This window comes from Homo sapiens, chromosome 8, assembly GCF_000001405.40.
Source record: "Homo sapiens chromosome 8, GRCh38.p14 Primary Assembly".
Taxonomy (NCBI): Eukaryota; Metazoa; Chordata; class Mammalia; order Primates; family Hominidae; genus Homo; species Homo sapiens.
In genome coordinates, this window is record NC_000008.11 from 69,418,016 (window position 1) to 69,661,808 (window position 243,793).

Below are 243,793 nucleotides of genomic sequence, written 5' to 3' on the forward strand. Positions count from 1 at the left end.
TACACCCACACTCAGACAATTGAAGAAAATAATATTCACAGTCCTCCCCATTAAAATGTATGTGCACCCAAGTAAGTAAAAATAACCTCCTGGATTTTTTTAAGAAATAAGGCTTCCAGAAAATCTTTTAAAACTTAAAACCATAGCTATAGAAATGATTTGTGCTGCAAGTATTTAAGCACACAAGGTCAGCCTTGATTGGCAGTTAGAATTTTACATACCTCAAAATGTGTATGATTTCAATTAAGTTCTAAATCACTTTAGGTGAAAGTATGCAAAGAAAATTATTTTCCTCCTGGAGAATAACAGGGACTTAACTTGGCTCCCTGAGGTCTATACAAAGCACTTAATCTCTTTTCCTCAGTTTCTAGCTGGGAATTACATCTCTACAACATAGAGATGGGATGACCAAATAATCTAACATCTATACCAAGCTTTGAAGTTTAGTAAAACGGATGTGCTGGTTGGGTAGCAGTGCTATTGTTTTCATTGTGTTTCATTACTTTCATAACCCAGGGTTTCCATTGATGAAAGCCTACAACAAAGCATTCATGGTGTGTGTGTGTGTTTCAAACTGCCACATTAGTGACTGGCTGTGTATACACACAAAACATCTATGTATTCATTGGTAAATTAGTATGAAGTGTTTATTATTTAATAATTTAAATAAAAATTTTTTCAACCTTTCCATTCTTTTAACTTTTCTTCAGAGTCACCAGAATTATTTCACTAATACAGATCAGAAGTGCTCTTAAAGCACACACCCTCCATTAGATAGCAACATTTATTTCACAGACCTAATTTTGACCTAAAAAATAAAATTTTATAGCCTACAAAATGAATAAGTCATCGAGAAGAGCTGATACTTAAAATATGTACACATGATGAGATCAAAGATTGCCAAATCAATGTGACTTCTTAAAATCCTGGAAAAATGAGAGCAAGACATCTCATTGACATCTATTAGAAGTACCTTAGTAAATTAAAACATTTTTATCTTCCCCTTTCTTTGTCAATTTCTATTTGAGTAATATAAAGGCTTATGTTCTCAACTGGAGCCAAAGAAACACCTATTACCATTGAGGTTTAGATAATTTTTTTACAATTTTTCATAGGACCTACACAGAGTCCTTATCTGCAAAAAATAAGATGTGAATTTTATAAAATGCATTTGCCACACAAATAAGGATTCATTTTAAAACACTAATCTATTTAAAGTGACACTACTTTTTCTTTCCTACATTAAATTTATTCTGAAAGTGTTAAATTAATAATAATTAAAAGTGTTTTAGTTAGAAATAACAACCATTTATGAGAAATGACAATAAAATAATACGAAGGATGTTGAAAGTAGTCTACATATCCACAGAAATGCAGTCTCACTGATGTAATCTTATTAGGAAACTATACACATCTTCAAATGATATACTGTGACATAGTTTTGTAGCTATTGCTTTATGTGTATTCATTGTTCATTATATGCTAAATGCTGAAACATGAATGAATGAACAGATGAATGGATTGCCTCAGAGACCATGTGATATTTTTAACATCAAAAATGGTGATAAATATTTATTCTTCAAGAATAAGTTCAGAAATGACAAGACCATTAAAAGCAAACTCTGATGAATAATAAAGCTAATCAGGATTTGGTGAATGGTAGAGAAAAAAGTGTTCATTTGTTTAGCATCTACTATGTGCTTGCCACATAGTAAAACTGCTGGTTTCCAATCCTCTTTTTCTGCCTAAAACCCCAAATTTAGTTTTTTTCCCCTTTCCCCTGCTAACTAAAACAAAGCAAAGTCAACCCCATTCCCAGATCCCGGGCTAGATCCTCATAAATCTAAGCCAATCAGTACACATGGAATTACCCTAGGAGCTCTTATTGGGTGAGAAGTGGGCATGTCATTTTGGCCCAATTAGACTGACAAAAAAGATTTCTATTCCCTGATCAGGAGATTTTTCTCTTCCTCTCTCTGAACATGAAAAAAGAGGCCTGTTTTTGCCCGTTTCTAGCAGTCTTTGACAGGTTGGTTTTCCTGAAGTCATGAGGGAAATCAGCCTGAGGTTAAAGGAATAAACACAGCTAATGGCAGGGTCCAGAGAATATCAGAGAAGCAGAGCTGGAGTCCTCATATAACATGGCTGGTGCCCACCAAATCTCTGAACTTCTTGATGTGAAGAATAATACTTTTCCTATTTTTAAGCTAGTTTGAGTAGAGTTTTTCTTTCCCTTGAAAAAAGCATCTTAACTGAAAGAATAAGAACAATAACACTAATCATTTGAGAAATTACCATTTGCCAGATATTGCAGCAAAAATTAAAATTCCTAATTCTCAATATAGCTCTGCTCTAATTTTCATTTAATTGATGAGGAAAATGAGTTTAAAGAAACTAAGTGCTTTACCTCAAAAATATATGTATATATATTTTACCAATTTTAAAGTAATTTAAAAAATATATTAATACAGTTTTTTTTAAATGAGGTACCTTATTCACAATATCTTGTTATCAGTGAGTGAATTATGATTAGAATCTGGGATCCTCTAGCTTTAAAACTCGTGCAAAGTACTTTATGCATCTTCACATTTGATGTTCACCACAGCCCTACAATGTACTATCATCAACACCTTAGAAATAAAGCATCTTGTGCAAGTTAGTAATTAATTTGGCTGTTAATAATGGAAAACCAACTACAGTGGTTTAACCATACAAATGTTTATTCTTACATATAAAAGGAATTTTGTACTACACAATTCTGTGCTAGTAAGGTGGCTTCACAAAATTATAACTAACCAAGCTCCTTCTATCATACTATTCCATCATCCTAATCCAAGGGCTACTACACACAAAGTCTCCTCATGGTTCATAATTGCTGCTGAAGTTCCAGTCATCAAGACCATACTCCAGTCAGTAAAGCAAAAGATACTTCTTCTAGATGAATTCACTTTCTTAGTCACATTGCCTCACTTAACTACAAGGGAGGCTGGAAAATTTGTTATTTTATCTGATGTCTTGCTGTTTCAAATAAAATTATGATTCTGTAACTAAGAATGAAAAATAAAATGAATATTGGTAAGATAGAAATCTTTGCCTTAGCATAAGAACCTTAAGGAAGTAATAAGACTTGCATAAGGTTATACAACTAGGAAGGGTAGTGACTCAGTATGTGAACTATGGCTGTAGAATTCCAAAACTCAAGTTCCTAATTTTTATGCTGCATTTCCTCCCTAAGTAGATGCATGAGTTATACAGCATAAAGAAATGGCACCACATGATAAAACAAAAATTAAAAATGATGTTAGGTATTCATTTGTGAGTTAAAAATTAGACTCATTACTTTAGAGTTATACTTTTAGTATGTGTAAAATTTACTGACATAAAATAAATGGTATATAGCAAAGTTAATCTAATATAATTTAATGACAGCATTATCATTGATATGTTGGCTTCTGTAGATAAACAGGTATGCCCTTTAAGCACTACATTTACAAGCTTATCATCATATTTTAAATTGTCAATTAATTTAGCCCTCTGTAGAATTATGCTATTCACCCTATATTCCTAACTCATAGAGCAGCATGAATTAGATTCTTTATTCAAATGATGTATAAGCATTATTAAAATGTATTTCTGTTGTGCTGAAGGAAAGGAAAATGCATGTGAGGACAGAATTAAAAGAGCAGAATGCCTAGATTCCAGTCCCGACTTCACCCCCAGCTCACTCTGTGATCCTAAATGGAGGCAATTTGGGCCTCCATTTCTGCATTTTTTTTTTGAAAGACATCTGAGTTTCTTTTATTATAAAATTCCCAAATCCTCATGTTCAATGAAAGTAAGATCTATACCTTAGCTTTTGGATAGGAAGAAGTAGGCAAAGACCTAAAGAGGAAAAAAAAATAAAATTAAAAAATAAAATCCTAGGCTTTCTCTGCTCAAATTATGGTTTAACAGAACCTGTGGAAATAGACTGAAATAGACTATTTGGGCTCCCTGTGTGTTCTGGTATACATCATTAACCTGGCATTTCTCTGAATGCAGAAGAGAAAATGGCCCTCTTTGCAAAACTATGTTTCAGAGTTCTGAATTTGATAGTCTTATTGATTGTAAGTAGAATTTATACAAGTTCTATTTATTATCTCATCTATGCCTAAAATTGAAGGAACCAATTCCAACTGGTAATCAAATACTGGGAATTCATAAAAAACAAATTAGGTAGCTCTACATTACAACTAATATTGAAAGAAGTCCAATACATATTGTTAAATAAAATAAAATTAAGGTGCAGAACAGAGGGTATAGTCTAAAGGCATTGCCACAAAAAAGTATATTTTTAAAAGTATATGTTAACTATAGTATATATTAAAAGTAAGTATATATTAGCTGGGCATGGTGGCTCACGCCTGTAATCCCAGCACTTTGGGATGCTGAGGCAGGCGGATCACGAGGTCAGGAGATCGAGACCATCCTAGCCAACATGGTGAAACCCCGTGTCTACTAAAACTACAAAAATTAGCTGGGCGTGTTGGCACGTGCCTGTAATTCCGGCTACTCAGGAGGCTGAGGCAAGAGAATCGCTTGAACCAAGGAGTCTGAGGTTGCAGTGAGCCGAGATTGCACCACAGCACTCAAACCTGACCACAGAGCAAGACTCCGTCTCAAAAAGAAAAAAAAAAAAAGTTTATATTAAAAAATAAAAGTGTGTGGCCTGGCGTGGTGGCTCACACCTGTAATCCCAGCACTTTGGGAGGCCGAGGTGGGCCGATCATGAGGTCAGCAGATCGAGACCATCCTGGCTAACACGGTGAAACCCTATCTCTACTAAAAAAATACAAAAAATTAGCCGAGCGTGATGGCGGGCGCCTGTAGTCCCAGCTACTCGGGAAGCTGAGACTGGAGAATGGCATGAACCTGAGAGGCAGAGTTTGCAGTGAGCCGAGATCGCGCCACTGCACTCCAGCCTGGGAGACAGCAAGACTCTGCCTCAAAAAATAATAATAATAAAATAATTTTAAAAAGTGTGTTCATGTAAATACACACACACACTTTGCAATGTGTGCACATATTGTGTGTATCTATATATTTCTGTTTCATTTTCGGTTTCTAAATCTGCCAAATTTCCAATCTTGTTTAGTTTCTTGAACATAAACATAGATATTTTAAATTTAGTTTCTGGTATCTACATGATCTATATCCCCTCTACATGTGTGTATATATATATATACACACACTTATATATAAGCAGCATATGTACACATATGTGTGTATGTGTATATGTATGTGTATATATACACATACATACACACATACATTGTCATATAATTTGGGAAAGCTTAAAGCAATTATCTTTTCAAAAAGTGTTTCTCATCCTTCTAGAGTCAGACATTTTCAACACATTTCACTGTTGCTTCTGGCTCTTTTCTGTATTTTTCATTGTTTATAATGTAAATATTTAAATATTTTCTTCTGATCTATCTTCCAGTTCACTAATTCTCTATTCAGCTTTATGTAATCTCCTGTTAAATCTATTTATTTAGTTCTTTATTTCATTTATTGTATTTTTTTACTTCTAAAATTTCTGTTTCTTTTTCAGTTTCTAAATCTGCCAAATTTCCAATCTTGTTTAGTTTCTTCAACATAAACATAGATATTTTAAATTTAGTTTCTGGTATCTATATGATCTATATCCCCTCTAAATTTGTTTCTGTTATCTGTTCCTTTCCCCTGGCTTCTACTCACATGATCATATCTCCTTGTATGCCTCCCTTTTTTTTGAATGCTGAAAATTATTTATAAAAAATTATGGTGCTAATATTAGGCTCTAGAGATTGTAATCTTTGTCCTGAAATAATTACTTGCTTCAGACAGACAGGTATGCTAGAGTCACTAGCAACCACAAATAACCTCAATCCAATCAAGAATTAGGATAATTTAAAGCTGGGTCTTCTCCCTGGAAGTGCTGATTGATTCTAAATTTATTGTCATTCCTAGAATGTAATCATTCTGAATCCTACTCCAAAGCTTCAGAGAGTTACCATGTTTTCTTTTCCAACATGAAAAAGAAACACAAATAGATACATTGGTCCAGAGGAACACAAATTGGAGTGCAATTTGGACTACAATTTGTGTTCCTCTGGCCTATGTATCTACTGAAGCACACTTTCAGAATTGATGGCACCTCTAGGGATTGAAGTGTCTCCAAATGCCAAGTTCAATTCTATGGCATTTTTCTTCTCCAGGGTCTTGGCTGCACAATCTCTCACCATCTTGGTAGCTTTCCAATGCCTTAAGAGAATTTTCAAAATTTTTCCAGCTTCTGTAGTTGTTTGGAGTGGGAGGGTTTGTCCAAGCTACCTAGCTTGCAATTTCCAGAGACAGAAATCCTATATATGTTTTTTAAAATACATATAAATATCTGGGAGGATATATGAGAAAGTATATAAATGTGCTTACCTCTTAGGAGAGAGAGAGAAATTTGGGTAAGGAAACTTTTCACTTTTAGCATACAACCTTTCATATACAGTTAGAATTTCTTTTTCTTATAAGTATGCATTGCTTTTATTTTAAAAATCTAGTTTATAAAATTATTCAATAAAAGTTTAAAAATAAAAATAGTAATCAAATAACAATAACTTTGTGACAATTATTTAATATTCACTACATGGAAGGATTATCAGAAAGCCTACCTAAACTACAGGTTGGAAGATATGTCTGTCTATTAATCTGATTTGCAATCTACATCACATAGCTAAAAAATACACTTCTATAAAGGAAGAGAACACATGGAAAAAAATAAGTCAAAGAAGGCAAAAAGGAATCAGCAATATTTAGCCATTGTATTTGAGATCTTAAAGTTTATTATTTATGTGTCCTGTTATTTGCAATTAATAAACATAATTATCTTCAATTGTTAGACAATATATGTAATAATATATACAGCGGTTTCTAATCACTAAATTAACATTTTTAAACTAGAATATCTGTTTTCAGGGCAAAATATAAAGCATAGAGACTTTCCAAAATTAGTATGTGACTTAAAAGACATGCAAAAGTGCTCCCTATAAATATTAACTTGCTTATGCCACAAGTATGTACTCAACACTATTTGACAGTGCTAATAGACCCAAGCATTCAGTCATTTGGCAAAGCCAACAAAGACTATGGCTTAAATGGGTCTGAATGATTGGAAGAACCATTGTTCTGCAGTTTCCCTCAGTTGTGATATCCGACCCTTGTGCAATAAGTCCCACAGAAGGAAAATATTGACAAAAGAAAAAAATAGCAACATAAATTTTAAACTCAAGCTAATGGCATTTTCATTGTGAGCTACAGGTTACATCCTAATTCAGTGAAACTATAACTTTGCAAATATTCATTGTCTATTGACAAGTTTGAACTAGAAATTGATTTCAAAATGGAAAAACATAGGGGCATGTGGAAGATGTCTAGTTTACAGTGATACATAGAACATTTACAAAAGATATATGAACTACTCATATTTTGCTTCTGTGAACTGAACACTTCATTTATCCTTTTCAGCTCTATGAGTGAACAACTTGTTCCTTAGGAGAAAAAAAAAAGTAAAGCTGAATGTTTTTGAAAAATCTTTCAGATCTCTACTCATATCCAGTTTATTTAAGTTACATAATCCCATCTCAATACCCTGCAGGCCATAATCATCAAGTAAATCACATCACGGGCACCTCCTATAAAAGAGAAAGGAAAGGGATGTAAGGAAATGCACACATGTATGTGTCTATGTGTGTATATCTATGTATACCAAACCAAAGAAGAAAATGTAATAGTCATGATAACACAGTTGATACTCCACAATTTTATAAATCCCCTTCTCCACTTGCTCCATGTTCCTTTATTGTAAGCTATATTCCTTGTTCAGAATCAATGTTAATTGAGATTACCAGGACAGTGCATGATGTCAGAAGTTTGGCAAGCAGGGAAGGCAAGTGCATATCTTAAACAAGTGTTTTTTCCCATGAATATAAGTCCTTCAGACAGAAGGCATCTAATATTATTCACCTTCTGCCAGAGTGTGATGCCCTACTAAGGACCAGCTTTGATATTTGCTATTGATATGTTGTGCATTAATAAAAAGCAGTAGCTTGATCAACTATGGTGATGATAAAATTAGGTTTTAAGCCCCCATTCTTCCCACCATGGCCACGTTGTTCATGAGCACATTAAGCAAGCTTTGAGGTAGCTATTACCTAGGCTGACAAACACCTGCAGAGCAGGTCATTTTGTGCACCAGACTGTTGAGAACCTCTTCTGCAAGATTTTATGTTGATTATTAATTTGGAACACAAATATTTGCCCATTTTAAGAAGACTATCACACTCCTCTTCCCCAAACTTTCTTTTCATCTGTTCCGACTGTGTTATCTTCGAAGTCCCTAGCCATTTGACCAAACCACTGATCATTATCTAAGAATCAGTGGAGCTTCAATACAAAAGCGAAATCTCTTTCCAGGCAAATGGATAAGCAGATACAACTGTCCATGCCCTTTACGTGGAAGATTTTGCTTCCTCAATAAACTTCAGCAGCAGGAAGGGGTGTATAAGGCCACAGTTAGTCTATTTCCAATTAGTGTTGGCAGATCATGCATGACTACTCAACTGGCCTTAGGAAACATCCCATTAGGAATGAGTATAGATTGAAGAAGGCTGTGAAGGAGTAGACGCACTGGGCATTGTGAACCACCTGCTCTTTGAATAAATTTGTGCTTTCAGGGCCTGCTCTAGTCACGTGATGATGGAGTCCTGCCATCAAGCTCAGGTAACGGGGGGGTTCACAATGGCTTTTGCTTCTAAATCAAAAAATCTTTGCATTGGTGGAATCATGCACTCTTCTATATCTTTCAATAACACTGTTTATACAAATATCTAAAAATTATAAGTGGTTGAATTTTGCACAGCTCACATAGCTTTGTCTATCATACAGTCAGAACTTAGTATTCCACTAAAAATCGTAGTTCTTTACCCATTAGTCTATATCTTAGTGTATTAGTCTTATCTGCTTTTATTCAGCTGTAACATTCACTATCCAATATATTATTAGATTTTTAAAACAGTTCTCAGACGTAGGTTGATTTTATTTTCTCATTATTTATCTACACAGTTTATTTTCTATAGGTCATATACTTCACTGTTTATTATAAATTTATTTATTCTTATTCCAGTATTGCATTCTCCTCCTTATCATGTTTTTTGTTGTTGCTGTTCTGTGAGATACTTCTCAGCATATGCCAAGTGTTGGTTTGGTGTTAAATACCCACATTGATTTTGATTCTATTTTTAGCAATTTGGCTACTTAAATAACACTTCTAGATTGTGTAAAGCAACATTTTATCTTTCGCAACATACTTTGTGGATCTGACCTCGGTTCTTACTAACACTAAATCTAGGAGGTAAGGTGGGCAGAGAAGGTTTTTCTTTCTTACTTTCTTCCTTTCTTTCTTTCTTTCTTTCTTTCTCTTTCTTCTTTCTTTCTTTCTTCTTTCTTTCTCTTTATTTTTACATTTTTTATATTAATAGGCTACTTTTAAAAACAGTTTTAGGTTTATAGAAAAATTGAGCAGATAGTATAGAGTTCCCCTATTCCACTCTCCCTTACACAGTCTCCTATTATTAACACGTTGCATTAATGTGGTATGCTTGTTACAAACGATGAACCAATGTAGGTAGGTTATTCTGACCTAAAGTCCGTAATTTACTTTTTTTTTATTTTTTTATTTTTTTTACTATTTCTATTGTTTAAGTTCCATGGCTTTTGACAAATGTATAATGTCATGTATCCACCATACAGAATAATGCTGCCAACCTGAACCTCCCCTGGGCTTCACCTATTCATCCCTCTCCCTCCCCACTAACTCTGGCAGTCACTGATCTTTTTATTGGCTCTATAGTTTTTCCTTTTTCATAAGTCATATAGTTGGAATCATACAGTATGCAGTCTTTCCATAATGTCTTCTTTCACCTGAAATATGCATTTAAGATTTCACCGTGTCTTTTCATGGCTTGGTAGCCAACTGATTTTTATAGCTGAATAATATTCCCTTGTATAGGTGTACCACAGTTTATCTATACATTCATCTACTGAGAGACATTTTGGTTGCTTCCAGTTTGGGGCAACTATTAATAAACCTGCTATAAACATCTGTGTGCAGGTTTTTATGTGGATGTAAGTTTTCAACTCATTTGGGGAAATACCTAAAAGTGTGATTGGTAGATCATGTGGTAAGACAAAGTTAAACTTAGTAAAAAATAAATAAAAATAAAGGGGCCGGGAGCAGTGGCTCACACCTGTAATCCCAGCACTTTGGAAGGCTGAGGCGAGCGGATCATGAGGTCAAGAGACTGAGACCATCCTGGCCAACATGGTGAAACCCTGTCTCTACTAAATATACAAAAATTAGCTGGGCATAGTGGCCCACACCTGTAGTCCCAGCTACTCAGGAGGCTGAGGCAGGAGAATTGCTTGAACCCGAGAGATGGAGGTTGCAGTGAGCCGAGATCGTGCCACTGCACTCCAGCCTACTGACAGAGCTAGACTCTGTTTCACAAAAATAAATAAAATAAAATAAAATAAAATAAAATAAAATAAAACAAAATAAAATAAAATAAAATAATTTTAAAAACTGGCAAACTGTCTTCCAAAAGGTTGAACAAGTAATGAATGAGAGTTTCTGTTGTTCCATAGCCTCAACAGCCTTTGTTGTTGTCAATGCTTTGGATTTTAGCCATTCTAATAGGTATGTATAGTGGTATCTCATTCTTGTCTTAACTTGCATTTCCCTGATGATATGATCTTCAGCATCTTTTTTATGTTTAGTTGCCATATCCTCTTTTGTAAGGTGCCTGTTCAAATCTTATGCCAATTTCTTAATTGACTTTTTTATTTTCTTATTGATGAGTTTTAATAGTTCTTTGTGCATTTTGAATACAAGTTCTTTTTTTTTTTTTTTTTTTTTTTGAGACAGTCTTACTCTGTCACGCAGGCTGGAGTGCAGTGGCACAATCTTGGCTCACTGCAACCTCTGCCTCCCAGGTTCAAGCAATTCTCCTGCCTCAGCCTCCCAAGTAGCTGGGACTACAGAAACCCGCCACTGCACTGGCTAATTTTTTTTTTTTTTTTTTTTTTTTTGGTATAGACAGGGTTTCACTGTGTTGGCCAGGCTGGTCTCGAAATCCGGACTTCATGATCCTCCCGCCTCGGCCTCCCAAAGTGCTGAGATTACAGGTGTGAGCCACCACGCCTGCGTGAATACAAGTTCTTTATCAGATATGTGTTGCCAATATTTTCCCTCAATTTGTGACTGGTCTTTCCATTCTCTGAAATGTGCTTGATTTTTTTTTTTTTTTTTTAGATGAAGTTTTGCTCTTGTTGCCCAGGCTGAAGTGCAGTGGCACAATCTCGGCTCACTGCAACCTTCGCCTCCCAGGTTCAAGTGATTCTACTGCCTCAGCCTCCTGAGTAGCTGGGATTACAGGTGAACACCCAGCTAATTTTTTGTATTTTTAGTAGAGGCAAGGTTTCATCATATTGTCCAGTCTGGTCTCAAACTCCTGACCTCAGGTGATCCACCCTCCTTGGCTTCCCAAAGTGCTAGGATTACAGGCACGAGCCACTGCGCCTGGCCATGTCCATTTAATTTTGTTTCTGTCACTTGCAAATGAAAGAATTCTGGCTAATAGATCTTTGTAGACTTTCATTAATATATAAAATATATTTTAAAATTGTATCGGAACTTGACCATTGAAGATCATCTGTCAATCCAAGGATATGTATGTTGCTGTCATTAATTAGTGAGTCCTGTAGATAAGACCCACAAGGGATTAGCCTGAGTAAGCTATCCCTAACCTTCTGAACCTTTCATTCAGGCAGATTTAGCAATAAAAAAAAAGAAAAAAAAAACTTTATAGGAAATATATACTTTACAATACCTGAAGAAGCATCTCCATTTTCTTTTCACAGTTCTGTTTCATTTTGGCAACTTGTGACGAAGAACCTCTAAGCCTAAAAATTATAAAGAAAAAAATGGGATAATGAAAATAATTAATGATATAAATATTAATATTACTTATAGAATATTTTTAAACTCCAACAAATTAACGGCTCTCAATTTTCCATTTGCTTTTATGTTTATCAAAATGCAAAGGGACAAAGTTGTTGATATGCCATGTTGTATAATTGATTTATGTATAGAAGTAATTCATGATAGTCAAAATTAAAATATTATGCCTTGATATAGCAGTGCTCATTAGAGTAAAATCACGCTAGGTTATAGAAACGTCTTTTCAATTTACAGTGTAAGGTTATTCCAACAACATAAAAATAGAATTTAATTGAATTTGGGTAGAATTATTTCCAACATATGTATGAGATGAATTCAAGATTGGGAGCAGGGGGTGTAAAACAAATGTTTCTTCAAAGATGTTTTCCTTCCAGTCTAAATGGTAGCAACATTAAACCTGCCCTCTGCAAATTGTGCCATCTGGTCCTCACCAGAAGAGTCCGTGACTATGTGGCTTCCATCGGTCCAAGGCAGGGCTGGCCTTCTCCCCTTCACGCTGATTTTCTGGTTTGAGGACCCGTGCTCTGAGGCGTATAAACTGCTTTACTTCCCCTATTAAGACGTTGACATGAATCCAAAGCGGTATCCTTGCAGTAGTGAAGAAAGGCTTCAAAATTGAAATGAACCACCCTTGCAGTTTAATGCTCTTGTCATGTAGGGTTTCTTCCTTTCCTTCCTTTCTTCTGTCCTTTTTTCCTTTCTTAATTTTTTTTTTAAATAAAGACTACAAACAGCAGGGGATATACAGACCTTGCAATCGCTAGAAAATGAAATGTTTCCACAGCATTGAGATGCATTTAGTGCTAAGACGAAAATTTAGTTCCTTCTATTCTTTTGTAAGGAGAAAGTCTTCTTTGAAACAAAAATGAAATAGAAATAATTTCAGGGTGATGGGACATCCCCAGCCTTCAGGTCATGCTGCTCTCTCATCATTTTTTAGGTTGCTTGGTGATAAAAGAAAAGGAAAAAAAGAGAAAATTCCCTAATCAGAGTTTCATCAACTGAGTGATCAACAAGAGAAAATGGCCACTTTTATATTCATTAAAGTAACTTTTCAAAGAGGAGAGATTTCAGAATTAGTGACACTGAGTGCATATTGCTAAATTTATTGTTGACCGTTACTTGGAAATTTTTGTTTGATCTTTCTTTGCTTTCTTCTGTGGTGTAGCTTCATTATATATATATGGTTGCATCTTTCTTTTAAGTTCACTCTGACAATTTAGTTTCCTTATGTTTCGTTGTTCTGGGAATCACATTCAAAAGAAATTAAGGCTTTTTTTAATTCAAAAAAAGCAATAAATCTTTCAACAAATAACATAAATTTTTAATTAAAAAATAAAAACAGCTACATGCATTATATGTATATAAAACATTTCTTTATTTGATCTTTCTCCAATGATAACAGTATTATAAGATTGTTACAAACAATTAAAATAGTGTAATATAAAAAGGTAGAGGTGCAGAAATAATTTTGTGTATACTCCCCACTTCACCCCCCATCTACCACCATCTCACCCCGCTGAGTTAACCGATGTTGGCCATCTTTGATATATCCTTTTATGCTGCTATGTTTACATATTCTTTATACCATACATAGAGATTTGAAGGTAATACTTTAAGTGAAAAATAATCATATCATATGGGTTTTTTGCAAATTGTGTTATTTATTTTGAAAATATGTCATAGAAGATTTGTATGATGAATTTTTTTAACTTTTTATTACAGAAAATTTCAAATATATACAAAAGTAGGAAGACTTGTAAAATTAACCCCCATGTACCCATCAACCAGCTTAAACAATGATCAACTAAAAGACAATATCTTTTGCATCTTACCCTCCCTACTCAATTATTGTGACACAAATTTAGATATCATGCCACATCAATCATAAATATTTAAGGTGCACCTATTAATAGAAATGATGAATATTTTAGTACAACCATAATACTTTTTAACAATCTAAAAATTAATAGCCAGCCAGTATTCAAACGTCCAGTTTTCTCATAAATGAAGTCTTATGGTGCTACAGAATGTCTCACAATATGGATTTTTTTGGTCAGGAATAACTCACAGGTGGATTTGTATATATCTCCAGAATGCACATGTCTGCTAGTCTCTTTTTTTGTGATATTAGCAGCCATTGATAATCATTGCCTACTTCTATTAATTTATTAGTGGTTGCAAAATTGTAATAGTCTAATGATACAACTTTTTCTTGATTCATTGCCTGGAATATTTCTATAAAAAGAAAAGGCCTTTAATCAACAAGTTTCTTACTCTGAGGAGGAGTTCATATAGGAAAGAGAGAACAAATGCTTAAATATTTCCCTTTGCTTACCTCTTTTCAAAATAATGAATAAGATTTCTTATACCCTCCAAAAATATCCAATGATTTCTAAGTATAAATATAAATTTATGGATGTAAACATATTTGGTATGTCTCAATCCAGTGTGTTTATTACCTTTTATGTTGTTTAAATGGTCATATCTTTTGCCACAGACTTTTGAGCCCATTTTTATACCCTCTGGATGGCTATTTTACCTTCTTAAAACAAGTTATGCCAGCTTTAGCATTTGACAAAATGCAACATCCTTACATGATTAAGAAAAAAAAACTGAACAAATTAGGTATAAAAAGAATGCACTTCAAGATAATGAAGAACATATATGCTGAACCCATAGCTAATATTACACTCAATGGTGAAAAGCAGAAAGTTTTTTCTCTAAGAATAGGAACAAGACAAAGATTCCCACACTCACTGCTTCTATTGAATATAGTATTGGAAGTCCTAGCCAGAGCAATTAGGCAAAGAAAGAAGAAAGAGAGAGCATAACAATTAGAAAGAAGTAAAATTTTCTCTGCTTGCAGTTGATATGGTCTTATATCTAGAAAATCCTAAAGATTTCACCAAAAAAAAAACCTAAAACTGTCAAAACTAATAAACAAATTTAATAAAGTTGTAGGATGAGCTTTATTTGTATTGATCAACAAAATCAATACACAAATCAGTTACATTTCTATACACCAACAACAAACTATCTGAAAAAATAAATGAAGAAAACAAACAGAAAACCAAACGCCACATGTTCTCACTCATAAGTGGGAGCTGAACAATGAGAAGACAAGGACACAGGGAGGGGAACATCACACACCGGGGCCTGTCAGGTGGTGGGGGGCAAGGGGAGAGAGAGCATTAGGACAAATACCTAATGCATGCAGGGCTTAAAACCTAGATGATGGGTTGATAGGTGCAGCAAACCACCATGGCACATGTATATCCATGTAACAAACCTGTACGTTTAGCACATGTATCCCAGAACTTAAAAAAAAAAAAATGTTGATAGGGGTGAAACTCAGAGAAAAAAAGGAAGGGGAGAATCATGGGACCCATCCCAGCAGGGTGGGAATCATTAGATTATTATTAGGAAATGGAATGAGGTAAATGGAAATTTATTATGTAAAATAAAGGCCTTAATACAGTATCAAAGGTTGAGTGGACCAAAGAGAGCCCCTGCTGCTTCCCCAGTATTAGAGAGACCCAAGCCAATTTTCTATATTTACCCCAGATTGGAGAAATTTTTTTTAAAAAAATCAGAAAGCAAAGTTACAATAAGGAAAAAAAAAAAGGACAGGCCAGGCACGGTGGCTCACGCCAGTAATCCCAGAACTTTGGGAGGCCGAGGCGGGCGGATCATGTGGTCAGGAGTTAGAGACCAGCCTGGCCAACATAGTGAAACACCGTCTCTACTAAAAAAACAAAAATTAGCCGGGCATGGTGGTGCACGCCTATAGTCCCAGCTACTTGGGAGGCTGAGGCAGGAGAATCGCTTGAACCTGGGAGGCAAATGTTGTGGTGAGCAGAGATTGCACCACTGCACTCCAACCTGAAAAACAGAGTGAGACTTCAGCAAAAAGAAAGAAAAGAAAAGAAAATAAAAGAAAAGAAAAGAAAAGAAAAGAAAAGAAAAGAAAGAAAAGGAAAGGAAAGGAAAAGAAAAGAAAAAGGATAAAATACTTAGTAATAAATTAATCAAGGAAGTGAGGAGTCTGTTCACTGAAAACCACAAAATATCAAGAAAAGAAATTTTAAAAGACCCAGAAAAATGAAAAGATATGCCATGTTCATGAATTGAAAGAATCAGTATTGTTAAAATAGACATACTCCCTAAAGCGATCTACACATTCAATGCAATCTCTATCAGAATTCCAATGTTATTTTTTGGAGAAACAGAGAAAAAACTCCTAAAATTCATGTGGAACCACAAAAGACCCCAAATAGCCAAAGCAGTCTTGAACAAAATGAACAAAGCTGAAGACGTTATACTTAATGATTTCAAATTATAGTAGAAAGCTATAGTAATAAAAACACCATGGTACTGGCATAAAAACAGACACATAGACCAATGGTACAGAATTGAGAGCCTGAAAATAAACCCACACATATACAGTCAACTAATGTTTGACAAGGGTGCCCAGAATACAAAATGAAGAAAAGACAACCTCTTCAATAAATAGTATTGGGAAAACTAGATATCCACATGCAAAATAAAACCCGGCCATTGTGTTATGCCATACACAAAAAATCAACTCAAAATGGATTAAAGGCTTCAGTGTAAGGTGTGACAAAAATAAAACTTCTAGAAGAAGACAGGGGAAAAGTTCTTTGATTCATCTTAGCAATGGATTTTTAGATAAGACACTGAAAGCACAAGCTACAAATGCAGGAATAAACAAGTGGGATTATATCAAACCAGACAGCTCCTGAATAGCAAAGGAAACAACCAACAGAATGAAAAGACTCCAGCCTGGGCAACATGGCAAAACCCTGTCTCTACTAAAAATACACAAAATTAGCCAGGCGTGGTGCATGCCTGTAGTCAGGTGCATGCCTGTAGTCTCAGCTACTGGGGAGGCTGAGGTGGGATAATCACCTGAGTCTAGTGTGTTAGTCCATTTTCACACTGCTATAAAGTAATACCAAAGACTGGGTAATTTTTATAAAGTAAAGAGATTTAATTGACTCACAGTTCCATATGCTAGGAGGCCTCAGAAAACTTACAATCATGGCAGAAGGTGAAGGGAAATCAAGCACCTTCTTCACAAGGCAACAGGAGAGAGAGAAAGAGTGCATGAAAGGGGAAGACCCCCACACTTATCAAACAAACAGCTATCATGAGAATTCACTCACTATCATGCGTACAGCATAGGAGAAACCATCCCCATGATCTGATCACCTCCCACCAGTTTCCTCCCTTGACATGTTGGGATTATGGGGATTACAATTTGAGATGAGATTTGGGTAGGGACACAGAGCCAAACCTTATCATCTGGGAAGTCAAGAGTGCGGTGAGCTGTGATCACTCCACTCTACTCCAGCCTAGACAACAGGAGTGAGACCCTGTCTTTTAAAAAAAGAAAAAGAAAAAGAAAATACAACAGGATGGAAGAAAATATTTGCAAACTATACATCTGATAAGGGGTTCATATTCAAAATATATAAAGACCTCAAACAATTTCACTGTAAGAAAACAGACAACCTGATTAAAAAATGGGCAAAGGACCTAAAAAGACATTTCTCAAAAGGAGACATGTGAATGAGCAACAGATATATGAACAGGTACTCAGTATCACTAACCATCAGGAAAATGCAAACCAAACCATAAGGATATACCATCTCACACCTATTAGGATGACTAATATTAACAAAACAAAAGATAATAAGCTTTAATGAGGATATGAGAGAAAGGAAACCCTGATACACTGCTAGTGGGAATGTAAATTGGTACAGCCTTTAGGAAACAAAAACAGTAAGGAGGTTTCTCAAAATATTAAAAATAGAACTACCATATGATCCATCAACCCCACTTCTGGGTATTTATCCAGAGGAACTTAAATCAGGATCTTGAAGAGATACCTGCATGCCCGTGTGTTTTGCAGCATGGACAGGATATGCAAACAACCTAAATTTCCACTGGTGGACAAATGGATAAAGAAAATGTGGTATACACATAAAATGGAATATTATTCAGCCTTTAAAAAGAAGGAAATTGTCCAGGTGCAGTGGCTCACACCCGTAATCCTAGCACTTTGGGAGGCCGAGGTGGGTGGATCACCTGAGGTCAGGAGTTCAAGACCAGCCTGGCCAACATGGCGAAACCCTGTTTCTACTAAAAAATCCAAAAAAAAAAAAAAAAAATTAGCTAGGCATAGTGGTGCATGCCTGTAATCCCAGCTACTCGGGAGGCTGAGGCAGGATAATCGCTTGAACCTGGAAGGTGGAGGTTGCAGTGAGCCAAGATCACACCATTGCACTCCAGCCTGGACAGCAAGAGGGAAAGTCTATCTCAAGATAAAAGAAAAAAAAAGAGAGAGAGAGAGAAGGAAATCTTGCCATTTGCAACAGCATGGATGGACCTGGAGGACATTATGCTAACTGAAATAAGACAGGCACAGAAAGACAGATACTAAATGTGTGATCTCATTTATATGTGGAGTCCAAAATAGTCAAATTCATAGAAGCAGAGAGTAGAATGGTGGTTACCAGGGACTGAGATGAGGGAAAACTGGGGAGGTGATGGTCAAAGGGCACAAATTTTTATTTATGCAAGGTAAGTTCTTGCATATTGCTTATAGCTAACAATACTTAATTGTACACTTAAAATTTGCTGAGAGTATACCTTATGTTAAGTGTTCTCAACAAAGAAGAAAGCAATAACAATAATAACAAAGGTGGCAAGAGGAAACTTTGGGAGGCAATTAATATATTTATGGCTGAATGGGCACGGTGGCTCACGCCTGCGATCCTAGCACTTTGGGAGGCCGAGGAGAGTGGGTCACCTCAAGTCAGGTGCTCGAGACCAGCCTGGACAATGTGGTGAAACCCCATCTCTACTAAAAATATGAAAATTAGCTGGGCATGGTGGCGGGCGTCTGTAATCCCAGCTACTCAGGAGGCTGAGGCAGGAGAATCGCTTGAGCCCAGGAGGTGGAGGTTGCAGTGAGCTGAATCATACCACCTCACTCCAGCCTGGGCAAAACAGCAAAACTCCATCTCAAAAAACAAAAACAATATGTTAATAGCCTTGATGGTGATGATGGTTTCATGGGTGTATACTTATCCTCAAACTCATCGAGTTGTATACATTAAATGTGTACAGTTTTTCACATAATAAGCATTAAGTAAATGTAAACTAGTATTATTAATTTCAATGTGCTCTTTACACATTCCTACTATTGTGCTTTTTCTTTCAACATTAGAATTCTTAACTTTGCAAGTTTATATTTTTATTATATCCACCTCAATCCTTTCTCAGTCAAACTTAAATCTACATATATTTGTGCAAAGACTTTTGTCATAGAATTGTATTAAGTGCCTTATGAAATATACAATAATTATATCATGAAAAAGATGGTGGGTTGAACACCTGTATCTACTTTGATCCCTCCTGAAACTTCACTAAAATAAGAATAAAAAGATTTTCTTTAATGAACAAACCAACAAAACTGTAAAGAACAGGAAAGGAAGCAAGAAAAACAAGATTTCAGAAGCTGGAAAGCAGACAGACGAGTGAGTAGCAAATCAAAGGATTTATCAGAGAGAGATGTAATTTACACCAGAAAATACCCAGAGCTTCTGTCACCCCACCTTTCCATATGAAAAGGCAAGGAGGATCATCAGACATCTGAGGAAAAGCCGCTAACCTGACAGATAAAGACAAAACCAAACAAACAAGAGAACAACTCCATGGAAGCAGACACAATGTAGGGGAAGAAACGTTATTAAAAAGCAAAAACTATCAATGATATCCTCCAATAAATTAGAGAAAACATTGTAGCCATGTAAGGAGAATGGAATGCTCTTTAAAAAGTGATTCTGAAAACAAAAAGCATAGGTCTCAAGCTCTTGGAAATTGAAATTCTGTTTGCAGAAATTACATGTATTCTATAGAAGAGAAGGAAGATAGGCCTCACAGAAAGTAAAGCAAAAATGAAGGACATGGAAAATAAGAGTAAAAATATAAGAAAAAGAGAGAGGACTAGTCCAAGAGGCCCTAAAAGGGAGAGCCAACAAACAGGGAGAAGGATATCATCCACAAACATACTCAAGGGAATTTCAGAAAATTGAAGCATATGACTTCAAAGTACAGAATCCACTAAATGCCCCTCACAGTGGATAAAATAGATGCTACGAGAAAAAAGAAAATCCTCAGATTTCTGCTGATCACTGAGAGATAAGAGCTTTTTGAGAGAAAAACAGATCACATGAAATGAACCATAAACCTGAATGGCTTCAGGCTTCCTAACAGCTACACTTAAAGCAGGATTACAGTGAAGCAATTCCTTTAAACTTCTGAAGGGAACATGTTTCATACCTAGAATTCCACCCCCAGTCCAACTACAGATCAAGTCAGAAGGCCAGGATAGACATTTCCAGACAAATAACATCTCTGAAATTTTACCTTGCTTTCAACCTATCTATGAAAACTACTGGAGGATACATGCCACAAAAATTAAGGAGTAACACAGGAAAAATGAAGAATAAAATACAGAAAACAGGAGATGGCACATGAAGAGACGAGGGAGGAATAATGAAAAAGAGAGACCAAGGATGGCAGCTGTGATCTGGCACACAAGCCAAGCAGGCCAGATGGGCCCAGCCCCAAGGGCTGTGATAGATATTTTTTCAAGAAGATGCAAACGGGAGAAGATCTGATCCATCAGAAGGTCTTCAGACTGTGATTCATGCCTCTTGCTGTCCCTTGTGTCACTGACTCCTCTAGATGTTCACATTATTAATTTCCCCATACCATGAAATTTAGACTGGCCTTGAAGTTGAATTACTGATAAAAACAGAAAGAAGGCAATTATTTTCTTCAGAGAAAACAAAACATACAGATTGGGAAAAGGAAGACTTACTTAATACAATGGCTCAGCTTTGAATAGCATATACAATTGTCATGTTATGGTAATATAAACACTGAATTCTGATGTAATCAAAACTATAGGACAATGTTGCAAGGATGAAGACATGGAAAGAGTGCACGGTTATGGTGACAATAGGAGGAAATAGAATTCAGTCTCTCACATCTGCAGAGGCAGATGGAATACCTCAGCTCAAAGTCAGAAACAGCAAGAAAATCATGGAATTTAGAGATATGGAGGTAAATTCTAAAATCAGCTAAAGTAAATGAAAGTGTTTCCTGCCAAGAAGGGAAATCAGGGTGGGGCAGGGCAGAGAGGACTGGTATATTTCATAACATAACTTGTAGAACTATCTAGCTCTTTGAACTATATGTACATGTAATTGCAGTAAAAGTAAAGGAAAATTGAAATCACTTTTATGAAAATAGGATAACTAAACTGCATTTTACAATTCTCTTTCCCAAATGAGATAAAAGGTATTTCTTCAAAACTTATTTCCATAATTTATTTCTTTGTCAACTTCTTTTATCATTGATGGAGCCTATCCTGTCTTCATTAAAGCAAAATTAGCATTAGTACAGTTCATTCATTTATTTATTCAATCAATAAATAGATATCAAGGCATCCTTGCCTTAAAGGAGCTCACCATACCTCAGGGGGAACATTAAATTACAAATCCCCCAGCTGCCCGAGGAAAAGAATATCAAATGTGTCATTAGAGGACAGGACAGGGATAGATTTGCCTGAAAGTATCTCAGAAAGTTCCACAAAGGGATTTTAAAGACCTGAAAGAGGAGACTAGGTAGATTTTTATTTTACTTTGTACATTCTCAAGGTAATTCAGTGAAATGAATGTTAAAGAGTATATCTTTGTGCATGTCACTCTACTAAAGGCTATAGGAAACATGAAGATGAATGAAGATAAGGTCTTTACTGCTGGCCCAAAATATAAGAGAGTAAAATAAGCACTAACGTAAAAGTTCAGAGAGCTTCAGGGGAGTGGACACAGACAGTTGTTCCAGAGAAGGGATCTGGAGCTTTGGGAAAGTGCAGTTTGAGAGGTGGGACGTGATTAAGTGTCTATCTGTTCATTGACTTCCAGAAGCAGAATACTTGATTTATCTGTTCACTCATAATTCTTTCCTTCATTCAACTGCCATATATTAAGTGCCTACTCTGTACCAGATACTGGACTGGGTCTGAGTATACAAGGTGTACTTGAGCACAGGCAAAGGAAGACATCACAGAGCAAGTCCAAAGAAAGGAGACAAGCTGGCTGGGCTGGTGTACAGGAGGGAGTGGAAGGGAGGACAGGAAGGGAGGAGAGGAGAGAGGTGGCAAGGAAAGATGACTCATAAAAATCAAAGAAGGCAGGGATGACTACCCTTCATGTTTAATTTTTCCCAACTTCCTCTAACTCCTAAATTATTGCCTGCTTTTAGGAAATTTTAAAGCCCTTGGAAAAAAATTCGTAAAATAAACCTATGTAGAAGTTAGTTGGCTCCTCTGGGTTCCTTGGGTGGAATATAACCTGACAGCCTGAATGGTGCTGTCCCTTGGGGCCCTTCCCAGGTCCCAAGCCTGTGGACCCTTATGTGATATCCCACCACTACCCTGCCCATCCCTTCACTCTCTAAGAGCAGAAATGGAGCAGCTCAGTGTTTTGGCGGTTCATTTGTGTTGTAGCGTGTGTCGGTACTTCATTCTTTTAGTTTCTTTTTAAGCTGCTTTGTTGAAATATTAACTCATGTACCATATGATTCAACCATTTAAAGTGAAAAGCTTTTAAGTATACTCACAAAGTTGTACAACCATGACCACAATCAATTGTAGAACACTTTCATTGCCCCAAAAAGAAACCTCATACCCATTGGCAGTAGTAGTGTATTCTTTTTGTGGCCGAGTGCTATTCCCTTGCACAGATAGATCATATTTGGTCTATCCATCCATTTATTGATGAACATCTGGGTTGCTTCAACCTTTTGGCTATTGTGAATAGTGCTTCTATGGACATTTGTTTGCAAGTTTCCCTGGAGACAGGAAACAGATTGGCAGTTGCCAGGGACTTGAGAAATGGGCAGGGGGAGTGACTGACTTACTAAGTTCAGGGCTTCCTTTTGAGGTGATGACAAATTTTCTGAAATATAACTTTGGGATTGCACAGCATCGTGAACCTACTTAATGCCACTGAATTGTGTACTTTAAAATAGTTAAAATAGTAAATGTCATGTTTTGTGTATTTGCCATAATAATGCTCCCTTTTTCTTCTGTCAGAAGTCTCATTTCCTTTGCTCCCACTATCTCTCGCTTGCCCGGGCAGCTTCCTCTTCTCTGCCTTTAGTAAGGTCTTTAGTAAAGGCTGTACTCTCAGCAGCACTTGTGTGTCACTTAAAACTGTAGGGAGAAAGTGCCCAAAACAACTTGTTCTAACAGGAGAGTTTAACTGGGTGACATATTCTGCAGAAAATCCCCGTGGACAATTCAGCCATTCCCATCTCCATGTCTGAACTTCTTTCTTCATTTTGACTGCTGAAATCTTTCACAGCTTCTATTAAAATTGCCTCTTAAATATAAATAGCTGCAATCTCATTCCAATTCATTCCATGATTTCAGGCTCCTAACATGCGCGCGCGCGCACACACACACACACACACACACACATATACACACACACACATATACGGCGCTTAGAGCCCCGCCTGCTCTCCTTTCTCTTACTTGGAGAAGAGAATATTATCTACAGGGCTCTGTGTGCTACAAGGCCCACATATCTCTTCCTTGGGATGAACAAAGAGGCAGAGGCCCGATTGGCAAGATTCCTAAGGATGAGAGATTTCTCACATGTAGCCAGCAGAGGTTGAAGGAAGAGGTCCAAGTTACCTTGGTAATCAGGAGCTGACAGTGCCTCAGAGCTGGCACTGGGCTTGGGACTCCTCCCACCCCACCTCTATCTCCAGTTTTCTTGAGAAGAGTGACAGTAAAGGTAATCTGTTATCTCCCTATTTCTCAGTGTTTGCCTTTATCTGCTGACTGGGCAAGACTTCTTTAGTTTCTGAAGAAGTTTTGTGGTTGTTTTTCTTAGCCACAGCAGGCAAGGACTGTGCCTAATAATTAGAACAAGCTAGTGATAAGAATTGCAGAAGGGTCTTTAGGAACTTAACATTAATGAGTAGATAGATGATTCTTAACTGTCTGCTACACTCATATAGGCAAAATCATGTGAACTTTATTTTAATATCTATGGTAGGATTCCAAACAAAAATAAATTCTGGCCAGGCACGGTGGCTCAAGCCTGTAAGCTCAACACTTTGGGAGGCCAAGGTGGGAGGATTCCGTAAGTCCAGGAGTTTAAGACCAGCCTGGGCAACATAGAGAGACCCCATCTCTATGAAAAAAAATTTAAAAATTAGCCAGATGTGGTGGCACACGGCTGTAGTCCTAGCTACTCAGAAGGCTGAGGTGGGAGGATCACTCGAGCTTGGGAGGTCAAGGCTGCAGTGAGCCACGATTGTGCCACTGCACTCTAGCTTGGGTAACAAAGCAAAACCTTGTCTCAAAAAAAAATTGGCCGGGCAAGGTGGCTCACACCTGTAATCCCATCACTTTGGGAGGCCAAGGCAGGTGGATCAGGAGGTCAGGAGATCGAGATCATCCTGGCTAACACAGTGAAACCCCATCTCTATTAAAAATACAAAAAATTAGCTGGGCGTGGTGGCAGGTGCCTGTAGTCCCAGCTACTCGGGAGGCTGAGGCAGGAGAATGGCATGAACCCGGGTGGCGGAGCTTGCAGTGAGCCGAGATCGTGCCACTGCACTACAGCCTGGGCAACAGAGCGAGACTCCATCTCAAAAAAAAAAAAAATCTAAAACAGAAATCTGAGGTGCTAGCATTTGATGTTTGTGTGTCTGCAAGAGAGAGAAAAGGTGACTATTGCTTATAAATTTACAGATTACTTGGGTTGTTTTTATTAGTAGAAAATTTTATCTTTAGAAATAGACAATAAAGTATTTTGACATTTTAAATTTAGTGAGGGCCGGGAGCAGTGTTCATGCCTGTAATCCCGGCACTTTGGGAGGCCAAGGAGAGAGGATCACTTGAGGTCAGGAGTTTGAGACCAGCCTGGTCAACATGGTGAAACTCCATCTCTGTTAAAAATACAAAAATTAGCCAGACGTGGCGGCGCGTGCCTGTAATCCCAGCTACTCAGGAGGCTGAGGTGAGAGGATAGCTTGAGCCTGAGAGACGGAGGTTGCAGTGAGCCGAGATTATGCAACTGCAATCCAGCCTGGGTGGCAGAGCAAGATAACTAACTAACTAAATAAATACATACATACATACATACATACATTTAGTGAGGAGCAAATGTAAGCACTCAGAATCCTCAAAGCTGATTTATTTTTATTTATCTCTAGGGAAAACCTAAGAACACATGACATGAATTTGACTATTCACCTTAAGTTTTACAGTGAAAGTTTCGATTTGCCTCCTATCCTATTACAAAATTCAGATACTCTCTTTGTTTTGTCTTTATTTCCTAAGAAATGATTTCTTTTGTTCTTAATGGAAGATTCCAAAGATATATCTCCTGACTCAATGTTGGCTTACAGACCCTTTTAGACAAGCTTGTTTTGTATCACAGGAAGTTCTTCAGATTCTCAACTAGAAGCCAAATGAGTCACCATTTTGTCTTCTGCATCTTTCAAATAGAATTTGTTTTTGAAATAATAGCTTTATTGAGATATAATCCACATATTGTATAATTCATCTTTTTAAAATGTACAATTTAAAGGTATTTAGTATATTCACACAGTTGTGCAATTGTCATCACAATCAATTCTGGAATTTTGGAATATTTCATCACCTTCAAAAGAAACCTCATACCCATTAAGAGTAACTCCCCACCTCCCCCTCCCCCAGTTGCTGGCAACCACTAATCTCGTTTCTGTCTCCATGGATTTGTCTATTCTAGATAGTTTTCATAAATAGAATCACAATATTTGTTCTTTTGTGTCTGTCTTCTTTCACTTTTCACAATATTTTCAAGGTTCATCCATGTTGTAGCATATATCATCACTTCATTCCCTTCTATGGCCAGTGAATATGGCATTCCCTTCTATGGCCAGTGAATGGATATACCACATTTTATTTATCCATACATTAGTTGATGGACATTTGGGTCATTTCCATCATTTAGTTATTATGCAAAGTGCTACTATGAACATATGTGTATGAGTTCTTGTGTGGATGTATGTTTTCAGTTCTCTTGTGTTCACATAAACATTTTAACTTAATACAGACTAGACTTGAGCCTGAATGACTTGGGTGGGTGTGTCCATGCCTGGAAAGGAAGAGGAGAGGGAATCAAAGAAGAGCGATATCAGTAAGGAGACAGAACTTACTTCACTAATTTCCCAATTTGCAAATCCCTCTAAAATAACACCACCTGATATCATAACATTATAGAACCACAATTTTACATATGAACAACTGAGAACCCAGAAAAGGTAAATAACTTGTTCAACAATTTGTTGAAAACCAACTGGGCCAAGGGCCAATGGTTCCTATTTCTTAGTAAACTTCCTTTTGCACCACCTGCATTGCATTAGTACACACTGATATCCAGGTGGTGTCTAATTAGAAAAATTTAAGTTGCCAAGGATCCTATTTAAAAAAAAAAAGTTGAGAATTGGCTAGGATTTTCTTCAATTCACCAGGAACAGAAATATCTCTGTTAATCAAAGCTAACTCTTATGGAGGTCTTAGTATGCACTATGTACTAAGCAGTGTTTTGCTTAAGCTGCCATATTTAATTTTGAAAAGCACCCCATTTTACAAATGAAGGAACCAGATTTAAAAAAAAAAAAAAAGAAGTCACGCAGCTTTAATACATGATGAAGTAGCAAGTTGAAGCCAGAAGCATCAGACTCTATGAGATTTGGTTATGAAGTATTTTGCTGTGCTGACAGATACAGATAAACATACTCTGTCCTCTGTCTCCTTTCTTTTGTCCTCCCACTGCCACTGTTGTTTTCATAGGTTATGAGGGTTTTGTTTTTGTTTTTTCTTGAGAAGGAGTCTCACTCTGTCGCCCAGGCTGGAGTGCAGTGGCACAATCTCGGCTCACTGCAACCTCCGCTTCCTGGGTTCAAGTGATTCTCGTGCCTCAGCCTCCTGAGTAGCTGGGATTACAGATGCCCACCACTATGCCCAGCTAATTTTTTGTGTTTTTAGTAGAGATGGGATTTCACCATGTTGGCCAGGCTGGTCTCAAACTCCTGACCTCATGATTCACCCACCTTGGCCTCCCAAAGTGCTGGGATTATAGGCATGAGCCACCACGCCTAGCCCACAGGTTATGAGTTTTTTTTTTTTTTTTTTTTTTGAGACGGAGTCTCGCTCTGTCGCCCAGGCTGGAGTGCAGTGGCGGGATCTCGGCTCACTGCAAGCTCCGCCTCCCGGGTTCACGCCATTCTCCTGCCTCAGCCTCCCAAGTAGCTGGGACTACAGGCGCCCGCCACTACGCCCGGCTAATTTTTTGTATTTTTAGTAGAGACGGGGTTTCACCGTTTTAGCCGGGATGGTCTCGATCTCCTGACCTCGTGATCCGCCCGCCTCGGCCTCCCAAAGTGCTGGGATTACAGGCGTGAGCCACCGCGCCCGGCCAGGTTATGAGTTTTAAACAACCTACAAATCGGACATTTGTAAACTGGGAATGTTTATGAATTTATAATTGTGCTAAGCAAAAATATGAAATCATTCCATGTATAAATAAAATCACATATATCCTCCAAAATTGTCGACAAAAATGATATGTTCTTCATCTCAGGCCAGGATGACAAATGCTTTTTGAACTTAAATGCAAACTCCAGTCAATTGTTAGTGGCTCCTAGGGTACTGTGTTGAAAATGATTCTAAAGCCTGAATGTTTTTAAAAATTATCACATCAAGGCCACACATTGCCCCACTGTCTGGTCCCACTGACCCACAAGCCACCACCCCACAGATTGGCTCGGCTCTGGCCTGAGTCATATCTGGTTCCCCCAGCCTTGCTGCTATAAAGAAAGGGCTTCAACAGCTCTGGCTGAAGGCTGGGCTCAACTTCATCAAAGTATCCCAGGGATCTTCAAACTTGAAACAATTCTGTCTGCAGAATGTTCCACATGACTTCCTGCTGACTGGGGTATCTTCGAGTACAAAACTCTCCAGACTCCAGAACGTCTGTTCCCTTTTGTGGTCAAATGGACCTTTCAAAGGTTTCCCAAACCACTTCTCATGAACCAGTGAATATTCAAAAGAGAGCTAGAAATTTGAAGCCTGTACAAAAACTTATCCCTATAACATATGTGCCATAATATACAAACTTACACCTTTTCAGTCCTTCACATCTACCTCTCTGAATTTTCATGAATTTCTATTTCACAAGGGTAATTATTTTAGGTACACTGGCAGCAGCATACAAGCAAATATGTAGTATGAAAACAATTCTCACAATAAAGTGAGGGCAGCAGAATTTGGTTATGTGTATGTTCTTTTTTAATGACTTTTTTTTCGTAGATATGACCACTTGCTTTTTCACTTTAAAAAATAAGATTCTGAGACCAGGCGTGGTGTAGCTCACCCCTGTAATCCCAGCATTTTGGGAGACCGAGGTGGGGGTATCACTTGAGCTCGGGAGTTCGAGACCAGCCTGGGCAATGTAGCAAAACCCCATCTCTACTAAAACAAATAAAAATAAATAACTTTTTTTTGAAAGTTGAGTGTGGTGGTGCATGCCTATAGTCCCTGTAGTCCTGACTACTTGGGAGACTAAGGCAGGAGAATCCCTTGAGCCTGAGAGATTGGAGCTGCAGTGAGCTATGATCGTGCCACTGCACAATAATATTAAAAAATAAGATCCTGGGCTGGGCATAGCAACCTTTAACACCTGGAGTAGTAGCCACTCTGGAGGCTGAGGCAGGGAGATTGCTTGAGCCCAGCCTGGGCAACATAGTGAGACAGCATCTCTAAAAAAAAACAAATAATAATAATAAGATTTTATTGATGCCTCATTTGGGTCATATTATAGTTAAATAAGGAGAGGCAACAGAAAATCAAGGGTTGGAAATGCCCTCACTTTACTGTGAGAATTGTTATATTAGATAAGAATTACTTAAATAGTTGAGTAACTTCAATCTTGATAAGAGTGACTAATGTAGAGGAAAATTTTTTGGGCATAGCTTGGTAACCAAAGGAGTTCATGAGCTAGTATAGTAATTATATTTTCCAAATTCAAATTGGAACATACGACCTCATAATAATTTTTAAAATGTATAAATTTATTGGTAGAAAGGTACTTGGCAAAGATATTAAAATTAAATAGCATTCAAGGATGTTTTAAATAAATCACCTTTATAGATAAAATATAGAACTACAGTATATTTGCTGATAATTCTGGAAAATACAGTGTTGTTGATTTAAATAACAATAAAAAAGAATTTGGAGTTGCTGGTCTCTGATTTCTCCAAAGAAAAGCTTTTATAGCTTTCCAGACCCAACATCCTTCCTGAAATTCACTCACCTCCTTCTGCTTCTGTCTGAAATCCATATAGGAGAGGAAACACACATTTCTCTCCAGATTGAGGTAATGTTCTTAAGAGCAGACTGTCAGTCAGGTTCTGAGAGTTCAATTTCTAGAGGTACAAGGAAGCCACTTCCTATATTACCTGTAATTTTAGGGTCATTCACATGGAGATTCTGGGCTCTCACCCTTTTGCTTGCCTGAAATCTACCCTTCTAATCATTTGCTTACCCTCCAGGGGCTGCTTAGTTTCAGCTTGAGTATTCTCTGGTGAGTAGGCAATCTGCTATTTTCATGAGGGGTCTGGAAATTCTTCACTGGAGTATGAATTCCTCCAAATTCCAGGTTCATTGTCCTTGCTTACGACCTTTAGCCCCAGTTGAAGACATTTCCCGCAGTTTTCTGCATTTAGCTTCAGGACCCTCTGCCAAGCCCAGTGCTACAAAGTCTTTTTGACTTGGGCATCCCTAGTCAGCTCTATCCCTGGATTAGTGTTTTTCTCTTTTTCCTACAATAAACATAGAAATGGGAGCCAGTATATTAGCTCAGTGAAATCTCAAGGTAAACCTACTACGCTTCCTTTATTGCCCATCAATAATCCTTTCATTTTGTCATGTTTTCTTGCCTTTTCATACCCTGATAGTTATCTGTACTTAAAGGTTAAATCGAGCTTTTCCACTCCTCATTTTTTCCCCTTCTATTCTTTGATCCTACATTGAAATCATAATGCTGGACTTGTGACGTCACTCTCAATTGTTTCCAGATGGCTTATCAGACTGATCAAAAAGAAGGTGAAGCCAATATGTTAGTTAAAAAGTAGATCTTCAAACAGGGAGATGGTTCAGAAAAAAAAAATTGTGTAATAATAATGTTGAGAACACAAAACAACTATAGGTAAAGTAAATTGCCTTTTCTCTCTGTCCTAAAATAAAATCTTTGATCAATTGTTCCAGTGTATGAAAATTTGAACTCTAAAGAGACCAGGCAGCTTTCTAAACCCAAACATCAAAAGCTTTGCTTCCATTAGAAAAATTTAAACCCATGATACTTTGAATGGATTTGAAATTCTCTAAAATGAGCTCTAATAATAACCTTCCCAAACAGAAAGAAAAAGAACAGTAGGTTATATGGCTTCGTGCTACCATTTTCTCTGGAACATTAGTTTTCCAAAGATGCCATTTTGGCTCGTACCAAATAAAAGGGCAAAGGTTACCAAATGCAAGCCTAGGGAAGCCAGGAGACAGAACAGCTATTACAATGGAGGGGGAAATCCAAGCTGTCAGCTCTGAATGGATAGAAATTGCATGTGTGAAATTGACAACCAGCAACAGCATGGTACCGTCAGAGGGGCCAGGAAATGAGCTCGACCGGGATTTCTGTTTACTGTATTAGAGCTGCGGTTTTGTAGAGTTTTATTTAAGATTCACAGATACAAATCTTCAGGTTTTTGACAACTTTAGTAATGTTCAGTGGCTGTTTGGAAAATAATCTAAACAAATAAAATATCAGAATGAGAATGGTAGAACTGATACAGGAAAAAACATAAATAAAGGGAAAAAAATCAACCATCATCCAACCTCCCAAGAGTCTCTGTTAACAAACTGTTGCATTTGCTTCCTCATACACACATTGTTATACAACATTGAAACCAATTTGTATATATAACTTTGATTTCTGTTTATTTAGTATTATGTCACAAATATTTTTCCATGTCATGAAAATGTTTTCATAACCATTGTGTTTATAGAGCATTCTGTCACATGAATATACAGACTTTAATTTACTTAACCATAATCAATTCAACTACTAACTCTTTCCCCCAATTTTTTGTCCCATTCCAGTATTTTTCCCACTGAGCAACTAGAGTGATCTTTCAAAAACTTGATCTTGTCACTCTCCTTTTTAAAACCATTCAATAACTTTTCTTTCTCTTAGAAAATATTACTGTCCTTAGCAGGCCCTTTGGAGCTTTATGTCCTTGCTACTTCGATGTGGTTATGTCCTTCGTATCACCTGGGAATTTGTTAGAAATATAGAACCTCTACTCCCTCTCTGAACTACTGAATCAGAGTCTGAATTTTTACAAGATCACAGGTGATTTCTACCCAAGACAAGGACTGAGAAGGTCTGCTCTTCACTCTTCATGCTCCTGTGTTGCCCCCACCAGCCTCACCAGCCTTCTCAATGCTTTTTAGGATCCAGCAGAGACCTAGCTTCAGTGCCTCACTCAACCACGCCCCTTTCCTCCACAAAGCCTTGCCAAGTGTATGGACTAAATGTGTCTGTTCCTCCAAATTCACATGTTGAAACCCTATCCCTCAATGGAATGGTATTTGGAAATGGAGCATTTGGGAGCTAATTAGGCTTAGATTAGGTCAAGAGGCCAGGGTCCTCATGATGGAATTAGTGCCCTGTGAGAAGAGACACCAAAGGGTTCTCTCTCTCTCTTTCTCTTCCATGTGAGGACATAGAGATAAGGTAGCTGTCTACAAGCCAGGAGGAGAGTACTCTCACCAGAACCCGATTATGCTGGTCCCCTGATCTTCCAGCCTCTAGAACTGTTAGAAAATAAATTTCTGTTGTGTAAGCCACCTATGCTACCAGATTTTGTTATGGCAGCCCAAGATGACAAATACAGCAGGTACGTACTATGCTCTCTGCCTGGAAAGGTCTTCTCAGGACTAGTCACCAAGTTAACTTCCAATTATCCTTCACAGTCCAGTTCAAAAAGGGAAGCGAGACTTCTCCCACTTCAGGTCTTCGATAAATACATGTTCACCCAAAACCTTGTATGCAAATGTGTAGAGTGGGATGTCTCCCACTTCCCTTTTTGAGCTGGGCTCTGAAGGATAAGCCCAGTGGGAATATCCAGAATATATAAAGAACTTTTGCAATTCAGTAAGCGACCCAATTTAAAAATGGGCAAGGACATGAATAGACATGTCTCCAAAGATAAATAAATGTTCTGGAACTAGATAGTAAAGCACATGAAAAGATGCTCAATGCCATTAGCTATCAAGGAAATGCAAATCCAAGCCACAATGACATACCCTCTGGACCCTGCAAGATGCCTACAATTTAAAAATAATAACTTTGGGAGGCCAAGGCGGGCAGATCATGAGGTCAGGAGATCGAGACCATCCTGGCTAACATGGTGAAACCCTGTCTCTACTAAAAATACAAAAATTAGCTGGGCATGTTGGCGGGTGCCTGTAGTCCCAGCTACTCGGGAGGCTGAGGCAGGAGAATGGCGTGAACCCGGGAGGCGGAGCTTGCAGTGAGCTGAGATCGTGCCTTTGCACTCCAGCCTGGGCAACAGAGCGAGACTCCACCTCAAATAATAATAATAATAATAATAATAATAATAATAATAATAAGCATTCATGAGGATATGGAGAAACTGGAACCCTGATACATTGCTTGTGGGAATATAAAATGATACAGCCATGGTGGAAAACAGTCTGATGGTTCTTCAACAAGTCAAAGATAAAACTGTTATATGACCCAATAATTCTTCTCCTGGGTAAGTACCCAAGGGTAACATATGCCCCCACAAAACCTGTACACAAATGTGTAGAACAATATTATTTATTATAGTCAGAAGGTAGAAAAAAATCCAATGTCCATCAACAGACAGATGGATAAACAAACTGTGGCATATCCATAGGATGGAATATTATTCAGTCATAAACAGAAATGAAATACTAATACACACTACAGTGTGGATGAACCTTGAAACATTATCCTAAGTGAAGTAAGCCAGGCACAAATGACCACATATTCCATTCCATTTACATGAAATGTCCAGAACAGGTAAATTCATAGACACAGAAAGCAGATTAGTGCTTGCCAGGGGGTGTGGGGAGGGGAGAATGGGAAGTAAAATAGCTTTATAGGTTTGGGGTTACCTTTTGGGGTGATAAAAATGTTCTGGAACTAGATAGTGAAGATGGTTATACAACATAATGAATGTACTAAATGTCAATGAATTATACAATTTTAAATGGCTAAAATGATAAATTTTGTTATGCATATGTGTATACTACAATTAAAAAAAGAAGAGAAGGAGAAGCAGAAGTAAAAGGAAAGAGAAACACACAGAAACAAAGAGATAAAGACAAAGAAACCAAGATAAAAGGGGACTCTTGGGCGGGCACAGTGGCTCATGCCTGTAATCCCAGCACTTTGGGAGGCCAAGGCAGGTGGATCACTTGAGGTCAGGAGTTTGAGACCAGCCTGGCCAATATGATGAAACCCCATTTCTATCTGGGCATGGTGGCAGATGCCTGTAATCCCAGCTACTTGGGAGGCTGGGGCAGGAGAATCGCTGGAACCTGGGAGGCAGAGGTTGCAGTGAACTGAGATTGTGCCACTGCACTCCAGCCTGGGCAACAAGAGCAAAACTTCACCCAGGAAATAGAAGAGAAGAGAAGAGAAGAGAAGAGAAGAGAAGAGAAGAGAAGAGAAGAAGAGAAGAGAAGAGAAGAGAAGAGAAGAGAAGAGAAGAGAAGAGAAGAGAAGAGAAGAGAAGAGAAGAGAAGAGAAGAGAAGAGAAGAGAAGAGAAGCTTATTTATTGTGAGAACAAACTACCCAGATTTTTTTTTTTTTTTTGGACAACTCTTAATACTTGATTATACAGGCAATCAGGTCTTCTAAAACTTTCCCAGACTCTTCCATGCCAAAAAGAAGTGCTTCTTCCAAACTAGTCCCTGGGCACGGACCTACTGTTTATATTCTTCCTCCCCAAGAAGATTCCACTTTCCACATGCCGTCACCCAATTTGTATGTTTAGTTCACACTTCGCTGCTGAGCTTGGAGATGGGAATTCTAATTCTTCTTGGATAATTCTACTGGAATACCTCACCATCAATTCTTACTTAACATATTCACAATTCCTCCCCAAAAACAATCCCCATCTACCACTTTACTATTGTACCTGTTTCACCAGTTATCTTAATTTACAGAATCTGAAACCCAAGGAGTATGAGTGAGTTTTTAAAGCCACATAGCCAGCTTAGTGCAATCCCAACTCTGAAAGGTTGTAGTCATCTTTCACTCACTTCCTTCATCCAGGATCTCCCGTTAGTCACTAAATTGTGTTGATTTTTCCTTCAAATGGTCTTTGTATCCATCTGCACCCTTCCATCCCCACTGCCAACCCCCCTGTTCAGGTTTTCAACACCTCGCGCCTCAGTGCCTGTGACAGCTCCTGGCAGGCCTCTAAATCCATCCTGCACACAGGCCTCGGTAGCTTGCCTGAAACTACAGCATGTTTGCACAGAAAGGATTTGGGAGATCATCAAATCTGTTGCACTAAACAGAGAAAATGCCAGAGCCAACACAAACCTCTACATGATGCCTGGGTCCATGCTGATTCCCCAACTACTAAGATAGGGGAAAAGAAGGAATAAAGGATACATTTCAAGATAGTCATGACCCCTCACAGACTGTCAGCAGGGCCAGCCTCAAGCTTAAAGGACCAGCAAGGAGTACAGTTCTATAGAATCACACAACAGGGTGCCCAAAGACAACTCAAGAGTTGTGGTTTTAAGAGCTCTGCAAGTGGCTGGGTGCGGTGGCTCACACCTGTAATCCCAGCATTTTTAGAGGCCGAGATGGGAGGATTACCTGAGCCCAGGAGTTCAAGACCAGCCTGGGCAACATGATGAAACCCTGACTCTATCAAAAAAAAAAAAAAATATATACATATATATATACACACACACACATACAGGAATGCACTACAGGTGGTGCACTCCTGTAGTCCCAGCTACTTGGGAGCCTGAGGTGGGAGGATTGCTTGAGCCTGGAAGGTGGAGCTTGCAGTGAGCTAAGATCGTGCCACTGTACTCCAGCTTGGGTGACAGAACAAGACCCTGCCTCAAAAGAAAAAAAGGAAAAAGAGCTCTGCAATCTGGGTGCCATCTGCACTTCTCCCATCACATTGGGTCTGCAACATCAGAATGAAGTAAATATAGGAATTGCCTGAAAGTGAAGGCTCCCAGGATTACTTCTGGGGAATCTGGAAGCCACACTTCAATAGTATGTGGCTGCCTAGCGGAGGGTCCTTAAGTGTAGCAGAAGACATTAAACTGGACCTCGAAGTGTTCTAACATCTTCATTTTACAGATGGGAAAACCAAGGCCCAGATATATAAAGTAACTCACCCAGGCTCACTCAAACAACTGGTAGCAGCAAAGAACTAAGATTACCTGCTTCCCAAATTAGTGAGCATTTACCTTTCTATTGTGCTCTATATCAGTCTCTCATAATTAGGGCAGTAGTCCCAATAGAGTAACAATTGAAAAATATCAAAGCAGCTCTATTATCCACAATGTTCTGTCTTCCACAAACTCCACTCCTGCCAACCCCAGGGGTGAGATAACTGTCACAGGCTCCCTCCTTTTTGATTTTATGACCCTCAGAAAGCCCCTTTGCAGGTGGGTATTCATTGCCATACACACTGAGGAGCCCAAAAGTGTAAGAACTGCTCTGGCCCTCGAAGAGTTCACTGTCTTGAGGAGACAACAGTGTGCACAGATTCTGCCTCATTAAATACAATAATGGGGGTATGAATAAAATCAGCAGAGAAAAGAAAGGCACACTTGTCTCTGTCTATGAGGGTGGAGAATATTCTCAGAAGTGGTATGTGAGCAGGATTTTCCAGGATAAATAGGAGTTCTACAGATAGGCAAGAGGAAAGTGTGTATGTTCTGGAAACACGCCAGCATGTTAAACACTGGCCCTCATTCCCAGCTCCTGGAATCAGCCTATCTGGGGAACAGCGCTTGCTGCTCTCATCTTGAGCTCCTGCCCAGGAATGCCACTTCATTCAGTCTGTACTAAAATTCTGGTCCTCTTAGTCTTTACCCACCATTTCCAGGAAAGTGCTTAAAATCAAGGCAGCGAGAAGAAAGCTGCTGGCTTGACAGCCGTCATATACTAGTTAAGCAAATGCACACACCTCTTCCAGATTCTGCAATGGTTTTCTGTTCTCTTGGCATGAAGTTATTTTTTCTCTCCAGTCATCATGAACCCCCAAGTCCAATCCAAGCTTGTTACCAAGGCTCCATTTCCTCCCACCTAGCTGAGCTCTCTAGAGCATCATGACTCCTGGCCTCTTGCCAATCCACTTGAATTCTGAACTTTCTCTAATTAGTGGACCTCAAACTCTAATCTTTCTCTCCCCTCATCTCTTTCTCTGTCTCCCCTTTCCCTGCTTACCTCCCCATCTTGACACTTTTCATATGTCCTTTTCCTTAGCTGCGCATGGCCTTGTTCTGCAACAGGCCCAAACTTTACAACAACAAATAGACCCAAATTTAGCCATTTGTAGTATCTACAAATTCTATTACATTCACTGACCCAGAGGTACTCTGAAAGATTCAGAAAAAGATATTTGTTACTGAACTTAAACATGTGTCCTATTTCTAGCCCATGCTCCCTGTTGTGCACTAGAAATTATTATTTCTAATAAATCTTATAATCACAGTGTGAGTGGTACAATTATATTGCATTACATATTTGTTGGTTACAAGCATACATTTTCAAATGTAAACACATAATATATTCCACAAGGAAGTATTAGGTTATGGCAGTCTCCTTTTTTTTTTGAGTTTTGAGACAGTCTTGCTCTGTTGCCCAGACTGGATTACTGTGGCATAATTATAGCCCATTGCAGCCTTGAACTCCTGGACTCAAGTGATCCTCTCACCTCAGCCTCCTGAATAACCGGCGTCTTGATGACTTAGAAAGCTCAGCTAGGTGGGAGGAGATGTAGTCTTAGTTACAGGCTTGATTTGGACTTGGCAGTTCATGATGATTGGAGAGAAAAAATAATTTCATGCCGGGAGAACAGGAAACCATTGTGATTACAAGAGCAAGCCAGCATGACCTGCTAACTTTTTTAACTTTTTGCAAAGACTAGGTCTCACTATGTTGCCGAGGCTGGTCTCAAACCCCTGGCCTCAAGCAATCCTCCTGTCTCAGTTTCGCAAAACTCTAGGATTATAGGTGAGCCACGGTACCTGGCCCCATTTTTTTTTTAATGTGCCAGAAACTTTTCCCCAACCTATCTTCCTCCCTCATCACCAGCAGGGGTCTGCAAAACCTGGTCCCCAGACACTACCGCAGAGGTGAGAATCAAAGAAGAAAGCTAAGAGAGATGAGAAAGCACATTAATTTTCAGGTTATGTACGAAGAGTTTAGAAACCGCCTGAATATTTATAAATTGAAAGTGCATTAATTTTCAAGGGTATACAGCAAGACTTTGGGAACTGACTGAATGTTTATAAAGTATATTGCTAACATGAACTTTAGGCTAATTTATATTTTTAAATCTTGCATGAATAATATATAAGACACAGAGTGTCCTAGTCACTTTGGATTCCTGGTGTCTAGAAACTATGAAAACCCTTTCCCAATGGCAGGATGTTATAAATGTGGTTATCTCTGAGACAAGTGTCAGAAGCCTGATTGATATGTCCTGTAACTAAATTATGCAGTACTAAATATGTCACAAGAAGTCTCAGAGTTTGTTCCCTTGCTTAGTGATAAGGTCGATTCTAATTGGGGATAGCTAAAGATTTTATCTTCAGTCTTTCCACTCCCCTTCCTGCCTCGCCCACCGTCCCTACCCTCTACCCTCCTTTCAGTGCCTCTTCCATGCTAGCTCCAATACCCTCATCATGAGTCAGGAATTTCTTCTCTGAGGAATAACGGGCAAGTATTTCTCATTTTTAAAACTACACCTATTAAACCAGCTAAATCTTCATCAGAAAAATCTCAGATAATAGATAGAAGTCAACCATGCTAAGAGTTGGCTGTTAAGATCAGTTTTCTGTTAAGAACAGGCCTCCAAATTTCTACTTTATAACTCTCAGATCATATCGAATTCCAAGGTTGTTTTTTTTTGTTTGTTTTTTGAAATGGAGTCTCACTCTGCCATCCAGGCTGGAGTGCAGTGGTGCAATGTCAGCTCACTGCAACCTCTCCCTCCTGGGTTCAAGTGATTCTCATGCCTCAGCCTCCCAAGTAGCTGGGATTACAGGGATGCACCACCATGCTTGGCTAATTTTGTATTTTTAGTACAGATGGGGTTTCACTATGTTGGCCAGGCAGGTCTCGAACTCCTGACCTCAAATGATTCAGCCGCCTAGGCCTCCCAAAGTGCTGGGTTTACAGGCATGGGCCACTGTACCCAGCCAGAATTCCAAGGTTTTCACAGCGATTCTCAGGGCTTCAAATTCAGAGACTTAAGAGTGTGGATGAGAAGAAGCACCTGAACAATTTCAAACACCAAATGTCCCTTCGTTAAAGACTGTCTAAGCAGTCTTTTTCTCTCTCCCCTAGAAGGTTGGGCTTCTATTTTGAGTTTGATATTATATTGAATTCATTTTAATGAGATTCAAACAGCCTGCATTAATATAGAGCCCAATGTGTTTTTCCACTTAATTCTATATTTCTCTCCTGATTGATTTCCTGCCTTGCAGCCATGGCTATCTGTGACAAAGGGACTCTGACTCTTTGAGCTTAGTATCTGATAATTGTGATTACATAATACACTAAAGAGTAGCTAACCGTAGCATTTAAGCCAATAATAAAATACACTGTTGTCCTTCTAAAGATTTTGCTTTCCAAGATTGCAAAATATAAATACTTGATTAATGTTTCTGTTGTAAAAGATGATCAGAAAATAGGGATTTGGAAGCGTCTTCCTTTGTGAGCTCTCCACATGTGGGATATTTGGAACTTTATACCAGCAGATGCCCTGAGAGGGCTTTTCTCTAAAAATAAACGTCTCTTGAATTCAAGTCTACTGATTTATTTGATTTTAACTTACTTTCTCCAAAAAAAAGACCCTACATTTATTCACATGGCTCTTTCTAGAAAATATTTCATTCAGCTGGCACAGTGGCTCACACCTGCAATCCTAGCACTTTGGGAGACTGAGGTGGGCGGATCACTTGAGGTCAGAAGTTAGAGACCAGCCTGGCCAACACGGCAAAACCCCTTCTCTACTAAAAATACAAAATTTAGGCTGGCGTCGTGGCGCATGCCTGTAGTCCCAGCTACTTGGGAGGTTGAGGCAGGAGAATCGCTTGAACCCTGGAGGCGGAGGTTGCAGTGAGCCCATAGCACCACTGCACTCCAGCCTGGGCTTGAGCAACTTTGTCTCTAAACAAACAACAAAAATTATGATTGACTTCATGCTTAAATGCTAAAGTATACTTTCCTAAGTCCATTGAGATACTTTATAAATTGTGTCTCAGATATATTTTATTTTGGAAAAGCATTTTTTTTAAAATTTTGTCAATAAAGGAGACTATGAAAAATGAAGTATTTCCCCTAGGAAAATAAGCAACTTAAATTCATATCCTACGTGATATTGGCAGGGCAATAAAAGTGGTAGGTAGAGTACCATATCAAAATTTTTTAACTTATTTCGGCAAATCATTTACTTAAGGGGTCTCCTCTGTCGCCCAGGCTGGAGTGCAGTGGCGCCATCTAGGCGCACTTGCAACCTCCACCTCCCGGGTGCAAGTGATTCTCCTGCCTCAGCCTCCCTAGAGCTGGGATTACAGGCACGCCCAACTAAATTTTTTTTGTATTTTTAGTAGAGACGGGGTTTCACCGTGTTGGCCAGCGTGGTCCCCATCTTCTGACCTTGTGATCCACCCATCTCGGCCTCCCTAAGTGCTAGGATTACAGGCGTGAGCCACCGCGCCCAGCAACAAATCATTTAAAAAATATTTCTGAGAAAAAAAATTAAAGCTGTAGATAGTGTTTTTTAAAAATGCTGTAACCATTTATATTTACCCTTTGGCTACTGTTTTTTTGTTTGTTTGTTTTGTTTTGTTTTTTGAGACGGAGTCTCGATCTGTCGCCCAGAGCCTCCCGGGTTCACACCATTCTCCTGCCTCAGCCTCCCGAGTAGCTGGGACTACAGGTGCCCGCCACCACGCCCGGCTAATTTTTTGTATTTTTAGTAGAGAAGGGGTTTCACCGTGTTAGCCAGGATGGTCTCCATCTCCTGACCTCGTGATCCGCCCGCCGGGGCCTCCGAAAGTGCTGGGATTACAGGCGTGAGCCACCAAGCCCGTCCCCTTTTGGCTACTTTTAAATCTAATTTCTAATCCCATAATTGAGTTCACAGTGGTTTAAACAGATATCAAACATATTTTAGGTATTAGAACTCATGATATTGTCCTGAGAAAGTAATGGAGGCCAACTTAAATTCCCTTGGGATTAATTAAAGGAGTCAGAAATGATTAAGACTGCCATGGGGATATTTGCCGTATTTTTAAAAATCAAATACATGTAGCTAGTAGGCCCTGCAAAACATGTAGAGGCTTAGAGAAATGAAAGGCAACCAAGGCCCCAATGTAGGGATCTCAAGGGTAAGTAGGTGGACTTTCCTGTCTCGATGCTATGTAATATCACCTAAGCACCTGCTGGGTCCAAGCATTCCAGTTTCACTGGGCTGGTGTGGTGCAGAAAGGAGACCCCGCCCATTGAATGCAAGACACAGATAGTTATAGGAAAATTCTTCTTTAGCGTTCACTTGTGTCTCTCATTTCAGAGCAAAAACGGGGAGTTATTTCTACAATTTGCAGAAATCTCTCCCTTTTACTGTATAATCATGCAAATAACATGAGGACAGTTAGGCTGTAGTAAAGTAATAGAGACTTTTGATGATGGTTTTACCCCCTTAAAATTTTTATAAACAGGAATTAGAGGGTTTAATAAAGGACACATTCATTAGTGAGATAAACTCTGAAGGTAGGAGTTCAATTTCAGGCTCGGCTTCTTGCCAGATGTTTGACCTTAAGTAACGCATTTAATATTTCTAAACCTCAGTTCTCTTGTCTGTAAAATACAGATCCTATTAAGACCTTCCTTATTGGAGTATTGTGAATGTTAATGAAATTAGCTGGGGTAAATACATTAAAAAGTCTCATTCACAGTGACAGTTCCAAAATTATTAGCTATTATTATTTTTATTATGGTAAAAATTTGGAAGAAGAAACAGTTATTTTGGGGGGATATGCCTGGGAATAAAGAGTCAAGAACAACAAACAATATCTTTATAATCCATTAAGAGCTATGCCAATGTTTGCAAGGTTTCCTTCAGCAGGAGAACATTAATACACTTAAAAAATAAAATCCAAAAAGTTCTTTTAGAGAATAGATGTTTTAGATTAATTCTGTTTGTTTTCAAAATAAATAAGAACCATGGTAATGAACCTCAAAGGTGTATTGTCTTAGAGTTTCTGGCTTTAATATTGTAACTGATGACATTAAAGGCAATTAATCCATTAATTAAAAATCTGCATTTATGCAAAGGAGAGGGGAAATAAACTACTTCAACTAGCTTCTGACATATTTACACTTGAAATCAAAGCTTTTGTTAAGTTAAACTAGAAAGAGCCGTTTAACATAAGAAAGAGTTAACACTCGCTTAGGGGTGCCCTTTTTTTTAAGTTTGTTGGAAAATACTTGACAAATCTGTCTGTAAAAGCAACTGCAAAAATATTGTCACTGCCCTTTTGACAGTCTGAAAAAATCATGGTTGTCAAAATAATAAGCAAACTACATTTTATAACTATCAAGAGAAAAATATCAGTTTTCTACTTTATAAAGTTGTTTTTTAGCATATCCTAGTGTGTGATGACTGACTACCATACAGATAGGTTGATAATGTCAATACGTAGGATATCTTCCTAAAAGAATCTAACACAATCCCACCTTCCATTTAGCTTGCAGAAATACATCGGCCTACTGAGTAAGCAACCAGGCATTGCGGCTGACTTAAAGAACATCTTTATGTCCATGGAAATGAACATTTTTTAAACATCTGTAAGCCCTGGTTTCTTGGTAAAGACAGTAATAGTAGTAAGTTTGAGTGGCCAGCTGTTTTCCATATGTTACTCAGAAACTTTTACACAAGTACTTACTTCCTGGTAGTGTTGAGTGAGTGCTAGACCTACATTACCTTCCTTAAAATGAGAAAGGAAAGTATGTCAAGGGACTGCATTCTGCTTCTGAAGAGCTATGTACTTAGCAAGTAGTTTACTCAGAAGTAAGAGCCTACAGCAAACTGATTTCAAAAGTCACTTAATCTTTTTAGACAGGCTGAACATGTCGTTCCAGAAGCAGCACGTGTAAATTCTCCCAAGACAAGCAACCCACTGACACTGGAAACTTGTGTTGAAGACCTATCATTTAAATGCGTTATGCTAAATTCTAGAGAGAAAGGAAGCAAAGATGATAAGATACGGTTTCTGCCCCCAAAGAGTTTTAAGGTTTTAAAGTAAATTGCCTTTGAGGCCTAAAAGAAACTTTCCCCTCTCCTCCTTTTCTTGCACTGACAGTTTTTCGTTTGTGTTTTTTAACAGTATTTCTTTTGCCCTTTGTATCCATCTTTCTATTATTTTCTGCCGTGTTGGTTCAATGATTATGATTTTGCTGCTAAAGTTTTTATTTCTTCAACTCGTCTGAGACTTAGCTTTACATTAAAACATTTCAAATAAATGTCAGAAAAGCAGTGTTAACTTTTTAAGACTTGATCCCGGTTGAGGGGCAACGTGCCCTTGTTAATTTCCCAAACATTAGGTAAATAAGTGAGGCGTGTTCCTGCCCTGTATTCTAATTGTCTGGCAAGAAAAATTTTCAGTTCAGGATGAGATGTTTGTCTCTTCCAAAATCTATATAGCATTAATCTCATTGAGATACCCCAAAATCCCAAATCTGAAGTATTGAAAAAAATACATAAAAGTAAGAAAGGGAAGTGATGTATCCCCTGGGATCTACTCTACTTTTTACAATAAAATGTGGCTATAAGAAAAAAAAAATCACATTATCTAATAATTATTAAGTAAAGCTCTGTTGTGTTTATTATTACATCGGCCTAACAATTCTCATGCCTTTTAAGCACTCTGATGGCTTAAAGAAGAAATACTACATAAAGACATAAAAAAGAAGAAATACTGCGTGTCTATAGGTATTTTGTGCATCTAAATTCACACTGACTTCTCAAATTATATAGCGCCAAGAAAACAGAACTACTCCAGTTTAAGAGAGTCTTTGCCGTTCTGAATATTGTTTCTAATAAAAGTACATGCTATTATTGAGAGAAAGCTATAAGAGCTAATGGATTAAATGTTGGGGTATATTCCCAATTCCACCAATGACTGAGATGTTACCCTTATGCCTTCCTGGGCCTCACTTTGCTCCTCTCTAAAATAAAGAAATTTAATTTTGTCTATTATTCCTTCCAAAAGCAAAATTCTACTGCATTTCTGAGACATGTGTGATACTTACGGCTGCGTTCAGTTTTCCACTTTCATTCATACTACTCACCTTAATCAGGGAATGTATTAATTACAAATTAAAGATAATTATTTGACTCATTAGGTTTAGGGTATATACATGTCAAATACCCTCAACCCTCCCTCCAGGTATATCAAACAAAACCTCGAGCTCCTACTGCTGAAATTCACATTTTCCTCTTACTTGATATCAACATGTTCTATTTTTATGTCTCATAAATTTAATTATCTGCTAAAATGAAGACTGAAGCCCAATGCCCCAAACACTAATTTCCACAAATACGGATTCAGAATAGGTTTCTAAAAATTTCAGTATCCTATTTGTCACAATTGTATTGAATCTATTATCTTTCATTAAATTATTCCGTGTGTGGGTCACTGTTTTGCCCTAAGTGATTTACCACCCAACCTTGCCCTCCTAAAATTATTTACAGTGCAGCTACACAACCGTTTTCAGCATGCTTTAGGCTTGTACTTCCTGGAGGGAACTTCACTTCAGTGACAAAACTATTCATCTGCGATGAACACTACCACTAGCTCCAGTGCCACCTCCCATGTAGCTATGCAGTCACTGCAAACATGAGCAAGCCTAATGCTTGCTGCATCGCACGTGATTTCATTTAACAAGCAGTAATTTCCCTTTTCTCTCTGAGAATGACTTGGTTCAATGTAAATAAAGGCCGTAAAGTTTAGTTGGAAGAGAATAAGAGAATATTGGAAGTTGTGTAGCCTGGAGTAATTGAGATATGCAGGATGTTCCAAGTTACAAGATTTATTGTGTATCTACAGACACTTTATGATACAAATGGCAATGAGCTAATAGTTATACGTGCTTCTGGTGTCATAGAACTTTAGATGTCATTTGTCATTTATTTAAAGGACAAAACTGAAGGAAGTTAGGTTAGGTTTAGGAATCATCAAAAGAAAAGAAAGTGTCAGCATAAGGAGCATCACAGGTTCCTATATCCTATAAGTTATAATATACATTGGAGATCAGAACTTTTTCTTTTCTATTTCTAATATTTAGATTACAGATGAGCTCAGAAGCTAACCTCAGAAACTATTTTAAGAATAAAACATTCCATCATTGCAATTGCGGGAATCTTATTGGCAATCATTATTTGCATGTTGGAAAAATGGTGGTAGCGGAGGTGATACAAAAAGGAGAAATCTAATGCTACCATTTTGACTTACTTTTACCAAGATTAAACATGGCCATCACAAAAGATTGGCTTCCTAAACTGTGGACATCTTCCCAGTTCTTATAAGTAAGGGATGGTTTACCTCAAAATAACACTGAATTAAAAGTGACTTGTGTCCAAAGAGCTAAAGTCAGCACAAATTATAACAGCCCATGGCTTGCTGAGTTCTCACAATTTCAAGCATTTGCCTAAGGCCTTCCTCACTCACTTCTTCTGTACTCACACTAGCTGACTTCGGGGGAATCCAGCAGTATTGCCGGCCCCCAGTGGCACAGTGGCACAGAGCAGCCTGCGACCACGAAGATGCCGGCAGATCCCCGTCACCTCCCTCCCCACCAAGTGTGTGGAGGGGCCAGCTCTCTCCGCCTCCCTGATCATTTGTTTACTGTGCTCAAGTTGGGATTCTTGGCCAATAGGCAGCTCAAGGGGGAAAGAAACACGGTGTCTTAAGTGCATTAAATCTTCATATTAGCCCCCTGGCTTGGTAAACCTTTATGTTGGCTTTGTTCTCTTTTTTTCAAGCATGACAAACAAGTGGTTTTTCTTTTTCACTTTAATGATTCTTTAAACAAAAAGGGGTAGTTTAGGGCTTTCTCCGAGGCTGATAGGTGTTTCTGTTTAATGAGGTTTTTATTATACTGTATTGGCTTCCCTGAAAAGAAATTACGAGCAGCAAACAGCTGATAATAGAAAAAGGCTGGAAGAAACAATAACCAAGAGGGGGAAAAAATTAGTGTGGCAGCAGATGCACGCGTTGTAGCTGCGGGATTAAATGCCACTTCCATTCTCCCTTGGCCACCATTGTGCAAGTAATAAAGTGAATGTGGACACTTATGTGCCAGTTATGTGTGTGCAAAAGATATAGATATAGATATAGACTCAGCTAAACTGCCATCTGTGGAGGAAGAAGGCTGGTGAGCTCAGTCTAGACAAAGATGAGTGAAGCTCAGAGTGCGGGGTTTACAAGGGCTGGTCGGTTACCATGGAAACTAATTGGAGCTAATAAGTAAAGGGACATTTTAACTGTGGGAACAGAATAGGAGGGGCTATTTTTCAATATCACCGTTACCTACAATTAATCTTTCATTTTAGGAGTGTCTTTACTTAATTCTTATTATGAAGCGCTTCACTCTGTGCACAACCTCACCCTGCTCAATGTACTTGAAAATTCGGCATATCATCTTTTAGAATGTGCTGTATTTTAGGTTTAGATCTTTCAAGACAGAATCAATTTCACTTTTTTTTTTTTCTTAAAAAATAAACTGTTTGCAGATGGCAAAGAGAAAGGAAGGGAGGTAATGGAAAATTCTTAACTTCTAAACTGACACTCCGCTGAGCACTAAAGCAGACTACAGAGAGAAGGGGAGCTGGGACCTTATCCTGCAGCACCAACTTCAGGTTTTTGTTTGAGTTGATTTTCCCTAACAAAAGCATTTCAGAACAACAACGAAAAATGTGCCTTTGTGGACTTACTCTTACAATACTTTCCAAAGGTAGCATTTACAGCTACTGCAGAAGCAAGTATTAAGATCATAGCAAACAACCACATCTATTGCATCCTTGTATTTTTTATTTTAAAGCAAGTATTAAATCGTGTAAATAGCTGAAGTTATCAATAAAAGAGAAGCAGTGACTGAGTTTTAATGAAAAGATCTACAATTAATAATAGAATAAAATGTCCGTGTTAAAAAGCACTTTAAACAATAATGTAGGTCAGAACCAGGCCCATTTGGGAATGCCTCATAGACAGTGTGTTACAAGCACAGGGTTGATAAAGCTTCTTGATTCCGCATCTGTACAGTTTCTTAGGTTTTACTTTTGTAACTCAATTTACAGTTTAAGAGAATGCGAACTACCTTAATAATGTCTCTGGGGTCTTCAAAATCTATGCAGTTGAGGTAATCCAGATTTCCAGACATGGGTCTGGTTGGATTAACCCCCCTCCCGCCAAAACAGGAAAAAAAAATACCTTACAATAATTGGCACTATTAAAAATTTTATGATGCCCAAGGGAAGTTAGAGCCCCGTTGTGCCACTTGCCATTGTTGAAAATGTTTGTGTTGATTATGTATCTGGACTTAGCTGATTAGGAGTAGTTTAGTGAATACACAATATATTGTGAAACAGACACCTCATAATCACTTCTGAGAAGCAATTGAGCAAATGAATCAGGACTTTAACTTCTGATTCTTTTTCTTCCCTCCTTCTTCTTTATAACTCAATTATAAGAAAAAAATGCACTGCAGAAAAATTAGTTTTCTAATTTTGTACATCAGAAAATTGCACCCAGAATAATTTTTAAGTATCTTAATATAATACCACACACAAAAATTCTGGAAAAACACAAGCTAGTCAAATCAATGTTGCTAGAAACTGAAATAATTCTCCTTGTGATACTAGCATGCCCATATTAGATAACTATTTATAGTCTAAATTTTAAGGCATTAGGCAAGTTTAAGAGTTTTTTTGTTTTTTTTTTAAAACAATCCCCCTCCCAGTTCAAAGAAATACAAAAGGTGCAATACTTAAAATGTTGGCTTCCCACAGACACTGTCAGGAAGTTGGTAGTGTTTAAAATTCCTATTTTCTCTTTCAGTTTATCAAAATTCCTTAGATATCTGATGGAATTTTTGAAATTGTGAGATTTGTGGCAATTAATTGATTTCCAGATATCTTCTTAAAGTACTGTAACAAGTATAGCCATTTTCTGGTTCAGACTGCTGTCAAAGTACTTACTTTCATTAAACAGTTCAGAAAACCAAAAAAAAAAAAAAAATGCCCCTAAGAAGAAGGTATTGAAATGACCAAAAATTGAAAACATTTCAAAGCAAAATTGTTAATGAGCTGTTTGAGCTATATGGACATTATAAGTGCAATTAACTAGAAGCCAATAAAAATAATCAATGACAGAGTGCAGCCCTCTGGTACCAAAGTGCTTTTACAAAGAGATGTCTGTGAAAGCAGCAAGTGATTAAAAAAGCCACCTTTATCTATGGGAGCGCGTGCTATTTTACATGAGTAGAAACGAAAATGATTTTCATTGACTATTTCTGAAGTTCAGCCTGTGGCAAACAGTGAAGAGCTGTGTGTGGGAATAGAGAAGTTTCTGCTCTTAGCTGCGCCCCCACCCCCTCCTTGCCAAGAATGTTGGAGGCAGCCACGATCTAATCAAAGAAAGGTAGGAGTTTAGATTTCAAAATGTAGATGTCACATTTCAGTGCCAACTACTCCTACATTAACCCTTTATCAGCAAGTCAAGATGAACCTTTTATCTCCTATGGAAGGGAAAACGTCTTGCTGAGATGGCCCTTCCATAGACGGGCAGTAAAAATGTTTAGGGTTTCTGTGCATCCCACTGAGGGTCCCCATCATCTCAGGGGGAGCACGAGGAGTTGTGAAAAGTAACGCACAACTGGTCATCAGAATAATTCATTCCCTCCACCTTCTCTGTAGCACCTCCCACTTCTCCTCTTTTTATAGCAGTCCTTTCTCTCTGAAAATCTCAGGTTACTTGACTGGGAGTTCTCAGACCTCCAGTTTCAGCCCTGCCCTCAGCCTCCAATCCGTAAGAGACACCCAGCCCCAGCAATTGGATTGGGCAGCCCGTCTTGACACACCACTGTGCTGAGTGCTTGAGGACGTGTTTCAACAGATGGTTGGGGTTAGTGTGTGTCATCACATTCGAGTGGGGATTAAGAGAAGGAAGGCTGCCTTGCTGGAGCTGTGTGGTCTTCTCCAAGTGAGAGTCGCAGGCAATAGAACTACTTTGCTTTTGGAGGAAAAGGAGGAATTCATTTTCAGCAGACACAAGAAAAGCAGTTTTTTTTTCAGGTAAAGTAAAAGACATTGAATGCTTCTCTCCCCCTCTCTCTTTTAGCATAGTTTTGAATGGAATGCTAGCACGGCACACTTGTCAAAGCCAGTTGTTGCTGTCCTATCAATGCTGCTATTGTACGGCTGACAGATGACGGTGAGCATAGCTTGATGCTTGGCTGTCTTTGTAGAACTAACACTCCTCATGCCTTGCTTTTGAAGGTGTAGCTAAGAAAATACCTTTGGGAGCCGCGTTTGTACCTTTTCATATCCCCGTTGTATACTCAAAACAGGAGCTATAACTTGCTTGTAGAGGATAGATAAGGCTGAGAAAGGATTTATTTTAGCTTTCAAAATTAAAATTCACTTTCAAACTGTTGCATTTTACTGCTCAATTTATAAAGATTCTTTGAAGGGTCTATTACTGAGTTGCTGGCAGAGGTGGAAGTGCTTTCTTCACCGATTTGTGCAAGGTAGATTATGTCTGATTTATGACAGAGCAAAGGGTGTTTTAAAATATTTTTGGAGATTGACTCTGAAGTTTGGAAACTCCTGAAGAGAAGGGGCTACCCTCTGAACAGCCACTAGGTCGGCTTTAAAACAAAAATGCTTAGAGCTGGAAGAAAAGCAGAGAAGGAAGAAGGAGGAAAATGCTCTTTAACATAGCCCTCTTGCAGCTGCAGGGAAAGCAGATGGAGGTAATTGATTTGCAGATCTGTTTGTGAAAGTTTTACAAGTCATGGAAAACTAAAGTAGCATCTCTGTAATGGATCATTAAGAGTCACTACATTTATAGGTTTTAGACCGGCTAAGTGAAGTGTTAATTAAACGTAAATAGATTTTCAGGTTTGGTTATAAACAGACAAACAGAAAGGATTTAATTATAAACTAGTCATTGGAAATTAATAGTCATCTGGTGCCTGAGCAACACAAAATGAGTTGTCATCATATATGCGAGTAGCCGTAACGGCTCTACCAAAAGCACCCACCAATATTGAATTGAACTATTTATAAATATAAGAAGGGGGTTTATATGCTATGTTTAATTTATAGTATTAAAAAAAAGGCCTTTCAATTCAGGCTCTATTTTCACAGGGATCAAAACATAAAATTTTTTATTTTCCAAATTTTCTAGCAAGATAGGTGAGCCAATGAGACTTCTGCTACCCTAATATACTTGCCCTCCGATAGCAACATTCATATACCTGTGGTATGCAGAGCTTCTGGCTCCTACTGGACTTTCACATTTGGCAGAGAAATCCAGCATTATCCTCACCCTTTGCAGGTGAGAGATTCTATGAATAATATTGTATATAAGCTGTTCTGAAATAAGAGCTGTTTGGTAGGTTGAATAACAGGATTTATGGCTAGTGCTTTGTGATTTTAGTATTCGATTGCATAAAGATGCCTGTAAAATTATGTTTCAAGTTGCATTATACATATTTTTGCAACCATGCAGATAATTTTTTTAAAATCCTTTTTTTAAAAAAGTTAAGATTAAAACAATATTTTAATATGGTCTTTAATTTTTATTCAAAATGTTCTCCAGTTATACTCTCAAACTTCTCCTTCAATGAGAAATTATCCTCATAAATACCCAGGCAGTTATTCCGACTGAGTATTATCTGATTCCCAATATTACATAACCAAAATAGATCCAAGTTCATAAGCTGAAGTCTTTCGGAGTTCCAGTCATTCCATTTTGGCTTTACAATGGAAATGAGGTTTTAAAAAATAAAGACAGAAAGGCAAGCTAATATCTCGTGTTGTATCAGGATTAGAACTACATGGACAGCATATAGCATGCATGGTGCTAACTACCAATACCATTTTTCACTACTGCAGAAATATTTCACAAGAAAGTCAAGTGCCTCCTCACAGATCGGATTTTCCTCCCTGAGATGTGGCATGATGGCATCTAACAGAGGCAAGGTGCTATTTAGCAACAGGTGCCCCACCAGCATACATCCCTGATGTTGCAGATCGATCACAGGGCTGCCTGGACAGGACTTTGACAGTATGGGACAATTCCCCTGAAAAAAACAATTGTACACAGGATTAGGCAGGATAGAAACAAGAAAGGAAGTGTGGAGAGATAATAAATTCACACCTTGAAACGGCAGCCGTGTTTTTGTCCCCCTAACAGGGTAATGTGAAGTTACTTCGTGAACTGAAAGGGCTTGCTTGAAACACAGTGTCCACAGGGCAATCCCAGCTTCTTGTCAAAATCAAAATCTACTGTCCCAGGTGGTAAACATGCAGAGACATATTTATGGCGACCTCTACATACCTCAGTTTGACATTTGGTTTCTTCCTGACAGCACTTGTGCTGGTAATACACATGAAGTTCCCATCAGCATTCTACCAGCTGTGAAAGTGTTTGAGCACACGGGATATCCCTTCCAGAGAAGCGAAAAATAATGGAGGTTGAGGAGATCTGAAATGTGCACTCGGTATGCATTAAGGTGACAGATCTTAGAGGTGAAAAGTGATCTGAAAGCTTGATTTGTGAAAGTGACAAAATTCATTTTTATGGTGGTGTGCAATACCAAAATACATTAGTCCAGGTATTCACTGAATCCATGGTAGGTTATGAGTAGGAACCTCCATCAGGAAACTAGAAGGGTTCTACTCTGTTTTCCTTCTAAGAAAATGTAAGTGACTTCATGCAGATTGTTGTAGCCATTTCCATCATAATAGTAGAGACAAGTGGCAAATGGGACATTTCCTATTTCCTTCCCTAATTATGTATCCATATTGGAAGGGTTAGAGGTTTGTTTCTTCTGTGTTTTATATTGAAAATGGGTTTATTCTTTAAAAATCCTAGGACCGGGCACAGTGGCTCACGCCTGTAATCCCAACATTTTGGGAGGCCGAGGCGGGTGGATCACCTGAGATCAGGAGTTCAAGTCCAGCCTGGCCAACATGGTGAAACCCCAAGTCTACTAAAAATACAAAAATTAGCCAGGCACGGTGGTGGGCACCTGTAATCCCAGCTACTTGGGAGTCTGAGGCAGGAGAATTGCTTGAACCCGAAAGGCGGAGGTTGCAGTGAGCCGAGATCGTGTCATTGCACTGCAGCCTGGGTGACAAGAGTGAAACTCCGTCTAAAAAACAAAAAAAACCATAAAGCAAGATTTCTGATACTGAGCTATATATAGTATTGAGATTTCCCCAACCATCGCCACATAGATGAGGCCAACCAAAGAGTCAGCTCAGGACATCCGGTTTTTTTTCCCCTGTGCAATATTTTTGTGTGGAGAACATAAAGTAAATTTAAGGGGATTAAAATTTTTAAAACCAGACTCTAAATAGATGGTCGCTTTTATCATTATTGACTTTGGGGAGAAGGAGGCTCATGTATGAAACTAAGTCTATGATCATGTGGTAAATTCAGCTTTTATTTAGGTTAGAACCATGAAAATTTTTGAAAGGAGATATCTTATGGAAAAAAATTGTCCTGAAATATGTTTCCTATTTAAATTCTTTTTAATCTATCTTAATATCCTGAGGAGGTGGGGAATTCGCCAGTTAGCCTTTTTTTCCCCTCTCATATTTTCCTCTCCCCTATAGCCAGTCTGTCATCAAATTCTGTGAGTCCTTCCTTTAAAATATCTCCCACATGTGGCCCATAGCTACCATCCCAGCGCAATGATCATCTCACATGTGGGCCATTGCAACAGCCTCCTAAATGGTCCACTTGCCTCCATTTCCCTCTTCTGTCTACTACTGCAGACTCAGCTTCCTAAAATGTCAGTTTCATCAAAGCTCTTCTAGTCTGAAAATTACCACATAAACCCTTACTACCCATAAAATGAATTTCAGTCCTATTCTAATGTGCTGGCCTTCTATTATTTGGCCCGAACTTTCCAACCATTTCTCCCCGCCAAATCCCCACAACCTCAGAAGTCTACCCTTCCTTCCAGCTAAAGTGGGCAGCACAGCATCTCTACTTTCTAGCCTTTTCTTTCAGCCCTAACCACTCTAGTTTTCTATCTTGTCTTTAAAATGAGTTTGTCATCATGTGCACGGTTCCTTCTAAGTCTACATTCATAAGCCTGTGTGTAAAATGCCCCACTCAGTTCATCCTTATCACCTCTATATATTCATCCTTCAAAGTTTCAGCTTAAGTTCCACCGCCTTTGAGAAGCCTCTCTGACCGCTACCTCTTCCAGCAATGCTTTTCTTCCCTTCATGTTGACCACTGGTTATCTATGGATTGCACTTAAAACAATTGCTTTATTTTTTATTCTGCTCTATAGTTTGCTTCTTTATTCCTTGACTTCTCAGGTGGAGTGACAGGGACTGGCCTGGTCCACTTTAATGACCCACAGAAGACCCTAATAAGTGTGCTTACTAAACTCACCAGGACATTCGAACACTCAAGACACTTTCCTCTCTAGAGTTACCCCAATTTAGAGCCATTCACTGGCTCCGGTAGCTTCCTCCCCACCCAGGACAGGAAACGAAAAAAAAAAAAATGAAACTCAGTGGGTTTTATTTGGGGGAAACTTAAGGAAAATGCCCCTAAGGCAGAAAGTGAAATAATTGCCCCAGATTAAGCTTGAGTATTATATGAAAAATCCCTATGAAGTTCAGCTTTAACTGTAGTAGAAATTACATGTATTGGCTGCTGCTCTATCATAAAATCCCAAATATGGCTTTGGAGCAGGAGAGTACAGGCTCTGGGTTCAAACAGACCTGTGTTCTAATCCAGGGACCACCTCTCTAGCTGTGTGGCCTTGGACAGCGAACTGACCCATTCTGAGATTCAGCTCCTTCCTCTGTAAAATACAGATAGGAGTACTTATCTTGGGAACATTTTAAAGAAAACACATAAATCACCTAGCTCAGTGCATATCCAATATTGTATGTTCAATAAATGGAAGTGAGAGAGGGTTGATTGGTGCATATGTAGATCCAGACCTAGGATGCAGGAATGACAAACGTTCAGCTATGTCAGTCATTAATCCTATGTATCTATGATGTGCCTTCCTTTAGCATTTTCTTCTGCCACCAAAGGCAGGGGAATAAGGAAAGGAGGGAGAGAGCAAGGGAGAGAAAGTGAGAGAGAGAGAGAGAGAGAAGGAGGGAGGTGCTCTTGGCATTTAGGGATTTGGAGCAACTGAGCTAATGGCTCTGTAGGGACAGTAGTGACAGTTAAATACACGTTGAGGGAGAAATGAAGCATGAAGCCCTGGGTCCTGCACCAAGGATAATAAAGAGCAGGCCCTGGGCCACTGTGCTATGCTGTTGGGGAACAAAGGACCCCATCCCTGTACCATAGCAGGGATTTGGATTCTCTAAGGGTCATGTGCTTCCCTTCTTTCCTCCTGGCTCACCATCTAGAAAGAAATATTAATAAAAACTTGGCAAAACATTGTAGAGAGTCAGATCGAGCTTCCAGAAGTAATTGATAAAGCAAGATACCATTTAGACTTCACCTTCAAACCAAATTTAACAAAAAAGCTGAAAGCAATCAGCTTGAGCCCCTTACCATTCCCAAACTCTGCACCCATCATCAAACATTGAACCTTCTATTTCTGCCTTTTCCCTGGAAGGGCAGCTGACTGTGAAATTCTCTAACAAGGCACTGAATGCCACTTAGCAAATATGTCCTTAGACATTGGATATTCAGTTCTAGCTTTCTGATCATCTGGTCTGCACCTGCCCTCAGCCAGGGAGAGGAAAGAAACTGGAACTGCCTGGGATGATGGGTAAGGCAGTATTTCTGGAGATCCCTCCCTCTCCCTAGCAAACATATCTATCAAATTTTCAAAGAGAGGCATTAACAATCACATTTGACACCATCGTCACCTGTAGCCGCTAAGCTAGTCTTCGTTGCCCTCTAAATATGTGGTCCATGTACTCCTGCACAGTAGTGTATTAAACTTTTTAAATTTTAATTTAATTTAATTTTTTGAGACAATGTCTCACTCTCTCATCCAGGCTGGAGGGCAATTGCAAGATCATAGCTTACAGCAGCCTCCGTCTTCTGGGCTCAAGTGATCCTCCTGCCTCAGTCTCATGAGTAGCTAGGATTGCCAGCATGCACCACCATACCCAGCTATTTTTTATTTTTAATTTTTTAGAGACTGGGTCTCACTATGGTACCCAGGCTGGTCTCAAACTCTTAGCCTCAAGTGGTCCTCCCAGTTCAGCCTCCCAAAGTGCTGGTATTACAGGTGTGAGCAACCACACCGGCCCTAAGCCACTTTTAATTAAAAAAAAAAATGTAGCTCTTCGCTTTACCTTCAAAGGTTAAATTTTTCTTTTGCTGTTTTATTTTTGTTTTTGTTTACTACACAGGTACAAACCTGTAGGAAACTATGTCTACGTTTTCTAAAATATGAATCTAAGGGACTTGGACATGCTACTGTTTAACTGCTGTCGGTGAGATTAATACTAAATCTCTGTGCGGAATAAATGAACAGACAGATTGTGTTTCTCAATCAAAAGTTTTAATTGTAAAAGGTAGACTCTCTCAAAATAAATCTATAAATTTTGGGTCGTACTAATCAAATTCTAAAATAAAGTTAGAAGGCTTGTGATGGGAGTGGAGTTTGGGAACTGGCAAGAGTCCACATGGCTCTTGTTGAATATAAACTAAAAAACATTCTAAAGCTGGATGGACAATCAATTCATGAGCAAGCCTAGACATTTTCATAAAACAGTATCCTTGTAAGATGGGGATTTGTCTTATTACATATCCAATCACATTATACCATAACAATTGAATTGTCTGTTCTTAAGCAATGGACTCTGATGTAGATTTCATCTACTGTCATGTAGTTTTCCTCTTGCTCTTCTTTGTTTTGCTCTATTCTTTTGTTGGCATTGACCAAATCTTCAGCTGAGCAACAAACTGCTGTAACCAGATGCTAGTTCTGTTGCTAGAATTAATGGAAACTCTGAACTAATTTTTTTATTTTGTCCTATGATCTTTCCAATCAGTAAATAGTGTTACTAATACATGCAACTTTTTCCACTTCATAGTACGCAAATAATTTCTGAGACAGGTTTGTTTCAAGAACTCAGGAAAATCTCCTTGTATTCCTTTGATGACAGAGGCTCAAAGATTATTCAGTCTAAGTGTCTTCCCATTTTCCTGAACAACACTGGCACATTTAGCCCATTCTTAAAAACCAAAATGGAAATCTGAAATACAAAGAGTTCTGTTTATTGTCCAGTTTTTTTGGTATGATGTTACAGGCATAATCTGCTATATTAATTTAAAGTAAAACTAAAGGTTACACAATTAAAAGATATTAGCTATACCAGAATTATGGTGGGAAAAGACTAATTGCATTCCAATGTACATTTATTGATCAGTTACTTTAGAAGTGTGCACCTCTAGATATTATCTTCAAACTCCTATCACAAATATGCCTTTGCTTCCCAATCACCTTTCTGTCATATAACATGTGTTCTGAATAGACTTCTTGCCAATTTAAAGTTTCACCCTTAACCTTCACCTGCCAATAATCAATCTTCTCCTGAATAGAATGTCCCTGTAAACAGATGTGCTTTACCGTGCATCCAGAAATTCTTGAAACCAGCTTTTAACTTTCATCTTATAAAAAGTGCATCCCACAAAAGACAGGCCCCCTACAAATCATGTTCTCTTTTTTTCTTCTGAGAACTTTATGCTGGTAAAAGAAAAGAAAGTTTTCCGAATATAACAGATAAATAAAAGCATAGGACATGTAATATTTTTTACTTGGGATGCCTAGAGGCTTTACATGTGTTATCACATTCTTTTTCATATGTGATATTGAGATTTAGTAAAGGAGATTTATGATATGGACCCAATATCAAACAGATTAAATCTTTTTATTTTACTTTGACTCAGTTTCCTTCTCTGTAAAATGGAGTTAAGTTTATCACAAAAGGTTGTTATAAAGATTAGATGAGATAATAAAATAAGATGCTTAACACAGAATATAGAACAGAGAAACTGCACAAACACAAAACACAAAAGCTACATTTTTGTTCCAAGATGGCAAAAGACATGGCTTGAGCTGAGGCTTGGTGATAAAGTGAGTATGTCCTTTTCAAATAAAAATAGCCCTTCTTAATCTCATGATCTGTATGACACAATTTGGAAATATAATGAAGGTGGCCACTTGGCAAAGAAGAGAAAGAGGAAGAGGGAGGGAAAGAGGATAGAGGCAAAGAAGAGAAAAAAAGGAATGGAAGAGGAGGGGAAACATTGTGATCCTCTCTTGCCTCTGCTCTGTGCCTTGCTATAATAAGCATTTCATGTCATAGCTAAGTCAGGCCAGATTCTAGAGTGTCCTAACACATCAGGTAGAGAGGTTGGACTTGATAGCTAAACAGATGCCTTAGGAAGTTCAAGCAGTAGGTTTTTAAGAATAAAGAGAGATTAAGGAAAAATGAGAGTGACAGTGAGTGAGCAGAGACAGAGAGAGAAAGAGAGAGGGGGATAACAAGACAATTGATCCCCAGAGTTCAAATAAATTAAAAAAAAAATGTTGTCTATTCCCATCGACGCAGTGGGAATAAGGAAAGGATGGGTGTAAGAAACATGGTGAAGAAATAAATAACAATAATGCAACTTGGTGATTAGTCAAATAGAGGACAAAAGAGAGAAAAATACTGAGGTATCAAGCCCAGGACACAGGGAAATGGTGGCTCAATCTAAAGCTACTGAAAATGGAATTTCATTCGGCAACACAATACATTCCCAAAGTGACAATGGTCATTATGGAACAAATGTTTATCTGTTATCTGTGAACAGACTACACTCAATAGAACTTTATAATGCAAACATATGTAAATATATGTGTATATCAATGTTTAATAATATATGTGCTGCTGAAGCAAGCACTCAATGTTTAATAATATAATTTAAATAGATACAATCTAATGTTCTGATCATTGGTGGGCATTAGACAGAATACACAACTGTGATTTTCATAAGGCATATGCCGCCTTAGATTTAAAAAAAAATTTTCTCAGATTAAGAAAATGGTTGGCCAAGTAACAATCTAGCATTTCTATAACTTTGGGGAAGTTACGGATATTCGAGTCAAAATACTCAACTACATCTGCATAACACCTATATAATTCTCTTCTTTTGACTAAGAGACTGTTAGTGGAGCGGAACATGAAATTTAAAAAGTCTAGAGGCAAGAAGAGATGAAATATTTAAGTTGCCTATGCTCACAAACCTTCATATTCTACCTTGGAGGAGGCTGATTGACATCCTTTCACAGAATGTACCAATGACTTATTCACAAATGAAATACACGTTCCCTTCTTCACTACAAAGACAAATCATCCTTAATTTTATGATTTGGGAATGGTTTCCCCATTCCCCTGCTTTTCTTTCTATCCCCTTTTGTTTTGTCCTTTTTTGTTTTATTTGTTTCAACCATTTCCTATTCAAAATAAGAGGGCCATTCTCTAGTCAAGTCTTCCTACTAAATCAATGGGCAGTTTTCAGAACTAGGTATAGATTTCTTAGAAGTAGAAGATTGTGTTTGCCTTTTCAAACTCGTGCATTATATGTTGGAGGCAGCATGACTGAAAGAATACAGAGCTTGAGTCAGCAAAATCTGGAACTGAAATGTAGCCCTGTTACTGAAAATTTGTGGGAATAGCATTGACCATGGAGACTTGACAGCATTTTCGTTCCTCAAAAGAGACTTGGGTCCCATTCAAGTTTTTAATGAAGACTTTGGCCTGTTCTATGTTACCCAACTGGGTTTTCTGAACCATATTCCCTAGTTCCCCTGGAAGAAACGCCAGCCTAAGTATCAGCACCTGTAATCTATTTCTCACTCAGGGTTGCCAGACATGAGGGATTAATTGACATGAGCCAGTTTATATTTGGAAGCCATTAATGGCTAGCAACTGAATTGTTGAGACATCCAGTGCAACGAACCAGAGAGGAAAGAATAACACACAAGTGCCATAGTTAGATCAATAAACATCATCTTCGGCAAGCACAAACGTTGGGTTTAGCTGCCAAACTTAAAACTAGGTCTCTTCATCTAGTACCCACTTAGGTCAATGGGCCAGGGTCCTGGTATAGAGATTAGGGACTGAAACATGAGTTGATATTTCCAAACTTCTTAATTTTGGATTGTCTAAGTTCAGATTTCAATTCAAGATTCTACTCCTACATGTTACGCTTTTAGATCTGTCTTGGAGGTACAAAGACTTCTGGAATTAGAGAAGTTTGGTCCTTCTAAGAAGAGAAAAATGAATAAGTAGAGAAGTCAGAAAAAAGAATACAATGCAGTCAAAACATGTTCTGTCATACAGAGTCACCTTACCTTTTCGATGTAAAAACCAGGACAGAAAACGGGGGGAAAAATAAGCTATATGAAAAACTTCATGTATAGCAATTGTTATTCTCATTAGCCTTTCTTCTACAAAAATAGCTGTCTATTCATCTAACATTCTGGTGAACTACTACAGTAGTCTCAGAAGTGAAATTAAAAGTGTTCCTACAATTGCTTCTACCACTGTCATAACCCCTTTGGAAGCTTAGAATACTCCACTTAACTTCCTCATCTGCTTCAGGCAAATCATATTTCTTGTTGCGCAAATAAAATTAAAATGTATATTTTATTATTCCCCTGGTAACTTTTCAAGTCTGAAAAAATAATTAAGCACACTATTAGCAATGAAATAAAATTTGCTGAATAATGACAGCAGTGTTGGAGCCAGGAAAAAGAGGCAGGGTGGTACAGTGGAAAGATATTAGAAATCTGGATTCTAGAACTTGGCTACTATTAATAGTGTGATTTTGAGCAAATTAGTTAAGATTTCAGGAGCATGCCATCATCTCTTTGCCTGCATTCTGCCATTCCCTTCACCTAGATGGCATTATTCTCCTTCTTTACTGGCAAACTCTGCTCTTCCTTTAAGACAAGCTTAAATAAATAAAGCATTCTCCTTTGTTTTTTTTTGAGAAAGTGTCTCGCTCTGTCACTCAGGCAGGGTGCAGTGGTGTGATCATGGCTCATTGCAGTGTTGACCTCCTGGGCTTAATAGATCCTCCCACCTCAGCCTCCCAAGTAGCTGGGACCTCCAGCACACACCAGCCTGGCTAAATTTTTCCTATTTTCTATAGAGATGGGTTCTCCCTATGTTGCCCAACTGGTCTCAAACCGCTGGGCTAAAGCAATCCCCTGCCTCAGCATTCCAAAGTGCTAGGATTACAGGTGCAAGCCACTGTACCCAGCCTAAGCATTCTCCTTGAAACTAAAAAGAATGGTTGGAGGAAAGAGGAAGGACTTCAATCCAGTTCTGCATCACCTCGTGCATCTGAAATAAGCTCTGTACCTTATCTCTTTCTTATCTCCACTCATCTTACCTACTGCCATTAAACTCATCTTATTTCTACACTGTTTCATCATATCACTCCACTACTCTAAAACACCTGTCTCCCAATTTTCTGCAGCATCCAGTCTAAATAAATGACCAGCAATTAAGAACCTCCATGATCTTTTCCACTATGACCATCCCACTCCCCCTATACACTTTCTGCTCTTTCCTAAAGTGGTTCAACATGTCCTGAATTTACATCTTTACTTCTGCTACAAGGCACGTGCTCACACTGTTTTCTGGGCTAGGACTGCCTCCCATCATGGTTCTGCATGTCCAAATTCCATCCATCCTTGAAAAGAAAGACTCAAGCCTCATTACCTCCATGGAACTTTCTTTTCCTAACTCTTCCAACCATCAATAATCTCTCTCTCATCTGTGCTCTTTTTCCACTTAAAATCTTGTCACATAATTTTAGCTCTTAATTATGTACAATTTTGCATTTATTCTTATTCTCATCATTTTTTTAAATTGCCTTCTCTCTCTTATATTTTGAGAAACAGTAAGACAAGTTGAGTTTTGAGCCTCTGCATCTATCAAGCATAGCTTCAAGGTGGTAGAGCCAGTACATCCTAAAGGCCTTCATTACACATTCACAGTTAGAATGATCAAGGACTACTGGGATAGAACATTATATTTTAGTCATTGAGAATTTTAGGAAACTAATCAGCAGCACATTCACAACTACCCCGGGCATTCTTTTGACAATGTGGAAGGCACCATCTCATGCACTGATTCTCTGGCTCAGATTTTTTGTTTCCATCTTCTGCCCACATCACTCTCCAGGGCTGCATTTGCGCCAGCTGGATTCCATCCAGAAACAGATTCAAATAGACAATAGGCCAACTAGAATTCCCATCTTCCTTGATTAGATGTGAAATTGTATAGCTGGGTGTCACTCACATGCCAGCCACTCAGGATTCTATGTTATCAATTAATTTCTCTTGAGAGCTGAACTGAGGAGATTGTGACAATTCTGTTTTCAAGGACCTGTAAAATAACAGCTAGACCAGATTTTTATGGATAGTGCTAGATATATAGGCCTGTCCACTATCTGCCGCATAGCATAAATTAAAACACCCTGTTAATTTCATAGTAAATCGTATTGGGTGTTTTTTTCTTCTGCAGTGTGAATGGATTGTAAAAATTTTGTCTAGGAATGGCATTCTCATTTGTAGGACAATTAGCAACTGAGGTAAAAGGTTTATATTACTTAGAAGAAAGACGAACTTATTGCACACTGTCAAAACTACTGAATCTTATTTGTTGTTGTTGCTTCAATAACTTAGAATTTGCAGTGGATTTTCCAGGAAAGGATATCATAGAAACACAGAATGTTGGAGGCGTACCTCCAACAATCTAAGCTAAATCTAAGCAGAATGTTGGAGGCATACCTTAGAGATCATCTAAGCAGAATCTCTCAGTTTACATCTGAGGAAACACAGGACTGGGTTTGTTGGGAGACCTGCCTAAAATCACAAAACTCATTCTTACAAGGCAGAGTTCTAAATCCAGGCTTTATCTTTCTAAAAAGTATGAGTCGGTAAATTCTACCGGGATGAAAATGAGTTCATGTGTCCACTTTACATTGGGACCCGACAAGGAAAAGAGATGAGTCCAGCTCCCTTTTCGACCATGGACTTTCTTGCTGAGGGCTACCGTGAGTAATCAGGCAGTGTAAATGATGATTGGGACTGGAACAAATACAAGAAAAAGCTTTTTTTTTTTCAGATGTACTCCTTATGGAAAATCTGTTCTAATTGAGATCACCAAGCACCGTTGCTATGGATGATCTGTGCAAACATGCAGCTTTATCATAGAGAAACTTCTTTGTAAAAGCATTTTTTAACATACACTTAAAGAACACACTATCCACTGTTGATGATGACAATATTAACCATTACGACTTCAAAACAATTTTCACTTGCACTAAACCACTGGAACTTGTAATATTTGAGTAAGGAAAGCAGTGTGTCATTTCTGTACACCAGAAAACTGAAGCTGAGGGACAGCATGCCATTTGCCTGAGTCTAAACACCTGAGTGAGGTAATTAGTGTTAGAACTCATGTCTTCTGGATCCCACTTCACTGCCTAATACTTCAAATGATTTCAAATATACCATATTTGGTCAATATTAGGGATACCTATTGCATTAGAACAGTTGAACTGTCCCCTTAGTAATGTCACCTTACTGGGAAATAAACATTTGAATACTTCCTCAAGTACTGGAACTTTCCCAAGAGAAGTATATGAGCAATATTCTTCATAGCTTAATAAATTACATGATTGTATATACAATTATGCATCTATATAATTTGCATTTGAAGCTGATTTATTTGTAAAAGAAGTAGCAGTATTCATTATTAGATTATAAATGTATTTCCTAGTCATAACTTCCATTTGTTATTTTGTACTATAAGGAATAACAATTTAATAACTCAAAATAAAAAGATTAATTTAGAATATCCTAAGTATGATTCTGACTTTTTAAAAAAGTTTTGTTTTTCACTGCATGTTCTCACTCATAGGTGGGAATTGAACAATGAGAACACATGGACACAGGAAGGGGAACATCACACTCTGGGGACTGTTGTGGGATGGGGGAGGGGGGAGGGATAGCATTAGGAGATATACCTAATGCTAAATGATGAGTTAATGGGTGCAGCACACCAGCATGGCACATGTATACATATGTAACAAACCTGCACATTGTGCACATGTACCCTAAAACTTAAAGTATAATAATAATAAAATAAAAATAAAAATAAAAGTTTTGTTTTTAAGACATGTTCTAGATTTCCTTTTTGGTGTTGTAAGTATCTCAAGAAAGCCATTATGATTTCCAGAGCAATGAAAGAAATACGTCATAGGAAAAAGAGCATTTTCGTTCATATTTTTAGGTTATTGGTCATATTTCAATCCACTGGAAAATGTGATTGCAAATCTGGTTAGATTTATAAAAATATCAGGCTTACCAGTATTACAACTTCTTATGAAAGTGTGAATTCTGTTGAGAATGTGAAGATAAAGTGGCAGAATAATTATCTTTTTTTATATCTAAACTTTATAATAGTGAATGCTGTTGAAAAAGGGATTCTATGAAAGTTATTTTTTGATCCATAAGAATACTTTGTTCATACTATTTTCCTTTTCTTAAATTTCCAATTTTTATTTTAAGTTTAGGGATACATGAGCAGGTTGTGCAGGTGTGTTCCATAGGTAAACGTGTGCCATGGTGGTTTGCTGCACAGATCACCCCATCACCCAGGTATTAAGCCAAGCTTCCATTAGCTATTCTTCCTGATGCTTTTCCTCCTCCCAACCACTCACCCTATGACAGGCCCCGGTGTGTGTTGCTCCCCGCCATTGTGTCCATGTGTTCTCATCATTCAGCTCCCACTTATAAGTGAGAACATGCGGTATTTGGTTTTCTCTTCCTGAGTTAGTTTGCTAAGGATAATGGCCTCCAGCTCCATCCATGTCCCTGTGAAGGACATGATCTCTTTCTTTTTTATATTCATACTATTTTCAGCTAAGCCTATACATTAGACACTTCTATAAAACAGTGCTTCCCTATTTCCTATTTATATCTCAGTTGTTGTTTATAATGAAAATAAAGTATGCCATTTTCACTACTCAAAGAAAAGACCAGAAGAAATAAAGCTGAGCTCTTACTAAACTCTTAACAGCTGTATTCTTGATCTTCCATTGAGTAGCAACTGCTCTTTAGTTTCTATCACCTTGCCTCAAACATGGTCATAACCTCCACCAAAAAGACCACATAAAATAGCAAACTGTTGAAATGAGAAAGAGCACCAAGAAAAGATGTAAGTCCTTGCAGGAGGAATGCAACTCAAAAAGGATGACACAGAGGGTGAGGGCATCAGACTCTTTTGCTCTCACCACTGAGAAAAATTTGGCACTATAACCGGCTAGATAATGGGCTCTCTTCATTTGCACTCTACTACCATTTGTAAATCCTCTGAAGTTTTAAGTAATTTGATTTTCCCCATAGTTTATGAAATATACAACCTTTAGTTTTATATAACAATTTATACTTTTCAACATGCCTTTAAACATTTCATTTGGTTTTGACAACCTTATGGATCATGCCACATAACTAAGTACTTGTGCCCATTTTAAAGAAATAGAAACAGAGGCACATCTTTGGTGACACATACTGAAATATTAATGTATAGTGGTATAAGATCATGATGTGTGCAGTTTACTGTCAATAGTTCAAGGGAGGAATATATATATATATAATTTTATAAAATCTCTGTTTGTATATATAGAGAGAGAGGGGCAGGGGGAGGGAATGAAATTGATAAGGCAAGACATTGGGGCAAGTCGTTAACCATAAATGACTATGGGTAACTGGTATGTAAGTGTTCTTTCTACTATTCTTCCAGCTTTTCCGTAAGTTTGAAATTATTTTCAAATACAAATTTTTAAAAATTAATTAAGGAAAATTAAGTAATTTGTATAAATAAACAGCTGATTAGAGGCAAAGTGAACAACTAGGATCCAGGTCTCCTAACTATAATCTATTTCTGTAAACTGAAAGTAATTTCCACTTAAATTATAGTCAGCCCTTCATATCCACAGTTCCACCTCAGTGGATTAAACCAACCTTGGATAGAAAAACTATTCAGGGGAAAAAAATACAACAATAAAAAAATACAAATTTTAGAATACAGTATATTATATTTACATAGCACTTACCTTACATTGGGTATTATAAGTAATCTAGAGAGGATTCAAAGTATATCGGAAGATGTGTGTAGATTATATGCAAATATTATGTCATCATATATCAGGGACTTGAGCACCCCTGATTTTGGTATCTACAGTGGGGCTCTGGAATCAATTCTCCAAGGAGACCAAGGGAACGAGGGAGACTGTATTTATAATCACAATCATACGTTTTGCCAGTCAGTCATCAATAATCAATACCATAGCTCACGAGAAACTCATAATGATTTATTAATAACCTTTATTTATATATCATACTACTTATTGCAAACTGTTTTCACTGACCTTATTTTATTTGGTCTTCATAATGCTTCCAATGAAGTGGATTGGACAGGCATTGTGGGACCCATTTTACAGACTAAGAAACAGGCTGTGAAGGTTACTTATACCATTAATGTTCACAGCTACTAAACGGCAGAATTTAGAAGGATGCCAAGAGAGAATACTGGAAAGAGCACTGGTTCTGGAATTTAGGATTTAAATTCCAATATGCCTTCTTAGCATTCTAATGCCTTTTTATACTCCTACTGACCATACCTAAAACTTCTAGGGCTCGTATTATATTTCGCAATAGAAAAGCAATGTTCTTGCCGGCACGGTGGCTCACACCTCACCTGTAGTCCCAGCTAATCAAGAGGCTGAGGCAGGAGGATCACGTGAACCTTAGAGTTCCAGGCTGCAATGAGCTATGATTGTGTCCACTGCAACCCAGCCTGGGCAACAGAGCAAGACCCTGTCCCTAACAAAGCAAAAAACAAAAACATTCTCTTAAAGAACAAAACAAAATGACTGAGAAAGATGTCTGTTTTACTTACTAATGTTATATGTAACAATAACAGCTAAGATTTATTAAATACATGCTTACCATGTACAAGTAAGTGCTATACATACATTATCTAATTTAATTTATGCAACATCTCTATGACATAGAATTATCTTGGTCCCAGTCTTACAAGCAAGGAAATAGGCTCTGAGAGTTTGACTGACTTGGCCAAGTTTACAGACTTGCAGGGGCCAAGGTTGGATATGGACCCAGAAATCTGACTCCATACCCGCTACCATTAACTAGTCCTTATTCCACATTTTCCTTTTTTTCCTTTAAGCTCAGTTGACTTTTTAACGAATGTCTTTTCCTCATATTTAGTAATTTTTAAATTCTGAAATTAAGATAATGCTTTCTAGAAACATAGTTTATATGGAAAAATATTTGCATGAAAAAATAGACCCTCCTTCTTATTTGCAACCTCTTGAAAGCAGGCACCACATCTTATCTGCATCAACAGCAGCTCCTGGCACACATGGAACATTCAATAAATGTTTGTTAAATGAATGAATAATGTTCAGAGTTCTCTATTAAAAAGTTCTTACATGATCTAAATACTTAAAGACAGGACCTAAAAATTAAGTTGGCTCAATTCACCAAATCTCAACTTTATAGTAAAGCACACAGTTTTGGTCCCAGAAAAACAAATAAATGAAAGCAGAAAACAAATTTCACTTTTAAGAAATTTTTAATTCTGCCCTTGGAAAGTTGAACTGCTCTGTGGATGTTTCAACAAATGTGGCCTTTAACTATCTGGATAATCTTTTTTAGATTATAATCTATAGTCTGCATGACAAAAAGTGATGCCCAGGCTCACTAATGTCTGCATTTCATTATTTTCCTTTTGCTGTAACCAGATAGGATTTAAAAAAGGAGAAACAGTCAAGCAAGGACCATGGTCTCAGGAAAGGAGGAGAACCACCTCCAGGATATACAGCTTGCTTTCATCTTCCTCTTCTTCTTCTTCTTCTTCTTCTTCTTCTTCTTCTTTTCTTCCTCCTCCTCCTCCTCTTCGAGACAGGAGTCACACCATGTTGCTCAGTCTGATCTGGAACTCCTGAGCTCAAGCTACTGTCCTGCCTCAGCCTCCTGAGTATCTGGGACTACAGGTGCATGTCACAGCACCCGGCTACAGCCAGCTTTCCAAGGTGCCCATCACAGCTGCCCTCTGAGCAATGACTCAGGAAGGGACCAGTTGGAGGGAAGATGGGAGCTCAGGAAAAGTGTCAGGATACACCTTGCAACCTCCTTCTTCTAACCCGTGCTTTCAGCCCTTCCTTTTGTGGTTTCTTCCCACTCCAAAATTTCCCATAATATTTATTTGCATAAATTTTCCCCAAAATAGGAATGACTAGGCATATTGAGAGGACCACATTTACCTACCGCCCTTCCCACTTTAGTAATAGCATCATTGTTCTACCCTGTGCATTCCAGTATAGCACACAGACATCTTAAGTGCAGAACTTAACTTTATTGCAACATAAGGGAATTTCGGGGTAAAAACTGCATTCGTGAAATCAATCACACATGGGGCTCAGGTTACTCAGCCTGGCATGGTTCAAAGCCTTATAGCAATTCCTCGTAGGCGCTGCCTGTTGTCACTCCCTTGGCTGTCTGTCACCCTTGCCTCAGGCTCCAGCCTTAGCCTCAGCTTCTTCTTCCTAATGCACCTGCCAGCCCCAGACATGGGTACTTTCCAGATTCTGCAGAATGAGGCTTTTTCCTGTCTAAGTCTCAGCACATCCTTATCAGCATCTCACACAGACTGCAACCTCTGCAGTCGGCTTGTGTCCAGGGTCCTAGTCCCCATCACTGCTTCCTCTTTATACTCTCCGCCCAATGCCTGCTCCTGTGCGTTCCCACACTCCTGCCCTCTGGCATGTACAGTTTCACATTTGTAATCTATGCCTCTACGTACTTACAAGAAGAGGAGGTGAAAAACTGGATTTGGCACATATTGAATTTCTTGGACCGTGTTCATTTTTTTCTGTGTCTGGAATCCACTGTTTTCTAGCAAAAACTTTCTTAAGATTTCAAACACCAACCCTAACACTCTGAGTTTACCTGCTTGAATGACTGCCTGTCCCTCGGGCTGAAGTCACAACATTCAGGTTATTATTAATGATTGTCAATCACCATCTTTTTGGGTCCCTGTTGTTTTGCCTTCATATAATTTAATATTTCTATTTAAACACAGAAACTTGGGCAACTGTCAGAGTCACTCCTCAGCTAATGCTCCCTGGAAAGGGCATATGCTTTTTGCTCACTCAAGGCAGATAATACTGAACAAGTGCTTAAGAACGTTCATGCCATAAAAGACTCTCAGAAAAGGAAGGAGAAACTGAACGATACCGAGTCCTTACACATGCAGGACACGGCTATTTCCTTTCAGATTTTGTAATTCCTATACTGGTCATTCTAGTTCTAAGTAAAGAAACCAGGCTTTTTTTAAAAAAAAAAAATCACAAATCTGTAGAGCTAGGATTTGGACCCAAGTCAGTTTGTCTCCAAAAATTCATGCGTTTTCTCAAAAGAAAGTTCTATATAAATGCTAAACAGAAAACCCAGTCATTAATTACATGGAGGCAGTTTACATTTTCCTGCAATTTACACCTTTTTTTTTCCAGACTAATTAAATTTCCTACGCTGGTAAAGTGCTTCTTCCCACAGTTTACTAGAGTTTTTGGTAAAGAGCTAAAAGAAGGTTTGCTGTGAAGCTGGCGAGGAAGAGAAGACTGAGATTCCAATAAAAACTTGTTAACTGGCGTGCAACACCGTGCCTATTAAGAGTAGAACAACTCTCCTACAGAACACACAGCCGAGTCTATACATTGCTTGTTAAGTACTGGCCCAAGTGCTCATGTCTCAGACTTGTCCCTTGGACCCATGCCCAAGCCAGCCCTGAGAGGGTTGGAACAACTCCCCCGCCCCTGCAGAAAACACGACTGGTTATTTAGAATCTAGGGCATCACAATGAACATGGCTCAGTATTTTCATAAGGTATTACTACTGTTGTTCTGAAAAAGCAAGGCATGCGCGCACTTACTTAATATGTTCTTTGTTGATTTACACGTCCTTGATTTTTAAATCACTTCCAGAAATTCCTAGTAAATGGGAAAAGAATTTCTCAAATAAATATGTTATCTTTTCCTCCAACAGAATGCCAGATCACTTCTTGAAAGATCGTTTCCAGATTCTTCTTCAGTTCAAACTGATTTTCACAAACTTGAATCTGCACGCCATAATTAGGAAGCTACTGCAGGCCAATTTATTTGGTTAATTTGCATCAGTCTAAATAATTTTTCCTGACAGATTACTTCCGTTCTAAGTACCAAGTACTTTTTAATCCTAGTCAGGTTATTGCTAAGGATAAATGATTTCACATTTCTCATAAAGATGCCTGTCATTAAGAATATTAACACAAATTCCTTCCCCTTGAATAGAAATGAGCTGTCATTTTAGCAATCTTGCTGTGTCAGCCTTTCTATTGTCAAACACAACAAATGATGGGAAAATCAATTTACTCTTTAGAATTAGTCAAGTGAGGAATCCTTTGAAGTGGGGGTGCAGAGTTTCGCCTGAATTCTATAATCACGTAACAGCGAGTACTGTATGTATGTTGGTAAAATGTTGTGAAATTTAATGAGGACTATTTGTTGCCATAAGACCTTCCAGACAGAATCTATCTCTGAAAAAGAATTCCCCACTCCTAAAATAGAGGTCTGATGAGCAACAGATGTGGTTTAAATGAACCCTTGTTCAACTGAACCAAGAATATATTGTGATCTGTATGAGGCACAATTCAGAAGAGAGGGGAGGTGGCTACAGCACAGCCTCAGTGTTGAGTTTGGTTGTGGGGTTTAAACATATTTATTTATTTCATAAAGTTTCTCTCATAAGGCACAATGCAAATGAGCTTTTAATTAATACAATCTAATGTTCAGAGGATGGTCTTCATGCTGTTTATAAAACAATTTACATTTTTATTTTGTAGTCTAAGAACGTGTGTCGAAAAGCATGTCAGTGAGTAGCCATAACCTTCAGAGTGATCTATGTCCTGGCAATGATTTGTAAGTTCCACAACTCAGTTTCTCCACCCATAAAGAGAAGATTAGATCGTTGTTCAAGAATGACAACTATTTAATATTTGGAAATGACTAAATAATGAAGTGCCTGGATTCTATAGAAATGCCGAGGAGAAAAGAAGATTAATTTCAAACCAAAGTCTAGTGCAAACATGACCTTCCTATTGTAAATCTCATGAATAGGAGAAGAAATAACATCTAAAGCTTTGTTTCTAGGGCTGAGACTCTGGAAATATATTAATTTTAGGTTGTTTCTGATGGCAAAAAAAAAGATCCGTCTATTACAATCTCTTGCCTGTGGAGATGAGAAAAAATTCTTCCTGCTACCTTTGACTGAAATAATGCAGTTAGCAAAGATTTAAATGACAAGAGTAGAAGTGTCATCTTTTTGTCCCTTTGCCTCTAGGCAGGACTACAGTTAAGCCATCTCAGGAAAGAGAAGAGTGCTATTGCTCCCAAAACTCTCCAGGTGAGAATGATAAAAATTAAAAACAGCAAGTGAGAAAACTCAGGGGCCCTGAAATTAATAAAGGTCAGTTCCAGCTCACATCGTTTCAGTTAAAATTTATTTCTATTTGGAAATAGCCTAACAGCAAAACTCCAACGGATGGGCTGTTTGGCACTAGTTCTCGGTGAAAATTCCATTTAGTATTACTACTACTGTCTGATCTTTTTCTATTCAGCCTCCTCTTCACCCTGTTGGTGAGGGAGGGAGGCCATCCTAGGGATCTGGGGATGGCCAAATACACAGCACCCAACAGTGGACAGATGACAGCCACAGCAGCTTAAAAGTCACATAAACTCACAGCCCAGGGAAGGAGGATCAGGGAAGGAGGATAACACATACCATGCAGGGCACACAGGGGTTGCACCGGGAACAGAGTGGACAAGCAGAGGCTGCAGGAGGCAGTAGTAACAAGAGAATGCGGTGCCCTGAGGCTCCCCGGGGAAGGTGTAATTGGCTTGTTTGAATAATTGTGTGGGCTGGTAAGGAAGTAAAACCCATAAGGTTGAAGACCTGGTGGAGTGAGGCTGGCCCAGCTGACAGAGGAATGAGCCAGGTGGGCGTCCTTTCTTGCTGGAGGGGACATATCTATGAAAGCAGGGGAGCTCACAGTTAGGCCTTGGGGGGTCCTGATGAGGCTCAAAGATAATAAATACCAAGGTAACACGTGAGATTTTAGGCGTTACAAGCCGATCCATACAAACTAAACCGACTTATATGAGACTCATGTTCCCTTGACCATGCCTGATCTCTCTAAGGTCTTTTCCACACCTATTTTGTCTCACAGGAAAAGAGCCACTTTTGACTAGATTGATAAAATGGGAGTTTAAGCAATTTTTCTAGCAGGAGGACTCTCAGGCCAAGACCATGTAATTAGCTAAATGACTCATGCAGAAGTATCCTACACTCCTCCCTTTGGTTTGAATGAAAAGAGTAGGAGAGCCCTAAATCATCCAGACAAATTACATCTTTAACTCTTTACTTAATTTTAGTCTGTCACAAGGTAAATATTGACAAACTTTAGACTTATAGCCAGAGGGCTAAAAAAAAAAAATAAGTCTAGCTTGCCACTGTGGCTGTTTTCTGCCCTCCATTTTTCTTTCTTTCTCTTTTTTTTTTTTTTTTTTTTTTTGAGATGGAGTCTTGCTCTGTCGCCCAGGCTGGAGTGCAGAGGGGCGATCTTGGCTCACTGCAAGCTCCGCCTCCCAGGTTCAGGCCATTCTCCTACCTCAGCCTCCCAAGTAGCTGGGACTACAGGTGCCTGCCACCATGCCCAGCTAATTTCTTGTATTTTCAGTAGAGACGGGGTTTCACCATGTTAGCCAGGATGGTCTCCATTTCCTGACCTTGTGATCAGGAGCATGAGCCACTGCGCCCGGCCCCCGCCTTCCGTTTTTCAAGAATACTGTCGGGACACACACAGGTCAGGGAAATGTAGATTCTCTCATTTCCCCTGGTTTTTAACAAATGTCCTTTATATAAAAGACAAAACTTGAGATGTTCAGGCTCTGTCTGAAACTACTGGCCTCTTGCATCCTTTAGATAAAGGACATTTGAAGTTAATGCTGGGCCTGTCATCCTTAGTTATACCACGTTGGACAAGGCATTTTATCTTCTGGATCCCAAGTTCCATACTTTTCTTTTTTTTTTTTTTTTTTGAGATGGGGTCTCACTGTGTTGCCCAGGCTGGAATGCAGTGGCACAATCTGGGCTCACTGCAACCTCTGCCTCCTGGGCTCAAGTGATCCTCCCACTTCAGCCTCCCAAGTAGCTGGGACTACAGGTATGCGCCACCACACCTGGCTAATTTTTTTATTTTTTGCAGAGACGGGGTTTCATCATGTTGCCCATGCTAGTCTCGAACTTCTGGCTCAAGCAATCCACCCGCCTTGGCCTCCAAAGCACTGGCATTATAGGCATGAGCCACCATGCATGGCTATACTCTTTAATGAGGAAGTTAAACAAGAGTTTAAAAATTTTTTTTTAGCAACAAAACCATTGTCTCAAACAAAGTCTTAAGTCACTCTATAAAACAGATGGAGATAATATTTCTCCATTTGACTCCAACTGAGTAAAGTCCAAGCCAGATTGCCTGGCCTCCCTCACATTCGTCCCCTTCCCACACACTGCCAAGGTTCCTGAAGTACCCCTTGAAAGCCTAAAGCTTGTTGGAACCCAGTTTGAAAACCACCAGATGAGATAATATCTCAGGTTTCTTCCAGCTTTCAGTAGAATAGAAAAATCATTGACTATGGAATCAGACCTAGATTCAAATCCTAGTTCTGTCACTTTCTAAGCTGTATGACCAGACTCAATTTACCCATCTGTAAACGAAAACAAAAATAGTTCTGCTAGGTTAAAAAGACATGTAAAGCATCTAGGCCAGTTCCTGAAACCCAGGAGGGATTTGTAAATAGTAGCTATAATAAAGGTTATGGTCCTCACCTGAGCATAACAAAATGAGAGATGATCCTACACTTGAACTACAAATTTGCAGTAAGATCGCTGTCATTCCTGAAGCCGAATCCTCAGGAACTTGAGGCCAAAATTCTTTAAAACCTGAATTGGTTTTAATTGTTCCAAATTAGTAGAGGGGGGAAAATTCTTCTAATTCACTGAACAATCTGTATGCGTGGAGAGCATGTACTGCATAGACACACCCCAAGTCTCTTAAATGACACCACGGTCGATCCAACTAGCACAGGTGGAATTTGAAGCATGTTACTTTTACCAAAAAATAACAGGGGAAATGTCATTAAGAACACTTTAATACAAAGCCACAAGAAATTCAGTATCTGACAGCTCATGTTCTATATTTCACCCCATATCATAAAACAATTCACCAGAGAGCAGTTGTTCATTTGCTGAGCTGCTGTTGTGATAGCACATATTATTTCAATAATGGAGGAGTTCCTCCATAAAATCAGTCCCAGAAGCCAGTGATGTCTGAAAAATCTCACCTTTGGAGAATTTTCCTGGCATTCTGTAAAGGAAGTTGCACTTACAGGTCCTCTAATGTGCAGCAGCAAAGGAACAACAGATGCCAACATTCTTGTTTGCCTCATGAACTTAAGCCCTAAAGTAAGCTGACTTGAGTAAAGTTTAGAGGCTCCCCTTCAAGTTTTAGAAAAGCTTTCTTGTTTAACTTATGCAAATTTACACACCCTCATGAACCTATTGCATATATCCGACAACCGTCCATATTTTAGTACCATGTGGTGGCTCTCACCTATGCCCATATAGCTGGCGACAATGCAGGTAAGATCTGGTCAGCTGTCAGTTTCATTCAGTGAATACTCACTGAGCACCTGCTTTATGCAGGGCCCTGTCCTGGGCCACCAGGGAGAACAACGCAAGGTTCCAAACCTATGGAGACAGACAACGCATGCGGAATGACAACAGAGAAACAGAGTCACACGGAGAAAAGAGGGGAAATTGGGGAAGGCTTTTGTGGGGGAGGCGGGATTTGAACTGAGCCTTGAAGGAAGTGGGTGTGAGGATGGGGGTATGAGTAAAGATGGGAAATGGAGAATTGAAAGGCCGTCTTTAGAGAATGATTCACATTATAACGTGCTGGGGAGTAGGTGAGGCGGGAGGGCGGGATGGGAAGTGGGAAATTAGTGTGGAGACAGAAATTGTGGGCTTTGAGTGCCAGGATGAGGAATTTCTTTGCGTGTTGGGAAGCAGTGGCAGGCGCAGGACAGGATAATAATAATTTAAAGAAAATATGAGTAGCAAGTTGTGGGAGCGGGGAGGGAAGCTTGGTGCTCAGAATAATCAGAACTTTCTCAGTGGACCCAGGCTCAGTGGAAAGAGCGCTCTGGTTCCGTTTATTGCTCCCACAGAGAAGAGAGGAGAGACCCAGAGAGGTTTAAAATTAGAGGGGTCGACAGGGCACAGGGAACTCCTGGCCAACCATCCTTAGGAAAACAAGAGACCAGGAATAAAGAGAACCAGCAGAAGCACCTGGTCTGAGTCTAAGAAACATCAGTGTTTACTAAGCACTTGGTCTCTGGAACGCCTGGCTTTCCAAATACCACATCTTCCCATCCACTCCATCCTGCCACAGGCAGCTACTGTGTCGGGTGCTCAGGGAGCCGGAACCACATGCCTGGAAACCCTGAGCCCCTGCCCGCCGCCGTCCAAGCCGGCCGGCTGCAGCGCAGTTTGTTTGCCGAGGTTTGCATGCACATATTCAGTTGCCCTTTTTTTTCCCCCAGTCCTTTCAGCCGTGTCCCGAAATTCACCCTTAGTGTAACTTCTGCCTCTGCTCCTCCTCTTCTTGGAACTGCCTTTTGTTTGTCTGGCAGCGTTGGTTCTATGGGGGTGTGTGATGATAATAATACGCGGGCTTATATAACCGTCTTCATCTTGCGAGCACTTCGCAGACCGTCGCTAATGAATCTTGGGGCCGGTGTCGGGCCGGGGCGGCTTGATCGGCAACTAGGAAACCCCAGGCGCAGAGGCCAGGAGCGAGGGCAGCGAGGATCAGAGGCCAGGCCTTCCCGGCTGCCGGCGCTCCTCGGAGGTCAGGGCAGATGAGGAACATGACTCTCCCCCTTCGGAGGAGGAAGGAAGTCCCGCTGCCACCTTATCTCTGCTCCTCTGCCTCCTCCCTGTTCCCAGAGCTTTTTCTCTAGAGAAGATTTTGAAGGCGGCTTTTGTAAGTATCGTGCTCTGCTTTTACTTTAAAAAGAAAGAAGACAAACTTTCCTTCCTGTCCCTGTCCTTTTCGTATTATTTATTCATTATTCATCATATTATTATTCATTATATTCTCAGATGATGGAAAGTATGTTTCTGGCCAAAGTCTTCCACCCAAATTTGGTCCCTTGTAATGATAATAAGAGGGGAAAGAGGTTTCTGTTGATAATTAATTCACTTAACAAAATAGTACCCAGGCGAGGTACTGAAATTGGCCACTTTCACAGCATTCTGGTGATGTCTGGCTGTTGATACACACCACACACACACACACACAACACTACACACACACACACACACACACACACACACACACACACACACTCCTTTTTGCCCTTAAGAGGAGCCCTAGTCACCTGGCTTGTTAGACAAGGAGAAATGATGCCACTTTGGTCTTCAGTTTCTCTGCCTTGGGTACTCACAATTTCAATCAGTTGTAATTGTTGAAAGTTTCTTTTCACACTACGAAATAAATCCCATCTTTCAGTGCAGGCTTGAAACTTGCACTGGCTTGGGTAAACTGTACAAAACACTGTAGCTATAGTGGACATGTGAATTTTTATTAAATTTTTCACTGCATAACCGAAGGTTCTAATATTAAAGAAACATGGACACTAACTTTTTAAGCACAGGCAAAACTCAAAGCCCTGTTATCAAACTATGTGTCTTAAAGAGTGCTGAATTAACAGAGTACTCTTCTCAGAGATTATGCTCACTGCTTTGAGAAACTGCTTTTCAACAAGAGGTGAATTTAAAACTCTAGAATAACATGAAGAAAGACACAACTTCTGAATACTTAGCAACTCTGACTTGCTATTTGAACAAGCCAAAAAACAAAGGGTCTATTTTGGGCAATTGTACAATTTGCATTTATAAAACCGTGATTATAACTTGGTATGCTATGAGATACAGAGATTTATTGTTTTAATAAGATTTCAGGTAAGAAAACTAAGAACTATAAATTGGTAATAATGTAGAAAAGCAAGGCCTCTCACTTTTAATGCTGTAAGTGCTGTGATTCATTTGTAAGGCTTTATCATCTTTACCTCTAGATGAATAGATGTGAAAACCATGTATAGTATGTATGTATATGTTAGTGTGTATATGTGTCTTTATCTTAAATTCTTACATTTGTTGTATCTATCTAGTGCTCAGTATGTTATATGATAGTACAACATCCAAAATGGATCAAGTGGAGAAATTTATTTCACATCAACTTTCAGATTGCAATGTTTATTCAGTATTTATTAACACACATGGGAAATATTATAAAATTATGTCTTTTTTTAGATTCTCTTTAAATGATATTTTCCCTTAGAATTCTCTGTGGCTCCCATGAAATTCTAAGGTATAATTAAAGTCAAAAATAAGATTGGATTCTAGTTGCTTTTACCCCTAAATTTAAAAGTGATATTTCAACACTAAATTCTATACTTTACCTAATTTGATTACAAAGATGAACCACATAATCTCAGCATTAGCCTCAAAGGCAAACTCAATCATAATAGAAGGAACACAAGCTTTGATGAGATCTGGATTTCAGGCTTAGTTTGGTCAAACTGAATTAACTGAGCCTTGTGACACACACCTGTAGTCTTAGCTACTCCGGTGACTGAGGCAAGAGGATCGCTTGAGCCTAGAAGGTGGAGACTAGAGTGAGTTGCGTTTGTGCCACTGCACCTCAGCCTGGGTGACAAAGTGAGATCCTATCTCAAAGGAAAAAAAAAAAAAAAAAGAGAGAGACTATTGTAGTGTTCCAGTGAGAACTGCTGGGGGCACTGAGCAGTGTAGGTGGACAATAGGGCGCAGATTCCAGAAATATTTAGAAGGTAGAACATTCTTGACTCAGGGCTGGATGAAGGGAATGGAGGAAAAGGAAACTTTTATAATATTAGTTTTGGGCCTGGGCTACTGGGTAGTTGTAATAGAATACCATAGAACAAGAGGAGGTACTGGTTTATGAAGAAAATTGAGTTAGTTGGAGTAATATCAGGTTGAGATATCACTAAGAGGTTAGACTGCAACGCTGAGTAAAAATAAAAAGCAATTTTTTTAAGCATAAAATTATCATCTGGATGTGGTGGCATGTGTCTGTAGTCCCAGCTACTCAGGAGGCTGAAGCAGGAGGATCTCATGAGCCCAGAGGTTCAAGGCTATGGTGCACTATAATCAAGCTTGTGAATAGATACTGCACTCCAGCCTGAGCAACATAGTGAGACCCTGGCTCTTTAAAAAAAAAATGCTAGATTTTTGTCTTTGAAATTTTGAGGAGATACATAAAGACTGAGCTCTCCCTACTATGTTCTAATGCCCCCCAAGAAATGGTCACTATCTGGACTCAATGAAATCAGAGCTTTAATCTTGTGTCCCTGCTGCCAAATGAATTTTTTTCTCATTAACTTTTCAATAGGAAGCCCATGTCTAGGGCAGTCTTGCCTGTAGCTATGTGTATCCTCAAAGAGAGTAATTTTTACTTCTTCAGAGACTTCAGAAATGAGCAGAGACTAAAGATCTATGAGCTAGTAGAATACTTATTCATAAAAAGCACATATGCATGAAGAAGTAATACTTATCAAAAACAAACCCTTTCCTTAACAGGGATTCTTCACTTCTCTTGAACAAGGAACTCACTCAGAGACTAACACAAAGGAAGTAATTTCTTACCTGGTCATTATTTAGTCTACAATAAGTTCATCCTTCTTCAGTGTGACCAGTAAATTCTTCCCATACTCTTGAAGAGAGCATAATTGGAATGGAGAGGTGGGTAACATTCGCAAATTTTTTAAAGATGACAACTGGAAGAATTTTAACATTTTGAATGAATAGAAATCAATCTGATTAGCAGGCAGGAAGCTGTGACTTTTTAAATCTTGAGGTCTGATTACTTGATAACCCTGGTTTTCTTATACCCTTTCACCCTTTCTGTGCTCAGCACTTAATCTTCTAGGCAAAGCCTCTATCGGATTTCCTGGATTTCAGAGCTGTTACCCTACCTGAGCACTTCAGAGCAAATGCCATTTCTTATAAAAGGGGCTTAGCCCCAGACTTTATGGCTAGTCTTGCAAAGTGGTATAATATTTCTTTCTGGTACGTGAACTGTATCAACACATTTAAAAACAGATTTAAAAAGCTATTTCCACCTCTAAATATAAAGAGCCTTACCACTTATTAGAAAGATAGCATTTGATAACAATCTGAATTTCTTCCACTTCTGATGGCTCACTTAATTCACCAAACTTTGGAAATCATCTTTGACTTTTGAAATGGTGAAAAACATTTCTATTTTTGCTAAAATGCTTTTGCCATAAAAAAAGAAGTGTCCCAAAAAGGAACCGTTAACATCTCAGCTATGCAAAATAATCACCAAATATATACTTTTGAATAAGATGACTGCATCATGGGAAAGTTCATTATTTAAGGAAGGAACAAGATATATTTGGGGAAATTCCCATTAGCACAATTGAAGTATGAAGAATATACTGAGCTTCCATATATGGTGCTGGTCATTCCACATTTAGGTTACTCAAGCCATTTAAACTTGGCTTCATAAGCAAGTACTACACCCTCACAATCTTTTTAGGTTAGCCGACATAATGATTTACTCCCAACTGGGTGCTGCCTGAGCCACTGTGCTTTGCCTCTGCAGTGTTTAAAGAGTGGATAGTTCGCAGCTGTGAAGTTCCCCAGACACCTGAGTCCAAACTGTTGCTGGATTTTGCTTCTTTCTGTGCTCCATGGAAAGCTGGAAGCTCCTCAACTTTCTCTTGGGTTTGGCTTCCTGTTCACATGTTTTCTGGCCCCATGTCAATTGTGTATGAAGTAATAGTCCCACATGCGTGCACCATCCACGATGGCAAGATTTGTGTGGTTCAGCATGAGTTTTCTAATGAGCACACTTTGGACCTTCCAACAACCCTTTAGGAAAAGCAGTTTGGAACCAGTTATTACTTTCCAAGGTGACGGAAGCTAAAACAGAATGTTCTTTTCTCTTTTTTTTTTTTTTTTTTTTGAGACAGAGTCTTGATCTGTCACCTAGGCTGGAGTGCCGTGGTACAATCTCAGCTCATTGCAACCTCTGTCTCCTGGATTCAAGCAATTCTCCTGCCTCAGCCTCCTGAGTAGCTGGGATTACAGGCACCTGCCACCACGCCTGGCTAATTTTTGTATTTTTAGTAGAGACGGGGTTTCACCATGTTGGTCAGGCTGATCTCAAACTCCTGATCTCATGATCCACCCACCTCACCCTCCCAAAGTGCTGGGATTACAGGCATGAGCCACCAGGCCCGGCCCAGAATGTTCTTAAGCAACAAGACTAAAGCCACTTTTAAGAGACAATTAAAGGACAACTGCATAGGAAAAATGAACATTTACCTTACACATCTGTCTAAATGTGTGTATGTGTAAAGTATATAAAAATGCCTCCAATTCACAGTTTAAAAATATCAGTTACTGTTTCAGCATTTTGCTACTGATGAATGGTGCTAGTGTTTTCCACTAAGGACTGTTATTTTAATGACATTTCTCTGCAGCAAAATTTGATGAGTTTACAAAGTTTCAGAGCCAGGAAATGCAGCTTGATTTCTGAACAACGGGGACAACCAAGAGAGTTAAGTTCAATCATCTAGTTGCTTTATAGCATGGATTCCTAAGTGCTAACTGCAGTAACACACTGACACAGAGAGCAAAGCCAAACCAAACTCTTAAAGTACAGCTGTTAAACTATCAAGCTTAACTTCTCGATATATTCTCAACAGGTGAAATTCTGGCACACACCCACACTTACTTGAAGATGGTAATGTCAAATTAATCACCATATGTCCAACATTTTATAGAATTTTAGAGTAAGAAGAGATATTGGAGGTCTTCCAGTTTTACCTTATCCTTTCATTATAGGAACAGAAAAACTGAGACTCATGAGTGCTCTCTCTCTCTGTCTCTCTCTCTCTCCACACACACACACACACACACACACACACACACACTCACAAGCACACACACATCAGAGCTGTACTGAGTCATGACTTACAGAAAACATCCTAAGTCTGACTTAAGCAAAAGAAAGGGATGCAATGATCCACAGCTAGGCCACTGGCTTCCTGGTCCTTTCAAGTTTGTGTGGCCAGCTTCAGCACTGTGGGCTGACAATTTATTATTGCTTGAGAAAACATTCAGAGTCTTGGAGTCTATATTTTTAACCAAAACTTGAATAAACTCTAAAACAAACCAAGGATCCATCGGTGACTCAGATCCTGACTGTCCTTTACAGTGAGGCTCAGCCACCTTCCAATAGTTACTGGGGCCACACTGTGATCCCATAAGATGGAGACAAAGCCCAAGACACAACCCTCACTCTGAGGGATCCTGAAACCTGACCAGAGAGATGAGACCATCCTGCATGCAGGCCATAGAGACGGTAAACTAAGTACCACACTATGTGGCACAGGTTTTAAATGTTATGAGTTCTAGTGACAGGGATTAATGAAAATAGAGGCTGTCAGAAAATGAGATTTTAGCTGATCCCAGAGGGGAGATTAGAGTTTTAATATGTGGAGGAGAGAAAAGTGGACTTTTCCAGATAAAGAACAGAGGAGTGAAAGCAGAGAGAGGACTGTTTATGGGTGGGACCCCAAAGAAGCTGGCCTGAGGAAACATTTCTCCACCCACGCAATGGACCATGGAGCTCCAGTACAGACTTAAAATTATTTATTTTGAGACAGAGTCTTACTTTATTACCCAGGTTGGAGTGCAGTGGCACAATCTTGGCTCACTGCAGCCTTGACTTCCTGGGCTGAAGCCATCCTCCCACCTAAGCCTCCCTAGGAGCTGGGATCACAGGCATGTGCAACCATGCCCAGCTAATTTTTGTATTTTTAGTAGAGACAGGGTTTCACAATGTTGCCCAGGCTGGTCTTGAACTCCTGACTTCAAGCAATCTGCCCGCCTCGGCCTCCCAAACTGCTGGGATTACAGGCATGAGCCACTGCAACGGGTCCCAGACTTACATTATTATCTATTAAAATGTTACTGAAATATGTACCCAAAAAGCTATGTATAAGTTGTTTTATGTTTGTATAGCTATAAATACACATTAGCATAATTCTATTTATACTATTAAAATTTCAAAATAAGTCTCTAAGGATAAACGAAACCCATACACCAATAATACTCTAATTCATATTAATCCTCTTTGCCAGATGATGCTGTTTTGCTGAAACTAAAGAATAAATTTGTTTTAACTAAGTATTCATTAATGAAATTGGAAAAAACATTTTAACAAAAGGAATTTCTATTGCATATTAAGAATTACACCTGTTTATAAGGAACTGTTACAAGATGGCACCTATAGAGAAGAAAGGATCCAGGCAATCAGTCCTCTGGGGTGGAGATTTTGGAGCTGAGAACTGTGAGGGCCAAGTCATCCTATCACCCTTCTCTATTCTGGGAAACAAACAAACCTTCATACAACACAGCAGGAAGTATTTGACTCTCACGTGCATACACATATCAGCAGGAACTTAGGCTGCCTCTGTTCTTTCTTCAATAGCCCATAACAATTAAATTATTATATGATTATACCACACATTATTATTATTTATTTTTTTAAAGACATTCTAGCTCTGTTTCCTAGACTGGAGAGCAGTGGTGTGATCATAGTTCACTGCAGCCTCAAACACCTGGGCTCAAGTAATCCTACCGCCTCAGCCTCCCAAGTAGCTGATATTACAGGTGCACACCACCACACCCAGCTAGTTTTTAAATTTTTTGGTTGAGATGAGGGTCCCACTGTGTTGCCCAGGCTGGTCTTGAACTCCTGGCCTCAAGCAATCCTCCCATCTCAGCCTCCCAAAGTGCTGGGATTATAGGCATGAGCCACCTCACCTGGCCTACACATTATCATTTTAATGATGAGAAATCAAAGTCTACATTTATAAAATTTAAGAAAATTCTGGTCTCATTTCATGAAAATGTCTTTTGATTGCAAATATGCAAGGAAGGTTGTATCTTTATTACTGGTCTAAAAAAAATCAGTCCAAGTAATAATGATTGCCGATGTTTATTGAACCCTTATTTTGTGCTAGGTCGTCTTGCAAGTTTTTCACATGAATGTTTTCATGTAATCCTCACATCAACCCTATGGGGTAGATACCATTTTAAATTCCCATTTGTCAGAGGAGAATACTGAGGCATAGAGAAATTAAGTAATGTGCTCAAGGCCACATAGCCAGTGAATGCCATAGCCTGGTATTCCGGCATCTCATTCCAGACTCAGCTGCCCGGTAGCATATTCAGAACAGTCTCAGAAAAGGTATTCTTTGACATCAGACTGTGCCAGCCTAACCACAGCCAGATACTTTTGACATCACATTCAGATGTAAACTTTCACTGTAGGAGATCATGAGGTGCACATACAATTATAAGCACAAACATGTATATGTCCTCTCAGAACATATTTTACAAGTGGGCATCTGCATGATGCTTCTAATAATTTGTGATATCAGCACCATGGAGACAGGATGGAAAAGTTCTTCTAGAACTCCCCAACCCCCAGGAGGAGAAGCACAGTGAAGCGAGTGATCTAGAGGCCTAATGGGTGAGGTGGGCCACATTGCAGAGGGTGGCATAAAACTAGCGGCGGCGGAGTTTCACTGCTGTTTGGAGTGGAAAGAGGGGTGATGAGAGTCGTGTGGGAGGAAAGTGAATCCTGCAGCACCAGGCCAGCTCCAAGGAGGCACTGCTGCAGCAATCTTGTGGTAGGAGTGATCCATCCAGAGCAAAGCAAAGGACCTGGGGCTTAACCTGACTCGCCAAGGCCAGCTCAGGATAAAAAGAGATTCCAGGCCTATGGAGGGAAAAAATCTGCACCCATTACCTCTGAGATCCCCCCATATGTATACGAAGGTACAACTGTAGTCACCAGTGGAAAAGTATGAAGACTTTAAATGAAATGCTTTATTAAACATTAATATTTACATGGGCATGATCAATATTTTTTAAATGTGAAGGAAATTCTGAGTTGTTAAATAAGAGGTCTCATTTCCTTATTCTATCTTATATTATGTTCTCTTTTATATCATATGCACATTTACATACAGTATGTATATGTCAGATGTTCATGGCAGCAAGATTGCTTCATTTGATACTTAAAACATTAAAATGGGAATTTCCTCATATTCAAAGTGTTCAAATTTATTTTAATCACTTACATTTTTCAGCTGTCAAAAATGTGGAATATAAACAAATTTTACCACTTGGAAATGCTTACTTTGCTAGTCATCAAATAATAGCTTGCTGCAACTTTAAAAGATTCCATGATTCAGCGCGTTTTCCTTTAAAATAGGTCTCCCAACCTGAAATTAGACAGCACTCAACCTTTAAACTTGGAACACTTTGTAAACTTTTAAAAGGAAACTCTTCTTTAATGGTTCTATGAAATCCAGTCAAAGAATGATATGAAATGAATCTAATGGAAAGTCTTTTCCTTGTTGGAGAAGCAGTCAAAATAGAAACTTCTACAAAAGGACCGAATCACCCACAATGCTTCAAAGACTCTTGCGAGTGATTGTAAGAAAATCGGTCTGGATGAAATTTAGAGAATATTGTTCCTAATGATCACCCCCTTTGAGGCTGTGAAAGGGCAACATCTGAAAGATGAGAGGAATTGCTGATAAAACGTAACTGATGGCAATTTTGCTCTTTTCCATCGTAGGTGCTGACGGCCACCCACCATCATCTAAAGAAGATAAACTTGGCAAATGACATGCAGGTTCTTCAAGGCAGAATAATTGCAGAAAATCTTCAAAGGTATTCATCAAATTTTTATCTCTAGCTTAAACCAAGGACCACCTGGGCACTCTATGTCACTTGAAGAGGGGAACATTTCACGGTTGGGGAATTGTTAAGAACTGGCAGAAACTGAAAAGTCAATGGTCCTCTACCTTCCCATCACATTCTCATTCTTGTTGACTGAGAGAGCTAAAAGGGGCCTTCCACGTGGTAGAGCCATGTCACGAAATCAGTCCTAAGAAATGTCAGAAGAACCATCTGAAAAATGGGAATCTAAACAATCATATGACTATTGACATATTATGAGCTGCTCAGGAAGGAAGCTCAGGGGAATTAGGGGGCAGTGTGGTAGGCCCGCCATGCACAGCCATCCACAACATACTCCACAGTGTCAGGAGTGAAAGCTGTACAGATATCTGATTTATTCACAGCTCGTCTTCACAGTTTCTTTCCTTGGCCAGATAAACATTAGTGCCAAGAGCTTTCATGGAGCCAGGGAGAGTTGTGGCAACCCATCTCAGCAATTTCACCTTGGTGGCAAAAACATTTCTAGGGTTTGGGTTCATATGAGGGTACAACCTCATGAGGCTTTTTCAAATGTCAACTTTGAGAGTTGCTCCCTTTCACCCCTAAAAACTAATGCAATGAAAATGTTCAGTTCCTCTCTATTTCATTAGTCACTCTTCAGAATCATTGCTATTTGCTTGATTTTTTTTTTCTTTTCTTTTTCTTTTTTTTTCTTTTTTTTTTTTTTTGAGAGGAAGTCTTGCTCTGTTACGCAGGCTGGAGTGTAGTGGTGTGATCTTGGCTCACTGCAACCTCCGCCTCCTGGGTTCAAGCAATTCTCCTGCCTCAGCCTCCCGATTAGCTGGGATTACAGGCGCCTGCCACCACGCCCAGCTAATTTTTGTATTTTAGCAGAGATGGGGTTTCACCATGTTGGCCAGGCTGGTCTTGAACTCCTGACCTCAAGTGATCCACCTACCTCAGCCTCCTAAATGGCCGGGATTATAGGCGTGAGCCACCACAACCAGCCTGCTTGATTTTTATTCTAAGCCTTCCGTTGGCCCAAGGTGGCTTGGAATAAGTCCTGTAATCACCAAAACTTTCATGAACCTCACCTAAAAAGCAACGTCTTCAAGTCTGGCCCGAATTTCAGGTTTGCCTTTTGAGGGTTGTTTTATCCAGCTTCTCTTTCTAATACTTATCGAATTAAACATTTTTGCCTTCATTCTACAAGTATTACGTGAAGAAAGTGAATGGTTCAAAGTGTATAAGACAGGTTAGTTCTTTGACATAAAGTTATAAGCATCAGCAGTTTTTCTAGAATTCTTGGAGCTTTGTCTGAAGATGGCATGGGGTATTAACCCCCATGGCTGATTACAGCACTGTATCAGATGCTTGTCATAAACGAGCTGAATCCACAGTAAGAGAAGATAAGTTGAAAGTTAGGTCTCCTTACTTCAAAGCTCTAACGTAAGAAGGAAATATTCTAAAACAGTAACTTCAAAAGATAAATGTTTAATAATTCAATGAACAAGTTCATTGAATAACTAATAAGTTCAATGAACAGAACTGGAACTTCTCAAGAGTTATTTATCTCTTGAATCAGGTTGTGAACAATTTTCTTTGTGAAACTCTAGCCTGATGCATCAATTTTTATGTTGGAAAAAACAAGGTTGGCCTTCAGTGCCATACCATTCAAAATTAACCGTAGAAGAGACTGGAAAACCCCTGATACTACAAGAGCACCCTTCATCTTCTGAAGAGGTCCCTGAGGATCTGATTTCTCAAAGTATCTTTCTTAGTTTCTCTTATGCTATGAAGAAGCCACTTTTCTTTCTTTCCTTTTTTTTTTCTTTTCAAAACGAACAGAGTCTTCCTTTGTTGCCAGGCTGGAATGCAGTGGCACGATCTTAGCTCACTGCAACCTCCGACCCCTGAGTTCAAGCAATTCTCCTGCCTCAGCCTCCCAAGTAGCTGGAACTACAGACACGTGCCACCACGCCTGGTTAATTTTTGTATTTTTAGTAGAGACAGGGATTCACCATGTTGGCCAGGATGGTCTCGATCTCTTGACCTCGTGATCTGCCAGCCTCAGCCTCCCAAAGTGCTGGGATTACAGGCGTGAGCCACTGCGCCCATGAAAAGGCCACTTTTCTACAATGCCATGTTGTTTGTTATCTAGCTGGTAATCTTTCATGTTGCACTTTTCTCCCCCTAATGTGTGATTTCACCACTGTGTTATGTCTTCTTCACTTCTCAGCACATCTTTATTATGGGAAAATACAAGTAAGTGTCTAGGCTGGGCACAGTGGCTCACGCCTATAGTCCCAGCACTTTGGGAGGCCGAGGTGGGTGAATCAGCTGAGGTCAGTGGATCACCTGAGGTCAGGAGTTCGAGACCAGCCTGGCCAATATGGTGAAACCCCATCTCTACTAAAAATACAAAAAATTAGCCGGGCGTGGTGGTGCGCGCCTGTAATCCCAGCTTATCAAGAGGCTAAGGCAGGAGAATTGTTTGAACCTGGGAGGCGGAGGTTGCAGTGAGCCAAGATTGTGCCATTGTACTCCAGCCTGGGCAACAGAGCAAGACTCTGTCTCTGAATAAATAAATAAATAAAATAAGTGTCTAATGTTGGATCATTTAGATTCACTTGCTCAAATTTAACATACAGAACATTTTTCTTGAAAATCTATGGATTCTGTATGAGACCTGGCTTCAATCTACTTTTTTTTAATCTTGGGGCTGGAAAATTCAAATTTAATGTTTGGCTTCAGAGATCTCTGCCCCTTTTCAACCAACTCCAGGATTTGAGCTGAATTAGATAAGCAGACGAGTCACTTCCCACCACTACCTCTGTATTTATATATCCACAATCCTCCTTCTAGTCAATTTTATGGAAAGAAATGGATGTTTTTGGGTATGTGCTTGGACAATCATGTTTATAAAATAGGGACCACTTTACTGGACCTTAGAGTTTCAAAATGCTGCCCTGTGCATTTTTGATTGCCTCTCTGCTCATATCATTTGGGTATAAAGTTCTTTCATTTAATATTCAGAACTGCTTACCTGTAGCTCATTGAACTTGGCATCACCTCTAAATTACATAACCCAAGAGAAAGTTCAAGGAGATACTATAAGCAAATCTCAGAAGCTGCCCAAGCATTTCCTGTCTTTCAGATTGCCAGATTGTCCCTTGTTCCAAGGAGAGATAGGTTGTATTCACATATGAGAAGACACCAAAAGGACAATTAAATTTCACAGCTTGGGGGAGATTTTGAGGGTTCTCATCAAAAATGTTTACACCTATGGAACAGATTGCTTTTGTGTATGTGTGTGAAGCCTGGTTTTCAGCTTAAAATACACCTGCCAAAATATGAATGGCCTTTATTGTACCTTCTGGACACTAATATTGCACTGTTGGACAAGGTTTGGTGCGCACAGATGGGATAACTTAGAACAGCAACTATGTTGTTTTTGAGAAAATTAAGATTTTTCCTAGCCTTGTTAATACCTATTTGGGATGGAAAATTTTATTATAAGGATGGCTTAGCTGTGCCTGGCACTTTATTTTTAATATTATTTTAATTATTAAGTTAAATTTAGTATATTAATCTAAATGTAGGTGGTTTTTAAAATTGCCCGTAGACTGTAACAGTAAACTAAACCTTTTCAAGGAATCAATATCAGATGTGGACCCTAAAACTTATCCTTGTCTTGCTTTAAGTGCATATTGGATACCAAGACAATGATAATTTGTCTTGCTGCAGAATATAGAGACCTATATTTGGGGGTGCTAAAAAGTAGACTCTTTTCCTTTGTGATTCCCCTTACATATTTTGAAACATTTCTCATTGAAGAGGACAATTTATTACACAGAATATCAACTCATTTAAAATTAGGTATTTGTTGTAAAAACCATATAACAGTCGCTTAAGAGTTTTTTTTTTTTAAATCACACACTTAACCCAAATCAGTTGGTCTTTTCTTTATAAGTATATACTAAGTAGAATCATAGAAAATTGCTTCTATTTAACTATTGTTGGCCTACAAAAGCAGTGATTTCATAGGGTATTATCTAATATTTTATAAAATTGGAAACATGGAGAATGTACAATGTTTATTGTTTTGTTTTCACCTACCTTTGTGTCAAAACGGTTCATACAATTTCTGCATTGTCTTTTTAGTTCTTTTAAATTTGTGCATTGTGTTCCATTACATGGATGTGGGACATATAAGTTGCTCATGCTTTTTCTTTATAAGAGAGATAACACTAAACATACACACACACACACACACACACACAATCAATACCTCCCTTCACGTAGCCATTCTGTTTAGTTGCATTTTAATGATGGTTTTTAAATTGTCTTCTCCTGCACCATCCTCTTATCCCTTTGAGACTAATCACTTTCACATGTGAGACTTCAATGCAAATCTAAGTGATAAGCAAATGTTAGTATGTACAAGCACACAGATTTGCACCCATGTATGTACATAGCTAAATGGATCTGCTTAGACCACAGTCCTCAAAGCCAGTGAGCTTATGTTTAAAGAAAATGCCAAACTCCAATTGGATGAGAAACATTGTGCCCATCAGGCTGTGCCATCTTTTGCAGGCTCCTCTCTCCTCCCATCTGACTGAGACCTGTCCCAGCAGGTGGCTCTGTCAGTATGCTTCGGCTGCCAGTAAAATTGTGCTTTGCCTGATAATGGTGAGGAAGCAAACTCCAGAGATGTTGACCAACCCAAGGAAAACTCTTTGCTCTTGCCATAATGATACATTCAGGCAGGAAGTTAAGAGAAAAATAGCTCTTCCCCTGGCAAGGAAAGGAGTTTAATTACGATGAGGGTGGGGACTGGGGGACATTCACAAGTGGATATTAAGGAAAAAGAATGGGATGATGTCATTCTTTACTGAGGCAGTCACTAAAATGAAATCAGCTCACACAACAATGGTCTTGTTCTATGCTCAAAAGCGCAAGTTGGTATGAGACATTACTTTGCGGTGATGCTCTCAGGAAGGGCCTAAGGGGCCGTGCTCACATGAAACTATTTCCCCAAACATCTTGAAGACAGGTCAAGAAGTGCAGAATCATTCCATCCAGTGCTGAAATGGCCCACACTGGACCATCATTTGTTTCAGATCACCATGCCACAGTTTAGGATAGAAAAAGTGTCTGGATTCTTACAACACCATGAATTCAAAGAGGCAGAATATAGTGGTTCAATCTGGTATCAGGCCAGATGTTTTAAATTGGTTCCTTTTTTGCAGGATAATTTTAAATGGCATACTGAAATTAACATGGAATATATTCCTCAGTGGAAGGTTTCAGGAAGTCACTTCCCAAGAAGAAATACTGCCTTGTATCGTGCTAGAGAATTTGTAGGGCTGATTAATTCCACTTACAGAGGAAGCATTTGATCTATGTTGATCTTGAGTCCTTAGTTCCAATGGCAAATATTCAATTTTAGGTTCCTTTTCTCAATGGTGTCCTAATTTGACCGCATTTATCTGCTTAGATTTCACAAGAGTGCATCATAATTATAAATGAAGAGTAGACTTTCTAAGAAGCCATTCCTGGAATAATTAGGTGGTGGGGTCAAATCCTGTTATTAAGATTCTGTCATTATTGCATTAAATAGGGCTTAAAACAAATAAGCCATTGGCTGAGGCCTTTTTTGAGGATATTTTTACTGCAGGAATATTTATAATAGGAGAATTGAAGTACTATAGGCTTTTTACATTGGTATCTGCAGTTTAGAGAATTTGCAAAAAAAATATTTTTTAGTAAGCCACTGGTCTTCAGGTGTACGAACATATTGAGATATGAGGTCCTTCTCTCTCTTGCAGATTACATGAAAATGTAAAAAAAAATGGATTACAGTGGAAATTCATATTTGTTTTATGATTTTGCTCTCAAATTATTCAAGAACCTTGTGTCATAATCTGGCATGTAGGGGAAGCTGAGATGTGTATGGGACAAATATATTTGAAGACTGCTTTGGATCGTGGCCATCAGAATGAAAAGAGGCACATTTTGAAGGAGTCCTTTTTTGGCAGACACTAAAGTAAACCTCAGGGATTCCTGCTACCCTTATTTTTAAAAAGAAGGTAATTCAGCTGTGGGGTTTTTGAGAGAAGATAATTATTATTTTTTTTTTTTTGAGATGGAGTTTTGCTCTTGTTGCCCAGGCTGAAGTGCAATGGCACGATGTCAGCTCACATCAACCTCCGCCTCCTGGGTTCAAGCGATTCTCCTGCCTCAGCCTCCCGAATAGCTGGGATTATAGGCATGCGCCACCACGCCCAGCTAATTTTGTATTTTTGGTAGAGACGGGGTTTCTCCATGTTTATCAAGCTGGTCTCGAACTCCCAACCTCAGGTGATCCACCCACCTTGGCCTTCCAAAATGCTGAGGTTACAGGCATGAGCCACCAGGCCCGGCCAGGTAATTATTTAAAAATAAAAAGTAACTAAAATATTTCCAAACAAATTGTCAGCACCATCAGAAGTTCTCAAGTTTCCAAGAAAGTGCTTAATATTCTTTTCTATTTGTTTATTAGTAGCCTTTAAAGAAATCTAAGTTCATTATCTGCAGTCAGTTGACACTAGCACTGAAAATACAGATGGAATTTTAAGCAAATTCATTATTTACAAAGCAAATAAGTGAGTCCTGGTATCTGACAATGGGATTCACCATAAAATTAATTTTAAAATTACTAGGTTTTAAATTTTTACCCGAAAATGATTTGATGCATTTTTGCATTAAAAACTGTATTTATTACATGAAGTATAAATACCCCAGGAGATTAAATCCATCCTGCCATATTCATGGGAGCCTGATCTAGCCCGAGGTATGATGCCCAGCAGGACACAGTGGCCATAGGAGAAAGGTTAGCAGCCATTCAGAGCAGTCGGTGCTGTGCTGGAGGCGTTATAGGTATTGTGAGTATCTCTCTTCATGGTAAGTAGCCATAATATAATGACTCATAGGATTCTTCTCTCCAAAGAACACTGTGCTGAGAGTCAAGATATCGGCTCTGGTTTTAGTCATCTAATTTACTCTATAATTTCCTACAAAATTAGAATGTACTTGTCCCATTTCCCTCACTAGGATGTGGTAAAGACCAAGAACATAAAAGCACTTGTAGGGGGAGTAGACATATGAAGCCACTCAAACACAACCGATTGTTATTGTTGTAATATTTAAAGGATAAGGCATTACATGGTGATCATTAGTTCCCATCATAACTGTGCTATTTCCATCACCTTATTTCTCTCTCATTATCCTTTTAGTTTTATGTCTCTGCCTGCCAGTAAACTAATCCCAATGTGTATTTTTTAATGGTTGGCAAAAATTCAAAAATGTTCTTGAAAAGAAGGAAGGCCATAGAATTGCCAGGATTATAACTATGTATTCAGTGCATTAAAAATAAAAAATAATATAACAAAACAAAATAGAATGAAAAATCTTTACTGGCTTAAGCCTTCAAAATAAAAGTGAAAAATATAGCACATACTGTATTAGATACTTGTTGTTGGAATTCAGCTGAGGGTTGACTTCAAATCATCTTTAGGATTAGAAAAAATTTCTATAATTAACTCACCTGGGACATGTGCTGCTGCTTTTAATATTTGTTGATTGGCTCCTGTTGGGCACTAAAGTGACTGAAAAATTGTCATCATCTGGATTCCCCAAACAGCAGCCAGAGACAAAAAATGACATCCCTCTGCTCACTGTCCATACGTGTCATGAGGCTGCCCTTCTCACAGGGAAATATTCAATTTTCTTTTTGCCTTTTCTACCCCCAAGCACTGACTTATGGAGGAATTTTTTCAAATGTCATATACAGTATCAGCTTAGTAGTCTGTAAGTGCTGAAATGTCCCTCCTGGGTAAAAGGAGAGGAATGTAGTTTACATTTCTCATTTGAAAGTCCATTTAGGTTAAACAGCTTTCTGGTTGTGAAAATATTAAGACAGAGTTTGTATGACATGACTTGTGCATACATGTTTGAACGACTGTTCTAGTGATAGCCAACCTCTAAATGTGACAGACAATAATTCTGACTATAAAAACATTGATTTTTTTTCTCTGTAACTCATGTAGACAGTAATACCATGTATGCACCTAGTTATAACTAGCTGAGCTATTGGCTTTTGTGGATGTCTGAAAATATATGCAGTGATATATGTCAGGGTAGTGCAAGAAAGAGCCCTTCCTACCTTAGGAAGCCTTTGGGAGGCGTTCAAGAGTTATCACCCACAAAAGTGAACTTGTCTTCTCAAAATGGGAAGCTCTTTCTTGTCCTAATTTAGAGAGACCCATGAGAGAAGTATGGTTTAATGGTTAGGAACACAGATTTGGGAGCCAGACTGCCAGGGTTTGAATTTCCACTCTGCCATTTGCTAACTGTGACTTAATTTCTTTATGCTTCAGTATCCTTATTGGAAAAATAGGGGCCAGTAATGCCATCAACTTCATTATGCTGTTCTGAAGATTAGATGATTTCAAATGTATAAAGGGCCCATACAATGCTTAACAATTAGTAAAGTGCTTTATGCACAGTAACTATTTTTATTTATAGAAATTCAAAAATCCAGTAATTCACAAAGCAGAAAATAATGTTTTTGTGTTGGGTTTTTTGGTGGGTTTTTTTTTGTTTTTTTTTTTTTTGAGACAAAGTCTCACTCTGTCACCCACACTGCAGTGCAGTCGTGTGATCTTGGCTCACTGCAACCTCCGCCTCCTGGGTTCAAGTGATTCTCCTGCCTCAGCCTCCCAGGTAGCTGGGATTACAGGTGGGCACCACCATGCCTGGCTAATTTTTATATTTTTAGTAGAGATGGGGTTTTGCCATATTGGCCAGGCTGGTCTCGAACTCCTGACCTCAAGTGATCCACCCACCTCAGACTCCCAAAGTGCTGGGATTACAGGCGTGAACCACCATGCCCAGCCTGATAATAATGTTAGTCCATATCATCATTACACACACACACACACACACACACACACACACACACACACATATTGTCAATGTATCAGGTATTCTGTAGAAACCTGTCTCAGGACTCTGCACCCACCCTCTGGAAACCAGTACTAGACAGGAGCAGGACCTATGCATGTGCCTCACACATAATAGTAATAACAATACCTTAATCTTACATGTTTAAAATGTACATTTGCACACTTGTGACACTTATTGAGAAAACCAAATTAAGCAATGAATGGGAAACTACTTTGGGAATATATTATCAGCATCTGTACAGATGGAAAACCTTTTTTAAACCAGTTTTTAATTTTCTAATTTTTGTTTTCTCTTTGGATTTGTTTACCCTTTGGTTCAGATTTTTTTCTCCCATTCAATCATGATTTGACAAATACTAATAAATAACAACTAATAATCACGAAAATCCGATAAAAAGATCCTCCTGATGGAGACTTTTAAGATTCAGTGGGTCCAGATTCTGAGCCCTAACTGGCTGGATATTTTTACTCTGGTCTAGCATCTCCCCTAGTACAACATCACAGAGCTGCATGCTGAGCTTCACGAAAGAGTAAAATAGATCTGCCTCATCAAAACATCTGTTGAGACTTAATTTTTTAGAGCCATTTTTGGTTCACAGTAAGATTGAGAAGAAAGTACGGAGATTTCCCATATACCCCTGTCCTCACACATGCACAGCCCCTCCATTCTCAACATCCACCACTAGGGTGGTGCATTTGTTACAATTGAGGAACCTACACTGACACATCATTGTCACCCAGAGTCCACAATTTACATTAGCTTTCACTCTTAGTGTTGTTTTTTCTATGGGTTTGGACAAATGTATAATAACATATATTATCAGAACATTTTTTACTGGTTTGCAAGTTATATACATTCGATGACTTTTTTACAGCTACAACTATAATTAGCCACACTATTTAAATGATCTAATTTTAAAGCTCCAGGTTAAACACTGCACAGAATAGCATCCTGCCCTTCTATTTTGCCATTATTAAGATTCCCTCATTGAAAGATGAAAATAAAATTCCTAGAGAATGATGAAAAAAAGCATCACGAAGAGAAGTTTCCTAAGTATTATGGAGATGTTTCACACAGCATAGAGCACTAATTCTGCTTGTGTTTTATATTTTTGAAAACAACACTTTATATTTAAAATTCAAAATTCAAGTCACATATCAAATGTTGCCATAGGATCTCAAAGTAACAAACATAGTGTTCGGTTTCCCTACTTCTCTTTCTTTGTCATTAAGTATGTGACAGTGCCAAGGGCTGGCAAGTCCCTGCTCCACCAAAGGGAGAGTAGAAAAAGTGCCTCTTGAGCGAGTATTGTAGACCCCATCAGCCCACCAACATCTACCAAGTGAAAGTTAAAGGTGATCATCAGCATGGCCTGAAATGAACAACAGGGCCATGGCTTCTTATATGTACAGAATCCAGTTCAAATCTTTTCAAAGCCAGCCAAGGACCATCGGTATGAGGAAAGAAATATGGTATTGTAAAAAGACAATGGAGAGACTCCACCACTTACCAGCTTGTGAATCTGGGCAAGCCGCATGTTCTTTTGGGTCCCAGATTGCCTTTCTGTAAAATGTGGATAACAGCATTTACCTCATAATATCGTTGTGAGGGACTCAAAGAGAAGCTGTGTGCAGAACGTCAAGCCTAGAGCTGGTTGGAGAGCGTATAACCGAGAAGCATTCATTTTTCTCCTCACCTTGTCTTAGCACGAGTGTTCTTTCCTCCTTCACCTCCCCCCTCTTAACTTGGCCCTAACATATCTCATCTTAGCTAGGTTCCCCAGGTTCCCTACACAACACCCCAGACTGCTCTTGCTTCCTCAGACATACCCTTCATGGGCAGAGCCTTGCAACTGACATAGGCCAGAATACCCTTGTGCCACACTTATGAAAAGCTAAAATGTGATAACCTTTGTAAAATATTCCTTGATTTCCTTAACTTATTATTATTAACATCCAGAATTTATTTCTCCCTTTGACCTCTTATGGACTTTATACCTTAATTATGATTCATATTTGGTACCCTACTGTCATTTATATATCTGTGTTTCACATTAGATTCTGTGTGTTTTTAGACTAGGATATTATCTGTCTATTTATTCTTAGATTTAGCACAGTACTTGCAGGTAGTTAAGTACACAATAAATGTTCATTGTTAATTTAAAAAACAAAGTTGCAACTTAAATTTTAAAACACTGAGCTTTGTGAACTGCCAAAAAGAGGCATCCATGCTTTGACTTGGGCCAGTCCCCTTGTGGTAAATTTTTAAGATCACCTACATAATTTTTCTTCTATTTGCTTATGTGTTTGAATATCTAAAAGACTCCTGTGGAAATAGAGCCAGAAATAAATATTGAGAAGAACCTCTGGGCTGGCATCTGTCTTAGAGAGTTTAGTGAGAAATACAGCTACATAAAGAGCTGTTGTGAAAGGCAAGAACTCCATGGAATAATGAATGAATAATCCCCAAAGCTCTTTGCCATACACCAATGTCTCTTAAAAGTAGCATGTTACAAAGTATTACTGTGGAAGACCATCAACCTTTGGTCATAGGAACACTACATAGACAACTTTAAGCCTAATGGTACAATCATTCATGGCTAGGAAATAATAAGATATAGGCATCAGAAAAGCCACATTTGTGATCAGGTGCCTGAAATGAGGTAATTTAATTTGAACAAAGCCCTTGTGAATCCCAGGGGGTGAAAAGGGCACAGCCACCACCTGTTGTTTCATCAGCTCAACTGGACTGAAGGACAGCCTGCCCATGCCCTTGGTGTGGCCAGGGTTTCTAATTGGACTTCCATCATTTCAGCCACATTACAGAAAAGGAAAGAAAAGATTCCAACAGATGCTAATAGTTGAGAGACAAATAGTAACACACACTCTTAATAAGTTTTCTGTGAAAAGGCTCTAAAATGTATTTTTGTTGTTGTCTAAAAAGATAATGAAAAGGTAACAGTATAAGGGAAAGTTTCAGGAGGCCTGAGCTTTGTCCCAGCTGCATAACTGACTGGTTGTGTAACCTTGGTCAAGTCACTTAATCTTTCTGGGCCTCCATTTCTCATCTGTAACATGGAGGTGCTCACTTTCAGCACTGAGATTGCTGACTGAACTCTAAGATTATGCTTTTACTGTATTCTACCCCAGATTGTATCACCTTGTATTAGTCCATTCTCACATTGCTATAAAGAACTACTTGAGACTGGGTAATTTATAAAGAAAAGAGGTTTAATTGACCGACAGTTCTGCAGACTGTACAGGAAGCATGGATGGGGAAGGGCTCAGGAAACTTACAATCATGGCAGAAGGTGAAGGGGCAGCTGTCCTACATGGCTGGAGCAGGAGAAAGGGAGAGAGAAGGGGGAAGTGCTACACACTTTTACACAACCAGATCTCATGGGAACTCACTCATGGAACAGCAAGGGGGAAATTCACCCCCATGATTTAATCACCTCCCACCAGGTTCCACCTCCAACACTCAGGATCACAGTTCAATATGAGATTTGGGTGGGGGTACAGAGTCAAGCCACATCATTCTTCCTCTGGCCACTCTCAAATCTCATGTCCTTGTCACATTTCAAAATATAATCATTCCTTCCCAATAGCCCCCTAAAGTGGGGGAGTGGGAGGAGGCTGTTCCAGCATTAACTAAAAGTCCAAGTCCAAAGTCTCATCTGAGACAAGGCAAGTCCCTTCTGCCTATGATCCTGTAAAATCAAAAACAAGTTAGTTACTTCCAAGATACAGCCAGGGTACAGGTATTGGGTAAATGCTCATGTTCCAAAAGGGAGAAATCAGCCACAACAAAAGAGTTACAAGCCCCATGCAAGTCTGAAACCCAGGAGTGCAGTCATTAAATCTCAAAGCTCCAAAATAATCTCCTTTGATTTTATATCTCATATCCAGGCCACACTGCTGCAAGCAGTGGGCTCCCAAGGCTTTGGGAAGTTCTGCCTCTGTGGTTCTGCAGGGTACAACCTCCTGGGCTGCTTTCACAGGCTAGCATTGAGTGCCTGTGGCTTTTGTAGGTGCAGAGTGCATGTGTTGGTGGATCTACCATTCTGGGGTCTGGAGGACAGTAGCCATCTTCTCACAGCTCCACTAGGCAATGCCCCTGTGGGAACTTTGTGTGGGGACTCCAATCCCACATTTCCCCTCCATACTTCCGTAGTAGAGGCTCTCCACAGGGCTCCACTCCTGCAGCAGACTTCTGCCTGGACATCCAGGCATGTCCATTTATCCTCTGTAATCTTGGTGGAAGCTCCCATACCTCAACCCTTGTCTTCTGCACACCTGAAGGCCCAACACCATGTGGAAGCCACCAAGGCTTGGGGCTTGCATCCTCTGAAGCAATGGTCCAAGCTTTATCTTGGCCCCTGTTAGCCATGGCTGGAGTTGGAGCAGCTAGGATGTGGGGTGCCATGTCCCAGGGCTGCATAGAACAGTGGGGCCCTGGGCCTGGCCCATGAAACCATTTTTTCCTCCTAGGTCTCCAGGCCTGTGATTGGAGGGGCTGCCACAAAGGTCTCTGAAATGCCCTGGAGGCATTTTCCCCATCGTCTTGGCTATTAACATTCAGCTCCTCCTTACTTATTCTGCAGCCTTGAATTCCTCCCCAGAAAATGGGTTTTTCTTTTCTACCACATGGTCAGACTGCAAATTTTCCAAACTTTTGTGCTGTGCTTCCCTTTTAAATATAAGTTCTAGTTTTGGGTTATTTCTTCGTTTATGCAAATGAATATATGCTTTTAGAAGCAGTCAGGCCATATCTTGAACACTTTGCTGCTTAGAAATTTCTTCTGCCAGATATCCTAAATCATCTCTCTCAAGTTCAAAGTTTCACAGATTTCTAGAGCAAGGGTGCAATGCCACCAGTCTCTTTGCTAAAGCATAGCAAGAGTGGCCTTTACTCAAGTTCTGAATGAGTTCCTCATCTCCATTCGAGACCACCTCAGCCTGGATTTAACTATCCATATCACTATCAGCATTTTGGTCACAACCATTCAGCAAGTCTCCAGGAAGTTCCAAACTTTCACTAATTTTCCTGTCTTCTTCTGATCCCTCCAAAACTATCTTAACCTCTGCCCATTACCCAGTTCCAAAGTCACTTCCACATGTTCAGGTATCTTTAAAGCCATGCCCCACTTCTCTGATACCAATTTTCTTTATTAGTTCATTCTCACATTGCTATAAAGAACTACCCGAGACTGAGTAGTTTTTAAATAAAAGAGATTTAATTGGCTCACAACTCTGCAGGCTGTACAGGAAGCATGGTTGGGGGAGGCCTCAGGAGACTTACAATCATGGCAGAATGGCAGAAGGTGAAGGGGAAGCTGGCATTGTCCTACATTGCTGAAGCAGGAGGAAGGGAGAGTAAAGGGAGAAGTGCTACACACTTAAAAAAAAAAAACAGATCTTGTGGGAACTTACTCACTATTATGAGAACAACAAGAGGGAAATCCACCCCCATGATCAAATTACCGCCTACCAGGCCCCAGCTCTAACATTCAGGATCACAATTCAACATAAGATTTGGGTGGGGTCAAAGAGTCAAACCATATCATACCTCTTGGATGAGAATTGCACCTTTCATTTAAGTTTTGTCAGGAAAATGATGCAATGAGAATAAAAAATGAAACCATAAATAATTTTTACTTTATGTTTTCTTATTCAAGCTGACCCTAGATTTATTTCTCAACAACTGAGATAGAATCTTTGTTGATACAGATGTTTCTAAATAGAGGCAAATCCTTTGTTACAAACAGGCAATGTTAAGGATGATAATTTGTAAATAAACTACCAGAGGTTCTATATTATAATATTACCTAGTAATATTATCATTGATATTATATGTTTTACAGATACATTAAAAAACAAATACCTTAACAAGCTTCCTAAAAACCTAAGCATAAAGTTTAAAGTTTTGGTGGGAAAAGACATTTCTTGTGATAGTCTACAATACCAAAAACATCTTCTCACCTGTGCTTATCTCTCCTTTACCCTGCTGTCTTAGTCCATTTTCTGCTTCCATAATAGGATACCATAGATTAAGTAATTTATAAAGAAAAAGGGTTTACTTGACTCATGATTCTGGAGGCTGGGAAGTCCAAGAGCATGGTGCCAGCATCTGGTGAAGGTCTTGTGCTGCATCATCCCATGGCAGAAGGGTGGAAGGGCAAGCAAGTGTGCAAGACATAGAAAGAATGGGGCAAAACTTCTTGCTTTAATAGGAGCCCACTCTCATGATAGCCAACACATTCCCACAATAATGGAAATTATCTGTCCATGAGGGCAGAACTCTCATGACCTAATCACCTCTTAAAGGTCCCACTTTGTAATACCATCACAATGGCAACTAAATTTCAACGTGAGTTTTGAATTTAAGCCATAGCACCTGCTTTCTCAGCTTTTGTAAGAAGAATAAAGAGTCCTTCTTTCCTTTTAAGCTAATTCTGATGACATATTCCTGCTTGAAATTCTAATAAGACATAAATTTAGGAACCAGGAAGTAAGGGTTTTAGGGGAGATTAAAAGACTTGAGGTAGGGAAACGATATAAGGTTTTATCATTTAAAAGGCAGGTAAATGGGTGGGGGCAAAATGAACATTAATAGCATTGATGGAAGAGGCCCAGTAAGAGTTGAGGTTATCAGGTCCTGGGGACTTCAAACAGTAACTATGGGGTGAGTTAATTTTAAGATATGAATAGAAAATAAGAGAAAAAGTATCCAGTAAAAAAGAAGTCAATAGACAGCAAAGAGGAAATAGAAAACAGTTTCTCTATATTTTCATTTTTGTTTTCCTTGTGCATTTCTGCATCTTCCCTTTTCATTACCACAGACCACAATCATGCTAACACTGATGAAAGAGGAAGGTGGGAAACTGATAAATCCTCCAAGTGATTGGCAGAAGGAAGAAAAATAATAAATGCACAAATAAATCAAAGAAAGTTATATATTTTACATTTATCATAGGCATATGGTTTGTATATTTTTGTTATAGAATTAATCACATTGCATTTATTAGGCTTTCAGTTAGTTGAACTTTTTGGATCTGTGAATTTATATTTTTTAACATATCTGCAAACTTTTAAGTCATTATTTCTTCAAATATTTTTCCATTACCACCGCCATCTTCTAGTACTCAAGTTACACTGTATGTCAGACTAGTTGATATTGAAATTGTTCCACTGAGACAGAATTCACTTTTTTATTAGCCTTTCATTTCCAATATTGTACTTTTCAGCTCTAGAAATTGTATTTGGTTCTTCTGAATAGTTTCCATTTATCTCTTCATTATGTTCACCTTTTCGTTAATATGCTCGAGCATATTTGTAATAGCCACTTCAATGTTCTCATCTGCCAATTCCATCATCTCTGAGTCTTTTTCTCTTGACTAATTTTTCTCCTGGTTAGGCATCACATTTTCTGGCATTTTCACATGTCTAGTAATACTTAATTGGCTGTTGGAAATTGCAAATATTACATTGTTGAATGCCTAGATTTTGTTTTCTTATTTTATAGAATATTGGGTTTTGTTCTGGCAGGCAGTTAATTCACATGAGGATTAGTTGGGCCAGACCTTTTAAAACTTGTTTTTAAGTTGTGCTAGGTCAGATCTAGAATGACCTACCTCTCAGACTCATTGAGTCCTACTCTTAAGGCTTGACCTTTCTAAGGTTTCTGCTTATGTGTGTTCACATAAATGCCTCATGTGTGATCAATGAGTTCTTCCCACTATAGTTAGTCAGAACTTGAGGGCCGACTGGCTGTGTGAAGTGTAAGTTATTCAAGGTACAGCCCCCAGTAATTGTTCTTTGGCCATCTTTGTAGTCTTACTCTACATATCTGTAGCTTAAATATTCAGCAAAGGACTTGAGGGGACCCCATACAGATTTCTGGAACTCTTTCTCTTTATGTCTCTCTTCTCTCAAGCTCTGTCCCACAAATTTCACTTCACTTCCCCAAACACACTCTATCCTCATCTCTGCTTAGATTCTCCTCTCTGTGCTATAGTCTAGAAAGTGTCTCTAGTGGAGCATACATTACTTGTGTCCCTTCTCTTGGGGATCACAGCCTGTTCAATGTCTGAGAGTTGCTTCATATGTCATTTGTCCAGTTTTCTGGCTGTTTATGGCAGGAGGACCAGTCTGGTACCAGTTATACTATCATAACTGGAAAAATAAGTCCCACCACATTCATATTCAAACTTTGTTTCTGTTTCTTTTCTCCCCGCAAGGCAGTGAGACCCTTCAAGGCAGTGACAGGGACTCATTCATCTCTGCATTCTCAGTATCTAACATATGAAGCATAGCATATATCAGGCATAATAAATATTATTGAATAAAAGAATAATTGACCATTGTTAAACCAATCCATAATACTTATGGTATCTATATTTAAGTAATTTACATGAATATCTAAGTGCTTCTGTAACATGTGGGGTTTTTTTAAGCAACTGAGAATAATCTATTAAATTACTGAATATATGTAAGCTAGAGATCAATGCTAGAGTCAGGTTAGTTCTATGCTAACCTTACATAACATTCCTTGTAGCTGTAAGATGCCAGTGTCCAGAAGCAAATATCATATGTGTTCAGGTATCTCTAGGACAATAATGACACGTTATTCTAGAATAAAAAGTAGCAGGGCTGTTTTCAGCATTCAGTCTATGAAGTTGACAAATAGAGTATCTACCTTCAGAGATTTCTGCCTCTATGCAAGCAAAAGGGTTAAAAACTTTCAGACTATAGTTTCATTTATGTTAGTCTTCTAAAGGACTACGGTGGCTTTTAATTTAAATAGCAAGATGCATTGAGTTGGTCTTTTAAAAGTCTATGCAGCTATCTTCTAATAATTAAAAAGTAGACTCACAAAATAAGAATTACAGTCAGACTGCTGTAAACTACAGAAATTGGGAAGGAAAGAAGTCTTGCATTTTCACATTAAAGGTTTCTTTCTGAAATCTTAATACAACATCTGTACAAGAGGTTTCGTATAAGAAATATCTGCATCTGGAAGGATGAAGTCTTAAAAATCTATGACGCTTAAAATCTGCGGATATGGGCACATCTATAATTAGAATACCTGCACTTCACTGTTTAAAGAGTCCCTAAAATTCCAGTTACACACACACACACACACACACACACACACACACACACACACACATCACTGTGTCTATTTCATAGGTCAACACAGGGTTCACACAATATTGTTATTATCAATCACACAGTCTTTTAATACATAATCTCATTTGATCCACAGGATTCTTAAAATTCCCTTTTGTTCCTTTTTGACTATATTTCTGTTTTTTTTTCCAATGAAAAGAAGACTTTTTTAGGTTAAGAACTCAGCTGTGAATGAGATGTCAACTCTGTTGGTTCATTCTTCTAGTTACCTTCAGCAAGTCACCTTTTCATCTTTGTTCTTTGATTACACAACCTACCAGGTAGAAATAATAATTTGATCTCCACATGAGAGTTAAGAACTCCTGAAATTTTAAGATAGGATAACAAAAAACTGGTGCATATGAAGAGAAATTTTTCAAAGTAATGTTTGTACTTGTTTAAAACTAAGCAAAATGACATTTAAAGAATAATGATTTAAGTTCATGGTCCCAAAACGATTTAAAACTAAAGGTTTTATTTCACTGTGTTTTTTTCCAACATTTCCCCCTTTGGTTTACATTTGCCAGTTAAGAATTTAAAGTGAGGCTTTGCCAAAGCCTTAGGTTCCACCTGGTTTGGGGTTGAAACCACATGAAGCCACTGAATTTTGCATAGTTTCCATTTGAAATGATTTATCAGCTTGGGTTCTCTTTCAGTGAGAGCCAGGTTTACATGAAACTTGGCCAAGCATTAGATGAACCTGCTCTGAGTTTTGATTTTATATCAGACCCTAAAATGAGGCCACTCAACCTAATTCTGTCTTTCAAAAAGCTCTTCTTATAATGTCCCCAGAGTATACATAGTAGTTACTAGAGACTGAGGCACAGCAACACTTTCTTTCAGTATAAAATGGGGGAAAATTTCTCGGCTGCTTGGAACCTATTCTAATTTGAAAACTAGACAGATTTAATAGAGGTTCTAGTGTCAAGCATAACACTTTAGGGAAAAATTTCCTTAGAAGTCTCAACAAAAGGGTTTTCAAGTAAATAGCTCAGAAAGACCAGGTTAATTCATTTTTTCCTTTATTTTTTCCTTTATTTATGCATTCATTAATTTAATAAATATTTGTTGGGCACCTACTACATGCAATGCCAAGCCCTGTTCTAGGCATGGGATACATTACTGCACAAAATAATTAGAGATCCCAACTTTTGTAGGTCTTCCATTCTAATAGCAGGAGACAGACAATAAGACTAACCACAATATACGTAGTATATTTGTACTATGAAACAAAAGTAGAGCAAAATTAGAGATCAGGGTGGGTTGCAGTGTTAAAGAGGATTTACAAGGAAAGACTCATTGAGGTGGTAAGATTTGAACAAAGACTTGAAGGAGTGAGGAAGTAGCAACCAGATCTTGACGAAGAATGTTCTAGACAGAGAGAACAGCTAGAGCAAAAGCCCCAAGAGGAAAGTGTACCTATATATTACAGGAACCACAAGGGACTATTATGTCAGAAATGGAATGAGCAAATGGGAGAGTGGTAGGAAATGAAGTCAGGCAAGTCACAATAGGCTAACACATTACCTGGAGGCCATGGGAAGGATTTTGGCTATTTCTCCAGATGAAAAGGAAGCCACGGCAGGATTTTGTACAAAGGAAACATACATTCCAACTTACAAGAATATATAAGTTCAAAAGGCTCTATCTATCATGTTGTGGGTAGATGATAGATGGGCCAAGGTAAAAAAAAAAAAAAAAGAAACAGTAAGAGGCCATTGAAAAAGATGAGTGCTTTAGATTTGGTGATAGCAATAGAAGTAGCAAAAGTAGTCAGATGCTAGCTATTTTTTTGAAGATAGAGCCAACAGTATTGCCTAATCAACTAGATATTAAAAAGAGAGAAAGAAAGGAAGACAGAGAGAGAGACAGGGAGAGAGAGAGATGGATCATGGACGATTTTTTTTTTTTTGAGACAGCATCTTGCTCTGTTGCCCAGGCTGGAGTGCAGTGGAATGATCTCAGCTCACTGCAACCTCCACCTCCTGGGTTCAAACAATTCTCCTGCCTCAGCCTCCTGAGTAGCTGGGACTACAGGTGCCCACCACCACACCCGGCTACTTTTTGTATTTTTAGTAGAGATGGGGTTTCACCATGTTGACCAGGCTGAACTCCTGACCTCAAGTGATCCACCCGCCTCAGCCTCCCAAAGTGCTGGAATTACAGGCATGAGCCACCGTGCTCAGCCAAAGACGAATTCAAGATGCTGTCCCAAGCAACTGAAAGGACAGAGCTGCCATCAACAGAGATTAGAAAGGCTGCAGTTGAAAGAGTGTTGGGGAGATAGATAAAGAGTTCAGTTTCGGAAGTTGAGTTTGAGATGTCTGTTAGACCTTCCAGTGGAAATATCATTAATTAGGCAGTTAGCTTGATGAGAGCCTATATTTGGAAATAAAGTTTTGCATTTAGAAGTCATTAGCATAATGTCAACAAGTATGTGAGTATAGACAGGGAAAAGCACTAAAGTCTAACCGCCGAAATACTCCAGCATTCAAAAGTCAAAGAGAAGAGGAGAGAAGAGCTCCAGTAAAGTAGGATGAAGACAAATGGGTGGAGGAGTTTTGGGTGCCTTGGAAGCCGAATGAAGACAGTGTTTCAAGGAGGAGAATGTTATCAACTGCATGTGGCAGTATGATGAGGATTGAAAACTGATCATTGGATTTATCCATTGGAGGTCATCGGTGACATGTATAAAAGCAACAATGGTGAAGTAGAGAGAGAGAAAGCCTGATTATTTAGGCAAAGATAAAATGGAAGAAGAAAAAAACAAGAAATATGACAACTCTTTCAGGGAGTTTGCTGCAAATGGAGCAGAGAGAAGGACAGTAGCTGATAAGAGAAGCACAGTAAAATATGTGTTTAAATAATGGAAGACATAACCACCTGTTTATATGGTAACACGAGTGATATAATTTTGAGGAGAAGCATGATCATCTGGGTAAAAAAGAAGAGTATTGCTGGAGCTGTGGTTCTGAATAGATGAGAAGAGGTAGAATCTGGCCCATGGGTAGAAGAATCAGCTTCAGACAGAGAGAATATGCAGAACCTATCTACTCCGATAGAAGAACATACGTGTAGTGGAGTAGATGCTGGCGGGTGAACAAGTTGAGGAGTTGGGGAGACCTGTGGAAGTTCTCCTCCAGTTGCTTCTATTTCCCCAGTGAAGTATAAACCAAGGTTATGAGTGAAGGTCAGGGAAGAGTATGAGGAGGGATGAGGTGGTGTGAAACAGATATTTGAGAGAATGGAAGAGTCGTGGGATTAGGGCAATAAAGTATGTTTGCGAGGCAGTATTAGGACCTCTTTGAAGTTCATGGCACTGAACATAACATGAGACCATTTAGGGGATTCTATGTTCTTCTCCAGGCACATAGAGTTGCACAGGTGCAGATACGGAGCAGCCAGAGAGCTGGATTTAACTCAAGTTTGGGGAAACCAAGCAAGGATGGTGAAGTGAGAGAGGGGGAAGGAGGTTGAGAATGTTTACAAAGGACTGATGATAATGACTGTCGGTGGAATTATAATTCACTACCCTCCCCTGATAAGGAGGGGAATTAAGACATCAGGGGCCGGTGAAGGAGTGGGAGGATCAAGGATTGAAGAGCCCTGCCTTGTCAAAGGATTGTTGGGGTTGGCATACTAAGAGCAATGATCAGAGAGTGGGATGCATGGAACCAAGATGATGGAGCGGGCAGTTACCAGTACTCATAAGGGCTAGGGTTGATTAGATTGGCCAGGGAGTGGCTTGGGGAGAGGAGGGGTGATCCAGAAAGGAAGAGGCAATTGTGTTCATGAGCTCACATCCAAGAGCTTTGAAATCTTCAAAAATTCAGACAGGAAGAAATGACAGCGAAGCAGGAGCTGAAATCATTTAGAAATTAGGAACAACGTCCTAGGGTCAGTCAATAACTAGGGAAGTAGTAGGCTATGTAATATGATAAGATTAGAGATAAGAAAGCTAAGAGATTTGAGGTGGACAATAGAGAGCATGGAGGGAGGGAGAAAGGGACAGAGAAGAAAAGCAGGCCGGCAGGCTTTAAGAAAGATTTTGGCATGACACTGATTCAACGGTATGTTCATCCATTCTTGCCTTGCTATAAAGAAATACCTGAGGCTGGGTAAGTTATAAAGTAAAGAGGTTCAATTGGCTTACATTTCCTCAAGCAGTACAGGAAACATGGTGCTGGCATATACTTCTGGTGAGGCTTACAGTCATGGCGGAAAGCAAAGAGGGAGCAAGCAGTTCACATGGTGAGAGAGGAAGCAAGAGAGTGAGCGGTGAGGTGCCGTGCTCTTTTCAATGACCAGGTCTTGCATGAACTCAAAGCAAGAACTCACTCATTCCCATGAGGATGGCACCAAGTATTCATGAGGGATCTGCCCCCATGATCTAATCCCCTCCACCATGCCCCACCTCCAACACAGAATCACATTTCAACATGAGACTTGGAGGGAGCAAAAATCCAAACTACATCAAATGGATACACTCACATTTGCATTGAATATCCTAGAGTTATGTTATTCAAAGATAGTATAGTTATAGACAAACCTGAATAAATCATTGCATTTTGTATAAAGTTACAGTTTGCCAAAATGAGATTCTTCCTCCATCAGAAAGTATCAAGGGGCCAATAACATGCTGCTTCTTTTTTTTATAGTGAAATAAACAAGAAAATCCTTAGAAAGGTGCCAAATGATACTGCAGAAAAAGGAATCCAATTTACACGTAGATGGTCTAGGCTTACTTTATGACAATAATAAAGCAAGTATTTTCTCTAGGAAAGAGAGCTTAAATCTCTGAAGGGCAGTGGATAGCTTTATAACGTATAATACTGGCTTTATTACCCTTTTATGGTTTTGCATCTTCTCTTTACTTTGACAAAAGATCATTCAGAAGTGAACTTACTTCAATGATACCTGCACAGACTTTATGCCTACAAAAGTAATTCATAGTATTTATCCTGGTGACAGGTCAGAGGAGATGATCAAATTTTTTTATTTTCCCTAGTTAAGCTATATTTCATTCTTGATGCCAGAGAAGTTTTTTTTAATTTCCTGGGAATCAGGAATGGCACTTTTGGCAGGTTCTGCACCAATCTGAGCTCACAGATGCCCAGAAATTGCTCAATGGTACTAAGTCTCCTAAGTAATTCCAATTTTGTAGTGAAACAAATTCTATTTTCTTTTGGAATAAAATAGAGAAACAGGGCCAGGTAGAATTTCCCTGGAGTAAGTTTCCTTTTCGTGTTTATGAATTATGTCTTTGCCCATGGTGAGCAGTGGCAAGGATGACAGCAGGTGGCTCATTTTACAAATCAGTAAACCAGAGGAAACCTTGGTTTGCAAGGAAGTTGAGTGGGGAGAAAGAATATTCAAAAGGAAAAGAATATTAAGTAGAGGATTTCAAGGAATTAAGTTCTTGCTCGTTCTTTACTACAAATAGCAATATAATAAAAATTGCAATAAACCTCCCAGGCACCTAACTCTATGCAGAGTGGATTTCGTGGACTTCATCTGAAATGACAAATCTCAATAATTAATTCAACAAATTTCAATGCATGCCTTACATGTGCAGGATATTGTCTAGGCACTGAGACTTTAATGGTGGGATGTGGCCCACAGGTTCCACTCTCAGGGAGCTTACATTCTCAGATGACCACAATCTGCCCCCGTGTGAGCCGAAGTTGTGACTGCAAGTGACAGGCACTGAAATTCCTGGTGTGATAATCGGAGACTGCCTCTTTAGAGGTTGTTGGAGGAGGGATGAAGCGTCTTTAGCACTTGGAACAAATTTCTTGAAGCTCTTTGGTGTAGTAACACCCTAGCTCTATTCTTTGGATAGGTTTTACACAAATTTGAGAATATAATATATTCTCTGAAAATGATTAGAAGTTAATAATGAAAATGTGCAGGATCCTAAGCAGAATTGTAAAGTTTGGAAATATAAATTGCTCATAACCAAATACCTGGCTTCTGCAAGACCGTGCCAGCTTAAGGACACTTTGTACCATAGAAGTATATCTCAGGAACCTTCTCACTGACCAGCATCTTGAGTTCAACGAAACCCCTCTCCTATCCAGTCACAGAGCTCTTCTTCAGTTTCCTGTAAAGATAAAGGACTTCTCCCAAGGCCGTTAGCTGTGTCTTGATGCAAAAGAGAATTTAAATTTAAATTCTTTTTATTTAAATAAAGATCATTCTATTCTTACATTTTCTTTTATTAGTCAATCTGTTCAAATGACTGACTTTTTATTTTATTAGTCAATTTTTAAAAAATCTTCCATTTCAAAATATTTGTCTCCTAAAGCTTATAGAAAAAGGCAGGCCAGGCATAGTAGCTCATGCCTATAATCCCAGCACTTTGGGAGCCCAAGGTAGGAGGATTACTTAAGCCCAAGAATTCGAGACCAGCCTAGGCAACATAGTGAGACAGTATCTCTACCAAAAAAAAAAAAAAAGAAAGAAAGAAAGAAAGAAAAGAAAAATTAGTCAGGCATAGTGGCATGTGCCTGTAGTCCCAGCTACTTGGGAGGCTGAGATGGGAGGATCGCTTGAGCCCAGGAGGTTGAGGCTGCAAAGAGCTTTGTTTACACTACTGTACTCTGGCATGGAAGACAGAGTGAGACCCTGTGTCAAGAAAGAAAGGAAGGAAGGAAGGAAGGAAGGAAGGAAGGAAGGAAGGAAGGGAGGAAGGAAGGAAGGAAAGAAGGAGGAAGGGAAGGGAAGGGAAGAAAGGAAGGAAGAGGCTACTTGAGTTTCACTCGGGTTACAGGATTGGCTTCAAGAGAAAGATAGAAAAAATAATAATAGACTCTTGTAAGTGTCTGAAAGAGAGAATTAATCCAAAAGTACTTTAAACACTCTAGAAATGCAAATAATAAAATGTCGGTGTGAACAGTTCTTGTTTGGCTTTGGCTGGTATCTTTTTCTTAAGCACTCCCTTCCGGTTTGCTGATAGCTCTCTATCTGCTTTGCCTAGGATGACATCCAAGGCAGGCAGAGTATACAAGGACTCTTCAGGACAGATAATTGCATGTGCAAAAGTAGCTTGGATTCAGAGCTTCATTTTAACGGTTCGTAACCATATTATCAATCTGTAAACCGCATAGAAACAAAAGATGTCAAGAGAAAATAACAGGAAAAAAATAACACTAGCAGACAGATTCCTCCCTACAAAGTCTTGTAGTAGAAACCAAAATAATACAAAAACCTGACAATAGCCATGTCATTGGGGGCAAGCGGAAAGACAAGGTAAATGACCAGTAGAGCCAGAGGAAAGAACTAGAGGTCAGGAAGCACAAAGGGCTCTGCAGAGAGGACGAAAGACTTCATTCCAGATGCTCAAAGACAGAGGATGGTGGTGTCAGCGGGGGATTCCTGGGCAGCTTAGGGACTAAGCAAGCACAGGGCTTTGGTTTACTTAAAATACCAGTTATGCGAAAAACAGAATTGCAGGTGTCTCCACAGGATGTATTTCTGCACAGGTTCCTAAGTAAATATAGAGGACAGATAGATAGAGTGAACAAAAAATAAACAACCCTTATCCATACAGACTTAAAGGCTTAAAAATGAATGAGATTTTCATTGTGTGGTTTCTACCCATTTAGTGTGGGCAAGTGTGTATGTGTGTGTGTGTTTCTTTTTCTTTAGAATTGCAGGGAAAATGCATGATGAAAAATGATGTTTAAATAACCAAATTCCTATGTGTTTCACTGGCTGAGAGCAGAGAGACAAGGAGGGAGGAAATGAGAAGGAGGGAATCTGTGAAGAGTTTGACTAAAAATTGTCCTCTTCCCTCCTCCAATATAATGCATCAAACTAAAAGACCAGTTTGGAGAGGATAAAGTTTAGGTTAAAAATGTGCTATATGCAGCCCGTTTCTTTCTTTCCCAGGAACTCTTTTATGTCCAACTGCACAGTCTCTATCTTCCTCTAATCCTTTTCAGTCTCCTTGCCCTTTGCCCCCACAGGACCTTTGGCACATTGCCTCTTGACCTCAAAAAATGAGGAGTTCAGAGTTTCAGGGAGATTTTGATGAAACCACCTGCTGTTCTTCTCTACCATTTTCCCCACCACTGAATTCAAATAGAACGGTAGAGGGTATAAATATGCTAATATTCTGAACCACACCAAATCCCCAACTCAGCAATTCCTGTGAGATAGGACAGTTGTAGGGATGGGTTTGAGTTAATAATTCTCCCACCACTACCCAAATAGGAATGGGATTGGAAGAGCTTGTAGACAGACGTGGATTCCAATCTCTCTCATATGGAAAAAGTGCAAAAATCCAAATTCTCAAAAGATTAGTCGACTTAGTATTGTGCTTTGTAGTCGAGACACCTCTTGATTTTCTCTTACAAAACTTGGTTTTCTTTAATTATGTACTGGTAAACTCTGACCAGAAAACTGGAATATTTTGTTATCTAAAATTTCGCTTTTATAAATCCAACTTTTGGACATACAACTCTTAGAAGAAAGGGTCATACCAGTGTGTCCTGAGATAGGGCATCATTTAGCTTGGGGAATGAAATAAGACAAGCACAGCATGGCATTTAAGCCATTAGTCCTGATGAGACATATTCACAGTTGGTCAAAGCAGGGAAGAAAGCAGGCAAGATAGCTGAGGAACCACAGTGGGTTTGTTGTTGTTGTTGTTGTTGTTGTTTCAGGTAGTAGTTCCCTGTCTGTTTTAGGTTTCAAATTTAATTTGGAAAATGTTTTAGTTGACTAAATAAAAGACACATGAATTCACGGATCATAGAAAAAGAAGGAACTATAGCAGAGTTAAAATGTTTGGGTTGTGAAAATAAATTAGTAATGAAAAAGGAAATGCTTATTAGGAACTTTCTATGTACCAGCTCTTCTCCTAAGTGTATTACATATACAAAGTTATTTAAACCTCAAAAAGTCTGTGAGGTTGATACTCTTACTCCAGCTTTACTAATAAGGAAACTGAGATCCGGAAAGTTTAACCTGTGCCAGGTGTCACAGCTAGCAAAGGGGCAGAGCTCCCGTCAGACCCCAAAGCCTGTGTTTATTGTAAAACCATTATGCTAGGTGCCAAAACAATGCTTGGATATATGAAAGGGAAAAGAGGTGATGTTCTTCTAAGAAAGCCATTAGGAAATTCCTTTGAACTATCACTGATGTAGCTCCTAAATTTCAGAACCCCTCTACTCTCTATTCTTATGAATCATCAACGGTTAGCACTACGTTGATGCTCTAACTACGACCTCTAACTACGAAACTGAATCGCACCTTCAGTTGTTTATGACATTGCTCTTTTTTAGAAACTTATTGTATTAATTATCTATTGTTGCATTTTAAGAAAACAAAATGTAAGAGACTTAATAATAAACATCAATGCTCTTACACAGCTTCTGTGAATCAGGAATGTGGGAGCGGCTTGGCTGGATGGTTCCAGTTTAAAATCTTTTATGAGGTTGCAGCCTAAGATACAGAGCAGACCCTACATTGTTCTAAGGGACTTACTAGAGTAGGAGGATCCTCTCCCAAGATGGCTCACTCACAAGGCTGGCAGGTTGGTGCTGGCTGCTAATTGGAGGCCTCAATTCCTTGCCATGTGGACCTCTCCATGGGGCTGCTTGAGTGTCCTCACCACATGCATGGAAACTGAGAGCAGGTGATCTGAGAGAACAAGGCAGAAGCTGCAAAGTTTATTAGGATCTAGCCTCAGAAATCACATTCTGTCATTCTGTAATCCCATTGGTTACCCAGGTCAGCCATATTCAGTGTGGGAGGGAGCTGCACAAAGGTTTGGATACCAGGAGGCGAGAGTCACTGGAGACTGTGTTGGAGGCTGACTACCACACTTACTGTCAGTTTATTAATGATCCTATTTGGTGACTCGGTCTCATTTTTCTGCTTTAGGGCAAGACCAACAGAGAGATGAAATAAATGCAGTAAATGCATTCAGTTATAATTGCAGTGGACAATCTGCCCTTGCATCTTCCCAGGAGAGCTAGCGCTTGAGGAGTCTTTCTGGACTCTCAACTCCGGTCATTCTATTGCCCTACTGCTTGCATCAAATGTAGGATTTGTCACTAAACGTCAGGCTCACCAGGATAGTCAAACATCAGGCTCTTTGAGCAAAAAGAAAAAGTAATGTCTAGGGCTACCCTACATATTCATTCAGTTATCTGAAAAATATTTTTTAGATGCCTACTGATGGATAGAGCCATTGTCTATGTGGAATCTTAGGCATAATGTACCATTAGGAGGGCTCAGTCTGCTAATTGTAGAGATTCTTTGCTGAAATGAACTTTAGAGATAGTTAAATATAGTCACCACTCCTTATTACAAATAAAAACATTGAAGTCCTCAGAAAACTAAAACTTGCTTTTGTTACTTGGTTATGCCTGTTCTGCTTTGACTTCTCTCATCGATAAAATCACCATCAAAACCACTGCCTAAAATGGGTTTTAGAGGTTCTCTCTGGATTTCATTGCTTTTCCTCTACCGTAGTAACCAGATGAACTATTTGAATGAATTGTACCTCTTTCCAGAGTTCAGTCCAAGAGTCATAAGTTGTTTATGGACATCACTCTGGTCCTTCTGTCTTAGAAAGAGGAAAATCTAACTAAACCTCAATACTAGCATTGACCTATAACTAAGTAACCACTTTCTATCTGGTTAGCCAACATGTCAAGTTAGACAACTGTCCTTTCCAAAGGGATTGAAGCTGTTGGTGTCCTGCACAAGTGGATGCTGAGAAGGGGTAGAATGGAATGAGGTAAACAGGTACTTATTGAGGACCTACTGTACTCCAGACAGAATGCTAGCACTTTCACACCTGGGCCAACCCTTTAATTTCCAAAACGATGGCATGAGGTGGGAGGCATGATGATTATCCCATTTTACAAAAGAGAAAACTGAGGGTGATTTGTCCAAGAATGGTTGGGGATCAAGAGACATATTTGGGATGTAAATCCAGATCTGCCTGAGCCTGTATTCTGACCCACTAAGCTGCCCAAACACCACTCTGAACTGACTTCTCAGTGAACATGCCTAGCTCATGCCTGTGCTCTGTCTCCTCTCATTGTCCCTTGTTGCTTTGGAACACTGAGGTTTAAAAACTCTTTTAGCTTTATGTTTGCATATATGTGTATATGTGTAAATGAACAGTTTTCAAATACATTGTTATCTCCTTAATAACAGTATCCCTTTTAAATTTCCCCTTCCCCACCCATAGGGTGGAGTACTATGCTCTGCCCACAATGAGCTCTGAAGATAGTTTTTGTTCTTGTGACAGATTTTCAACCAAGCCACCACCCACCTCTCCTCCACCTCAACTCACTAAGTGTTCTCTTCTGCTGGTGGAGAAAAAAATAAATCATTTCGAATTTTTTAATATCATGTTATTTCCCTCCAAACATGTATATATTGTGCTTCTGCAAAAAGTCTTTCTTAACCAGTCAATACATTTGTCTGCTTTAGAGTTGTGATGACAGTAATTAATGTGGAAGCTGAAAAGTCAGATTTATTATGACTGAGAGAAGTCTCTGCGGATAACCTGTGTCTTCACTTAATTTCACCACAGAAGTATTTTTTTATTCTGGAAATGTTTTTTAAATGTAAGCACATTATAATCGATGCTGCTTCTTTGTCTTTCTCTGGAATTTCCAAGACGACCTTTTCCTCTTTGTTTCTGCTTGTAGTGGCTCCACAGCTCAGTATCAACACGGGAAAGAGAGGCGGCTCTAAGCTGATTACATACGCGGCCACCCCTCTAAGGGCGAAACTGCATTGCTGTCAGTCTTAGGAATTCACAACCTTAACAGCAGCCATGGCTCTTCAGCAGAAGCCCTGAGGCTCAGTTGCCAGCTGATGACCTTTGATGGGATAATTTCTAGCTTTGCTAAGACTGCAAGAGGAACAAGTGAGGGGTTAGGAAGCAAGAGTTATTCATGAAGCCACTGTGTCTTTATTCAAGAACGTTGAGAAACAAACCTTCATGGCTATTCTTCGTTAAATAAAGTAGCATACCCATTTAAATTTCAAAATTGTTCAAGTCACTCATAAATCCTCGAACTTTATCTTTTTCATTTAAAAATCCTTTTTTGCCTGATGGTCTTGTAAGGAAACAAGTCATTCTATGTCTTAAAATGATTGTTTCAAGCCAAAATAGGCACATGAGAACATTTTAAACTTCATTGAACCTCGAAAGAATTTTCAATATTTGAGGAGAGAACCCTTCAATTCTTTTTTTTTTAAAGGAACTGGACAACAATATGAATGTAATAGATCCATTAGCATTGTGAGAAACAGGTCACTAACCCCCCTTTTCATTCCCACAACACCACCAAATACTTTTCTGGTTTTAATAACTGTTAGAAAGGTCTGCTCAAACACAGAAAGGAGCTAGTGTTTTCACAAGCCTCTGAAAGAAGAGGATGCATTGCAAGATCTTTAAATTCATTGTACAGCAAGAGAATGAAAAAGAATGTAAGAGGAAAGTGGACAACTACCTGTTTGACCTATACATATAATAGATTTGTTACTAATTAGAATCAGTTTGTTTTTTGTTGTTGTTTTTACCATCTTGAACTTTATTAGGTTTATGATTGTGCAATAGATCTCTAGAACTCTTTTATCTTGCAAAACTGGAACTCCACATTCATTGAACAGCAACTCCGCCCTTTCCCTCCCATCCTTCTCTCCCTCCTGGAGTCCCTGGCAACCACCAATTTTACTTTCTTTCCTATGAATTTGACTATTCTAGGTATCTCATATAAGTGAAATCATACAGTAAAATTATTAGAACCAATTTGGATACAAATAAGATTTAGATGTACAAATTGACTAATCTGGATGTACTAATATCAAGACAAACAAATGAAAACCAAGTATGGCCACATGATCAAGAACACTTGCTTGGCTCTTATTGCCTCTAATAGTTTTCTGTATGCTCACTTTTGTGCAAAAGCTGTTTAAAATCCAGCTTACCGATACCTATTATCCCAGCAAGGACAGGGTTGTGTTGGGCAGTGGAAAATGGTAAAACCTAACTCTGAAGGCCCTTGGACCATTTGTTCCAAAAGCAAACAAGTTGGAAAGAATGTGAGTTTTTTATATTTTATTTTAAGTTCCAGGGTACATGTGCAGGACGTGCAGGTTTGTTACACAGGTACACATGTGCCATGGTGGTTTACTGCACCTATCCTCAATAACTTAGGTATTAAGCCCTGCAATGCATTAGCTATTTATCCTGATGTTCTCCCTCCCTCCGTCCCCCTCCCCCAGTGGGCCCTGGTGTGTGTTGTTCCCCTTCCTGTGTCCACGTGTTCTCATTGTTCAGCTCCCACTTATAAGTGAGAACATGTGGTATTTGGTTTTCTGTTCCTGCATTAGTTTGCTGAGGATAATGGCTTCCAGCTCCATCCGTGTCCCTGCAAAGGACGTGATCTCATTCCGTTTTATGGCTGCATAGTATTCCATGGTGTATATGTACCATATTTTCTTTATCCAGTCTATCATTGATGGGCATTTGGGTCGATTCCATGTTTTTGCTATTGTAAATAGTGCTGCAATAAACATACTCGTGTATGTATCTATTGTAGATAGAATGATTTATATTCCTTTGGGTATATACCCCGTAATGGGATTGTTGGATCAAATGGTATTTCTGGTTCTAGAACTCTGAGGAATCAAAATGTGGTTACTTTTTTACCTCCGATCTGTCTTTATTGTAATATTAAAATCAAAGACTTGTAGAGAATAGCCTAAAATCCCTTAAACAAAGTTAAAAGGCAAATAATAGTCTAGAAAAAAAATTTGCAATGTTCAGTGCTAAAGTCAACTATTTTTCCTGGCTTAAGGGAGTTTTATTCTTAGCAGTTATGATAATGACAAAAAACATGATATGGAATGGGAATGAGAAGGAAGCTGTCAATGGTTTGGGAAAATATTTTGCTAATGACTTCATTGAGAGTAACATAATGGAAGTTCATCCTGGGGGCTGAGTACTGTACATTCTGCATTACTGAACCCTGAAGTTTGCTTACCGAAAATACTTGCAGGAAGTAGCTACTAATTAAATAGGCATTCTCCAAGAATTGGATGAAAATTGAAAAATTCAGAAAGCATTTACAAATAATTTGTTTAAATGTCTTTAATATAATATTACATCTTTATAGTCAAATAGTTCTTTAAGAAATTCTTTCATTAAGATCACTACATTGTGCATGGTGGATATTTTTCTGGGTGAGTTAGTATTAACTCCGTCTTTAAGAGAATTATTTATATATCATAAGAAACAAGAATCTTATAGTGCATTTGAAGAGGCCAACTCTGAAGAATTAGGCTACATTTTTAGAAACATCACCAATCACTGAAGTTTTAGAATATATAAGAACAAGTATTCCTTCCAGGAAGGTAGGAATATTACATTTCTTCTACTTACATGTTTTATTACCAATTCACACTTAACATTGGTGAAGTAAGCATGATCTTTCATGTATCACAGACTTCATTTCCTTGACAAACGACTTAATTATAATACTTTATTCCACCACTTTTTTTGAGACAAGATAGCAGTATTTGAAGGCAATTTGAGAAGTTGGCAAGCTTACAAATTTATGAGCTTATGAAATTTATGTGTTACATTGATACAACTGACGTCATACATATTTTATAAGAACTGCCCTAAACATAGACGTCATCATTCATAATGAATTAATACTTAAAGGAAATTTAAAAAAAAAAAATTCAGCTAAGAGAGTACTGTTTTGATATGAAATAATATAAGACTTTATAAGGATTGTTGTTTAAAAACAAGCAAGTTGTTTTTAAAATTAGAATTTTGCATGATATATCAATTAGAATGCTTTGGGTTGAAATAGAAACTTCAGCCTAAACTGTCCTAGGCAAGCAACAAGACAATGTCTGGGCTCACAAATGATAATTCCAGAGAATAAGGAAAGCATGCTGCAGTTGGGGCTGTACTGGAGCTCCATTAAGGTCACCTGTTCTGTTTCCTTCCCTATCTCGCTTGGCTTTGCCTGCTGTGGAGAGCTCCATATTTAGGCATGTTTAGGCCCTTGTGTTTACAATGTGGCTGCTCCAGCTCCAGCTTCACATCTTCACAGCCTGAAGTCAATAGACAACAGAGCACTGACTTCCTCCACTGCTCAAACAACAAAACCTCTGAAGTGAGTCTCACTGGCCCTGAGTGACCTGGCGTTGGGCATTGATCAGCCTTTAAAACAATCACTCTTGCTGAAGGGAACAGAAGAGAGGTGCACTCCAGACAGTGTGCTCTATGGGAGAGAGGAGGAGGTGCAACTATTCCTGGAAGTACAAGGGATAGCAAAGAGGAAAAATTATTTCCTCAAAACAAAATCAGGGACAGTTACAAGAATAGGGTGCAGCTCCTGGAAAGGAAAAAGGCAAATAGGGCCTCTAGCGTTAGGATGTAAGGAGTAAAGCTCTAACCTTTTTTCTGGATTAATATAAAATCTTAGATAAGATGAGGGTGCCAACTAAGGAGAGCCAGTGGGGAGCAGGTATTAGAAAATGTATGCCACCTACCAAGGAACAACACAACCACCCTCATCCAAAGCAAAGCCATAAGAGGCCGGGTGAGATGGTTCACGCCTGTAATCCCAGCACTTTGGGAAGCCGAGGCGGGCAGATCACCAGGTCAGGAGTTTGAGACCAGCCTGTCCAACATAGTGAAATCCCATCTCTACTGAAAATACAAAAAAATTAGCCAGGCCTGTAATCCCAGCTACTCAGGAGACTGAGGCAGGAGAATTGTTTGAACCCAGGAGGCAGAGGTTGCAGTGAGCCGAGATTGTACCATTGCACTCCAGCCCCAGCAAAAATACGAGACTCCGACTCAAAAAAAAAAAGCCATAAAATCCCTGCAAGCAATCACCAGCACCTCACTCTTTTTCATGGTGAATGTCACTTAGATAGTAGAAACTTCGATCAATTTAATTTGATCATGTACTCTTTATAGTATTTACGCTCAGGTGTTTTGCGCAGATCATTTCACTAGTCTTCATGGTATTGCTGGTTAACAATACCACCCATTGTCTGTTTGGTGTCAGTGAAGGCTTGTGTACCTGCTTACATGTGTAAATTCACCTGGCAGCTCCTAAGAAGGGCTTGTCTAGTTCTTATTCAAACAATGTGTAAAGGATCAGAAAGTAAATGTTGTTCCCTTTCATCAAACATGCCACAGAAATTAATTTTGTTTATATTTTGTGTAAACTCCATGATCCTGAGTATCATTAGCAAGTTAAATCAAAAATAGCTGATATCTTACCACTACTACTATATATCAGAAGACATTTGGGCTTTCTTTGCAGCCTGTTGTTTGTGTTTATTAACATCTTTGATTGGCAAGACATTCTGCTTCTAGGTACATTTGGTTGGAGGGATGGTCAGAGTGTAATCTATTAGCCACATTTCCCAGGCTAAAGTGGGCTGCATTTTAAAATAATCACTTAACAAACATAAAATTACTAAGGATGGAGCCCCGAAGCACAGACACCTAAGAATATTTTCCTTTTTCGAGGAATCCTTGGTATGTTGATTCACTAATTTCTACTCACTTAGAGCAATGTGGTAGACATAGCTGCTATTTTTTAGGCCAATGTGTCGAACTCACACTCTCATAAGCAAGACATGGAGTGGTAACTGCCAGGAAGTCTGGTGAGATCATCGAAAGCCATGTTCCTGCTCTTTATGGCCCTCCCAGGGAGGAAGGGTGGTGTCCTGCAGAAGGACCCAGGCGCTTGACTGCCTGAGTTAAATGCCAGTCCCCTACCTACTAGTTGTAACCTTGGAAAAGCTATTCAACCTCTGTACTATGATGACTTCAGCTAAAATGGGGGAATGAGTCCTACCTCCTCCGTTTTGTAGGCACTTAATGCATGGTTCCTGGCTTATACTCTGTGCCCAGCAAACGTAAGCTTCTATCATTAGCACCTCTGACTCACTGCACAGCATTAGGAGACTCTGTGCCCTGGGGAGAGAGTGAAACCCTCCAGCTGGGCTTTCAGAACACTCTATTTGTCTCTGCTGGTGGAAGGAGATTAGCTAGCAAAGGGATTTCTGGGCATCCCTGACAGCATCTGGTACACAGTAGGGCCTCTTAGAGGTTTGTTGAATGAATGCCAGGACCCTGGCTGAAAGGTGCTTCTCATCCCCAAGGTATCAGGCACTTTAAGAATAGTTTCATACATTTCTTTTTAATAACCTCAACCTTGTCTTCTATGAAATAGAGTTCGATTGCCAGAAACTGTCATTAAATATGCATGACTCTGTTAAGAGATTTTTTTTGAACAGCTTTTGGTTTCCAAGAGTATACCATATTAAATAGATATAAAAATTCTTAATTCTACCCTCAGCATGAGTGTGGGCATCTTAGGGGTACCCCAAGAATGTGAATCATTCAAGGGGATTCGTCCTCATGACTAAGCCATCTTCTGACACTAAAGTTCAGGTGTTTACCATTTTTACCACAAAGGGGGAAACAGCCTGCAGAAACAGTTACTATCCTGCCATATGTCAGGGGACACTGAGGCTAATATCTGCACGTTTGGAATGAGAGTGTGTGACATGCAGTGCTTTGCACAATACAGGATGACGGCAACTTTTGACTTTCAACTTCTCGCTTTCTTCACTCATTTTCAAATTCCTCAGAGACTGTCTTTTCAGGGCCCTTTTAACTGTGTGTCTGGAACTGAAACAGAAGAAAAAGAGAAAACAGAAAAATAAAAATAGAATAGAAAATTGAAAAAAAAGTAATTTTCTCAAGTTTTATAACATTTCAAATCCTTTTTTTTTTTTTTTAGACGGAGTCTCGCTCTTTCACCCAGGCTGTCGTGCAGTGGCGCCATCTCGGCTCACTGCAGGCTCCGCCCCCCGGGGTTCACGCCATTCCCCTGCCTCAGCCTCCCGCGTAGCTGGGACTACAGGCACCAGCCACCTCGCCCTGCTAATTTTTTGTACTTTTAGTAGAGACGGGGTTTCACCGTGTTAGCCAGGATGTCAAATACTTTTATACTTTTTTATATGTATACTTTTTTTTCAAGGAAAAAGCCTGCTTTTTGTTTTGTTTGCTTATTGGTTTTTACATTTCTGTTGCCTTTTTTTTTTTTTGAGCCATTAAGCTCTTGCTCAGACACATGCTTCTCATCCCGTCCTTCTATGCAATGCCATGAACATTAAACCCTTCAGCAGCCGCGTTCATTTGCCTGCAGTCAGTGACTATCAATTTGGCTTGAGATTTCTAGGTTAAGTGCAGTAATGCACTAAGGCCGGGCCCCTTTCTGGAGATACCAGCCTCCAGGAGTCTGCCCCAGGTAGTCCAGAAGTTGAGTTGGTCTGAAAGCACCTGTCTGGAAGGCGAGGGGGAGTACTTGCTAATGGTATGGAGAGGTGCTTGGAAACAAAGTGCAGGGCAAAAATTAGACCATGAGAGAAAGTAGAAAGTCCTGTCATGTCAAACCTTCCAACACTATAGTCTTTTTTCTTTTTGCAAAGTTTAGCTTATTTTCTTTTTTCTTTTTTTTTGTTTTTTTGAGACGGAGTCTCCCTCTGTCACCCAGGCTGAAGTGCAATGGTGCAATCTTGGCTCACTACAACCTCCTCCTCCCAGATTCAAGCAATTCTCCTACCTCAGCCTCCCGAGTAGCTGGGATTACAGGTGCCTGCCACCATGCCTGGCTAATTTTTGTATTTTTAGTGGAGATGGGGTTTCACCATGTTGGCCAAGCTGGTCTCGAACTGCTGACCTTGTGATCTGCCGGCTTCGGCCTCCCAAAGTGCTGGGATTGCAGGCGTAAGCTACCGTGCCCAGCCTAACTCATTTTCAAAACAAAGTGATATATGCCAGGATTGAACCCTGTAGCTGGATCCCGTCTAGTGTCCAGGGCTGCCTTTGAAAGGACAGCAGAGGTCCATCTGCCAGTGAATTCTTCCCACTGCTCAGACACTCGCCTTTGTCATTCGACCTGCTGATAGGCTGAGGGGGCTGCCTCTGAGTGGAAATACCTTAGCCATTGTTCTTGGAAAGAACAACTTAAAAGCTGAGAAATGGCTTTTAGACTGATTGGGAATAAAGTTGGACTTCCACAACTTTTTACTTTTTTTTAGTCTACCGAATAAAAATGATCTTTTTGAGAAACCAGGGCTCTGTGAAAAAGGAAAGTCTTTTAAAGATGAAAGATCTCATGTTATTTGAAAAAGACATTTAGATGTCCTAATATTTCTCAGATTATACTATGATGTGCAAATATGAAAAGATCTTGCGCTTGGCAATTGCTAACTAGATATGTAGATATGACTGCAAACACCAAGGGATGAGGTAGCCAGTTCATTTTATTAAATATTTTACATTTGAGTTGAAGAAATACCCATAGAAGAGAACATTAGCATCTAGACATCCATTCTTCTATTCCAAAGTCAATGACTAAGCCCCTATGATGTACCAAATTCCAGGTGGCCTCTAGAGGGAAAATAACTGTCCGATATGCGCAGGGCATTCCTCGAGTCTCGGGGAGGGACAGGGAATTTCTACGATTTCTACGGAAGAGAAGTAAGTGTGTTCATGGCAGTGGGAGTTGAAGGGAGGCTTCACTGAGGTCTGAACTTTCTTAGGGTATAAAAATGGTGTAACCATTTTGGTGGAAGTGGAGTTGGTTGGGCAGACAGCTGCAGGTTCATGAGCCCACAGGTGTTTTTAATAACAGGGCTGTTGTGGGGAACAGGGAAAAGACATGGTTAGGCCAGCATCTAAGAAGATTGGTCTGGTACCTGGGTGAATTTAAGGGTAATTTCAGGATTAACAGACAGAAGGCAAAAAGACCATTAGAAGCCATTACAGTGATCTGGAAAAGTAATTATAAAGGCATGAACTGTGGTAGTGATGAAAGCAATGGAGAAAAGGAGACAGAATCGAGAAGTATTTTGATGATAAAATCAGCAGGATAGGGGATTAATCAGATCTCATGAGTGGAGAAAGTACTGGGATAAATGGAAAGAGAGGATACATATGGCCACCAGATTCATCTCTCTATTCATAAAACGATGGTTGTGCCACTGAATGAGATAAAGACACTAATAAGACCCTAAGTCACTTTTCTTTCTAACACAATGACACGGATTATTTTCTACAAATAGAGAACAAAATACTAGAGTATCTAATATTTGTAAGGCACTTTTGCATTTATAAAATGTTTCACTCATTGTAAGTCATTTGGTATAATTACAATGCTGAAAGACAGGCAGGGCTATTATATTTTATGGACGAGAAATTATGTTTCACAGAGGACATCTACTTCTCAAAGTCACACAGCTAGTAAGTGGGAGAGCAGAAACTCAGATTCAGAACTCCCTTCCAAATCCATCCCTCCTTCCCTGTAGCAAGGCCAGTTCTTTTGGTGAGGAGCCATCTCCCTGCCAGGACAGAGACAAGCTGTTTCTGCCTTGGTGACAGCGTTTCCTGCCTTCTTGCCCGGGTTTCTGTAACTAGCACTGTGCATTGGTGACCATGGTCAGGAGTGGATGTTCTTGCTGTAGGATCATATTTTAGGGCTCCACTTGAGATACATATGTGTTATACCTTCTTTTTCCTCTTGCCACATAAAATCCACAAATGGAAGGCCGATGAAAAGTCCCTGGAGCAAATGTACTCTTTGTAATTTTCACAAGACCTGTCAAATTCTAGATGACTGCAGGCATTTCATTAAATGAAGTCAGTAGGGACTTACTAATGCCTCTGTTAACTTCACTCTAAACTAACCCAAATTAACCTGGATCTCAAAAATCTGGGGTTTCAATAAGAATTTCTAATCTTGAAAGCTTATAGCCTTTCCTATATGGCACAGCTGAAAGATTCCTGAAAACAGAAATTTAGGAAAAGGGAAAGAAACAAGCAGAACATAAGTGTGGGTTTGGGAGAAGCATGATGGAGAATGGTGGAGCAGGAAGGTGGTGGGATTTACAGGGAAGAAAGGATAATGTCTCCAGGCCTATATATTAATTTCCCACTAAATTCAATCAGATGTCACAGATGGCATCCACATTACACAGAAATATGAGGTTAAAGCAAATTGATATGGAATGGCCCTGCTTGTGAGACCGGAGGACACCCCAACTAGTCTTAACCTAGGCAAAGGCAACATGGCACTTCCCCTGAGAAGTATGATGGCAGGTAAGCCTGCCAGTGTCGCTGAAGGAACATGAAAGAGCATCTAACTCCCATCTGTGGCACAGCTAAAAGATTCAGAAAAACCGAGGCAGTGGAAATAGTGAAATGCATTCTCACATTTCATCCCCTTGGGTTTACCCTAGCATATGATTTGAGGATGAGGGACTGTAACAAATGCATCATATGTGAAAGAGAAGGAAGAGAAAGTAGAAACGAAAGACGTCTGCTTCTAACAGTGACATTTTTAAAGCAAGCACAGTAATCTCTGAACATGTATTTGAAAGTACAGATTTCTTGTTCAAATAGGGTACCACAGAAACACAGAACCCTAAAATGCTCACAGGTAGAAAAGCTCAGGAAGAATGTCTTTGTTTTCAAATATTTGTTAGGGACAGGAAGCCATTAAATAAGATATGTGGGTATTGTTAGTGTATGACATATGGGTAAATAATGATGTTTGTTTTCTAGAGTGGTTACTACAAAACTTAACTTCTTAATTAAAAAAAGGAATAAAGATGGAAATGGTTTAAGCTCAGAACTGTGAAGGCACCAATTTGTAGATCACTGAAAATATTTGATCTTCCATTCTTTCTCAACACTTCATCCAAGCTATTGATGGGAAGGAACTGGAGAGGGAGTGGAAGAGGAATATGAGGAAGGTGTGTCCTTACTTAAACTTGAGGCTTACTGACCTGGAATTATACATTTTCTTTACAGCGCTGTCATTCATTTAAAGGTCTGGAGGATAGGCATGTCCCCTAACACCTTCTTCCCAGAGAGCTGGTGACATACAGTTATATTCCATTCTTCTTCCCATACCTTCCTCATTGACATAACTTCTGGAGGTCACTACTGTAAGACCTTGAGAGTTCTGCATATGCTGAAGAATATTGGGGAGGGCTTCACAGTGTTTAAATATGTGGTTATGATGGAAGCAGAAGACATTTCTTCACAACATATGCAACTTACTCATCTGAGAAAATTCCTTAACCCGAGACAGAACTGGCTTCAGTGAAAATATTCACAGAACATGAAGGAAACTGCTTTGCATCAAGTGCAATGTGTGTCCCCAGTGTGGTCATGATGGAGTGTTCTGTGGTGTAGCAGAAAGGTACGAGATATGGCTTCCTTCTCCACTTTGAGAAACAGTGATTTGGGCTTAGCCATTTCACCTCTCCGAATCTGTTTTGACCCCCGAGAAATGGGGATACCAACAGTGCTGCCGAGAGTTACTGGAGGATCCAAATTAGAACAAGTATGTGAAACCTTTGTACAGTGTAAGTTTGATACAAATGATATTATCAATTACTTGAGGCCTCAGCATCCTCAATTTTAAAATAAGTTGAATACGATGACTTCTGAAGTCCATTCGTGATTCCTGAAAACAGAAATTTAGGAAAAGGGAAAGAAATGAGCAGAATGTAAGTGTGGGTTTGGGAGAAGCGTGATAGAAAATGACGGAGCAGGAGTGAAGAGGAAGGTGGTGAAATTAACAGGGAAGAGAGGATAATGTCTCCAGGTCTATATATTAATTTCCCATGAAATTCAATCAAATGTCATAGATGGCATCCACATTACACAGAATAATGGGGGTAAAGCAAATTAATATGAAATGGCCCCGCTTGTGAGACCAGAGGACACCCCAACTAGTCTTAACCTAGGCAAAAACAACATGGGACTTACTATGACACGCATGACAAACTTCTATGAGTCTGTGGTTCTGTGAGATAGAGATTTAGCAACCATCCAATTAATGCTTCTTATTGATCAAATCAGACTATTTGTTTTTTTAATTACTCTAAAAACACCACTGTATACATTCCATACTTGCAAATATATAAATTAAGCCCCTGGTTTTGTTTTTGTTGTTGTTGTTGTTGTTTATTTCTTTTAAATTCCAGGGTACACGTGCAAGATATGCAGGTTTGTTACATAGGTAAACCTGTGCCATGGTGGTTTGCTGCACCTATCATCCATCACCGAGGCATTAAACCCAGCATGCATTGGCTATTTTCCCTAATGCTCTCCCCAACCCCCACCCTCCCCTCACAGACCTTAGTGTGTGCTGTTTCCCTCCCTGTATCCATGTGTTCTCATTGCTCAGCTCCCACTTATAAGTGAGAACATGCAGTGTTTTGTTTTCTGTTCCTGCATTAGTTTGCTGAGGATAATGGTTTCCAGCTTCATCCATGTCCCTGCAAAGGACATGATCTTGTTCTTTTTTATGGCTGCGTAGTATTCCACAATGTATATGTACCACATTTCCTTTATCCAGTCTATCACTGATGGGCATTTGGGTTGATTCCATGTCTTTAGAAGCCCCTGATTTTTTTAATCATCTGTGTTCAATACCTTTACATCTTTTTTTTGACAAATAGCCACATCATTTAGGAATCCTTATAGCCCAATTGATTCTCTAGACTGTAGCATCCTAGCATCACTCTGTGTTGGCAGTGGGCCACAAATGGATGACAGATGTGTCAAGATGTGAACTACAGGTGTACCAAGATATCTACCTGCTCAGCCTCAGGATGGCTGGGCAGTTCTGGGATGGCCAGAGCCCCTTGGACTGTGAGTGGCCTCATCTGCTTATCCCAGTGTGCTGTATATAATCAATGTCAGTATTTTCCATGACAGGAAACACTTTGAGGATCATAGTCTAAACTAATCAAGTTTATCAAATTATATTCATTTCATGGTAGTTATGCATAAATCAAATTGGCTAAGGTGTTTCGATTTACACATTCATGTTTCTCTTTCTAAACTTTGCTAGTTTATTAATAACTTTAGAGTTTAGTAATTACTATAAAATCAGTTTCACAAGTCTAAGAATAGTGTGTTGTAATGTATTAATTTGAGTTTTTGGAATCCTAATTTGAGGTATAACTGAGACATTTATACAAAACAAATGTTTTTTTTTGTTTGTTTTTTTGTTTGTTTTTTTTTGAGATGGAGTCTCGTTCTGTCACCCAGGTTGGAGTACAGTGCCACGATCTCGGCTCACTACAACCTCTACCTCCCGGGTTCAGGCGATTCTCCTACCTCAGCCTCCTGAGTAGCTGGGATTACAGGCATGCGCCACCACAGCTGGCTAATTTTTGTATTTTTAGTAGAGATGGAGTTTCACCATGTTGGTCAGGCTGGTCTCAAACTCCTGATCTCCTGATCCTCCTGCCTCAGCCTCCAAAAGTGCTGGGATTATAGGGGTGAGCCACCACACCTGGCCCAACAAATCACTTTTTAAAATTCCTTTAAAGCATAGAAACCTTGTTTCTTTAAAAAATCCTTGCTATTCAGTGAAGGCAGAATTCCTATTTTCAACTGAAAATAAAAGTCCTATTTGCATGAGTGAGAAAGGAAATGGGGAAAATGCCTGCAGATGAAGACAGATAATCAAGTTTTTCTTATGAATAGACATGTGCCAACATTCCTGTGGAGTTGTTTTTAGTATCATCTTTGTATCCAACTTACAATTTTACATTTAGGTAAGAAAATATAGAATATTTTTAGCAATATTTTCTGAAAATACTGAAATTCTTCTTTTGGATATAAAATATGAAAATCCATCATTTGGGGGTTACCACTTAACCTCTTTCAGGAAAACTCAGGTAGAGTCCAGGTAGATTGCATGTGTGAAGATTCTAGGCTTTTCATTGTTGTTGTTTTTTAAAGAAGCTAAAGAGCAATTCATGGCATAATAAAATATACTTGAATCCTAAAAAATTATAAAAAGATAAAGGAATTCTTTTTTTTTTTTTTTCATTTCTATGGCTCATGAGAGATTCCTAATATTCTTTATTTGACCCAGAAACCTTAAACTGCCTAAAATATTAGTTGAGTTTGGAGTATAATGTCTGTTAAGAGAATTTCTTGTTCCCACTTACCTCTATCAATTTCATAGCACTTACCATATGTTATTGTTTGTCCTATTTCAAATATAAACCAAACTCTTCTGGTCTGACGTTAAAGGCCGTGTTGTCCTAACATTTTAAATCTAGAATGGTTGTAGAATGAGAAAAAACAGTAGGGTTAGTTAGGAGATATAATTGGGTATTTGACTACACATAGCAAAAACCAAAATAGGGCCTTATTGACTAAAGGTTTTATTCTCTCAAGTAAGGAAAATTCAGAGTCAGGGCATCAAGACTGGAACATTAGCCACTAGGGACCTGAGCTTCTTTTCTCTCTTTACTACATGATGGAGCATTCCATCTGTGAGAACTTCTCGTGGTCCAAGATGGCTGCAGAAACGCCAGTCATGACATGTGACAAATGGACACCCACACTCTTTTATTTCTTTTGTCTTTGGTTTTTTGGGTTTTTTTGTTTTGTTTTGTTTTGTTTTTTGGTTTGTTTGTTTTTGTTTTTTCTTTGAGACAGAGTTTCGCTCTTTTCGCCCAGGCTGGAGTGCAATGGCACAATCTTGGCTCACTGCAACCTCCACCTTCCAGGTTCAAGCAATTCTCCTGCCGCAGTCCACGCCCAGCTGATGTTTTCTTTTGTTTTGTTTTGTTATGTTTTGTTTGGTCTTTTTAGTAGAGACAGGGTTTCATCATGTTGGCCAGGCTGGTCTCCAACTCCTGACCTCAGGTGATCCGCCCACCTCGGCCTCCCAAAGTGCTGAGATTACAGGCGTGAGCCACCATGTCCAGCCTCCACACTGTTTTATAGAACTGTCCCACACAATCCTTTCATTACGTGTCACTGGAAAGAAATCAACCTTGTGGGCACATAGAGTTGCTAGGGCAACTAAGAAATATCACCTATAGCTGGCCACTGCAAATAAAATTGGGATCTTGTTCTAAATAAAGAAGACAATGAATGATGAGGTAGGCAATTAGCAATTTGCATCACATCATTTAGGACTCTACAACAGCAAAAAAATGAAAATGTAATTGTTTTCAAGAAATGGTAACAGAAATGAGATGAGTTCACAGTATGGAGAAAATAGACTGCTGCTATCAGACAAAATAAAGTTGTGCCTTATCATTATTGTATGGAAAACTATTTTGTCCTCTACATTTATCCCCGTGGTCAGGCAAAGCTATGATTCAAGCTGAGGTGAATTTCCAGGAATGCAGCACATTCTGCTGCCCTCTCCCCGTGAGTCCTACCTAGAAAATTACAAGCTTTCCAGCTGCTGTCCACAGGAAAGATGCTAAATTCCCATAAAGCAGTCCTTTTCTATTTAAAATTTTGCGTTTCATGTCAAGCACAAATGCATTTTCAGTAGTATAATCAATCTAACTTCCTAATCTGTTTTTGTAAAAAGACTTTAAAATGTTAAAATCAACGTATCTTCAAGGCTTTCCTTAAATTATTAATCCTTGAGTGATTTACTCTGAGCTATTTTGTAGACATATTGTTACCAAAATCTTGTTCTTCACATACTCTTTTAAAACATAAGAGTCTATTAAGAGTACTCTGAGCAACATCATAATGTTGCTAAAATTATTAGGAAGCAGCATTAACACTTTAACTCACTATATTCTCATTACTCGGGAAGTCATTACCTCTTTGTATTTTTACTGGTTGGTGGGTTTGTGCAGAAAGAATAAGTAAACCTGAAACCAATATTCTAGTTGTGTGAGTTTTGTGAAAAGTAGCAATGAAAAGGTTTGAAACCAGTGCAGACACAGCTTTCCTTTGCTTGTCTGTACATTATATTAGCTTATATATTTTTGCCATCTATATCCATGAATGATCAAGTTGACAATTATAAAACAACAAGATAAAAATGGAAAATAATTGATTTATCATGGAAAATAGCTACCAGCCTTGGAGTCAGAAGACCTGAGTATAATTTCAGGTTATGCTTTCTCAAGCTACTGTGGCAGGAGGAGGTGGGGTGGGGTGGGGGAGGACTAATAACACCTGCTCTAATTTCCCATGTAAGTTGTTGTGAAAAGCAAATTTGATGATTTATACCAAAATATTTTCCTGAACTGTGATGCCTTGTGAACACAGAAGGAATCATTTTATCCATGAAAGAGCAAATATCTTCCCCTGGGATTTGAGATATAAGAAACCACCTAAGCATAGGAAAAATCTGGTTCACAGTTCAATTATTATCAATGTAAGGTCAGGCTTTCAGAAGATAACTAAATATGTGTTAGAGGAAAATGCTAGTTAGGAAATAGTTGTGCACTAACCAAGTTGGAAACGTTTGACTTTCATCTACCTTGACTGGCGAAAATGGCTCTGTGGGGTTTGTTTTCATTTGAAAAACATGAGCGCTGCACACCACTGTGTTGTTCAGGGTAATATCAACTCACAGAGAGTATCACACACACCCCAGGAAGCCCTGGGGCCTTTCAAAGTGTGCCGTCTGCTCTAGCTTTAGAGTGAAGGGAGTTGCCAACACATTTTGAAAGTGTATTGTACGTAGCATAGCATATGACTTTCCATTCAAAGGCAGGACTCTTTTCTCATTATCTCACTAGTGCCTGATGAAGTGCCTTATACAGGTGCTCAACAAAGGGTTGCTGAATCAAAATGTTTCTCGAAGTTAGAATAAATGGAATTGAACAAATTGCAGGTAGTGTTAATGCTTAGTCAAATATCTGGAAAAAAATCTGTTAAATATGGAAAATGGCAAAGCAGGAGTGCTTGGAACTTAATCCAGCTCAATCTTCTCTAAGTTCATTTATCTAACACCCTCAACCAGCCAGCAAAAACAGGGAAACACAAGCAAAAGCAAGCAGAATTCTAATAAACCGATGATGCCCCCCTACACAAGCATTTGCTACCATGCCCATACACAAAGGACTTGAGAGAGACCCTCACGTCTTCATTCTTATTTTAAACATGGATCTAATGAGGTCTAACAAGCCACCTCCTGGTGTCTCCCTCATGTATTATTATAGAAGGGAGAAGGTGGGAGAATACTCTCCCTAGCACGTTAGAAGACAAGTGTAAACATGCCAATGATAACTAGAAATGATCACTGATAGCAAAGGAGGTAAAAACAATACTATGAGAAGCATCCATAAGGAATTTCAAACAATGTTGATCTGGTGTCATTTATGTATTGGGCAAACTGCTTTCCACATCCCAGTATCACTTAGAAAAAGTCAAAATCATAGCCTAGAGCACTTTGGATGTTAACTTTTTTTTTTTTTTTTTGATGGAGTCTCACTCTGTCGCTCAAGCTAGAGTGTGCAGTGGCATGATCTCGGCTCACTGCATCCTCTGCCTCCTGGGTTCAAACAATCCTCCCACCTCAGCCTCCCGAGTAGCTAGGATTACAGGCATGCACCACCATGCCTCGCTGATTTTTTTTTTTTTTTTTTGTATTTTTAGTAGAGACAGGGTTTCACCATGTTGGCCAGGCTGGTCTCAAACTCCTGACCTCAAGTTATCCACCCACCTTGGCCTCCCAAAGTGCTGGGATTACAGGCATGAGCCACCGTGCCCAGACTTGGATGTTAATATTGAGGACCCAGAGCCAAAACAAAACAAAACAAAACAAAACAGTGACATCATCTGCAGTACTCTTTAAAGACCAGGAAATGTATAATTAATGTTTGAAAGTGCATATGTTAGATTTTGCCACAATCCCCAATGATTGTCACCACCTCCCCACACACATACACACACACAAACCAGAGAAGTGAAGGGAACCAACATCCCCACCCAGGGCTCCCAGGAGAGCGGAACTTATACCCACCCCACCCTGGGCTCGACCCTATGGCTTGCTTTAGCCAATGGCAGGTCAGCAGATGTGCCAGATGCCCTGTGTAAGCAGATGTTTTGAACAGCACTCGCAGTTTCCATCAGCAATCCTGCTCCTGCCATGGCAATGCCATGCCTCAGCCCAAGTCCTGGAGTGAGAAGAGCCACAGCTTGGAGCAGCATGGAGCCACTGCCCCCTCCATGAAACAGCAGGAGATAACCCTTTTTTTTGTTGTGAGCTTTAAAGATTTCCTTGTGCAAATTCCGTGTGCTTTAAAATATTTTATTTTTATTTGCTTGTTTTAAGTTGGAACTTTTAAATAGTTCAAGTAAGGCAGCATGGAAATTCATGTATCTAGAGACCCTCTTTTCCCCTACTGTGATAGATAATTGAGGTATTACTGTGAATAGCCTCAGTTAAAATTGCACTTGAGATGGTGAGAAAACAGCCACAAGCAGCCAAATGCAGTGTGTTAACTAGATTGTGCCTCCTGCACCCCACAAGCCAGGATGCCTGGCCTCATCTCCTTGAAGTTAGGGAGACAAGTCCTGCTGGGGGTGGGTTGGGAGGGGGATCTCAGAGGATGGAATTTTCATGGACTGGGGATATTGAAGATGATGTCACTCATTAAGGTGTGGGTTAAGGACAGCTTTCTGTTTCTGGAAAAGCAAGCACCCCAGTACTACTCGGAGCCTGAGAATGACTGACTGCGTGACTATGCACAAATTATTTCACCTTCTGCCTTGTCACCAAGGATTAATTAATCATTGCAAGTTGTCTCGCGACTCCACAATGCTAAATACAAATAGAGGAGACCCTCGAATTCATGGAGCTGTGACTCGTGGTCTTGAATATTCATTTTTAACCATGCCAGTGCACTCTCTCACCCAGCAACAACTCTTTGTTTTACTGAGTTCTGAGGGTTCCCCTTCTGTTTGGAAGGTGAAAGGGGGGCTGTACATGGTGTGTGGCTGCAATACTGATGGCCTGTTTTGTTCTCCTGGGGAGATACTGTAAGGCACAGTGGCAGATTCACCTGAAGCTCATTTTTGCCCCCCAAAATTTCTCCCCATTAATTTTTCCAGTTTGAAATTCTCTAGGCATACAAGATCTTTTAGAGTGTAAATGCACTTCAAGAGAAAATACAAAAACAGAACACTTATGAAGGAAGACTTTGGTGTGGTGTCATCCCCATTCTGCCCTTACTGTGTAATCTTGAACAGATCCCTAAACTTCCCTGAATCTCAGTTTTCTCATTTAAAAAGAAAAAAAAATGAGTGAAAATAGTTCCTACTTCATTGGTGTGTGGCTATGATAAAGTGAACTAATGACTATGAAATGTTTAATATTGGCACATGATCAATGGATATTAGCAAAAATTCTTGCTTCTTGATTAAGAGTTGAGTGTCATCCACGTCTTGGAAATTGTGGGAATTTGGAAACTCAGGAGAACAAAAAGAAAAAGGTGGAATGGTGAGGGACTTTTGGCAGTCACGGGGCAGAATGGGGCTGTAGGATCTGAGGAATGAAGGAGGAGCTGGCGATAAAATGAGGGGGCGAGGGGAAAAGGGAGCAAAAAGAGAGAAGGAAAGAAGACCAGACATGAACCCTTTCGGTTGTGCCCAGATCCCGGCACTAGTCCACGTGGTGCTGGAAGTTACTCCCTGAAGTCAGGCAACTGGAAAACTAGGGCTCCAAAACTGTTTTCCCTTCTCAACTGGGTATCAGACCACGTGTCCCAATTTGGGGTTGCTGTGATAAGAATTGAGGTAGATAAAGTCATTTGGAAAGTTGCAAACATGACCTTGGCCCAATTTCAGCCCACTGCACCTGGTCCCCATGATTCATGCCCCACTTTTCCAGCTCACTTTGTGTGGCCGCATCCCTTTCCCTACTCTTCCACAGTGTGGGATGAAGGATTCAGCTCAGCATTCCCAGAGGCACCTAATGTCATGGTGTCTTTACTATCATGGTGGTTTGATACATTTTTTGGATCATATTGTTTAATCGATTCGAAGTTTGTTTCCTACTGCAACTATATTCACCTGCCACTGTCTCAAAGAGGAGGCTATAGGTGATGAAAGGCCCACAGGGGGCGATTGGCAGATACGGCTGAACAGAATTGGTAAACTGAGTCAGGGCTTTATGAAAACAAAAGCCAAGTAACTCACTCTGCCTCCTTAATCTCTGGTGATAATTTACCTTAAGATGGAAATTTCAGCCTGGGAGTGTTGAACCTATCTTTAAGCTTAGCAGTTGTTTAATGAACATAACAAACTCCAGCATTGCTCTGGCCCCTGTCAGAGTCCGTTACTTCACATATGTCAAGAATTTGAGCAACCTTACTCCTTCAGACATGGAAAGAGAGTACGTAGAAAGAGATGTTAGCTGGTCATTTGAAAGCCACTCAAAAGAACACTTCTGGATACTTGTTGAAGGAGGTGAAGGCTCTCCCATGGAAAACTCCTTCAGTTGTTGATGCCTAGGATAGACTGTATGTTGGCATGTTTGCCTTCTTGGCAACTCTGGGAAGGGTGATCGTAAACAGTCCTGTCAGCTACAAAATAATTGGCGATTATTTTGTAGATAGAAAATAATCCTATCTTGTAAATGCTTAGCTGCTTCAGCCCATGCGAAGGTCTGAGGAGTCAGCCTTCACGGAAGAGACTTGCAACACCTACTTGTCTGGGCTTCACTTTTCCTTTCGTTAGTGCTAGTGGGTTGATCGCTGTACTCTAGACCAGTACTGTCAGCATCAGCATCACCTGGGAACTTGCTAGAAATGCAATTTTAAGGCCGGGTGCGGTGGCTCATGCCTGTAATCCCAGCACTTTGAGAGGCCAAGGCGGGTGGATCACCTGAGGCCAGGAGTTTGAGACCAGCCTGGCCAACATGCTGAAACCTCGTCTCTCCTAAAAATACAAAACTTAACTGGACATGGTGGTGCACACCTGTAATCCCAGCTACTCAGAAGGCTGAGGCAGGAGAATCACTTGAACCCACAAGGTGGAGGTTGCAGTGAGCTGAGATCGCCGCCACTGCACTCCAGCCTGGGCAACAAGAGTGAAACTATGTCTCAAAGAAAAAGCAATTTTATAGGTCTCATCCCAGAATCAAAAATGCTGGAGTAATTAACAAGACCTCTAGATGATTCTGATGAACCCCTACTCCACGTTATGAATTAAGTACTTGAGCCTAGGGCCTTTATTTAAGGGTTGTCCTTCTCTTGCGTAGCTCTTTTAAAGTGTCCAGTATTCTGAAGTTAGGAGCCAAGTGTGGTAAAGATGTTTCTTTTGGGAAGAAAAGCTTCCTCAAAATCTAATTGCTAGAAGGAAGTCAGTAAGTTGTCAAGGAATTTTAAAAAAATCAGTACTAAGATTATGACTCTAGCCTGGATCTTCATCTTTCTTGCCTGGCTTTATTCTCCAATAAAACTAATTAGCAATTTAACTATGCAAATTTTGGAAGATTTCTGATTTGGATTTAGTCCAAATATGAAAGTAGTGGTACATAAGGACATTTTTCTTAGTGAATTTGGAAAGCATTGATTTACAGTAGTCCAGTAGTCAAAATCCCTTTGAGCCAGATGGGCATTAAATATGCTGGCTTGCTATTTGTGTAACTACAGTTTTACAGGATTTATTGATCCAATACTTAACCAACCAATGGCCACATTAAAAACAATCCCTTCCAACTCTCTCCCATAATTACCAGTAAACCACCACATAGGTATGTTCTGTAAGAGATGATTTAGGAGATAGATAGAAACAATCTTGAATTATTTAAATCGTTTGTTATGTAAAAAAATGTAGAATTATTTTGTGTGGCTCAGAAGAATACAGCATGACTAAGCATCTAGAAGAGAGGGGAAGGCAGATTTTTGTTCAATAAAAGGGAGAATTTCCTAATCTTAAATCTCACCCTAAACTAAACAGGTGGCCTAGTGAGTCCCTTGTTACCTACACAGGGACACTATTCACTGATGAGTGAGAGGTTTTATTCATTAAAGGTTGATGGAGGTGAACTTTTAAGATCCCTTTCAGACTCAGAGATTCCACAAGGTGTTTTCCAGAACACCTCCTTCACATTAGCTCTCCAAAGTCAGGCTTGCTAACCTCCTTTCTCATATATGATCTCTTCCCTGAAGCCATATTCCAAGGAGAAAAAGCAGAAAGCAGATGGCCTGCATGCCAGAGCATCATTTTTGATGATTTCACAAAAACAGTTTATGATCATTTACATTTATCCTTTCGTGTGTACTTCAAGGATATGCTGTATGCAAGAGATCTTGATATGGAGGGCCAGACGCATGTCAAATCCAAGCCTTTGTGTTTTCAACCCTGATTGAAACTAAATACAATTATGAAACAGAAACAAAGATCAGAGAGAACCAGCAAATTAAGAAAACATCTAGAAGTCCACCAGGACTGGAGGCCTCAGTAAACTTTAGGAGCCCTGGTAAACTTTGCAGGCAGCCAGACTTAGTAGACTTCTATTAATGATGGCAACTATTAATATTTTGAAATTGACAAATGTTGTTCTATGACACATTTCATATTTCACCATAGCGAGCCAAGGGAATGTTAGGCTTCAGATTCACAACTTTATAAAGCATTTTCCAAATAAACCAAGCTCCTCACTATTGTTGGAAATAGTTGCTGTGTTTGGCTAATCCACCCATCATTGAAAACTGTTTTAGTTTCCCCTCAATTTTTATGCAAATTTTATATATACCCTAATCAAGAGAACATGAGTGCAGTCTTTATTTTTGTTTTTCCTTAATTAATAAACATCATCTATCTTCCTTTCTATGCAGGATGTTTTAGTAAGCTTGCAAATATTATTAAAGATTGCTTTTCTTTTTGAAGACTGAGATATTAAAATCAGCCCAACCCTGTTGCACTGTAATCTCTAATATCACATCAGGTTTTAATAAACCTCCTTTTTGCAGCACACATGTGCTTGAGACTTCATGGAAACCAAGTCAGAAGAGAGAAGGGATTACTTTAGATGACTTTAAAATATGCATTGTTTGAAATGGCCTCTGGTGACCAGCTTTCATGAATGGCTGGCTTTACTTGTGGGGCCCATCATCCAGTTTAATTATATCAGCTCCTTTGTGTGACAAGTGCTGTTCTTGCATATGCTGAGAAATGAAAGTTTAAAACAAAGTAGAGTAATGAGTGAGAAAATAAATTCTGGAAGTGGAACACCCCTGGGTGTTTGTACGGAAGAATTCTAAGGACTGGTCCACCTATAAACATCTATTTATAGAGATACTCCACAGTGACAGTAAGTGTAAATTTGCCTTAAATGTCCCTGGACCTAGATCATAATATGTGCCTTTTCAGGAAGATTTATTTTACATATAAGTAACACTTTAGGATGCTAATGTGGCTCTTAAAATTTTCATTCTATAAATTCTTATGCATAAAACTTCATAAAGGTTACTTTTTTGTAACATTAGAATAAAATGCTAAGTTTTTATTAGCTAAAGTATTTCCCAACTTCTGTCCAGCCAGTAAACTAACACAGATGTCATAAAGTTTCAAGACACTACAGGTTCATTATTTGAATCTATAAATGTTAGGAAAGTTATGGTTTTAGAAATCTCCTGTTGTATCTCTTGAGTTGTTAGCCTTTCTAAAAAAAAAGAAAAAGAAAAAAAGAAAGAAAGAAATTGGTGAGTCGCCGTGGCTCACACCTGTAATCCTAGCACTTTGGGAGGCCGAGGCAGGAGGATCATGAGGTCAGTAGATCGAGACCATCCTGGCTAACATGGTGAAACCCCGTCTTTACTGAAAATACAGAAAATTAGCCAGGCGTGGTGGCAGGCGCCTGTGGTCCCAGCTACTCGGGAGGCTGAGGTAGGAGAATGGCGCGAACCTGGGAGGCGGAGCTTGCGGTAAGCCGAGACTGCGCCACTGCACTCCAGCCTGGGCGACAGGGCGAGATTCCATCTCAAAAAAAAAAAAAAAAAAAACAAAAAAAAAAAACTTCATACATAAACTGATCTGCATTTTAAAGTTTCCTTGAAAATGTCTCCAAGCAAAGGCATTGGCTTTAATAGGATATTTGATTTTTTTAAGGTTCTCCTGTAAGTAATACATTTTGAAAAAAAAATACAGCTAATCTCCATAATTTGCCTTGAGCTAGGAACTAGAATTGTCTTTTGAAATGTGAATGCCTCCTTCACACTGTTTCCCAGAGCTTTCTTTCCTGGTCCTCTATCTGCCTCTGCGGGAGGCCAAGGGAAGGAGGAAGGAACTTGTTTCCCCACTCTGCTGTGTTTAGCCCTGCAAAGAAGTTAGAGAGCATTATATTGGCAGTGAACTTGATGGCATAGGAAGTAGGCCAGTGGGCTGGGCGTGGTGGCTCACGCCTGTAATCCCAGCACTTTGGGAGGCCGGGACAGGCAGATCACTTGAGGTCAGGAGTTCGAGACCAGCCTGCCAATATGGTGAAAGCCCGTCTCTACTAAAAATATAAAAATTAGCCGGGTGTGGTGGTGCATACCTGTAATCCCAGCTACTTGGGAGGTTGAGAAAAGAGAATCACTTGAACCTGGGAGGCATAAGTTGCAGTGAGCCAAGATCTTGCCACTGCACTCCAGCCTAGGCAACAGGCAAGACTCCATCTCAAAAAAAAAAAAGTATGCCAATGGGGTTCTCTTGACTGCAGCTTCATTTATATAGTAAAGTCAGGTGTTCCTCTTCCTACATACGACTGTGAGATAGTATTTCGAGAAATGATTTTCAGATGGTATATTTATGTTTCGAAACCATTTCTCGTAGTACAAGATAGTGTTTCCAGAAATGCCTTCAAAACATAAATATACCATCTAATTGTCTTTTTAAAAATATTTACTTCAACTTAAAATGTATCTCAAGAATTGTGGAACTTTAAAAATTTTTGCATTGCGCCAGATTATGTACATCAGGAAAACAGACTAAAACGAAACATGTATAAAAAATCCCCGAATCTGTCGAAAGTATATTTTTAGTGTCTAAGAATGATTGAACTTTATACTGTGAGAAAGATTATGTTTCTTCGTTACTTGAGATATGTGTCTGTGTGTGGGTATATATATTTATACACATATCTTAAGTATGTGTGTGGGCATATGCACGTGTATGTGTGTGTGTGGTATGTGCATGTAGAGAAAGAGAAAGAAATGGGGTACTAGTGAAATGTAATGTTTGTGGCATAGACATTAGTGCTCAGCAAACACTTTGGTCCACTAAATTTTCCAGTGTCCTTGCCGTTGAGTGGGGCCACAAGACTAGTCTCATCCAATGAAATGTTAGAAGTGAACTGGGTCACTTCCAGGTTGAAGCCCTGAAAAGCTCCTGCACAATTCTTGAGTTTATTCTTCCCTTGCTTCCTGGTCTAGTTATTGCAGCAACAGGACAACACTGCCCCCATCAGTGTGCATCCATGCATGGCTGGGCAGAGCAGAGTTCTCTGCCATTCTATGTGTGACTTGCAGTATGAGTGACAAATATGCTTTTATCATATTTGGAATTTCTTTGTTATTGCAACAAACTACTTCTGCTGACTAATGCAATATCTCAAGGTACTTCAGTACAAATAAGCCATAGATATATAAAACCAAAGGCAAATTTAATGAAATTTAATGTAATAAACCTTATATTTTAAGACCTAGCTAAGATGCCCAAGACCACATTTTAGTTCTTTTTAACAATATCGCTGCCCTTCCCCCAAACCCACTTTATGTTTTTTCATCAACTTTTATTTTAAGTCCAGGGGTACATGTGCAGGATGTGTAGGTTTGTTACACAGGTAAACGTGTGTCATGGTGGCTTGCTGCACATGTCATCCCATTATCTAGGTATTAAGCCCAGCATCCATTAGCTATTCTTCCTGATGCTGTCCCTCCCCCAACCCTAAAGAACCCCCAACAGGCCCCAGCGTGTGCTGTTCCCCCACATGGGTCCATGTGTTCTCATCATTCACCTCCCACTTATAAGTGAGAACATGTGCTGTTTGGTTTTCTGTTCCTACGTTAGTTTGCTGAGGATAATGGCTTCCAAGTTCATCCATGTCCCTGCAAAGGACATGATCTTGTTCCTTTTTATCGCTGCATAGTATTTCATGCAAATCCACTTTACCTGAAGTTTCCAATGCCTCTTCTTTTGGAAATCCAGTTGTCTCTTCGTTCTCATTCTCTTGGATCTCACTGCCACCATTGAAACCATTGATCATTTGGACCACAATTGGTCACCAATGACCATTATTAGTCCCTTTAGACACTTTGTAACATATGCTTCAGGAATACTGAGTTCTTCTGGTGGTTTTCATAATATCTAGATCACTTTGTTTTCCTTTGTCTTGTTAATTTCATCTGAAAGAAGCTGGACAAATTTTAATTTGGACTTTATGCATTCTCTAAAATGCCCTTCGGAAGCTTGTTTTTATATGGTTTTAGTACCTGCTTTTATGAGGCAGAGTCTCAAAGGCACATTTCTCACTTCATCCTTCTCACTCTTCAACCCTCACTTCATCCTTCCCACTCTTCAACTCCATCTATTTTCTTCCTCCCTGAGAAGACAGAGAGAAAACCTAGAAAACTTAAGTTTATTTATTTCTATGTTTTGTAATGCAACAGATTATTGAAAAAATTCAATATATATATGAATTAAGCCAAAAAATAAAATCTGTCCCTCTCCCTCACCATACACCAGGGATAACCAGCACTCACCACTGTGTGAATAGATGAGCTTTGAAGATTCCTTCCAATTTCAAGATTCACAGTGTTGTGTGGCAGGAGGAGAGGAGAAAGGAAGATCTCATCATTTAGCCAAATATTTCCCCACAGGTGTTCCAGGTCATAGGCATACACTTTTCAGCTGTCATTGTTTGTTGGAAGAGGATTTATTATTGGAGGAGAATAAAAGTGTTACTACACCAGGAGGGGATGATTGTCTATCTTCTTTGCTTGGAGTTGTAGTAAATTAGACCAGGAAACAGGCTTTCTGGAGATTAACAGTAGGTGAACTTGCCAGCTGTGGGGTTGTTAAAAGAAGAAATTAGCTTTTTCGTGGATTCATGTATCTTATAAAGAAGATAGCACATCCTGAAGCCTTACTCTAAAGAAAAGAAGTAATCTCTGGGAGACTCAAAAGCCAAAATTAAGGGGAAAGGGCCATGTTAACTGATCCTAAGAAATGTATGTAGACAGCAATGTAGGATGGGAGGATGAGATGTGGGTACCAGCTTCTTGCTGGTGTAATTCTACTTCGCTTGCCTCTGACAATAATCTAAGCGTGTTCTGGCTAAATTCAGCTTCGCATAACTGCATAATCTCCCCTGCCCCTGCTGTTTCAACTGCTTATGGTGTCCCTTTTTTCTCTGGCCTAACTATAAAGTGCCATTGCTTTGTACTAGAAATAATTCTTCTGCCCCATCCAAGAGAGGTTTATTTCTGTGGCGAGTGGGTTGTTCTGACCCTGTCCCTTGCATACTTCAGATGCATGGGCATTCATTTGTAAAATTTTGTGTTATCCTTGGGTAATAAAAAACACAGAATTTTATCACTCATCAACAACTTTTATCTGAGACCAGGCATTTAGAACTGAGGACAGTTTCAAGGCTTTAAGGAAAAAAAGTAAATGAGAAGCTTGTGACTAGGGCCAGACCTACAGCCTTAAATGTGAGAGTCTGGGCTTAACTATAGAACAAGGTACACTCTAAGCCAGCAATTCTCAAACCCTTTGGTTGTCTCAGTATCCCTTTATATAATTAAAATTTATTGAAGACCCTTGCCCCAACAGTTTTTATGTGGATTATAATTATTAATACTTACAAGTGAAAACTGAGAAAATTTTCAAATATTTGATTCTTTTGAAAATAATAAATCTATTATATGTTAACCTAAATGATATATTTTATTAAAAAAAACTATACTTTCCAAACAAAAAAATTGTGAATAAATTATGAATTCATTTTACATTTTTGCAAATCTCTTTAATGTTTATCTGAAAAGAAGGAAGTCGAATTCTTATTTCTGCTTCTACATTCAGTCTGTTGAAATACACTGTTCTGGCTGAAGTACAGTAATAAAATCCAGAATCACATGAATAAGTAGTTGGAAAGTAGAAGCATTTTAATAGCTTTTTCAGATACTTATAGATATTTTCTGATACTACAACAAAACTTGGCAAGTGATAATTCATTAAAGGTTAGTTGTATTAAGAAATCTGAAGCCATATCAATGAACTTTTCATTCTGTTACAATAGAATCCATTGGTCATCTTGTACTTCAAATGCATTTTTTATTCATGTAAGATTTTGTAGCACTGTGATTATTTGGGAAATTTGGTTCACTGAACTATGCGAATATTCTAAATGTTGACTCATTTCATTTTACAATATCAAAAAATAACATTTGTTAACATCACTACCATTGTCATCAGAAAAAGTTTTACTTATTGGGAGTCTGCCAAGTGTAGTATACAAGTTTTCCAGAATTCTAATTTTAACTTGAAAGGTAGATTTCTATCATTGGTAACAAACACTGTCAATTGTTTCCCTTGAAATGATAGGCTCATTTCATTCATTATTTGAGAAAATGTCTGCCAAATATCCAAGTCTAAAAAATTCTTTTAAGTAAAAGTAGTGTTTCATTTTTTGTTTGTTTGTTTGTTTAAAGCCACTTTAGCTTGCAGCTCAGCCACCTTCATGCTTTTCCTCAAGACAGCCATCATACTCCCCCAGCCACCAAGGGACTTTGTGTGAACCTCTTATCTCAGAAAACACAACAGTGAAAAGAAAAGATGTGTACTCAAGGTCAAGGTTTAATAAAATTAGTGGTTTTACTGCTTCATCTTAAGTGAAGCTGGGTTTTTTTTGTTGTTGTTTTTGTTTGTTTGTTTGTTTTTACTATATGTGAAGCTTCTATCATTCATGCTAAGACAAAAGCGGAAAGCGGTTCTACCTACTATTGCTTTTATGCCATCTGTAGAAATGTCAGCGCAGTGAAGAAAGCAAATAATGTGTCAGTATTCTTATCAAAATAGTTCTGACCTCATGAACCTCTCAAAAGGGTCACAGGGTCCTCCAAACGTCCCAAACTATACTTTGGACATTGCTGCTGTGGACAAAAGCAAGGTGCTTTTGATATATTGGCCACCATCCCCTCTAGAGACCTAGCACCAAGCTGCCCAGCCAAAGTGGGGATTGGGGAAGACAGAGGTCCCCTTAAACCTTTGGGAGCAACAGGGCTTCAGTTTAGATTGGGGTATTGTGGAACAAACATATGTGACCTAAACTTCCTATCCAGTTGGCTGGACATCCTGCCAGTCTTTTTTTTTTTTCTTTTACATGTGACTTGAAACATTTAATGCCACTTTTATAGTTTGGCTTGACGGCCCTAAGCCACCCTAAACAAAGTCTTGTAAACTTTCCACACCAATTGACCATAACTACAACTGCTGTTTTCATTTTATGGCTTGGAGTAAAAGCAACTTATATCCTGGTCTTGACTGGTGAAGAATAGAACACTGTTCTTCAAACTCACTCTGTATGTATAAGAAAAACCTTTCTGCATTTCTTTCATTTTCTACTCTTTCTCAAGATAAATTGTTAGTCTCTAAGGACTCTTGTTGTCCCCCACAAAGTATCCAATTCAAACATTGCATCCTTGTCTCTTCTGTCAAGCTCCGCATTTTGTCTGTCAGGACTTTTTTCCCTTCTTTACTTCTTTTCCTTCTAGAGCTGGAAACCAGGCAGTTAAGAGGATGACAGGCTTTAAAAGGTCATTTTTGAATAAAGAATTGTCTGTGTGCAGTGTTTCTAGAGTGGCATGTTTTGTGTGTTTTAGTGAAGGAAGGTGAGATAGAGAGAGGACTCGTGCTGGCCAGACTAGTCAAAAAATTCAATTTTCTTGACCACTTAATGTATATCGTTGTAGGTATGAATTCCCTGAATTGAATGTTGGTGGTGGTGGGAAGAAGCTGACCAAAAGTTCCAAAGTTCTAGTGAGACAGGAGGAATAAACATTAAAGATCTGTTGCCCAGCAAGGTGACCACAGTTAATAACAATGAATTAATTGTATGTTTCAAAAATGCTAACAGAATAGATTCTTAAATGTTATCACTACAAAAAAAATGATAAGCATGTGAGGAGATAGACATGTTAATTAGCTTGATATAATCATTCCACAATGTACACATATATCAAAACATCAAATTGAACCCTGTAAATATATACAATTATCATTTGTCAATAAAAATAAAAATTTTAATTAAAAAAATAAGATACACTGTGGCAGAAAAAAATGTAGATCTTTTCTGCACCTTTCATTCACCAGAAAGGAAGTTCATTTCATAGGAAAAAACCACTCTCTCTTTTCCATATTAGGAAATGATTTTTGATGTAGTTTATACAAAGGTATCATTAAAGCTAATTTGCTTTTTCCTAAAGGAAGAAGTAAAGTAAATAAGATAAAGAAAAGAATAACTAGCAATGTTGATTGGGTTCCAGCAAAGGTTATCAGCATCTGAATTGTCAAGAACTTTCAGCTTCTTGTATTGCTGATTATTTAAACTCAAATGCCACTGTTTGTCTAACGCAGTGAGCCTGTAACTGTTCCTACCTGGTTGCTACCATCAGCAGGGGTTCATTTACAGTATAGTGGATGCACAAAGGCCCTCTTCACAAACTCTCCCTTCACACACCTCTGCAGGCCTTGAGAGGTGAGCAAAGTTTTTGCTACTTAAGGAACCAACCTCTAAGAAATTTCTGTATTTAACTATTTAGCCTGACCCATGCTTTGTGAGAACAAGCCATTGTTTATCATTTTATTACTTTAGTTTTCCTGTCCCTTCATGCCTGTATCAGGTTTCTCACGATTTAAAACAAATGCACAGAAACCAAACAGTCAGTGCAGAATAATTGCAGGCTTTCAGTGTTCAGCATGTACAGCAATCACTGTGGAATCACCCTGCGTTATTAAGAAGAAAGCACCAAATCTTACATTAGTGACTTCTACAGGGCTGCGTTATCAATTGGAGCTGTCTTGTTTGTTGCAGATAATGTAGTCAGGACTGCCTGGCTGCAGACACTAGAGTTTTGTTTAAAAACCGATTTCTTCTTGTCTCTTTCTCTCTCTTGCAGTATAATTACAGGCTGCAGAGTGAAAAGCATTAGAACTGTTTACAAAACAGCTCATAAAGTTTAAAATAATGGGGATACGTGTGTGTGTTTGTGTAAAACAAAATAATGTGTATGGTAGGGGTAAACAATATCCAGTCTTTCTTCTTTCACTACCCCCTGTCACCTTCCAGAATTAAGGGCATGAAGTTGAGAGATGGAGCCCTTTCCTCCTGCTATGCGATGCTTACACTTAATTAGTTATGCCTACTTATCCAATGCCAGTTTATTGTTGCAGATCAAAATACAGATTCTCAGGTGTATGGGGACTGAGTGGCTGATGAAACAGACTGCTATCTAATTAATTTTAGGGCAGCCTAAATTCCCATAAAGATGTTCCCTCATGACATATGAGAGGAAGATTTTATTTTTTTAATGAGCCCTTTGCTATCTTTCCAAGAGAAAAGCTTTCAGCAGGTTAGTGTTCCAAAGTGAGAGGGGCATTTTTCCAACCCTTTCAAAAGCCTCCTTCTGTGCAGCTTTGCAAAGATTTTGCAGCTCGCCCTTCTGGATTTTATTTATTTATTTTTTAATGCGGAAGGGTAGCCGCTGACTCCAGCCTCGGGGCCAATCAATCATTTTGCTTTGCAGGTTTAAGATCTGTGACAAAGCGAAACCCCTGTGCTATCTGTGCCTTACCAGTCTCACCAACAATAAGCCTGGTGACTGACAATCGAGAGGGGGCTCTGTCCACGTAGGTGCCGGCACAAGCTGAGGACATGAGTGGGACAGAGGAACCAGCCTTGCACGGAGGAAGCACCTTTTCCTTCTGGTGATTGATTGATGGGGGACAGTGAGGAGGTTTTCAGAGACTGGAAAAAATTGTCCCAGTCACTTACTATGAAGTCTTTGTCAGCAGAAAAGACTCTCCGGGGTAGAGAATGATATAATGCAGATGACAAATGACAGGTGTGTGTTTCGTTCTGCTTGCTAGGTACTCAGTATCACACGCAGGTGAGTCAGCGCTCCCCAACATGCCCCTTGCGCCATCTGCTCCCCACATGCAAACACTCGTTCCCAACGCTCTGTGGTTTCCCTGGCACTGCTGGCTCTTCCTAATCGATCGTCAGCTCTGTTGGGGATGTGTAAAGTACTGTCAGAGTGTGAGCAGGGTGATACCTTACCACCCTTTTATGGAGCTGATTATGAAATGAAGATAGCATTTGAATCATTTGTTAGCAGTTCTGAAAGTTGTTTCCTTCTGTTCCTCCCTTTTGGAGCACAGAAGAAAAAATATATGTAATATATACACATATAATATGCTGTTGCAAGAGACTACTTCAGATCGAAAATCTGTTTTTAAAATCATTGACTGATATTTCCTTTGTATTTTTTTCTCCCCCTTCCAGGACCCTATCTGCAGATGTTCTGAATACCTCTGAGAATAGAGATTGATTATTCAACCAGGATACCTAATTCAAGGTATTAGCTCTCGTCAGAAAGCTTTTACATTTGAGCTCTGTGTTGGAAATTCTATTTTGGCAATGAATTGAAATAGGAAAAGTTGGAATGAGAATAAAGGACAAAAGTGAATTTGCAAAATAATCAAGTGCTTAAAAAACTACCCAGCACTTGTGAGGGTTTGCTATTTCTGACTCATGTGCAACCCTGTCTCTGCCAGCTTATGTGCCAATACTGACTTATTTGTAGCCCTTTCTCTGCAACTGTGCTTGGAGTTTGGATTTCATTTTAGTCTCACCGTCTCCGTTTTTCTCTGACTGCCCAGAACTCCAGAAATCAGGAGACGGAGACATTTTGTCAGTTTTGCAACATTGGACCAAATACAATGAAGTATTCTTGCTGTGCTCTGGTTTTGGCTGTCCTGGGCACAGAATTGCTGGGAAGCCTCTGTTCGACTGTCAGATCCCCGAGGTTCAGAGGACGGATACAGCAGGAACGAAAAAACATCCGACCCAACATTATTCTTGTGCTTACCGATGATCAAGATGTGGAGCTGGGTGAGACACTGGACTCTTCACTTGTTAGTCTCTTTTGTTCAGATGATTTCTCGAGTCTCAGGATTATCAGGAGACATTCTGAGGCTTTGCACTTAATTATTGCACATTAACCAACACCCTAGTTTACGCAATGAACTTGTATTGACCATAAGGCATTTGGTTTGTGTTTCAGCATTACTTTTCTGATGTTATGCTTTTGAAATGGTCGGGGAAGGGGCCTGGGGGAGTAGGACAATGGAGAAAGAGGGTCAGCACTGAAGACTGTAGAAGGAAAGGATTGAAAGCCCTCAGTTAAGACATTGTAAAAATATTTGGGCAAAGTTGTTTCAAAGAGTATGAGGATGTGACTGTAATTTTATGCAATGGATATGAATATAGACTGATACTAAAGGAACTTTCAGTGGTTATTAGTATTAGAGTGGATTACTTATTCACAGTTTGTTATAGTAATTGTTAGGTAATTCAAAGTTGCAGTGTTCTATATGTCTTTTGGTAGAGAATCCACTTACTACTACCTTAGATATGATGCTTTTTTATTTAGCTTGCCTAGGCTAAGCGTAGAGCACCCAGAAAGCCTGCCAAAATCTAGTGATTCTAACTTACCTTCTATATCACCTGACTGGGTTTCTTACCTTCTCACCGTCTTCAATGGCCCAGCCCTACGGTCTTGTTCATAAGCCAAGGGCCAATTCTTCTAGTCCACCTAGTGCAAGGCAGATAGAAAGCTTGCCCCTAGAAGTTGTCACTACCACTCCTCATTTCTTTTCCTGAACCCAAATTCCTTGCTCTCAGGCATCACCCAGCTGTGCTTAGCCATCACATTCAACCTGACTGGTAGTTGAATCTTCTAGCAGAGCATGCTGGGCTTCTTTACCGAGCTCCTGAGGCTCAGGTTCTTGAGGATAAAACTCTTCACGCTGGCACTTGGTCTCCATGGAAGGGGACTTTGCTTTCCCACTTGAAACCAGACGGTGAGATCCCAGTAAAGTTAATTCCTTGGGTTCAGCTGGAAGCAAATGCGCTAAAAAGCCAGCAGATGTCATTATTGCTGACGTTGGTTTGAGGAGTCAACCCAACTTTTTTTTTTTTTTAACAAGGGTATTGATTTTCAGGCGACAGGCCAAAATGAAAGGTGTCACACATACATGAGTGTGTATTTAGCACATATGATGTTAGTATGTATGTAAGTGGTGGTTTAAATGTTTTCATTCACTTACAGAGCAAGTAATTTTAGCTTTTTTAGAGCCTTGTGGGTCCATTTCAAGTTAGTTTAGTGCCTAATGTGTTAATAGCACAGTCTCTGCATGAGGATTGCAATGTTAAACATATCCTTGCCCTCTGCTTGACCTCACACCTGAACTCACCTTCCTTAATATCTCACCCATCCATCGCTTTTGCTACAGCTGAGATCTCTGGATCCTCTCATCTTTCCCAGTTTTTCCCTCACCGGTTTGTCACCTGGCCTGCCTGCCTCCTCTAGTCTTGGCCTCTCTTGCCCACCCTTCACTCAATTGCCAGAGTTATCTTTCAAGTATCTCTCTGATCAGATCACTTTTCTGCTTAAGTCCCTTCTGTGGTTTCCCTTTGCCATGAGATTATGCCCTTCTCCTCTGTGGGCAAATGAGTTCTGAGCCTTGCGGCCCCTGCCTGTCCCCAAGGCTGTTTCCCTTTCCTCCACTTTCACTCTGTGCTTCATAAACACAATTGCCATCTCCCCAAAGGTGTCTGGTGGCTTCACCCCCCTCGCCTCTATCCATGCCTTTGCACATCTCATCCCCTCTGCCTTTTCCTCTTTCCCCACCTGGAGAAACCCTACCTGTTCTTCATAACCCAGTTCATGTCATGCGCTTGGTGTTCCCAAAACAAAACCACCCTCCCCTCCAGCAGCATTGATGGAACTTTCCTTTGCACCCCGAGAACACGACTCCAGCATGGTGCTCATTCCACCATAGCCTTCCATGCCTGTCCCTTCCACTTGACCAAGATCAACCAGAGAGCAAGGGTGTGTTTTATGTTGCACTCCTCATGCACTCCTAGTGCCTGGGAATATAGTGGGCACTAAACTAACTTGAAATGGACCCATAAGGCTCTAAACAAGCTAAAATTCCCAGAAATAAATATAAGTATTCATCATCATCTACCTCTTCAATATACAGCACTGTCTTTAAAATATATTAAGAAATTGCTCATAACTTTCTTTTTTAACAGAATTCAAATTTTCAGCCTTGTCCTATAGTTCATTTATTCATCCAGTAAATATTTTCTGAGCAGTTACCAAGTATTGCCTTCTGTTGGAGGCATGTGACTATCATGGTGAAGGGTTATAGACCAGGCTCAGCCAACCCAGATATTTCCTACATATTTGCCTTTAACTCCTTCCTTGATTTTCTAGCCAGATAACATGCTAAGAACTAGCTCATTGGCTGGGTGTGGTCATTCTCGCCTATAATCCCAGCACTTCGGGAGGCTGAGGCAGGCGGATCACCTGAGGTCAGGAGTTCAAGACCAGCCTGGCCAACATAGTGAAACCCCGTCTGTACTAACAGTACAAAAATTAGCCAGGCATGGTGGCAGGCACCTGTAATCCCAGCTACTCTGGAGGCTGAGGCAGGAGAATTGCTTGACCCGTGAGGCAGAGGTTGCAGTGAGCCGAGATCACACCATTGCACTCCAGCCTGGGCTACAGAGCGAGACTCCATTTCAAAACAAAAAAAGAACTAGCTTGTTTAACTCTCACAGTAACTCTAGGAAGTAGTTACTATTCTCTCTTTAATTTAGGTATGAGAAAAATGAGGCTCAGAGAAGTCATGTAGCTTGTGGTGAGCAAGTAAATTGTGAAACCCAGACCTGTATTAGATCTGAGTCTCCACAGCTACGTATTTAACCACTGTCCCTTCCATTAATCAGCCATCTACAAATAATTATTAAGCACCTCCTAAAAACAATCGGCAAATTCATAATATTTTAGGTTCTGGGAGAGAGGGAACAGAAGCAAAAGATAGGCCACTGGCAAAAACAAAATGACTAGGAACCACAGTGAACTGTGGGTTGGAGGTCCAGAAAAGACCTCCTTTCTTGGCAGAAAAGTCATGCTCTCGGTAGTGGTTCCCGCTTGATGGAGACTTTTCCTCATTTTTCTGTAATGTGCTCATAATCCTTCTAGAACATTATTGCTCTAGATTTTGGGTGTTGGTTGTTTTGTTTTTGTTTTTTTACCATCTTAACCATTTTTAAGTGTACAATTCAGTACTGTTAAGTACATTTACATTGGTGTGTAACCCATCTCCAGAACTCTTTCCATCTTACAAAAGTAAAACCCTATACCCATTAAACAGCAACTCCCGTTTCTCTCTCCCTCAATCCTGGCAACTATCATTCTACTTTCTGTCTCTGTGGATTTGACTACTCTAGGTATCTTATATGGGTGAAATCATACAGCATTTATCTTTTTATGACTGGCTTATTTTACTTACCCTCATGTCCTCAAGGCTCATCCATGTTGTAACATGTGTCAGAGTGTCCTTCCTTTTTAATGCTGAATAACTTTTCATTGCATATATGTACCACATTTTTTTAACCCATTCATCCACTGTTGGAAATTTGAGTTGCTTCCTCCTTTTCCCTATTGTGGATAATGCTGCTGTGAACATGGGTGTACAAAGAGCTCTTCGAGACCTTGCTTTTAGTTATTTTGGAGCTATACCCAGAAGTGGAATTGCTGGATCATATGATACTCTTATTTTTATTATTTTGAGGAACCACCTTACTGTTCTCCATAGCAACTCACCTTGTTACGTTCCCTCCAACTGAGCACAAGTGTCATAATTTTTCCACATCCATGCCCACACTTGTTATTTTCTGGTTTTGTTTTTAATAGTAGCCATCCTAATGGGCATGAAGTGTTATCTCATTGTCACTTTGATATGGTTAGGTTTTGTTTTGTTTTTTACTCCAGTGCAATTTTCTTTGCCAAGTGCTTTAATAAATCTTCACCTAATGCAAACCTTTTTGCACCTGTAATGCTGTAGGCAATTTTGGCTACTGTGCCTCCAAAAAGAAAGTAACAGACTTAGTAAAGACTTAGAAGAACAATTATGAAAATTCTAATAGAATACTTTTCTCACTGGGAAAGCATAAAACAATCCTATCTGTTTATCTAGAAAGATGAAGGCTGAGAAGGGCTATAATCAAAGTTTATAAAATCGAGCCAGGGAGGAAAGTACTAGTTCATTATGAGCAGGAGCCCTTCCCTTCACTTTCAGGACAAATAAACTATTACTCTGTAAAGGGAGTAAGACACATAAGGAATTCATTAATAAAAGTACTAGAACCTTGCATATGGATAACACTTTATCTTTTCCCAAAGAACATTTTGTTCACATTATTGTGAATGAATATTGCCATCTCACATGAGTTGGGTGGGTAGGACAAAGATCATCATCCCAGGAGGAAACAGCCTGTGGAAAGATGAAATGGCTTAACCATGGTCCCCTTACTTCTGAATTTGCTTTTCCCACAACTTAAGAAGTTGTTCACGTTGTGCCTATACCCGTAAGTACTTCAGAGTTTTAGGCTAGAATAATGGGTGGAAGATTTACAATTTTTTAAGCTAAGTAAACACGCAAGGAAGTGATCAACATAAAGTTCAGGATAATGGCTACCACTGGGGAAAAAGTGATGACCGAGAGCATCAGTACATTCACATTCTATTTCAAAACTGAAAAAATATATATCTGAAAGAATATAATCATGTTAAGTTTTGTTAAAGCTAGGAGATGCGTTATTTATTCTGTTACACCCTACACTTGAAATATTTTATAAATCAGAAGGAAGAAAATAAAAAATGTTTGAGGGACTCCTAACTTTCTGAGCCTAGCATCAAAGAAATTGGGCTCTAAATCTTTCCCAAATGGCCTTTGGTGCTAGTCTGAGAAACAAAATACTGAGCAGATTAGACCATTGATCTGACTCAACATGGCATTTCTTACATTCCTAGGAAATTGACCTGACAGGAACATCTCAGTAACATTGACCCGATGTTTCTCTTAGATCATATGTATAGGGAAGCTATGAGTACATGGAGATATTTTGTTTCTTTAAAACAAAAGCCAGAACACAAGATATTCAGACCAGAGCTAGCCCACAGATGTATGTTGTTTGATGAGCATACTTTTCAGAATTAAGCCAATATTTTAAAATCATATTTTAAAATATATATAACATATAAAAAAATCAGATTCTGACGTTTCTTGAAAATTCAAAAAATGAAGGCTTGTATTCCCATGAAGCAGTCATCACTTGGATGTTTGAAGGGGAGCTGCAGCTGCTCTCGGACACTGGGATCCCCCACTACTGTGTTGTCCCTCAATAACTTATGCCAAGGTGCAGGTGCCATTTATCATTGACCATACTGCTGTTTTTCTTATAGTCAGGAAAAGCTCTATAAACCATGTCTCTATCAAAGGTAAAACAACAAAAAGACACAAAAACCCTCTGACTTTTCTTATACCTGGCTGCCTTCACTTGCCTACCTTATCTATGTAGCCCTGTAGGCATGTTAACTTCCATTCCTGTAAGTAGCTTTTAATGGCCTTGTGCTCTTTTGGAGGGGCCAGGAGGAAATGATGAGTCTTAGTGATCTGGAAACATTCCAGACTAATTTATTATCTTCTCTTTTTTCCCTTCTTCTCCCAACTACCTTTTCCCCCTTTGGTTTTAGGTAAAAAACATCTTTTTTTTTTCTTGCCAATTCCATAGTTTGGGTAGAAAAAAAAATACCATTTAATTTTGTTATTTTTTATATGCTTATGCTTTTAGAATTAGAATATTCAATAGATCATACAGGCATTTTAATAAAGGAAATGTCACTGTTTCATGTTTCATACTTTACTATGAAAATAACTGTTGGCATGTGAAAATGGCAGGGAAGTACCTAATACAAACGACTTAAATATTTAAAGCATTAGCCTTACTTCATCATAAAAGAATGACATCGACAAACACCCCTCCACAATCAGTAAGAGCTGGGTTTGCTTGTTGTTGTCAATCTTCAAACCATGAATGCTCTAATCCACATGGAAGTATCTCTCTAGGAAGCCAGGTGTATATGAATCCCACATGTCTGGGATTTCCATAAGTGATAATGACAATATTTACTGTTGAATTTCTGGTTCTGCGAGTTTTTCTGGACATGACAAACAGGTTTGATGAAATTTTTAATGTTTAGTAATACAAAATACTGTATACTCAAATGCTAAGATATATGTATCGGGAAAGGTAAAGCTTTGTTTTGAAGTTTAAACATGTCAATGAAGTAATTCAGGATCTCCGTGTGATTTTAGCAAAGTCATCCAAATTAGGGGGACATTTTCTCCGATCCTTTTTCATACAAATGATTTTTGTATGAAATCATTCTGTATGAAATGATTTTGGGAATCAAGTAGTTGGAGTATATAAAGTGATTTAAATTCCTCACTATGGTTCTGTCTAGCCACAACCTATCACATACTCCATCCAAAGCACTATTCCTGGAGCTTTGATTTTTAACTGTGCCAAAATTGCCAACATGGTGGATCTTGATGGATTCCTGAAGGGTGGCACTTCTCCCACTCCCAGCCACCGCTGACCTCTTCAGCATCCTGGTCCACAGCCGATGGCTGTCACAGCATCCGCCTGCAGGAGCAATGGAAGATGTTCTCAGTCCCAGCCTGGAACTGGGGCACTGGGACAGTGTGTCTTGGCAGTCCTGTGGCCTGGACCTTCCCTCTCATCAAGCCAGCCCAGTCAGCAGTGCATGCACACCAGCTACACAGACATAATCACGGTTGCTTCAGAGCATTTGTGTCTGGCTCCCACTTCATGGGACAACTTAAAATAACAATGAAGTTGGGCTTTTTGCTTAGGGTGAGGAGTCAGTGTGTGTAGAAAAGGGAAGAATTGATATTTGTATTTGAAAACCAATATCAACATTTTAAGTCTTACAGCATAGAAAAGGTAGTTGACCTCTGTTCTCTCCTCCAGCTTTTGGACTTCAGATGTAGATTACAGAGAAGAAGATGGAAGAGGCAGGAGAAAATTTAATGTGATGGGGTTGAGGTGAGCACATAGGGCAACCACAGCCACCTCGGCACACTCCTTACAGGAAGTACTTGATGGCATCCTGCCGTTTGCTCAGCAACAACCTTGTAAACTAGTCGGAGTGGGGAGCGCTATTAGAAGCTCCATTTTACAGATGAGAAACACAAACCAAAAAAGGATAAATGACTTGCTCAGGCTAAGCTGTGGCAAAATCCAAATGTTTTCCCACATGTTCAAGTCTAGGGCTCTTTCCCTTCTCATCTTTATCATCCTCACCCCTGCCTTGTGAATCTGATTATGAGTGTTCAGCTTTACAATTCATATCATTCCTATGAAATAATTGTTGTAATAACTGAGAATCAGCACCGTTTGCATTTCAGGCACCCAAGGCCTGAAACCTACAGAAGTGAAGAGCTTCAGCTTAAAACAAAACTGAGCCCTTCCACTTATCGGACAGACATTGTCCTGTCCACTGCTCTCAACAGCTGTGAATAAATAACTATGAGTTTTATTACAGAATCATTTTTAGTAAGGTTTGCCAATAAAAAAATCAATGGCACAATCACAGTGGGAATATATACAGGGTAAGGCAGTGTTATTGACTGACATTAATCATTGCACAGCCATTAAAAGGTGCTCGATGCTTTCCTTACTGGTACACACTAACACAGTGGAGTGAAGAGATTCAGATTCCTGCACACCGTCATCTGTCTCTACCCAGAGAATCCATAGAGATCAGAGGCAACAATTAACGCCACCATGGCAGTCAGCAGCTAAAGACAGACAGATCCACAGCCCACTCATGCCTCATCTGTGCCTGAGCCACTGAGACCATTTCAGCCTTGAGGGGAGGGTAGGAGACAGGTGTTAATGTCAGTCAGTATCTCCTCTAAGAGGCGAGAAGAATCAAAAGATGAGAGTGCAGAAAGAGAGACCTATCGCGACTGCAAGCAGACGTCAATTCTGTTTCTCATCTTGAAAATGTCAATGTCACAGCCAGCATTCAGCCTAGATAGAGCTCAAGAGCATGGTCTCTGGGAAGACTGCCTGCATTTACTTCTGGGTTCTGCTACTGAGGGTCTGTGTGGCCCTAGGCACAGCATGATTTAGCCTTCTGCACCTCCATTTCATTATCTGTGATATAGGAATAATAGCTACTAGCACCCACCACAAAGGATTATTGTCTGGATCAAATTAATTGCTCATGTGAAGCACTTAGAAGAGAACCTGGCTGAGAGTAAGTAGAAAATCGATGTTTCTTTTTCCTGTCTACAATATACCTTATAGTCTTGGCAGTGATCTAAGCCACCTAGATCACTCAAAATTAGGCACCCACTACAGTCTCTTCCAGCTCTAGGCTTCCCTGATTCTGTGTCCAACCTAGAATACTTTTTCAGGTGAGATTCACTGAGAGGCAGCTTCGGCTTCACCCAGGTTTCATTAGAAACACAAATTCTCAGGCCCCATCCTGGACTTACTAAGCCAGTATCTTGGGGTGGGTACAGGATTCTAGGGCTTATTATGCCCTTCAGGTGATTTTTTAAAGTTGGACAAGCATTGTCTCAGAATCTCTTTACTGAGAACCTTCAAGCCAGATTCCCACTTTTTGTTTTGTTTTTATGAGACAGAGTCTCGCTTTGTCCCCCAGGCTGAAGTGCAGTGGCGCGATCTTGGCTCACTGCAACCTCTGCCTCCTGGGTTCAAGCAATTCTCCTGCCTCAGCCTCCCAAGTAGCTGGGTCTACAGGCGCATGCCATCATGCTGGCTAAGTTTTGTATTTTCAGTAGGGACAGGGTTTTACCATGTCGGCCAGACTGGTCTTGAATTCCCCGCCTCAGGTGATTTGCCCACCTTGGCCTCCCAAAGTGCCGGGATTACAGGCATGAGCCACTGAGCCCGGCCCGAGATTCGCATTTTCAAGGACCCCAGTGGTGGAGCTGTATTCTTAACAGTGCCTATGGGGATCCACTGTTGTCTTGGTTCCTTTTGACGTGTGGACTGGTGGGAGCCAGGGCATCTGGAGGGATTGCTTGGGAGCCCTACACAATCAGCTCAGTTAGTTAAGAAAAGGATGATACTGAGAATGAGAGGAGAATCCTAGCTGGGGCACTTCCAGCAGTGATGAATTGGGATAAGTTTTAGCCCCTGTTTTTATATTATTTTGACTTTAAATCAGATTTCTACCTCGGTCCCATATTTGTAGTCTAAATGAGTCTGTAAACTAGAGATTACAGTGCTGCGATTCAGAACCTTGGATGATGGCCTCAGCTGCATTTTTCTTTTATTTGAATTCTGCTAAGGCTCATAAAGGAAACTGGGAGCTTGTTCTTTGAAATAGACTACTGGACACTGAAAAGCCATCAACAGGGTTTGCTGTTTTCCCCAAAATCAAGATACTCAGTAACTAACTACTGCAGAGATCTAAAGAGGAGCAATGAGACATGGTAGAAATCTTCAGTGTCACCTTTCACCCTCTTTCCACTTCTACATCTCCGTTCATCCACTTATCTCCAGGATATTCCCCCTGTGTGATCAACCAACACAAATATAAAATGCAACATTTCTAAAATGGGGTTTTAAAATCTCCCATAAGGCATATTCCTTTTTAGTTACTTCTTCACCATCAGTGAAACGATTGGTTTCCAGTTTTCTTCTCACGGTGAAAACTTCAAGGTGTTAGCCAACTCCCAGCCTTCTCATGCATCACCACATCACTTGGGTCTGCTTCTTAGGGTCGCTCTGTGTCAGAGGCATAGTCGTCCGAGTTCTTCTTTCCTCAGGGGTAGACGGCTTCAGCGACCTCATCTGCACCCTTCGTGGACCAGCAGCAGTGTGCCCTCCTCAATCCACACACCACCATTGCAACTGCAACGCCTCTCGAGGGGATTGCAATCCACTGCAGCAGCAACACCTTACAAAGACTTTTTTCTTAACATGCCGTTCGTGTCTTTGACACAGAACATAACTCTACCTTTGTTTTTTTTATTCTATCACATCCAGTATCTCTGCCCAGCCTTCAAGCTATTTGCTAAATCTGCTTTCCACATTTCATGAAGAGAATTCTCCATATTTCTCTTCATGCCAGGAAATCAATGTGTTGTTCTCATCACTCTACTTGTTTCTTCCCACCTCCAGAGCATCACACATGTCACTCGCTGCAATCCCCCAATGATATACTTCACCCATCCGACATTTACTTCCTCCTTTTTTTCCATCTGTCCTCATCTCTCATTTCAGAACTCTTATTAAGCCATCAATCCAAGTTCCCTCTATTTTTATATGCCCTGCTACTGCTGTATTCACATTGTTACGTGTGCATTGCTTTGCAAATATCCCCAAGTGATTTTTCTATGTAGGTTCTCCTCTAGAGAATTTATTACTGAAGACCAGAGGCAGAAAATTTCCCATTTCTTTTGTTTATGCTACACTTGGGAGATCAGCCCGGAATGCTGAGGTTGATAGAATGTTTTGCATGAAGTAGGCACTCAAGACATGTTATTCATTGACTACAAAAGGTTGCTTGATGCCCTGAAGACAACCAGAAGAGAAAGAGCAGTTAGGATTGCTCCTAGCCGAGGCATATTTTAGGGAGCTCTAATGAGACCCAATTAGAAACCCTCCTCCTGTTCTCATATGCGTCATGTGAACGGTAAAAGCTAGTATATGAAGACACGGGGCTAACTGTGGCTTTTTGGACTGTTGCATGCTTCTCTTCTGCCCTGAATGCTTGCCTGGTTTGCATTACGATTTCCTTCCTTGCTGGAAAACATAGACTTTCTTCCTTTCTTTGGAAGAAGTGGGACCTGTTGGAAATCTGAGGCTCCAAGATTCAAATGCAATGGGCTTGGCTGTAGTGCTCTGTAGTACACTTCTTGACAAGTCCTGAAAAGACTATTGAATTCTGGCCTGTGCTTTTCTGCAGTGTTTGGATGTGTTTCAGCTGCAGTGTTTGGCTGGACAGAGTAATCGAAATAGTTTTTTTTTTTTTTTCCTTCCTCAGCAATCTTACGTTACCAGTTGATCCTTAAAGTTAAAATGGAATATTTTACAACCCTGCAAATACTTTCGAGTGCAATCGAATTATAGCTCTTTCACAAGCAAACAGCCTATCTTTAAAAAATTGTGCATAAATAGGTCAAAATATAAATTGATGTTGTTATCCTAATAGAAAAACTGGCAAACATTTGGTGAGCTTGCTAGAGGATACCAACTTGCATTGAAGATCTTTTTTAATTATTATTAAACAAACACAGGCATTTTGATGGGACTTAATATGGAAGAAATTTTTTTCTCTTTTCTTTCATACGATTAAAATGCTATAGTAGTAATCTACACTAGTAATCTAGTAGCAATGTCACTAGTAGATTGCATTTGTGCTGGGCTGGGGGTTTTGATGCTCTGTGTATCAGGCTATTGTTCTCTGGTAATCTTCAAAGGGCTGCTGGCCTTTGAATCTGCTCCATATCTAAAATTCTAGCTTTAATTATCAGATTAGCCTGCATTTTTTTTTCTTCGTGATTACAGGGAGGAGAAGTGTATGTTTATTATTCTGCAAAATACTTGAGATGGTAGGATCTCAAATGCTTAATTTTGTTGTAGAAATGAGAGCTGATCAAATTATAGACTCCTTTAAGCTAAGGAAAGGAAATGAATAAGTCAGGGAAACAGAGGCACTGAGGGGCACAATCGAAATAGGCATTCATGTGCTGCACTTTGCTAAACAATGCTGGCACTGTGCCTTTCAGGGTCCCTGCAAGTCATGAACAAAACGAGAAAGATTATGGAACATGGGGGGGCCACCTTCATCAATGCCTTTGTGACTACACCCATGTGCTGCCCGTCACGGTCCTCCATGCTCACCGGGAAGTATGTGCACAATCACAATGTCTACACCAACAACGAGAACTGCTCTTCCCCCTCGTGGCAGGCCATGCATGAGCCTCGGACTTTTGCTGTATATCTTAACAACACTGGCTACAGAACAGGTAAGGGATGACGTTTCTAGCCCATGAACGTCTTGTAATATGTCTTAGACTCAGGAAGAAGTGTCATGTAATGAAATGCATGAAGTTCCAACAAATACCTAAAAAAGGATCAAGTGTTTTTAAACTGCTTGACATCTACCCCAGGGTCTGGGACACAGTAAATGATCAAAATTATTTATTATTTATTAATTAATGAAAAACTGATGGGTAAATCAATCATGTGTACCTTGTTGATTCATGTATTTGTTCATTCATAATTAATAGGATTTGGAAAGTTTCTTTAGCTTGTGGTTGTTTTTAGGTCTCAAATGTTCACTTCTACCTTCCAGGAAAGGAAGTCATCCTAATTGCTACACCTCCTATTATTGTTTAACCTACACAGGGCAAGAAGAGGTTTTTGATTAATTGGTTTTTTGAAAATTGGGGACTTCTTTCAAGAGGGGTAGTGAACATCATGCCAGTCTTTCTGAGAAAAAAGCAAGGTTCCTTCTGGTAATATTAGCCCCAAGGCCCTATCCTCCCAGCATGTAGATGATGTCCTTGGGTTTTTTGTAGCATTTCTTCATAAAAGGGCACAACGTTGTTCGTAGAAGGGCTACAGTGCAGACATGGGTTGTTGCTTGTTTTTATTTTTCCAGAATCACCTAGGCTTATTCATAAGAATCAAATATGTTATGATTAAAGCTTGTTCAAATGACTTTCAGGCCTACAATTTCTCTATTTTGAAGATTTAAAAGTAAAGGAGTTCAGATAAATATTCTCCTGCATCTCTTTTAAAAGTGAAATTAATCTTTCCCACTGGACTCAGGAAATATATGGCCATTTGCTTCTTTGCAGAGCGCCCTACGGGCACTTAATACTTGTTATTTATGGATGAAAATATTGATTGTGCATATGATAGCACTGTCACTCGCAGACAGCTCAAAGTCTCGACTCGAAGCAGCTCCTCCCGTGCATCTCAAGGGTGTTTTCTTATGCGTAGGAAAGAAACTAGGTTACGTAGAGGTTACAGAGAGTGCCTTATCTGAGTGTGTTTTCTCACATTAGTGATTTAAATTTATAGCACCTTTCATTTGAGGACTCTAAAGCAATTTGCAAATCCACCAAACATCCCTGTAGAGTTCATAGATGGCAAATGTACTTGGCTCTGTTTTATAACTGAGGTGGGGATTTCAAATATTGCGTGACCAGCTCAGAAACAGAATCAGAGGCGGTTCCCTAATAACCGGTTCCTGATTTTAACCATCAAATTGTGTTTTGCTTCTGGGAAGTGTTGTGTGAAATCAGTGCCTTTCACCTCCCAGGTTCCCTAGTAGCAAACATGGAACTGGAACGATTGGGACTCTCACATATCCAGAGTGAAATGGATGACATTTGTCATAAGAAATAGAGATTGAGGGTGAGACAGGGCCCTGCCAGGACTTAGAGCAGTCAACTAGGGTTTGCTAATTTGTTTCAGGGCTAAATTAGGAAGGGCAAGAAAGAAGGGAACTCCATTTTGCCATTATCTCACCTAATTCCTAGGGCAATCTTGAAAGAAAGGAATTTCCCATGTTACTAATGAAAAAACCGAGACTCAGAAAGGCTAATTGTCTATGGTCATGAGCTAGTCGGTGATGGAATGAACCCAGCACATCTGACTCCAAAGTCTTTCCTCTGTTCATTGTCTTATTTATTTATGTAATGATTCTCTTCTGCCTCATTCCAAAACGCCTTCCAGAGATACAGACTTTAGAAGCTACAGACCCATGAGGACCCTGGCAAACAGAAACAAAGAGTAGGACTAGCTAAAGTCAAGGCAAAGATTGCTGTACAAACTGCTTGCTGTGGAGTTGTAGGGAAAGGTGGAATATTTAGAACTAAGCATCCAGATGTTAAGAGCAAAAATGGAAACACCATCCATTGTAAAGTTCACCCAGTCACCGGGATAAAAACAATTCAGTTGCCTCTAAGCATGTTTCCTGGTACTTGCTTCGGTTATACTGTGCTATATCCACCTTAAGAGGGATTGAGAGAGTTTAACTAAAACTCAAAGATGATTTAGTTCCATTTCCTTATTTTTAGAGGAGCAAATTTACACCCACAAGAATAAAGTGACTGAAGTGACAGATCTGACTGTTTTTTATTTATTTGTTTATTTATTTTATTTTATTATTATTATACTTTAAGTTTTAGGGTACATGTGCACAATGTGCAGGTTAGTTACATATGTATACATGTGCCGTGCTGGTGTGCTGCACCCATTAACTCGTCATTTAGCATAAGGTATATCTCCTAATGCTATCCCTCCCCCCTCCCCCCACCCCACAACTGACTGACGTTCCAATGGGAAGAGCCGGCACCGGGACCTTAGTCTTCAGGGCTCTCTCCAGTGTGCTGATCAAACCTTAAGAATCGGGTCTGGGATGAAACTGTGTACACACCGGAAGGCTTCCCTGTTACCTCAATGGACTGTCACTTTTTTGTGCAGCCCGAGAAGTTTGTTTCAGTCGATGTCTTCTCCAGGGAGAGTAGATTTGCTCCTGGAAACTAAATCTGTTTCTAAACCTTTTCCCCAGGGTTTAGACACTTAGGTAATAATACAATTTATAGTGAGTCAACCTCCAAAATAAAAGGAATTCTTTAAGGGAAATAAAGACTTTTCCAAAAACTTAGTTAACAGTAGGAAAAGGGGCTGGGTGCGGTGGCTCACGCCTGTAATCCCAGCACTTTAGGAGGACAAGGCTGGCGGATCACGAGGTCAGGAGATCGAGACCATCCTGGCTATCACGGTGAAACTGTCTCTACTAAAAATAGAAAAAATTAGCCAGGCGTGGTGGCGGACGCCTGTAGTCCCAGCTACTTGGGAGGCTGAGGCAGGAGAATGGCGTGTACCTGGGAGGCGGAGCTTCCAGTGAGCCAAGATCGTGCCACTGCACTCCAGTCTGGGAGACAAAGCGAGACTCTGTCTCAAAAAAAAAAAAAAAAAAAAGGAAAGAAAAACCAGTAGGAAAAGGATAATATGGGCTCAGGAAAACAAATCTAGATTTGCCTATTAGTAAATCAGAAAAAATAAAAATTGGGGCCGGGTGCAGTGGCTCATACCTGTAATCCCAGCACTTTGGGAGGCTGAGATGGGCGTATCACCTGAGGTCAGGAGTTCGAGCCTGGCCAAAATAGCAAAACCCCATCTCTACTGAAAATACAGAAATTAGCCAGGTGTGTTGGTGCATGCTTGTAATCCCAGCTACTCAGGAGGCTGAGGCAGGAGAATCACTTGAACCAAGGAGGCAGAGGTTGCAGTGAGCCAAGATCGCACCATTGCACTCCAGCCTGGGCAACAAAGCAAGACTCTGTCACACACACACACACACACAAAAAAAAAAAAAAATGGGAAGACTGAAATGGCAGTGATAGAGATCTCTATAATTTAATTTATCCTTGATGGGAAAACATTACAGTATCTCAGACAATTAGGAAGTAAAAATGTCTTCATGACAATAGTTATTGATCCAACCATGGACAACAACCCATTTGAAAATACACAAATAAGTACACACAAGTGGCAGGAATCTTAGAAAATTAAGAGAATTGGTAGGTAGATATTAAACCAATGTAATTATGAGACACTAAACTAGTAGGGAGAAAGTCAATGTGTAAAGATTCTATTGCTTTCCTAATAATGAATTTATTATTTGGAACATTTAGCTACAAACCTAAGAAAAATAATGACGGAAACTGAAATATGTACTATACATACATAAATATCCATCTAGAGAGTAAGTTTTATGTAGAATAACTCAGAGAAAACAAATTACTAAAGGGCTTATTTTGGGAGGCGTCCAGAATCCATGGATTTAAATGAGTTGAATTAATCCAATATTATATTTACCATTGTATGACATGAGTTTTCTCTTTCAGAACTGAGGCATATTTTTGGACTGGCTATAGCCTAAATTTTTCTAAGTTTACTCATGGAAAATATGAGTCTATGAGAGCTTGAATGTTCAAGAAGGGGAAAATGCAGTAACATGTCGACTGCACTTCATATTCTGACAAGTGAAATAGGAATGAGATTGGATTATATATCATAAAAATGATTATCCTGCCTGAAATCAGCTCCAAAAAAATTAACTTAAATTTATTATGAGGATATCAACATTAATATAAAACCTGGCTTAGGTTTTAAGGTAAAAATAATTATCCATGGTTGAGTGATAGCATTAAGTATTTAACAACAACAAAAAAAACTGAAGCAAGATTGAAAACATCGTGGAATCACATTCTACCTTGATTTGTTTTGAGGACTTGGACTGGCCAGTTTTCCAATCTGTATGATGCAGAGATTGGCCTAGAATGATTCCTAAGTTTTCTTTCTTGTCCAAAGTTACAGTGTGTTATAACTTTATTATACTCATGGTAATTATAATATTGATTCATTTAACAATTGTGGTATTTGAATTATAATCCTAACACATGGTACATAAAATCACATATGAGTTAAATCTTAATCACATGAATTCTACCTCACATCACTGAGGTAGAAGGGACAATATTTAATAGACAGCTGCAATAAATATTTTTGTGAAGAATTCTTTTGTCATAAATCAAAATCATAGACCTTAGTTCTGAAAAAGAAAAATTATATCAAATAATGGTAAATACAATATTGGATCAAAAATTTTTTTGTCTTTTTACGTTACAAAATTTATGTTACTTATAGCAAGTATATTTATTCTCTAATATGAGATTTTTTAAATGTAGAGTTCACTTAAAGTAAGACAAACTAATATTCTTAATTTTATTATGATGTAGATTCTTGATACATGCATAAACATGAGAAATGTCATACATTTATTAAACCACAGTGTGCTTGGAACACACTAGACATTGGGATGAAGACATTTAAAGGAAGATTCCTGTCTTCACTAGACTTACAATCTAGTTGAGGAAACCAGACTGCTGTATACAAACTGACATTAATCATAATTTTAACTTGGTTCAAAATTATTTATATTTATAGTTACTAGCGTGAAATCCATCACCCTAAGTCTATCAATTACGTGGATTAAAATCTCAATATATCTTTTGATACATTAAATAAGATTTGACTTTTCTGCGGCATCAGATCTTTGGGTTAGTCACTATTGCTGGCTTTAAAAGAAATTCCTTGGCTTCAGGTAGTTCCTGGAAATTTTTCTAAGCATTATGGAACAGGTTGTCCTAGACAGAAGTAGCATGGCCTGAAGCCAACAATAATTACAATCAGGTCTTCTGATCTTTCTCCCTGCCCCCCAACCCCCACCACCTTCTTAAACAGCTGTGAAGGGAAGTGCTTAATGGTATCCAAAACAAAGAGGATGGGTAAATGGCACATTAGTGATGTATTCAGATAGTAGGAGTTGAATTGAATTGCCAATGCCGAAGGATAGAAAAATATTGAACTATACGTAACCTACATGTAGACATAATGGCAGTAAGGGCAAGAAAGCTAAATTCACCTTAGGAAGGGAAAAAGAGATTTAATACATCTGGAGGAAAATAATTAGAGGGCCAGATAATCAATTGCAGAGCGCCGCCAGGAAACATCGTGTTGAAAGAGGCCGGGGTGATTACAAACGAGTCTCAATGTCATGAGGCAACAAAAAGGCCAGAGCAACTGGAGGCCAACAGTGCTGCACCCTGACACCCAAGGCCCCCATCAGCCTTGGAATGAGTGTGATGGGTGAGCGCACATCTGGAATACTGAGTACATTTCTTACGCTCCGTTAACACAGAGACACCAAAAACCTGGAGGGAGTTCTGAAGCAAATAACAAGGACTATTAAAAGACTTGAAGGAATAGTTTATAAGGGAAGGATTAAGTCAAAGGGGAATGCCATGGCAATGGGTAGAAAACAGTACAAAATATCCTACAAAGTAAAACAATGAGGAAAGGGCAGGAATGACTTGGGGAGAGGAAACAAAAAAACCCCAACAATGAAGTAACTTAAAGTGCAGAAAAAAAAATTAAAACTAATTAAGCAGAAAAATGTAAGCCAAATGGAGGAGTTTGTTGCCACAAAATAAGTAGTAGTGGGGAAGAAAATATGTAACCTCCGAAGAGATATTTTCAAGTGCACAAGTGCAGAACTCTAGTGCGAGATTTCCTTACACTGCAGGATGGAAAATCATTTACAAAAGACAGGGCCAAAAGAATACTGCTAATGGTGATGCTAATAACAATATTAGTTGTAGGAGCACTTAACAAGCCGTTGTTTTGTGCCAGGCACTGTTTTCAGCGCTTTACATATGTGTTGATGCATTTAATCCTCAAAACAATCCTGCCACCATTATTATTATCACCATAGTGGCTTTGCAGAAGGGGAGTTGGGGGAGGGAGAAGTGAAGTAACTTGCATGTAGATGGATACCCTAGCAAGTAGCAGAGCCAGAATTTGAACCCAAGCAGGCTGGCTCTAGGGTTTATATTCTCAATCACTATGCTTTTTGCCTTCTTGGAAAAAAAAAAAAAAAAAGGAAAGAAAAGTGGGATAAACCCGTAGGGATGAGGAGGAGGCCAAGGAAAGCACGGGGCTTGAGGCTGTTAAGTGCAAGCTTTTTGGAAACAATCGCTTTTGAACGTTAGTGGGGTGTGGCCTTGGTCTGCTGCCTGTGGCTCCAAGTCATACTGCATTTTGTTGGAAAAGGAAAATCATCTTGTGGTTCTATGTGAAAAGGTCAGTTCGTCTCTAAGACAGGAATTCCTCATTAAAAGAATTCCAACTACACGTAGTCAGCACAGAAGGAAATCCTGAGTCACCTGATGTGAGACCCTTTGACACTTTGCCCTACACTGATCAACGTGCTCAGTGCCCCTGGCAGAATGCTTAAGCAGCGGGCACTTGGCTGACTGTAGACCTAATTGGTTCACTCATTCACAGAGCCAACAAATAAACATTCATTCAACAAACAAACATTGCCATGTTTCTCAGACTGGAGTCTAGATTCTTTTAAAAATAATATAATAAGAAATAACAATTTTAGAAACTCTAAAGCTCTATTCTATGAAAATGTTTTGAAGGCCAAATCAGCTTTAAAAAATATGATGATTTGATTGGGCGCAGCGCCTCATGCCTGTAATCCCAGCACTTTGGGAGGCCTAGGCAGATGGATCGATCACCTGAGGTCAGGAGTTCGAGACCAACCTGACCAATATGGTGAAACCCCATCTCTATTTAAAAAAAAAAAAAAAAAATTAGCCAGGTGTGGTGGCGTGTGCCTGTAGTCCCAGCTACTTGGGAGTCTGAGACAGGAGAATCGCTTGAACCCAAGAGGCAGAGGTTGCAGTGAGCCGAGATCACACCACTGTACTCTAGCCTGGGCAACAGGGTAAGACTCCATCTCAAAAAAATAAAAAAGATAATTCAAGCAAAATCACAAAATTTTTAAAGTCTAGACCTCGTAAAGTCCCCAGAATACATTGGATTCATGAACCCAAATTCAAGAAACAAAAAGGATGGAGCCCTGAACTGTGTGCAAGGATGGAGAGTGCCTCAGAGATAAGGCAGAGGCAATGTTTGCCCTCAAAAAGCTTACAGTCTAGCAGGTGTTCAGCTTCTATATGAACATGACTATACCACAATGGAGAAAGGGAAGATGACATTACAACCACAAAGACAGTGTTGTGGAATTAAGACAGAGACTGTGAGTGAAATGGCATCTGCTCTGGCCTTGATATATAAAGAGGCAAATAAAGAGAATTGCACAAGCAAAAATAGAGAGGTGGGAACCAGAGAGCAAATAGAGGAAACATTAGCTGGAGAGAGGGACGATTAACAGAGAAATAGGAGATGGGGTTGGAAAGGGAAGGATTTTGTCCAAACTCAAAGTAGGCCTCTGAGGGCAAGCTAGCAGAGTACACTTGATTCTGCAGGCAATGAGGGTAATCTGAGATTGCGAGAAGAGGGTGAAGTAACCAGAGCAGGTCCTTGGGAAGATTAACCAGTGGCAATCGAAGTGGAAAGACCCTCCATCCTGGCTGGGAAAGTCAGTGAGACCATGAGCATCTGTGAGGGGTGGCAAGTTACCAGGGATGGCAGGAGGGATTTGAGCACTATTTCCAAGGCAGACCTGATAGGAGGTGGCAACTGCCCAGCAAGGGGAGCGCAGGAGCAGGCGAAAGCAGAGGGGGCTCTGGAGGGCCAAGCATGGTTCATGGAGGGTGATTATGCCATTCAGAGGAATGGAGTAAGGCTGAAAGGGAAAACTGGTAATTCCATTTTAGGCAATGGCATTAGGAAGCAAGTAAAACATTCAGATGGAGGAATTCTACAGGTACAGGTGCTCCTTGACTTACGATGGGGTGACATCCCAATAAACCCATCATAAGTTGAAAATAAGGTAAGTCAAAAATGCATTTAATATACTGAACCTACCGAACACCAGAGCTTAGCTTAGCCCAGTCTAACTTAAATGTGCTCAGAACACTTATATTAGCCTACAGTTGGGCAAAATCATCGAACACAAAGCCAATAGGCTTGTAATAAAGTACTGAATAACTCATAGGATTGATTGAGTACTGCACTGAATGCATACCAATTTTACACCACTGTAAATGTGAAAATCTTCAATTGAACCATCGTAGGTCAGGGACCATCTGTAGTCGTATATCAAAGATAAAAGCAAGCTAAATACCTATCCCATAGAGACATCAAAATTATGTACATCATTAAGTTTAAAATTCAGAATGTGTGTTTTAAGACCAATGTCAATAAAGTGCTGCAATTCTAGAATTCGTTTCTATTATCCCAAGCCAGTCTTCCAGGAACTACTTTTTTACCATGGATATAAGCGAGGGCACCTATAAAATCTGTTTAATGAAGCCAGGCATTGGCTTTGACATGGAAGGCGTCTGGCAACAGCTTTATAACATCAGAAAAACTAAAACTTGCCTACATATGTATATGCATGCATAGGGGTGTGTGTGTGTGTGTGTACACACACATATATACATACACGCACACATGCTTATACCTATACAGACATATATAAAATAAAGTTTTCTCTAGCCCTTTCTACTTGAAGGGAAAGCTATGTGTGTGGCTGGAGTGACTAAACATTTAGGTTTACCCAGAATCATGCTTGTTTATACCTGCTTTTCTGTAATTACAGCAATTACAAATAACATCCTCTTGCTCTCTCAAAAGTATTCCAGTATATTTATGACTACCATTCTGCTAGGTTGTAATGTCTTTTTCACTTCAAGAATGAACCCATATTGTTCCTGGAATCCCAGCTTCTTCTTTGCTTCCCGTACCCCTCTCCTGTCATCATCTTTTGCAGAAGACCAAATTTCTAGTCACCCTCTCAGAGAGACCGAGTCAGCCCTGTGGCACAGTGGTCTTTCTTGGAAGTGACATGCCAAAGTTATAAATGTGAAGGCCTTCCAGTGGCTTTTTTAGTGAACTGTGGTGTCTTTGTGACACATACACTTCTACTATACTATAATTGTATGAAAATTAGTAATCTATGTAGTAACTCTATGTTGACAGAATTTTTATTATCGATAATAGATGTATACATTCATAAAATACACATAACATAAACACCCATTACATACTATACATGTGATATAAACCCTGACCATATCCCATAAAAATGGAGTTTACCATGGTTCCCTGGTTTGGAAAATTTGTACTCTCTGGATATGTAAAAACGAAAATAAGCTTTTCAATAGTGTTTTTATAATTCACAATTCTCAAATAGTAAGTTAGAAAACTTATCACAAAGACTGAACTTTCAGTTCTCCAACACCTGCCCGGTGGTTGCATTCCAAATCTCACGCTACTTCTCTGATTGTTCCATCAACTTAACAAAAGAGCATAGCCTGATTTTACTCCAGTAGGACCATAAGAAATGAATGCACCCAGAGTGCTGTGATCATTATGATGGTTTCATTGAGCTGTAATCCATGTACTTGGATACTACTTCTATTTATTTTTTAAAAATGTGTTTGTGTCACTTTGCCAAAGGATTGGAGTATTACACTAATGTCATTTTGGCATTCACTATTACCTAGGGCAACTTTTGTTTTACCGTCTCTTTTTCAAGTCATAATTTTATACTTATCCATTTATTTATGATTAATCATTTTACGTGAAAAAAATAATTCTTTTTTCCCACTGCAGCCTTTTTTGGAAAATACCTCAATGAATATAATGGCAGCTACATCCCCCCTGGGTGGCGAGAATGGCTTGGATTAATCAAGAATTCTCGCTTCTATAATTACACTGTTTGTCGCAATGGCATCAAAGAAAAGCATGGATTTGATTATGCAAAGGTAATTTTCAGGCACTTTTACACTGCATCAATTTACTTTGTGCATAATGGGGAAAAGCCATTTTCAGTGAGTTAAACTATCCACAAGATTGGCTTTCTATGTTCTCACAATGTTAGCATGAGAAATGTTAAGGTAATTTTAAACTCTAGGCAAGGAAAAGACTCTCAAGGAACGCTGCCTTTGTGTAGTGATTTCCCTCATTAGGATGAAAGGCAATCAGGCTTTGATGAAAGTATCATCAAGAAAATCAGAATTCTCTGCTCTCTTATGATAATTTTTGTCCTCCCAGTTCCCCCGGACCCAACCAAGGACTTGTCCACATAATCAAATGTTCATCTTGTACTGTTTTACTTTTCACTGGGACAAAAGTATATTTTGTCTGTGGCTTCAGATTTAGGCACAAGCATAAGAGCAAATAAATATGATAATTAAAGTTTGAAAAACCACATTCCTTGCTTTTACTCCTGTCTGACCAAGCTTAGTATACGTGACAAGGACACCTTCCCTATCACGGCAAGCATCCACAAAAGTCTCTAATGCTATCAATTCTAGGATTTTCAAATCAGTTCAGAGAAACTGAAATCAACATGTCCCATAGTTCTTTGACCAGTGGGTTCTAGTTTTGACTTAAAAATTCACAAAGATTTTGTGATAGCTGACTTAAGTTTAAATTTTTTTCAAATCATAAGAATGAAGGGGAAAATATCTTCGAATTTAGCATGCTTATTTGCCAAAATATCCCCTTCCCTTCCAGCCATACCCATCTCTTCTTCATTTATCTAGAAGAAGCCGAGAATCTGCTCTATCTAGCAACCTCTCCCAACAGGCTAGATCACTTGGTAGAAATCGGAAGGAGAGAACTTGATTTAATGTTGGCATATTGCTGTCTTTATGCTTGGCCTGATTTGAGCACAAGGGACTTGATGGGAGATAAGATTAAGTCCAGCTCCTTTATACCCTTCAGAAAACAATGAATGCAAATGAATTCATAAACATTGCTAATAGGCTTCCAAACTCATGAAAGTTAAAAGTTAGCAGAGACCTTGGAGGCAAATTTGAGCAATGTCCTCATTTGCAAAGATGAGAAAAAAGCATTCTAGAGTGGCTCAACCACTCATCCTAGGTCATATCCCCAGCTGTGGATACAATCATTGCAAGCAAATGGTGCAGACCACGTGCACTAATTGTCACTGCTCTCCTTTGCTGTCTGTAGGGATGCTTTTTCATGCTCCTTGTTCAAGTTATTAACCTTTCTTTCCCTGCTGTCCTAAAGAGAGCAAAGTAATCAAGATTCTCTCCAAATACTAAATCAGCGTAACTTGTTCATTATCACAGCTGATTAAGTGTCAAAGACAACTGTGTCTGAAAAGAATATATATCTTTTTTTAGTGAGGAAAAGAATGAAACAGACACTCCCTTGGAAGAGGAAGGGGATAGCCTGTAGACTTGCCCTAACAATGACATGCGGCACACACCATCCCTCTGATACTGCTTTTGCAGCTGTTCTGGTCCTTAAATCCACAACATGTGATTAGCCATGCCTGGAAGCCTTCAACATTTGCAAATATTGCCTAAACACTTTCTGAATAAAGTTTATACTGGAGCTCCAAGCCAATGACACACACTTAAAAGAAGCAGGTGGTTTAAGTTTTCATCTTTTCTTTCCTTTTCATTCCATTTCCTCCCTCCCTCTTACAGACCTGCATCAGCCCCCCCTGACTGTGGGTTAAGTCATTTTATTAGCAAGTCAGGCTCTAATCCCAGCAGCTGTATTGCTTTAGTTGTGCAATTAACACAGTATAATCTGCAGGAAATCAACTGCTCCCTATTCAAGTGTTTCAAGTAAATTAACTGATCAAATGTTGCAGCTTTTCCCTGTGCTCCTGGATTTTGGCCATGGCTTTGATTACTGATTATTGTAATTCCCACAGGTGGATTTTTCGTTTGAAGAAAATATCTTTTCTTGTGTTTATGTATTCATGGGCGTGTGTGTGTGAGCGTGTGTGTATGTATGTGTGTGTGTTCTGCAACTGTAAATTTGAAGTGGGCGTGGGTGTTTCCTGCCCTTAAAGTAATTAAATTTTTTGCCAAGGAATTACATCAATGAAACCTGAGACTGAAATATGTATCCGGTGTTTCATGTGTTCTAGTACTTTTATCGCCAGATTAATCATTATCTTGGGCAAACACGACTTGACTTTTTTTTTCCCCATTGCTAAGTTGTGTATTACTTAAAATCCATTTTTCGTATGTTACCAAGCTAGCAACCCTAGAAAACAACTGGCAGCTGATTTTCTCTATTATCGAAAATGTTCGGCTGCCTTGGGAGGTGCAGCCTTCCTTCCTGCTGTAGACCTTGCCACTTCGTGCAGTGAATTGCTTCTGAGGAAAGCAGTTATTCAAATGCGATCTGATGAATGTCACCTTTTGTAATTTTTGTTTTGTGTCAAATGTATGTTTCAGGACTACTTCACAGACTTAATCACTAACGAGAGCATTAATTACTTCAAAATGTCTAAGAGAATGTATCCCCATAGGCCCGTTATGATGGTGATCAGCCACGCTGCGCCCCACGGCCCCGAGGACTCAGCCCCACAGTTTTCTAAACTGTACCCCAATGCTTCCCAACACATGTAAGTAACAAACTCAACTCTGCGACCTGCCGAACATGCCTTTCCCTTTTCTCCTCATCCCACTCCTCTCCTTTACCCCGTTTCCTTCCACCCTGCGTATCCACAAGGCTTTCTTCATGAAAGGATAACTTAAGAGCAGACCACGGAACAGGCAGAGCCGCTGAGCCTGAAAGAAAGCGCCTTATCTGGGTGGTTTGAGGAGGAATCAAATTTCCAGCATTTACAAGTAGCTAAATAGAAAGGAAGAGATGCACATAGAGTGAATGGGGGCAAGTTTTACAAGAGTTTCCTTTCGTTGTCTTAAATAATATTCGTGTGTCTGATCTAATAATGATGATGATCAAATAGTATGCTTTTCATAGCTGCACAGTGGGGACCTCTGGTCTGGTTATAGAAACATGGATTTATTTTCCAGGCGAATACCGTAGCAGCTTTGCTGCAGACGTGCAATTAGAATTCCTGCAGAAGGCAGCTTGAGTGGCTTGCCCAAGAGGGCTTCTCAGGTCACAGCTTTAAAATAACCTGATTTTTTTTTTTTTAAAGAGGCAGGAGTCTTGGAGATGGGGGGTGGGAAGGCACAAGGGAGAGGGCTGATGGCGTGGAGGGATGAGACAGAACAAAGAGCTGTCGTGTGCCCACAATTCTCACCAGCCAAAGGTGGAAAAATCTAGATGCTTTGGCAGCAAAGAACATGATTTTGTTGTTCACTCAGTTGACACCATTTCTTCCTAAGCTTTGCCATCAATATCCAGTCTTCCACACAGAGCAGTGGAGTTGGCTCTGTGTCTGCTGAAAGCCTGACCATTAGGGAGACAGGGAACAGAAAATTGGTATCTGTTTCCTATATTGTGAAACCTCCAAAATTGGTTCTTAATCTATTTGTACTTAAATATCATCTCTTTTCATCCACACTGGTTATTAGCCAAGATTCCAGGCAGAAAGAACCTTACGAAAATAGGTAAGTAACTATGCAGGCTCTCTAGTTGCCGGTCACTATACATCCCTAGAGAAGTTTTTATAAAATGTTCTCTTTTTTTTGAGACAGAGTCTTGCTCTGTAACCCAGGCTGGAGTGCAGTGGTGCAATCTTGGCTCACTGCAACCTCCGCCTCCTGGGTTCAAACAATTCTCCCACCTCAGGCTTCTGAGGAGCTGGGACTACAGGCACACGCCACCACACCTGGCTAATTTTTTGTATTTTTAGTAGAGACGCAGTTCCACCATGTTGGCCAGGCTGGTCTCAAACTCCCCTGACCTCAAGTGATCCACCCACCTCGGCCTCCCAAAGTGCTGGGATTACAGGCATGAGCCACCGCACCCAGCCTTATAAAATATTTTTATTTGTACCTTAATGTAACTGATTGACTTATGACTCCTGGTCAGTGGTACACAGATCATCTCTATGATATCATGTGACTTAGACCAGAAAGAAGGAGGCCAGAGCTGACTCAGGACAAGAACTAACAATATGAAGCCAGGGTGGGTTACCTACTGAGCATGCCCAGGAACTCAGAGGATGGAAGTGTTTTAATGCATAAAATATCATCGACAAATCATGAAGGTTGCCCCAGCACCTGGGAATATAGCTGGGATAAGCCATTATGTTTTGGAGTCAACTCCATGGGTGGATATTTAAGCTTCTGAAGATCTTCCCCTATATACAACTCTGCGAGTAAATTCATGAATGAAGCCCATGTGTGACAAGTGGCTCTCCATTATAGCTCACTTACAAATTTAGTAGCCAACTGATTCAATGAAAGGAAAAAGTCCTGCGGGCTTTTTCAATACCCCTGAACCCCCCTGTTCCCATTTCTGTTGAATCAGAAATCACTTTACCTATCTTTGTTGCATTAGCAGAAACCCAGTCTAAGGTGACTTCCTATAACTGTAAACTTTACAGATGTTCCCTCAAGCTGGAGGAGAAGGGGTTGACAAAACAGAGTGTTTTGTGGCTCCTTAAAAGTCAGCCTGCCTTTGAAGCTTTGAGGCAAGGTCCTAAGCCTGCAGGAAAATCAGCCTCAGGTCAAGAGTTTATAAGAGCTCAGTTGCATGGAATCAGTACTGCATGAGGGGAGGAGCCTGCAGAGTTCTCAGGGTCTCAGCAATAGCTTTTTGAAAAACATCTCTGTGCTGGCCAGGCGCGGTGGCTCACGCCTGTAATCTCAGCACTTTGGGAGGCCGAGGCGGGCGGATCACGAGGTCAAGAGATCAAGACCATCTTGGCTAACACTGTGAAACACTGTCTCTACTAAAAATACAAAAAAAAAATAAAAATTAGCCAGGCGTGGTGGTGGGCACCTGTAGTCCTAGCTACTCGGGAGGCTGAGGCAGGAGAATGGCATGAACCCGGGAGGCGGAGCTTGCAGTGAGCCGAGATCGCACCACTGCACTCCAGCCTCGGCGACAGAGCAAGACTCTGTCTTAAAAAAAAAAACAAAGAAAAGAAAAGAAAAACATCTCTGATTCCAGTAATTAAAAATTCTATTTCATTCCACGAATATTTATCAGTGCCACATGTGACACTATGCAGCCCAGCAGGGATATAGATAAGCGTGAGGAAGACACAGTTGCTAACATTTAAGGACAGATAAACTAAGGCAGGGGTTGGCACACTGGTACCCACAGTCCAAACCTAGCTTGCCACCAGTTTTTGTTAACAAAATTTTATTGACACACAGCCATGCTCATTCATTTATGTATTGTCTGTGGCTGCTTTCACAATACAACAGCCAAGTCGAGTAGTTGTGTCAGATACCATACAGCCTGGAAATACTATCTCATCCTCGATAAAGTAACTTTGCCCCAACCTCTGCTCTAGGGGCAGGATGGGCAAGTGTCCCAATGGCAATATCACCAATAGGGCCAGAAGTGACAAGCACAGAGCAGACGTTCGCAGGGCTGTGGAGCGGGGAGGGAGAAGCCTTCATATCTTTGAAGGAAACCAGGAAAACTTCATGGACCAAGGCTTCAAAGTGGGCCTCAAAAGATGGGTAAAATTTCTGCAGATAATTGTTTAGAGATTGGGTTTCAGGAAGAGAATATGGCAAGGACACGTGGTCACTGTATAAGGGAGGCAATCTAAGATGTGTCCTAGAAACTGGAGAATGGGCTACAAAGAAAGCAGCACTAAGGAACAATGCTGCAGAGGGAAACTGTTGCAGAATATTGAGGGTGTCAGTGAGTTTGTATGTAACTGCAAGCAGAGAGTCACTGGAGGTTGGGTAGTAACAAAATAGGAGGTGGCTCAGACATTTCCACATGCAAATAGATTCAGTAGTTCCTTTTTAGTTCAAATGAACCTTCTATTGCCCTTATTAGTGATTCTATAAAGTAAAATCTACACAGTGCAGAGGGTGGCCTTAGAGGCTAACGAGCCTGGTTTCCTGCCTCAGCTGCCCTCACTGAGTGTAGGGGTGCTTTCTTTAATCTCTGGAAACCTCCACTGTCTCATCTGTAAAATGGAGATAATACTAACACCTTGATGTGATGTCATGAAGAGAAATTAAGAGAGGCAGTGTAAGTAAAGTCCCCACATAGAGCCTGGGACATACAAGCCACTTCATAAGTGTCAATTCTTATTGAACCTTTTTATTAAGAAACTAACAATATTCTATCATTCTGGACCTACAAAAGGGCAATTTCATGTGGCTCAACTTAAGGTTTAGGGGAAGCAGTGAGAGAAATGACAACTTGATGCTTGTCCATTGTGACATGACAGACCTCTTGACAAGCTAAGACTCCCATTGTGATGAGCCTCTCACACCTGGCCATTCCAATGGAACAGACAGGGTAAGGACCAATCTGGACTGTGTTATCTTTTCCAGGTGCAAGTATGTGCTATGGGTAAGTGCCAGTTTGGAGAACTCCCTTAGCCACAGGAAATGAAAATTCATGTGATTGTTTGAAGGATTCAGCTTCTCTTTGCTGCTAATCCTTGGGTTTTGTGCACCTAGAATGTGGTCTCCTGCAGGCCCTGAAAGCCTTGAATTCCTGGCATCTTTGCTGTGAAGGTCTCCCTGGCTGCTGCTGGAGGAAGGGGCTGGAAGGAGTGAGTGTGTGCACAGGTTCAGAGTTCAGTCTTCAGACAAAAGGAGTGAGATAAATTGAAGACAAGCTGCCGATGGTAGTGCATGGAACTGCTCAATGACCAGCTTCCTTAGCGAAAACATTAGCAACACATTCAGGCAAAGGGATGCGAGAAGTTAAGTACTTTGCAGAAATATTTGACAGGCCCTGCAAACACTGAGCAAGAAACCATAGGTTCTCCCCAATTGCAGGGATGCAAGTAACGTGAACACTTTCCTTTCGGTCATCTTCCTTGGTGGTCAGGCATCATCTGGATCACTTTCATCTGGCATCGGGTTATAACTACCTGACCCTCTCAGACTGGGGTGAATGTATCATCTTTCCAAGGTGTTTGCCGTTCCCAACAAAGAGAGGAAGCCAGTTCGCTATTGGCCTGTTAGCTTTACAAACGGATGGTAGAGCTTATGCTTACCAAGGAAGAGTGAAAGGGGATTATCGACCACTTGTTGACAGGGAAAATAGTTTAATCAAACTGTAACTCAGCTACTCATGGCCACTGAGAAATCTGAGAAAGCCTCTGTCATAATAACACACATAATAATCCTAGTATTAGAAAGCCCTGCGCTCTGGCTAAGACTCTACTATACTTTTCAGTAACTTATTTCCCCAGAATCTCCATAGGGATGCAATTCCTTCACCCCTGCTTTAAGTTACTTCTCTCTCCTCGCCTCAGTGATGTCATCATATACACCTGTGGACAAAAGCCGTGACAGGGAAGGAGATGCCATTTACGTCCCTGGTGATTCTATAGGAAACTAAGGGACCTCCTTATCACCCTTCTATGAACTATGCCCCTGTCAGCTTTAAAAATTTGTTGTTGTTATTCCAATTTTTTTTTTTTTGAGATGGAGTTTCACTCTTGTTGCCCAGGCTGGAGTGCAATGGCACAATCTCGGCTCACCACAACCTCTGCCTCCCAGGTTCAAACCATTCTCCTGCCTCAGCCTCCTGAGTAGCTGGAATTACAGGCATGCGCCACCACGCTCGGCTAATTTTGTATTTTTAGTGGAAACGGGTTTTCTCCATGTTGTTCAGGCTGGTCTTGAACTCCTGACCTCAGGTGATCCGCCCGCCTCAGGCTCCCAAAGTGCTGGGATTACAGGCATGAGCCAGCACACCTGACCTGTTATTCCAATTTAACAGTTCTTTCTTCCCATACCTGTAAATGTGTGTGACTGTGTGTGTGTGCATGTACACTCACACACACACAAATACACAAGTTCAAGTGAAATCTAAATGCTTGGTAAAACAGTCCATGTGCACTAATTTGCAAGAGTTGTTGTGAGGGTAGAGCTTTTGAATAAACATAGGTTGTCAAAGGAAAAACTCCCTCTGTGTAAGCCACAGGACAAAGGTTTTGAAACACCTTTGTTATCTAAAGCTGGAAAGAAATGTCTTGCCTTAAAAGAATTTGCACATTCGTACCTCTTTCCACAAATACGTGAAAGGACGTGCTTTTGAAGATAAGAAAAGTTTAAATTCTACAAAAAAAAAAAATCTGATTTGGGCAGAACTCATTGCTCCCTTTTCTCTGTTTCTACCTTGTTCTTCTCTGGGTGGATCATTTACTACTTATACTGTCAGTGTTGGTGTTGCTTGTTTACTTAGATCCCTGAAGTCGAGTTGCACAACTCCAGGGGGCATTCAGATAAAATATCATGTGAATGATGCCCTGGAGTTTTGCAGGTAGCTTTGTCCTGAAGACAGGGACAAAAATGTTTCATCTCTTTACCTCCCAGTGCCTGGTGGACATGCCTTCGGACCAAGTAGTTGCACAATTCATTGTTGCTTAGCAAATGAACAAATATGTTCACCTCACTAAATAGCTGACATGAAAACATTTTAAAAATAGTATCAAGATATTTAAACAGTCGATTTTATGAATTTAAAAGACACCTAGAGATACTACAATTCCGTAGTTTTTTAGATTAAAAAACAAAGACCCAAAGTCTATATTTTTTAAAGGAAGGCCCAGATGGTTTTGTGAAGGTCATGTGAGTATTTAGGGACAAAACTAGAGCTGAAACTCAATTCTCTTGGCCCCAGGTGATCTTCTCACTCCACCAGACTTACTCAGTTCACATCACAGTCACAATTCAGATTAGAGCTATGAACAATTCTATCCATTTGCACAATTCTAACTGGTGTTTCTAACTTCATTAAAAGACTCTGAATTATTTTTCTTATATACCTCTAATCAAGATCATTTGGTATTATCCTGCATATGTTCAAATGTTACCTATCTACAGATATTTGAACTTAGGTGGGGAATATCTCCACAAAGTCCATTAAGTAAGTTCAGTTTTAGTGAAAACTGAGATGGTGCAGCTTGAGAGATTAAGTGTAGAATTTCCAATGTAATGCTTTGAATGTGTACCTTAAATCTGTATCACTGGCTTATTCTGGGAATTGAAGTCTTATTTCATTTCTCAGAGAATGATGGTTCTGCTACCAGTAATCTTTAAGGGTTAGATCATTCGGGTTTTTTGTTTGTTTGAGACTAAATAAATGAAGAAAACACATGTTAGATACAAAACACTAGAAATATATTAATTTTCACTGGAGCGACACCAAAGGCCATCGACATTAAAAATGAACTCCTAAGTTCTTTGCAATTCCCCAGGTATAGATTTAATATACAACACATGCATCTCTTGAAACTCTTTCTTTGCTAGTAAGAATTATTCTCCTGAAATACCCACCTGTCAAAAAGAAAGGTAACATTATTGATTTTTAGAATTCTTATTTCTGTCGTGTCAGTAAGCAATACCGGAAAGAAAATCAAACACTCAGGAGAATTGGCATGATGGTGAAGGTTGAGCTTACAAGTACAGTGGACTCAAGTATCCATGATCCAGCGCACTGAGCAATAAATCCAAATGAGCAGTGACCACAGGAAAACAATATGCAGGGAGGCCTCGCTGGGAAAAGCTAAACTTTTATATATGGGAATAGTCTATGGAGGATTACAGGGATGTTTTCTTGGGGGTATAAGGTCTGGAGTGTGCAGTACTGGGTGAAGCCCTTATCTAACAGGCAACAGAAAGGTCTTCCCAGGTTAGGCACACGTGACTCTACCTCCAACACAGAATTTTTTTTTTTAAGAAAGCAACAGAAATTTGCAAATGATAGTCTGGTCTTTTGTCCTCTCAATTTTAAAGCAAATAACCAGTATTGTGTTATCTACCTTTTCATGGATGCATCCAGTGTGCCTAGAAGGGCCAGACTTTATTCTGTATTTGCAACAAAAGTAGACCCAGCAACTGATGGGAAGATATCTGATTGGGAAGCAGAAGCAGCTGGTATTTTAAATCAGGATGAAAGCTAAGATTTTAGGACTCACTTTTGATAGGAAGAAAGGATATATCAATTTTCCTTTTAATGAGTGGGATTTTTGAGGTACTTTGTGGGGCCTCTGGTTCAAGACTGTGGCCAGTGTGGTGTTGTAGGAGGGGCACTGATGGAGAGCTATCCCGGTGCATTATTTCTGAGCCACCTCTGTGCACTTTACTTCCTCATTTGTAACATGGGACTAATGTGCCCTGCTGAGTCCTCAGAGTTGCTGCAACAATCAAATGAGCTATTAAGGGATAAGCTCTTTTCCAGCTACCTATGAGAATGGGTATGATATGGTCCCAGAATTTGCTCTCTAGAGCCACAGAAATCTCTTAACCCCTACAAGAACTCTTTAAAGTTGTTATCCCCATTATATAGATGAGGAAACTGAGACTTAGACAAAAAGTTGTCCAAGATCACATAATATTAAGGAACAGAGCTGGGATGAATATTTGAGTCTAATTCCAAAACATTCTGGAATAACTCAATATGTGGTTTTCCATTTCTCCCAAAAACAGGTACCTGCTTTTTTCAGTGGCTTGTGTTCCAGCTGACAGCTCCAGGGCCTGTTTGAATAATTCGAAGACAATCCTTAGTTAGGAAAGCAAGCTTTAATTATCACTGGGGAACAGAAGGCCGCATCTTCGAGGAATTTGGCAGACCTCAGCAGGGGGCAACCACAGGCCTTTGGCAAAAGATCACTTTTCAACAACATTGTCAATTCCAGTGACCCCCGACCTTCCACCTGCAGGTCCCTGAACAGCTGCTGTTCTGTGGGAAGCAGTGGCAGTCTGTCTTCCTTTAAAAGGCACATGCACACTCTGTCCCTGCTGCCTGCTGAGATCCCACCTGGGACCTCATCCCCAGAGCTGGGGGTCATCTCCCATATCAAGAAATTAAGAAAAATAAGGGGGGGCAGGAAAGGACAGCTTTGACAACAGTCCCTGAACTTTCCCTTTTAATATAAGCCAGATTTAACGTATGTCATTCTGTAAATCCGGGAGTCCAATTTGAGGCTTGTAATTTGCTGCAAGCTTCCCTGTTCCTCCAAGTGGGGTGGAGCTATGCCAAGCACATCAAGGTAACTGGTGGAAGATATAATTTCCCCACTGTGAGCCTGCATTTCAGTTCCCTATTGTAATTTTTATTTGTGTTGAGGTTTTGTGGTTTTAAAAAAGTCAACCAGATTTATTTTTAAATTAACCCAGCCCAACATCAAAGGCAATAAGTAGAGGATGTTTAGGTATTATAAAGAAACCCTGTGTAATCTGTTATAGCTGTATTCTTTCTCAGGGCATGTAATGGTAAATGGTTAGGGGCCTTTCACAACCAACTTTCTATATTTCTCTGACCTCGGACTACCCTCATGGGCAAAAAACCCTTTTTGAGGGGATTTAGTAGCCCCTCTCTCCTCCTCCTCAACCTCTTAATCTAATCCTGTTTGTAACGCAACATGCTGCATGAAGAATACGAAACATGGGCTTAAGTCCCTCCCCACTTCCCTTATGACTGTGGTTTACTTTTAGATATGAAGAACTCTTTCAGGCCAAAAAAAAAAAAAGGGGGGGACCATTTGGTTAACGAACCATTTTCTTTGGTAGGCAGGAGAAAGTTTATATTGAAAGTTTATCTTAAGGATGACAGGTCATACCTGAAGGGTTTGTTTTGGAATACTGTGGATTTTTTCTAACCCAAATAATTACAAGAGAGTTCCTTGTTTATTGGCTCATGGAGGAAATTCAAGCGCCTCTGTTCTAGGCATTTTAAGTGCTCTGTATATATGGTGGTTGTTCCTCAAAACAGCTTTGGGTTTGTTTTTTGTTTTTTGTTGTTAGTGGTGGTTTTTTGAGATAGAGTCTCGCTCTGTTACCCAGGCTGGAGTGCAGTGGCGCAATCTCGGCTCACTGCACCCTCCACCTCTCTGGTTCAAAAGATTCTCCTGCCTCAGCCTCCTGAGTAGCTGGGATTACAGGCGCCCGCCACCATGCCCAGCTAATTTTTGTATTTTTAGTAGAGACGGGGTTTCCCCATGTTGGCCAGGCTGGTCTCGAACTCCTGACCTCAGGTGATTCACCCGCCTGGGCCTTCCAAAATGCTGGGATTACAGGCGTGAGCCACCATGGCTGGCCCAAAACAGCTTTTTAAGAAAAGTGCTATTAACCCCATTTACAGATGAGCACATTTGAGCCACACCCTCTTTTCCACACTCTAAATCTTGTCTCTTTCTTTAAACATGAGTTACTTATACTTCTGAGCATAACTGAGGCACTTTTAGAGACAGTGTCTTCTAAGCTCAATGTGATATTATTTGTGCTGCTGTGCTGCTACTGGGTAACCAGCACCCATCCTGGTCACCAGGGTAACTTTGTCAACCAAGAAGGCCAAGGATCCCAAACCAGCATTTTCTACTATCAAAAGAGAGGTTCTGCAAATCCACTGGCAGGAGAGAAAATATAATAGCAGGTGGCATTTATATGACCCAGTGTGCATGGCAGTGTCCCAGGGTATCACCGTGAATCTCAGAAACTCCAGGCTTTCCCCATGGGAAATCCACACCACCACAGATCCAGTGGAGGACTCGGTCAAGACTCCTGAAATCAAAGAACTCACAGTGACTGATTCTTTCCCTAGTTTTATAATATAAATAATGGCATGGGGTCACATTCAGCCGTCATTATCCACATCATTTCACTGATGGGATCCTCCTCAGACAGAGATTGGGAATCAGATTTCTCGGTCACATAAACTGTTGCTCATTCTGTGAGGCTGCCTATTTGTAAAGTTGTGGTTCTTATTAAAAGCAATCTCAGACGTAGCAAGCACCCCTCACTTCCCTTCTCATTCATTTTGTTAAAGCAAATGGGCTTTGGAATTCAGGCCTGTTTCTACCACTTACTAATGTTGTTAATTTGGAGGAGTTCCTCAACTTTGCCAAGGCTTGATTTTCTCTGCTGTAAAGAGGGAATAATAAACCTATTTTACAGAGCAGCTGAGACAATTAGGTGAGTTAATGTATATAAAATGGTTTGCATAATACCCAACACATATTAAACTCTCACTCGGTTTTTAATATTAACCTCTATGTGCTTAATAACATTGAAGAAGAAGATTCAAGTAGATTATAGTCTGTTAAAGAGTTCAAATATAAATAAATAATTCTCAGGGTGAGAATTGCCATAGCATAGATATGTTACGTACCCATGGCAGAGCGTGAGGTGGCAGCATCTAATGGTTGAGGGAGTTGGGTGAGACATCAAGAGAAGGTGACATATTTTTTTGAGTACCCAGTGGAAGGCATGGGATACCATGTGGATCTCTGCAGTAGATTAAATATAGACTTGAACTAACCTATCCTGGAACAATAGGACAATATCCTTGTGGCTTACAGAAATTATTCCCTGCACCTATATTGATTTGTTTATTAAACGAATAGCTTTATTGGTAAACATGTATATTGCGGAAGTAGACTTGGTTATCATTCCCACAAGTCCAGTTAAAGTAATGGCATCTATATAAAAAACTCATAAAAACTAGATATGTAAGTAATCAATAAAATACTCTTCTCAAGTATTCAGGAGAAAAAATGTGTTGAAATGATGATTCATCATTCCACATAACGTATTTGTGACTACATTTAATAGCCTCATTAGCAATAAAATTTTTATGAGTTAACATCATATGAGGATATTCCCTTGTACCTTACCGAGACTTTATCTGTAGATTTGTAACATAACCATAATCATCTTGGTATGTTTCTTACACATTTTATTCAGTGAACCCAAATGAACTTCTAATTACATGTTCAGCTGCCAGTCATGGTTTTATATGTTTGAATATATATACCTTCAGAGGATATTTGCTCTTTGGGGTGGTGAAGACTTCATCTTCTTATAAATGCAAACAGAAGATAGTTGGAAGAGGAAAATGTTTTAGCAGTGTCTCAATTATCTCTCCTTAATGATTATTTCACAACCTCGAGATATTTTCCTAAAAGACTAAGTAAGAAATATATAGTAAGATTCCTTTCTGGATATTTTCAGAACTCCTAGTTATAACTATGCACCAAATATGGATAAACACTGGATTATGCAGTACACAGGACCAATGCTGCCCATCCACATGGAATTTACAAACATTCTACAGCGCAAAAGGCTCCAGACTTTGATGTCAGTGGATGATTCTGTGGAGAGGGTAAGCACATGAACCTACCTCAGTGATAGTTTTTGGCCCAGCTTCCTTTGTGTAGACTTATTCTTGCCAATCCTGTTTGGTTTTTTCCCCTTCATTTTCCAGCATCATTTTGAGAGAGAAAGAAAGAGAGAGAGTATGTGTTTAGTGGCTTAATCATCCCTCCCTTATCTTGTCCTCATTCCATCTACCTCTCCAGGGTTGGTTTCTTATGGAGCCAGTAAAAAAGAGGAGAGAAAAATCAAATCAGCGTAGATCAGGGGCCACATCCTCAAAGGCAATAAAGAATTGATGGAGCTTGTGCTGAACTTGAACTTTAAGTTAAGGGCCCCATCTAAAGGAACAGCAATTACTCAGCTCCAGCTAAATTTTGCCATGTAGAAATGTGGATCAAGTATCAGCAGGTCTTCTGACTTTTTTAAAGAAGCCAGAAACACAAAAAATTTTATTTGAAATTTTCTGAACTTTGAAACATAGTATAAGCCAAACAAGACGTGCCTCAGGCTGGATTTAACTGGATCAGGCTCAGAAGCAGCCTGTTTTTAACCCTTGGTAATTAGATATGTGATGATAATTTTAACAATGGATTTTCAAAGTACAACCTATAAAGTTTGATGGTAGAGGTTGTTGTGCGGGGTGTTTTTGTTTTTGTTCTACCAAACAAGCAAACAAAAAGCCTAAAAGTAGAATGTGCTAGATTCCAAAAAGTTACATTTCACCTTTACCATTGGACCTTTCCCTCCCAGACTGTAAGCAAATAGAAAATGTGGATAATGTTATTAAAGCAACTCTTGCCTTTTAAAAATAACAGGAAAAAGATTTGGGGGCAATCGTGGCAACACTATTGAGCATCATCTTATACCAGCACAATTGATTCTGACTTGTTCCTTTGCTGTATTTCAGCTGTATAACATGCTCGTGGAGACGGGGGAGCTGGAGAATACTTACATCATTTACACCGCCGACCATGGTTACCATATTGGGCAGTTTGGACTGGTCAAGGGGAAATCCATGCCATATGACTTTGATATTCGTGTGCCTTTTTTTATTCGTGGTCCAAGTGTAGAACCAGGATCAATGTACGTATTTCTCTGTTTGCAACATTCAACTGTCGTACCTCAAGTGTGTCTAAGATAATTCAATTACCAGTCTCAGTATCTGGTTTCCTTTCATCCAAAACAAAAAAGGATGTGTGTAGGCTGGTTAATTTCGAAGATGAAAACCTTTTCCTCCCTGCCACATCTTAAATTAGCTCAAGTATACTACTTAAAGAGAAAGGAAAAATAAGTGTATCAATGACTAATTCTCTCAAATTGACTGGAATCTATGTCTTTTTGGTCTGTGTGCACAGACAGGATGTGATCTTCTGGGATATCACCCTTCTTTGAATCAGAGATACGCTGTCATTTAAAAAAAAAACCTGACACCATCCTTTTAGTGTTTAACTTTTAAAAATTATTCCGAAAGAAATGTTTTTAAAAGATAAATTTTGAAAAGCTGGCTTTTCTTTTAAAGGAAAAAGAGCTAAAGGACTAGGCTGCTATTTCTGTCACTGTAGGCAGGTCACTGCTTCTCTTTGCATCTCTATTTTCCCATCATGAAATGGCCTTGCCTATTTTCCCATCATAAAATGGCCTTGTCAATCATCTCAGGATGTTTTGAATAAAATGGGATTGCATCCATGAAAGAATTATGGAAAGACTAAAAGAAAAAGTGGAAGTAGAATCCAGAAGCTGGAATGGCCCTTGAAAAGCATCTAGCCTGGACCCCTGATGTAACAGTGAAGCTAGGCAGACAGCGTCAGTGCCCCTCTCAGATCCCTGATTCTGGAAGTGGTGGCAGTGGGGCCCAGAGCCCAGATGTTCTGAATCTCCCCCGAGTACCACATGTGCTGCTGCATCATACTACATCCTGGAGAGAGGGCAATTGAAGTAAGAAAGGTTTCTTTGAAGAATGTTATTGTGCTTCCTAAGATTATTAGAAACACCCTGAGAATTGTCAGATCTATATCTAGAAGGCTTTATGTTTTAAGGACTAGATAGCATAGATTGAATTCAACTGTAAAAACTGTACATCCTTTTTTAAAATATTGATTTTAAAGCTCTTGTTCAACGGAAAAGTTATGGACTATTGGGTTTTAAGCAAAAGTATGCTTGCTGCAAAAACCATGTATCAGGCTGCATCTTGCCTGGTGATGTGGTCAGAATACAGGGGTGCAGGCATCTCTCCAGCCTGACCCTGGCAAGAGTCAGTTAATCTTGCTCAGTGCCATTGCTGTGATCACACACCCACCCTTGCCACACAACTACCCATGCCTAGGAGACCAGATGAGAGGGTGAGAAGAGTTGAAGGCCAATGAGTCACTGCTGTAGAAAAAGCAGCCCTAAGTGCCACCTTCCCCTGGCATTGGATCTCAGCCATCACCGTGTGCCCCTTTACAGAGTCCCACAGATCGTTCTCAACATTGACTTGGCCCCCACGATCCTGGATATTGCTGGGCTCGACACACCTCCTGATGTGGACGGCAAGTCTGTCCTCAAACTTCTGGACCCAGAAAAGCCAGGTAACAGGTGTGTCATTGTTCCTCCTCTCAGCCAGCCCCAAATACACTGAGCTCCAGCTGGTGCCCAGAGCCAGCCAGCAGCTGAAGACATGGAGGCAGAATATGCCTTGCCCACAAGGATCACCCCAAGCTGAGCATTTCTCAGCTGCTTGTGAATAGCATATTGATGGAGATGCACTCATGGTCTGTGGGAAGTGAGAGGTGTTTCTTTAAATAAGCTGTTAGCACAGATCCATTTGGAAAAACGTCCAGATGCCAAAAGTAAATATTATCATTTTGCTTTCAGGTTTCGAACAAACAAGAAGGCCAAAATTTGGCGTGATACATTCCTAGTGGAAAGAGGGTAATTATTGGTTCCTGGGGTGCTTCTGGGAACCAGTCCTAGTGGGCAGCTTTCCCTGCTGAGTATTTTTTTTCTCCTTATTTTTGTTTACTAAGCATGCAGATTTCGTAAACCTAGTCACAAGATTGAATGGTTTGCTGCTTATTCTGTAGTGGTCAATAGAGTAATAATTGCTGGATCAGAATTGTAAAGAATAACCCTCAAGTTGGTTAATTGGTACAAAAACACAGTTAGATAGAAGTTATAGAATTTGATAGTATAGTTGGGACATTATCGTTAACAATAATTTATGTATATCTTAAAATAGCTAGAAGTGAAGAATTGCAAAGTTCCCAACACAAGGAAAAGATAAATGAGATGATGAATATCCCAATTATCTTGATTTGATCATTACACATTGTAGACTGGTATCCATATATCACACGTACCCCCAAAATATGTATAATTGTGATATATCAATTTTTAAAATACCAAAAAAGCAAGAGAATGACGACTCCACATCCCCCAAAAAGAATAAATTCTCATAAGCTTGGACCAAAGCCTTTATCATGGGTGTAGATTTACTGTTGCATTTCTCAGTGCTGGTTTCTAATCAGACCAGTGGATTGAGTTTCTCTACCATCCTCCCCACGTTCTTCTCTAAGCTGCCTCCAAGCCTCACCCGGCACCCTTCTTCCTACTTCCTACTTCTTTTCCTTGTGTGCCTTTCCTAGTTTTAAATAGATAAATGTATGCCATTGTAATTATTTCCATTGTCACTTCTGGGTTTCCCCTTTTGGTTCATTAATACCCATTGCCTTGTTTTTCTCTGTACATAAATTAGGAGAGAGAAAATATTTGTATAATTTTTTTAACAAAAGGAACTTTGAGCATGTAAAATGAAACATGTATGCCCAAATTTTGAAATTAATGCTTTTGGGAAGAACGAATCTTTTCCTGACCTCTCATCTTCATCCTACCCAGTTTGTCATTTTCATAAAGGACCCATCAAATGTTGAACTCCTGTAGACAGAGCTTTAACATCTATTTCTTGCTGTTTAAAGAATGTGGAGTCATGTGACAGGGTAAAAAAAAAAAGGGGGCAGGACTCAGGGACCGTAATTCAGATCACTTCTCATGTACGAAGCTTTTCCCTTTTTGTCGAAGCAAATTTCTACGTAAGAAGGAAGAATCCAGCAAGAATATCCAACAGTCAAATCACTTGCCCAAATATGAACGGGTCAAAGAACTATGCCAGCAGGCCAGGTACCAGACAGCCTGTGAACAACCGGGGCAGGTGAGTGACGCAGGCTTTCTTTACCACCACTCATGTGCTTCTCCATCTCTAATTTAGAAAATTGTCCACATATAAAAGAATGTACATTTGTGTATAAATAAGCTTTTCCTAGTGGCCTTGAGGGCAAGCTCACTGAGACACCTCTCCGCGGACAGAATTACGTAACTGGTTCAGGCTGGGCCTCCCCATTACTACTTGGGCTCCCTCCAGTTAAAAAAGATGATGATCTCAGAGAAAGTTCTATGCCAAAAGACACTGGTTTCCTCTGAGGAGAAGATTCCTGTTATAGTCCCTGTTAACTAGTCACTGAAGAGTTGCCAAAAGGCTACTTAGTCAAAGCACAGGTACGTGCTGAGCCTCTTGGCAGTGAACCACCCCAAGAGACATGATAGGGCCTTCACCCTAGGCTAAAGTCAGAATGTCATCTTACCCCCAGTAGAGGACAGAGCCTGTGACCAAGCTTGAGGAATGAGAAGAGAAACCATATTCTGTTTGTTTATTGTTCCTACTTCTGCTCACAAAGATTCTGGCATCAAATATTTCATTAGAATAGATCCTCTTCGTTAGTAGAAATATTACTATAGACCCCAGAGCTACCCAGAATACCAGTTATTATCAGTAAGAATAAAAGAAATACTGTGTGATGAATTAACATTGCTTTTAAAGAAAGTGAGTACGTATGAATTTAAACCAGTTTAAAACCATTGATTTTAAATGCCCTTGATTGAAATGTATGCTAGCTAAAAGAAAATGCTGTGTCATGACAAGAGGAACTGAACTTTGGCCCAAATCATTGCAGCTGAGAACAAAATCAGAGGAAAGTGAAAAATACTAACACATAGTGAGCATTTGTCTTACATCAGGCACAGTACGCAGGATTTTGTAGCATTTACTCAATTTAATCCTCACAACTGTAGAGTGAGGTGGGCATTGGCATCTCCATTTTACAAATGGGCAGCTGGGATTCAAACAGGAGTTGTCTGATTCAATAACTCAGGCCACTTGCTGCCTTCCAAGGTAAGTTACAATAACCAGGTGAAGAGAAGTTCAAATCTGTGAGTCTTTTTTAACTTAACTGACCTCTAGATATCCACACAATTCACCAACACCAGTTCAAGATGTCAGGCTCATGGAATGAGTAGGTAACAAAGTTATTATTAAAATGGCCTCACTCATTATACGCTTATTATATGGTATCTAGCTTGTTGAATAGACATTCCTAATAAACAACTTGATCCTTATACCCTGCATTTCCTCATGCTTTCTTGTACACAGGATCCCTTTGAAATAGAAGAGGATAGGGAGGGAGAGCTGTTGAAGGAAGGGCTAAAACTAAGCCTTCACTACATTCTAGTACATCTTAATTTTCAAGTGTTTAGTGGAGAAAAGCTGAGACCTATTCATTATATTTTAATTTGAAGTCTTCAAATCTTTCTTATGAAACCTCCAAATATTATTATGAATAAAACCTCAGAATTGTTTTGTAGCTCTAAGATGATTTTTATGAGCTAGCCTCAATAGACTAATTTACTTTTATTCAGGAGTTGCAAATGTTCAGTGTTAAATATATCTCATGCAAATTGGTGATCTTGTTACTCTTTTAGCTCTAAGAGGTGAACATTATAGCCTTTTGGGAATAAGGTACACTGCCTACATTTCAGTGTGTAATTTTACAAACCTCTCCATATGGCTTGCCCTAAAATTTTAATATATGTCCTAAAGGGCAAATGTAGCATAAACCAGATTATGGTACTTTGGCACAAGCTTTTCACTCACGAGCTGAATGCTAACTAAGTTACAAACTTAATTTTGCTTTTTCATATTTTTTGAACTTGTTTTGGCCCCATGAAATGCTTTCATATCTGGAATTTTCTTCCACTGTTTCATTTCGCTGTGAATCAGTCTGAATTTAGATCCATTATGTGGATATATGAGAACGTCAGCAATGGTCTCTTTTAGAAAGGCCTGAATTCGTGGAACAAAGAATTAGGCTATGCCCTGATGGTGATTTCTTTCTATAGAATTTCTTTATATTGGGCCTGAGTGAGCTTTAGAAGTGAAGACCTGGAGAGTATTTCAGATTGTCTCTAGCTTCAGTGTATCCACAGCACTAGTGAATTGTTACTCTAATCCCGAACCAGCAGGATCAGCATCCCTGAGAGTTTGTCAGAAATGCAAATTCTCTGGCTATTGCAGACCTTCTGAATCAGAACCCCTAGGGGTGAAGCCCAGCAATCTGTGTGTTAACAAGTCCTCCAGGTGACTCTGATGCTCCCTAAAGTTTGAGAAGCACTATTCTAACCCACGATTGTGTTTACTGGTGGCCCTCAAACCATAGCTTAGGAATCTAAGAACTTCAAGAAAATTTTGAGCCTTAATCTTTAAAGCAGTTATTGAATCTGTGGGTCAAACCTGATAGCTGTGTTGTGTGTTGTTGTTTTGTTTTCTTTGGGACAGGGTTTTACTCTGTCACCCAGGCTGGAGTGCAGTGGCGTGATCATGGCCCACTGCAGCCTCGCCCTCCTGGGCTCAGGTTATCCTCCTACCTCAGCCTCCTGAGTAGCTAGGACTACAGGCACACACCACCATGCTCGACTAATTTTTGTGCTTTTTTAGAGATGGGGTTTTGCCATGTTGCCCAGGCTGATCTGGAACTCCAGGACTCAAGTGATCCACCCACCTTGACCTCCCAAAGTGCTGGGATTACAGGAGCGAGCCTCCATGCCCAGGCAGCTCTGTTGTGTTCTATCGACTTTTTATATCTTGGCCTTTTGCTCTTTCTTTCTGGCTACTTTGAAGATTATCTGTTTTTGGCGACAGTATCCCTGACTTTAAAAAAGGAAGAAGAAAATTCAGAATAATGACACTGAATTGTTCAGGTTCGAGGTGGCAGCGGAGGCTAGAACTGACCTGCTTGGAATCTGCTCTCTCTCGATGTCCCTCCTGACATGCGCCCTGCTTCCGTTCCTCTTAACAAGGTGAATGGCCTTCATTCCAAGGCAACACAGTCAGGTTTTGACACTCCATGGGGAACAAAGGGAAAATCAGCATGACTAGCCCCATTCTCTTCACTCTTAATCCCAGAGATAGTGAATGCCCCCCTCCTACCACATCTTTGTGCCAGGTCACCTAAAGGTTGTTTGGTGGAGTCAATGTGGGTGCATGAGGTAAGTCAACAGAGAAAAGAGATCCAAAGGTTGGGGTTAGAATATTGGCCGCCACCACTTTCTAGTTGTGTCTTCTCAAATAGGTCACTTACTTTCTCCTGAGTCTCAGGTTTTCTATCTCTAAAATAGAGAAAATTAACCTCACCCTTGTGAGGATTAAGTGATATTATACATGTAATGTACTAAAGTGAGACTGAGATTTTCTCTAGTGTGCGAATATTGGGTGTTATTATTATTCCAAGCCATCTTACCTGCTGTTTTCATTCCTATGAAGCCAATTAGAATTAAAATGGGCTGAGGCCGGGCACGGTGGCTGATGCCTATAATCCCAACACTTTGGGAGCCCGAGGCGGGCAGATCATCTGAGGTCAGGAGTTTCAGACCAGCCTGGCCGACATAGTCATAGTGAAACCCCATCTCTACTAAAAATACAAAATTAGCCAGGCGTGGTGGTGGGCACCTGTAATTCCAGCTACTTGGGAGGCTGAGACCGGGGAATCACTTGAACCCAGGAGGCAGAGGTTGCAGTGAGTCAAGATTTTACCATTGCACTCCAGCCTGGGCAAAAAGGGCGAAACTCCATCTCAAAATAAATAAATAAATATAAAAAGAATAAAAATGGGCTGGAATCCCAGAGACTTGGCATCACTTCTTGACTATGTGAACACAACAACCAGCGGGGACTAATTAAGACAACATGGACATATGTGTTTGCATTACTTCCACGTTCCTGAATTAATATGAGATGGAGTGTGAATTCCCACCACTCTCTCAGCTGGGCGTTACACCCCCGGACACGTTTATGTACAGACACTCCCCATCCCCCTACACCATCACACACATGCACATGTGCATACTGAGGGGCAAATCTCGACCTCTTTCTTAAAGCATGTTTGTTCCACAGAGAACAAAGAGCAGTGATGCTCAATGCTGGCGGCACATTAAACTCACCTGGGGCCGAGCACGGCAGCTTATGGCTTACTCCCATAATCCCAGCACTTTGGGAGGCTGAGGCAGGAGTTCTAAATCCCCTAAGCCCAGGAGTTCTAGACCAGTCTAGGCAACCTAGGGAGACGCCGTCTCCACGCACAAACAAAATAGCCAGGCGTGGTGGTGTGTGCCTGCAGTACCAGCTACTCAGGAGGCTGAGGTGAGGGAATCGCTTGAGCCTAGGAAGTCGAGGCTGCAGTGAGCCGTGATCGTGCCACTGCACCCCAGCCTGGGCGACTGAGTGAGACCCTGTCTCAGAAAAACAAAACTAAAATAACAGAAAATAAAAAATAAACTCACCTGGGTGGCACTTGAAAAATGCTGATGCACCCCCCAGACCAACCAGGTTAAAAATGTCTGGAAGTGAGGCCAAGGAATCTGTATTTTTTAACGAGGTTAAGAATCACAGGCCTAGAACCAGAGAATATCAAAGTTTGAAGGAATCTTAGAAATCTTCTAAGTTGAATGGTATCATTTTTCTGATAAGGAAATTTAGGTCCAGAAAAGTTAAGCTACAAACCCAAAGCCAAAACCTGCATCTCTTCACTTCACGTTGAGTACTTTCTTCCCTGTAACATGCTGCCACTGCAAAATTGCAAGACAGATTTTCCCTTTGAAACTATGAATGGCAATCACCACTCACGGTGGTTCTCAACCCTGACTGCACGTTAGAATCATATGGGCAGCTTTAGAGATGCTTATGTTTAAGTCCCAGCCCAGGCAAGTTAAATCAGAACCTCTGGGTATGAGACCCAGGTACCAGTGTTTTTTCCAAGCTCCCCTGATGATTCCTACGTGCAGACAAGCTTGAGATCCACAAATGTCAAGTGAGCATTAATGGGTTGGTTTTTCTTCTTCTTCTAGGCATAGGTATTGACGTCTTAAATAGGAGCTACATAAAAGAGAAATTCCCTGGGCATCCAATTTTGAAATACACTTTACATATTATCTGGCATTTAAGTGGAAAAAAGCAGCCTGCTTTGTTTTGATAGGGCAAATATCACATCCTTTTGATGAGTTGTTGAATTCCAGCATCTTTACAATTTAGTTTGCCTTTCTACTATTGGATCAATATAAAATCAAACATTTGTTTAAAAATCTGTGAGGACCCCTGCATCAAGCAAGCTGATGCTATTATAACGGAAATAGAATGTAGTTTGTTGAGTGGAAACTGGTTTAGCTCCAGGATGGATCTTTGTTCCTATACAAAACTTATCTCTCTGGCCGTATATCCTTCTGACCCTTTGTGACCAGCAGCAGAGCATGAATAATAAGACATTTACCATGGAGATCCTCCTAGAATTGTTAGTTTTCCAGAAGCAGACAAACCTGTTTCCCAAAACTCACTGAACTCTGGTCAAAATGGCAGCATGGCTCATAGACATCTTCCCCTGGCTAACCTGATTCCAGAGGGCACATCCAGAAGGATTGAGCTCCCAGTGCCATCCTTTTACTGAATTCTCCTCTGTGCATGGGTCCATTGTGGACCACTCAGCCTTTAAACCTTGCTTCCTTCCCTCTTCAACCCATGCTGAAGCTCATGTATGAACAGTTGTTCATCTAATTAAATCTTTGACTTCTGTGCATTTGTTCTAAACAAGTCAAAAAAAGACAAACATGAGAATAGGCATTTTACTCATAAACTGTATAATACAGCCCCATTCTGCTTAATTTGTACTGTGTCTTCTTTTCCACCATTTCCTAACAGCCCATCCTAATCAGGTCCTCCTCTATGTTTCTTAAATGTTACATGTGAATCCCACTTTCTCACTTGCATGGAGGTTGTTACTTCTCTCTTCTCACCTAAGGCTCAGGTCCTCCTCTATGTTTCTTAAATGTTACATGTGAATCCCACTTTCTCACTTGCATGGATGTTGTTACTTCTCTCTTCTCACCTAAGGCTCACCTGAAGACTCATACTGCCTTCGTACCATTCTCCTTTTCATCAGTATCCTGATCAAGGTGCTTTGGGATTACATCCTGGATATACTGCTTTCTTGGCATTTGCCTATGTGCAAGTTTCTTAACCTAACTCTGCCTCAGTTTCTTCATCTGTAAAATGGGCATCATATAGTTCTTGCCTCATAGGCTGTGGTAAATGTTATATGAATTAAATGTATCAAGCATCTGGGACAATGTCTAGGACATAGAAAGCACTCAACAAATGCTGGTTGTCAATCATTGGCCAAGATCAGTTTACCAATTTCATTTTCTAGGAATTACAATAATCATACATCTTCCAACATTCCAGTGTTGACTTTTACAAGGGATTATCTAGATTAAAATCTATAACAGGTAACATTTCTCTCTCTTCTGCTTCTCCTTTTCTGTTTTCCGTCCCCCTCTCTTTCCCATCTCACACCATCTCAAAGAAAACAGGCCAGGAGATAAATCCTCCTGGCACAAGTAACACTAATTCATATTTGTGAGAGAAAATTTGACAATGACTTGAGCTAAGTAGCAGTTTGGACAAAGATGTGAATATGGTCTTTGTATATTCCCCAGTGTTAAGATAAATATTTTAAACACATGTCCACATGCAGGTAACTTTTTTATGATGTTCATGTTGGCATGAATAATAATCAGTTTATCACAAAATTACTATACAGTTGTGACATTTCAGAGAACATGATTTGACCTGCATTATGGCCAAATCCATGTCATAAGACATATGGTAACCAAGAACTAGTGTGTGTTTATGTATAAAATTAAGCTTTCACTGCAGTGCACCTTTGAAAAAGTTGTACACAATTTTTTTAATTTTTCTTTTTATTTCAATAGTTTTCGGGATACAAGTGGTTTTTGGTTACATAGATAAATTCTTTAGTTAGATTTCTGAGATTTTAGTGCACCCATCACCCAAGCAGTGTATACTATACCCAGTTTGTAGTCTTTTATCCCTCACCTGCTTCCCAACCTTCCCCTCCAAGTCCCCAAAGTTTATTATATCATTCTTATGCCTTTGCGTCCTCATAGCTTAGCTCCCACTTGTAAGTGAGAAAATAAAATATTTGGTTTTCCATTCCTGAGTTACTTCACTTAGAATAGTGGTCTCCAGCTCCATCCAAGTTGCTGCAAAATACACATTATTTTGTTCCTTTTTATGCCTGAGTAGTGTTCCATGGTGTATATATACCACATTTTCTTTATGCACTTGTTGGTTGATGGGCATTTAGGCTGGGTTCCATATTTTTGTAATTGCTAATTGTGCTGCTATAAACATGCCTATGCATGTGTCCTTTTCATATAATGACTTCTTTTCTTTTGGGTAGATACCCAGTAGTAGGATTGCTGGATCGAATGGCGGTTCCATTCTTAGTTCTTTAAGGAAACTCCATACTGTTTTCTGTAATGGTTGCACTAATTTACATTCTCACCAGCAGTGCAAAAGTGTTCCTTTTTGCCACATTCACGCCAACATCTATTGTTTTGTTTTGACTTTTTATTATAGCCATGCTTGCAGGAATAAGGTGGTATCTCATTGTGGTTTTAATTTGCATTTCCTTGATGAGTAGTGATGTTGAGTATTTTTTCATGCTTGTTGGCTGTTTGTGTATCTTCTTTTGAGAATTGTCTATTCATTTCTTTACCCTACATTTTGATAGAATTATTGGCTTTTTTCTTGCTGATTTGGTTGAGTTCCTTTGTAGATTCTGGATATTAGTCCTTTGTTGGATGCATAGTTTGCAAATATTTTCTCCCACTCTGTGGGTTGTCTGTTTACTCTGCTGATTATTTCTTTTGCTGCGCAGAAGGTTTTTAGTTTAATTAGGTCTCATTCATTTATGTTTGGGTTTTTTTATATTTGCTTTTGGGGTCTTAGTTATGAGTTCTTTGCCTAAGCCAATGTCTAGAAGAGTTTTTCCAATGTTATCTTCTCAAATTTTTATAGTTTTGGGTCTTAGATTTAAGTCTTTGATCCATCTTGAGTTGATTTTTGTGTAACGTGAGAGATAGGAATCCAGTTTCATTCTTCTACATGTGGCTTGCCAGTTTTCCCAGCACCATTTATTGAATAGGGTGTCCTTACCCCAATTTATGTTTTTGTTAACTTTGTCCAAGATCAGTTGGTGGTAAGTATTTGGCTTTATTTCTGGGTTCTCTATTCTGTTCCATTCTATGTGCCTGTTTTTATGCCAGTACCATGCTGTTTTGGTAATTACAGGCTTGTAGTATAATTAGAAGTCAGGTAATGTGATGCCTACAGATTTGGTTTTTTTTTTTTTTTTGCTTAATATTGTTTTGGTGTAGCCAATTTTTGGGTTTTTTTTTTTTGTTTCTTACTCATGAAAATGGACACAAGTAGGCATAAGTAAGAACAGAGAACAACATCCTTAACCAATCTGAGAAATATTTGCAATTCAAAATGCAGAAATTATAATGATTACTTAGTGGATACTTCAGGAAGGAAAAGCAACCAGAGGTCATCTAATATTGCACTAAGTATTTTACATGGAAAACTGTTCTATGAGATACATATTATGCCCATTTTAGATATGAAGAGACTGAAACTCAGATGGGAAAATAACTTGACCAAAGTCACACAGCTAGAAGAATGACAAACCTGAGTTCAAACCAAGATCTGGGTGACTCAAAGCTTCTGTCTCTCTCACTAAATAATAATTATTTTGTACAGTTTACCACCAGAAAACATTAGCTTGCCCAGGATTGGATAAACTTTTTAAAGGCCAATTATAGTACTGCTCTAGGTTCATATAGTACATCTTTTCCTTAGAACTTCAAAACACTCAAACAATCTATTCTCATGACTATCCATGAAGCCAGGAGGAGCAAGTATTATTTTATCGGATGTGGAATCCAGAAGAACAAAGAGATTCTGCAATTTGCTCAAAGCCATAGAGTTAGCAGCAAAAAAAAAAAAATAATAAAATTAAGGTCTTTGAATCCCAACCCAATACTCATCTCCATTAAAAATGGCTACCTCTTATCAAATACACATTAGATCACATTCTTTAAGTAATAAACCATGTGTGGGTGTATGTATGTAATAATAATAATAATAGCAGCTGCTTTTGTTGAGTGCCTGCCATGTGCTGAGTTCTTACCGTGTGTTATCGCTAATGCTCATAACTCTGCAAAGGCTAATGTGGCATAGCTTACTTGCTCAGGGCCACATAGCCATGTGATAGAGCTGGTGTTCAAATCCAGGCTTTTTGAGCTTGCAAATCCAGACTTTTTCCTTTAAGCCACACCGATGAGTAAAAAACACCATTCCGAGTCCAAGACAGAATATAGGTAATATTCACTACTACGAAATCCTATTTCAGTAAATGACTTGTGACAGCACTCTGGGTTGTAGTGAGGATTAAATGAAAAATTCATAAAGAGTGCTCTAGAGCAGTACCTGCTATCAAGCAAGAGTTAAATAAATGATCATAATCATGGTAGTCAAGATGATGATGAATGAAATTGTTTGAAATGCGTTTGACATATTTCTCATTAGATTTGATTCCACCAAACTAGCTGCACACTATTTGTATCCTCATACCAAAATTGCCAGCCTTCTCTTCTTCATCAGGTGTTATTTATATACAGGCAGATATAATCAATCAAAAACACTAACACATAATTACCTAACCAAGTGATTCTGTGCTGAGATAACTTCTGGGAATGACTCAGGAATATGAGACATGGCCCTTGCCCTTAATTCCAACTTCCACCATAGTTGGAAAGGCTGAAAGAAAATTATAACAACTTAAGAAATTATTTAAATAGTTTTATCTAGCACCTCACCCATAATTGCTGTGCAGAAATATTTGTGGAATGACTGTGTGCTAAATTATTGGCACAGACTGATAAATCAGACAGAAGGAGAACGGAAATAATGTAGTTGCAGAAAACAGGAAAACAATTTGCAGAAGGAATGAACCATCAGTGAAGATGGAGACAATCGGATTTGGCAATTAACTGATTTACTGATAAACTTCAAGAGCATAGATAATAGAAAGACAGTGTGACAGCTGTGTTTCTGCAAGGGCACTTGTTGAACAAAGCTCATTTCTGAGGCTGACTCCACACATCCCATTAGCAGGTGCCTCACCTGAGCTCAGGCTTTCATCTGATTCCTGAAACTCTCCTGCAATGCAAAAAACATCCCTTCTCATTATTTTGACTATTTAAATGGCTTGCTTCATGAGTTTCAGAGCAATTCTTTTAAAAATTCTCTTTATCTGCTTCCCTCTATAAACTCTCTAAGATCACCACTTTAGTTGTAGCTATTTCAAGGTTTTATTGTGCAGTCATAAAAATTGTCATGATATCGAGTTCTAAAATGGCTGTGGCAATGTGTGATAATTACATTTCATTAAAATTCCTAGTATGCTTGCCAGTAGGAAGATTTTCAAAGCCTCTAGTTAATTACTTTATCTAACAGGGTCTATGACTTTTTCAAAGGGTCCATGGTAGAAAAAATAATTGACATTTTTGTTCATGGCTCTTGCTTCATCCAAGTATGTGTGTAGATATATGTATATATGTAGTATGTATGGATAATATGTTTGTATGCATGTGTGTAGACATATATGCATATATGTATGTATATTTGATTTCGTATGATACATCATCATAGCCAAGGACAGTGCCAGACATCCAGTGTGGTTAAATTCAACTCTTCAGAAAGGAAACACCTTTTCCCTTCATCTCTATCCCATAGGAAACCAACAAAGAATTTGGCTAATGGGAAATTCAACTAGGATTCCAAATAGCCTAAGTCACTAAAACTTCTGCCTACACCTTTGTGTTCTACAGGAATCTACTTGTACCCTCAGCTCCTCCAGGGCAAAAACAAACAAAATAGGCAGAATTCTTTGAATGCATTGTGATTATAAAAACCACAGGTTTTCACTATAGTCATGTGCTTTAAAAATTAGTATTTGTACTAAAGTTGATATAAATTGGATCCACAAAAAGACTTTAGACCATTATTTTTCAAGAATATATATATACACACACATATATATGTGTGTATATATAATGTGTATATATATACACACATATATGTGTGTGTATATATAATGTGTATATATATACACACATATATGTGTGTGTATATATACATATATATGTGTATATAAATATATATACACATATATATGTGTGTGTATATATATATATATATATATTTTTTTGAGACGGAGTCTTGCTCTGTCACCCAGGCTGGAGTGCAGTGGCTCAATCTCGGGTCACTGCAACCTCTGCCTCTCAGGTTCAAGCCATTCTCCTGCCTCAGCCTCCCAAATAGCTGGGACTATAGGCATGCGCCGCCACCTGGCTAATTTTTGTTTCTTTGTTTTTTGTTTGTTTGTTTTTGGAAACAGAATCTTGCTCTGTCACCCAGCCCGGAATGCAGTGGCATGATCTCAGCTCACGGCAACCTCCGCCTCCCAGGTTCAAGTGATTCTCCTGCCTCAGCCTCCCAAGTAGCTGGGACTATAGGCGTGTGCCACCATGCCCAGCTAATTTTTGTATTTTTAGTAGAGACGGGGTTTCACCATGTTGTCCAGGCTGGTCTTGAACTCCTGTCCTCAGGCAATTCACCTGCCTCAGCCTCCCAAAGTGCTGAAATTACAGGCTTGAGCTACTGTGCCCGGCCGTTTTTTTTTTTTTTTTTTTTCTGTATTTTTAGTAGAGAGAGGGTTTTGCCACACTGGCCAGGCTGGTCTTGAACCCCTGACCTCAGACAATCCAGCCTCCTTGGCCTCCCAAAGTGCTGGGATTACAGGCGTGAGCCACCACACCCGGCCTCAAGAATAAAATTAGCCATATTTTCCTGTCTGATAGAAGATGGAGCACCTCTTACGCTTCCACTTGGCTGTGGATTGTGAATTCACTAGCCGATTATTTTGCTTCTCTAGGCATTAAGCAGTCAACTCTTCATTTTTAAATGCTAGAGGCAGAGATCATCCAGGTAGATGGATAAGCCTTAAACCATTTGGATTTAAGACAGATATACATACAGACAGACACTCAAATGCTACTGATTCCCAAACTTTGCAAAGTTACGAAAAGTTATTTATTTTGGCAACACTTTCCCCAGCAATAATTCTATATAGCATATAGTTATATGTTAATGGAGTTGTCTGTCAGTTTCTGAGCCCAGGCTGTAGTGCAGTAGCATGATGGCATGATCTCAGCTCACTGCAGCCCCGACCTCCTGGGCTCAAGTGATCTTCCCACCTCAGCCTCCCTCCAAGTAGCTGGGACCACAGGCATGTGCCAGCATGCTTAGATGTATATACCACAGGCATGTGCCAGCATGCTTAGCTATATATATATATATATATATATATATATATATATATATATATATATATATATATATATATGTTTTTTTTTTTTTTGGAGAGACAGGGTTTCACCATGTTGCCCAGGCTGTTCTTGAACTCCTGGGCTCAAGCAATCCACCTGCCTTGGCCTCCTAAAGTACTGGGATTGTAGGTGTGATCCACCACACCCAGCTCTGAGAACTTTTTTGATCATTTCTTGGCACATCCTAAAGCTAATTGGATAGCCATGAATGCTATAATTGGGTCTGTGAGTGCCACAAACCCAGGCCTGGAAACCACTGATCTCCACATTAAATGGCAGAATCATGAACAGGCCGCATGCAGTTTTCAGCTAAGTCAAAATTCTGTCACTTATCAACTAACTGTGGAGACAGCACAAGGATAACTGGTTTCACTTAAACAACGCACATAGTCCTGAAAGCATAGGTGCACTGATAGTATTCATCCATCCAACTGGAGTCATTTTCTGACCTGCTTACATCAGTACATTTCTAGACACAGCTTCCTTTGCACATGCCGCCCCCACCAATTACACGCATCCCTCTCAAAGACCCATGCATCTGAGCTACTTAGACTTAAATATATCCCTCCTGCCTTCCCCATGGAATCCAGCTGCAAAACTGTCCAGTAAGCAGTTGCTAATGTAAAGCAGTGGCCTGAACTCCAACTGCACATTAGAATCATCTGGGGAGCTTCTGAAAGTCCCTCTGTCCAGCCAAATTTGAGAACCACTCATCTGACCTAACTTCCTGTGTTTAATTAAGTTGACTTCACAGTTTTTAAGTTAAATCATCTCTAACTTAGTCCTTAGGCTGTTCTTGTTTGTGTTGCCTTTTTGTGGCTTTGTAAGTAAAATCCACCCTCTCTATCCGTGGGTTCTACATCTGTGGGTTCAACCAACTGCAGATTGAAAGAATTGAAAAAGAAAAGATGATTTCGTCTGTATTGAACCTGCATAAACTTTTTTTCCTGTGATTATTCCCTGAACAATACAGAATAACTACTAATTACATAGCATTTACATTGTATTAGATATTACAAGTAATGTAGAGATAAAGTATACAAGAGTATGTATGTAGGCTAAATGGAAATACTACATTTTATATCAGAGACTTGAGCATTTGTGGATTCGGGTATCTGCAGGGCATCCTGGACCCAATTCTCAGTGGATGCTGAGGGATGACTCGTTAGTCGCCTGTCTGTCCCTTGAGCTCCTGCTTCTCTGGATGAAGATGCTAAACGTTCAAGACATCCTAGCCAATCCACAAAAAAAGGTTGTACCCTGATATGGCTTGAAACAACCAAATTCAGTAGTACCAAGAGTATAGGGGGCTAAAGCAAAATCATAGAAGAAGTCCTGTATCTCTAGGATTTGGGGATTATATAGTAGAAGCCAAAAAGCAGCTCTGATAATTCAACATACATTGAAGACATACAACTCCCTTAAGAGAAAGCAAACCATGGCTCTGCATCTTGGTTCATCATGAATAATTGCATATCATTTTGTACACGAGTGTCAGTTATCAGCAAAGCCATCTGGGACCTTTGGCCAAACTTTACTTTGCAGTAGGACACTTTGCAACCAAGATATCACCCCAAATATGTACTGGTATAAGAGGGAGGTATGAGATCCTTTTAAATGATGCATGGAAGAACATCTTTTATTTAATAATTATTTATTTATTTGAATATATTTGAAAATATACGTGGCACAAAAAACCATAATTTTACAGTGCAGATAGTATTGTTCTGTCCACAGTTTAGAAATGCACCCATTTAAAGAAGAGTTTCTCACTCTTTAACTAGATATGAACAAAAACAATAAAGGATAAAGAAAAGTTTCAGTAGATAATGGTACACAACTGATAGACCTATATGGAAAGGAAAAAAGACAAAAGTGTGATAACACTATATTTTAACTCTGTGACAACTGTGGCCAACTTAAAATTAAATATTCTTCCTGCCTCCCCAATTAATTTTGTAGGGAGAAGGGGGAAAATAAAATGTAAAAGAAGTTATTCAGTCTTTAAGTAAGATGTGGAGGATCCCAGGAAATGACCCCCAGGGTGAAGAGCTATTATTTCAGCCAGGTTGAGATTCAGTAAGTGCAAGGACACTTAGTCCAGAGGCAATGTCATATTTACTTGGATGTAAGCCTGCAGCATCTGTGGCAGGCATGTTAGAAGGCTCAGTCTAGAAAAGTCAGTGCAAGCTCCCCGTATGTGTCTGTTGGGAAGTGAACTCTGTCTCACATAGCAGCATGCCCACTCTCTGCCGAGTATGCAGTTGAAACTGCAGAGTTCCCTGATCCCCTTCACAGGATGTGCAACAGGGGTGTGGCATGCCTGCTTGGTCACCACCACTGCTCAAACCCCTGATGAGAGGGGGAGCACGCAGATAGGCAGGTACAGGAACCAGGGCGAGTCTTTTGGGCTCCAGCCCTGCGGTAGTATCTAGGGGCGGGTGCCGACGGCCCCAGTGTTACAATGCTCTTTTAGCCTTGCCGTCTGCAGACAGCTTGTTAACCAGTTCAATGGACCCTCTGCCTTTTGACAAGGGTAGAGGGCCAATATGACAGCTTTCCGTATTCCAAGCTCTTGCCTAGCTCTTGGAAGAATCAGGTCACACACGGGCTTGAAGGATGAATGCAGGGTTTTACTGAGTGTTGGAGGTGGCTCTCAGTGGGACGGATGGGGAGCCAGAAGCAGGGATGGAGTGGGAAGATGATCTTCCCCAGTTTGGCCGCTGGATGGCCACACTCCTCTCTGACCCCTAGCCAAGCTCCTCTCAGTGTTCAGACGTTCCTCTTCTGTCTTTCTCTGCCACCTTGTTCCACCATTCGTCAGCTTGTCTCCTCATCTCCTTGTCTGCTTCCGGAGCCTGAGTTTCAGGGTTTATATGGGCACAGGATAGGTGGCATGGCAGGCCAAAAACAACTTTTGGGGTGCAAAAACAGGAATCCCTGTCCCCATTTAGGGCTGTAGATTCCCGGGCTTGAGGGTGAGGCCTTTGCCAGGAAACTACCTTCTTCTACCCAGGGTTTCCCTGTCTTCTGTCCATATCACAATGTTCTTAGAAGGATAAGAAAAGACACAAAAGAAAGCCTGACAAGTTTGCTAATGTCTGGGGTATATGAGAGTTGGCTCGCCCCATGATGGGCTCCAATTAAATTCATCTCTGTCTTCCTCATGTGCCATTCTTCCCTGGCTCACATTAGAAATTCAGGAGCGGAGAACAAAGCAGCCAAGTTTGTTTTTCCAGAGCAAGAGGGGTCTGGTGAAAGCAGTCCTGACAGCTGCACCGTGTGTCTTGGTGAACTAACGGCTTTTACGTGTTTCATTCAAGACTGTTTAGTCTGCGTGCTAAGGATTCATATATCAGTTTTTGGCTCTAGTGACATTGAGGTAGTTTGATTTCCAATGATTTCGTTGTCATCTGTATTTGCCTACAGTGAAAGAAATAACTGAGAGTCGAGTTAGTGCAGGGTCACTTAAAAGCTTGCCTTTCTTCATTCACTCTCCTTAATGATATTGCCAGTGCTTCTAAAAAAAAGAAAAAAGAAAAAAACTAAGGCAGCAGCTCTTAATAAATAACACCTGGAGCAGAATCGGTAAACTGCTTTCACGTTGGCTTTTGCAGAAGTGGCAATGCATTGAGGATACATCTGGCAAGCTTCGAATTCACAAGTGTAAAGGACCCAGTGACCTGCTCACAGTCCGGCAGAGCACGCGGAACCTCTACGCTCGCGGCTTCCATGACAAAGACAAAGAGTGCAGTTGTAGGGAGTCTGGTTACCGTGCCAGCAGAAGCCAAAGAAAGAGTCAACGGCAATTCTTGAGAAACCAGGGGACTCCAAGTAAGCCACGCTTTTGTGACCATCTCAATGGTGGCCTAGGCCTGTGGGAATAAACAATAGAGAGACGAAAGGGTTGCTCCTTCTACATTTTAGATATTATCAATGCATCATTTTCAGGCTAAAAGCACATCATTGCTCTATTTAAAATAAGAAAGCTAAGACTAATGTGACATTTTGCTTTGTAAACATTTTCACTTAAGCATAGAATGAAAATATAGTTCATAAAAGCACCAGATGCAAAACATATGCACACATAAAAGAGTTTATAAAATGGTTATTCCAAAAGGTAAAGGATATGGTTTAAGTCCATTTTATTTTATCGTAATGCCAACATCTCCTGACTTGTCTGCCTGAAGTTGCTTTTAAAAAATAGTAAATACAAGGTTTCAGTGTGTATGCATTTAATTTTAAGAGGAAAAGCATAAACACTTTTTTAAGGCATATATTTTAATCTCTGTTTTAGGACAATATATGTATGTTTTAATTCTGTCAAATCATTGGATCTCGTTGATTGGCAGGGACAAACTAGTTGCATTCAGTATGAAAAATACTTCCTAGAATTTTCTTAATAGCTATAAGAAACCTACGATTATATAAATGTGAAAATCCACGGGCTGACACCCTCCACGAAAGAATGAATCTAGTACCACCTAGTGGAGTAACATGGAAAATGACTCAATTTTATGGTGATTTCTTTCTATACTGGTTTGGAAAGAAGCAATTTAAGTAAATTAAATTCTATGTCAAAGATTTGGAAATCAAATCATACACTAGAACAATGGAAGCCCTGAGAACAGGCATTTTTATTGTAGACTCCACAATATGGGCTTCAGGGCCATGCCCTGATATTTCATCCAAAATTGTTGTGTTTTCCATGTGTATATGGACATTTGTTTCCATGTCAACAATTTTTAACAAATTTTAAAGGAATCCGTAAGCCAAAATACTAAGAATCTTTGATTTGGGAGACTTTTTTTCTTCCCTAACAGAAAAATTCCAGGTCTAATAACTCACACAAAGATATCAAATTTCTGAAAATCAATAAGGCCAGGCGCGGTGACTCACATCTGTAATCCCATCACTTTGGGAGGCTGAGGCAGGCAGATCATTTGAGGTCAGGGGTTCCAGACCAGCCTGACCAAACTGGTGAAACGCCATCTCTACTAAAATTACAAAAAAAATTAGCTGGGCATGGTGGCACACGCCTGTAATGCCAGCTACTTCTCGGAAAGCTGAGGCAGGAGAATTGCTTGAACCTGAGATGCAGAGGTGGCAGTGAGCCGAGATCGCACCACTGCACTCCAGCCTGGATGACAGAGCAAGACTCCGTCTCAAAAAAAAAAAAAATTAATAAGGGACGAGGACCCCAGCATGCTCTTTTTTCAGAAGCTGATTAGCAACATTCAGTTTAGAAGTAGGAGTGCCCTCTTCTCTTCCAGAAAGTTCGACCTTGTTTCCCAGGCACTGGGCATAAGGCACATTGATTTTTCAGTATTAGGCACAAACACAAGTCTAGGGCAGCTCTCTCAAACTGTATGGAATCTTGTGTATTTGAGAGCAGGAGTCGGTTTTCACCCTTTCTGCAAGGATGGAACTCGTAAGCACTCTTATTGACACCCCTACTGTCACGGAGGTTGCTCCCTGATCTGGAAACTGCAGGATTCAGCTGAGAGGTGTCTCAGAAGCATGACAATTCTGATTCCACAGCCAGTATGCCCCACTTCTTTCTATGTTAGCAGCAGGCTAGAGCGATAAGGCCAGACGAATATGCCTCTACAGAGCTAAGAGCATCTAGTGTTTGTGCATTAAAGTTCTTATCTGGTACACATGAGTTCTTGAAAAGGTTCCATAGTCACCAGAAAGCATGCTGCCCTCTCCCCATCCCTGCCCGCCCACCCCTTGCCTTAACCCTCCTCTGCCAGGTATAAAAGTGAGTTGGCTGATGAAAGCATTAACAAAATTTAATTCTTCTTAGAGTAATCCTCTACTATTTGTACAAATAGAAGTTGTCTAGAGCATTTGCCTCTTTGAAAAAGCAGCCCAATGTAGTGGTAAGACTTCATAGTCTCAGAAGATTATAGTCCTAGCTCCATAACCTTGCAAAATGTATGTGACATTCAAAACTTCAGTTTTCTCGTCCATAAAATAAGGATGAACCGGTATTGACAATCTGATGTTTTTGTATGTAAGGGTTTTTATAATAATACCTGTCTTTCAAGACTCCAGATTAGAGATAAATATGAAGTATATAATACATAGCAAAAGCTCAATAAAGGATAGTCATTATTATTAACACCATAATTGGGAATATGGTTTTATCCAAAAAAATAGCCTGAGCAGTTCACATTGAAAACCAAATGTAGAAGTTCACAGCCTGCCATGAATAAAAAGGATCCTAGAAATCACCTGGACTAACCCCCTCACTTGACGGATGAAGGGCTGGAGGCCCAGAGAAGTGTGTCATCCATCACACTGCCAGGCAATGGCACTGCCAGGCAATGGCACTGCCAGGCAATGGCACTGCCAGGACAACCTCTGCTACCGTGAATTGCAGGCACCACGATGCCACTCAGCAATGCAGCATGGACTGCTTTCTCCACTCCAGGATCCCTTCTGGACCAGGTGATCACTTTCTTCCCTTGTAAGCTACATCAGGACATCCATAGTAATGTATCTTCCCTTACTTCTAGAGTACAAGCCCAGATTTGTCCATACTCGGCAGACACGTTCCTTGTCCGTCGAATTTGAAGGTGAAATATATGACATAAATCTGGAAGAAGAAGAAGAATTGCAAGTGTTGCAACCAAGAAACATTGCTAAGCGTCATGATGAAGGCCACAAGGGGCCAAGAGATCTCCAGGCTTCCAGTGGTGGCAACAGGGGCAGGATGCTGGCAGATAGCAGCAACGCCGTGGGCCCACCTACCACTGTCCGAGTGACACACAAGTAAGAAAGCTTTATTTGTTCACTAGGGTTGAGTTCAGAATTACCACCACAACACACCATATTATCACCATTTTGCACTTGGCAAAAAAGCAGTATCACTTGGCAATACAGTGCCTGAGGGCTGGCCTATGTAGCAACTGGGGGTTAAAGAAACAATGAGTCCACGCAATCATAGGCTTGGACACATGCTTTGGGTTTGATTTCACATTAAGACTGATCAGCTAGGAATCCAGCCAGAGTAATTCACATTAAGGCTGATCAGCTAGGAATCCAGCCGGAGTAATTCCGTCACATCTTGACTTAGCAGGCATGGAGTTCATGAGCCTAAGCAGTTACCTTCGCAGGCATCTAGAAAACAGATGGAAACAATTTCAGAGGCTGGAAGTTCTTCCATGTTACACAATCACTGTCACTTGGAGCAGTTGTGTAGTCACAGACTCAGAAACGAAACACAGTCCAAGGGAGGACAGTGAGTCCCAGAGACGCTTCCAGAGAGATGATGTAGGTTACAAATGGATGTAAGACATACAAACATCTAACCAGTCCCGGATCACAGAGAGGGCCCTGGAAGTCAAGGGGACAGGGAAGGCAGATGATTCCCTCATAAGTTTAATGAACTCACTTTGTTCTTTGGCTCCATCCAAAGTCTACTTACTCTCTTGATTAGGAAATGTTTTCTTTCTGAATTTATTAGCAAGATCTTTGTTTTCTCTCCCTAATTGTATCACTTTGAGGAGATGGGACACTGTGTGCTCTGCCAGGATTTTTATCTCTGAGGCTCTGGTCTCCTGGTGCCTGAAGTTGATGCAGTTATATACTAAGGGGTTTAGACCAGAATGCATTTCTCTTACATTATTAACCCCACATCCCACCTACTGTCTATCCCTGGGGCTGTTTGTTTACTTCAAAACTCAGTGGGGTACTTAAGGCACTCTCTTTTTAACAAAATGAGTGGAATGAATTCCCCTTCTGAATCTGCTTTTCTTCAAACAAGCCATTTGCATTATGATGTGAAAGGTCCCTTTTGTTCTATGTCTATTTGAACTTGAGTTTTTTGGTGGTATCCTGTTCATGAGGGTGTGAGCATTGAAAACTGCCTTGAAAAGTGGTTGTAGGGATGATCTTAGTCACAGAGCTGTGACACCATCCACCCATGTGACATTTTGTCCTCACTGGTGGCTAGAACCTATTGTGTCCAGAATTGGTGGGTTCTTGGTCTCACTGACTTCAAGAATGAGGCTGCGGACCCTCGTGGTGAGTGTTACAGCTCTTAAGGTGGCGCATCTGGAGTCTGTCCCTTCTGATGTTCAGATGTGTTCGGAGTTTCTTCCTTCTGGTGGGTTCGTGGTCTCGCTGGCTCAGCAGTGAAGCTGCAGACCTTCGCGTGAGTGTTACAGCTCTTAAGGCAGCGCGTCTGGAGTTGTTCGTTCCTCCCAGTGGGCTCGTGGTCTCGCTGGGCTCAGGAGTGAAGCTACAGATCTTCGCGGTGAGTGTTACAGCTCATAAAAGCGGCGTGGACCCAAAGAGTGAGCAGTAGCAAGATTTATTGCAAAGAGCGAAAGAACGGAGCTTCCACAGTGTGGAAGGGGACCCAGGCAGATTGCCACTGCTGGCTCCGGCAGCCTGCTTTTATTCTCTTATCTGGCCCCACCCACATCCTGCTGATTGGTAGAGCGGAGTGGCCTGTTTTGACAGGGTGCTGATTGGTGCATTTACAATCCCTGAGCTAGATACAAAGGTTCTCCACTTCCCCATCAGATTAGTTAGTTACAGAGTTTTGACACACAGGTTCTCCAAGGCCCCACCAGAGCAGCTAGATACAGAGTGTCGATTGGTGCATTCGCAAACCTTGAGCTAAACACAGGGTGCTGATTGGTGTGTTTACAAACCTTGAGCTAGATACAGTGTCAAATGGTGTATTCACAATCCCTGAGCTAGACATAAAGGTTCTCCAAGGCCCCACCAGAGCAGCTAGATACAGTGTCGATTGGTGCAGTCACAAACCTTGAACTAAACACAGGGTGCTGATTGGTGTGTTTACAATCCCTGAGCTAGACATAAAGGTTCTCCGAGGCCCCACCAGAGCAGCTACATACAGAGTGTCAATTGGTGCACTCACAAACCTTGAGCTAAACACAGGATGCTGATTGGTGTGTTTACAATCCCTGAGCTAGACATAAAGACTCCACGTCCCCACCAGACTCAGGAGCCCAGCTGGCTTCACTTAGTGGATCCCGCACAGGGGCTGCAGGTGGAGCCGTCTGCCAGTCCCGCGCCATGCGCTCGCACTCCTCAGCCCTTGGGTGGTCGATGGGACTGGGAGCCATAGAGCAGGGGGTGGTGCTCGTCGGGGAGGCTCGGGCTGCACAGGAGCCCATGGAGTGGGTGGGAGGCTCAGGCATGGCGGGCTGCAGTCCCGAGGCCTGCCCTGCGGGAAGGCAGCTAAGGCCCGGTGAGAAATCGAGCGCAGCGCCGGTGGGCTGGTACTGCTGGTACCTCCGCAGCCGCTGGCCCGGGTGCTAAGCCCCTCACTGCCCGGGGCCGCAAGGGCCGGCCGGCCTCTGCGAGTGTGGGGCCAGCCAAGCCCACGCCCATCCGGAACTCCAGCTGGCCCGCAAGCACCGCAGGCAGCCCCGGTTCCCATTCGCGCCTCTCCCTCCACACCTCCCTGCAAGCTGAGGGAGCCGGCACTGGCCTTGGCCAGCTCAGAAAGGGGCTCCCACAGTGCAGCAGCGGGCCGAAGGGCTCCTCAAGTGCCGCCAAAGTGGGAGCCTACGCAGAGGAGGCGCGGAGAGCGAGCGAGGGCTGTGAGGACTGCCAGCACGCTGTCACGACTGCCAGCACGCTGTCACCTCTCAATATTCCCATTGATGCTGGTCTTGGATCAGCTCAACGGTTACTGCATGTATCAACATTAAGGATTTTGAGGATTAAAATTTCTCTTTGTTATCTTTAGTGTTTTCTGCTATTAGAATATAAACCTATTTCACATGGTTTTGGTTTGTTTTGCAGGTGTTTTATTCTTCCCAATGACTCTATCCATTGTGAGAGAGAACTGTACCAATCGGCCAGAGCGTGGAAGGACCATAAGGCATACATTGACAAAGAGGTTAGCCATGGCTATGTGACTGTCAGATATATTCCAAACTCAAACTCGGCCTGCCAGCCCTGCTGTGTCTGGTGGGACATACCACAGATACACATCATCTATAATTATGTGAAAAAATACAAAAAAAAAAAGTTATTTGTCTTTCTCCAGTGATTTAATGATAGTCCTACTGAAAACAATATAGAGTATGAGAAGAGACTGGGAACTGACTCAATGGTCTTTTGAAATCTCTGTGAGAAAATGATTCAGTTATAAAAGAGGAATCTGCTAATGTTTATCTATAACACATGGGTTGGAATATAGAGTCTATATAGACATATTCTATGCCCAGTTTGTTTCTATGTTAAGTATCATCTCAGATGAATAGCTGTTATTACAGAACAGAGAAAACAAGGTGAAAAGAAAAGTACTTTGTAAAGAAAATCCTGATCTTAATACGTAAGTGCTTGAAAACATGTTTTCCAGATTGAAGCTCTGCAAGATAAAATTAAGAATTTAAGAGAAGTGAGAGGACATCTGAAGAGAAGGAAGCCTGAGGAATGTAGCTGCAGTAAACAAAGGTGAGCTTGTTTCCATCCATGCTCCACTTTCCAAATTCATTTCCGCACAAGCCAGAGGCATTAGCACTGGGCTCATTTTTCTCTCTTACCTATAGAATGTATTGTCATAGAGTACGATAACCTAAGCTATTTAAGTAAAACTAAATATGCTTAAACTTAAGCAGAAAGTAAAAAGTCACATTCAGCTAAAATACTTACAACATCACTGCCTTCCTTCTTTCTATTTTGCTTTCTTTTTATAAAATGAACACTTTGATCCAATGCAAGGCTATGAAGTCTCACTTTTTAATCTTCTCTCCTGCAGCTATTACAATAAAGAGAAAGGTGTAAAAAAGCAAGAGAAATTAAAGAGCCATCTTCACCCATTCAAGTAAGTAACTCTCTGTTTTCCACATTTGCTGGGAGTCAATGACTGTCCACCTGGCCCTTCGAAGAGGCTGGAGGGACCCCTGTGTTTCCTGCAGTGCCGCTTCAGAAGAAGTAGATCCATCTAGGAGGGCACCTAGCTCATGAAGTTGAAAGCAAAGCCCCACCTCACCAAGGGACCGTGGCAATGCTCTTGGCATCCTTTGTTGGGGAGGCTTGCTGAACTCCACTGTCATTCTGTGGGTGCTCCCTACCTGGCAGATGGGACCAGTAACTAGATTTTACTCCATGCACTGCTTTCTGTGGAGAGTGCTTGAGGGTTACAGACTCTCTCGATGCAGTTGGTGTTCTACAGAGCAGCCTGGAATAGTGCTGAATTCTGAAAGTGGGAAGAAATATAAATTTTTTTAAATAATAGCAAAATTTGCATGTGAAGGAGATTTAGTATTTAAACTTCAACAAAGTTTAAGCCTTTTATATATAAAAAACAAAATAATAAAAAATAATTCTAAAAAATAAAGGCTATCTAAACTTGTTTAGTAGAATTTGTCAAAGAATTTTTTAAACTTTTTAATCCAAGCCATCTGATTCAACTAACCTTTAACTCGATGGCTGATTGGTACTCGGCTGCCAAAAAAATGAGCCATTTGTCCAAAGAGTGTGGCTAGCAGGATCCTGTCATTCACATTAACATTTATTTCCATCGATGTTTCCATGCACATGAGGAGGAAAATGTTGGTCCTCTTAGGTTCAATAAGGTCCCAAGAAAGCTGTCACTGAATGCATTTGCATTCAGTGTTCCTTTTTTGTTGTTTTTTCGAGACAGAGTCTCACTCTTTTGCCCAGGCTTTAGTGCGGTGGTGCAATCTTGGCTAACTACAACCTCCACCTCCTGGGTTCAAGAGATTCTTGTGCCTCATCCTCCCTAGTAGCTGGGACTACAGGTGTGCGCCACCACATCCAGCTAATTTTTATATTTTTAGCAGAGACAGGGTTTCACCGTGTTGGCCAAACTGATCTCAAACTCGTGACCTCAAGTGATCCGCCCACCTTAGCCTCCCAAAGTGCTGGGATTACAGGTGCAAGTCACTGTGCCCAGCCTGCCTTCACTATTCCTGATTCTATTTTAAGTCCCTCTATACAAAATGAAGGTCGTCCATTATCTCTTATCAAGGCATCTAAATATTTGTGCAAGACTCACAGCAACAAGCCTATTTGTAATTGAGAAAGTGCCTTCTGAACACTCAAAATAATCCCTTCTCTTGGAACAGGGAGGCTGCTCAGGAAGTAGATAGCAAACTGCAACTTTTCAAGGAGAACAACCGTAGGAGGAAGAAGGAGAGGAAGGAGAAGAGACGGCAGAGGAAGGGGGAAGAGTGCAGCCTGCCTGGCCTCACTTGCTTCACGCATGACAACAACCACTGGCAGACAGCCCCGTTCTGGAACCGTAAGTTGCTTGTTCCAAATGCCACTTCCTGCCGCCATGCAGAGACAGCGACTCATAACTTAGATCAGAAATTCAGCATAAAATGAGGAATCTACAAAGATTCAAGAGAAAGGCATCATATTCTACTCTATACTGGAAACTCAAATGATTTTGCCATGTATTACTGTTTTCTTTAAATTTTTTCTGGCATTTTGTTTGGTAATGCCAAGCTTCTCCCTGGCTTTTTCCTCCTGATGATGTTGTTTCACATAATACCCAGCACCTGGCACAGTTTTTACCCAGTAGAACTGTTCTATAGCTAAATAACGCAAGGGATGAACATCCCGTAAATGGATGAACAATTTTGCCCCAAATAGATTTTGTTTCTGCTTTATTTCAAGTACATAAGTGTAATAAAAGGAAGAAAAAGAATGGTAAAAGCCTCTTAAATGCAGGGCCCATACTCTACTTATTCTCAGTCCACTTCAGTACCAGCACTAGACTTGTAGAATAATAGATACTCTACAAAATTATTTGGTTTTACATTGAACTGCTAAGGATATGGCATAATAACATTTGTGCACTTTTAAAATAGTGCTTATATTTTCTTTAGTGGCCTGTGCACATTATTCACTGAGGCCATATAGAAGTAATACCCCACATTCTTATAGTACATCCTCTGATTGAAGCTTACCAGCCTATAGAGTAGATGAAACACAAAATCTTCTAACTGAGAAGCTCACTGGAGACCACCCGGGCTACTGTTTCTCAAACTGGGATTTGGAGACTCCAAAGAATTGATAGACCATTCTTGGGGGGATCTAGGGCTTGTCCTAGGAGACTTTATGTTTTCCCTTTCCATTTTGATGTCTCTTGATTTCAGGGTCCATGTTTGCATTTCTGTTTAAAATCACATCGAGGCCGAATGAACTCTTAAAGTCACAGCATTTAACTTTTAATCTAGTTTCTGAAACTGTGGTGTGGGAATCCCTGAGGGTTATTCAGATCGCTGGGGACAGTAACTGGGGACGCAACATCTAGCAAGACACTTTATTTTCTGTGCTCATATTTTAATGGGGTACAGGTAGAAAAAAAAGAAAGTAAATGAAACAAAATAATTATGAGTTGTAGTAATGCTATGAAGGAAACAGTGATCAACATTGTTTTTTATTATTATACTTTAAGTTTTAGGGTACATGTGCACAACGTGCAGGTTTGTTACGTATGTATACATGTGCCATGCTGGTGTGCTGCACCCATTAACTCGTCATTTAGTATTAGGTATATCTCCTAATGCTATCCCTCCCCCCTGCCCCCACCCTGCAACAGTCCCCGGTGTGTGATGTTCCTCTTCCTGTGTCAACATTTTTAAATGGGACTCTTTCGGAGAGCGTGGGGAAGACGGGTCTTTGAGGTGAAATTTAGGCTGAAACCTAAAGGATAGAGAGAAGCGATCCCTGTGGGAGGGAGCGTGTTCCAGGCAGAGGGAACAGTGCAAGCAGAGGTCCTGAGGGAGTCTCACCTTTGGTTTATCCAGGAGTGGAAGCTCCTTGAAAGCTGAAGCATTGCAAAACACAGGGTTATAGTTGCTTATGGCAGAAGGAGGCCCTTCATACCTCTATCTGCTTTTTATCATCTGAGTTGAGGCCATCCTGCTCAAGCCACCACCATTTCTTACCTCGGCCACTGCCAGACCTCCTCTGTGGCCTCCCAGGCTCCCCTCTGGTCCTCACCAGTCCATCCTGCTCAGAGGAGCTAGGGTGATCTTTTAAGGACACCTGCTTTTCTTAAGCTAAAGAGCAGAATCCCTTCACCTGACCCCAGAAGGCTGAGGCTTCAGTGAGCTGTGATCGTGCCCTCACACTCCAGCCTGGGCGATAGAGTGAGACGCTGTCTCAAAAATAAAATAAAATATAGCAAAATCCTTAACATATCCAACAAAACCCCATATGCTCCTATCCAATCTTACACTGGGACCATTGCCTCCTGTTCTTGCCTGCTTCAGCCACTCAACTTCTCTTTATTCCACAAGCATCTCAAGCTCCCTCTCGCCATGGGGCCTTTGCACTTGTTTCCCCTCCCTGGAAGGCTCTTGCCCACAGCCCCGTGCCCAGAAAACACTACTCACCCTTCAGACCTCAATTGCGGTGTCACTGCTCGTGGACACCCTCTCTGTGCCTCAGACTAGGGTCCGCCCATTTGATACGCTCTATCAGCAAGCTCTGTTTTTCCCCCATGGGACGTATCACATTTGTAATCATAGTTTTTTTGACTACTGTTTTTGCTTAACTGTTGTCCTTTCCACTAGACTGTGAGTTTCTCAAGATAAAAAACCATGTCTCTATGATACTGTATTCCTGACCCAAAGGAATTGCTTAGTCAATTTTAGGTGAATAAATAAACAAACAAGCAAGCCACCCTGTCCAGATCAAATCAACTCATGTCAATTTAACAAAGCTTTGAGTGCCTGCCACTGGGTGTCACTGTGCTGGTGAGTGAGGAACGTGCCTGCCATCACTCTGCTCTTGTACACAGGAGCGAATTAGGAACTGATCCCATTCAATACCAAATTTGATGCTCCTTCTGATACACAATGTATTCTTGGTGCTCTGGTATTCTAGGACAGTGGCTTCCAGAATTTTTTCCCAAAAAGCCACAGTAAAAAAATGCACCTTATATCAGGATCCTGTACACATATGTGCACATACACAAGTATATATGTGTATCTGTGTGTATATGTAATATATATACTAAAGTAAAAATTTCAAAAAAGTAATACTATGTGTGCTATGCTTAAATATTTTTATCCATTTTCTATTACATATTTTAATAATATTATTGCTGTATTCCTCATATTTGCTATGTCAACTTAAGCCCTTGGCACAGTGAGACTCAATAACATGAAAAAAAGAAGAAGAAAAGAAAAGTCAAATCCACCCAGGCACAAGATCCTCCAATGCAATGGTCTCTAAACATTTTTTTATTATGTACCCATATCAATTTTTAAAATAAACACACCGTCTATATTTCATTACACTAATATACAAACATGCCTGTGTATTATGAAAATATACAAAATAAAAAGGCCAAGAACAGCAATTCATGCCTGTAAACCCAGCACTTTGGGAGGCCAAGGTCAGAGGATCAGCTGAGCCCAGGAGTTCAAGACCAGCCTGAGCAACATGGTGAAACCTTGTCTCTACAAAAAAATACAAAAATTAGCCGGGCTTGGTGGTGCCCGCCTGTAGTCCCAGCTACTCGGGAGGCTGAGGTGGGAGAATCACTTGAGCATGGGAGGTGAAGGCTGCAGTGAGCCATGATTGTACTCCAGCCTGGGTGACAGAGTGAGACCGCATGTCAGAAGAAAAAAAAAAAAGAAAAGAAAGAAAAAGAAAATACACAAAATAGAAATGTAAAGTTTGAGATAAACGTTTAAAAAAGAGTTTTTAAAAATAGTTTTCATATTCTTTGGAGGTCCAAAACATTTTGTTCTCACTTATTAAAGAATGCTTAAGGAAAACAAATCTCAGTGTCCCACTTAACAATGCAGTGAGACATTCAGTTTATGTTTGATGTGTGATCTTAATTGCTTTCATATGAAACATGACTCAGAAAGATTTTCTGGTTCCATAGATGTGCTTCACGGCATGCTGAGTCAATCAGGACATTCTTTTTTTTTTTTTTTTTGAGATGGAGTTTCGCTCTTGTTGCCCAGGCTGGAGTGCAATGGTGCGTTCTCAGCTCACTGCAACCTCCGCCTCTTGGGTTCAAGTGATTCTCTTGCCTCAGCCTCCCAAGTAGCTGGGATTACAGGCGGCCACCACCACGCCTAGCTAATTTTTTTGTATTTTTAGTAGAGACAGGGTTTCCCCATGTTGGCCAGGCTGACCTCACCTGAGATCACCTGACCTCAGGTGATCCACCCGCCTCGGCCTCCCAAAGTGCTGGGATTACAGATATGAGCCACTGCACCCGGCCAGGACATTCATTTATTTATTTATTTTATTATTTTTATTTTTATTATATTTTAAGTTCTGTGGTGCATTTGCAGAACGTGCAGTTTTGTTACATAGGAATACACGTGCCATGGTGGTTTGCTGCACCCATCAACCCGTCATCTACGTTAGGTATTTTTTAATGCCACCATTAACTAGGCAGTCATCTCTATTGAAATTACACTTTTAAATGTCTGTCCTCCCTGAGATTGATCAATTATTCTTGCAAATACAAAGGTATTGTATTTGTATATTTCATGAAACAAGTTTAAAACCCATTTAAACGGTTAATTTGGAAGATTTCTACACAGATTAGAAAATTTGGGTTCCGTGGTTTTTAATGTATGTAGATGTGAGATAAATGTTCACATATAAATAATATGTTATAAATAACATAATTAGAGATCTTTTAATGAAAAGTCGTATAATGATGAAAGCATTTTCAATCATCCATTTTTAAGATATTATCTTTTCTTCACCTGTATTTGATCTAATCTGGTTCATTCAATTCAATTTAGGATTTTTTCCCCACAGCTACCCCTTCATATCGTTTCCTATAAGCTTTAGGTCTTTCTTTGAAATAAGCATATGTAGTTTGTTATCTGATTTGTTAATATCAAATCTCAAGTATTAAGGCTTTTTAATGTTTTGATATAATTTAGAAGTTCTTTAGAATAGATGGTTTTCATTAGGTGACATTCCTAGAATTATTGTCATAAGTTATTATAAATGTGGTAACATATTTTACTTAAAGGGTGCACATCTATTACAAAGACTGTTTGCGTTAAATAAAAGGTCAGAAAGGATATGAAAAGTTTAAGAGCGTAAAAGTTGGCTGGGCACAGTGACTCACACCTGTAATCCCAGCACTTTGGGAAGCCGAGGCAGGTGGATCGCTTGAGCCCAGGAGTTCAAGACCAGCCTGGGCAACATGGTGAAACCCTATCTCTACCAAAAAAATATGAAAATTATCCGGGCTTGCCTGTAGTCCCAGCTACTTGGGAGGCTGAGGTGGGAGAGTCACTTGAGCCCCAGTGGAGGAGGCTGCAGATCACACCACTGGGCGACAGAGTGAGACCCTGTCTCAAAGAAAAAAAAAGAGAGAGAGGCGGAGAGAATAAAAGTTTTAAGTTGGAGAACATAATGTGTAAAAAAAAATTTTTTTCTTTTTGAGATGGAGTTTCACTCTTGACCCCCAGGCTGGAGTGCAATGGTGCGATCTTGGCTCACTGCAACCTCCGCCTCCCGGGTTCAAGTGATTCTCCTGCCTCAGCTGGGATTACAGGCGCCTGCCACCATGCCTGGTTAATTTTTGTATTTTTAGTAGAGAAGGGGTTTCGCCATGTTGGCCAGGATGGTCTCAAACTCCTGAACTCAGGTGATCCGCCCACTGCAGCATCTCAAAGTGCTGGGATTATAGGCGTGAGCCACCGCACCTGACCGTGTAAAAATATTTAAATTAGCTAATCAACTAAAAACAAAATCATTCCTGGAGGGAGAGAGGGTTGAATAGGCAGAACACAGGATTTTTAGAGCAGTGAAACTACTCTATGTGATACAACAATGGCAGATAAATGTCATCATGCATTGTCCAAACCCAGAGGATGTGCAACACCAAGAGTAAACACAAATGTAAACTATGAACTTTGAGTGACAATGATGTCTCAATATAGGCTCATTGATTGTAACAAATGTGCCACCCTGGTGAGGGATGTCTATGGTGAGAGAGGTTATGTATCTGTGGGGACTGGGGTTATAAATAAGAATGCTCTGTACTTTTCCCTCAAAACCGCTCTAAAAAATAGTCTATTAAAATAATTTTTTAAAATCATTTCTCATTCATTGTTTAAAACATCTCTTTTAGCCTAAGGGGACAGATTTAGTGTGTCTGATACTACATAGGATAGCAGAGTCTAGTAATTAAGAGTAAACTCTTGCCCGGGTGTGGTGGCTCACGCCTGTAAGCCCAACACTTTGAGAGACCGAGGCAGGCAGATCGCTTGAGTGTCGGAGTTCGAGACCAGCCTAGGCAACATGCCAAGACCAATCTCTACAAAAAATAAAATATTAGCCGGGTGTGATGGTGCATACCTGTAGTCCCAGCACCACAGGCGGCTGAACTGACAGGATCACTTGAGCCTGGGAGGTCAAAGCTGCAGTGAGCCTTAATCATGCCACTGCACTCGAGCTTGGGCAACAGAGCAAGAAACTGTCTCAAAAAAAAAAAAAAGTAAACTCTGTAGCCAGATCCCAGTGCTACCAGTTGTCAGCCAGGTGACCTTGGACAAATTACTTAACATCTCCTTGCCTCAGGTTTTTCCATCTGTTAACATGAGGATGATAATAATAACCTCTGTCTCAAGAGGTAGCTTTGGGGATTAAATGAGTTAAAGTACATAGTGCACAAGGAATGCTCATTACGTGTACCTATCCTATTAGGTTGGTGCAAAAGCAATTGCAGTTTCAGACCGTGAATTTTAAATCATTATAACTGGGCTCAAACACATCTTTCTCAATCAAAATAGGAACCATTACACCCAACGCATTTTCGCCACGAGAAATAAGTTTGTTTATTCCTGTAGCATAAAAATTCATGTTTCAGACCGGGCGCGGTGGCTCACACCTGTAATCCCAACACTTTGGGAGGCCGAGATGGGCAGATCACGAGGTCAGGAGATCAAGACCATCCTGGCTAACACGGTGAAACCCCGTCTCTACTAAAAATACAAAAAAATTAACTGGGGGTGGTGGCGGGCGCCTGTAGTCCCAGCTACTTGGGAGGCTGAGGAAGGAGAACGGTGTGAACCCAGGAGGCGGAGCTTGCAGTGAGCCGAGATCGCTCCACTGCACTCCAGCCTGGGCGACAGAGCGATACTCCATCTCAAGAAAAAAAAAAAAATTGTGCTTCAGGATTCAATGAACTCTTGGAAAGCATTTTCTACGTTCTGCTGGTTGTGGAAGTGTTTTCCCTACAGAAAGTTGTCGAGATGCTTGAAGAAGTGGTAGTCGATTGGCGAGAGGTCAGGTGAATACAGCAGATGAGGCAAAACTTCGTAGCCCAATTTGTTCAACTTTTGAAGCGTTGGTTGTGTGACATTCAGTCAGGCACTGTCGTGGAGAAGAATTGGGCCCTTTCTGTTGACCGATGCCGGCTGCAGACATTGCAGTTTTTGATGCATCTCATTGATTTGCCGAACATACTTCTCAGATGTACTGGTTTGGCCAGGATTCAGAAAGCTGTAGTGGATCAAACCAGCAGCAGGCCACCAAAGAGTGACCGTGACCTTTTTTGGTGTGAATTTGGCTTTGGGAAGTGCTTTAGAGCTTCTTCTTGTTCCAGCCACTGAGCTGTTCATCGCACGTCACAATCTGATTAAGAAATGGTTCGTTGTTGTTGCATAGAATAAGAGAAGACAACACTTCAAAACGACAATATTTTTTATTTTCCTCTCAGCTCATAAGGCACCCACTTACCGAGCTTTTTCACCTTTCTGATTTGTTTCAAATGCCAAATGACCATAGAAGGGTCGACGTTGAGTTCTTCCACAAATTCTCATGTAGCTGTAAGAGGATCAGCTTCAATGATTGCTCTCAAGGTCATTGTCAACTTCCAATGGTCCACCACTACACTCCTCATCTTCAGGGCTTTCATCTCCTTTGCAAAACTTGTTGAACCACCACTCCACTGTATGTTCGTTAGCAGTTCCTGGGCCAAATGCTTTGTTAATGTTGCGAGTTGTCTCCGCTGCTTTACGATCCATTTTGAACTCAAATAAGAAAATCACTCGAATTTAGTTTTTGTCTAACACCATTTCCATAGTCTAAAATAAACATGAAGAGCAAGTAATACATTATTAGCAAAAAAATAAAGCAAGAAATGCCCATTAAAATGATGATTAATATAACCACATTTATTGAAGAATGTATTCCAATATCAAACAGCAAATTTCAACAATGCAAAAACCGTAATTACGTTTGCACCAACCTAATAGTTGTTTCTAAAAAAATTTTGCTGGGCCAGGCACAGTGGTGCATGCCTGTAGTCCCAGCTACTTGGGAAGCTGAGGATCACTTGAGCCCAGGAGTTCTAGTCCAGCCTGGGTAACATAGAGAGACCCCATCTCTTAAAAAATACTTGTTAGGCAGCACATTTCTGAAATTCAAGAAAGGTCAGCAAATTTGGAACATGTGCCCTTTTGTAAACAGAAGAGTAGATGAGTTGATTATAAATGGGACATCTCTTCTGCATACATTCTACAAGTTAACCAGAGGGCTATGTGGTATAAAAGATGTTTGTGGTCACAGCCTAGCTCAGGCTAGAGTGTTGCAGAGACCATCCCAAATCCTCCAGGCTGGGCTCAAGGCTTCTCTAAACCCTTCTTTGTTGCAAAATCCCATCTTTTCATGCTTCATTGGTGACATGTGGCCATCTGCCACATAGAACAAGTGAGAGTACTAGTTCCATATCTTTATTAAATAACCATTTTTCTTTTGTACAAAGAATAAATAGAAATTCTGATATTTTTCTTCTCATACTTCCGTCACTCACCCCTCTTTGGAAACCACTGCATAACAGAGCTAAGGGGAGGATAAACTAATGTGCCTGAAATTTTACTTTAGTCTTCAGCCTATAAGAGATCACTATCTTTTTTCCCATTTTCACCTAGTTTCACAGCAAATTTACCTACGGGGGGAAAGGTATTATTATTCTTAACATGAAACCACAATATTTATAAGAAAGAAATTGTGAACTTTAAAGTGTAAAGATAAGGGAACACTGGAATGGCAAGCCTGCCTAAGGTTTTTCACTCTTTTTGTTTTGTTGTGTTTTTCTTTTTTACCCAACAGTGGGATCTTTCTGTGCTTGCACGAGTTCTAACAATAACACCTACTGGTGTTTGCGTACAGTTAATGAGACGCATAATTTTCTTTTCTGTGAGTTTGCTACTGGCTTTTTGGAGTATTTTGATATGAATACAGATCCTTATCAGGTAAGACAATATATGTTCATTTTATGAAGGTTGTTGAAAATAGGATAACCAGACATAAGCTTAAATAGATTGTCCTGTCTGCATTCACAGCTCACAAATACAGTGCACACGGTAGAACGAGGCATTTTGAATCAGCTACACGTACAACTAATGGAGCTCAGAAGCTGTCAAGGATATAAGCAGTGCAACCCAAGACCTAAGAATCTTGATGTTGGTAAGGAAAAAAATACTATTTTTTCTATTTTACCTGGAAAATTCTTTGTGTTACTGAGCTTTCTGCCTTGGAAACATTTAATTGCACAGAAACATATAATTCAAGATACTTAGAGGAGACACTTTCCAGGCAATTCTAAATACAATTTGATCTCTAAGTTTAGCTCTGGTGTACTAATGAAAAGCTTAATCCACCAAAAGATTTGGTGAGCATTTCCTTCCAATATCTCCCACAGGTCTATTCTATTAGTAAACCTTGATTCCTGATAGAAGCATCTGTTGGAAGATGACACGAAAGCGTTAGGTATTTGTTTGTTATTGCTGTCAACAGTCTGAAGATATACTCTGAGTAAACCAGGATATTCTCTTTTTTTAAGAGAACTTTGATGGAAAGACACAATGCTCTATTTCTGCTGTCCCAGTTTGGAGTTCCCCCAGTTGGATCCCTGCCTATGACACTGAATTAGATTTCTTTTGCCAGTATTTTTCGTCTGAAACTAGAGATATTGGAGCAGTTCATTAACTTGGGATCTAAAAATATAAGAGGATCTGAATGGAATCAGCCAGATGTTCCTTCCCAGCTATGTGTGTTAAACTGGCTTATTTCTCCTTTGTTTCATGGAGATGCAGTTCTTTTCAGTGTCCGCCCCAGCTCTTTTCTGGTTAATGAAAATACTCATTTCCTCCTCATGATGTCTGCAGAAATGTAAATACCAGCTGTCCATACAAGGAAGGAGGAAGAACTAAAGCTGGCAAGGGCATGGACCTTGGCATGGCATGCCAACTCCAGAAGGGTGAAGAGCTGGACTCACAGGCACTTGGGTGCAGTTTGCAGGAGCTTTTTGTGGTGCCGCTGGGTTTTCTCTGTGAGTCTGGTGCAGAGCCAGTGTCATCAACAGTAAAAGTGGGCAGCTTTCTGGGTCACATGCCTTGAAAGGGGTAGGGATTCCCATCCCAGAATGATCAATATCACCACCTGTCATCTCCTTTCCACTGCAGGGTCACAAAGGCTTTTGAGTTCTGGGAGTCCCCTAAGAAAATATAAATCCTCAGTTCTCAATCAACACCTCTCAATTAACACTTAGTGGAATCAGTTGTCAGTCAAGAGCAGACTGTACTTGCAAAATAGGTCTTTTGGTCACTGACCCCACTCGGCTCAAATCTTTTCAAATATCCTGCTTATCTGTTGACCTTTTCCTCAAATCTTACAAAAAAAAGAGAGAGAGAGAGGGAGGGAGGGAGAGAGAGAGAGAGGAAGGAAGAAAGGAAGGAAGAAGGAAGGAAGGAAGGAAAGAAAGAAAGAAAAAAAGAAAGAAAGAAAGAGAAAAGAAAGAAAGAGAGAGAGAGAGAAAGAGCCTGCAAAGACTTGGAATCTCAACCAACCATTAGAGGCACTAGAAATATTATACCCAGATATTTCTCCCCAAAAGAACATAGGACTTTTATTGGTGGTGACATAACAACTCTACTTAGTGAAATCTGATCGAGTCCCTTAATGGTGAAATGACACACTGGGTGGAGCCAGTTATGCTGTTTCACTTCAAGCCGTCCTCTCCACCTTCCAGACTATTCCTATGGGAGATGATTATTAGCCCGTTTTTTTCCAATGTTTTGTCTAAAAATAACCAAAATTTAACTTTTCCTGAGAATTACATGGACTTCTGGAAGTACTTTTCCCACTGCTTTTAAGTGGGCTCTCCTCCCTTTAACACCCACCCATTTTTTTCATATGAACTCTTATTTTTTTTTTTATCTTAAACCTTTTCATTCATAGCTTTCAATCTGCATTTTGAACCTAATAGGAAATCTCTGTTGGGCTTCAGCACTGTCTGTATTTAACACCATGTGTTTCTTTCTAGGATTTAGATGTTGTGCATGAAAAACTATATAGTGAATGGTTTTATAAGTTCTAAAGCTAACAGAAATTACTCTTGTATTTTCCTATATCAGGAAATAAAGATGGAGGAAGCTATGACCTACACAGGTATTCACACTTTTTTATTCTTCTCAACAGCTTCTTCCCCAATAATTGCATGATCCAGTGGTTTCAACTAATTTCTGTTTCTTACCGTGTTGCACAGAGCAAAGCTGGGGGTGCATGCTTGTTCTAACAGCATTCTCCACTATGTTTTGTCATTGATCACAGAACTGTCATTTTGCTTTTAAATCAGCTCACTGTCCCATCAAGATGTTCCAGAGCATTTACTCACTCCCATGCTTGTTTGCTTGTTGGATGATGCTTTTAAGCATGGAATGATGTGAAGGAAAAAAAACAGAATGGCCTTTGGGAGCCCCGGGAAAGGGTGGGAGATTTATTTTCTTTGTGGTACTTACACATTGATTTGGTGGGGGAGCTTCATGAAAATGGGTTGGAGATTTTTATTAAATATAGCATCAAAGGCACAAAATGACTAATGAGAATTTTAAGAGCACTGTAAGGCCGAAGTTGAAGGAAACAAGGAATTTCTTTGTTGATGTTCATTCATTAACTTTGGTGGTGAAAAGCAGCAGCCGTAAGATTCTGAAAGCTCTGCAGAGAGGTGGTGAATAACGAGAAGGTGCTGGGAGTTGGGGACAGAGTACCGGGAGTCAAGATACTAGTAAAGGGCCACACACAGTGGCTCACACCTGTAATCCTAGCACTATGGGAGCCCAAGCGGGAGGATTGCTTGAGTCCAGGAGTTTGAGACTAGCTTGGGCAACAAAGTGAGATAAAAAAAAATTTTTAACTAGCCAGGTGTGGTGATGCACACCTGTAGTCCCAGCTACTCAGCTACTCAAGAAGCTGAGGCAGGAGGATCGCTTGAGCCCAGGAGGTTGAGGCTGCAGTGAGCTATGATAGTGACACTGACCTCCAGCCTGAGGGACAGAGAGAGACCCTGTCTCTAAAAATAAATAAATAAATAAAAAAATAAAGACACTCAATAGTGTCAACACAGCACCAAGACAACACACAAACATTCCATAAACAACCCTCAGCCCTGTCATTTTATGCCCCTCCAACCCTCATCCATCCCTCACTGTGCTCTGGAGGGGGGACGCACGCTCCTGATGGCCGTGTCACTTGGTCACCTGGCAATATTCGCCATTGCTAATTTTCTACTCTGAGCACAGACCTCAGGCAGGTCTGCCACCCGAAGCAGCTGGGCACTGTCCTTACCGCCTCTGCTGAGACAAAACTGAGGCACAGACGTTACCAGTACCCTAGTTAATGTATCCACTTGGGAGAAAAACATCCGTCAAAGAAATGTGAACTTAATTGGTGCCATCTATATTAATATCTTCTTTATCTATATTAATATCTTCTTTATCTATATTAATATCTTCTTCATCTGTATTAATATCTTTAAAATTAACATCCCAAAGAATGTTGCTGTTCCTGGTACCCTGTTCGGCCCCTCTAACCTCCAGAGCTATGGTCTCAGATGCTTCCTTTTAGAGAGAAGGTCATTAGTCCACCAAGAAGCCAAATGACAACAGGAAAGGTGATGGGAAGATGAAAACAAAGGAAGGTGGACTTTTGGGTATATGTTATAGCCATGTATGTATGTCTTCTTTTTTCTATTTTCTCTTGTTCTTCATCTTAACTGTCCTCAATCTGCCCCACACCAACCCTGTGTCACTCCCAGCACACATAAGACAGAGCAGAAGACCCCATCCTTGAGCTGGTCTCCCCTGGGTATGGGCTGAGGTAACATCCCACACACCAGGACGATCTTCCCTGCCTCCCATCGGTCACATTAAGACATTTTCAAAGTGTAATATTATAAATGGACCTACCTCTAAATATTGACTTTACAGTTATTTTATGAGGCACTCAATTTATAGCTAAGGGTTTTTCAGTCTAGTGTCATGAAAGAGATAAAAGGGTGTTCACAGATTATTTAAGACATAAGGCTGGTCAGGGATGAGTCAGAGAGTCATTCTCCATGAAGTCACCCCTGGCCAACTTTGAAAGGAAGAATGTTTAACTGCACTTTGGGCGTAAATGACAAGCATCTGGGACCCTCCCCTTCCCTGATCCCTGCCACCACCACTCAATCGGCCAGATAATCAATTGTTTCTGAGGTCACTTTCACATAATCTTGGCAACTTTAGTTGTTGAAAGCATGCATGCAGGGGCAACATGGTGTTACCTGTTGCTTTTTTTTTCCCCCTTCTAAGCTCCTTACCAGAGAGCAGATCTAAGGATACTGTGTAACTTGAAATAACCGGCATTTTCAGACTTTGCCATTTCATAGTCCATAGGGCAAGCCATCTTTCAGTGGATATCCACATGGTGGGCAGGAAATCTTGACATTGGTTTCTCAGAAAATATCTGCCTAGTCACACCTGGGAATTCACTAAACACCCAAATGCAGTGTTTGATGTGGCCTTACCTGCTCCTTGTATCTTATTGGATTGAATGAGAACAGATGCAAAACAAGTATGTACAGAAATGCCAGGAAAACTACTGTCTTCCAATGGGGTTCAACAGTTCAAAGCCCTCCATTGATGGAGCCACTTAGGAGGTTTCAGTGTCTTAATTCTTTTAGATTTTGACAGTTTTAGAAAACTAAAAAAAAAAAAAACAAGTTTTTATCGTGAAATTTGATTACAAAAGATTTTGAGAGAAATGATAAGAACCAGATCTGAAGAATTTGAAATTTGAAAATTCAGCAGAGCATTTTTTTAAATGTATCTTGTACAAGATGAACTAAATAAATGTTTTTAAACTGACTTCTTTTTGGTGGATTTCAAAAGTTAACCTTCAGACTTATTTAGAGGGTTTTCATAAAGCAAGTTTTTTTCTGTTGCTGCTCAATTTCTTTCTTTTCTTTTCTATCTTTTCTTTTCTCTTCCTTTTGCTGTTCCCTGTGTGTGAAGCAGGAGGGGCAGCTGAAATGCTTTGCATACTCACCCTGGTCATTTTCCAGTTAGGACAAGCTCAAAGGGAGAGCACAGCTCAGAAGGTGGCACTCATGACTCAGGAAATAATTTGTGGCTCATTTGAAAGCAGCATCTTCTAAGTGTGTTGCAAAATAGAGAAAAATCAACAGGTTGTTGGGGTGTTTATTTTCCCCACTGCGTATGAAAGCTGGTGCTGCTGCCCTTTGATGGCCAAGAGGAGCTCCTGGCAGCCGTGGCCATGTGTCCCGGGGGTGTGTGGGGCAGGCGGTCAGTTCTTGGCAGCCTTCCTCTGGCAGGGCTGCTTCCTGATCCTTTGCTTCAAGCCTTCTGGGCTGTTAGACCACACAGAGCTCCACCCTCAGCAGCCACGCTGTAACCACATTGCTTTCACTGATTTTGACTCATCTCCCCCATAGTGACAGTGTGTGCCAAAGGTGGCTGTGGGTGACACAGCCGTGTGTTCGTGCTGTACGGCACTGTGGTCATGGGGGTGGACGCTGGAGCTCCTGATTAGTTTGAGTTCAAATCCCAGCCTCGCTGGTGGGCATGCTTAGAACAGACCCTAGCAGGCGCCAAGCCCCAGTAAGTGGTGGAGTCATTGGTAAAGGATAATGCTGAATGCAGGACATTTATATGGATGAAAGAGTATGGGAAAGGGAATTTCAGTGATATGAATTCCAAAGCGTGTTAGTATATTTTATAAGAAACAAAAAGGTATTCACCAGCACCACCAAACTCCATCATCAGTCACAGGCAACCAAGAATTGATCACTCTCCCAGAACTTTGGGAGGCCGAGGCAGGCAGATCACGAGGTCAGGAGATCGAGACCATCCTGGCTAACACGGTGAAACCCCGTCTGTACTAAAAATACAAAAAAAAAAGAAAAATTAGCCGGGCATGGTGGCGGGAGGCTGAGGCAGGAGAATGGCGTGAACCCGGGAGGCGGAGCTTGCAGTGAGCCGAGATCACGCCACTGGACTCCTGCCTGAGTGACAGAGGGAGACGCCGTCTCAAAAAAAAAAAAAAAAAAAAGAATTGAGCACTCAAGTCCGTCTTCTAAACTGCCTGAACCTCTTGAGATGAGAAGAACAAAACAAACCTGCGCTGTCCTGATGTAGGTTACCCTAATGGAGCTTCCTGGGTTCTCCTCTCCCTGTCACATCTCAGGGACTCCACCTTATTTTAAAGCTGTCTTACTAGCACTGTTGGACTTTTCTGTTTCAGATGCTCAAACAAGAGATGGAGCAGGGGCAGGGTTTGGGGTTAAATGGGCTGGAGGTGAGATTGGCCCCCCTAAGGTGTTGAGGACACTTGGGGTGAAAGTCGTTAGGGTATATGTAGGTCAGAGCCAGGGCCGCTGCGTGCACAGAGGTGTGTCATGGAGCGGCCAGTAGGCACCAAAATCCAGCCAAAGCTCGGCCATGAGAGCTGGGTAGCGGCAGGGGTGACAACAGTGGCCACCCTGGTAAGGTTAAGGTCAGACTTGGGTTAGTCTAAGCTGTCAGAGGGTGTTCATCATTTTTCTTACCTTTCCAATAGTGACCCTATTCCAAAGGCCTTGTTTCTTGTGCCAGAGAAGAAACTAAAGTATAGCACGTGCAGAACTCCTTAAGATCCTCCCCAGGCTGCGGAATGAAATGTATCTTTAATCAGTTCCAATATATAGGGGGAAAATGTGCCCTCATTCATCCATGCAACATATAAAGACAGAAAGAATCGAAACAACCACCTCTGTGCCAAACGCCGCCTTCACAGGGAGTGCAGTCTGGTGTTAGAATGCACGATGCAAAGTGCCTTGACCAGAAATATATGGCGTCATAAGAGCCAGGAGAGGGCCCCAACCCAACCCTGAGAAATCAAAGGAAGCTTTCCAAGGAGTTGGCATTTATGCCGCATCCTGAAGGCAACAGTGCAGTGATCCAGACACAGGATGGAAAAGGAAGTCAGTCCAACCAGAAGGCAAGACTCGTGTGGGGACTTATCATCAGTTCCGTGACAGTGCAAGGGAAGGAGAAGAGAAGGATGAGCTGAAAAGGCAACCAGGGCCTATTTTATGGAGTGTGTTATATGGAGAATGATGATATGATGTATCTTCCAAACAGGGATGTTTTGACCATGGGGGAGGAGTACTAAAAATAGTTAATTATTTATATTAATTATTATTTATATTAATTCTATATAAATATTGTTATGTATTTGTTTACCAATGAACTAGTCAGTAGATCTATAAAACAGTTGTATTTAAAACTATTTTCTAAGCTAAAATGTCAAAAATTCTGGACAAATGCCAAAATGAACAGGGTACCAGTACAGCAGATACAAACTGGGACCCTCCCAGGCAAACGAAAAATGTGGTCACCCTAGTTACATGCTACATCAAAGGATGTAATCCCTGTCCTAAAAGCAATAGGCAGACATTCAAGAGTATTAAACTGGGAGAAATAATATGAGAGGATTTGGGCTGATCAGATTAGGTGGCATAAATAGTTATGAGAATAGTTTTGTGAGTCACATTGGTTTGTGGGTCAGTTCTGGCTCCATCACTTCCCAATTTGAGGACCAGTTGCTAACAGTATTACAACACTTACTGTGGTCCAGCGCTCTTCTGAATGCTTTCGTATATTAATGTATGTAACCCTCTCGATAACTTCGTGAGGTCAGTACTATTATTATCCTCATTTTTTTTTTTTTTTTTAAGACGGAGTCTCACACTGTCGCCTGGGCTGGAGGGCCGTGGCACCATCTTGGCTCACTGCAACCTCCATCTCCCAGGTTCAAGCAATTCTCCTTGCCTCAGCCTCCCAGGTAGCTGGGATTACAGGTGCCTGCCACCACACCCAGCTTATTATCCCCATTTTACAGATGAGGAAATTAAGCCACAGAGTGACTAAATAACTTTCCCAAGATTACACAGCTGATAAATGGTGAAATTCAAACCCAGCGAGTCTGGTTCTAGCTGTGCTGTTCATCTCTACACTATACTGATTCTCTTGGACAATTTATTTAACTTCTTTTATTATGGCTGAATTTTCTCATCTTTAAAAAGGTGATAATACATACACATAATAATACACAAGGATTTCATGAGATATTACCTGAAAAGTAAGCCCTGAATTCATATTATTGTATGACTGAAGTTTGATAATAAATTTGATTAGTGAGAGACAAATTGTATCAAAGAGCCCTGGAATTTTTTTTTTTTTTTTTTTTTTTTGAGGTGGAGTCTTGCTCTGTCACCCAGGCTGGAGTGCAGTGACACAATCTTGGCTCACTGCAACCTCCACCTCCCAGGTTCAAGCAATTCCCCTGCCTCAGCCTCCCTAGTAGCTGGGACTACAGGCACAGACCACCATGCCTGGCTAATTTTTGTATTTTTAGTAGAGATGGGGTTTCACCATGTTCGTCAGGCTGGTCTCGAACTCCTGCTCAAGTGATCCTCCCACCTCAGCCTCCCAAAGTGCTGAGATTACAGGTATGAGCCACTGCGCCTGGCTGAGCCCTGGAATTTTGAAGGACATTTATCTTCACATTAATGGATGACAAAATTGCAGTTTTTAATGTCAATGCTATATTAATAAAGAGGAAAAGTTATGTGCATTTACCAATAAGTAGATATAATCAGCCATTAACCACACACAAGGTAGTCATCTATAAATGACATATATATTTATTTCTATTTTTAGACTATCTTTAGGGTTGAACATTAATTGGCTTTCATTTGTAAAATAAATAGCTATTCCTACAATTCATCCATAAAATTATGTAGGTTAGAAATTTATGGTCTTCTGGTTGCTCTGCCTGTGGAGTAGCCATTTTTTATTCCTTTGCTTTCTTAATAAACTTCCTTTCACCTTACAAAAAAAATAAAAACGGCTAGGCACAGTGGCTCACACCTGTAATCGCAGCACTTTGGGAGGCCAAGGTGGGCAGATCACCTCGTTCGAGACCAGCCTGACCAACATGGAGAAACCCTGTCTCTACTAAAAATACAAAATTACCCGGACGTGGTGGTGCATGCCTGTAATCCCAGCTACTCGGGAGGCTGAGACAGGAGAATGGCTTGAACCCAGGAGGCGGAGGTTGCAATGAGCCAAGATCGCGCCATTGCACTCCAGCCTGGGCAACAAGAGTGATACTCTGTCTCAAAAAAGAAAGAAATTTATGGTATTTTTACTATGGCCAATTCTGATTTTGGTGTCCTGCTAGTATCAAAAAGCCAATTTACAATTTGCTTTTGGATACTAGCAGGACGCCAAAATCAGAACCTCTGAAATTTCAAAGCCTAAATCAAATTCCATTTCAAGCTAAAACATATTATGTTTCAAGTAGCATGAAAATCACCCAAGATGAATACCAGTTTGGTCCAAATATTGGAAACCCTGTGCCTTCAGAAAAAAAAAAAAAACAAAGAGCTCAGCAAAACATGGAAGGGCTTAGGAGAAAGGAGCAGATGTATTAACGCAGATAGTCTGTTCGGGCTCTTCCCATTGTGAAGTTTAAATTAGTACCATTAGAAATGAGACTTGGAAGAGAATAGCTATATTAATTAAAATATCCTGCCAGATAGCAACAAGCAACAAACTACATATAATGCTTTATGATTTTTCTGATCGACCCATTGCTTGCTTCTTGAAACTGTAGACACCTGGCCCGGTGAAATTCAATTTGCTACTGAGCACAGGTACCCAGAATCAGGTATAGATGATGCCATAATGGAGGGGTTCACACAACCCAGGGGAACGGCCAGAGAGGCTCTGTGGAGGGGATGAGAGCTCCTCTTGAAGGCTGAGAGCTGACTGGGCTAATGAGGCAGGGAAGTACATTCTAGAAATAAATACAAACACTGAGGAAGGAGAGAGCCTGGTACTTTCAGGACATTGCACTTGTTCCTGTGGCTGGTACAGAGGTGATGTGCCAAAGGGGAAGAGAAGAGGCCACAGAAGCTGCAGAAGTCAGCCTGTGTCTGCAGAAACAATCCCTTCTGCTTCTTATGACACCATCAGCACCTGTTAATTATAACACTGCTCCAGGTAGAGTTAAAATTCCATGCATGCATGATCTCTTAAATTACCCGTCTGTGGAATATAGCATGATGTAATTCTGTGGTTAAGTTTTTAAAAGTAAGTAAGTGTCATCCAGAAAGAAATGTGACTTGGCTTGCGACCTGGGTATGTTCTTGAATTTGTCTTAATGGATTCACGGCTTTTCTGTTTCCGGGATTGGGGAATAATTATCTGTAATGTGAAATCATCTACATTTATTCTGAAAATTCACCTGTCAGAACAAGCCTATCTATACCTTTTCTCTCTGAATAAACAGCTTCCAAACGACCAAAGAAAAAGGTTTCCTTTTTTGAGCTGAAGACAGGCAGAAACCAGGAGACACATGGAAAATTTAAGTTCTAATGTCGAATAAATTTAACTTTCTATTTTGATATAACTTTACATTTACAGAAAGGTCGCAAGAATAATTTCAAGAACTGTTACCCCATTTGCTTTATTGTTTTTTCTTGTTCTTTCACTCACTTTCTCCACACACCTTTTTTTTCTGAATCATTTGCAAGTAATTTGCAAACATCATTCCCCTTTATATATAAATGCTTTAGGAGGTATTTCCGTAGAACAAAAACATTCTCTTACATAACTGTTATGCATTTATCAAAATCAAGCAATTTAACATTGTTACAAAGCAATTGTCAAATCTACATTTCATGTTCAAATGTTAACAATTGTCCCAATAATGCCATATTCATCATTTTTTGCTTTTCTGGCCTGGGATCCAATCCAGAATCACACATTGCAGGAAACTCACCTCTTTTTAGAGTATTCTTTTATCTGGAACAGTTCCTCAACTTCTCATTATCAGTCATGATATTTTAAAGAGTGCATGCCAGTTATTTTGTAAAATGTCCCTCTGTTGGGGTTTGTCTGATGTTTCATCAGGATTGAATTGAAGCTGTGGATTTTTGTCAGGAATACCACATATTGTGCTCTCGGGATATCTTATCAGGAGCTGCATAACATCTTGGTGGTATTACCTTTGATTACTTGGCAAAGGTGGAGTTTGCTAGGTGAAGCCACTATAATTTTTTTCTTTTTTAATTAATAAGTAATTCATCTACCAGCTTTTAAGGCATTCACGATTCATTTCTGCCTGAATCATTTGTTGTTACCATGATGGTTGCAAATGATGGTTTCTCCCACTCTGTAATTCCTCCTGCTTGCTTTTTTTTTTTTTTTTTTTTTTTTTTTTTTTTTTTTTGTCTGAGACACGGTCTTGCTCTGTCACCCAGGCTGGAGTACAGTGTTGCAATCTTGGCTTACTGCAGGCTTGACCCCCCAGGCTCAAGGGATCCTGCCACCTCAGCCTCCCAAGTAGCTGGGATTACAGGCGCATGCCACCACACTCAGCTAATTTTTAAAAATTTATTTTGTAGAGACAAGGTCTCACTATATTGCCCAGGCTAGTCTCAAACTCCTAGGCTCAAGCGATTCTCCCATCTCTCAACCTCCCGAATTGCTGGGATTACAGTCATGAACCATCGTGCCTGGCTCCTCCTGCATTTCTTAGGTAGTATTGTACTGTAAAGAAGAGATTTCCCGGCCAGATATGGAGGCTCACACCTGTAATCCCAGCACTTTGGAAGGCTGAGGTGGGAGGAATACGTGCTTGAGCTCAGAAGTTCAAGACCGGCCTGAGCAGCATAGCAAGACCTTATCTCTACTAAAAATACAACATTCAAAACATTAGCTGGGCTTAGTCCCAGCACCTGTTGTCCCAGTTACTCAGAGGCAGAGCTTGCAGTGAGCTGAGATAGCACCACTACATTCCAACCTGGATGACAGAGCCAGACCCTGTTTCAAAAATATGAAAGAAGAGATTTTCCTCCTCTCCTGCGTATTTATTTCTATCAGTATGGACTTAGATTCTCAGTTTATTCCATGGATATTCTCTTGCTATCATTATTTATTTTGATGATTAAAGTGTCTTAGATTGGCCACTGGTGTCCCTGCACCTGGATTCCGTGTACTTTTGAAGCATCCTCATCATTTTTTGACCACCTCGTTGCTTTCTGGCCTAAAAGCATGTTCCAGGTTCATATGGCATTTTTGCCACTCCACATTTGGAAACAGCCATTTCTCCAAAGGGCCCCAGTTCCTTTTAAAGGGGAATGGCATTTGAACACCAAGATCTGGGTCTGAGGTGTATAAAATTGCTGCTGAGGTGTCTTGGCATATAGATCCTTTTGATGGATAGAGCTAAGAGACACACTGGCATCTATCAACATCTATTCTTTTTTTTCTTTTCTTTTTTTTTTTTTTTGAGACAGAGTTTTGCTCTGTCTCCCAAGCTGGAGTGCAGTGGCATGATCTTGGCTCACTGTAACCTCCACTTTCTGGGTTCAAGCCATTCTTCTTCCTCCCCTCCCGAGTAGCTGGGATTGCAGGCACCTGCCACCATGCCCAGCTAATTTTTGTATTTTTAGTAGAGACAGGGTTTCACCATGTTGGCCAGGCTGGTCTTGAACTCCTGACCTCAGGTGATCCGCCCACCTCAGCCTTCCAGAGTGCTAGGATTACAGGCATGAGCCACCGCGCCCAGCCTCGACATCTATTGTTGTACCTACAGATATGTAGAGATATGTCTAATTGAGTGACCTAATGCTTCCAATATAATGTTACCCTGCTCCTGATTTCAATTAAAATGCTTTTAGAGTTTCTCTATTAAATAAGAGGCAAGCTTTAGGACTGAGTTATATATACTTTTATCATGTTAAGGAAATAGCCATCAGTTCTTTTTTTTAGTGCTTTTATCTTTAATGAACGTTGAATTTGTCAAAAAGCTTTTTTTAGCATCTATGAAGATGCTCAGATAATTATTCTCTTTAGATCTATTAAATTATTATTGTGTATTATATTAATAGATTTGGTAAGAATGAATCCTTTCATTCCTGAAATAAATTCCACTGGGTCATTGTGTGTTGCTTTCGTAATATTGAATTCTGTTCACTAATATTTTATTTAAGATTTTTGTATCATATTTTTAAATGATACCAATCTGTGATTTCCTTTTTGTTTTTACCAGCATTATCTCTTAGATATATTAGTTTCTTATTACTGCTGTAATAAATTACCACTGTGCCTTTAAAACAACACAAATTTATTCTCTTGTGTTTCTAGGGGTCAGAAATTCGAAATGAATCTTACTGGGCTGAAATCTTCTGGGGGCTCGAGGCAAGAATGTCCTTGCTTTTCCAGTTTCTAGAGGCTGCCTGCATTCCTCATTCATGGTCTCTTCTGCCATCTTCAAATACAAAAATGTAGCCAATCTTCAAATCAGTCTCTCCCCCAACCCCCACCTTCCTCTGTTTTCTGGGGTCACATCTCGTTCTCTACCCCTCCTTCCTACCACCTCCCTTTCCCTTTATAAGGACTCTTGAGATCCCACTGGCCCCACCTGGATGCTCCAGGATACTCCCCCACCCCAATCTCAGGATCCATGACTTAGTCACATTTGCAGAGTCCCTTTGGCCAGGTAAAGGAACTTGTCCATAGTTTCCAGGAATTTGGATGTGGACATCTTTGCCGGGTGGAGTCCACTATTCTGCCTATCACAGCTATCAATGTTATCCTTGCTTCGTGAAAAGAGTTTGGAAGTTTTCTTGAGTTATCTGCTCTAGAACAGTCTATTAGTATTCTCTTTTCATTGAAGATTTGTTAAACTTCTCCTGTGAAAGTCCACAGACCTGATGCATCTTTGCACAGTGGTTCTTTGGGCTTGCTTTTTCTTCTATGGAAACTGTTCTATTTAAGCTTTCTATCTATATTGGGTTGTTAAATCAAGTTTAGCCTAAATCTGCCTCCTCACATATTTTAAGTTCAGCCTAAAGGTTTCTCTGTATATCGTGAACTATAACCTAAATAGAGTTGTATACAGACTGTAGCCTACTCTTGTGCCCATCACTGAGTTTTGGCCCTTCAAAGGTGGCCAACTGCTCAAACTCTGTTCAAATAAGGCAAACACTGAGCTGTAACCAATCTGGCTGCTTCTGTACTTCACTTTTGTTTTCTGTCCGTCGCTTTTCTTTTTCTGTCCATACATCTTCTTCCACCACGCAGCTGCGTTGGAGTCTCTCAGTCTACTCTGGCTTGGGAGGCTGCCAGATTTGCAAATCGTTCTTTGCTCAATTAAACTCTGTTAAACTTAATTCAGCTGAGGTTTTTCTTTTAACAGCATCAATTTCGGCAAACTATTTTCCTGAGCAACTACGTTTCATCCAGGTTTTCAAATTTGTTCTCACTGAGGTCTGCAAAGTAGTCTCTTGTTTTTATTTTTTTTTTAAGATGGGGTTTCCGTCTGTCACCCAGGCTGGAGTATAGTAGCAATCATGGCTCACTGCAGCCTCAGCCTCCTGGGTTCCAGTGATCCTCCCACCTCAGCCTTCTGAGTAGCTGGGATTACAGGCGTGTGCCACCACACTCAGCTAATTTTTAAATTTTTATTAGAGGTGAGTTCTTGCTATGGTGCCCAGGCTACTGTTAAACTCCTGGGCTCACGCAATCCTCCCATCTCAGCCTCCCAGAGTGCTGGGATTACAGGCATGAGCCACATCTCTTGTGTTTTTAATTTTGTGTATTTCAACGATTTTTAAAATATTTACCAGTTTATTATAAAGGATATTATAAGAAATGCAAATAAATAGCCAGACAAAGAGGTACATAGGCTAAGGTCCAGATGGGTCCCAAACGCAGAAGCTTCTGTCCTTGAGTTCGAAGTGTGCTACCTTCACGGCATGTGGTTGCATTCACCAGCTGGAAATTTCTCTGAACCCTGTTATCGTTTAAGATTTTTAATGAGGTTCCATTACATAAGCATGATTGATTGCATCATTGGCCATTGGTAGTTAACTCAATCTCCAGGCCCCTGTCCACTCCACAGAGGTCTGAGAGTCCCAACTCTCTAATCATGTGGAGGTCTTTCTGATGATCAGCCCAGCTCCCAACCTAGAGCTGTCTAGGGTACCCTAGCCATCTCCTCAGCATATAAAAGACACTCTTATCTCCCTGGAGATTGCAAGGGCGTTAGGATCTCTGTGAACTGGGGGTAGACCAAATACATTTTTCTTATTATGCCCTAGTCCCCTGGCCATGAACCCCGTAGTGAGAAGATTATAAAAGTCAAAAGATATTGGCACATTCCTAGAATTGCATTCAGCCATCAATAATTAGTCCAGTCCATCATTCTGTCATATGAAAATACCTCCTAGGGCAAGGCCACTCAGGTTTGCCAGCTTCTGTTGGATCTTGCCAGGAGTGGCTTAGCAATATATGACCTCACCCTTTTAGGAGTCTGGTATAATGGAGCTAAGAGACAATGTCATCTCCTGTTCTGAGCCTTTTTCAAGCTGTTAATGTAATATTGGATTTCTCTCATGACTCATGACGTAACCCACTTATTCATTCCTTCAGCCTCAGTTACTATTCCTCCATCTCTCCATTTATGACCAAAGTTTTCCACCTTCGGAAGAGACATTAGATTCAGCCACTGTGCTGCTCTAGGCTTCAGGCAGCAATACTAGTCTAGTATTATCACTAGACTACCAATAATAGGCTAGCAAGTACCTCTTGCTCAGTCTGCTCCCATTCAAATAGAGTAAGTTTATATAGGTGCAGAACTAATGAACTGTTTTTAACCACCAGGCAGTATACCTGCATTCACTGTTAACCCCAGTTTTGCCAGATGGGGTGAAGGCACAACCTGCCCTATCAGGCCCTTAGGAATTCTGACATCGTTTTAAAGTATAATTAGGGTTTTTTGCTTAGGAAACATCCCTGCTTCCAACACCAGCAGTTGCATCTCTGCATCACGTATAAAAAAGAAAGTTGAAGTGCTGTGCAGAAGACTTGCATCATCACACCGGCATCCTCTCCTGCCCCCTCTCCTCTTATCCTCCTGCAAAGCAGAGAAATCTGTCCAGTGGGGGACACTCCCTTAGCCCCCTTATGTTGAGTGTGAAGGTATGTAAGCCAGCCTTCAATGCTTTTGTCTCCCCACATTTTAGACAGCAAATGTTTTAACTGCCCATTCCTTCCTGTTCTTATGGAACTGTTACTCTAAGGATAATGTGCACCATTATACGTCCATTTGATGTGAGCTATCTTTGCTCACTTTTGGACATTATGGGCTATAAAATGTGTCCTTTCATCTGAAGAAATGTAACTTGGTGGTCCAAATTAGTACAGTATTTTCCGTTCCTATCCTGTAATAATATTTTAAGCATTTGCATTGCATTTAAGTAGATGCAATGCTTAAAATGGGTCTACAAAACCCAGCCTGGGGTAAGTGTCTATTTCTGTTAAGACCCTGATCTATCCCGTCGGGGCTACTGGCATTGGTTGCTCCCATGTAATCCACTTACCAGCTATGCATGGGGTGCCTACCCCAGGGGAATCTGCCCCATAGCCATCTGCAGTCTCTGACTCTCTTTTTGGCATTATATGTCTGACAGTGCAAGAGGAATAGGTCCAGACTTAGCCCATCTCTGCATGGCTGCAGCACCACCCCCCATACCCACTCATTTTATGAGCCCCAGTGGCTACCACAAGGGAGCACACCAAAAGGTCCACTTGATGGTGCCCGTAATACTCCAATACATATTCTTATTTACTCTTGCTCCCTTGTACTGATAACACCTATTGTGTTTCTATATATTTCTCATTGCATCTTCTATAATTTCTTCTTTATCAAGATAGTTGCTCTTTTGGTAATTGTCTTTGTACTTACACATTTTTATTGCCCTTAATCCCTGTTTTGTGTTTTTTCTTTTTTGGTATTTTTAATAGAGACAGGGTTTCACCATGCTGGTCAGGCTGGTCTTAAACTCCTGACCTCAAGTGATTCACCCGCCTCATCCTCCCCAAACTACTGGGATTAGAGGCATGAGGCACCATGCCCGGTCTAAATCCCTGTTATCTTATTTAACCTTTCATTATCTCATTAGACAGTTTTTAATGGCTTCTCTCACTCCCAGCTATTACCTGAATCATACTGAATGAGATTATTCTCTTTGGTCTGTGCTCCCTCTCACATTTTTAGTTGCATTATTTCTAGCGTGTCCTATAAAATGCATATATTATTTTTTCACACTTCTTCTACCTTTATTTTTATCCTAGATCTGATAAATCTATTAAATGTGCACCCTCTATATTTTTGCTTCCATTTCCCCATTGATTTCTTGGACAAACGAGTCACAGCCTCTGGAAGATTGCTGAAGAAGAGCTGATGCGCACAGTATCCCCTGCATTCTTGTGTGTTTCAAACTGTTCCTTTATAGCCTTGATACTTGAAGGAGATCTGGACTGGATATGAGATGCTAGGTTCATATTTGAATTTCTGATTTCAGATGGCTTTTCCATCCTCATATGCTTGATTGAGAACATTTAATTCACACAGCACTGGTGTGTTGTGGTTTTCTGCACTTTATAGTTTATTTCGCCAGGAGCATTTTCTTAAGATGGTTTTTTAAATTCTTGTTTTCCACTTTATTTTTGTTGTTGTCGTTGTTGTTTATTTTATTTTTTTAAGTTCTGGGATACATGTGCAGGATGCGCAGGTTTGTTACATAGGTAAATGTGTGCTATGGTGGTTTGCTGCACCTATCAACCCATCACCTAGGTATTAAGCCCAGCATGCATTAGCTATTTTCCCTGATGCTCTCTTTCTCCCAACAACCCCACAACAAGCCCCAGTGTTAGATAGTTCCCCTTCCTGTGTCCATGTGTTCTCAATGTTCGGCTCCCACTTGTAAGTGAGAACATGCAGTGTTTGGTTTTCTGTTCTTGTGTTAGTTTGCTGAAGATAATGGCTTCCAGCTTCATCCATGTCCCTGAATAGGAAATGATCTCATTCCTTTTTATGGCTGCATAGTATTCCACGGTATATATGTACCACATTTTCTTTATCCAGTCTATCATTGATGGGCATTTGGTTTGATTCCATGTCTTTGCTATTGTGAATAGTGCTGCAGTGAACATACACGTGCATATGTCTTTATAATAGAATGATTTATATTCCTTTGAGTACATATCCAGTAATGGGATTGCTGGGTCAAATGGTATTTCTGGTTCTAAATCTTTGAGGAATCACCACACTGTCTTCCACAATGGTTGAACTAATTTATACTCCCACCAGCAGTGTGAAAGCGTTCCTACTTCTCTGCAACCTTGCCAGCATCTGTTGTTTCTTGACATTTTAATAATCACCATTCTGACTGGCATGAGATGGTATCTCATTGTTCTACTTTCTTTTATGGTAATTTGATATAGATTTAGGTTCTTTTATTTCATGGATTTATACTATTTACAACCCTCCTGGTTTAAGAGAATTCTTTTCTGTGAGTGTAACTAAGTATACTTCCTCTTTACCTTTTTATTTTATTATTATTTGGGAGTGAAAGTGAGAGAGGTTGTGTGTCTTCCAACTTTTCGTATCTCTTTTTTCTTGCAGGATCTGAAATTTCCCATCTTTTGCTTCCTCTTTGTTTTACCACCCAGTTTCCAATGGCTGTTTCTCCCTTCTCTCTTCCTTTGTGTCCTTTTCTGCCCTAAGCAATGCCTCCCAGACTGCTGCCTTCAATCGTGCACAGGCACAAGGCTGGGACTTAGGGGTCCCATCCTCATTGTCAGTGCTGTGGCTCACCAGGAATCTTTACAGTATTTTATGCAAAAGATTGACGTTCTTTCCACCAACAGCCTCCAATCAATCTTTGACTCCACTGACACTTCCCTCTTCTCTCTTCCATACTGTTTTCCCAGAGCTTGTGGCCACAGTGTGACATTCAGCTCTGCTGGGATTTGGTGTCAACGTTTTTTATCTACACGTGATCTGAAGATTGTAGGATTCTCTATCTTCTAGCTAGACCGAGGTTGTGGGTTTGGTATAGTTTTGCTTATTCTTCTTGCTGGTCTGTATGGCTTTATGGGTGGTCATTGCACTCATCTAGGCCACCTCTTTCCAAATGGTACTTAGGCACAACTAGAGAACAAGTGTTATTTTCTGCAGGGCTACAGTCATCCTGGAGATGTAGAAAGATCTGAGAGAGAGAAAGCTGGTGCCTTCTTTGCATATGAGAAAGTCATTCAGTTATCTAAGGCACACATTTATCTAGGACATAGAACTTTCAGGGCAAAAACAACAATCAAAGAAATAAATCCAGGCATTTGATTTGAAGAGCTTAATTGCATTCAGATTTGCTTTTATACTGAGTGTTAGGGAATATAAAATAAAAATATCATACTAAGCATTGCCTATTACATTCAAATACTTTCAAATTTGTCATTCACCCAGCAACCTTATAAGTAGTAATGATTTTATCATACAACTATTTCTACACTTGACAGATGAGGGAGCAAGACTCAGAGGGACTCACTCACATGCTCTTCTGGTTGCAAAGTTGATTTGAGTGGGGCCAGGAGTGAAACCCAAATCCCCTGGCTGAAAGGACCGTGCCATTTTCAGCACTAACCATGCTTAGTCATAGATGTTTTCACGAATGTGATCTTTTTTTTCCCCAATTTTCTGTTGTTTAATCACCTGTAACCTAAGGCCACTCTGTGATAACAAATGACTAGGGGAAAATGCTTTTGAGTGTCATACTTCTCATTGATTAACTCTGTAAAAACAATGTAAGTTGCTTGTCCAGGTAAGTAGAAAGCCTTTTCTCCACTAATGATTCACCTTCTTCTCTCTTTTCACAGAGGACAGTTATGGGATGGATGGGAAGGTTAATCAGCCCCGTCTCACTGCAGACATCAACTGGCAAGGCCTAGAGGAGCTACACAGTGTGAATGAAAACATCTATGAGTACAGACAAAACTACAGACTTAGTCTGGTGGACTGGACTAATTACTTGAAGGATTTAGATAGAGTATTTGCACTGCTGAAGAGTCACTATGAGCAAAATAAAACAAATAAGACTCAAACTGCTCAAAGTGACGGGTTCTTGGTTGTCTCTGCTGAGCACGCTGTGTCAATGGAGATGGCCTCTGCTGACTCAGATGAAGACCCAAGGCATAAGGTTGGGAAAACACCTCATTTGACCTTGCCAGCTGACCTTCAAACCCTGCATTTGAACCGACCAACATTAAGTCCAGAGAGTAAACTTGAATGGAATAACGACATTCCAGAAGTTAATCATTTGAATTCTGAACACTGGAGAAAAACCGAAAAATGGACGGGGCATGAAGAGACTAATCATCTGGAAACCGATTTCAGTGGCGATGGCATGACAGAGCTAGAGCTCGGGCCCAGCCCCAGGCTGCAGCCCATTCGCAGGCACCCGAAAGAACTTCCCCAGTATGGTGGTCCTGGAAAGGACATTTTTGAAGATCAACTATATCTTCCTGTGCATTCCGATGGAATTTCAGTTCATCAGATGTTCACCATGGCCACCGCAGAACACCGAAGTAATTCCAGCATAGCGGGGAAGATGTTGACCAAGGTGGAGAAGAATCACGAAAAGGAGAAGTCACAGCACCTAGAAGGCAGCGCCTCCTCTTCACTCTCCTCTGATTAGATGAAACTGTTACCTTACCCTAAACACAGTATTTCTTTTTAACTTTTTTATTTGTAAACTAATAAAGGTAATCACAGCCACCAACATTCCAAGCTACCCTGGGTACCTTTGTGCAGTAGAAGCTAGTGAGCATGTGAGCAAGCGGTGTGCACACGGAGACTCATCGTTATAATTTACTATCTGCCAAGAGTAGAAAGAAAGGCTGGGGATATTTGGGTTGGCTTGGTTTTGATTTTTTGCTTGTTTGTTTGTTTTGTACTAAAACAGTATTATCTTTTGAATATCGTAGGGACATAAGTATATACATGTTATCCAATCAAGATGGCTAGAATGGTGCCTTTCTGAGTGTCTAAAACTTGACACCCCTGGTAAATCTTTCAACACACTTCCACTGCCTGCGTAATGAAGTTTTGATTCATTTTTAACCACTGGAATTTTTCAATGCCGTCATTTTCAGTTAGATGATTTTGCACTTTGAGATTAAAATGCCATGTCTATTTGATTAGTCTTATTTTTTTATTTTTACAGGCTTATCAGTCTCACTGTTGGCTGTCATTGTGACAAAGTCAAATAAACCCCCAAGGACGACACACAGTATGGATCACATATTGTTTGACATTAAGCTTTTGCCAGAAAATGTTGCATGTGTTTTACCTCGACTTGCTAAAATCGATTAGCAGAAAGGCATGGCTAATAATGTTGGTGGTGAAAATAAATAAATAAGTAAACAAAATGAAGATTGCCTGCTCTCTCTGTGCCTAGCCTCAAAGCGTTCATCATACATCATACCTTTAAGATTGCTATATTTTGGGTTATTTTCTTGACAGGAGAAAAAGATCTAAAGATCTTTTATTTTCATCTTTTTTGGTTTTCTTGGCATGACTAAGAAGCTTAAATGTTGATAAAATATGACTAGTTTTGAATTTACACCAAGAACTTCTCAATAAAAGAAAATCATGAATGCTCCACAATTTCAACATACCACAAGAGAAGTTAATTTCTTAACATTGTGTTCTATGATTATTTGTAAGACCTTCACCAAGTTCTGATATCTTTTAAAGACATAGTTCAAAATTGCTTTTGAAAATCTGTATTCTTGAAAATATCCTTGTTGTGTATTAGGTTTTTAAATACCAGCTAAAGGATTACCTCACTGAGTCATCAGTACCCTCCTATTCAGCTCCCCAAGATGATGTGTTTTTGCTTACCCTAAGAGAGGTTTTCTTCTTATTTTTAGATAATTCAAGTGCTTAGATAAATTATGTTTTCTTTAAGTGTTTATGGTAAACTCTTTTAAAGAAAATTTAATATGTTATAGCTGAATCTTTTTGGTAACTTTAAATCTTTATCATAGACTCTGTACATATGTTCAAATTAGCTGCTTGCCTGATGTGTGTATCATCGGTGGGATGACAGAACAAACATATTTATGATCATGAATAATGTGCTTTGTAAAAAGATTTCAAGTTATTAGGAAGCATACTCTGTTTTTTAATCATGTATAATATTCCATGATACTTTTATAGAACAATTCTGGCTTCAGGAAAGTCTAGAAGCAATATTTCTTCAAATAAAAGGTGTTTAAACTTTTTTCTGTTTCAGAGAAATGAACTTAACCAAGTTTTTGTGGTACACCCATTTCTTGCAAGTAAAATTGAGTCATGATCTCTATTTACATGATTGAATACTAACCAAACTTATAAAATGGAGCTGAAGTCAATGTGTTATAGAACGTTCTCAGATTAACAACTTCACCACGGATTTACCTCATTGCTGTCTTGAGGGAGGCAGCAGAGGCAGCGCCAAGGTAGCTTTCCCGGCAGGCAACCTAGATGGTCACAAAGGGCCAGCACTTGGTTTAATGCTCTGATGTCACCGCCTTGAAATCCTTAATAATTTTTTAACAAGGGGCCCCACATTTTCATTTTCCACGGGGGCCCTGCAAATCAGGTCTGGGCAGAACCAAAAATGGTTCTGGGCAGTAAAATGGAATTTTTCAAAACCAAGAGAACAGACCCACTGAAGGCAGTGTCGGTTCTTCAGGAACCAGGAACTTGGGTGGAAACCTAAACACCCTTCAAGATCTCAAGTTTTTTGATACACAAATTCCATATGCTTCCTTCTGTCTGTTCCAAATCTCCTGAAGAAATTTAGCCTTCAGGTTGAGGGGCTAAAAATCTGTGAAATGTCCAGAGACCAGAAGGTTAAAAATAAATAAGAAGAAGAAAAAAAGAAAGCAAAGGGTCAGGGGACCTACCAATCCAACCCTTGGATAATTGAGGAAACCAAGTTTTCAAGAGAACATAGTCTAAGATAATAGCATTGTTGTCCAAAGGCGCATCTTGGTGCCTTGCTCCTTGTTCCTTTCTGTAAAATGTGCCTGAGTCAAATATTGCCATCCTGGAGAAAAATGCATCTTAGTTCCATTCAATAGCTGCATATGGAGTACCTACTATGTGGCAAGGACATGAGAGGGATTGCATGTC

The 243,793-nt window shown here is 39.9% G+C and overlaps 1 protein-coding gene and 1 long non-coding RNA gene across 37 annotated transcripts, besides 4 other annotated features; one reads left to right on the forward strand and one right to left on the reverse strand.

Moving 5' to 3' along the window:
- Nucleotides 1-6,854: 6,854 nt before the first annotated feature.
- Nucleotides 6,855-30,229, reverse strand: LINC01603 (long intergenic non-protein coding RNA 1603). Its single transcript, NR_110433.1, has 4 exons — nucleotides 29,803-30,229; nucleotides 29,572-29,683; nucleotides 11,961-12,033; nucleotides 6,855-7,706 (listed from the first exon to the last, which is right to left on the reverse strand). It is a non-coding gene; the product is annotated as a long intergenic non-protein coding RNA 1603 (long non-coding RNA).
- Nucleotides 48,521-49,061: an enhancer, noted in NCBI's record as "OCT4-NANOG hESC enhancer chr8:70378771-70379311 (GRCh37/hg19 assembly coordinates)". NCBI's record gives its function as "activates a minimal SCP1, AML or CMV promoter by ChIP-STARR-seq in primed H9 embryonic stem cells {active_cell/tissue: H9 hESC(primed)}" and the evidence as "EXISTENCE:reporter gene assay evidence [ECO:0000049][PMID:30033119]".
- SULF1 (sulfatase 1) lies at nucleotides 48,766-242,897 on the forward strand. Of its 36 annotated transcripts, NM_001412835.1 has the most exons (24): nucleotides 48,766-48,935; nucleotides 70,349-70,411; nucleotides 77,750-77,911; nucleotides 83,859-83,953; nucleotides 145,524-145,596; nucleotides 145,901-146,132; nucleotides 157,955-158,194; nucleotides 168,342-168,493; nucleotides 170,957-171,126; nucleotides 182,588-182,738; nucleotides 183,639-183,814; nucleotides 185,177-185,305; nucleotides 185,585-185,641; nucleotides 186,788-186,917; nucleotides 203,020-203,236; nucleotides 205,927-206,182; nucleotides 209,195-209,291; nucleotides 209,757-209,851; nucleotides 210,156-210,221; nucleotides 211,489-211,664; nucleotides 220,487-220,629; nucleotides 220,720-220,843; nucleotides 222,793-222,826; nucleotides 240,490-242,897. In NM_001412835.1, exons 6-24 carry the CDS (start codon nucleotides 145,961-145,963, stop codon nucleotides 240,518-240,520), a joined length of 2,616 nt encoding a protein of 871 aa, NP_001399764.1. In that variant the 5' UTR covers nucleotides 48,766-48,935; nucleotides 70,349-70,411; nucleotides 77,750-77,911; nucleotides 83,859-83,953; nucleotides 145,524-145,596; nucleotides 145,901-145,960; the 3' UTR covers nucleotides 240,521-242,897. The 36 variants fall into 36 exon arrangements, 29 of the variants coding, with proteins under 29 accessions (NP_001399764.1, NP_055985.2, NP_001399774.1 ...); NR_182053.1 differs by lacking the exon at nucleotides 70,349-70,411 and having other exon boundaries at nucleotides 185,177-185,298; NM_015170.3 differs by lacking the exon at nucleotides 70,349-70,411.
- Nucleotides 120,936-121,437: an enhancer, noted in NCBI's record as "NANOG hESC enhancer chr8:70451186-70451687 (GRCh37/hg19 assembly coordinates)". NCBI's record gives its function as "activates a minimal SCP1, AML or CMV promoter by ChIP-STARR-seq in primed H9 embryonic stem cells {active_cell/tissue: H9 hESC(primed)}" and the evidence as "EXISTENCE:reporter gene assay evidence [ECO:0000049][PMID:30033119]".
- Nucleotides 224,666-224,866: a silencer, noted in NCBI's record as "peak7064 fragment used in MPRA reporter construct". NCBI's record gives its function as "represses an SCP1 promoter by STARR-seq MPRAs in K562 erythroleukemia cells {active_cell/tissue: K562}" and the evidence as "EXISTENCE:reporter gene assay evidence [ECO:0000049][PMID:32103011]".
- Nucleotides 226,067-226,618: an enhancer, noted in NCBI's record as "H3K4me1 hESC enhancer chr8:70556317-70556868 (GRCh37/hg19 assembly coordinates)". NCBI's record gives its function as "activates a minimal SCP1, AML or CMV promoter by ChIP-STARR-seq in naive H9 embryonic stem cells {active_cell/tissue: H9 hESC(naive)}" and the evidence as "EXISTENCE:reporter gene assay evidence [ECO:0000049][PMID:30033119]".

Excerpts from the sequence above, each read along its gene's own strand:
- SULF1 (NM_001412828.1), top strand. The coding sequence starts at position 145,961 with ATGAAGTATTCTTGCTGTGCTCTGGTTTTGGCTGTCCTGGGCACAGAA. Across the intron at positions 146,133-157,954 it reads TGATCAAGATGTGGAGCTGG|GGTCCCTGCAAGTCATGAAC; the intron begins GTGAGACACTGG and ends TGTGCCTTTCAG. Across the intron at positions 210,222-211,488 it reads AGCCATCTTCACCCATTCAA|GGAGGCTGCTCAGGAAGTAG; the intron begins GTAAGTAACTCT and ends CTCTTGGAACAG.